Genomic DNA, 288,358 nt, shown 5'->3' with positions numbered 1-288,358 from the left:
TGTTTTCTGTTTTTTTATGACCATAGTGGTCAAAAGTTGTCCCAAATTCTTAATATAATGCACATAATATACAAATATTTGAAGTGCCATAAAACAGTGACTGTACTATATAGATATATAACTTCATTTATTGTTCTTTTAAAAGTTGTTTTTTTTTTTTGTTTTTTTTTAAATATTTGTGATATGCTGCTGTATTTGTAATGCATTTAATCCCTACAGAGTGTGAATGAGTGAGAACCTGCTGCTGACCCGTATTCAGGACGGTGGACGTTATTAAACGACGCATAATTATCAATAATGTCATTAAGAATGTCTTCATTGTTGTATAGAGGGTTCCGTTACGTTCTGGGCTGTAACCCGGATGCACGGCCATGTTGGAGGCACTCAGAGGTAAACAAGGTGATGGAAAAATGTCTGAAACCACAGAAAATACGTTCTAGATGCAAAGACATAGAGGGAAGAACTTGGAAAAGTCAGAGTTTATTGATGGTGCAGATCTATACAAGTTAGATCAATGACGACCAGGAGAGTTTTCTGTCTATTACGTATCCTGATATGATCAACTACCTGGTTTTAACCCAATCTGGATCATCCTTTAGATAAAGGTCTGACCTTTGACCTGGAATACAATGAGAAATACAGCTCTACATTTTAGCTCTACATTTTAACATCTGTGTTGCTACTGTATCAGGTTAATAAATGTGATTATATTAAGTCAATAATGAATTATATTATCATTACACTATAAAATGAGTTCAGAGCTGCTGATATCAACAATTCACTAACCTGACAAGAAATGAGACGAACACATTCAGATGTTGTCCAGATGTTTTCCTCGTAGATCCTGGTTTAGCTTCGCTAACCACTAGCTCCTCCTTTCCTCTGATAACTGTTGACATTGTTCTCCCTGATTTGTTCTAACTTTTAACAGTTTATAAAACTCTGAATGTTTTTCACGGTCTGACTGATTGGTACAGTCAAAAACACGCTAATAATTCACCATTTCTGCTTTGTTTACCTGCTGAGTACCTCCAATATGGCGACTTCTGGTTTGATGACTCGGCGTAAAAACTATGTATGTTACACACATGTGGTTGGAGCAAAATCTGGAGACACTCCATATATTTTTTTTTAAATTTCCTTTTGCCCCCCTCCGCACGCACGCACGCACGCACGCACGCACGCACGCACACACACACACACACACACACACACACGCACACACACACTCACACACAGTTTGTCTTTTAAAGGAATAAATTCTTTCCCTCTTGGAATGTGGTGTGTGTGCTGTTGAAGTGACACACGCCTCCTCTCTGACACACATCTGCTTCGTTTCTTCCAGAGGTTTGCACAAAGGAAAACCCGGCAGCAGCTATTTTCCTGTCAGTGGATCTTCTAATGTATGCTGTTGCCTTTTAACGCCACAGTTTTCACTGCTTTATGAAAGCTGCACACCAGCCTATACTGGGATGTGATTTCTTCTGTATATGACAGCACTTTGTGTTCTCTACACACACACCTTGTTCTTTACAAACATTTTATAGATGTATATATGGATATATGGATGTGGCATCTACGTGTTTTAAACTTTCCTATTTGTAAGTAGAAGTGTACAGTAGTGTTTATTTTCTATCTGTGTAATTAGCTTAGCTTAGCTTGTGTGTTAGTAAAGTAGTTCAAAGACTATGAGTCAATGTTCAAATGAATTTTGTCATAAAAATCAGTGAAGGAGAGCAGAATGTTTAATGACTGCATGAATTATAAATGTGGGGTTTTTTTTTTTTTTCACGAGTCAAAGCAGAAAGTCTAACAAAGAAAACGAGAAACGCTTCATTAAAAACAAGATTATCTGAAATAAACAACAAACAGAACTAAAAGGAAGGTTCAAGGTTTTTCAGCACGCTACACCAGAGAGCAGCTAGTAGCACCCAAGCAAACATATAGTGCGTAAAGTAATGTTCTAAAATAAACAGCAATATTTTACAACATTTAGCACAAAACATGTTCATAAAATGTATGTGAATTTTTGTTAATGTCACTTTTGACCAGATATACAGCATTTTTTGTGAAATTTGGGATATTTTCTTTTCTTGTAGAAATATGTTAAATCTAAATCTAAATGTTAAATCATAAATCTAAATATTAAATCTAAATCATAAATCTAAATCATACATCTAAATCATAAATCTAAATCATAAATCTAAATCATAAATCTAAATATTAAATCTAAATCTAAATGTTAAATTTAACATCTAAATCTAAATGTTAAATCAAAATGTCACGGGTGAATCTAAATGTTTAGTTAATTTGCAAATTTACTAAAAGTACCAAAAAAAAGCTCACATTTAACATTTAGATTTACCATTTTGATTTAAATTTAACATATAGATTTAAATACAACATTTACATTTACCACTTTTATTTAGAATTAAAATTTTAGATTTACATTTACTTTTACATTTACATGTAATATTTATATTAATATTTAACATTTATATTCATATTTAACATTTATATTTATATTTAACATTTAGAGTTAAATATAAAATTTGTATTTAACATTTAGATTTAAATGTAACATTTAGATTTAACACTGACATTATATTCAAAGAAAAAAATATCACAAATTTCACAAATATTGCTGTAAATCTGGTCAAAAGTAGCATCAAAGCTAAGCTTTTGCAGCTTTTGCAGTTTAAAAAAATGAAGAACTTAATGATACAGATTTGAATTTTTTATGAATAGAAAATGCGTCACTGACACGAAAATACATTATTGTGATTTTAGAAAAAACAAAAACAATTAAAAACATGCACACACACACACACACACACACACACACACCACACACACACACACACACACACACACACACACACAACACACACACACACACACACACACACACACACACACACACACACACACACACACACAGTATAATTGTCATCCTTTAATGAGTGGAGGGCCATTGCTGTAAAACCCTGCAGCTACACTTAGCTCTAAATGCTAATATAGGTGATAGTAATATTAAGAGTAATGACAGCAGCGGCACACACACACACACACACACACACACACACACACACACACACACACACACACACACACACACACACACACACACACACACACACACACAAACACAAACACACACACACACGCACACGCACACGCACACGCACACACACACACACACACACACCCTCTCCATGTGACAACATTATTCTTTTTACACACGTTTCATGTGAATTTCATTAGCATATCATTGCAGCTGACCGTAATTGTTTAATGAGTTGTTAATAACTAACACACTAATTAGCATCAGTGGCATAATTATGTGTAGTGGGTTCTGCATTTTGTTTGGAGTAATTATCACTGACAGCAGATTTTTACGTTACAAGCTGTGAGAATTCTGGACAAAAAACAAACAGAAAAATAGAAAAATCACAGCGACACACAATAGATGTATGAATAGATGAACAGGTAAAGAATTAATTACTAATATCAGCACTTCGATCCTAACCATAACAATATTCTTGATTGCAATCAATGTGTATGCTAATTTATGTCTGCTTATTTAGAAAATTGCAAATTATTAACTCTTTTTCTCTTTCTGATAACTTTACATTAAGACATTAGGAGTTTGGATAAATGAGCAAAAAACTACTTTTACTTTTTGCATCAGATATAAAGAATAAATACATGACTAATAAATGCTGTTTATTTTATTTTTTCTATAGGTGATAATATGTTTTTTTTTTGCATAATGGGTTTTTTCTATCCTGTAATAATTTCATTAGTACATTTAACAGAGAATAATAGAATGAAAAAATATAATTTGAGTAAATTTCTTACTTATAGAGAATAGCTGTATCTATATAGGCTTTATATTAGATTTTCTCCATTAAACATATGCTTTTAAACAAAGTTATTGGTAAATGATAACTATTGACACTTTCAAATTAAATCGTAAATAGCCCAATAATTAGAAATATGAATTTACTGGACCTTGCACAAATACAATTTAAATAATAGAATACATAGCTGTCTTTTTAATCCTTAACCCAAACGCTATCAAGTAAAGTTCATTTAGCACTAATTTAACTTAAGTTAATTTAAACCATTAACAGCAAGCTAGCAAACTATATATTAAATGAATTCAACATTTTTAAATGATCCTATATTTATATCTATACCCATATTATGGATGGTTAATGTGACCTAACATGTTATTAGACCTGTGTTTTTCAACCTTGGGTTCACTGGGGCCGCCAGGAATTTAAATGGGGTCCATGAAATGTCTAGAAATATCTAAAAATAATAATTACTGAAAAACATACTTTCAAACTTAATTATTTTTCATGTACAACACACAATCTTAAACAACTATTTTATACTTTCACTTAAAATTAATAAATACATATCGTAAAATAAGTGAATAGATATATGGATAAAATGCAGAATATTAATGTATCTACAATAAATAAACACTACTTGTCACTGTACACTAATTCTACTCTGCATTTTAAACAGTATCACAAACATGATTAAAAACTAATTCTAAAGGAAGAAAAAAGTCGTTGGGGGTCACCAGAAATATGTGATATCATCACGATCCAAAAAGCGTGGGAACGACCGTGTTAGATGATTAAAATAAACTATTCCTCTATTGTAATAAACATGAACACGTTTACCAAATAATGTGCATATTGTCAAACAGCTTGACTTTTTGATTCTTGTATATTATATATTATTATTAATATGATTATTGTTTTTGTTGTTTACACTGTATTGTGTGCACTTGTATTTCATCCTTATTTAATTAACAGTCCTTTACTGAATTATGTATTTATTATTTTATTTCTTTGTTTATTGTTTCTTCTTTTCTTTTGTAAAAAAAAATTCCCCCTAAAGTACCTCTGATTCTGATGATTGTTGGTGGATTAGACCCTTGTTTCTCAAATGGGGTACGTGTCCCCCTAGGGGTACGCAATAGCACTATAGAGGGTACTTGACAGAGAGAGAGAAAGTGGAAAATTAACAAATGAAAGCATTCATATTTAGATATATTAAAAATATGGGCTTCTATAACGTTTATTTTTACTTAAAAATTGTAATCAAGAAAATGATGATGAAATGTATCTTATTAGGTAAAATAATAATAATAATAATAATAATAATAATAATAATAATAATAATAATAATAATAATAATAATAATAATAATAATAATAATATGAATATGAATAATAATAATAATAATAATAATAATATGAATAATTTATTAGGCACTAAATACTGTTTCATTCAATTATTCTTTAAAATGTGTTATTAATTTATTCCATCATTGTGATCTATAGAATAAATAGTTTTCTAATTATAATAGTTGGATAAAAGGGGGACTTTGATTAAAAAAAACCCACTGGATTAAATGATTGAAGTCTCAAACATTTTATTCAGTCAACAAGTGAACGAACCAGCTCATGTGCCTCAAAAATATCAAATATTCACCAAAACTTCACTTGGATCATTTAAAGAAGGAGGGGCAAACGTTAGCGGCACAAAGACCAGGGCCGGCCTTCCCGACAGGCAACACAAGCGGCCGCCTCGGACGCCATTTGCGCCAAATTGCACCCATTTGTGTTACTGACTATTAAAACCAAACTTTTATATTTTATTTTAACTTTTGATCACTGTTTACATTGCTTTTGGATTTTGCACCATTGTTGTTGTTGTTCATTCAGGACATTTTACTATAGCTGTGTGTTATATTGTTTAATAGTGTTATTCAAATTTCTAAAATAGGCGGTATTTTTGTTTTTTTTGATGGTTTGTTGTGTAGCAGAATTGCATTTTTTTGGTCTTGACATTAAATTATTATTATTATTATTATTATTATTATTATTATTATTATTATTATTATTATTATTATTATTATTATTATTATTATTATTATTATTAATTCACTCTGGCCGAGAGCACCAAATTACCTAAAGCCGGCCCTGCTGACAAAGACATTAGAAACATTCTCTAAACCCTCTACTAAATGCTAAATGCTAAATGCTAAATACCTCCTCTCCTCTGAAACACAATTATGTGACCATTGGCAAACACCGGAGCCAAACACGGCCATGTTTCCCCCTCTGCCACCAGATGGTTCCATTGAGAGGACGAACGCTGGCTGTTTGTTCTCTACTTAGAGAAGGAGTCGTACTGATTATAAAACACCTGCTCTGAACAGAACAAACAGAAACACGGGCCAGGGCCCACAGCTAAATACCTATGTGATCAGGTACACACACACACACACACACACACACACACACAGCAGATGTCCTATCATAGAGAAGAGGCTGCTAAAGCTCATATCCACAAAGCAGCAGCAGCCGCACACCGTCCGTCACCATAATAGCCATAATAGCTAATAATAGCTAATAATAGCTAATTGGCTGTTTGCTCAGCAGAGAAAGACTCGTTCCCACAAAGACGACATGTCTGTGATGCTCTGCGGTCTCGTGCTAGACCAGGTTTGGGTTTCATGTGGTCTGCAGGCTATCAGAGGCACACAGCGCCCTAACAATGGACATGTTTGTACAGTAGCACTATGACGATGACCAGCTCAGCTTCATAGGAACACACAAATAAACTAACTATACTAAAGAGCTTCATCATTCATGTTCAATGGTCACTTCCTTTCAATACATTTAGTCTAATCCTAATTTTAACAATATTTGTACTTAATATGTAACGTGAGATTTAATTGGTTAAAGAATGGAAGAGTCGTCAGTCTGCATCATTTATTCCAACGTAAATGATGGAAGCTTCCACTTTATTTATTATTTATTTTTGATTAAAACAAAGCTGTAGATAAGTAAACCCCAAGGGGCCCCAAAAGAAGAAGAAAAAAAAAAAAAATGATTTCTCATTTATTTGTGAGTCAAATATTACGACAGTTGTCGGTACCGAATCATTGACACACAACAATATATGAATGGGACCCATTACTCCGTACGTGTCACAGGAGCGCCAGGGGGTCCTGGGGGCCCCATTTTTTACTCGCTGGAATCGAGTCATTTGAGTGAATTTTCTGGAATGTGGTACTTACTATTTTGCCGTGGAGACGTTCCGTGAGCCCGGCCGTACTTTATCAGAACTTGTTTTATTAGATTCAATCATAGTGTATGCCTCGTAGATCAATGAATCATTTACTCCAATAAGAGATGAAAATGACCATAATTGCCACATGAAATGAAAGTTCGATTTTATTTCCACCATAAACACTTGCACATCATAAGCCTGACTAAGGTTAAACTCAGTGCGTACGCTACAGTGTGAACAGTGGAGACATTGGTTCCTCTGTTTGCTGTTAATTGTGGTGCATTTTTTTTTAATTTTCTTTATTTATCTATTTAATTTTTTTCATTCTGGACTAAGAGTCAGGAATAAAGATTGATGATGCCATTTGTTTAAATTTTCACACATTGCATTGTGGGTTGTGGAGTCCCTTAAATTAGTGTTTCTCAAAAGGGGTGCACTAGTGTACATGAGAGACAAAAGCATTAAAATATGGGTTTTATAATGTTTATTTTTAGTTTAAAATACTAATCATAATAATCATGATGATGATGATGGAAATGATCTTGATTAGAACATAAACTGAAAATACAAAGGTCTCACACCATGCATGAAATAGAAATATAGAAATATAGAAATAAATCTATTCAGAAGTCACTAAATAATGTTTCATTTTACTTATTTACAAAGTTCGATTCTTTAAAAATGTGTGTTATCACTCATTCATTCCATCATTATCATCTATAGTTGTTTTTATAGTATTCTGAACAAAATGTAGTTGTCCAGGGGCCAAATATTAGATATAGATTTTAGGCAAGAAAACGAGTTATTTCAACATTATTGTGCCACAAGAAATGGACATTATCCAAGTAACAGATATGAGTCCCAACAGGATAATAACACAATATTTCATGTTTTCTCTATCATTTTTCATGTCTTCTGTGGGCCGAATCAGATGCTCTAAAGGGCCAGATTTGGCCCTTGGGCCTTTAGTTTGACACGTGTTGTAGACGTATGCAAAGGCACTCAAAGGGGTTACAAAAAAGTTCAATAATGATGAAAAACATTTGACTGTATTTCTGTGTAAATATGACATCACCTTAGTTTGATTTTAAGTTGACTATTTTATTAATAAGTCCAGAATAACGCAGCACACAGTGGTTCATCTGGACAGATGTTTCCTCTATCTCTAACTAGTGCAGGCAGATGTTCTCCTGTCTTTGGTTCTAATTGGTTCCTTTTTTTTCAAACAGACGTTGTTCCTCCATTATTTCTTATTCTGTTCACGTGTCATTTTCCTTTCAAACATGTGATAATTATTGCCATGAGATGACAGTAGCTACCACTAATTACATGTATTCAGGAAAACAAACCCACGTTGTCCTTTTACGGCTATTATATAATTAAAAAAACAAATGTCATTGTATAATAGCTGAAATGCCATAAAAGCTAAAAGCTCAGGTTATTTATCTTTTTCTGTTGACTCAATATTGGTTTGACAAATAATAATTTCAGTAATTCAACACGTTTAAATAAAGCACTCATTTGTGGTGGTTTATATATTTTTTTTCTTTTTTTTTTTTAGATATACAGTTTTATTCTAAAAGTAAAGCAGAAAGATTAAGCAGATTCATGAAATCTGCTGTGAATGGTTTGCTAATGAATGGCTTAAATTATTATTTCAAACCGTGGTATAGCAAAACTGACAAGCATTTACTTCAAATAATGTGATGTTTTTTATCGTTGTTACGTAAGCATTAAACTCTGGTTCTTAGTGGTGTTTGTGTTTAAGCACAATTATAATTTTCTGAAGAAAACGCATGTGATGATGCAGGTACTGGCCCACATTGCACTGCATTAGCTTAGCATTAGCATTAGCTAGAATTAGCACAAGTTAGCATTAACACTAACAACAATTAGTTAGAATTAACATTATTATAAGCTAGCATTTATTAGCATTGGCATTATCATTAGCATAGCATTAGCATTAACCTATTGTTAGCATTAGCCTAACAATAACATTGGCCTAGCATTAGCACTGGGCTAGTAATAGCATTAACCAAGCTTTAGCATTAACCTAACGCTAGCATTAACCTAGCTTCAACATTAACCTAGCAATAGCATTAGCCTAGCATTAGTTAAGCATTAACCTAACAATAGCTTAACATCAGCAATAAGCTTGAAAAAGGTTGAAAAATGGTAAATGATATACAGTATAAGTCAATATTACAATTAAATTATGTATTAGCAATAGCATAAGTTAGCATTAACATTAAGTGAAATTAGTTATCATCAATATTAGCTAGCATTAACATTAATATATGTTAGCATTAGCATTTGTTAGTATTAGCATTATCATTAACTAACATTAGCCTAACATTAACATTAACCTAATGTTAATGCAACAACAATAGCATTACCCTAGCATTAGCACTAACCTAGCAATAGCATTAACCTAACATTAGCATTAAGCTAGATTTAACATTAACCTTGCATTAGCATTAACCTAGCATTAGCATTAACCTAGCAATAATATTAACCAAGCTTTAGCATTAACCTGACATTAGCATTAACATTAACCTATCATTAACATTAACTTAGCATTAACTGAGCAATAAAATTAACCAAGCTTTAGCATTAACCTGACATTAGCACTAACTTAGCATTAACATTAACCTAGCAATACCATTAACCTAGCATTAGTTAAGCATTAACCTACCAATAGCTTAACATTAGCAATAATTGAAAATTAAAAAGGGTGAAAAATGGTAAATGGATAAAAAAGTCAGAACTCAAAATGTTTAAAAGTTACAAATGATAAAAGTACTAGCATAAATCTCGGGAACTTTCTGAACATTTTGAAAAGAAGAAAAAAACAGATTCTATTAAATATTTTATTATTCCACTGGATTCTGAGACAATTCTGAATGATTAAAGTTGTATATTATTAGAAATGTAATTCCTCATTTCTTGGTAAATTATCATCTAATTCAGTCAGCGTAAAATGATTCAGACAGAGAAAATAAATCAGATATAAACTAAAGGACATTTTCCTTTTATAAAAAAAAAAGCAGAAAACCTTCACTCTCATTATCTTTTGTATCTGAAAACAAAGCGTGCCGGGGGTCTGTAACCATGAAACATGCAGATTAATCTACATGTGGGTTTCTTTTTCCTCCCCTCTGGTCTTCAACATCTCAATCACAGTCTCCGTGGCCCCGCCCCTTTCTATTAGCCCCCTGAAAGTGATGGGCATCCTTTCACTGGCTGGCTGACCTCTAGTAATCCTGTTTCACAGACCAGCTCCTGCTGGAGGAAACACAATGGCAGAAGCTCAGCCTCCTCCCAGTCCATATCCCCACAGACTTGATCGAGCAAATTAGTATCCTTTGGTGAGGGCACGACCAAAGACCTTTACAACACCCCAGCCGAATCAATAAAGACCAGTGAACCGCATGTTTCTTTCTTTTTTTGTCCTTTTACTTCCCTTCCTTGTCACTGTGTATGACTTCTATCCTGAGTGTGTTTATACCAGCAGCACTGGGGGAAGATCAAGGGTTAAAAAGGCTGAAATCACCATTTCACACATGTCTACAATCCTTTGTTACATTTAATATGTTCTAAAAAAAATAGAGTAAAACACACATCTTCACTTTTTACCAGGTTATTATTCTGAGTTATGTTCATGAAAGAGAAAAATGCAAAATAAAAAAAGACAAAATCACATTTTTAAACTGAATTTATTAAAACAACACAGTAGACAGTGTGGGCTGCTTCACTGTCATTTTACAGTAAACACATTAATGTAGGCCTGTTGTTGTGTATTAATTATTTACTTTGTGTGCTGACAAGCTGACAAGCCCAATAACATATATTTTTGCTGACCTGCCATGGGCCTAAAAAAATCTGTTTACATATTTATATGTACTTTTATTTATTTGTATTCATTATTTATTTATTTTTTATACTTGTGCACATTATCTTTTATTTGCACATTTTCTTTATGCAGTCTCGCTCCTTTTTGTGTGTGTGTTTAACAGTGTTTGGAATAACAGCGTTTTTTTTTTTTCAGTAACGAGGTAAACTAACTAATTACTTTTTACACCGTTATCGTTACTGAACGTTAAATGTGCTGCGTTGATTAAATAAACTATTATCTGAAAACATCCCTGGCTTCATACACAGCTGTAGTGAGGAGGCGGGTTAAAAACAAGGTGAGAGATGATGATTGGCTAAGGCGGAGTCATGTTTCATGGTAGCCAATCAGAGCCAGTGTTTTTACACATGTGCCACACACACACACACACACCACACACACACACACACACACACACACACACACACCACACACACACACACACACACACACACACACACGCGGTTTAACAAAGTATTTTCTGATTCTGATTCTCCTCAATGATGGATCAACACAATGAATAATGATTGTTTTTAATTTTTTCGTTTTTTAAACTTAAACTAAACAATCCAAGCAGCCAAGATCAACGTATTCATTCATAACAATAACAAAAACAAAGTCTGAAATTATTTCTGAGGTGATTCATGTGCATTTTCAGCGACACTCAAAGAAAAAACTTCCGGTTGCACAATATTATTTATTTATTTATTAATTTATTGTTTGTTTGTTTCTGTCTTCTAACATATATATATATATATATATTTTTTTTTAACATTTGGGTATTTCCATTAAATTATGTTTTTCGCCACAAAAATTCTCCAATTTTAACCAATTGTTCTGTGATTATTCAATATTCACACTGAAGATTCTGTGTTTGATTGAATTAATATTTTTTTGAGATATTGAACATTTAGTGAGGGGGGGTGTGTTCTTATTTTTCTTCCATGTTCATCTTCCAATACATCAGTAACTCCATCACATAGGAAAGGTAAATATGGTATATAGTAATAAGCTCCACCTACTTTATAGAAATATATAAATAGATCTGCTATACATCCTATCTGGTGGACATGTCAGCTCCTCTAAATAGTCACAAAGTCAGTGTGTGTTTGGGTCTGGAACATGTTTGGGTCTTCAGTAAACTACTTAAATCCGTGTATCATTCATTCATTTGTTTTTCATTATGTTACAAAAACATGAAAAACAAAAAACAAAAAACACTCATTATTTGATATTTTATTGTTTTTCAAATTCAAGCATTTTCCGTTTTTCATTTCGGTTTTGGAAACAGATATCAAATAATGAGTGTTTTTTTTGTTTTTCATGTTTTTGTTACGTAATGAAAAACGAATGAACAAATGATAAATGGATTTACTTAACATATGTCTGAGCTCCCTGTAATTACAGTAGATCAGCTAGAGCTATGAACATAGACTGTTCACATCACTAATGATTGGTCACAAATATGCATTGTTCTAGGCTCACACACTCTGGAAATATGAACATATATATATATATATATATATATATAGACTATTTTCATTGGCCCATAACTGCATGTGGGAACGTAAGAATTCCCACATTTTTAATGTATAGTATAAAGTTTACTCTTAAGATATAAAACAATTTTTCTTTATGTGATTTATTTTGGACCCAATCTTTGGGTTATTTCATCACTCATTGATATTAAAAACCCTTTACATGAGGCTGTTGTAGCTTGGCTCTGATAATAATTTATTGTTTTTTACTAGTAATATGTGGCTGACCATCACATCATGGAGTGGGTGGGACGCATTGACAAAGATGGATTTTTACCTTGGACAGCGTCCTCCTCTCTGTCTCCATGGTCGTCCACTTTAACCATTACAAAGTCACTGTCCTATTAATCATTTATTACTGTAGAGTTCTGATCATGGTTTACAGGCTGACATCATTTCCAGTGATACATACCTTAGTTACTATGAACAAATATCACCCATGAAATGATCCGTAGCAGATGCAAAGCTGCTTTTTTCTTTATTTATCCTTCTGTTGCTTCAGATTGCATTAACAGTAGCGAGGACATGCAACACAACCTTTTAACGTCTGCTATGAATGTTCTCTCTAAGTGCTGTGCTTGCATAATTTTGCTCAGTATAAACAATACTTTTTATTGGAAGGAGAAAATGTTGTTTTAGCACTCAAACATTGTCGTTAGTGTTCTAAGAAAGAAAAATACAGTTCATGAGACCTGAAACTGTAAAAGATCTCTTTATGGATTAGAACAGAACCCCCCAAATAATCCTGACAAATAACACATTTTCAAATTTATTGAACTAACGGAACAAATAACTTCATGTTTCATAATGAATTTAAAAAAAGAAAAAAACTAAATTAAACAAATCACCTTCATGAAAAACAAATGTAAATGTGCAGTAGTTAAAAATACAGGAAATAAAGAAACATTGTTGGAAAATATTAAAAAAAAACCCAAAAAAAGGAAATTTATGAAGCAGTGACAAATACATTACGTATCATAATGCAACAAACATATCAAATGAAAAAAAAAAAAAAAAAATCAAACTAATTACCTGCATGAAAACCATGGTTAAACGTGTTAAACGTAATGTTAGATGTAAATTTAAATGTTAAATGTCACAGGTGAAATTAAATAATTAGATAAAATGCAAATTTATTGGTAGTACCAAAAAAAAAGCTCATTGACACGAATGAGCGCTATCCACGGTTTATTCTGAGTAACTGCCCTCCACATTTAAATGTAAGATTTAGATTCAACATTTAAATTTAGATTTCATATTTAACATTTACGTATATTTAACATTCAGCATTTAAGATTTAACATTCAGATTTAAATGTAACATTTAGCATTTAGATTTAGCATTCAAATTTAAATGTAACATTTAGATTCAACATTTGGATTTAGATTAAATATTTTACATTTATATTTAACATTCAGATTTAAATGTAACATTTAGATTTAAATGTTACATTTAGATTTAAATGTTACATTTAGATTTAACATTTAGATTTAACATTTAGATTTAGATTTAACATTGACATATTTTTACAAGAAAATTAAATATCCCAAATTTCACAATTATTACTGTAAATCGGGTCAAAAGTAACATATGTTTTTTAAACATGATTTGTTGCTAAATGTTGCAAAAAGTTGGCGTTTATTTTAGCATGGGCAACTTTTCAATCAGCGCCCTATACAACTGGGCTTTAGTTTTTCATCTGGTGATTTTTATTTAAACTAAAATTAACGAAACGGTAACGACTTCTCCTCTGGTTCTCCTGTTTCTTGTGTTGTGCTCTGTGCAGTGTTATGGTATACCAGGAACTCATGGCATGAGTGCAAAAATAAATTAAAAAAAAAACCTAGAAATGAACTGTGTTCATTTTTTTAGTGCCTTATTGTTCTGTAAGTAAGTCCCAGCCCTAGTTTTTACTTCATTCTTTCTGTGATTTCATGTATTTGCCCCTAAAAACTCTGCCAAAGTGACTTCCCAAAACATTTCTGGTGTTTCGTAAAAAGTTGCGGCAAAACAATGGTGGACGTTTTTTTTTGGTGTTTGCGTGAGAAGATCTGAATCCATCCAAAATAAAATGAAACACACGTATTCATGATAAGAATGAAGGAAAAACACATGCACACAAACTTTTTCCACAATGTCAATAAGTGAGTGTTTACGTAGGAGATCAAAACAAACTTTAAAGCGGCAATTTCAACCTTTTACATCTTTTTTTTTTTTTTAGCAAATGATCTTTGATTTATTGATCTACGAGACCTGCACTATGTCTTTATCTGCTATAAATATTGTCTCCAGCAGCTTTAAGTCATGTGTGACTTTTAGGGACATTGTTGTCCGTCTGATTTGGATGTAAAGTGATGCACGTAGGACGAGATTGTTTTTCTACAACCAACATCCAGTGACATGGAAGAAGTACAAGGGTAATAACACAAAGACACAGTTGTCAGAGAGAGAGGCATAATAAACATTTGGCGTCAGGTCTAAATGGATTCTTTGTAGCTCCTCTTTTTAAAAAATAAATAATAAAAATGCCGTGAGTCGTGTTGATAAGTCATCGTCTGAGCACTCACTCCATTATACCTTCAGAGGCTCAATATTGCTTTTATTTTTAATCTCAAATTGCTGTAGTGAATATGGGGCTCCAATTGTAAAGTTTCCCATGTTAAAATAAACAGCAACTTTTTGCAACATTTAGCAACAAACCACATTTAAAAAATATGTGGGTTTTTTTTTTTTTATTTTACTTTTGACCAGATTTACAGCAATACTTGTGAAATTTGTGATTGTTTTTCTATAAATGTAAATGTAATGTAAATGTTAAATCATTTTTTTTTTTTAATTTTTATTTAAATTGTCCACCGGAATGAGCTTTTTATGTTGGTTCTTCTGGTGAATTTGCATATTACTAAATGTTTAAATTCACCTGTGACATTTAATTTAACAATTAGATTCATTTTGATTTAAATTTAACATTTATATTCAACATTTAGATTTAGATTTAACATTGGCACTACATTTTCACTAGTAAAGAAATACCACAATTATTGCTGTAAATCTGGTCAGAAATAACATTTCATCCATGTTTTTTTAAACGTGGTGTGTTGCTAAATGTTGCACAACTTTACAATCAGCCCCGTATGTGAATGAAGACAACTCAAAATATGTGTAACTTTTTTATTTTTTAAAGGATAATTAAGTAAAACCCATCATATTGACACAGCAGCACAATAACATGCTGCGTTGAGCGTGTTGGATGTCTGTTCTCAGTTAGTGTCCTGCTGTGGAGTGTCCTAACATCTGCTAACATCTGCCTCTCTGTGGGATCCTGCTGCTGATTATTGAATATTGACAATGAAGAGGGACATAAGATCTGAACAGCGGGATGGGAGGATCTCATAGTCGTAAAAGTGTCAAGAAGCACAGAGTGTGTGTAATTGGTTCCCTTCAGGACGTCATTAGTTTCCATAAAAGACATGTCCCGTTTTCCATGTTTGGTTCATTCTATAAGTCGTCCACAAAGGCACCTTTTCATCAATATTATTACAATTCTAAACCTAAACTCTGACCTTCATCATACCGTGGGCATCATCGTGTGGAAAAATTAGAAAATATTGCAGCTGCAGTTTTAGAGATTTGAACTGTTTAATTTAAAAGCCAATAAATCATCTTCTAATTAGGGTTGGAACGTTATCGCCTTATTTGCGATGAATCATTTACAGAAAAAAAAATGCACAAAAAAAAACCAAAACAGTTAATTCCTTTTATTTCACACCAAACAGCGTGGAACCTTTCTCATTTCACACGTTCCTGGTATACCCATAACACTGATGCACAGAGCACAACACAAGAAACAGGAGAACCAGAGAAGAAGTTGTTGCTGTGCGTCATGGGCGTTAATTTTAGTTTAAATAAAAACAACTGATGGAAAACTAAAGCCCAGTTGTGTGTAAATTGAAATTGCTGCTTGAAATTTGTTTTGATCTTCTTTGTAAACACTCACGCATTGCATTGTGGGATGTGGAGTCCTGTAGTCAAAGTTTCTACCTTTATTCTTATCGTGATTTCTTGTGTTTCATTACATTTTAAACAGATTCAAATCTTTCAGCGCAAACTCCAAAATAAACATCCACCATTGTTTTGCCGCAACTTTGAATAAAACACCAGAAATGTGTTGGGCAGACGTGAAAGTAATGGATTAAAAGTACTCATGTTACTGTCATTGAGTTGCTTTTATGGGTATTTTTTTTAGTATATTTCTAAATCAGTAATTTTACATTTCTACACCCAACCGTTTCTGATTAAATTATTGTATTTGACAATTGGAAATTGTCAAATACAATTGGAAATTGTCAAATACAATTGGAAATTGTCAAATACAATTGGAAATTGTCAAATACATTGTTTTTGTTGGAGTTCTTATTATTATTTTTGTTCCGCAACTGGCTTTGTCGTGGAACTCCTCCTAGGCTATTAATGCAGCACTAATGACATGGATGTCATCTCATAGGAACAATGTCTAACTTTTTTGGAGCCAAAATGTTAAGGTAAAGGTTGCATCAAGTGTCAAAAATCAACATTTTCCGTATCTCAATGAATATTTATCGTACAAGTTTGATGCTTACATTTATGTAAAGTAAGTATTTGATTTAATTGGTTGATGAGCTGCTGTTAGCAGTGACTCAGCAGTAGTGACAGACTGCAATAGTTTGGCTGACCTGTCCCTGGATAACAGCCACAGCGTTAGCTTAGCTTAGCTTCACTGATGCATCTTTTGGAGACAAAAATAATATTAGTATTTCCACTCTGAGAAGCTCGTCGTGCTCTCGCATTGACTCGCCATGATTGGTGCACGTGATGTAAACAGAAACACGCTGACAATACTTCTTCTACTGTTTTACCGTGTTTGGCACGGCATCCTGAAAAATATGTAGCGCCACTGTAAACAGGTTTTTGGTTGTGGTATTTAAACAAAACTTCTACCCACAAGTAATCACTGCAGCTAGCAAGAGTACGGACACAAACGCACCATATTTGTAACGGTAACACGCTTATTTCTTTAGAAAAATATTGCGTTACAGTACTAGTTACTGTCAAAAGTGATGTTGGTAACGCGTTACCACCCAACACTGAGTACGATACATTATGTCAGTACTCTTTACACGTCTGGTGTTGGGAAGTCACTGGCAGAGTTTTTGGGGCAAATACAAGAATGACGTAAAAACTATTTGCATCCCTCCACATCCCATAATGCAATGCATGAAACTTTTCTGACAATGTCAATAAGAGAGTGTTTAAAATGGAGAATGAAGCAAACAATCTGTCTTGAGTTAGACTGTTCACAGACAAATGAATAATACATAAAATTAGCTGGAAAACACCAACATTTTAATAACCATTTGTTAAATCTTCAACAAATCATTGTTTGTTTTTCTGGTGATGAGTGCACATTTATTTCAACTTTTATCAAAAATTGACCTTTAGAATTAATGAGGCACTCAGTAATTCTATCAATGAACACATTAGCAGTAGATGTTTCCTTTATAAGAAACTCTGTGAGCAAAACTCAAACACTAGAAAAGAACAAACTGTGAATCATCTCCAGATCAGGTACGGTAGTGGTTATCAAAGTTACTTTTTGTTTCCTGTTCAAAACATCTTGGCCCTGCATGAGTGGATGAACGTACTTAAATAATATACCTAATGGGTAAAATTCAGTTTGTGACTTTGTTTTGCACCTCTTACAGACTGTAACTATAATATCAGTCAGAAAAATCACAGAAAATAAATATGTAAATGGTTCAAACAGATGCACTGATCATTTTATGATTACTTTGTAAATGGTAAATGGACATGATTTATATAGAGCTTTATCACCATTGAAACAGTCTCAAAGTGCTTTACATATCAGCTCATTCACTCTCACATTCACACACCAGTGGGACAGGACTGACATGCAAGGCACTAGTCGACCACTGGGAGCAACTTAGGGTTCAGTGTCTTGCCCAAGGACACTTCGACACATAGTCAGGTACTGGGATCAAACCCCCGACCTCTCGATCAGAAGACGACCCACTACCACCTGAGCCAGGTGCAGTTGTAGAACTGCATGAAGATATTTTTGTGTATAATCTTAGACCTGCAGGTTATTGACTGGCAGGTTTTACAAGAAAAATAAACCTGATTTATTATTTTTAGCGCTGTTAAGTTATACATTTATGACACAAGAGGAAGGTTACGTTCTATGGGCTTATTTATTAAAAGCTCAGTTATTGTGATTAATTTAATTAGAACTTCAGTAATTGAGAATCTAATTGTAACTGATTTCTGGGGAATAATAATTTGAATTTGAAAATATGCTAGTCAATGTAATCATAATTGAGTTTTAAATGTACATGGATAATTGAAGACATGAGTGTAATTGAAACATGTAATTGACCCCAACCCTGGTGTTGACTACAAGTCTAAGTTTTAAATAAACATGTACGTTAGCAGTTGGTGGCATTGCCATACATTGCAAGTTAAGCAGAGAAAAGTCATGTAATTAAGCAGAATACAAGATCTTCATCATAGATATATTTTGTATAAATTGGTCAACGTTCATTAATGGGAAATATCTGTGGTTCTTTGTTTAAAATAATAACCCTGCATTTGATTTAATTTTCAGAGGTTAGAATTGATTAATTTATGCTGGACTAAGTGTTAATGAATATTGTGTCTGCTCACAGGTGCGTACCATCTGCTGATGCACATATATGGAGTATTGCTGAATGCCACTGGGTATTATGATGATATTTGTGGAGACGAGCAGTAGCACATTAGAGACTGTACTTTGTCACAACAGATAAGTGACACCTTTCTCTCCGTGCGGTCCGCCTGGGTGAACTGGTGTGTTGATGGAGAATCAATAGGAGGTTTCCTGTGATCCAGATATTCTCTCTTTGTTTAAGCCACGATGTTGGCATTCATGTCGGAATCAGGCTTCACTAAACAAACTGCATTTACTGCCTCTGTAAACCTGCACAATAATGACTTTTCTCTGCTGTGTGTCAGACTTGGAAAAACACACCTCAAAACTATGTAGTAAATGACAATATTTCAGTCGTACGTCAATACACAATCATACAATAACATTTAAGAAAAATGGGAGACTCTGACCAGCTTGAAATATGCATCTATTTACACAGGTGAACAAGATGCAAAGAGATTCCTGAGAGTTTGAGGAGCTTTTATAAAACCAATGTCACACATTTGTCATATTTCTGGTTGTTCCTTTTTATTACCTGATGAAAAAATTGCAATATTTCAGTTATAGTTTAGTTTTATAGGGTTTTAGTTTAAAAATGAATCATTCAGAAAATATTGTCTGTTAAGTTCAATACATATGTTAATAAATGCCAAGTCCATCAATTATATTATCATTGTTAATCAATCAAAAAAATATAATAGTTGACTTTTTTTTTTCTTCTTTTGCTTCCATATTTTCATGACTTTTTCTACTTTGATGGGTACAAATTGATTAAGCATAAACTATCATGAAAATATTTTTCCAATGTGTTGAACGCATATTGTACACATTGGGGTTCCTTTTTGACCCCAAGCTGTTTCAGCTGTGTGAGACTTGTCTGTCTGTGTGACCCATGTATGACCCTTACACCCCCACACCTGTAGGTGCAGAGTTGATACTGTTGAGTTGATACACAACGTGGAACAGCTCTTTCACAGTAAAAGTGACGTAAAGGACGATGTGTCTGAGAGCAGAGGACTTTTATAGTGGTTAACCCCAAATGTTTACATAAAAATAGTACATTTCTGAAAATCATTTTCTGGAGGCAAATATCCCTGGGGTTAGTTTGACCCCAAGAGTCAAATGTGTTAGATTTGAGGATAAAAAGAGTGTTTAAAGTAGCTGTGTTTGTAAAATGTGCTTAACATGATTAAATGCGACAGTCATTTCCCTGATTTTTGTCTTTTTTTTGTGCATATTCCAATGACCAAAACATATTCTGGGCCCTCATTTATCAACTCTGCGTGAAAACGGGTGCAAATCTGAGTTCACATTGTGTTGTACAACAGGACCAAACATGTGATTTATCAAACATTGGTATCTGACCATCCCAGGGTACTAATGATCAGGTGTTGATATAAATACGGCCTCAATATTCCTGGTTCTGTGGCCAGTGGGTGTATGAATGTATGAGCTCTGGGCCCAGCAGAATTTGGTAAACGGTAATGGGGGCTTGATTGACATAGTGCTTTAATTACACTGAGCTAGTCCTAAATTGCACTCAACTCATTAAGACCCCCATTCATACACCAATGGTGACAGTGCCAGCCATGTTGAGAGCAGCTTAGGGTTCAGGGTCTTGTCCAAGGACACTTAGATACATAAATAGGTACTGTATACGCCCAAACCTCTCTAATAGAAGACAAAACCCTCAACCACCTGAGGAACAACTTGAATCCTTGTCACCGTGAGGAGAAACCAACAATCACACCACCAAGCTTACAATCCATTATATGTACTGTATAATGCTAAATATTGTATATTATTAAGATAAATGGTTGTAAAGAACTTTAAAAGAAGACCAGAGGTATAGATAAAGCCTATTCCCTGGTGTGGTACGGTTAAAGATCTACATTGGCCTGTATCTGGTTCATGAATATGGCTGAAAAGCTGATGAGAGCTCTGGAACCTTCTAACTGTGTCAGGTCAAAGGTCAAGCACCTATTGTTCATGGGGATCTGTATTAATCACAATCTGGGTGAACAACACTCTCCCGACCACTGAAAGCCTATAAAGTACTGGTGAGCCCTCTGCATTCATTATGGTCCTCTACAAACACATTACAATTCAAACCACTGAGGGCATCAAACCAAAGACCTGCTCAGTATTCCAGCAGCACTTTATAAGCCAAGGTCAGAGATATCACTTTAGTTGTGTTTACATCAGGTCAAAGATGGAAACTTCACGCTGAGGTTCTCAAGGACGGAACCGACAACAACAGGCAATACAAATATTTTCATCATTAGTTTATAAAGGGTCATGAATGATCTTTTTTCCTCATGCCTGCATTTTGTCATCATAGCACTAAATAGTAGTAGTGCCGGCTTTGCATTTTTTATTCCCTGCAAAAAAATAGAACAATACATTGTTTTCCCATTAAACCTTTATTTAATCAGGAAAATTCCATTGGTTTTAATAATGTGTTTTTCAGGAAAGGCCTGGCCAAGAGAGGCAGTGGCAAAAACTCAAGCACACATACTGTACAAAAAGCGTAAAGTGTAAGTATATTGTGATCATCACCAGCCCTTCCTAAAGAAGGGGAAGCGAAATCTTTATTGAGGGAAAAGCTATAAACATAGAGAGCAGTATTACATTTGAGTGATGGAGGAAATACACTGTTGGCAGCGGTGGACTGGGACACTATTCAATTATTATTCCCCCAGAAAACCTTAAAAGGGGAAACTTTTGAACCCTTTTTTACCTATTTCATTTGGCCCAATTTTTGTCCCTTTTCAAATTTTAGCTCTTTTTACCAACAAATATCGCTTTTTTGTTCTTTTTGAAACTTTTATCACATTTTTGTCCTTTATTTATTTTTAGCCACTTTTTAACCAAATAAGCAAACTTTTGTCCAATAAATACCACTTGTTTCCTTTTTCCCTACATTTTTTGCCCCTTTAACCTATTGTTTGCCACATTTTGCTCATTAAAGCTACTTTTTTGCCATTACATAGCACCTGGTGCCTCTTTATTTGCCCATTTTTTTGGTCACTTGTGACTGCTTTTGTCCCATTTTAGTCACTTTTCACTCTTTTCTTGCCACATTCGGACCATTTTTGACCACCTGTTACCATGTCTACCACCACTCGCTCATCAAACCATAGAGAAACTCATTGCAGATTGGGTGTCGTGTTGTGACTTCCAGCGACTCAAATCGCACGATTGAGCCTCTTGAAGGGAGGTTGCTTGATGTCACGTCACTTACATTAATTTTAAATGTAATCTAGTCGCCAGAGTCGCTGAAGTTACATTCAGTGTGATCGCACATTTAGAATGATCTAAATCATGCATATGTTTGCATGTCATTTGCTGTGTTTCCATTACAGATTTCCGCAAAATTAAAAGCGATATTTCTAAACGTCGACCAAGTATGATCGCACTCTGAAGGCGTTTCCATTGACGGTTGTTGTGGAGCTGGTAACTCTGGTGAAATCTCATCATGTGAGACTTCTCTGCAGGAAGACAGACGCTCCAAACCTCCTTAGAACACTGTGTATTCCTTTGTTGTTTCAAGTCTAATGTGGCAATAATCATTATTAAATCTAATACTAAGAATTGTCTGGCTCTCCTCTTCTGTCCACATGTACCGCATTATGTTTTCTCAGAGAGAAGTGGTCATGTGACTAGGAACGCCACGTTCTGTGACGTGTATGTGTGTAAAAAGTGTTTTAGCATTATTTGAGCGTTTTTTCAAAATTCAGATGTTTCCATCACCCGTTTTTATTGCACTATTTAGATTTAGCGCATTTCCAAGGGTAATGGAAACACAACTATTGATATACTTTAAAAAAAAAAAAAAACAGGTGGAGGGAAAAGTGTCCGCAGTCTTTTTTCTTCCTAACTTCTTTGTATATTTTCAAATTTCTATGAACATTGATCCAAAGTTTTTCACTTACAAAATCATATTTGGTCCCATAACAAGTCAATGTGTAAAAAGAAAAGGATACATTTGATAAAAGGAACTGCCAGATTTGTTGAAAACATGGACCTACAAGCCTGTTAGTAACCAATTATGTTGACTTTAAAATGTATTTATATAAAAGCTCCAACCTCTCCTCATATAGGAGTGTTTTCTCTGACACATCGTCTGCTCAGACAACATCCTACGGCTGTTTGATGAAGAAAGGAGAACCTGTCACCACTCAGCTGTGTGTGAGATAAAAATCAATTCCTTATTTTACTGGCGAGCAGCAGTGGTGGGAAAAGATAAAACAAATAAAGAAGTGCTGGACGCCCCTCAGGAGCTTTCTTTGAGCCCCTCTCTGGACCTGTCGTCTCTCTGAAGAGGGTCAACGAGTGGGAGACAAACATTTTCTTTCCTGAAAGGAGTCAGCCACACAAACTAGCACAAAGAGCCTCTCCAGGACACAGAGAGGAAACCAACTGCATTTTTTGACACTAAATTATTACAACAGTTCTAACTGTTGTGCAGCTTTTTCAGGATGTACTTTTGTTGCTTAGAAGTTTGGTTGTTTTTTCCTCCCGTTGGTAAGAAATTGATCTTTTTCCAAAGTGCTGCCTTTCCTAGTTGTGGGAATTAGTCTCCAGCTTGTTCACGGTTGGTATTTATTCAAAACCTCGTGGCGTGGGGAATCTAAAAGATCAGGTTGTGACCTTGGGTTCATTTTTCCGAGAAGGCGTGCGGTGCCGGTTGAATTGCTGGACGCAGCAGGGCTCGCAGGCACCTGGCTGGACGGCCCGGGTACTTTACAATGCTGTCTGGGGGGTAATTCACTACAAGGTATTCGTTTAAAAAGTACTCAGATGGGGAATGAGGTCCCAACCCACCCCATCATTTCTAACAGAACCCGTTCATGACATACTTAAATTCCACCCACCGGTTAGCTCTTTCAGCGTGGCCTGTTGTTTGTGCTTGTTCCTTTATGCTAATGCAGGACGGTAGCCCCCTCCCTCACCGACGGACTTGGAGCAGTGGGGGGGGGGGGGTGACATAAGTGCCTCATGGGATTCAAAGAGCATTCTTCATTTTCAAATTGTTTCCGCCACAACAAGTACAGTAACATGTGTGGCTGCTCTCCTCCTGGTGCCTTTGACGGAGCCTCATCGAGGGGAATGGGGGAAGGGGGGAGAGAAAGTGGGAGAGAGAGAGAGAAGAGAGAGAATCAGACGAGGGTCAAGTCAGGGTTCAGGGTTCATGGTGGCAAGGCCAGCTGAGGTTGTGGAGGAGGAGAAAGAAAAGGGGGGCACTGTTATTTGTGGGCAAATATCTGTTTTCTTTCCAACTAGACCTCTGCCCCCCCCATGCCCCCCAACCCCACCCCCATGTTACCCAATCTAGTTAACCAGTGCCCCCTTACTTCCTGCATCCCTAGAGAATACATAATCAGATCCTCCCTCTTTTTATAGCCGTGGAGCCTGCTGATCATTACAGGATAATGTTTCACGTTTTATTCTGTGGAACGTCACTATATGTGGCTCAAACACACAACTAACAGAGTTAAACCACTACAGTAATAGAGAGCAGAGGTGGATAGTAACAAAGTAAATGTACGTTACAATCAGGGCTTTAAATTAACACCTGCCAATAGCGGGTAAAAATCAACTTTGGAGGGTAACACTGTAACGTTATTAGCCATTGTAGCTGGTGAAGAAGGAAACAGATACCACTGCGACTGTTTGAATCGACAGGCTGCAGAAACGATGGGACAAGTTTTTCCGCCAAGAAATTTGAGGGTTTTTGTGTGTGATTAGATTTTAAAACGTAATGTGTATCTGGCAACACTGCTGGTTGTACTAATACTACATTTCCCATCAACACTTTGTTGTGACGTATCAAACAACAATTGGCTACGTGCTAACATTAGCGTGATTGTTATGGTTTGGTATCACAGAAGACAAACGGCGCAAAACAAAAAAGGGGCTGAAATGAAGTTGTAAAATTATTTGGAAAAACAAACAAACGTGGAGATATTTATAAGGTGTTAAAAAACCTGAACCGTAAAAAGGAAGGCTTCTGCTGACTCAGCGGAAAATGAAGATAAAGAGGATCTTAAAAAAAGAAGAAATGAGGAGTTTTATTATTAAATGGATGTCATGTCATTAACGGCTGGTATTCCACCCTTTGAAGAGCATGTATGTTAGTAAACATGTTTTCTCTACAGTACATGTCATTCTTAGCACTGATTACTAACTTCAGTGTTCCAGGGATCCAATTTCATCTGAGTTAAGTTTGTTTATTAAGTTATGAGAATATACTTTATAAAAGGTTCACTTCTCTGACACACCCAATGAGATTTTATAGTATAGACTGGGCGTGTCTTAACTGCACTAAGAGCCCCGCCTAAAAACAAGGCATTTGTCATTGATTATGGCAACCATGGCTTTACACATACTTGTCCTCATTTCATGTCTTGTCCAAGGGAAATACTTTATTCATGCACTTATTTATTTCAAACCCATTTCTAATAATACTTCACAGTTTTAGAGGCATCATCAGGGGTCTAGAACTGTGGTTCTTAAAGTTTTTTGGCTCTAATCCTCAGTTCTCTTATTTCTGAATCCAAGTCCCCCCTTTGTCCGACAACAACATTTTACTTAGAATTCTATTTAAAAACATGCATAATGATGCAATGAATGAGTGATAACACACATTTTAGTAGTACACGGACCCTTATTTGAAAACTGCTGGTCTAGAGAAAAAGGCGTGAGATCTCTATCCCACTCGTCACACCCACCTCCACCAGCAGCAGGCTGGAGGCCAGAGGGCAGAGCTTTATCCTCGTCTGTACAACTGCCAACCCCCCCCCCCCCCCCCCCCCCCCCCCCCCCCCCCCCCCCCACCCCCAGCAGGGTGTTTACCCTGCCACCTATTTTATCAGTAAATAAATAATGACAACATAAAGTGCAGTGTGGAGCAGGAGCTGAGATTGGATAACAGTGGAGGAGGCGTGTCAGACTCTAAAATATTAATGATGCTGATTACTTTGTGCTGCACAGACGCAGGATTCCTGAAACGCTCCGTGACAGGAACGAGCAGCAGGAAAACATAAAAGTGATAGCACGGATAAACACACAGTGTTTGTGCCACAATGAAACCGTTTCGTTTTTTTTTTTTTTTTTCTTTAAACACAAACATTTTAATGCCAAAATATATGAACATCAACTGGTGCCTTTTATAGTCCCTGAAAAACTCTATCAAACAAGCTCAGTCACAATATCAGAAGGAATGCTCACTCAGCATTTCTAACATAATGGCCTTTTTCTTGTTGATTTCTTTTATTTTTTTTGGTTTTTCTTTAAGAAGAGATCTCCTGGTGCTAGTAATGCTAGTAATGCTAACAGTGTGTAATGGATAAGGGTGCACTCACATTCAATGGCTCACACTCAGCCTATCGACAGCCCAAGTCAACTCAGACACGTTTACCGCCAACGTATACGTCTACGTCATCACGTTGGGATGCATTCAATGAAACTTTATTCATAAAGCACCAATTACAACGATAAGTCAGCGCTTATCACACAGACGTGACAGCCATCTGCCTCGACTGGTTGGGCTTAGATGTGTCTTGTCATGCTGCTAGATATTTACCCAAACTGTAAACACTTCACCTTATCATCACATCAACGTCAACCTTTCAATTCCACCATTGCTAGGGTGACATATTTTTAATGGTATATCCATTAGCGTCACCTAACCAAACACTCTCTGTCAGAGAGCAGCCGTACTATGAAGCAGGATATAAATATCTTCACTTACCTTCAAACAGGTAATTTCAGACAGAATATGTCCATACTCCTGTGACAGGGGGCGGAGTTAGTTAGCAGCATCAGACCAATCACAATCACAGCGAAACGGGGTGCAGAGCAACTTACGTCACAATGCGGAATAATTATTTCGAAATATGCAAAATCAAAATCAAAAGACAACACTGTTGACTAGGAAGAAAAGAACACCAGGCAGGAAGCTGCTGTCACTGTTAAAATCAGATTGTCATCACTAAATGAAATGATTAATTTGTCCATTAATAATCTTTCTTTCCTAAACTCAGCTGTCAGATCTGCACCCAACCAGGATCTTCTAACAATGGGCCGCTCATTTTACATCTGATTGGTCAAGAGGCGGGGCTTTAGTACTCACTCAGATCTGATTCAATTCCTAACCTGGTCCAGACCAGGTTTAGGTGTTTAGCCTAAGTTACCATGGTGATTTAGCCTAAGTTACTATGGTGATTTAACTAAGTTACCATGGTGATTTAACTAAGTTACCATGGTGATTTAACTAAGTTACCATGGTGATTTAACTAAGTTACCATGGTGATTTAACTAAGTTACTATGGTGATTTAACTAAGTTACCATGGTGATTTAGCCTAAGTTATCATGGTGATTTAGCCTAAGTTACTATGGTGATTTAGCCTAATTTACCATGGTGATTTAGCCTAAGTTACCATGGTGATTTAGCCTAATTTACCATGGTGATTTAGCCTAAGTTACCATGGTGAATCAGGTGCACACCGATTAAATCCCTGAAGTTAACGCGACGAGATGAAATCCAGCTTTGTAGTACAGGCCCAAGGTGTATCTGCAGAAAAGAAAACAAGAAACACACTTCACCAAACCTAATAAACATAACATTATCATTAGGGGACCAACTCTGCAGGTCCCTGGACCAGCGGTGCTTGGAACACCTATTGTCATTTTTCAGACTTTTATTATTCTTCATTTTAATTTTTTCGTTGGTAAAAGTGGTGCTGCAGACTAAATCGTGCAAAGGAAGGTTGGTCCAGACCCCTCAGCTTACCTCGGACACAAAAACTCACATATGTCCGCCAACAGGTGGCGCTTTAACCAAGCTCAACGCGTTTTGACCTATAACTCCTACACTGTATGTTGCACATTAAAAAACCTCATATCCACAGATTCCCTGAATAGCACTGAATCACCTGGGCTAGGCCACGCCTATTTCCGCTTATAATTGTGTTGGCGCAAAATCGCAAAAAACTGGAAAACCTACTTTTTCAAACTCCTCCTTGGGGTTTTGTCCAATCAGCGTGAAACTGGGCACGCACAGTCTTCAGTTGGACCTGATCTAAAGTTGAGAAAAGAATTTTGTTTGATCAAAAATGTGCAAATTATTAACGAGTAAAGTTTTCTAGTTCGCTGTAAAATTGGCGCATATCTCGGTCAAAAATAATTCTAACAACACCAAATCTGAGATCCTTGGTTGGCATGTGACTGTGGGAATATGAGCTAAGTTTGAATAATTTAGGCCACTAAGGGGCGCTGCAAATATGAGAAATCTCTATCTCTTAAATGGCAAGACCAATTTTTACCAAACTTGGTGAGTATGAAGTTGGGTCGCTACTGATGCCATATCTTGAAGTTAATCGTGATTGGTCAAAGTGGGCGTGGCTTATTACATCATAAAGAACAAACATTTATTTCAGCTGAAGTATTATGTTGAGGGCTGTGAAATTTACAGGGTACATATAGAAAAGCACAAAGACCACCCATACCAAAAAGTGCACCACTAGGTGGCGCTATAATGGGTGCAAATGCTTGTAACTTTCACATTGTAAATCACATCTTCATAAACTTCATATCCACATGTTCCCTAGAAACAGTTGCATCGTCTGACATAGGCCACGCCCACTCCTGAATAGTACTGAATCACCTGGGCTGGGCCACGCCCATTACTATTACAACACTGCAAATGACACGTTGGCCTGTGTCATGAGGCTCGCCCCAAGCCCGTCATCCTTCGTGATGTACTTCCATGGGCTCCGTGAAACCTGGGGGCAAGGCTTGGCCCCCTTTCATAACTGTTTGTAGTTATTGTATTTATTGAAATATTGTTTTATTTACCTAAAACATTATTGAATCTGGATGACTTACATAATAGATGTTAACAGTGTTGCCAGTTTTCAGTCACTCAACACAAAGAACAGATCATTTTACTAAGTTGGAAGTCTACATAGAAGTGTTGTTGTGGAGGAGGTCCTCGCATTTCATTGTGTTACAAGTAGTTTTATGGTGGGTAGAGCTGGGTTTTTTTTTTGGGGGGGTGGGGGTCCTGCTGCAGTCTCCAGATGCCAGCTGAAAGGACAGAAACAATGTACTACAAGCCCCCTGACAGAACAGGGCCCCTCTGAATTATTACCACACTCCTCCTGGCTAATTAAAATTTTGCTTGTAACTTATGTCAGCCATTTGAAGGCTGACAATTCCCTAACCTCCCCCTTATTTTAATTTGTGGCACGTGTGCATAAATTGTTACAAAGGGGAGTGGCAGCAATGCCCGGTGCAAATTGAATCGTGTTTTTTATCTGCTCTAAGCGCTGTGGCTCTGTGTGAGTGGGAAACCACGGGTCCTTCAGTCCCACTGAGGACAGAGTGAGTGATAAACGCAGCACTACACGAGCCCAGTAGGACGTCAATATGGTTCATTTAGGCTCCCACCAGGCCTGGAGAGCCCACTGAGAGAAGATACAGCTACAGAGACCAGTGACAATTTAGTCTGTTTCTGTGTCTGTGCACCGCCCATGTTTGTATTTAAACTCAATAAAAAAAATGTTTTTTTCAATCTAATTATTTAGAGACTTTTTAATTCATTAATCTCAATTAATCTCATAACAATATTTGACATGAGAAGCAACATTTTTCCAGTTTAAATGCATTTTGAAACAATAAATAATCCTAAACAACTAAAAAGTGTTTATTATTTCTATCACTGAGTGATAACATAATGTCATTATATGAATAAAGAACATTTTGATTGCATTGTAATTTAACTAAGATATATTCATGTTTTTCTGGATTTTTTTTTGTGAACTTTCTAAAACAAATTAGTTTTTGTATTAAAATAAAAATCACAAAGTCCAGAACATTCCAGAGAAGTGGAAACTGAACAGTGTAAAAGTTGGGTCAAACGATGCTATCTGTAGCAGCGCTTCTAGCCCCGCCCACATCCTCTACCACATAGTGGTCGACTGTCACTACAATCATTTATCACTGACTTTGTTCATTTGTCACTGATGGATTTATTATTGGTTCTGAACCCTGTCTGAGTGTCAGTGTGGATTGGAGACACTGTCTGCTCCACTAGGACCATTGTCCCTGCTAGCTGCTACATGTTAGCATTGAGGTGTTAGCTGCTACATGTTAGCATTGAGGTGTTAGCTGCTACATGTTAGCATTGAGGTGTTAGCTGCTACATGTTAAGCATTTAGGTGCTAGCTGCTACATGTTAGCATTGAGGTGCTAGCTGCTACATGTTAGCATTGAGGTGCTGGCTGCTACATGTTAGCATTGAAGTGGTAGCTTTACATGTTAGCATTGAGGTGCTAGCTGATACATATTTAACATTGAGGTGCTAGCTGCTACATGGTTAGCATTGAGGTGTTAGCTGCTACATATTAAGCATTTAGGTGCTAGCTGCTACATGTTAGCATTGAGGTGCTGGCTGCTACATGTTAGCATTGAGGTGCTAGCTGCTACATGTTAGCATTGAGGTGCTGGCTGCTACATTTTAGCATTGAAGTGGTAGCTTTACATGTTAGCATTGAGGTGCTAGCTGCTACATGTTAGCATTGAAGTGGTAGTTTTACATGTTAGCGTTGAAGTGCTAGCTGCTACATGTTAGCATTGAGGTGCTAGCTGATGCTAGAAGAGCTCCAGTGATCCTCAAACACTTTTTTGCACTTTTTTTTTTTTTTTTTAATTAAAATTAACGCCCACAAAACACAGCATCGACTTCTCTGGTTCTTCTTGTCGGTGCCCAATCCTTTCACGGGCCTGATCGTTTCAGATACTACTTCACTTCCTTCACTCGTAATCCTTATGACAGAGCTTTCACAGAGAATTCACTAAAAACATACATTTCTAATTATTTTAAATAGCAGGGTTTCAACCTTTTAAATAGTACATGAACTGCCGTAAATTAGGACGACCGGAAGTAGACGCGTTTTGCTTATGCGTTGAAAGGATCTGAAACAATCAGGGCTGTGAAGAATTGGACACTGACACTCCTGTTTATTGTGTTGTAGTCTGTGCATCAGTATTATGGTTATACCAGGAATTTGGGAATGCATTGCCCCTCCTAGTGGTAAAACGTTTGCATTACATTTTCCCCAAATTCATTAGAAAAAATACAATTCTTAATACAATGTACATAATATACAAAAACACAGTGAATGTACAAAATATATATGAATTAATTAGTTGTTCTACCTCAGTAGTATAAGTTTTCAGTGAAATGGTCCCAAACTTTTGAGACTTTAAGTTGGTTCTTCTATTGCGCAATTCTTTTTCACAATGTAAATGACGTGACACTGCACCCAGCAGTTCATGTATTTTATCATGAATTTACAACATTAAACGACGCATCAATGCAAATTTTTGTCGTCAACATTATAAATTATCTCACTAATTATTTTTGCATTATTGTATATGTTACGCACAATGTGGTGGGTGCAAATCTCGAGACGATCTATGTATTTAATTCTATGTTTTCTTTTGATCCCCTGGCAAGAATCTTAAACTCCGCTATGTGTGCCATGCTGTTTATAGTGCAAAAATAAGGTGTGTGTGTGTGTGTGTGTGTGTGTGTGTGCGTGTGCGTGCGTGCGTGCGTGCATGCGTGTGTGTGTGGCTAAAGTGCTGGCGAGGAGGAGTGAGGGTGATGCAGGGTTCAGCGTGTGATTGGTTCAGCTCAGCTGGTGGAGCTTTTAGTCCATTTCCCAGCAGCCTCTAGGACAGATGCACTGCCCTGAGCCATAATCTGTGTCTCGCTTCAAATGACAAATGGCATCGTGTGTAGCATATTGCATTATATATTAAGTACCAGCAGTCAGTAAGTTATAGGACGCTGCCGCAGCCTGCAGCACTTGTCGCTCACTAAGCAGACTCTGTTTTACAACAGTCGATTAGATGCGGACTATAACCTGCTACTAAATCCTGTGCTGCTTAGAGCAGTCGTTCGTCTTTAGCACAGGAGCAAAAATAAACATGTCTGTTTCCACGTGTGGGTCTGCTGAAAAGAAGCTTTATGTGTTCACTTTATTATCATGAAGAGATCTCCCCTGGAACAGAACCACTTAACAATGTATGGGAAAATAGCTTTTACAGTGAGACCTGGAAGAATGCTTTGTTTTTTAGTAAAACAGGAGATTTTATTTCTGAATGAAAATAGATACGTTAATAAATATATAAAAATCTAAACACTTGAACACATTTTTAACCAAGCATTGTTTAAATATTTATATTAAATATATTTAACTTTAAATATGATGAGAAAACATCTACAAAAACATTCACATCCAAACATATAGCAGTGGAACGGTCTCCTTGTTTAATTTACATTAGAAAAATATGTCGACAACAGCAAATCAATAAATTAATAATTTAATTGTATTATTATTATTATTGTAACCAAATTGTATTATTGTGAAAAAGGTGAAACAAAGCGAATTCACCTAAACAGACTAAACCTAAAGCAGCATAATATTATATATATATATATATATATATATATATATATATATAGAAACCAAGCAAACCATGGCACTACATTGACGTTACGGTAATGGAAGAAGCACCAGCTGTTTGTTGTGTTCAACCCTACCCTCCACACTCTGGAGGGTTGTGTTGTGTGTCTACCTCAGAAATGTAGGCATTGACTGTATTTTGGGTGGATGGACTTGACCAATTACAAACTAGGGTTGGGTCTGTGCTGAAAAAAAAAAAGCAAGTGGGTCAGAAATTGGATAGATGATGGGTTGGGTCAGTGGTCTGGATGGTAAATCCTGGCCTTTTTTATCAGATCAAGGGTTATTACAGAGATAGAAGCTGTGTTTGCATCACCCTTGGAAATGTGCAAAATATAAATAGCGCAATAAAAACTGGTAATGGAAACACCAGAATAAAAAACAAAACACTCAAATATCGCTAAAAAGTTTTTATGCTTTCAATATTGAAATGTATCGCAAAAGCACATGATGTGACGTACCTGGTCACATGACCACTTCTCACTGAGAAAACATGGTGCGGTACGTGTGGACAGAAGTGGAGTTTATAGCAATATTCTTAAAAATGATTTCAGTCAGGATCACTTCAGTCAAATTGTTTATTAGCATGCAGTTTAGATTTGGTGGTAAGCTGCTGTGTGGTAAAAAAGGGAGCTCATATTTGCTTTTCCATGAGCTACTGGGAGAGGCATAAGCAGAAAGAACGGTCAGTAGGAACCCCGGGAACAGAAGCACAGACGTTTAGATGGCAATGGGAGACACTGTGTAATAAGAAAGAAGAGGAGGAGCTGGGGTGGGGTGGGTTGCGAGGTGTTTTGCGGACGAAGCGTACAGAAGTAGACGTGTTGCAGTGGTTTAAATACAGCGCCGTGACTAACTCTAACCAATGGGAGGCATAGAACATGATCAGCTGGAAGATTAACTGAATGAGAGGATGGATGCTGTCAGTTGTTAACAGCTACTGAAACAACAAAGGAATGAAGTGTTCTAAGGAGGTTTGGAGTATCCATCTTCCTGCAAAGAAGTCTCACAGAATGAGATTTCACCAGCGTTACCAGCTCCACAACAACCTTCAATGGAAATACCTTCAAAGCAAAATTATAGTTTGTCAAAACTTTAGAAATATCACTTTTATTTTTGTGAAAAACTGTATCGGAAACACAGCTAGAGATAACATGTCACAATAAGTTAAAATAACAGGAAACCCAGAAAAACTGACTGGAAAAATCAAAAAGAGAGGAATTATTTTTGGTTGAACAGCAGTGACGCCTTGCTGTGTTTCATCTGAGCAGGACCCTTTTTCTGACCCTAAAACTGAAGGCAAGGCCTCATCGCAGCTCCTTTCCAAACAATTAGACACAAGTGTTGCCACCCTAGCCTGAAAAGGGCATCACTGGATATGGATGGAGGTATACAAGCAAAGACTTTCTCACTGAAGGTCCCACTAGGTAGATAAAGTGGGTAGGGATGCATAGAAGACATGTGACCTACATAAAGGTCTTCTGTGGTCACATGCTTTACAGAGCACTTGGTTGGCCTTTGGAAACCTCTGGAGACCCTGAGAAGAGCACAGCTTTAACTGCTAGAAAATAAGACTTTAAAGTATCAGAAGTAAAACTGTTTTCTTCAGACAAACATGATGATTGTCTCCATGATGAAGTTCAACAGGAATAAAAACTGAATAAAACTCTAGTGAAGTCTTTGTGGCTGAAGCAGAAAGTAACGAGTCATGGCTTTTTTACTCGTGACCTCACCTCAGCATCACACGGATGTTTTTCTCCTCCAAGTGACCTTTGGTCTGCTCCCTACGGGGGATTCTTTGAAAACCTGAAGAGTTCACAAGGTAATATTTGAAAGGCCAGTTTAGTTTAAGCTCTTAGGAGTTGGCAGGCTTTCTCAATCTTTGGTCTAGGGCAGTGTTTCTCAAATGGAGGTACGTGTTCCCCTAGGGTTAGGCTGTGGCACTGCAGGGGGTACTTTAGAGAGTGAGAGAGAGGACAATTACCAAATGAAAGCAGTATAAATATGGGGTTTTTTAATGTTTCATTTGAGTTAAAAATGATAATCAGACTAAATATCACCAAAAACACATAAAATAAGAGAAACAGTACAGAATAATAAAAAAACAGACAAACTTCAACAAAATACACAAAATGGCACCAAAAACACACAAAATCATAATAGAATTGATCTTGATTAGAACATGAACTGAATATACAAGGATTAGTGTTGGTCCCACATCAGGAGGGAGTGACAGGAAATGATTTCAAAAAAAAAAAAACTACATCAATAAATCCATTCAGGAGCCACTAAATACTGTTTCATTCACTTATTCACTCAATGAGATTTTTTAAAATGTGTGTTATTACTCATTTATGCCATCATTATATTCTAAAGTTGTTTTTTCATAGAGTTCTGAGCAAAATGTTGTAGTTTGACAATGTGGGGACTTGGATTTAGAAATAAGAGAAAGGAGGACTAGAGCAAAACAAGATTGAGAACCACTGGTCGAGAGCAGTGATTCTCAACTGGTGGGTCGCAGACCTGTACTGGGTGGGTCAAATATAAATACATACTTAATAACAATAATAATGCTTTCGATTTATATAGCGCTTCTTTTGAGGAGACACAAAGCATATACAGAAACCATTATTCATTCTCACCAGTCACTCACATCAGTCATACCAGTGGTGATAAGCTACATTGTAGCCACGGTTGCCCTGAGGCATACTGACAGAAGTCCTTCTGACCACCTCCAATGTTCATGCACAATTCATACCTATTCATACGAGGCAATGTGGGTAAAGTGCCTTGCCGAAGGACACAATGACGATGACCTGGATAGAACTTGAATAAAACCCACAACCCTTCTGTTATTGGACGACCCATTCTACTACTGAGCAAAATGTGGGTCCCAGGTTGAGACCAGTTGAGAACCCCTGGTCTAGGGACCCATAGGAGGCCGTGAGCCACAGGTTGGATTTATGCAAAGCGCGTCTGAGACGTTAAGAGATGTATCATGAACAAGTGCTCAAATAAGTAGCACTTAACCTCAAACCAAAGAGCCCAACATGTGCTCTATCAATGAGGAGATTATGATCTACGACATGATCCTTAATCCCATATTATATATACCACATATGATGCAAAGCACAAACCACTCAGTTTTTTTTGGTTTGTTTACGATGATCTTGTTGCTAATCCAGCTAGCAGTGGATAAAGAATGACCCCCTCTCACTTTAGGATTAAGATATCTAAAGTTGTTTGGTATAAATCCTTATGACAACATTTACATCTTTTGCTCCTTGTTTTTTTTCCTCTTTATTTTATTTTTGTTACATTTTTAATGCTTCATCATCATCGTTAGGTAATTTATTGATGGCCTTTTAATTCTTCCTTGTAAAAAACAAAACAAAACAATAAATTAATTCATTTAATGATGAATCATTTTCAGCAATTACTCAACAAATAATAGATAAGTGCACCAGGAATTACAAAATAAACTGCGTTGAAGTCTAAATACGCAGACGTCACTTTTAAACTGAAATATGAACTTTATTGAGAATTATTCATTGAAATTAAGAAGATATCAGCTGTAATTTTAAATCCTTGAATCATATCCAAACATAAATATTGGCATCCACGCAAAATAACACCAAAAAAGAGTAGAACTTTACAATTATTCAAATAGAGTTTCATTGTATTTCCTTGAAATTCTGCCAAACCCTCAAATTATTTGGTCAAATTTCTCCAAATTAAATAAATATAGTACGTACCTATTGCTTGGATATTGTTGGTGTATTATATACTACATACTTTTATATCATTTATACATGGAAATGCAAAGTAGCACTAATGTTGAAATTGTATGATTCCCAACCTCTGCGGCCCACTTGAGATCAAACTTGTCTGTATTTGGCCCCTGAACTGAAATGAGTTGACACCCCTGTTTGAACAGTTAGACAGCTGAATATTCAAGGAAACAATTATTGTTTGTTTACCTTTATGCGCGTGAACAACAAATTTTAACGTAGTGTTAGTTTTTACTTATCTGGTCAAAACTTTATTTTGTTTTTAACCCCTATCCCTAATATCATGTTAATTACCAAACTTAGAATGATTTTAGTTGCTTATATCTTTTATGGATTTTCTTTACTCAACGTACTTTTAGTTGAATTTCTTAGTGTTGGTTTGTCTTAGCTTCCCCTTCCATACATAACTGAAGTAACCATAAAAACCTAAATCTATAAAGTCATCACGCACGCACGCACGCACGCACACACACACACACACATACACACACACACGCACACACACGCACACACACACACGCACACACACGCACACACACACACGCACACATACACACACGCACACGCGCACACACGCACGCACATGCACGCACACGCGCACACGCACGCGCACACAGGCACACGCGCACACACACGCACGCACACACACGCACACACGCACACACACACAGTCATGATGCACTCTTATTTTGAAAAGTCTCTCCACCTTCTCATCAGCTGACATCAGTCCTCCGACCAGCTCTCTCTACTTAAGCTCATCTGTGTCTCTAGGTCACTACCAGACTGTCTGTGTTGTCTCATGTTCCAGAAGTTCAGCGTTCCCTACTGTGATCTCGGATTGTTTCCTCGGCTCTGTACCCTGCTCGGCTTCTCGGACCTTCTTCCGGATTATCCCCTGGACACCTCTGCGCTCTTGGCTGGTCTCCCTGTTACTGAACTCTGCTTTGTCTTCCCCTGGGGCCTCTGCCCGCTTGTAACCACAGCTTGGTTCTGAGCAATAAAGAATCTAAACCCCATTCTGGCTTGAGTCCTCTTCTCCTCACACCCAAGACAGTACACTCTGGCCAATTTTTTCATATCTTGTGTACTTCTTCATAGGATTTCCGATGCTGATGATAGTCCTCAGTTTGCCCATAATCTCCTCAACAGACATCTCGCCCCTTCTTCTTCTATTTTTTTGCAGCTTTAGTGGCAGCATCTCCATCTGGACACATGCTTGGAGCAGGGATTGGGTCGATAACTGTGCGAGTGTATACACTCTTTGTATGTTTTGGTCTTAGTGCAACAACAGGAGGAGGAGCTTCATCATCGTCGCCATCATCAATGTCTCTAATGTTCGGAGATGAGGGTTCAGTGCCTTTTTTGATGGGAGACTGAGGCCCTGGAGTGAATGCATCTTTTTCTGAAGAAAAGCTGAGGCACTTCTGGCGGCCATTGCCCATCGAATTGTAGAACTTGAGAACATTCAGCACTGCCTGTGGGTTTTTCTTCTCCTCTGCCTTGGTGATGTTTGAGGTCTGCAGTGGAACGAAGTGCGTCATCTTGGAGAATCTGTCCACAACAATCACCACAAAGTTCCCCTCAGAGACAGGCAGGCCTGTGATAAAGTCAAGGAAGATGTGGGACCAGGGTTGCCCTGGAGGGGTAAAAGTCGGAGAAGCCCCGCCGGGCATTGGACACAAACAGGACAGGCATTAACATATTCTCTCACCTCCATCGAGATGCCTCACCACCAGAAATGCTGGCGAATGACGAACCTTGTGTTGTGGATCCCAGGATGACAGGCAAAGCAGCTGGTTTGGGCTCAGTGAATAACCTCTGAGCGCAGAGCAGGAGGAATGAAAAAACGTCCGGGGGGCATTCTGGTGGCATCGCCTCCCCCTCCATTGCTCGGCGGACTCTGGCTTCTATTGACATTTGGATAGCCCCGACCATTTAGTTAGGTGGAATCATGGGGCAACGCTGGCATCGGACATCTCATGGACTCTTGAAAGGGCATCAGGCATCTTATTCTCAGCAACTGGCTTGTAAAACAAGGTGAAATTGAACCGGGAGAAGAACAGAACGCACCTGGCTTGCAGGGGGCTAAGTCAATGGGCTGTACGGAAATATTACAGATTACGATGGTCTGTCCAGACCAGGAATGGTTCCTTGTCTCCCTCTAGGAGATGAAGCCACTCCTCCACTGCAGCTTTTAATGCTAGGAGTTCCCGATTCCCCACGTCATAATTTCTCACAGCTGAAGACAACTTTTTGGACAAAAAGGCTCATGGATGAATCTTATGGTCCCATACTGACCTTTTAGAGAGAACTGACCCAATGCCTATAATGGATGCGTCCACTTCTACGATGAACTGACGTTCTGGGTCGAGTGTTAGCAGGATGGGCGCTGAGGTGAAGGCTGTCTTGAGTCTCTTAAAGGCGGCGGCGGCCTCCACAGTCCACTAGAACTTGTGGGCCTGAGAGATGAGGGTGTGTAATGGTGCAGCCACGGAGCTGTAGTTACGAATGAACCTCCTGTAGAAGTTAGCAAACCCCAAGAACTGTTGGAGCTTCTTCCTGGTGGAGGGGAGTGGCCAGTCTCTCATAGCACTCACTTTCTCAGGCTTCCGCAGTTTTGGAGGATTCACCCTACCTTCCACATCAGTCATCTAAAGCCCGTCCTCACCATCCTCTGGTGCCACCATCCAGTTTCCCCGCCCTCCCACCCACGGTGAGACACCAGACTCCCAGGGTTCCAAAGTGGAGGATCCTCAAGGGTTGTAGGCGGGGCCGGGGGCAGCAATACCTGGTGGCCTACTGAGAGAATGGTGTCCTCGTTCGTCAGTAAGTGGCCTCTTGTCTCATGTCGGCACCCACTTCAGTCCGGGGTGTTGGGGGGGCGGGATCTGTCATGATGCACTCTTATTTTGAAGAGTCTCAGCGTTCTCATCAGCTGGCATCAATCCTGCAATCAGCTCCCTCTACTTAAGCTCATCTGTGTGTTCATCTGTTCAGCTCAGACTGTCTGTGTCCTCTCATGTTCCAGAAGTTTAGCGTTCCTTACTGTAATCTTGGATTGATGCTTCGGCTCTGTACCCTGCTCGGCTTCTCAGACCTTCTTCCGGAATATTCCTTGGACACCTCTGGTCTCCCTGCTACTGAACTCTGCTCTGCCTTCTGGTCATCCTGCTTTGCCTTACCCTGGTGCCTCTGCCCTCATACGTTACACATTCAAAAACTTCAAATCCACAGATTCCCTGAATAGCACTGAATCACCTGGGCTGGGCCACGCCCATTTCTGCCTGTAATTGTGTTCTAATCAGCATGAAACTTGGCACATAGAGTCTTCAGTTGGACCTGATCTAAAGTTGAGTAAATAATTTTGTTCGGTCAAAATATTTGCAAATTATTAACAAGAATTTTTTTCTAGCTAATTATGAAAATGTGAACTGTTGCATATCTAAGTCAAAATAAATGCTAACAACACCTAATCTGAGAGCCATGGTTGGCATGTGACTGTGAGGGTATGCGCCAAATGTGAATAATGTTGGCCTCTAGGGGGAGCTGCAAATATAGAAAATTTAAATCTCTTAAATGCCAAGACCGATTTATGCCAAATTTGGTGGGCATGACCTTGGGTCGCTCCTGAGGCCATATCTCACGTATTATGTTGAAAGCTGTGAAATTTACAGGGTACATATAAAAGAGCACACCGACCACTCATACCAAACATTTTTAGTCTGTAATTTTCACATTTTAAATCACATCTTCATCAACTTTATATTCACGTGTTCACTGCAGTTGGCCTGTGTCCTAATGCTCGCCCCAAGTCTGTCATCCTTTGTGACTGAAAATCTATTACGATTATCTTCTCAATTACTATTGTTCAATTAAAATATTATCTATCATCTCATTTCTGTTCTATCTATTGGTTTCCTAGTTAGGCTTCCTAATCAATTCAAATATTGGTATTCCTATTTTTTGGTGTGAACCTTTTTTCTGTCAGTATACCCCTGAATTTCATTTTTAAATTTTTTTAAATGTAAAATGATCCTGAAGGGAAGTGACAGGTAGTGGGAAAAGTTGATATGAAACATATTTTAATAATTGTTAACTATGTATGTACATTGTGTAAACCATAGAACTGTAGCATGGTGTATCAGGTTTGTGTTTAATTGAATTGTATGAAATAAAATTATAGTTTAATTCAGTTATGATTACAACAGAAACAGATTTTCCCAAATACAATTACAATTGTAATGAAGTCATAATTGTAATTAATTATCACTTATTTGATTTCAATTATAATTGACCCAAACCCTGAGCATGTCCCTGTGTTAAAGTGATGGTGAAGAATATCTGCCGTTAACTAAAGTTGATCAAATCTCCTGACAGAGCAGCTCTCAACTCATTCTGAAACACACACTGTCTAATATTATGGTGAGAAATGAATAAAAGTTGGAACTTTAACTGGTGAGTTAAGATACAGACTCAGTTCAGAAGCCGTAACTATGGTGATTTAACAGGCTTCAGTTTCACACTAGGTGAGTAAACTCAGAAATTGGTATTTTATGTGCTGTATTAGGTTGTAATTTCACATGTTGTAACTTTTAAATATTGATGTGCCTCAACATTATAATAAAACTTGATGTAATAACTTTTCCAAAATGCAAAAAAGGTAGAAAACTACTATTTTAGAAGCTTGTTTTTACTCAGTTGTGCCTCATCTATTAATTGTCTTCCCTCCACTATTTAGAGGAGTGATTGTAGGCAGTGTTTGATTGTAATATCTCACCGGTCTGTGCTTCTTTTCCCATTCTCGGTCAGTTTGTAACACAATGAAGATGAATTAAAAATAACAAACTATAGACTACATTGTAAACCTGAATAAATTACCAGATTAACTTAAAAGCCAAAATTTTCCAGATTGGATGACTGCCTACTTGTACTTTCTTGATAACAGTTCAATTATTTTGCAATATGAAATGAGTTTATTTTCAGATAATCCGTATGTGAAACAACCGCTTTGAATATAAACTACTTAATCTACAGTATTTAATTACTTTAAACGTTCGGGTTTACAGAGTATAATTGTAGGTATTATTATTATTATTACTACCACTACTACGTATTTTAGCTATACTGTAGTATGATTATAGCCAGGATATTGTGGTTCATTATTTGTACCTAATTTCAATGGAAACAACCAATAGCTCCTCTTTGATGGAACCAGACAGAAAGCTGTGTTTGTGCACAAAAATGTAAACATCTACTATCACTAACTATTATTTTAATGGCCGTCTGAAGTTATCACAAACAAAATGTTGTGTTGATCTTCTGTTCTTGTCGCTGTCACTGCTTGTCACTTATTAGGAACAGTTTGGGTGACGAAGAATTAAAAAAGACAGGAAGTGAAGCCTCCAGCTCCGCCCACTTTAATTCTGTCTGCTGTCAGGCATGAGCTACAATTATCAGTCTGAATAGTGCCTGTACACTGTAATTGCTTTGTTTTTCAATTATTCCACATGCCTCTAGTAATTTACTTCTTTCTAATGAAATATCCAATTAGACTATATAATTATTGTTTTCATTGTATCGCTTTTTGCTGTCACTGAACGATGTGATACTGCTATTAGAGAAAAAAAAACCAAGGGGACACTTCAGTATCATCCATGAACAATCACTAAAGTCTGGAGGAGCATTAGCACAAAGCTGGAAAAGAGAACATGTGCAACTGAGCTGTACCATCTCTGTGCACCAATTATCTTAAATTATGAGGATAAAGGTAAAAGCTACAAAGGAAAGGAACTCACTACTGACTACAGACATAAATACACAACACAACACAACACAACACAGAAGGCTGCAGAGGCCCTTCTTGGTCTAATTTGATTGAATTTTATTCTTATTTTGATTGTGACTTTTCCAGTTTTATGTGGTTTTCATGTGAGTGCCTCCAAATTTGGCTACTGTGAGTATAAAATATACAATAAACAATATATTCAGCAACAGTTGGTACGTTCAGATCCGAGCGTACGATGTGCGTTCAACCAAATTCACGCATGCTTTTAGTATTTATTAATAGTGACATGAGCGTACGCTACAATCAGATCTCACCTCAGGTCTGAGCTTGTGTACGATAATCTGAGTGGATTATTGGAGCAGCACAGTAAAATGTGACTGAAACTGAAAATAAAGTATAAAGTAAGAAAAACAAACCTCAGCACAGATAAAACACATTATTAAATCAATTAAACACATTTTTAGTTTTCCTTCCATGGAACCTAACTGGTAAACTGTGCTACTGGAGTGCATAGGTTCACCCACTGCACACACACACTAACACACGGGAGTGCAGCACTGCGGGGCAACACCGCTGTGTATCATTCCAGCTTTTACAATGTAAAATAGACCTTAAAATTCATTAACATGATGAAGTATGGGTGAAATTGGTTGAAGGCATAATAAACACAGAAGGGACAACATTTAGTAATTTAAGGCTTTCTTTAAAGGGTTTTGTTTATTTATTTTAACGTGATATTTATTGCCTAAAGCGTGCAGACAACTAATGCTCATATGAACGCCATATTACTCTCATGGATCTCTGCTGTAAAGTTGTACACAGTGCACACAGGGGGGCAGACGTCGCATGCTCGGTAGCTGATCCTCTTCCACAGAGCGGGGTTTTCTGAGCTCCTTTTTACGGTGGCCCCACAGGGACAAACACCCAACAAAAAGTAAAAAGCTGCAAACACGGGAATGCTGCAAAACTCTACCTTTAAGTTCAGTTTTCACCCTCTCAAAAAGCACGTTTGTTTTGCTGCACCTCAGATGCGAGGATTTCCTTTCTTTACTTGCCAGTGTTTGTTTGACCTAAGTGGGCGGGGCCTCTGAACTAGGAAGATTTAACTGCGTAACATGTTAATGACAATCAAATTCAGCCGCTGCATTTATCAACACCTCATCATTTGTACGCTGGGATTGGTCGGATACCAGTGTTTGATAAAAGCTCACAACCTCCCCCCCAGATCAGAAGCCCCTGGATTACTGTCAACTAAAATACAATGAATTTACTGTATATTTCAATGAAAAAATACAATCAATAAGGTCAAACATCAGAACAAACCAGCAAAATAACAAAAAGCTTGAACAGCTTCAACCACTGAGGGAGGAGTCAACTACAATGTTAGAGTTTATTACAGTGAACCCAAAAACAATAGAGGAAACTGTTCAGCAGCTGAATCCATCAACGTGTTGCCTTGACACAATACCCTCAAACTTCTTTAAAACTGTTGTAAAGTCAAATGACACTGATTTAATCAGATAATTAACTGTTCATTCCAATCAGGCACCGTACCAAAACCCCTGAAAGTAGCTGATGTGAAACCTCTGTTAAAAAAGAGAACAGGAGGAGAAATGTGTGTGCGTACCTATGGGTAGAGTCCGACACGACGACCAGGACAGGTAGTGAGCTTATGTTTATAATTTTTTTTTTTATTATTTATTCAGTTTATTTCCGACATGGTTACATTCACTTTTTTTTTTTTACATTTTTTTTTTTTTTTTTTTTGTACATGCCGAAAAAGGAGACGAGAGAAGCAGTTTGCTTATCTGGGTCCCGTCCCCTGTTTTACCATCGCAAATTTACATGGGTTTACATGTCTCTCTGGTCAAACATTCTTGAGTTGTTCTGAACAGTCCTTTTTTGTGTATTCTCATCTGTAGTCAGTGTTGTCTTGTTTTTATTCCTCTTCCTCTCTATCGTTGTTCGTGTTAGCCTTGTTCCCTGCCAGACGTTGTTAGCATTCCTCCAGTTCAAGAATATTTCCTCTTTCGAAGGTGTTTGGAAGTTTTTTCCCTTTTCATCCATGACGTCACCACTCGGGAATGTCTCTTTTGGACACAAGTTTGCAGATTGTTTTGTCTCTACATCAAGGCTAATCCAGCTGTTGTTAGTTCTATTGGCAGTGTTGTATTTTCCACTGTTAGATTTAACTTGTATAAACACATTATTATATCTTAGTTCATAAGCAAGGTAGTAATTTCATTGTATTATATCTTTGTTCATAAGCAAGGTAGTAATTTCATTGTACAGGAAAACGTGTTTCTAACTGCACATATCACAATAAACACTTTGAATTTAAATTTAATGTAATCCTTAATCACCCCACCACCTAGCAATTGAAATTAATAAATGACAGACATTTTTTACTCTTGGTTTCCACATTTAATTCAGTCTCCGTAAAATAATCACAGTCTGAGTTTTGTTTCCAGTGTTTATATAGATCTGGGTCCATATCCATGGTTACCATCAGTAATGTTGTTGTTTAGGTGGATCCTTCGTATTTTCCCAAGTTTTCCATTGTTTTGATGAGGATTGGTTTTCCGTTCTCTTCTCCCAGTGGTGTGATATAAATCCTGCAGTTTCTTGTCCACGTCTTCACAATTTTTCCTCCTTTTTTTATTTAGCGTGTCTTCTATGCAATGCTTGCATTTTGTTTGGTCAGGTTTTCATTGATGTAAACCTTCGTTCCCTTCAGTTTATTTCCTAGCTTCAGTAGTTGTCCTTTGAATTTCATATTCGTGAAGGTTATTTTTACAGCTCTGTTATCATTTTTCTTTGGCAGGAGATGGCAGGAGTTGATGTTGTCAGGGTTCAGGACAATGTCCTTCGACTCCAGGTAGTCAATGACCTGTTGTTCAATCGATTTTGTTTCTTCGTCACTCGCGTAAATTCTGGGTTTTATCTTTAGGCCTGTGATGATGACATCTTTCTCTCTTTCCTTTTGTTCCAGCTGTTCAACCCTGGCGTTCAACAATTTTATCTCTTCAGCATTTCTTTCATTCTTTTCTTTCAGTACCTTTGCTTCGCTTTGTAGGTTTTCCAGTGAGTTTTCCAGCGTCTTTTCCAACGACTTTATCTCGGCAGATAGGTTTCGTAGACCCTCGCGTATCATCTCCTTGACCTCTTCCAAACCCGAATTGGGTTCTGAAGGGCCTCCCTGCGGTTTTTTCAACATTTTCCTTCAGTCTTGGGACCAATTTTTCAGGCTGTTCAGCTGTAGCCAAGGTCGTGTTATCGGAGCGAATGAAAACACGTCTGCTCTCTCCAAAGACCAGAGACAATAATACAGCCAGATAATAAAGTGCAGCTCTACAACAACAAAACGGCCTGTTCTTCCTACGCTGTACCATCTTTAACAAGCGTACGGGAGTGATCCCTGGAGGAGAAGCAGCCTCTGGCCATGGAGAGTGTGGATCTCCACAGTGTACCCCCCAACCATGGTGGGGAGACGAAACAGGAAATGTTTTAATGTGTACTTAAAACTGTGAAATGCCATCCCTTGGTCGTCTTTCCTCTCCCTTGCCCCGCCTCCTCACAAATATCACTGCTGTCATCACTGCACAATAAGTTTTGACAGTTACCACCTGTTTGTGGGCCGTCCTAAGTTTATACAGAAAAACAGAAGCAATGGTGAAGTCCAGCTATGAAAGTGCATGCGTACTTTCAAGTGTTTATGTTTCAGCCATTCATTGAAGCTCGCCGTTCTCACCGGGTCCTTTGAACATAGCTGAGAGTCGTTAGAGAAAAACTGTCTACGAAGTGTATGAGATTAAGTGTAAGAAAAGTAAGCTTGCATGAGCGATGGCGACTCCAACTTGTAAACAGAGCTGTACACGAGGAAAACTGGGCTCGTGCACGCTTTCTCGCACACGTTTAATAGGCGTTCCCTCTTGGGAGCAGGTAGAGTGATGCATGTGCATTTTTTCAAAAAGTAGAGGGAGCGTTTCTTTTCTATACTTTGGAAAAATCCTCCTCTTTAAGTTGTGTTCGCACTGAACATGACTTCAGTGACTATAGTCACCTAAACCTGTGATTAGTCGCTTTAACATAGTCACACTTTTTAGTAACTTCACCACTTCATCACTTCATCACTTCATCATCATCACTTCATCACTTCATCATCATCACTTCATCATCATCACTTCATCATTTCATCACTTCATCATTCCAGCGACGTGACGAACGGGGAATGTATGTGTCTGCGGAGCAGGAGGCTGTTCGTTTATCTACAGTCGTACGTTTACAACACTTATCATAGACAGCGCTACATGTACTTATGATTTAGATGATCAACTTACAGAGTTTCTAAAGGACAAGTTCACTCACAATATAATTAGAAATTATGACCCTTTTGTTTGGCCCCAGAAAGTTGTTAAGGAAGTTGTCACTTGAAGAGTTTAATATTTTAAACTTTGAGCGACTTCCAGCGACTCAGATCATGAGACTGAGTTGCTGGAGTCGCACAAGTTGTGTCGCTTGACGTTGCGTCATTTACATTGATTATGAATGTAATCTAGTCGCCAGAGTTGCTGATGTCACGTTCGCTGTGAACGCCCCTTTACACTTTTCCTCATGGAAAGAATTTAATCTCTTTAGGCAGTGGACAGGGTTAACCTGAATAAACAAATAATAATACACTTCCACACATTATCAGTGTCTCACATGACAGAACTGCCAACGGAGTCTATTCTGTCATTATTAGTGATGCATTCAGGGAATGTGGGACAAATAGTCTTTTCAGTATTTAAAGTAGCACAGGCAAATAGCAAAATGCTTTTTAATTTCTACAAACTCACTTGGATCTGAGCTGCAAGACAGTTTCATCAACACATTTTTAATAAAAGTGGTTACAAATAATGTAAAGTGTAAATATATATATATATATATATATATATATATATATAATATATAACTACCTGAGCTAGACACACATGCATTTGTTTTCAAGGCCATGAACATCCTTTTACCTTATAACATTCACTCTAATTACAGTAATCTTTTTCCCACATTAATTCATTAATAATATTTATTGAAAAAATGTACAAAACAAGACAGGGATTCTCAAAGCAAATTAGTAACAATTTGCATTACATGATAAAGACACATCTCTAGAGTGGCAGAACGACAATACCTTAAAGTGTCTTGGCAATTAAGATCCCTATGAATATAACAGATCACTATATATTTTCAACATCACTATTGATCTTCAGGATTCTGTATTATATGTTAGAAGATGTAAACAATCAAGTTTAGCTCGTTTTAAACATCACAAGGACCTGATCCAGTTCACTTTGATAATTAAAGGTTTTTGGAAAATGGCATGAAGTCTCTAATCTGTCTATGTAGTGCAGTGCTAATAGCATCTATTGCTAGCAGAGACATCACAGATAAAAGATCAAATTACACACAGACTGAGCACATATTTGGTTTGTGAGTTTAGAACCATCACTAAAGGTTTTACCAACGGGAAAAGGAGGAGTTTATATCAGACCTAAGAGGAAAAGTAAAGCACAGAGATGGTATTTATTTATCATGTTTACCTGACTGTAGCAGAGACTCTGCTGAATGTTGAAAGATGTGAAGTGTTTGTTTTATAGCTTCTCTCTCTCTCTCTAGTGTAAATCACACTCGTCCAATCAGATAGAATGTATCATTACCTCAATTATTGCCTAATATGATGTCTCAGTCTTAGAGCAGTTGGAGTTACCTGAAGGATACTATCATTCCTGTGGTTCCCAAAGTAAAGTAAAATAAAGGTTCCATAGAGCGGGGACCCTCCAAAATAAAGGTTCCATAGAGCGGGGACCCTCCAAAATAAAGGTTCCATAGAGCAGGGACCCCCACTGTAGCTGAAGGTGGTTGAACACAGACATGAACATTGAAGAACAGTCATGTGGAGACAGGACCATCTATAAGGGGGAATAAAGGAGAGATTTTTGGGGTCCATCCATAAAGTCAGTAAAATGATGGTCATTGTTCTATGAATCTGTGATAACCACATTTATTTATTCATCTGAATAATATCCACTGTTATCCAGGAACGTTTATTATTATTATTATAGTCATCTGAAAGATGGAAATCCTGGTTTTAATCATAAATAAAATGAGTTCAAAGTCACCAAACCACAGAAATTGGTTAAAATTAGAGTAACCAGTGGGGGGTGGGGGTTGGTTTGGAACAATTAGTTTAAACTGGAACAAATCGTGAATGTTGTTAAACTGGCAAAAAAATAAATAAACATGAAAGATGGTAAAAAGAGGTTAAAAGTGACAATAATGGGTCAACATATGCAACATTAGGTGGAGAAGTGTCAAAAATGGGAGTAATGTAGCAAAAATGCATTAAAAGAAGCAAAAATATGGAAAGAAAAAGTGATGAAAATAAGTTAAATTGTCAAGTTTGGTTTAGCTGCAGAAAATGGATAAAAATAATGGGCACATTCGTACTTTAGGGCGACCCCCTCCCAGTGTTTCACGAGCAAAAAAAAAAGTGTTTCAACGCAGTTTGGAGGGCTGAGTGCCGGGCCTCCGGTGGCGGGGAGAGGAGGGCGGCAGCAGCGATTGCTCCTCCAGCGGTGGCTCAAGCCCAGCCCGACCGACCCAGCCCTTCGAGCCAATCCTTATCCTGTAGTTACAGGTCAACTACTGTCTGCATACACAATCAAAAGACACACTGTCCACACTGTCCACACTGACTGTTTGTGGATTTTCTTGTGGCCACTAGGGACGCTTGGCGTGAAAGGCACAGGTCTAGCACCCCTAGTGGCCAAAAGTTACACAGTGTGCCTTTAATAAAATACTGTATTTTCTTGTAATTTACAGAAATATTGGAAACCACTGATCTACCCCATAAGTTCAGTAATATGCAATATCTTTGCCACTAATTGAATGACATTTTTCTACAAAATATTAGTCTTTTCAGCATCAGCTGATCTAAAAAAAAAAAAAAAAACCTCAGCTCCTAAAACTTAAGTAACATTTTATTGGTTTAAAACATTCTTGTAAGTTTATCAGGTTATTATAAATGATTCTTAAACCATAACTGATTTTTGCATTTTCCAACCTTATATTTTGCCTCAATAGGTGTAACTTCAGTATATATTTTATTTTTTATTTTCAGCCCTTGTGGTGCTCTTTCAGTTCCAGTCAGTCTCTGTTTACTTTGTGTTTAAGTTTCTGCTTCTTTAACACTTGTCATGTGTTCCAGGCACTGGTGTGTTGTCAGTGTGTTTGGTTCTGATTGATGAGGTTCCTCCTGTTTTCCACACAGGTGTGCTGTGCTTGCTGATTGGCCTCCTTGACTGTAGAGATGAGTGTTTTTCATTGTGTATGGCTGGGTTTAAAATGTCCCACTAATGCACTACACACTCAGTGAGTATATACTACTATTACCATGATTAAGATGATCAGCGTTCCCATTGAACTATACTTCCAAGTTTCCCAAGATGCATTTGGAACCTACAGAGTTAAAAACCTTGTTCACACTGAGGCTAAATATCTCTGTTAATTCTCCACTTTTACTTTGAAAGTTCTGAAAACATTTGAAGTGAGAAAATGACCAAATAGAATATTAACATGTGCTTTGATTCATAAAAGTCACAGAAACACATTTCTTACCGACATTTCCTAGATTTTCAGAGAAGCTCCATTGTGCTACTGACTAAACTTCCTGTTAATTTCAAAACAAGAGCCCCATTTACAAAAGGGTTGAAAAACCAATAGAAAACATTAAGAGATGCTTTTATTTTCATACTATCTAATGTGAACACCCGACATATTTATTTAAACATCAAACTTAGTATGAGTAATAAAGATTTTGATTTAGAACACAACCAGAATGTTTGTCATCAGTAGTATTTATACAGAGCAAAACACCTGTGTCAAACTCATTGCTCGGGGTCCAAATCCGGCCCTTTGGAGCATCCAATTCGGCCCGCATGAGAAAATACAAATGACAGAAAACATGAATCACTGTGAAAATGAAACTTTTCAGGGGCTCAGACTTAGTTTATCCTGGTTCTGATGTCATTATATATTGCTTGGATATTGTCATTTCTTTTTATATATTTTGTAATTTTTCTATACGTAGACGAGTAAACTATTGCACAATAATTATGAAATGACTAATTTTTCAACATAAAATCTGTGGCCCACTTGGGATCAAACTGCTCTGTATTTGGCCCCTGAACTAAAATGAGTTTGACACCCTGATGAAGAGGATTCATTGCAGGGATGTCACTAGAAATAGATCTTTGTTTTTTTTACAAGCACAGTAGACCTGCTAAAAAGGTTTTCACTTTCGAAAAAAAGGGTAATATGTATATAGTGTTTTGTGAGATATAAAAATAGGAGGAATGTGGTTTTGAATGTGTTCCTATCATATTGTTATTACTATTTCAATGTAAGATAACTTTATGGGTATTATTTATTTATTTATTTATTTATTTATTTATTTATTTATTTATTTATTTATTTATTTATTTATTTATTTTTTTATTTTTTTATTTATTTTTTAGGCCAGCTTGGACCTGTCAGAGAAATATATCGAAAGTAGAAAAAGCCATTTCAGGGTTTTAAGATGGTCTCCAAACAGATGGTCTCAGACTGAGAAAGGCTGAGATAGACTGTGACACCAGTGAACAAACACAGTCAACCCCCACACAATCCATACACACACACACACACACACACACACACACACACACACACACACACACACACACACACACTGCATTCATGCATCCTCCCCATTTAGTGGCTGAGCAAATCTCTTCTAATCTGATCAGTAAAACAGATTTGAGTCTGTTTTTATGCTGCCATCCAACCAAACTGAGCTCATCGGTAAACATCTACTAACTGTAACGCAGAGCATCCACAGTGTGTTTACTGCTCCACATGCTGTGTGGAATTACCAAACCTGTCAGGATCATGAATGTTTGTTGGTTGCAGTCATAAAATATTGATTCACAGAGATTCAAACAGTAAAAGACAGGATTCAGACATGTAGAAACACAACAATGACAATTCACGGACAGGTCGTTCATGTTGTTGGTGCACTAGAACTTTATAGAAACATAAAGATCTACAACTTTCAACTCAGAAAATGTGTCATCTATGGATTAGTTGACCTTCTACCTGCATTTAATTTATGTAATTAAAGCACACACACACACACGCATGCACACATTATTTGTGCCATAGTATATTGTCATCTTAAAGATGTAAATCATTGTTTTAACCAGAAATAAAATGGGTAAAAAATTGTATAAAAGGAGGTGAAATGGCATTTTAAAAAAACACAGAAATTGTTTAAAAGATATTTGCAAATTAGAGTGGGTAAAAACAGTGGTAAAAAGGTTCAAAGTGTCAATATTGGAAGAATTTGTTTAACCTGCTAAATAATGGACATTACAAATGGTGAATGTGGTTAAATTGGCAAAAAATAAGCATGAAATCTGGTGAAAAGAGGTTAAAAGTGACAATAATTCATCACCATATGTGACATTAGGTGTAAACGTGGTGGAAAGGGTTTAAAAGTGCTGAACATGTCTGGAAAGTGGATAAAAATGTGCAGAAATGTGATGTAGAAGTGTCAGAAATGTGAGTAATGTAGCAAAAATGCATTAAAAGGAGCAAAAATATGTCAAGAAAAAGTGATGAAAATAGGTTAAATTATGGTGAGTTTGGTGGAGTTGCAAAAAAGGGTAAAAAAACAAAACAAAAATGGGCTGAAATTGTTCAAAAAATATTCTTAGTTTGTTGAAGGCATCTGGTGACCCCCTCCCAGTGTCTCACGACCCCAAACGAGGTCCTGACCCTTTGAGAACCCCTGAGCTATAGTAGCTTATACAAGTTCTGTTTAATGCAGAAACAATAATAAATAATATGGACTATAAATAATCATAATCCTCTGAAAACACGAGCACAGATTACTGTATGTTAACCACACTGTTTGTGATATAAGTGACTGTATAGTTTATTATTATTTTTTACATAGTTGTTTTGTTGTTGCAGGTTTGTTTACAGTAATGGGTCTATTTCTTCTTTAAAAGATGCTGGTTTTTAATGCTTTCATTTGTTGATTTTCCTCTCTCTGTCTTTAGTACCCCCTCTAGTGCCATCGCGTACCCCTAGGTGTACACGTACCCCCATTTGACAAACCCTGCTTTAAACCATTCAATTCAGCCAGCAGCAGAAAACAGAAAAGTCAGAGAATCCGTGAATCATTGTGTAAATTACCAACATTATTCCAAAATAAACACAGATTCAATCAAACTGCAGAAAATTTGCAGGGCTCACATTTCCCCCCACACTTATATCACATGATGGTTGTCATTTTTCATCACAGATTGTTAAAAAAAATATTTTTTTCCATAAAATATCCACAAATTACATCAAAATTGGCCACACAATATTAAAAAAGAATTCAAATGAAGGTCCTGCAGAGACTGCACTTATTGCCTTGATATTATCAGTGTCATACATACAGTATTATATCATTTATTTATATGTGGAAGTGCAAACTAGAGCACAATGATGATTCAATTACTAATGTTCCCGCCTAAACTGATTATTATTATTATTATTATTATTATTATTATTATTATTATTATTATTGTTATTATTATTATTACTTGCACTTTTACTTTAGCAAAAAGTATTTCAGATATTCTGTAGATTATTTTTCATAACATTCATTAAAGTTTCCTTTTGCACAAGTTCAACAACTTACATTACAACAAGATTCTAAAGAAAAACCCCGGATTGACGATTTAAAGTCTTCCAAAACTTCTAAAGCAAAGACAGCGGTGTGTGTGTGTGTGTGTGTGTGTGTGTGTGTGTGTGTGTGTGTGTGTGTGTGTGTGTGTGTGTGTGTGTGTGTGTGTGTGTGTGTGTGTGTGTGTTCTGTGCTTCTTACATGTGATGAAATTTGCCTGCAGTCACAGCCCGGGGCTAAGGCTACCCCAGAGACAAAAGAAGACCATCATGTTTAACCACCCCTGACACATCATTGCCTCTATTGAGCCCCTGAATCTGAACACACACACACACACACACACACACACACACGGACCAGCAGCAGCAGCGGTCCAGGGCCGTAGTGCTGGTGCACCATCTGTCAGCCTGGTGTCAAGTGGCCCTTGTCTCCAGTGATTACCAGAGCTCCTCCTGCCTCAGGTGGTCCTTGGACCGGCTCCCCGTCTAAAAAGGCCAGGCCCAGCCATATGGTCTGTGGGGCACCGGGAGGGGGGACACCCAGGGGAGGCCCTCATCACTGGACAGAAGAGACGTGTGTGAGTGTCTCCTGAAATGTTCCGTCCAGGGGTCCATGGGCTGAAGTGAAGGTGAAGGACTTGACATCATCATCATCATCATCACTAGTATGAGAAGCAAAGCGTGAAAGGCGACTCAGGTCAAGGCCAAACATAATAAACAGTAAACAGTGAAAGTGAATCTGCTGTACAATGAGAAAGTAAATGTAGATGCAATTAAAAAAAATCCAGAATAATCTAAAAAAAAAGTAATTACATTTGCTGAAATCTTGGAAAGCTGTGATACTTTAACATATTTTTGAAAAATGAGAAAACTGAAAGTTACTAGTATTCATTTTCACAGATTAGAAAGATAATGTTGCTAATGTAACTATATATATATATATACAGTATATATTTAAATACACTTGTTTTATGTCTTGTAAATACTGTAGATGATAAGGTATTGGAACCGTTCTGCTGAGTCATCACGCCCCCTGTGGCAGACATGCTGGACTTCTTAAAGAGGTCACAGAACTTTGCAGACAATGTGTTTCTATGGGAGATACTGAAATTGAACTACACTAAATAGTATAGACCCCCCATGGGTGGACATACATCCAGTGTGTTTATTGGTGCAGCCTTATGACAGACACTTATTAATCTTATTTCATCTAATTATAATCAGCTGCGACAGAGTCTATGGGCCTGTGACTCTGAACTGTATCATTAAAAGATAAACTTACAGCATTTCAATAATATGTTGACTGTGATGCCCATAAATATGTAATGGCCTTTATTCACTCTTGAAACGCATCCATGACACACTTACATGTCACTTCTAGCCCTTGTGTGGACTCTTTTTCAGTAAAACTGGTCACTGCAGACCATGAAAACACAGGAGATGCTTTGACATCACAACAAGGTGCTTTATTTAAATCCACACACTCAGAGTTCAACAGAGATATTGAGTTTTCAGATGTGCTGCTGCCCCTAAACTCAGAATAATATCTAGAATAGAATAAAATAGAATAGAGTTTATTGTCATATGTATACACGTTAAAAAAGAACAGGTACGATTGAATTCTTGTGCGTGTCCCAGAGTCAGATTTGAAAAAAATTACAAACAACAACAAATGAGCCAAGACAGTAAGTACAGGTGCAAAAACAAGGAAAGAACGGAAGTACACTCAACAAAAAGATACATAAATACATTAATAAGCTCTCACGAAACGTACGCGACAAGACAAAAGCAAAGCTAAAAGTACCAAAAATGAGGAATAATCGACTCAGGGACCAACGCTACGTCGCACACAGAGGAGCGCCATGATGAAGTTTTCTGCAGTTTTCACTTTTCAAGGAAATTCCATCACTAAATGTATATCACGTGGTCTGCTGGAGTACATTCTATCTCACAGCTAGACTTTGCTTTAAAAAACAACAACAAGAATAACAAACATATAGTCATAAGCAATAAGACTCGGTTCCACCGAGTAAAACAAATGAAATTGTGCAACGTAAAATCGTAATCTATGTTGAATAGCCTTTTAAACGATATATCACCCAACTATGTTCCGATAAATTTAGAAATTATCGGAAAAGGGGGTGGGCCCCCGTCCCCCCCTCTTCAAAAAGGTCTCAGAGAGGCTCTTGACATCAGCTCATAGAATATTCATGTCAAATTACAGCCCGATTCAATGAGCATTAACCGAGGAGTAATCATTTGCTACACATCTATAGATTATCGCTACCAAAATTCAGCCTGATCCGTTCACGAATAAGAGAGGAGTGATTTCAACTAGTGTACACAACAACAACAACAACAACAACAACAACAACAACAACAACAACAACAACAATGTGAGGGTGTCTAGAGTCCGGTAGCCCCGCCCTAAAAAGTGGTTGGAGATAATGAGCTGTAATTTTTTTTTTTAAAGTTCTAAACATCATTTTTATTACATTTTTCATTTGGATGTTTACACTTTTTCAACATTTCTTTTGAGGCTCATTTTTTAATAAACAATTACATTTACCACTTTATAAATGCTATTCATAATAATCCCACTGCAATAAAGAAAGTTAAAGGCTATTTTAATGTGACACCAATAAACAAAGTATGTGTACCTTTTTAATTTAAAAAATACACACAAACCTCTTAAGCCCCAGCCACTTTTTCCATGAAAGTCACATACCCATAACAAATAACGTTTTTCTAAACTTCTACATGACTTACGAAGCTCATTTTTATTCAGATTGAATTTGGACCCTTAGTGGTTACAGATGATGTGACATTTTGGAAATGTATGATACTGAGTGACAATAAATCATGTTTTAAATACAGAAATCTGTAGTGTGCCCAAAATTGATTGATTTACATCAAATATAAAGCCAATTATCAGTAGGGAAGGCTATAAAAGCAATGCAATGAGTGTTTTTATTTTTTGTATTTGAAGAAAATCCCTTATGCAAAACGATTATTGTTGACTTGCTGAAAATGTTGATTTATGAATACATTTAAAATCAGGTTTTAACCCTTTGTTTTATTTATTTATCTTCCATTAGATTGACTTTATATACATTTTATTTTACCCTCAAGGTTAAAGTGGTTTATTACAGCTAATGTCATTTAAAATGTTCGACAGTGAAGATCAGTTAGTAAACTATGTACATCATGTTCATGAAGGGAAAAATGTAAATAATTTGGTGTATAATAGAATATATCTGCTTTTGTGTTCCTTTACTGTCCATAAATGGCCCCCAAAAGGCATCTCGCTTAGGGCCTCAAGATGTCTAGGGCCTCAAGGCCCTGCTCCTCACTGATAGGTCACAAGTCTCCAACTAAGGACTGGAACTGTCGGCTCTTTTTCAGCTGGAAATTCTGCCAACCAAAGCAAAAAATAGTTTAAATACATTTACACACATGCATAATGCAATTACTAGTTACTACTCATTGTTTATAAAATGACCTGTAAAGTATTTTGGAATATAACACTATTTGTTCCAGAAACCCACGACTTATCCTCTTAACTTTCCACATGACATAGCTTCTTTTTTTTGTTGGTGGCCCATGAACGGACAGATCATAGAGTCTGTGACAGCGTGCAGCACTAAATGTGGACAACCATGACTAAGCATGGGGTCATGCATGTTTTGGTAGTGGGGGGGAAAGTGGCGTAAACTGACAGAATAACATAAACATTTAAACCCAACACGTGTATTACAAATCAGAAACTTGTCAACAGATCAGAGAAAAACACAAAAACACGTTGTTGTCTTTCATTGTGTTAAATCATAGATGTGTGTCTAATCCATTCATAGGGAAGGTTTTATTGACATTGTAAATTCTTAGAACGTTCTTGTCTACGTACTAAACTTTTCATCTTTTTAGCTTTACTACATGTGTATAATTACAGTTGTAAACACGGGAATGATATAAATCAGTTTTTCTCAAATAGGAGTACACCATGCAGTACTTGAGAGAGAAAGATAGAAGAAAATAAACAAATGGAAGCATTAAAAATATGGGGTTTTGTATTGTTTACATTTAGTTAAAAATGATGATCATAATTAAAATTGCAAGCAGTGATATCAGGCCCTCACATCGGCCGGAGGCCACGCCTTCCTACCGTTCAAAGTCAAACTTCATTCCGTACGACATGAAGTCTGGTTGCGGAGTAGAACATCTGTCTCTCGTGAACGTCTGTGTGGTGCTCGTGAAAATAATTATGTTTCATAAAATGTACTTGTGCTCTAAAACAGGGCTTTTCAAAGTGTGAAAATAGTGTCAAAATACTTGTGCAATTATTGCGCAAATTATCCAGTTTCTCTTTAGTTGTTTTTATTTTAAACCCATACGTAAATATGACTCACTGTTTATTTCAATGGAACAAAAATAAAAAATAAAAACAACACAATAATCAATTTATTTTTAACCCAAAATGAAAAAAAAAAAAAAAACTAATGCAACTTAGTTCTACACATGTTAGTTCTACACATGTTAGTTCTACACATGTTAGTTCTACACATGTTAGTTCTACACATGTTCTACACATGTTAGTTCTACACATGTTAGTTCTACACATGTTAGTTCTACACATGTTAATTCTACACATGTTAATTCTACACATGTTCTACACATGTTCTACACATGTTAGTTCTACACATGTTAGTTCTACACATGTTAATTCTACACATGTTAATTCTACACATGTTCTACACATGTTCTACACATGTTAGTTCTACACATGTTAGTTCTACACATGTTAGTTCTACACATGTTAATTCTACACATGTTAATTCTACACATGTTCTACACATGTTCTACACATGTTAGTTCTACACATGTTCTACACATGTTTGTTCTACACATGTTCTACACATGTTAGTTCTACACATGTTAATTCTACACATGTTCTACACATGTTAGTTCTACACATGTTAGTTCTACACATGTTAATTCTACACATGTTCTACACATGTTAGTTCTACACATGTTAATTCTACACATGTTCTACACATGTTAGTTCTACACATGTTAGTTCTACACATGTTAATTCTACACATGTTAATTCTACACATGTTCTACACATGTTCTACACATGTTAGTTCTACACATGTTAGTTCTACACATGTTAGTTCTACACATGTTAGTTCTACACATGTTAATTCTACACATGTTCTACACATGTTCTACACATGTTAGCTCTACACATGTTAGTTCTACACATGTTAGTTCTACACATGTTAGTTCTACACATGTTAGTTCTACACATGTTCTACACATGTTAGTTCTACACATGTTAGTTCTACACATGTTAGTTCTACACATGTTAGTTCTACACATGTTAGTTCTACACATGTTCTACACATGTTCTACACATGTTCTACACATGTTAGTTCTACACATGTTAGTTCTACACATGTTAGTTCTACACATGTTAGTTCTACACATGTTCTACACATGTTCTACACATGTTCTACACATGTTAGTTCTACACATGTTCTACACATATTAGTTCTACACATGTTAGTTCTGTTAGTTCTACACATTAGTTCTACCCATGTTCTACACATGTTAGTTCTACACATGTTAGTTCTACACATGTTCTACACATGTTAGTTCTACACATGTTAGTTCTACACATGTTCTACACATGTTCTACACATGTTCTACACATGTTCTACACATGTTTGTTCTACACATGTTCTACACATGTTAGTTCTACACATGTTAGTTCTACACATGTTCTACACATGTTAGTTCTACACATGTTAGTTCTACACATGTTCTACACATGTTAGTTCTACACATGTTCTACACATGTTCTACACATGTTCTACACATGTTCTACACATGTTAGTTCTACACATGTTCTACACATGTTCTACACATGTTCTACACATGTTCTACACATGTTCTACACATGTTTGTTCTACCCATGTTCTACACATGTTAGTTCTACACATGTTCTACACATGTTAGTTCTACACATGTTCTACACATGTTAGTTCTACACATGTTAGTTCTACACATGTTCTACACATGTTAGTTCTACCCATGTTCTACACATGTTAGTTCTACACATGTTAGTTCTACACATGTTAGTTCTACACATGTTCTACACATGTTAGTTCTACACATGTTAGTTCTACACATGTTCTACACATGTTAGTTCTACACATGTTAGTTCTACACATGTTCTACACATGTTAGTTCTACACATGTTAGTTCTACACATGTTCTACACATGTTAGTTCTACACATGTTAGTTCTACACATGTTAGTTCTACACATGTTCTACACATGTTAGTTCTACACATGTTCTACACATGTTAGTTCTACACATGTTAGTTCTACACATGTTAGTTCTACACATGTTCTACACATGTTAGTTCTACACATGTTCTACACATGTTAGTTCTACACATTAGTTCTACACATGTTAGTTCTACACATTAGTTCTTCCCATGTTCTACACATGTTAGTTCTACACATGTTAGTTCTACACATGTTCTACACATGTTAGTTCTACACATTAGTTCTACCCATGTTCTGCACATGTTAGTTTATCACATGTTAATTCTACACATGTTAGTTCTACACATGTTAGTTCTACACATGTTCTACACATGTTAGTTCTACACATGTTCTACACATGTTCGTTCTACACATGTTCGTTCTACATGTTTGTTCCACCATATAATCAAAGAAGGTATGGATTTCAAACACAAAGGGGCGTGTTGGTGTGAGTCATTATCATCATCATCATTGTTAATAACAACAACATCCACAGAAATTTAGAAAGAAAGAAATTTCTTTTGAAATAAGAGAAATATTATGCAATATTTTGAAGAAAATTGAAGGATTTTGTCAGAATTTAGAGGGTTTTATTTTACAACTGTTAAACATTAAAAATGGCTGTAATCATGTGATTTAAACACCAGGAAAACTGTGAAAACCTGCAAATATTGATAAGTTTCATTTATACAATGATCCATGTTTTTTTTTTGTCATTTTTATTTTCTCCTACGGGCCGAATTGGATGCTCCAAAGGGCCAGATTTGGCTCCCAAACCTTGAGTTTGATACATTTGGATTATAATTATTGGTTTTACTCAATGAAAAATTAGTAAAATCCTGTGATAAACCCCCCATATTTCCCATATCTATAAGTGTGTGGATGTAGCCTTATGTGAAATTATAGATTTGAAGGTGGACCAAGCCTTGAACTAACTACATATATTTTATAAATGTCTATATATTCAGACCAAAGAGCCTCTACATGTGCTCTCCCAACAGCAACAGCTCTATCCGCTGTTGTCTACCAAAATAAAAGCAAGTTGCATTAGTTTTTTTTTTTTTCATTTTGGGTTAAAAATAAAGTGATTATTGTGTTGTTTTTATTTCTTATTTTCGTCCCAATGAAATAAACAGTGAGTCATATTTACACAGAAGATGATTGTATGGGTTTAAAATAAAAACAACTAAAGAGAAACTGGAAAATATGCGCTATAAGTGCGCGCGCGTGTGTGCGTGTGTGTATGCCTATGTGTGTGTGTCGGTCAGGGTCCGTAGAGCCAATCAGCTGCTCATGTCTATGACGTCATCCCCCCCACCTCTAGTCAGGATCTGAGCTCCACACACAACCGGCAACTAACACATACACACACTCTCCTCTGTAGGAGACAAACAGCACACACACACGCACACTCACACACACACACACACACTTACACACACTCACACACTCCTCGGTCCTGAGGCTCAGAGCCATAGAGCTCCAGCTCCAGCTCAGGCTTCCAGGCTTCCTCAGCTGGCTGTGACAGTGGACTTCACATCGCCTTACTTTGTGGACATGGGAGACATGGGGGACCCGCCGAAAAGTAAGACTTCACCTGGAGGATGGAACGTGACCAGGACGATACTTTGAAAAAGCAAAAGTTAGAATGTGTGCAGGAAAAGGCCACAATTATCAATAACGTTTTTATTAACAACTTAGAGAGTTGCGTCTTTTTCGTTGTTTTTATTGGATTATTATATACATTTAATTACATTTTTTATTAGATTTAGAAATGACAATATATTTTATTATTTATAATAATAATAATAATAATAATAATAATAATAATAATAATAATAATAATAATAATAATAATAATTGTGTTTTATTCTCCTTCTGTAGAGAAGCGGCTGGTGTCTCTGTGCGTGGGCTGCGGGAACCAGATCCACGACCAGTACATCCTGCGCGTGTCCCCGGACCTGGAGTGGCACGCGGCCTGTCTGAAATGCGCGGAATGCAGCCAGTACCTGGACGAGTCGTGCACGTGCTTCGTTAGGGACGGAAAAACGTACTGTAAACGAGACTACATCAGGTAGGAACGACTCTGGGACCTCCACCATCATCATCATCATCATCATCATCCTGCTGCTCTTCCTCTTTTCTTTTTTTTACCAACACTGGAGCTGCACCAAAGGATTTAATTTCAATTGGATTTTTCTTTTTTTTTTTTTTTTTAAAAAAAAAAAAAAAACAGCTTTTGTGTCGTTTATTCCGTATTTGGGACTATTTGTTTTATTTAGACTGGGCTGAAGACCTAACCCTGTTTGAAATGACAAAACAAAAAAGGATTATCCCCGTTGTTTAAATAAAATTAGGCTATAAGATACTTTATTATCCATAATGGGGGGAAAATGTGACATCACAAACGTTTGAGCGCAAAGGACAAAACGGGAATATTATAAAGAACATGAATTTAACTGGATAATAGTGGAGAATGTTTGTTAAATATCAAGAAAACATTCAACATGAGAAAGTTAAAATCTTAATATCTGAAAGAATAAGGTTGCACGGGGAATAAAAATCTGATAATACACAACGTTAATCAATTATTCCTATAACTGAGCTATATTATTATTTTTATTATTATTATTTTTATTATTATTATTTTTATTATTATTTTTTTATTATTATTATTATTATTATTGGGTGAAAGTTGTGTGTTATTGTGTGTGTGTGGGCAGGTTATACGGGATTAAATGTGCTAAATGCAACATCGGCTTCAGTAAGAACGACTTTGTAATGCGGGCCCGCTCCAAGGTCTACCACATCGAGTGCTTTCGCTGCGTGGCCTGCAGCCGGCAGCTCATCCCGGGGGATGAGTTCGCCCTGCGGGAGGACGGCCTCTTCTGTCGGGCGGACCATGACGTGGTGGAACGGGCCAGCCTCGGCCCTGGAGACCCGCTCAGCCCCCTGCACCCATCCAGGCCTCTGCAGATGGCAGGTAAACGTCCCGTGGGAGGGATGGATAGAGGGGGGATTTTTGGCTCTTTTTGGGGTGCTTCTGGGCTTTATTTTGAGGTGACTTTTTCTGACCGCAGTGTCATTTTTTCTCCATCCTCTACAATTCATGTTTGTCACAGTTGGTCCATAAATGTCAGAGAGATTTAGTGACTATGTTTCCATTGCATGTCATTCCCTCACTGACTGAACTCCTTATATTATAAACCCACCCGCTGTCATCATCATTATTTGTTTGTTTTTTTTAATTATTTTTATGAGCTTTTTTTTTTAATTCTGAACGAAAGAAAGAAAGAAAGAAAGAAAGAAAGAAAGAAAGAAAGAAAGAAAGAAAGTTCTGCTTTAAATAACTTTTGCTTTTGCTGAAAAATGAGCAAAAAACGTGTGATAAAATTACCAAACATTCTGAATGTGCTGGATATAATTCTTCTAAATGTATGATGTACATTATATAGTGTGAAATCCTATAAATTTGAAGGTTGACCAAACCTTAAACTAACACTGGTGCAGCGGACCTGCTGTTATTTAAAAATTATTATTATTTTTTTTGTTGTTTTGTTTTTTGTTTTTTTTAACCTTAAATCAACATGTTACACTGCATAGCGTAAAGTAGTCATTATATAAAGATGATGTGGACCAAATAAATGTGCTTTATGTGGGTTTTGCATGCGTTTGGGATGGATGGATGGATGGATGGATGGATGGATGGATGGATGGAGAAATCTGCTGTCGTGCTGCTATTCAGTCAGAACAAGTTAGATGTTTTATTTTATTTTTAATTTTTGCCTAAAAATGTCACAAAGCTTTAGAATAGTGATTCTCAACTGGAGGTCGGAACTCAAAAGTGGGTCATGAACCAGTACTGGGTGGTTGCAGATAGCTGATTAAGAAAAGATTAATAAATAAGTAAACTTAATGTGTATCTCATGTTGAACTTAATTGTCTTTTATTTTGAAAGAAACTTATTTTGACAGGCCTGCTGTCAAAATATCAAAAATATGTACATGTGTTTTTTTTTTTTTTTTTTTTTTTTTTTAACTGAATTTGGTTGATTTAAAAAAGAAAAAAAAAATGCGGGTCACAATTTAATGATGGAAAAATGTGGGTTCCAGGATGAGAGAACCCCTACTTTAGAACAATGCATGTATTGTTATGTTTATGTATTTTGATGAATATTCAGAACAAACCAATAATGTGGTCATTTTAAAGGTTTCCTGGTTAGATTTAGAGAGGGAGGGGATGGGGTTCAATATGTTTTTTTGGGGCGTTTCACTGACTCCTTCCTTTGTGGGTTCTGGTCCTATTCGTTCTCCACAGTAGAACCCATCTCCGCCCGTCAGCCCGCACTGCGACCACACGTCCACAAACAGCCGGAGAAGACCACCCGGGTCCGGACGGTGCTGAACGAGAAGCAGCTGCACACCCTGCGCACTTGTTACAACGCCAACCCGAGGCCCGACGCCCTGATGAAGGAGCAGCTGGTGGAGATGACCGGCCTCAGCCCCCGGGTCATCCGGGTGTGGTTCCAGAACAAACGGTGTAAGGACAAGAAGAGAAGCATCCTGATAAAACAGCTGCAGCAGCAGCAGCCCAACGACAAGACGGTGAGAAATAACACATATATTTCATCTGTTTATGGACGATTATTATTCATTTGGGTTTTTTTTATTTAAAGTGTTTTTCCACAATAAGTGCAGAGTTGTAACAAAAAGTACAGTTTACACACAAACTGCACGAGAAGTGACTTTTGAAAGGCCTCAACCCAGTGGTTTCCAACCTTTTTTGTATCGTGACCCCATTTTTTATTTTCATGTCACAAATGTATTATTTTCCCCCTATAATTATTAGTTTTTGATCACGTTTATTCATAACAAATAAAGCAGTATTCCATTCATTCCAGGTGACCCCATTTAAATTTCAGGCGATCCCACATGGGGTCACGACCCCGAGGTTTGAGTGGAGCCACTGCTTTAGGTCTTTATAAGATGTCACGCGCACGCGCAAACACGCGTAAATCAGCCTCTCCACATTTATGTCATTTTACTGTTTGCATGTTTATTGATCCACTGATGATTGAATGACAGATTCATTTCAAATACAGACCACGCCCCCCTCCTTCACCCCCCGGTGCCCTTTACGAGCCCCCCCTTCCCGCGCCCCCTACACGCACGCGCACAGAGTCGAAAGTCTAACGGTGATGTGCATGTTTCCCGTTTCCGTGTGTCGGTGCAGAACATCCAGGGGATGACGGGCACTCCGATGGTCGCAGCCAGCCCGGAGAGGCATGACGGGGGTCTGCAGGTGAACCCGGTGGAGGTGCAGAGCTACCAGCCCCCGTGGAAGGTCCTCAGTGAGTTCGCCCTGCAGAGTGACATCGACCAACCGGCCTTCCAGCAACTGGTTCGTTCACCGACATGTTACATTTATTTTTACCCAAAGTGTGAACTAAATACATATAAAATCACAATACATTGTGTCTTTGCGTAATTGTTGATTTTACACAATTTGTGTTTATGTTTTTGTCAAAAGTGTAATTATTTCTATAAATAAATAAACATGTTACTGTTGATTTTAATGAACTGATCTGTGGCGATGATGACCTGCAGCACGTGGCTCCACTACACATTTTAAACATCCTACAGTGACGAAGTAAAAAAGATTTGTATTTTTATTTTTTAAATAAAATAAAATAAAATAAAGAACAAAATTCTCACACAAAAAAAATTCTGAATTCAGTGTGAATGAAAGGACAGAAAGAGAATGGAAAGTTTTAAAAGAGTAGAACAATGCGCGGGAATCACGTCTGACGCGCATTTATGCTGTACAATGAAAACTTGTGTATCCTTGAATAATATTTGTTTTAAACTTTGAATATATTTGGTATGTGAATTAGTATCCGACGGTAATTTTTGAGTTTTATGATAAATATGATCGTGCAGCACTGAATTGTTCTAAATTAGACGGAACAGTTTGTCATTAATCAGAAAAGTCATCTATTAGTTAGTCTTTTAATTTAAACTCTATATTATTTTTTATAAACTCCACCAGTGCTGACACTGAGCACTAAAGCACTAAAGCACGGATTCACACCCGCACACACACATTCCCGCACAGGCTGCAAAGAGCGCATACAGATGTTCTTCAGAAACCACTATGAAAAAAAAAACACATCTGTAATTGGAGCATTTTTTATATATATGTTGATATGTCAAACAGTAATAATCCAATAATCCAGTAAATCAACTGCAATAATTGATTTTCCTGCATTTTTACATTGAACCTGTACATTCCATATTATGTCTGTTCCTCATTATTACGTTTATTTATTTAATAACCAAACTCAAACACCGTATTTAACGTATAAAAGCGTCACGTGTTTGGTTCTAGAGGCTGAATGCGGCCGTTAGAATATACATCACACGTCTCAAACTCATGGCCCGGGGGCCAAATCTGGCCCTTTGAAGCATCCAATTAGACCCGCAGGAGAAAATGAAAAATAACAGAGAAAATATGAATCATGAAACTGAACAATATTCACAGTTTTTCCCAGTGTTTAATCACACGATTGCAGTTATTTTTTTAATGTTAAACTTCTTAAAAACTTCAAAATTCTTACACAATCTTTCAATTTCCCTCAAATTATGACATCATATTTCCCTTGATTATATAGAAATTGATCACATTGAACTGATATCTGTCACTTATGGCTTGGATATGGTGGGTTTCTTACATATTTTGTATTTTATGTATACGTAAAAGTGCAAACTATGGCACAATAATGTTGAAATGACTTGTTTTCCAGCATAAAACCTGTGGCCCATTTAAGATCAAACTGTTATGTATTTGGCCCCTGAACTAAAATAAGTTTGACGTCCCTGATAAATATCATTAATATTCTTAAATGCTTTTAAACTTGATAGTTTTTGCTTGTGCGGTGCTTTTTAAATTTCTCCTTTTATTTATATTAAAATAGATCAAAGACAATGTGCTTTGATGTCTCCACTCAAAGTGCGCGTGTCTTTCCTGTGGATGTTACGCGCACTCCCGCGTGTCCCGCTGAGTGCGTGCGTGCGTGCTTAATGTCTCACGGCTGCTCTCCTTCTCCTACACAGGTCAGCTTCTCAGAAGGAGGTCCGGGGTCCAACTCGACGGGCAGCGAAGTAGCGTCCATGTCGTCCCAGCTTCCGGACACACCGAACAGCATGGTGTCCAGTCCCATCGAGGCCTGAGCGCGCCATGCACGCGGACGCACGGACTGACGCAACTAAAACAACTCCTGGTTGTAATTTTGACACTGTGAAGACAATCATGGGATTTTTTTTCGAGCGCGTGCACGCAGAGGATGCCCTGGTTCTCATTGGTTCCTGCTGCCAAACACACGCACGGACTTTTACGCGCGCGCCTAAAGGAGGACTGGACCCCGTGAACGCGCCCATGCACTATACCTTCCACAGAACACGGACTGAAGGACTGCGAGGCGCATCTTCATCATTTTCATCATCATTATCATCATCATCATCATCATCATCGTCATCCTGCAGAGAGAGGAGCAACACTGCTTTTCGTCATTTCGTTACATGGTTTTCGTCATGCCCAAGTACTAAAGCATTTGCAACAAGGTATACCTCTATTTTGCCACAAGCTTCGTGGACATTCGTGTGAGTTCGTGTCCGTCCGAGAATTATTATTATTATTATTATTATTGTTTTTTTTTTTTCTTTTCCAAAGATGTGTAAATTATTACTAAGTTAAAAAAAATGATCGTTAACACTGCAAATGTTTGGTTTGGTCCAGTGCAGCAAAATTATTTATTATTTATTGTCGATAAATTTGCCACCTTTTGTGTAACTTTCTTAACTGAAGTAAAAAAAGGAAACTAAAAAAGTGGTCTTTGGATCTTCTATTTACAATCATATGTTTTGTGTTATTATTCACAGTTTATGCAAATAATGGGCTGTGTTTGATACATAGTAACAGAATACTTATTATTATTATTATTATTATTATTATTATTATTATTATTATTATTATTATTATTATTATTATATGCACCTGCTTAACATTGATTTTAAGAATTAGCCTTTTTTCCAGAGGCTCATCATCATGTTTTTATTCCCATGACCAAAGTTAAAATATCACATTTATTTATGTATTTGAATTCAAATTTGTACCTTTTAAATTAGTGTTCATTTTGCTGACTAGACATTACATTTTTTCAAGTGACAATAACTACGATATAAGGTAAATTTAAATAATTACATGTGAACGACAACAACATACATTTTTGTCCACTAACAAAACTAAACTGTAACTTTGTCTCATGTGATCGTTATGATCATTTAAACAATAATAACATGTAATATCAGGGTGGTGCTGGTAATTAAATATTTTAAAATGCATTTTGTATTGTGTATATCTATATCTGCAACAGATTCAGTTGTCTAAATTATTATTGTCATTTAGTTGACTAAAACTAGAGAATAACTATAACTGATTTTAAAAAAATGAACAAAAACAAATTATACTGATATTTTTGTCGACTAATAAAACTAAACTATAACTTTGTCACATTGGACGAAATTCAATCAGAAATCATGTGATCATGTGGTCTTATACGTATTGATCACATTTGTGTGTTTACAAACATTAATAACATCCTGTATCAAGTTGATAAATATTACTTTCATCTTTAAAAAAGTGCATAAACTTTTGGTGTTTATTTTAGTCAACATATCTGTAACAGATTCAGTCGACTAAAATATTAATAATTGTCTAAAACTAGACTGAAATAGTCGTGATGACTGAATTTTGACTGAAACTTAGTTGTATTTTAGTCAAAAGACTGAGACTAAAGTTGTGTTTTAAATGTTCAGAACTATAAAAAAAAACCTAAAGTTTTACTAATTCCATCTTTGGTTTGGGATATCTTCTAAGTTAAGCCTGGCTTAAATACCTTCAATATCCAAAAATGCTCAATGTCAGATCATAATTATCATTAATATTAAACAGTGGTTCAATATTTTTAAATATTTAAAACATGCTTGAACTAAATTAGCAACAGAAAGTGAAATGTGTGTAAAAGTTTACTGGAAAAAGCCTAAACAACTAAGGAAAATATCTCTATGTTACAAATTGTGCTTTTTTTTATTTATTTATGGGACGTTGGTGCCACCAACACAATGCGTACAGACACTGGAACATATTTCAAAGCTTTTACTCATATTTACATCTTATATTTGTATCTAAAAGCTGATGGTGATGGAGGCAGTTACAGGTGAATACATAATGCATAAATATATATTTCATCACAGTTATTAATAACCAGGATTAATTAATCCAGATGTTTCCAAACTTTTTTGAATATCCCACATTTCAGGCCACACCACAGACATTTTGTTTCTAGAACTAGTTTTTTTAATCATGTTTATTAAAGTGTCACAAATACAGAAAATAATATTAGTGACAAGATATTTTTATACTGCATTTTATTTAAACTAGGACACAGTGTGTGTGTGACAAAATATTACTCCGCAAACCCACAGTACTACTACTACAAAAAGCGCAACACACACACAAATACACAATATGACTCCAAAAAACATATATTTTACAGGAAAAATACACAAAAGAACAACAGAAATGTACAAATGCTTCACTACAAACAAGACAACAACAAACACACACAGAATGACAGAAAAACACACAAAATTACAATAAAAACTGTTCTTTCTTGTAATAATGCTCAGATTACTCATTATTCTAATGCTGAGTCATGAATGTTGATCATGTGACCCTCTGATCAAAGTTAAAAGTTGCCTACCTCTGCTATAATGTTTTTTCCTGAATATTTCAGTTGAAATGTTAGAAACCTGTCAGTCTAAATGTGCTTATGTGTTCCTTTGCTAAACATTTAATAACTCTTAAAAACATCCATTATCTCCATAAGACAAACACACTTTAGACATCAGATAGTTTTAAATCCCTGGTCAGCTTTATTAAAGGGATAGTGCTGTAATTATGATCTTATACATTATACATATATCACAGTTTTAGAAGAAGAAGAAGAAGAAGAAGAAGAAGAAGAAGAAGAAGAAGAAGAAGAAGAAGAAGAAGAAGAAGAAGAAGAAGAAGAAGAAGAAGAAGAAGAAGAAGAAGAAGAAGAAGAAGAAGAAGAAGAAGAAGAAGAAGAACCCAAACACTTTTCACAAAATGATCTACCTTTTATTAAGTCTTTATATTTGAGTATTACTAATAGTCACCATTATTATATAAATATAATTAAGGAGGGATGTATTGATGTATTTGTAAATAGTTGAAAATAGTGGGGCATGTTACAGTTCAACGATGGTTGAATAGATATCCAACATAAGGTGCAAACAACATTAATTAGAAACAAAGTGACTGAACACAGAAAACATAATACATTTACAATATTTGACAAATTGTAGAAATCTGCATTTTAATAAAGTTCTTTATTATATAATATGGTTGATATTTATTACAAAAAGACACAAATTGAACTTAAATGACTCAAACATTAACATTTCGTATATTTGTACTGACTGTCTGGGCCACTTTGGGACAAGGGTCACCAACACGGTGCCCGTGGGCACCAGGTAGCCCGCATGGACCATGTGAGGGGCCCTCAGGAGCCAATGAGCTCCATCTATATATAACATATATAACCAAGTTAGTACTTAATTACAGTTAAATACTGTTGAAAACATCCTAGTATTATTATAATAAATGATAATATTGTGACAAATATTTCAAAGTATTGTAGATCTGGTGTCAGTGGTACAGTATGTTATAATATATATATAATATATATTTTATTAACATGCAAGGTGGATTTTTGATAAAATTTGATGAAAATGAAACAATTGCATAAAACTAGGAGAAATAACATATTTCATGTTGAAACCTCAACATTTCCTATATCTTTAATATGTTGAAGTTTCAATTATTCAGACTGTTTTTCAGGGTCATTTTGAGTCCAGTCTACATCCATATGTCTATAATGCAGTATAGATATAGATCACAGATCCCTCATACCCAACACACAGAGAGGTTATTAAATATCGTGTTATTCAACATCAGATCCCACACCTCTAAAAACTATATAGTTATTATTAAATTATTGTTTCATCTTGAACCAAATGTAAGTACATTTCATCAGAACCTTTGTAATACTGCATTAATCTATAGTTTAGACCCTGTCAGCATGATTTAAACATCTCTCCTGTTACCAAAGTTTATTGGATGCTAAATGTTGAAGAACAGTGGTTTATTAAACACCAGCACACCTTATTTTAACGCACAGACAAAGCTGGACACTTGAAATACAACTTTGTGAAGAAAATGCATTAATGCAGTTTTTAAAAGAGAGTAAAAGGGAAATCACTTTTTTTTTGCAGACTAAGTTAGAATGAAATATGCTGAGCTAAGCTGCTTTAAATGTTTGTCTCTCATTGGTTAAAACACTGAGAGAGAAGAAACGGGACCGTTTGATTGGTCAGGTATTCAGAGTAATAAAACTATAGGTAGGGGTGTGCATTACCATGAGTCTGACGATACGATACAATTCATGATTTGAGTGTCACAATACGATACATAGCGATATATCCTGGTACTAAACAATACAATATATTTATCACAACATCAACAATTACAAATTTCACCTTTACAAGTGCAAAATGGTATGAAATACAATGTATTTCCTTTTTTGAACTTGCAAGAACAAGTAAATGGTAACTCAGTGTAATTCACGCACAAATATAAAAAACAAGTGTTACTGTATGTTCATGAAACTGTCAAATTACACTTTTCACAAATGTTTAACTTTTGCATCTACAACAGATTCTGATTCTGTTCTTAAACTCTTTTAAAACGTACTTAACGTATGTTTTATGAAAATAAAGTGTAATTAACTTCCAGCTAAAATGCATTGAGGAGTGAAGTAGTTTAACAAGGTCTGATGGTGCGTTCACTGACACCTAGTGACCGGGAATTTACGTGCTAAGTATGCTAGCACAATTAACTGGAGTTTTCTTCTGTTAAAGAACATGGCTAAAAAAATCCATTTGGACATTTTTTGGATCGATACGATAAAACCGTTGTGAAATATTGCAATCTATCGCTGAATAATTTTTTCATACAGCCTTATATCTACGTACATTTTGATTTACTCATTAATTTTGATTTATAATTAGATTTTCTATGTATGTTTTGTAGTTGTTTCTTCTATAGTTGAAGTATTATAGATACATCTACTGTCTGAGGTTGACATACATGCAGTAAAACACACTGTCACCTTTACCTTTACCTTTACCTGCGTCTCTCAAACTCTTTCTTATTCCTCATATCAGCTCAGTGTGGTCTCATCCTGAGGGAAACAATAGTTCCCAGAGCCTTGCTCAGGTACAGTGCTGCTTTTGTTCCATCTCCCCATCAGCTTTGAATGCAGTCCCAGAGAGCCAGACAGACCCATTGGCTACATTATCAGGACTCTTTGTTCTGTTTCTATGCTGCTTTCCCTTCCCAGATCCCCTGTGCATACAACACTAGTGAAGCTAAAGGAGCCAGTCAGAGTCTGTCTGTGGAGGTACAACACACTCAGCTGACATGTCACTAGCTGGGTTTCCATTACTTCTGGAAATGTGCAAAATCTAAATATCTCAATAAAAACTGGAAGTTGAAACAACTGAATAAAAAAAAAAAAAAAACACTCAAATATCGGTTTGTACGCTTTCATGAGGAGGTTTTTCAGACGTTTCAATTTTAAAATGTATCACAATTACATATCATAGTAATACCTGATAACATTATTAGGAGTGTTAAGGATGTTTAGAGCATCCATCTTCCAGAAAAGTCTCGTAGAATAAGATTTCATGGGAGTTACGAGGCTTTCCACACAACTTACGATGAAAACACATTCAAAAAGACATTAGACTTTGTTGAAACCTTAGAAATATTGCTTAATTTTTTTTTTTTATATAAAAACCTATAATGTGTGTGAAAAACAAGAAATCCAAAGGTTTGAGAGCATTTAAGCAATAATCTACATGACTATAGTGACAAGATTATCACTAGCTGTGTTTCCGTGACTCTTGGAAATGCGCAAAATCTAAATATCTCAATAAAAATGGTAATGGAAATACCTGAAGATTGAAAAAAACACTCAAATGTTAATAAAAAGTTTTCTCGCTTTCATGAGGAGATTTTTCAGACGTTTCCATATTAAATATGGTTAAAGATCAATGGAAACACTTTTTAGACAATTACACGTCACAGGACATGACGTACCTGGTCACATGACCACTTCTCTTTGAGAAAACATACACGTTGGTACGTGTGGACAGAAGAGGAGACCCAGATATTTCTTAGCATTAGACTGAATAATGATTAGTGCCACATAGACGTGAAACAAAAAAGGAATGTGGAGTGTTCTAAGACGGTTTAGCACGTCCATCTTCTTGTAGCAAAGTCTCGTGGAATAAGATTTCATGGGAGTTACGAGGCTCTCCAAACAACCTACAATGGGAATTCGTTCAAAGAGACAATAGGCTTTGTGGAAACCTTAGAAATATCACTTTTATTTTCACAAAAAACTATAACGGAAACCCAGCTAGGGAGTCAAGCTCTTTGCTGATGATACCTTTGTGTTCATTTGTGTTAAAAACAACAAATCCAAAGGTTTGAGAGCATTTAAGCAAAGATCTAAATGACAATAGTGACCAGATTATCACTTGTTGGGTTTCCATAACTCTTGGAAATGCGCAAAATCTAAATATCTGAATAAAAACTGGTGATGGAAACACCTGAATTTAGAAAAAACACTTCAATATCGCAAAAAAGTTTTTACGCAATCATGAAGAGGTTTTTAAGACGTGTCCATATTAAATTTAATATAATATATTAAAGGTGCTATGCAAACACTTTTTACATAATTACACGTCACATGACCACTTCTCTCTGAGATAACATGACATGGTACAGATTAGACTTAATAATGAATAGTGACACATTAGACGTGAAAGAACAAAGGAATGCAGAACGTTCTAAGGAGGTTTGGAGCGTGAGATTTTACCAGAGTTACCAGGCTCCGCCCCAAAACAACCTTCGATGGAAACACCTTCAAACACACATTGTACTTTGTAGAAACTGTAGAAATATCACTTTTATTTTGCAACAATCTGGAAACACAGCTAAACCTCCTGACCAGTGTTTGTTTTATAGACTACAAGTTTTTATCATAGTTTTTATCGACTGTGTTTTTTTAAAAAGTGACAATAACTAGACTATAACTAATTCAAAAACAAAAACAAAATAAAAATATATTGCTATTTTTGTCAACTAATAAAAACTATAATGTTCACATGGAATGAAATCCAATCAAAACTACTTTTGTTACGTCAAAGGCACGACAAGCCATAAGATTAACTCATACATTATCAGGTTGATAAATGGTAATGGAAGATTTTAAAAAATGCATAAACTCTATGGATGGATGGATGGATGGATGGATGGATGGATGGATGGATGGATGGATGGATGGATGGATGGATGGATGGATGGCATAAACTCTTATGCTTTGAATTTTGAAGTTATGGACCAATGAAAATAGTAAAAAGTATAATATTCATATTTCCAGAGCGTGTGAGTCTCGAACCAATGCATATCTGTAACTAATCATTAGTGATGTGAACAGTCTATGTTCATAGCTCTAAGATGATCACATTACAGGGAGCTGAGACATATGCTAAGTAGTTTACTGAAGACCCAAACATGTTCCAGACCCAAACACTTTGTGACTATTTAGAGGAGCTGACATGTCCACCAGATAGGATGTATAGCAGATATACTTCTATATTCTGAGAGAGTGGGTGGAGCTTATTACTATATCATATTTACTTTTCTATGTGATGGAGTTACAGACATATTGGAAGATGAACATGGAAGAATAATAAGGACACACCCCCCTCACTAAGTATTCATCAGATCAAACTAAAATGTACAGTGTGACTATTGAATAATGACAGAACACATTTCAGATATTTTTCTTGTTAGATTGAAGTGCGTGGGATGTCTTGAAAAGTTGTTGAAATGACATAGAATGACTCAGCTGTATTGGGTTTGTCACATTTTTAATAATTTATTTCAAACGTATTTTCTTGCACAGACTGGCTGTGATGTTAAAGTCATAATAATAGAAATTTTAACCAGAAGCTGCTCATCATAAGTGCATCTGCAGGGAGAGAAAGAAGCCTGGAGTCAAACTGATAGCATCTACGAAACCACGGCAACGCAAATCCAGGGCTTTCTGTGGTTCCTCAGAACCAGCCGTTACTGTCCTTCCTCAAGCTGTGACCAGTGGATGTGGATGTGAGACACTGACAAATGACATGAAACCAGTGGGCGGTCCTTGATGCTTAACAATTAAACCCAATAGATTTAAATTCTGCTGTTTTGGAGGGTGACACATGGGCTGACCTCTTCATACTCAACTAGTACTTGGAGTTTTCTTCAAACTACCCTGTAACGGCAAAATACAATATAATAAATAAAGATATAATAAAAAATAAAAAAAGACACTTTACAATGAAAGTACAGATAAAAAACAATAGTTGATGAATGAAAGTTTTACTGCTAAAAGTAGTTTTAGCAGTTAAAAGCAAACATATACAACTTGTTATTGTCCATAAGGTTTAAAAAGCATAAAAAAATTAATGTACACACGTAAAGACAGAAAAACAGAACAACATTTATTCTAGAAATTAAACTTATTTGACCCTTAACTTCCTACATTCTAAATTTCTCCCAGTGTCTCATTTGTTTTCAAACCCTTCTCTGAACCTCCATGGAGGTTTTATCATCAAGGATAAATATTTTTTATTAAATCCACTGATATTTAGTCTCTTTTGGACTTTGGTCTCTCTTCTCTCAGCATCTTTAATGATTATGTCACGTGTGAGTAAAATGATTGTAATGATATGATACTGTCTGTAAAGAACACCTGAAACTGGTGGATTTTATCATATAGACCAATTATTAGTGGAGTTATGGTCTTTTAAATCAGATGCGTTCAGGGTCCCTGGGAAAGCCACACTTTTTGATCAGTTTTTAAAATCCACAAGACGTGAAAAGAGGACAGAAAAGCTTTGGAAACACCTGATTCTATACTTCAGAGCAGATTCAAATTTAAAGATGGCTTCAGCTTTATTCTCATCTTAAAGAGTCAGCGTTCTGAGACTGACCCATGACTCAGCAGTTATCCATGTGCCATTTTTAGATGCACACACGTGTGTTTTCTTTCACTCCCACAGATCTACAGTAGCGTCCACTCCAATCATCAGTGTGATCTCATTTCAGATAAAGATATGATTAAATTACATGGCAGCACCCACTATTCATCAGTGTTAATCAATTAATGATCCGTTAACAACAGATGTCTAAGTCACTGCAGATAAAATGAGTCTAATTATTTAAATGTTTTTCTTTCTTCATCGTTTAAAAAAGGTTAAATACTTTTGATTGGTTCAATGGGTTATTAAAGGTCAATGTGGAACAATCATTATCATTATTCTATGACTGATGATTCCAGCAAGTTCATTTTGTCTTCTTTTCTTAATATTTCTTAAAATTCTTAGTAATTTTATATTTTGATAGTGCTAGGAGATGACTATTGTTGTATATTGCACTATATAAATAAAGTTGAATTGAAGTTGAATAATACGTTAAGGTTTAATTTATTCAGACTACTTTTTTTTAGAAAATTGACTTTGATCTCCTGACATGTTTCGATTGTCAACATTCTTCAAAGGCGTCTGTTGAGGGCTTTGATGTTTTCATGACATGTTTTTTTTTTTTTTTTTTCACGCACCACCTCTTTGAAGACTAATTAAACCCCAAAACCACAAATGTTTTGTGGTATAAAATAGTATTTTTCATGTAGGTGAAGGAGAAATGGATGGAACCATCTTTGGGTTCTGTGTGTGAAACATTTTGTCTTTATCACAGACGTAGATATTCTAAAGCTATGGTTTACTGTGTCCACCATCATGTAGCGTTAGCTCGTTAGCATTAGCTCTGAAGCTCCCTCAGGCTCACCATCAAGTTAAAACGAAAAGTTACAAGTTTAACCGCACGGCTCATTGAACCTGAACTCATACTTTTTATATTAATATTGTATTATTTTGATGTATAAAAACAATGAGGTTGTCTAATATGTATTTTTATTAAAAACATATTGATTACTAAAAATGAAAGCAGAAAAGTTAACATCCTGTTCTTTTAAACTGAAATGTTGGTTGGACTTTATTCAAATGAAATATGAATAAATGTGACGTTAAATGTTGTTTATGTTATTACACAATGTCACAAAATGCACATGTCAGCTCCAGCACATTTGATCCAAGTACTTCTTTGACCATTTGTGGTTTTGTGGCTTCCAACTAATTCTAATTGTATCAATTATTTTGATAGATTCAGATTCCTCCTTATATATATATATATATATATATATATATAATTGAGGAGTATATTGACGCAAAAAAAAAGACGCCAACACCAAAAATATTAATACCAATATTGTCATTGATTAGGAAGGGTAACAAGGAAACCAAGATTTGAGAAACAAAATTAGATGATAGATAATATTTTTATTGTATTTTACAGCAGATTTATGACATGGGTCATGTTGTAATTTCAATTGTAATTGGAAAAAAATCTGATCAACGTAATGATATAGAATTGTAATTGAACGCGGATAATTGAATGCATAATTGTAATTTTAAAATGGAATTGACTAAAAAGTTACTGAATCGTTTCGGAAATTTATCAATAGAATAAAACGAATAGTTCAACTCTAGTTAATAACTATGTCTATGACAGTCAGGTTCAGAACTATGGAGTGCCAGGCTATTTATCACTTTATACAAAGTTTCCTATATAATTACTTTTTTTGGTAAAATGTGTTTTTTGTTGATCCTGATCCTGAAGTCGATGCTTTTTCTCAGACACACACACTCAGACCTACAGGTGAACATGTATCTTTTATCATTCAGCAGAGATGATGTTATTCTATCTGTGGCTAAATGTCGTGGCGTCTCTGTGCAATAATGCAGAATGTGAGTCTGAAATGATGTGCTGCATCAGTCAGACAGAGGAGAACATGCAAAACACGGCAGCGTAGCAGCAGCAGCAGCAGCAGCTCAGTGAAATAAATGAGGAATGGCTGTATAAAGCACTCCTAGTGATGTGCAGTCTGCTAACCTTCATCCTCTGCCACTATCACAGCCTCTCGCTGGTGAAAACGCACTTGGCTTTAAAGCACTCAGACTAGCACAACACTGGAGAGTTCTGACCTTCCTTGTTTTCAGAGGCTGGATCTGCGTACTCATGGGTCACAGCTGAAATAGGCACAACAGCATCGGAAAACAAAACAAGCTTGACTGGAAAACCATTGAATAGGCTCTTACCTGGTATGCATATCAGACCTAGACATCGATCCCACCCACTACCCCCAACCCGTGCTCCAAATGATGGAGGTGTTTAAAAAATAGTCATAATACTTATAATAATAATATATATAAAATATTATTTTGTTCTGGTTTTACATTTCTTATTGCCCTGTTTTTTATATTTGGACTCACCAATGGTTGATTTTATGAAAAAAAAAAAAAAAAAAACATTGTCAGTTTGAAAAACATGTCAAAAACAAAAAAGAAGAACCATAAAAAGTGTATTTACCAATTTATCTAATCTGGTATGCATTTCAGACCTAGACATCGATTCCACCCACTGCCCCCAACCCGTGCTCCAAAGGATGGAGGGCGGGGCTTTTCTTTTTTTTTTTTTTAATTTATTATTATAATTTACTTTCTTTTTATTCTTTGTCTCAAACTTCACGACAGAATCACCATCAAAACAATAAAAACAAAACATGGAATACATATGTTCTCATCACTATGTAAAAAATAATTACATTTAACACAAATTGAACATATGCATTTTTCAGTTTAAGAATATTCATAATTATTATTAATAATAATACATTTGATTTAAATGTGCTTTTCCAGACACTCAAAGACACTGGTACATTAAAAAAAACACCAGCAATATAGTGATGAAAACATAGAAATATAAATATCAGTAAACAAAAAAAAAGGCAAGAAATAGACATGAATGAGTGGTGAATAATAATAATATATAATGTTTTTCTTCATTGTTGTATTTTGACTTAGCAATTGTTGAGTTATTAAAAAATAAAACTCTGAAAGAAACGCTGTGTCCTCATTTTGAATAACATTTAAAAAACAAGAAAAGAAGAGTCATAAAAAATGTATTTACAGTATGTATGAAAATATGAGTAATGAATGTATGAATCTCTTTACTACAGTGTGAGTGTAGAAGGTGATGAATGTGAAACGAGGCGTCAATGACAGTGTTTGAAGCAGTGAAGAAGTGGATGATTACAGGGACGGGGCCACGGCTCTGAGGGCCACTTCCCTCCATGGAGGCTCCTGCTCTTCACTGATCAATGAGCTCCTCAACCATCGCTGATACGTGACCAGCAGCCGTTCACACACATGACCACTACAGTCTGCACAGGTCAAAGGTCAACGTGACACGTGTGGATAGAAATGTGATCCTGGAATGAGACAATGAATCATTTTATACAAAACAATCACATACATTCATGTCTTTACACACGCACACACACACACACACACACACGCACACACGCACACGCACACGCACACGCACACACACACACACACATACTTAATGTACAAAATTAATAATTGAGTTTTTGTGCTTCATATTTCATGACATTTCCTAATTTTATGGGCACAATTGATTAAGCATAACATTTGATGATACTTTTTTCAAATGTGCTGAACACATATTGTACGCATTGATGTTCCCCTGAGGTCAATTTGACCCCACGCTGTTTTAGCTGTGAAACGTGTATCATTTGTTCATTCGTTTTTCATTATGTAACAAAAACATGAAAAATGAAAAAAAGCACTCATTATTTGATATTTGTTTACAAAACCAAAATGAAAAAATGAAAAACGGCTTTTTTTTCAAATTCAAGCTCTTTTACTTCGGTACAGAAAATGGAAAACAGAAAACTAACACCTTTATTCAATTTCTCCATTACCGATTTGCCAAAGTACGTGACCAGGAAGTGAAGCGTTCTGAGATATCTTTATCTCTGCAACACTTAGGAGTCTCTGTGTTCAACACCAGCTGAAGAGAAAAGGACACGTTTCAGATGCACAGTTGGAAGCAGTGATCTTGTCATGCCGAACTGCCGTTAGCATAGCCGTTAGCGTCAGATGAGAGTACACTTCCGGGTCATGTACTGGTCTGTTCACCCATTCAACCATGGAGTAGAAGCTGTGTGTGACCACCTAGAGCTGTAGGACACGCCCTTTATAACCTGGACCGGACTAGGAAGGATTAGGTGTGGAGGAGAATCAGGTAAAAGTTCTCTCTGTAGCGCTGAGCTAGCATAGCATTAGCCGCTAATCACACCGTCGTTTTTCACTGATAGTTTATGTTTATGAGAGGAGAAAAACACTTCAGCAGACAGTGAAACTCACAGAGTTGGATGTGTCGCTGGTGGGTGAACCCAGCATTAGCCAATCAGGACACAGAACACAATGCGAATTCATACGCTGTAAAAAAATGCATCCAAAATCGCACTGTAAAAATATCCGCAAAACACTGAAGCCGCAAAAGGTGAACCGTGATACAGCGAGGGACTACTGTATCACCAAAATAGAAAACTGGATATATCTTGAATCTTGATATTTTGCCCAGCTCTAGAGTTGTGTTTCCTTTGATGCTTGCATCACATGGGGGTGGGCCGGATTGTAAAGCTTAACGGGCCACATTTGGCCCGCGGACCGTGATTTGTTGTGCTTAATCTAACGCCTTCATTCAGGATTTGTCTTTTTCCCAAAGCACCTTTTCTCTATTATTCATATTTTGAATAAGAATCACTCGTGAGCTTTACTTAAAAAGTAGAGAAAGTCTTTTTCTATCCTTGTGCAGTTTGAATGGACGATGGACGAGGGCAACAAACGGGGCCATGCAGTGTTTTTCCGTCTACGCTGTGGCCCCAGTGCCTGCAGAGCGGTGGGTGGTGTTGCCTGTTTGTCAAAGGCCCACTAGCCTTGTCCATTTTGACATTCACATGGGAGCAGTAATGATCCTAAAAGCTGCAATTAAGCTGACTGTCGCGTTGTGGGGAAGCGCCTGGTGCCGACACTGTGCTGCACCTATTATTCCCAGTGGGAATTCTCCTTCTACAACACACTATTCTCTTTACCTGCTGCAGGTCCACACACACACACACACATACACACACACACACACACACACACACACACACACACACACACACACACACACACACACACACACACACACACACACACACACACACACACACACACACACACACACACACACACACACACACTCTCAACTTTTAGCCTCTCTCTCTCTATATATATATATATATATATATATATTTTTTTTAGATGCTCTTTAAACAACACCATTTTTTCTTCTTGGTGTCTGTAAATGTATCAAAATTTGCACACATTCTAAATGATGAAATATTGCTAAACCATTGGTTATTTTCATCATAATGAAGGAGATTTTTGTCTGAACTGCTGCTATGGTTGGTTCCTGACTTTGAGCTTTTCTCTCAGTTAATAATTTTATTTAAATCTTTTGTTAAACCATGTAAATGTATTTATCAGAGGTCAGTGACAACTTATAAGATTGAATGAGTTATGATTAGGATCCTGGTATTTAATATTTTACTTTATTATCTTTTAATTACTGTATTATTATTATTATTATTATTATTATTATTATTATTATTATTATTATTTTACTTATTTTTGTATTACTTGTTTATTTTTTGTATTTTTTTAATATATCTTAATATTTTACAATAAACACCAGTGAGCATTTTGTTTACACAGTAGATCGGTGGTTCTCACCAATTGGGTCAGGACCCCATTTGGGGTTGTGACACACTCGGGGGTCACCAAATGCCATCAAGAAACTTGACAATTTGAGCCCATTTTTGCTTATTTTTCCCTTTTTCTCTACACCAAACTTGTCATATTTTAACCTATTTTATCACGTTTTCTTGCCATAGTTTTGCTCTTTTTAATGTATTTTTGCTACATTATTCCCATTTCTGACACTTATAAGTCCTTTCAAGATTCAAAGTGTTTATTGTCATCTGCACAGTAAAGAAACATGTTTCCCTGAACAATGAAATTTCTGCTCACCACACTGGATTTCCACCACTTATCCACCCAATGTCACATATATTCACCTATTATTGTCATTTTTAATTAATATTTTTGTCATGCACATCATTATCTAAACTAATGTATACTTTTATCTGTCATTTTGTTGTTGTTGTTGTTGGTGTTGTTTTTGTTGTTGTTGTTGTTTTCGTTGTTGTTGCTTTTTTTTTATATGGGGCCCAGGGACCCACCCCCCATTTCCGATAATTTCCAAATTTATGGGAACATTGTCGTGTGATATATCGTTTCAAAGGTAATTGAACGTAGATTAAGATTATGCCTAGCACAATTACAATTACGTGCCTAAGGGGCCCCCTATCCCCCTTTTATTAAAGTAATTTTATCATTTATTTGAGTCAAATATTGCGACAGTTGGTGGTGCCGAATCATTGACACATACCAATATATAAATGTGGCTCATTACTCCATATGTACCACAGGGGCGCCAGGGGGCCCCATTTTTCAAATGACTGCTCCTTTGCTAATGCTCGTTGAATGGGGTTGTAATCTGAGATGGATATTCAATGACGTTCGGCGGGCCCGGCCGTAGTTCATCCTAACTGTTTCTATAATTTTTACTTTCTCAAGTGAGCCAAATTTGATGTTTTAAAGGGCCGGATGAGGCTCCAAAACCTTTATTTTGGGGGGTCGCGAGCTGAAAAGGTTGAGAATTACTGCTGTAGATTTAAATATAATAATATTTAACTCAAGGAACAATGTTTTAAAAACAAATAATGGAGTTTGTTCTTTAATCTCTGGTCATTTTTTGAATGATGTGTTTTTTCACAATCATTCAGTAAAGTGCATCGTCAGGATTTAAATAATGATACCATAGGCATATACATGTGGTATTGTCAACATTATAGTGGATTATATTCCTGCACAGCACCATGGGAACAATGCTTGTCCTCCACTATGAAAAATCCAGAGAAACGACATGTACAGTAAACCAGCAGGTGGGCAAATCTATCAAAGCCCTTTGGCAAACACAGACAAAAAGGGGGGAAAATCATTTTAATTAGGCGAGTGAATGTGATTTGCTGAATGTGAGGCGAGCCAGGCTCTCTCTGCTCTGCACATTAAAATTGCTCTAATTTTCAGTCCCATCTGAGCAGCCCTGGCCACAGTCAATCATGTTAAAAGCCACGGGTGCTTAATTTGATTTACCAATATAAAATGCAAATAAGGTGATCAAGTGGAGAGGAAGCACAGAAGTAGGAAAGGAGCCTCTTTTTAGCCGTCACGCTAAAGTGGAAGCGACAGCACACTGTCAATGTAAAGAATGTGTTAGCATATTTGTTTGATTAGCACTACAAAAATTTCATTTAGAACGGCTAATTGCTTTACAAATTACTGCAGAGCACAAAAAGGAGGAATACATTTGTAATACATTACATTACAAAGTCTACAACCCATATGTTACAATCTGAGCCCCAAACCCTGCCCGTCCAAAACGTGGAAAAAAAGCCTAATTAAATAAATGGAAGATGGCACAACAGTCCCTTACAATAGTGAATGAGATAATGTGTGTAATTAGGGCTGCACCAGCCCCACCATATGCCTGTGTACAGCACTTAGCTGGAGCTGCAGCAGCAAATCTAATCAGAGTGGGCAGAGAACAGGGAATGCTCCAGGGATTCAGCGTCTTATGTACTACACCAGACATAGGCAATTGGAGGCCCGGGGCCCACATGCGGCCCTCGGTCTAATTTTATCCGGCCCCAAAAGTAAACACACAAAACGACAGAAAAATGCACAAAACCAAAGCAAGAATACATTAAAAAATACAAAGAATTACAACATTGCAGGAAAATACAGTTAAAAAAAAAACCACATAAAACTACAACAAAAATAAACTAAACTGATTACAGAATCTCTCCTGGTAAGTTCTGGTCAAACTGCCCTAAGCAGGCCAGATACTATCGTACTGACAACATTTACCAAGGCCTCTTCTCAGAGGTTCTGTCATTGTTATGCTTAGCATGTAAAACCCTGATAGCACAGAACAACAGATTCATTGAGACACACACTCAAAAACCCTTTGACCAAAAAAAACAAGCAACCCTACAATTTGACTCTGTCTCATTCCATTCAAAACCGCTACAACAAAAATGACAACAGTAAATTACCCAGAAAACATACAAAATTACTGAAAATGACAAAAAAGTACACAAAAAGACAAGAAAAACACAAAAAATTACTCTGCAAACCCACAGTACTAAAAAACAAGCAAAACGACAACAGAAATACACAAAAGTACTTCAAAAAAAGCAAAATGATAGCACAATACACATTATGACTCCAAAAAACATATATTTTACAGGAAAATTACACAAAAGGACAACAAAAATGCACAAATTGCTTCACAATGAGCAACAACAAACATACACAGAATGACAGAAAAACACACAAAATTATCATGAAAAACTCTTTGTTCTTTCCTGTATTAATGCTCAGATTGCTCATTATTCTAAATAATGTCATGAATGTTGATCATGTGACCCTCTGATCAAATAAACACATTTTTGTGGCCCCGCTGTGATAATAGTTGCTGACCTCTGGACTAAACATTTCTGCTGCATGGAAAACACACACTAAGCTAACATATACCACGGCACAATTTTAATTGTAGTGAAGTCCCTTTTGCACTTAAAAAACACGCATTTTTCTGCACTTTAATGTAAGAAAAATACTGAAAAATAACATGTCTGAAGGAGTAGAAGACTACCTATTGGATTGTTTTTCAAATGTAAAATTTCCCAGTATGGTTTTCAACTTAAGGCAAAATAAATACTAGATTTGTCTTGTTGAAAGTTTCTTGTGTAGCTGTTTATTTCATTTACTGTCTTTATTTATTTTTGTTTATTTGACAGGGACAATGTACGTTCATAAACATTAGAGTGAATGTACCGAGTTAGCCTAATGGCTAGTTTCATCTGCTGTCCCTGGACAGCTGTTAAAAGTCACCTTAAAAACACAAATATATAACTCACCTTACTAAAATGTATAATTCAGTTTCAGTAAATAGTTCAATAATTATTTTAATAATAATTATAAACTAAAATACAAGATAAATCTCTTCTTATCACTCATTTAAACATGTATTGAATTATTTCATTATTATTACCCTAAATATGCATGTCCCCCCATAGATTTAATTAATTTACAGTTTGCTAAATCAGTCTAACCCAGTGTTTTTCAACCTTGGGTCGTGACACCATATGGGGTCACCTGGAATTGAAAGGGGGTTGCCGAAATGTCTTGTGATTGATTTAAATAAAATAAAAATACTGATTAAAATTATTATTATTTTCAATTATTATTATTCTTTTAAATAAAACACCACACACAATCTCAAACCACTGTATTCTATACTTTTACTTTTTCAAATATAAAATCTAGTTCAATAAAATGTAAATAAATAAATAAAAATAGATAAATAAAAAGTATATAATATATGAGGCTGTGTATTTGTCACTTTGTGGACTAATCCTGACTTCTTTGTATTAGTAACAAACTATAACCAACTATTAAAAATAGGGTCATGACCTATAAAAACATGGTTTACACCTTCAATTGTCCTGAACTATTTCATTTCATTTATTAATTTATTAGGACAGTGTACATATACTTGAAGTTATCAAAACAGAAATGTTTGAACCAGACTCTAATGTTTTAATGTAATTCCTGGCTTTACTTTTTAATAAATTATGGTGTCAATATGTAATATTCTCAGCTACAAAAATATGTGAAAGCGTTGCCCATGTGTGATACACTTAATAACTAATATATCTTGGTAATTAAAGATAAAACATACCTATGGAAATAGAAGCAATGTGAACATTTCTGCTGAGTTACTTTACGCAGCAACTCAAAGCTATTTCACAACATCAGAATAAAGTGTCCATCCTAGAGTAAAATAATCATGTGTTGCCATGGAGACAGGTCTAAAATTGACAGCTTATGTAGCTCAGAGTCCCACTGAGACTTATTACACCTGACATTTGGTGTTATCATCTGGTGTCATTGTCTTCCTCACTGCCTGACAGATATTTTAAAATGACTCAGTGAGAGATGGACTCCATGCTGATCACAGAAGTTTCACTAGAACTGATCATTGTTTTTTTAAACAAATTATAAAGAAATGACTATTTTCAAATCAACAATGACAGAAGAACTCTACAATTTAAAACACAGCCAGAGGTAATAGGTGATAAAATACAAGTAACTTGACCTAAAATGTCAAATAATCAAATGTGATGCTTACTCAGTGAAACACCCTTAAACAAAGAGAATGAGTCCACACACATTTCTACCTATGGCCTTGAACAGATTGTGATACATTTTGTTCTGCTGTTCTGTGGCTGAATTTCCCATGCAATTCTTCAGACGTGACGTCAAATGACGCTGGTGCGCGTTCGTGACGGCTTGGAGAGGCGGACCAGGGCACATTTTCTCGTCTGAGTCGGACGCGACAGTGGAAACCTCATTTTTTTTTTCTCAAAGAAATGACATTTTCGTTTGTTTTTATGAACAAACAACTGATAATGTCAACATCAGATCAGCTTACAGGTAGGGATGGGAATCGAAAAGTGGTTCGTTCTGAGAACCGGTTCCCAGCCATTCAATTCCTAGAAATCATTTGTTTGCTTGCCTGTTTTTGGCAGTTTAGGCGGTGTTTGGGGTGGTTAGGAGGTGTTTGAAGCCTGTTTGAAGTGGACACGATGGGAGGGGGGATGACGGTGCACCTGATGAAACATTTTCCCATTAAAAAAAACATTTCCGGTGACAGCGTTTCATGCCGATCTTGTCCATTTCCGTGTTCAACAATGAATTCCTTTTTCATTGGTCAATTCCGTGATTCCGTTAACATGGATTTCATATGGCCCTACACAGTCCTAAGAGTGGATGAAGAAGTCCAACTATAGAAACATTGCCAATGGTGTCATAGCTTTAGCTGAGAAATATCTCCAAGAATCCTCAACACCATCTGAAAAGTCCAGAACCATCTCCTATCCTTCCTGACCAAGGCAAAGTTTTCTGCCACAAATAAGTTAATCTACCACAGTTGATAAATGCAGCTGTACTTTTGGTTAATGTATTCTTTTTTTTTACAGAAGAAATGTTTGTTTTATGTCTAATATTAGTTGTGGATCAAGTTGTTCAGTTCAAAGGAGAAACTGTAAATATTCTCAAATGTTTGTAGCCAAAGTGTCATATATTGTATATATTATTATCCAGTGAAAACAATCTATACCTGGTGGATTAACAGAGAGTTGATATCCCTGCAGGAAATTAAAGAGACAAAGGCAAGGCAAATGTATTAGTTAGCGCATTTCACATACAAGGCAACTCAATGTGCTTTACCTGATAAAACATTCAATTGTTTAAAATCAATAAGAACATTTAAATCATCAGGTAAAATTAATTAAAATCATCAGCAAACATTACATCAACAACATGACCAAAAATCTCTCTCTCAATCATACGCAGTAGAGAAAAAAAAGTTCCTTTAACTTTGATTTAAAAATGTTCACATTGCTGACGCTGACTTCAGCTCTCAAAGGTAAAATAATAAAGAGTCAAAGCAAATAAATCCATTTGAATTATTTCATTCCCCTCACCCAATGAGAATTGATAAGAGAATTGGTAAGGAATCAAATCGATAAGCACGATAATGGAATCGGAATCACTAAATTCTTATCCATCGCCATCCTACGCACAGGAAACCTAGCCAAACACAAACAGGGGCGCAGTGCACGCTAGAGACCCATGGGATCTATTTCTATAATCCATGTATGAAAGATAATGATAATTCATGTAGTTATTCCTCTGCTCCATCCTCCCTCCATGGGATCATGTTCTCACTGTTGCATTCGTCAGCTACAGCAGCTGCAGCAGGAAAGGAAGAACGCTGCTCGTAACCACACAATGTGACCACCACTTCTAAATATCTGTCTGAACCCCACCTGTCCCGTCCATAGGACTGGGTGGGGCATCCGTCCTCTAGTTACAGTAACTGATCAGCTGTAAAACAGTTGATGCTTGCTGATGGCTGCATTTACACTAACCACCGTGGTGTCACTATGGAGACTGATTTATACATCCTGACCTATGCTCCTTTAAAAAACAGATTAGGTTTTAATATTCATAATGACTGACTTGGTAATCAGAGGTATAGAGTTTTAAAAAAGGAAAGTAGATTGTCCACAAAGATTTCAGATGAACACAAATTAAATTAGCACATGTATGTCCCTCAGTCAGAGCTCTGGTTCCTCATGTTGGCGTTGATAATTCCACTGATTGTGAGATACAGTGGTTCATCCTGTGTGTAGCAGATGCTGGAGTGAACCTCAGCCAGTATTTGGTGTATTTAAGGCTTCACAATTAATCACGATTACGATTTAGGTCTCCTGCACAATTAAATTAACCTGATCATTCTCAATTTTTATTTTTCAAATGCGGCCTCTGATGGATATAAAAATAGAGTTTTAGGGGTTTTTTTTAGGTGGGGCGCTCGTGTTGAATGTATCAACCCTCCCCCATGGGTTGATTGACATAAATACCTCATTAGTTCGTATGGAAATTGTTTAATCCAGCAAACATTGAAACCAGAAAATAATGACTGGCTGTTGTTTTTAGCTAAAAACCTGTAACTTAACAGTTGCACTCTGTAACAGTGTATTTATAGTTAGCCCATAGTACATTTTGGCAAATTCTTGGGTAAATTTTAGTATTTATCAATATTCTTGTTTAAAGCTTATCTTTTGCACTCTAAACTGTTCACATATTGTTTGATAAAAAGTAGTTAAATAAGATACAGGCGTTTTCCCTAAAATGATAAATAATCATGATTAAAATATTGATCCAAATAATCGCGATAATCATCTTGGCCATAATCGTGCAGCCCTAGGTGTGTTGCAGTAAAACCTCCCTGAATAGAACGCTAGACAAACACAGTGTCTGACTCAGCATCGCACCACAGAGTTTGAATTAGTTTTACTTGTTTCTCAATAAATACACTAGAATATGGGTGAAATGATAGAGTTTATGATACAGTACAATAGATCAGAGGTGTCAAACTCATTTTAGTTCAGGGGCCAAATATAGACCAGTTTGACCTTAAATGGGCCACAGATTATAGGTGCAAATTCAACGTTAATGTGTCCTGGTTTGCATTTCCACATATAAATGATATATAAATGATTAAGTATGAGTAATATATCAGTCCCTTCCTGCAGGATTTTCACTCAAATTTCACTGATATGAAATAATTTTAAGGAAAATTTGCCAGAATTTGGACCTTGAGTTTGACACATGCAATAGAGGATAATGATGTTAAAATACAAAAACAATATTTTAGAAAGGAAAAAAACTGCAAAAACATTTCTTATTTAAAGTGCAAAAAGTGCAAATGGAATGGAAACAGAGAGAGAGAGAGAGGTATGAAACCTTTATTATGTTGGTTTGGGTCCACCTATAACCAGAGGGTTTGGCAGTTTGAAGCCCTATCCATCCGGATCAGATGTGGCTACCGATGAAGCTCACCTCCAATAGGTGTTGTGTGTGGTGTGTGTGTGTGTGGTGTGTGTGTGTGTGTGTGTGTGTTGTGTGTGTGTGTGTGTGTGGTGTGTGTGTGTGTGTGATGAGGTACCCATTGTCTATTAAAGGTGTTTTTGCATTCGTGCTTGATGAGTTAAGTGTTTGACTAAAAACACAGAAACACTATTAACAATGTCGCACTTCTCTCTGAATTAGGATTATTTACAAACCATTGCTTTTTTCAGCACATTATAATCAGTTTGTGTGGTGTACTCTAGTAGTTAGTGCTTAATGTTAGCAGAGGTTAATGATTTTGGTCTTTTGAATTCTCCATTCATGAGTTTATGTTGTCATCCTGCTGTGGATTTTAAAAGATGATTTAAAAAAGAGAATTATCTGCATGTTTTCTATAGATAGATATGACAAATGTAAATCGTTCATCTTCTCTCATGGTTTAGGAATTCAACTATATATTATTATTACTCAAGTAAAATAAGATAATCTCCTAAACAAGGTGTTGATAGTGATATATATAATTTAAAGAATAAAACTGGTGGCCACGTTATGTAACTAACATAATACAGCAGTGTGTTGCTATGCGTGTGTGTGTATATTTCATTCCACAGACGCACACACGAGTTGGGGCTGATTCTACGTCTCATTCTCAGAGATAGACATTTAGACCTCAGGTGCCCCGTTGAAGAATTTGAACAAATAATTAACTTTAATGATGAAAGCTGATACTTAAAGGGTCAGTATTATGAATAAATCATGTTCTAATGGTTTTTCTACAGTGATAAACATCCCTTCATCCTCATTCAGACGATCTAAGTGGAAAAAAGTTACATTTTGTTATTCCACATTCTGTAAAAAGTCAGCACCAAACATTACAGTTGGATTTTTTCTTGCGTTGTGAAATGTCTGAGGAGCAGTGGGTAGCCACGTTGTAGCACCCAGGGAGCAGTTCCATTTTTAGTACCCGTTATATCGCCTCGTATCACCTTTGAGATGATCTGACGTGTTTGTGACACAATGCGATGCTGCGATTGGACAAAACTGTGGATTATCACCATAAATGGACTATTCCTGTAATCAGTAGTGGTGAGGAGGAGAAGAAAGTTACGTAGCAACGCTGGTGTTTGAAGCAGCAGCAGCTGATTTACTCCGTTACTGCTGCCACACACACACACACACACACACACACACCACACACACACACACACACACACACACACACACACACACACACACACACCACACACACACCACACACACACACACACACACACACACACACACACACACAGTGAAGCAGTGTTTTCTGACTCACAATCACAATAGACTCCTAAATATCCATGTGTTTTACTGTAATGTGTGTGAGTGTGTGAATAGCAAAAGAAAATAACTAGTGATCAGTTTGTTGTGTGGAGTCAGCGTCTATAGATATGCACGCCCACTCATGAATATGCAAAAGTAGGCCCCAAAACTGCCTGTTTTTTAAAACTGCTCAGAAAGTCATTTTTCAGAGGCTAAAACTCTGGAAATCTGGCAAGTTAAGAAAAATAAACCGCAAATATTGAGTTTTTGGGGTTCTTAGAACAAATGGTGAAAAACAACATAATACTGGACCTTTAAGGTTAATGGAATAAACTTTTATGTAGTTTTCTGTCAGATCATTAGATTGACTATGACACAGATGAAAATGTTGCAGTTATTCTGTTAATATAAATGCATCGAAAGAAAGCAGGACGTATCAAGCTATTTCATAAGCAGCTCTTAGTCTCTTGAACAATGAAGTAACACGTCTGGGCTTTCTCACCGTATGCATGTGTCAGCATGAGCTGGAGTGCACAGAGAGCCTGCTCTCCACCGCAGATAGGAACCACTTAGTAGCCTCTAGGACCTCGTTCTTCCATAAATGACCCACCTCAGTAGTCAGTGCCGTCCTTGTTCAGGGAGTCTGTTTCAGGATCCAGATAAAACACGGCCCGTTATCCCCTGCTTGTCAGCAGCTGAGCGACATGAGCTGTTAACTTTCTATTTTGAGGATGGAGCTTTGGTTGTTCTCACCAAGAGGAGCCTCTGAAAAACACAAGTGATTCTGTAGTTGTCTTTGTTCAGCACGGGTAGATCCTCTCTTCTTTTCAAAGGGAAGGCTGAGCTCAGCTTTCACTGCAATCATTGAGGCCCTATCTCCCATTCAGCAGCTCCACAGTCCTCAAACATCTATGTAACAGATTGACAGCTTCTCCTCTGTTTGAAATAAAGGACGTTACATTAATTGTGTAGAAGCTGAGTAAAAAACTAACAGATTGCAGACCTTTCCATACATTTTAGCGGTAAACAGCTGGTGGGATGATGATGATGATGGTGATGATGATGATGATGATGATGATGATGATGATGATGATGACGACGATGACGATGGTGGTGGCTTCTCAGTTTCTGTCTCTGCACATGCACTCACCCAAGATGCAAATGTGTGTGAGCAAAGGGACAATGGTTGCGTCTTTCACACCGTCTGGTCATTGAAGCCATTTTTAAAGGCGACCTGATGAGACTGGTGCCATGAAGTCACAACAATCATCTCTACGTGAATAGAGAGCAAAAACTTTATTGTATCTCACAGTGTGCTAAGAAAAGGACCAGCAGACATTGAGACTATTGCATTATGTTTTCTTTCATCCAACCGACAGCTGGTTGAAGGTCCCGAAGAGGCATATTAGTATGATTGGGATGATGAGCGTTCCCACTGAAGTATACTTCAAAGTGTCCCAAGATTGTATTGATACAATTGAATTTAAACACAGCAGACTTTATATGGAAGTGATTTAAAAGTTATTTTAATAATAAAGTTGTTTAACATGAACAGATCTTGGTTGAACTTCCAACTAGATTTATTTTGTCTTCTTTTATGAAAAGTATGTTAAGTTGAGGTTTTGTTTATTCAGACAAGGCTTTTCAGGAAATGTTTATCTCCTGACATGTTTCGACTGTCAACTGCCAGTCTTCCTCAGAGGAGTTCTGCTGATTGCCTTTGATGGTTCCTTTGAAGTTTCAATAATTCCACTAAACTCCTGACGAAGAGTTGTCGAAACATGTCAGGAGATAAACATTTCCTGAAAAAACCTTGTCGAATAAACAAAACCTCAGTTTAACATAATTTTTTATATTGATACTGTAATATTTTGATGTATAAAAACCAAGCAGAAGATTCAGGTACATCTAATATATATTTTTATGAAAACGTATTGATTATGGAAACATCCTGTTAATTCAACTGAAGTTGGACTAGTTACCGTTACTAGTTACTTCATTAACAAAGTAACTCAGTTACTATTTGATTACTTACACCAAAAAGGAATGCGTTACTGGAAAAAAGTAACTTTTGAGTTTCTTAGATTTAAAGAATGTATTATTTTTTGGGTCATTTGTGTCTGAACAGCTTCATATTAGTGCTGTAATAATATAATAATCCACTGTTGATCAACTGTGCTCCTGTATTAACATTGTTTTGGATAAAAGCCTCTGATAAATGAAATATTATTGTATCCAACTCTACAGTTTATAATCATTTACATTAACAGAACTAAACTCTGCTCAGTATTAATCTTAACAAACACAATCTGATTCTTTCAATACCAGTTTATTTACCTGAGACCAGGAGAAAATGAAAATGTTACAAGGAATTGTGAAATAAATAAAACACAAAACAACCTGAATATTACCTGTCCAGGGTCAGGAAACGGGCAGGTAGCATCACTGCAGACCCCTCACACCCTGCACACAATCTGTTTAAACTCCTCCCCTCAGGCAGACGCTACAGATCACTGTACGCCAAAACAACCCGCCATAAAAACAGTTTCTTCCCCCAGGCTGTCACTGTGATCAACACTAAACAGTCAAAGAGTGTCAGACCTGTTTCTGTGGAAAAACCCTGGAACCAAACATAACAACCCTGGATCAATCTGACACTGAGAATGTTCATGTACATACCTTTAATTTAAATGTTCTCCTGCACTACTTATCAATGCTCTACTGCACTATTTTCCTTTTATTATTATTATATTTTATTATTATCTTTCTTTTCTATTATTTTTTTTCCTCCTTTGTATCTTATTTTTTTTAATTTTTATTTTGTATTTGTTTATTTTTTTTTATACTATTATTATTATTATTATTATTATTATTATTATTATTATTATTATTATTATTATTATTATTATTATTATTATTATTATCATCTTGTTATTTGCACATTCTAGTCTAACTACTGTTTATATTTATACTTATGTTTATACTTATTATCATCTCTTCTAGTTGATTGTTTATATTGAATGTTTCACTATTGGAGAGAGCACAGTTGACCGAGTCAAATTCCTCGTGTGTACAACATACACTTGGCCAATAAAGATGATTCTGATTCTGATTCTGATTCTGATTATTCAAAATCAAAGATCAAAAATTAAAGTGGCTTCAGCATCATAAAAATGTTGTGTTTAGCCTTAGAATGTTCCCTTACAGCTTTAGTACAAAAACTAGCAACAATGTTCAACATAAACACAAAAAACCTTCTAAAATAAATCAATTAAAGAAATCTGAATTAACATTCGAAATAAAGTTTGACCAACTCTGCTTTACTAAAACTGCTGTAAAACAACCATAAATGATGTGCATATAAAGCACAAAACCGTTGCTCAAAATATAAAACTGCAATTTTTAAACCTTAGCACAGTAATGTAAAGTAAGCTGTGTGTATTCCAGGTGCACATTCTGCTGTTGAAAATGATTATAAAAATAAATGTGGAAAAACAAATTCACAGCATTTTTCTCAGCTACACAATGCTACACATATCAGGCTAACGAGCTACTGTTAGCAGTGACTCAGCAGTAGTGACCGAACGTCTTAGGTACAACAACATACCCTGCAATCAGTTTGTGACCTGTTCCTGGAGAACAGTCACAGGCCGTTAAAAGCCAGACGCTGGTGGGGGGTTGGTGGTTGGGTACGACAGCAGCACATGGGACGACAGCAGCACGAGGAGGACGACAGCAGCACGGAGTGACGACAGCAGCACGATATTACTGCATCATCACTATTATTACTACATCATCACTATTATTACTACATCATCACTATCATTACTACATCATCACTATCATTACTACATCATCACTATCATTACTACATCATCACTATCATTACTACATCATCACTATCATTACTACATTATCACTATCATTACTACATCATCACTATCATTACTACATCATCACTATCATTACTACATCATCACTATCATTACTACATCATCACTATCATTACTACATCATCACTATCATTACTACATCATCACTATCATTACTACATCTTCACTATCATTACTACATCATCACTATTATTACTACATCATCACTATTATTACTACATCATCACTATTATTACTACATCATCACTATTATTACTACATCTTCACTATTATTACTACATCATCACTATTATTACTACATCATCACTATTATTACTACATCATCACTATTATTACTACATCATCACTATTATTACTACATCTTCACTATTATTACTACATTATCACTATTATTACTACATTATCACTATTATTACTACTTTATCAGTGACACCATGTAGAAGCTGTTATTAAGTCAGTGATTCTCAACATGTGGCTCTTTGTCTTTGTGCCCCTTTTGACACTTTTTTCAGACTTTAGCTTCTTTTTCCAATTAAAATCTCCTTTTTCATATTGTTTTTGTCCATTTTTGCAAGTTCTTTTTGACACTTACATCCATTTTTTGTCCTTTGCCCACTTTTCCTCTAAATAAGCTAACTTTTGCCCAATAAATACCACTTGTTTCTTTTTCTCTACATTTTGCCTCTTTTTGTTCCACAATTTTACTCTTTTTCACTATTGTTTGTCACATTTTAATCATTAAAGCTATCCTTTGTCATTACATACCACCTGGCTCCTCTTTATTTGACCATTTTTAGCCATTCTTGACTGCTTTTGGTCCATTTTAGTCACTTTTCACTCTTTTCTTGCCAGGTTTTTGCCATTTTTGGACCATTTTTGGCCACTTGTTAACATGGCTGCCTCCACTTGTTAAAGTAGCGGACCGGACTGTCTTTGAATTGAATGGGCATCAAGGGATCGTGATTGAAATCGAATCGTTGTTAAAACGAATCGTTTCACCCCTAAAGAATATTCTGCCGTCTCCAAACTAACCACACAATCCAGAAAGCTGTTGGTTAAAGTGAGGAGTTTAATGGCTGACAGACAGACAGAGGGTAAATACATTTTTATTTTTAATTAAATTAAATTCAACTTTATACCGCAAATTGCAACAATAGTCATCTCAAAGCACTATCAAAATATATAATTATTAAGAAGAAGTGTCTGTTCCAAAGGAGCGAATTAGTTATTTGTTCTTTGCATCTAAACAACCACACACAGTGAACGTTGGTAACACACCAGTTAACACACTGTAGTATGTACTTTCTGTTCTGTGCACTGCATGCCAGAGACACAATGGGCTGAGGTGGTGAACACTGCGTCAAGGCTTCAATGTCACATCAGGAAAAAGGCCGCCACCCCTGTGTGCATCAGGATAAAAGGAGAGCAATAAAAACCTGTGATATTTAATACCTCCATCACAAACCTTTTCTCCGCAGAAGCTCGGCTTTATTCACACATTGAATGGATGAATAATGCCTTCTTGTAATATAAAGGATGTGAGAGATCACAGCCATGTACTGGAGGGTCTGATGCAAAAAAGAACAGTTTGATACTCGCTGCAGTTTCATCTTTGCAGCCAATTACATTTGGTCACTTTTCATAAGTTTTATTGCTGGTTGTACATGTTCACTATACTGTATCTAACAGGGTTAATAATAGCCACACTGTTCTAGAGCGTGGTCGAAAATCCTCTTTGTTTGCAATTTGACTTTTTAGAAGGAAATTTCCCTTATCTATTCAATGTTGCTGCTTTTCAGGCGAAAAAAATTACAAAGTCATCAAATCTCACGCTGCTTTTACATCTAACTACTTAAACTCTATCTGTGGAAATGCTCACATTGATCTCAAGTGTCTTCATTCCATATGTATGTAAATGAGCATATCCACGCAGTGTAACTCAACAGGGATGATTGAAGTACAGTTTGTGCAGCAATTGGCTTCGCTGTTCTTTGCAGAGAATAAAGATTAGCCACCTGACTTAGAAATAACTGCACACATTTGGTCTCTTGGAATAATTCTAACAGGGATAAATGAGAGAATCAGCTCACAAAAAGCGGCACAGCAAGGGATCACACATATAAAGTGTTCCCTCAGAAAAAAAAAAACTGTAGCTCTGCAGCAGTGAACAAAAAGACAGAACACACTGATTTAACATTCCTGCAATGATTATTTTACCACCTTTGTTTTACTGACTTAAAACCAAAACAGAAATACAGTAAAAAAAAACAGACAAGCAGCATTTTTCTGTTTTAAAAAAAAAAATCTTGTTCTGTTTGTGAGATATTAGAGCGAGAAACTAAAGTCCACTGCCCCTGGTTTCCCTCCCCAGGTCCTGGACCAGGTCTCCTCACACAAAAGGACTTGTTTATTAGGATTTATTTCAGCAGTTTCTGTTTTAAAGACAAAGATAAAGATAAACATATGCTTTATTCATCCCTCAAAGGGAAAATTTGCACAGTTTCAGCAGCAGATAAATAGAAAGATATATAAGGCCGGCTCTGGGCAGGGGCGAGTGGGGCAGCGCCCCTTCAAATAAATGTCTTATCCCCTCAAATCTAAATTTTAGAAGTAGCCAAAAAGGGGACACGAATACAATATGGTATCAACTTCCTCTCATTTATCTGTCCCTCCGCTGTGAGTGCACACAAAGACACACCTCCTCTCAAACCTCAGTAAACTCCCAATCACTGTTAGTATGCAAATGAGCCAAGACGTAGCCGGACAGTGTGATGTCGGGTTTCAGCTGCGTTTTCTCAGTCACAACTGCTTTATTTCATTTAATCACAGCGGTTTTTCAAAGCCAGCTTAATTATTTTTCACTCCAACAAAGAGAAAGTGAATGTTGTGTAATGCATCCGTTTTTAAGAGCTTTAATTATTTTATGGTGTTACGGTTCAAATAGTATCCAGATAAACTGGTGACTGACTATCAACTGTGAAGCTGGCGTGAGGAACAATAAATGTTAGAACTTCTACCATTTGACACTTATGCCAAAACAATTACAGCTTTTTTAAGGGCAATATTAATATTAATTGTGCACGTTATAATACCGTTAGCCACTAAAGGCAGCCATCAATACACACGGAAGTAGATCACAAGAAATGAGGAGTAACAGTCGATTCATTACACCACCTCTGCTTCCTTTAATCACATGTGCATGTTTTACGTGAAATCAATTTTCTTTGTTTTGATTTATTAATGTATTAATACAGTTTCAATTCACCAGAGGGGTGTTCCATAAAGGAGGGTTAACAAACTCTGAGTCTATCCATAAACTCAACATACCCCGCGATGGGAAACTCTGTGTATCTGATTCATTACAGCTGGTATGAAGTGGGTCAATCAACCCTGAGTATGTAAACCTTGGGTTACTGATAAAAAGCCATCATCAATGGATCAAAGATGAGTCGAGCTGCCATGGCAACCACCCGGAAAAATGTGATTTATTCACCGTAATGGGTGAAATAAGCTGGTGTTTGATGAATATGATCCTGTTCTAAAGGTGTGTTCAGTCTTCAGTGACTATAGTGGCTTAAATCACTTGTAATTAGTCACTTTTTGGTCACTTCATCACTTTATTGCTTCAGTGACGTGACGAGTGGTGAATAAAATGTGTCTGAGGAGACGTGTCAGCAGCATAGGATGTCTGCATAGAGAGTCCTCCTGTTACACTGGATATTAAAACAGTAAATGCTGCTTCATATCTCATCATTTATATTGATTTTTAATGTAATATTGTTGCCAGAGTCATCTCAACTTCCTAAAAAATGTCATAAAAAAACACAAGCGGGACGCAAACCCGCGACCCACCGCTTCCATGCGCAGCATCACATCTCACTGCACCATCATATCTTCAAAGATGTATGATCTACAGATTTAACTGTATAACAATATAAAACAACAATCGAGCCTTAAAAGTGTATTAATTTAAATGATCATCTCCTCCTTTATATTATCTACAGGTTTGTATTCAGTGAACTTTACTACAGACGTCAGTAGATGTTTTAATGCAGATCAACCTCTCAGTGACTTTCACTTAATGATCTACATCTACAATGTTAGAAAGAAAAATACCTTTATCACAAAAAAAAAAAAAAAACATAAATCAACACAACATTAGTAATGATGTGAACACGTCTGTGGTGTGTGATGTCACTAATGTGTTTCAGAGAAAAGTGTTAAGGTTCATTAAAGTGTTCAGGTGGGCGGAGCCAGGTAGAAACCCAGGGTTTCTTTGATAAAACCTGTCAGTGACCAGGTTTAGTTCATGGACAATGTTGCCATGGCAACATACTCAGAGAAGAACATAACTCACGTTTATGAATGAGATACTCAGAGTTTCATCATTTGAGCCTGAACATACTCAGAGTTTGAACATAACCTACTTTATGGAATAAACACTCTGTCACCAGTAATGTGACTTCTGTGTTGCTTCTTCCTGGTCCTGGAGTAAAAGTTTTTTAAAACAGAGAAACGCTGCTTATCTGGTTTTTTGGTTTTTCTGTATTTCTGTTATGGTTATGACGAGTCAGTAAAACAAAACAACCACATCGTTTACTTGTTATTTTGATTTGGTTTCAACACAGAATAACCAAAGAATGAGTGCCTATTGAGTAGCTACAGTTTCAGAAAGGTTGAGACCCCTGAGTCGACCATCCGTGATATTCTCCTAATGTCAGAAAATGCACTCCTAATTGTTTTATTATTTTTTTTTTACCACTTTGATCATGTAAATGTGAAACACGTGAATTCAGGGGTTGGACTGGGACCAGACCAACATTATCAAATTTCTTTTGCCCATTTTCAAAAAGTTCTGACTCTTTTTTTTTTTATGAAACTTTTGTCCTTTCTTTAATTTTGTTTGACCACTTTTCAAGTCAAGTCAAAGTGTTTATTGTCATCTGTACAGTTAGAAACACGTTTCCCTGTACAATGAAATTCTTGCTTTGCCGACCGCCAGTGAATGCCTACGTAATAAAGGAATAAATAATAAAGGAATAAATCGAGATAAAAGAACTATAATAAATACAGTGGCATGCAACACTGTTATTCAACATTCATCTTAATAAGCTAACTTTTGCCCAATAAATACCACTTGTTTCTATTTTTTCCTATTACATTTTGCCCATTTTTCACTATTATTTGCCACATTTGCCCATTAAAGCTACACTTTGCCATGATATACCACCTGTTCCTCTTTATTTGTCCATTTTTTGGCCACTCTTGACTGCTTTTGGCCCATTTTAGTCACTTTACAGTCATTTCTTGGCAGGTTTTTGCCATTTTTGGCCACTTTTGGCCACTTGTTGCCATGTTTTCCTCCACTCACTTTTCAAGAACAACAAAAAAAAGTAGCGAACCGACCGGTTCACTTTGGGTCTACGGCCCACCTGGACGATGGCTGATATGCTGGAAGGCCAGTCCAACCCTGAACATGGGGTGGACTGCTCTATGACATTGTGAGCAGCTCTGTCCGTGTGACCCAGTGTGTGTGTGGACAGAGCAGCTGTGTGTGTGTGTGTGTGTGTTGTCAGAGACGCTAACCCCTGGTGAACGTGACACATTCACTCTTTTCATGGTCAGGTGGCTCCGCTAGAAACAGGATCTGAGCCGCAGAAGCCACCAGAGGTTTGAACGAGGACAAGATAGCTGCAAGGGAACAGGAATCAGACAGAGCATCCTGTATTCTGATACAGTGCAGAAAGAGAATAAACCCCCCCCAACCACCCACCCACCCCCCTCCCAAAGCCTCCTCTTCCTTTTTAAAAGCAGCCAAGCACTGATGCTGATGCTCTGTGTAATGTCTGCTGCAGCTGATCAGCTGTCACTCATTATCAGTGTGATTGATAAGTGTGACTGTACATAGACTGGACTGTTATTGACATGTGACAGCCACACACACGCACACACGCACACACACACACACACACACACAGATCAGGAACTACAGCTTTGGATAATATATGTATAGCCGACCAATCAGATTAAACGTAATAAACGGCACCAAAACAGCATTGAATGCTAATTATTTCAGCCTATTTTTATATTATATTATATTGGTGTTATCTTATTTAAAAAAATAATTGCACATTTTGACAAACCTTTTATTTTTACAGATACTTTTATGGAAAATAAATGAAGTTCCTCTTGTAGATTGTGTCTCTTCCTTTTTAAAGTTTATACATGAGATGTTTACTGTATGAAAGGGAACTTTTACTTTAAGTGTTATAATTGAGCTACTTTTTACTTGTACTAGTAAATCTCAGGTAATATTTTGACTAAGCTACTTTTACAGCAAACAGGTAAATATGATTATGGCTCTTACCGGACCCATAGACCTGTATCAATGTGACCTGCTTATGTTCTGCAATGCGCGTGCAGAAAAGTAGAGGCGTGTCTTCTGGTAGATTGGCAGAGGCAGTGGGAGGAAGTGAGGCTGTTTAGGGCGGGACATCGAGACGTCCTTTCAGAAACTCCAAATAGCAGCTTTAATTATGACAAGTTGTATCTGTACTATCCCTCATAAATAAAAAAGGTGAGTACTTTATTGGATACAACTAAACAGATGTGAGATATGTACATTTTTATGGTAACTAATGAACATGTTTTGGGCGTGTTAGTGGGTTTATAAAAAGTAGAAGTGAAGGTTATAAAAGTGGTTCTCAGTGGTTTTTAGGCTCAATCCCTCCTTTGTCAGAATTCGACTAACATTTTGCTCAGAACACTATATAAAAACCACTATAGAGCATAATGATAGAATTAGTGATAACACACATTTTAAAGAATCTCATTTTCTGAATAAGTGGAATGATTCAGTATTTAGTCCCTCCTGAATAGATTTATTTCTATAATTTCATCATTTACAGTTATATCTCCTGCCTGATGTGGAATCCAAATAATTCCCATCATCATTGTTATGATCATCATTTTTACCTAAAGACAAACAAATTTTAAAACCCCTTATTTGTAACATCCCTCTCTCTCTCTCACACAAGTACCCCTAGGGCCTAGGGGTACACGTACCTTCATTTGAGAATCACTGGGTTAATAAACAGGTCAGAGACGACACGAGGCAGCCTGTGTGAGGTGTTAAACCACAAACTTGGGGGAAAAAGCCTCAGAAAGCTTGTTGGGGTTCAGCAGAAGTGCTCTGTCTGTCTTTTATGAACACATTAGGGACGAGTCGCCCACCTGCCTGATGCTAGCCCCCCCCCCCAACACACACACACACACACACACACACACACACACACACACACACACACACCTCACCTAGCATTTTACCAGCCCACTGCCCTGCACAAAGCGAAAGGTGCAGCTCTAAGGTGTCCTCTCTGTGGAGAGGTTTCTCCTTCTTTATTTCCATCCCTTCTCTCCCCTCACACCAAATGCGATGCACTGGGGCCCAGCTTTATTTCTCTCCGTGGGGAAAAACCTGAGCAGGGGGGACAACAGAAAGTGGCTTTAGAATACAGGTTTGAAAGAGGGCAGCTGTAGTCTGAATGAGACTCTATGTGCTTTTGTGTTTTAAATCAGCATTGTCTGTCACTCTGGATTCTAGGGCAGCGCTGACTAAAAAGGTCAGCTGGGACCGGAGCTAGAAGGTAAACGCTAGAACCCACAGAGACGCATGGTCATCATTTACAAAGCTCTGTGATATGCTCCTCTACTGCAGGGTTTCTCAAATGGGGGTACGCAATGGCAGTACAGGGGGTACTTGAGTGAGAGATAGAGGACAATTAACAAATGAAAGCATTAGAAATGTGTTTATAATGTTTATCTTTAGTTAAAATTGATAATCATACTAAATATCACCAGCAACTCAAAAAATGACCCAAAAAACACACACACCGAGAGATAATAATTTAAATAATACCAACAACACACAATAACGACAACAAAAACTCAGAAAAAATATACTGAATAATAAAAAAAAAAACAGCCAAATGACAACAAAATGACATCAAAACCCACAAAAAGACACAAAAGACACAAAAAAGACGATATATATTCTCTTTAATCTCTTTAAGAGGAGAGAGAGAAAAAAAAAATAATAATGAATAATAAAAAGAACAAACAGCCACAGAACACACAAAACGACGAGATAACAATTTAAAGAATACCAACCAACACACAAAACACACAAAATACGATAAAAATATACTGAATAATAAAAAGAACAGAGAAACAACAACAACATGACACAAAACAATGATAGAAATTCTCTTAATTAGAACATGAACTGAAAATACAAGAGTCAGTCTTGGTCCTACACCAGGTGGTAGATGAACAGAAATGATTAAAACTATAGAAATACATCTATAAATCTATTCTGGAGGCATTAAAGTTTGTTTCTTTCCACTTATTTACAAAATGAGATTCTTTAAAATGTGTCTTATCACTCATTCATTCCATTATTATGATCTATAGATGTTTTTTCACAGAATTAGGAGTAAATGTTGTAGTCGCTCACATAAAGGAGGAACTTGAGCCAAAAAGGTTTGAGAAGCACTGATCTATTATAATAATGGTAATAATAAGACCTTATAGTGACAGTGATGACTTTATGCTCATCATGGTCACAGCTCTGATGTTTGTGGTTCTCACTGTGACTCATTTACCAATTCACCAGTTCCCCCTTCACATTAAAGGACACAGAGACACCCCCCCCCCCCTCCTCACCACCTTGTCCTCTATTGTGCCCCTGACAATATAATGAGATTTTGGAGTGTACTGCCACCTGGTATATCCACTTTCTTTTCTGCACTCAACATGTGCTTTAGCTGCTGAAGTAACTGTGAAGAGGCAGGTTTGTGTGTTTCTGGCTAAAAGATGCACTTTTGCCTCATTCACGGGTTTGGATGGAGAAACAAAGAGGTTTGTCACTGCTGATTAAAACTCTAGAGAAGTACGATCGTCCTGAGAGCCACGCCCTCTGCAGGGGGCGACTGTGATTGGTGGAGCTCATTTAGCCTGGTCTATCTGTATACAGTATGGCTAAATCACAACCCTTTTAATGTAATACATGATTTATTTAATTACAACATGTTCATCTGATACAGTATATTCACCCAATGACAGGAGACAGGACTACGGTGTACATTTAGGACATCCTCAGGTCTCAGAGTGAGGTCTCAGAAAAACCTCTGTCATTGGTCAGACCACACGGACTCATGACTCAGCAAAATGTATCATCTTAGTGGCTCCCTTTGTAAATACGCTTATCTATAATTCTTTTTATTTTCCCTCTGTATCTTGCACCACAAGAATTGTCTCCTCTTCATTTTGTTGTACCTTGTGTATAATGACAATAAAAAACATTCTATTCTATTCTAAAACTGCTGTCAAATCTAACGCCTCACCGTTAAACCATCAAGTGACACAAGCTCAGGCTTCAAAATAAAAGTCTTCAGGACGTAAAACACAAAATGGTGTCGTATTTTGAAGAAACCGGAAATGAAATGAGATCATCAATATGTGCCGCTTCAGATACAAGAGGAAAGTTGAAAGTTTATTATATTTATTATATATCAACGTTTTTCTAATTGAATTACTGAGTGCCTATATATTTGATAACTTCCTCATGATAAAAACCACTAGCCGTAGGATGATAACAGAAATAGAGAAAAATCAAAAATCAGACTAGCAGTGTTTTTCTGTTTTAAAAATAAATCTTGTTCTGTTTTATTCTCACCACACAGGGGGGCGGACTTTTCCTCAGCTGCGTTTGATAAAATGATCTTGTATCATGTTGTCCACCTCACACACCGATAGTAAAGAGGTGTAATATGTGTCGATGACGGTTCATTAAAGAGTTATTGATGCTGGAAGTCTGAATCTGTGAACAGTGTTACAGTCCAAATAGTATCCAGATAATCTGGTGACAATCCTATGTTTTTTCATCTTCCAAGAAATAAAACTGTACAGCCATCAACTTGGCACCAATCCCCTCCTGAAGGCTCAAACAGGGGTGGAGTACTTCATGTGACAGAGCCCAGAATGTCTGATTTCAAGGAAAGTGAAGATCCTGAGAGTTTTTTTGTGAGGTTTGAGCGTATAGCCAGAACATGGGGTTGGAGACACACTGAGTGGGCAGCTAGAGTGTCACCCTGTTAACTGGAAAAGCTCTAGAGGCTTATGCTGCAATGGATGAAGATAAATCAAACTCTTATGAAGAAATTAAAACTGCTGTGCTCATGAAATTTAATGTTACAGAAGAAACATATAGACAGCGTTTCAGGAACAGCAACGTGCCAGTTGGAGAGACTGTTCGAGAAACCTACAGCCGACTTAAAGGACTATATAGAAGATGGATACGGCCGGATATTCGCAACAAGGAGGAAATTGGGGACGCCATCATCCTGGAGCAGTATCTTCGGGTACTCCCTCCTGACATCCGCACTTGGGTGAAGGAGAACAATCCACAGACTGGGGAGGACGCTGCAGCGCTGGCAGAGCATTACAGTGCAGTACACAGGGCTCCTGTGAGGCCGAGAGGAACTATGGTGGGGACAAGATTTGCTGACGGCAAAACTCACAGACCGCCTCGTATGGACAATGTGGACACTGCGGGTGGTGAGAAACCAGCTCATTCAAATGTGAAGTTTAATTTTGTGTGTTATTACTGTCAGCAGCCAGGACATAAAGCTTCTGTGTGCCCTCTAAGGAAGTCAAAGGTTGTTGAAATGTGCAGCATACCTCGAGGTGATAACAAGAATGATGATTGTATGCCTCATAAACATGTAGTGGAAGTCACCATTAATGGGAATTGGGTAAAAGCCTTGGTAGATACAGGAAGTTCACAAACCCTAGTCAAGTCGTCAGTGCTTAAGAACATCCTACCTGACTATGACCGAAATGTAAACATAACCTGTGTTCATGGATGTAGAAAAGATTATCCAACTGCAGATGTAACAATTGAAGTGGAAGGTCAAGCCTTTATGTTAACTGTTGGGGTTTTGGATCATCTAGCTTATGATGTGGTGCTTGGGGAAGATCTGCCCATTTTGGATAACTTGATACACCAAAACAAAACTTTCTTCTGCAGTGATCACCCGCTCAAAGACTAAAGGCCTAGAGCCATTACCTGGGGCAGATGTTAGTTTGTATGAAGGTGGACAGAAAGTTAAAAAATCCAAGCGTCAACGCCGTCAGGAGAAAAATAAATGTATTGAAAAGGTGAAAAGTAATGATTTGGCTCTCCCTAAAACCCCACCCATTGATTCAGAGTGGCAAATTCCTGTTAATTTCAGGGAAAGTCAAGAAACTGACTCTTCTTTAAAGCCACTCTTTGCCAAAGCTTATGTGGTTGAAGGGGATCAGAAATAATGTAGCTCAGAGGCAAAATGATGTTGATGATCCATTCATAATAAAAAACAAACCTCTTATATCTTGCCGATATTGAGAAGCCTAAGGTTAGTTGTGCCAAAAGAGTACCGCCAAGTAATCCTTAATTTAGGTCATACAGTACCATGGGCTGGACACTTGGGACAGGCAAAAACCTATGATCGCATTGCTCGCCGATTTTTCTGGCCAGGTTTATACACAGATGTACTTAACTACTGTAAAACATGTCATGATTGTCAGCTAGTAGCTCCCACTAAAATCTCTGATCGTGGCCTTTTACAGCCCTTGCCAATTATGGACGTGCCTTATGAGAGGATTGCCATGGATGTAATTGGTCCCCTCCCAAAAAGTAGTAGCGGGTATAAATTTGCACTGGTAATTTGTGATTACGCCACACGATATCCAGATGTCTATCCATTACGCTCTCTTCAAGTTAAACACATAATCCGGTGTTTAATAGAACTGTTTTCGAGAGTTGGAATTCCAAAAGAAATACTGACAGACCAAGGTACAAATTTCATGTCTCAGTTAATGAAATCACTGTATTCCCAACTTGGAGTAAAAGGCATAAAAACTACACCATATCATCCAGAAACTGATGGTCTTGTTGAAAGGTTTAATGGCACCCTTAAACAAATGTTGAGAAAATTTGTGGATGAAACTGGCAAAGACTGGGATAAATGGTTACCTTTTGTGTTGTTTGCATATAGAGAGGTGCCACAGGCATCAACTGGTTTTTCACCTTTTGAGTTGTTGTATGGAAGACAGGTCAGAGGTCCCTTGGATGTGTTGAAGGAGAACTGGATGGCTGAGGAGGCAACTTCTACTACCACCAACATCCTATCCTACATCATCCAAATGAGAGATAAGCTAAACACCTTCAGAGAAATGGCTAAAGAGAACATGCAACAGGCACAACAGAAGCAAAAGGTATGGTACGACAAACGTGCCCGTGAGCGAGAATTAAGAGCGGGTCAACAAGTACTTGTATTGCTACCAACTGGACCAAGCAAGCTACTGGCAAAGTGGCAAGGCCCATATGCTGTCACGAGAAGGGTAGGTCCTGTGACTTATGAAATTGAATGTCCTGATAAAAGGAGAGATAAACAATTGCTGCACGTTAACCTGTTGAAAGAATTTCATCAAAGGAACCCTACAGAGAAGAGGGAGGAACATGTTCTGATGATCCAGGACATACAACTGGAAGAAAAGGCTACCCGGGAAGCTGAAGCTGACATGAGGCCCTGCAGAGAGAGATGCATGCCTGAAGCCCGTCCGGAGCACTTGACACAAAAGCAATGGCGTCAGTTGGGTGAGCTCAAAGAATCTTTTCCTCCATTGTTTTCTGCAAAACCTGGAAGAACGGATATTATATCCCATAAAATAGTTTTAAAGGACTCTAAACCTGTACGTTTGAAGCCATACAGGATTGCAGAGCGGATGATGGAGCCACTGAAGAAGGAGGTCCAGATGATGTTGGACATGGGAGTGATTGAACCTTCCAGAAGTGAGTGGTCAAACCCCATAGTGTTGGTTCCTAAAAAAGACTCTGCTCAACCACGTTTCTGTTCCGATATGAGGAAATTGAACAGTATTTCATGTTTTGATTCATACCCAATGCCACGCATTGATGAACTGCTTGAAAGACTGGGAAAAGCCTGTTATATCACAACCTTGGATCTTTGTAAAGGTTACTGGCAAGTGCCTCTTGACCCAAGTTGCAAAGAATACACAGCATTTCAGATCCCAGGGATGGGTCTGTTCCATTACACTGTGTTGCCTTTTGGTCTCCATGGAGCCCCTGCAACTTTTCAGAGACTGATGGACATTGTGCTTAATGACTGTTCTAAGTTTGCAGCTGCTTACCTTGATGATATAGTCATCTACAGTGAGTCCTGGGAGGAACACCTGGAGCACATGAAAGTTGTCCTGACAAGGATACAGGAAGCCGGCTTAACCCTCAATGCAATTAAGTGTTCATGGGCTCAAGAAGAGGTGAGATACCTTGGGTACATTGTGGGCCGTGGACAGATCAAACCCCAGGTTGAGAAAATCACAGCTATACAAATGATTCCCAGGCCCAAGACAAGGAAGCAAGTGCGATCATTTTTAGGAATGGTGGGATGGTACAGAAGATTCATCCCTCACTTTTCAACGTTGGCATCGCCTCTAACTGATTTAACAAAAAAATCTGCCTCCAAAATGATTGGACTGATGAATGTGAGAAAGCCTTCTGTTTGTTGAAGATGCAAATCTGTGAAGCGCCTGTGTTGCAGAGTCCTGACTTCTCGAAACAGTTCCTGGTACAGGTGGATGCCTCTGGTGTTGGCTTAGGAGCAGTGCTAGCCCAAGGAGATCCTGGTGAAGAAAAACCCATCCTCTTCTTGAGTAAGAAACTGTTTGAACGGGAGAAGAAGTACTCTACTGTGGAGAAAGAAGGCCTAGCTATAAAATGGGCGGTTGATTCTCTAAAATATTACCTCTTGGGAAGGAATTTTATTTTACAGACTGATCACAGACCATTGACATGGATGCACTCAAAGCAACATCAAAATCCAAGAATTCTACGTTGGTGCTTAGCCCTTCAGCCATACCAGTTCACCGTACAACACTGCCCGGGTAAGAAAAACATCATTGCCGATTATCTCTCTCGTTTACCTGACATTTGTGAACCAGAGGGGGGAGGAAGGGTGAAATGTTAGGATGCAAAAGCTCCCTCACAACTAAAATGTGGAATATTTGTTAAATGTAAATTTCAAACATGTATTTAATTTGTTTTGCAAGTGAGAAATTGTGTTTAATATATTTTGTAAAATTCTTGTTTTATTACAATTATGAAGGGTTCAGAAATGAGAGGCATTGATTGAGGAGGCGGAGCCTCGGGCCTATAAAAGCAGGAAGTGAAGGTGAGGAAGGGGAGAACAAGCCAAGATGGCTCCTGCAGCACACATGGACAGGGAAATGTCTGAGCAGGTCTGAATTGAACCCTTGATGGAGTATTTGTTTTGATGATTCTCTCCTTGTTTTTCCTGTTGTTTAACGAAGGACTGAAAGCAGAAAATAAATGGACTTGTTTTTTTGAAACCTGAATTGCTCCCAGTGACTTTGTCCTAAGTTTGCCATGACACAACCTTTTGCCTTGTAACACTGACTATTGAATGTGAGGAACAATAGATGTTACAACTTCTACCTTTTGACACTTTTGTAAAAACAATTACAGCTTTTTTTGAGGGCAGTAAAAATATTTATTTTGCATGTTATAAAACCTCTAGACACTAATGGAAACTGTCAACACAATAATTGAGGAGCACCATTACACAACCTCTGGTTGCTTTAATCACATATATATGCATGTTTTACGTAATATCCATTATTTTTTGGTTTTGCTATATTTATGTATCTCTAATGTTTCATCAGTAATGTGACTCATGTGTTGCTCCTTTCTTGTCAAAAATAACTACAGCGTTTATTAGTTATTTTGATTTGGTTTTAAAACCAAGGGTACACAGATTTTTGAGTTCATTTTAGAGATTTCGACTTAAATTTTAACATTATATTTAAACTTTATTCTCAAAATTTTGACTTTATTCTTGATTTATTTTCTCCATCAACATTGTCCCTAATCCTCTTCCGTACTAATGAGCATCATGTGAGGCAGTTGTTGCTCATGTTTCTCATCTTATTTCTGCATAGCGTTGCTCATCTCACTCCTCTGTTTCTCTTTCTTCTGCTGCTTTAGTCGGAATCCTTTCCCGTGGCTAATCCATGGAATAAAGTCGTTTAGATCACTCACTCTTCCATCCCTCTTTTTAATCAAGCTAATGGAAGCAGCTCTTACTGTATTGATCTCTCTCACTGGGGTTTTCACTGAGCATCGATGGCTGCTCCAAGCATTTCTTTATTTTTCATTTCTTTTCAATCCATCCGCCGTTCCACTTTGTGATGTTTGAATAAGCACAGGGACGCGTCTGTCACGCTGGCAGCTTTTTTTTTTGCTGCTCAAATTCACAAATCTCACAGCCTGCTTGACTGATGGCTAACCTCTGAGTGGCTGAGCTCTTGACCTGTGAGAAGAAGGCTCACATCCTCCCTCGGCTAATCCTGACAGTTCAAAAACTCCACTAACAAATCAGGTGGCGTCCAGCTAAGAAACAGACAGGCAGTGACAATTCACTCACCCCCTGTGTAAGAATCACTTCTCCCACAATGCACCTGTCAAAGAGGCCTCAGTGAGCCCAAGCCATTTCTTCCCACTGTCTGACACAATAATTGCATGTTAAATTTTTTCTTGCACAAAGCTTTTGGGAGAATTGTGATGAATCACGCTGGCAAGCCTTTTTTGAAATGAAACCAGATCCCACACGATTAAAAAAATATACCGGCTCATCTGCATTTAGAGGAAGGCATGGGAAGAAAAGGCTGTGCAATGCATTCTATCAAATGGATTGGATCAAACTAAATTAGCTTGCACACCTCACACTCTCTCTGCTGGCTCCACTCAGTCATTCTGAATGATTCCAGCTCTCTTTGCAAACCCAGCACATGTTCTAGCAAAAGGCCTCTGGTGGCTGTCAGATGCATGTTCACCTGGAGCTAAAAGCAATAAATGTGTTCATTTGTTGTCTTCCAGATACGGAAGAGGATTAGAGCCAATTTTGATGGACAAAATCCATCCATCCATCCATCCATCTTCTCCCGCTTAGCCGTTTCCGGGTCGCGGGGGCAGCATCCTCAGTAGGGAGGCCCAGACTTCCCTCTCCCCGGCCACTTCTTCCAGCTCTTCCGGGGGGACCCCGAGACGTTCTCAGGCCAGCCGAGAGGCATAGTCTCTCCAGCGTGTCCTGGGTCTTCCCCCGGGCCTCCTTCCGGAGGGACGTGCCCTGAACGCCTCACTAGGAAGGCGTTCAGGGGGCATCCTAATTAGGTGCCCGAGCCACCTCATCTGGCTCTTCTCGATGCGGAGGAGCAGCGACTCTACTTTGAGCCCCTCCCTACGGAGGAAACTCATTTCGGCCGCTTGTACCCGCAATCTTGTTCTTTCGGTCATGACCCAAAGTTCACGACCATAGGTGAGGGTTGGAACGTAGACCAACCTGTAAATAGAGAGCTTTGCTTTTTGGCTCAGCTCCCTTTTCACAATGACGGACTGGTGCAGACTCTGCATCACTGCAGACGCCGCACCAATCTGCCTGTCGATCTCTCGCTCCATCCTTCCCTCACTCGTGAACAAGACCCCAAGGTACTTGAACTCCTCCACCTGGGGCAGAACCTCATCTCCAACCCGGAGAAGGCACTCCACCTTTTTCCGGTCGAGAACCATGGACTCGGATTTGGAGGTGCTGATTCTCATTCCGGCCGCTTCACACTCGGCTGCGAACCGATCCAGTGAGAGTTGAAGGTCACGGTATGTTGGAGCCAACAGGACCACATCATCTGCAAAAAGCAGTGATGCAATACTGAGGCCCCCGAACCGGACCCCCTCAACGCCCTGACTGCGCCTAGAAATTCTGTCCTTAAAAGTTATGAACAGAATCGGTGACAAAGGGCAGCCCTGGCGGAGTCCAACCCTCACCGGAAACGATTTCGACTTACTGCCGGCAATGCGGACCAGACTCTGACTCCGGTCATACAGGGAACGAACAGCTCCTATCAGGAGGTTCGATACCCCATACTCCCGGAGGACCCCCCACAGGAATCCCCGAGGGACACGGTCAAATGCCTTTTCCAGGTCCACAAAACACATGTGGACTGGTTGGGCAAATTCCCATGACCCCTCAAGGACCCTGCTGAGGGTGTAGAGCTGGTCCACAGTTCCACGGCCAGGACGAAAACCACATTGCTCCTCCTGAATCCGAGGTTCAACTATCCGGCGGACCCTCCTCTCCAGTACCCCTGAATAGACCTTACCGGGGAGGCTGAGGAGTGTGATCCCTCTATAATTGGAACACACCCTCCGGTCCCCCTTCTTAAAAAGGGGGACCACCACCCGGTCTGCCAATCCAGAGGCACTGCCCCCGATGTCCACGCGATGTTGCAGAGTCGTGTCAGCCATGACAGCCCCACAACATCCAGGGCCTTGAGGAACTCCGGGCGGATCTCATCCACCCCCGGAGCCCTGCCACCGAGGAGCTTTTTAACCACCTCGGCGACCTCAGCCCCAGAGATAGGAGAGCCAACTCTCGGGTCCCTGGGCCCTGCTTCCTGATTGGAAGGCGTGTCGGTGGGATTGAGGAGGTCTTCGAAGTAATCCCCCCACCGATCCACAACGTCTCGAGTCGAGGTCAGCAGCGCACCATCCGCACCATACATAGTGTTGACGGTGCACTGCTTCCCCCTCCTGAGACGCCGGATAGTGGTCCAGAATCTCTTCGAAGCCGTCCGGAAGTCGTTCTCCATGGCCTCACCAAACTCCTCCCATGTCCGGGCTTTTGCCTCGGCGACCGCCGTGGCTGCACTCCGCTTGGCCCGTCGGTACCTGTCTGCTGTCTCCGGAGTCCCACAAGCCAAAAAAGCCCGGTAGGACTCCTTCTTCAGCTTGACGGCATCCCTCACCCCCGGTGTCCACCAACGGGTTCGGGTATTGCCACCACGACAGGCACCGAATACCTTGCGGCCACAACACCGATCAGCCGCCTCAGCAACAGAGGCACGGAACATGGCCCACTCGGACTCAATGTCCCCCGCCTCCTCCGAGACATGGTTGAAGTTTTCCCGGAGGTGGGAGTTGAAGCTCCTTCTGACGGGAGACTCTGCCAGGCATTCCCAGCAAACCCTCACTATACGTTTGGGTCTGCCAGGTCTAACCGGCATCCTCCCCCGCCATCGGAGCCAACTCACCACCAGGTGGTGATCAGTTGACAGCTCCGCCCCTCTCTTTGCCCGAGTGTCCAAGACATGCGGCTGCAAGTCCGATGACACGACTACGAAGTCGATCATCGAACTGCGGCCTAGGGTGTCCTGGTGCCCACCACCCGCAGGAGGGATCATATGAGGCCGGTGCAGTGTGGATCGGGCAGTCGTCCAGGGCGGGGGCCTTGGCAATCTGATCCCCGGCTACAGAAGCTAGCGTTAGGGACATGGACAAAATCATTTTTTGAAAATCAAGAATAAAGTCAAAATGTCCAGATTGAAGTCAAAATTTCTAAAATGAACTCCAAATACAATATTGTGATGAAAGTTGAAGCTGACTCAGGCCAATTCACCATATATGACAACAAACGGCTGATCCTGGCCATGTGTCGATGAATACGTTGAACCAGTGTTTCGCAAATGGTGGTATGTAGACTCGTAGAGGTACATAGTAGAAAATTACAAATAAAAGCATTACACATATGGGGTTTCATAATGTTTATTTTAGTTAAAAATTCAAATCGAACTAAATATTACCAGTAACTCACAAAATGACAATAACAATTATTTCTCTTTTATCTCATAAACACAACGTTGTAATGTCTTTAAGGACTTTGAAGAGATATTGTTAAAAATGGAGTGTGTTCAGAAGTAAAAACCAATGAAGTTATGAAGACGTAGAGCATTCAGTCCGTCTGTGGCTATTGAGGAGCTACGAAAACACATTAGGACCAGTTTGGATGGACGCTGGTGGAGGATATGGTGAATTGGTTCTCGTCAGCTTCTGTAGATTTGACTTTATTACCAAACCTTAAACTGTTATCACCATATTGTATTTTGAGTTTATTTTCCATATTTAAACTTTAATCTTGATATTATTCTTGATTTACCCAAAAATATTTCCGTCATCAAAGTTGGCTCTAATCTCCTTCCGTGTCCAGAAAACAAAACAATTATCTGAAGAACTCGATAAAGGTTCAGGATGAAATGCACCATTTCAGAACACGACATTGTGAGTGAGAATCCACCAAAAGCAGCACAACTTGTTGCTGCCCCGTTGTTGAATGTTGTGAAAAAACAAACATTTCTGAGCGCTCTTACACGCTTACTCTTCAAGCCTCGTCTTTGGGTTTGTGATTTACTGCCTTATAGCAAGATACAAAACTACCAAAACTAAATGTCTTCAGCAAAAAACAAAACAGTGTGATCTATCCTATCATAGGCCATTTCTGATTAAAATGAAAGAATTCCCACATCAACTGTGGCTCATGATGCACAGAGGTCGTCTTCTGATCGAGGGGTTGTGGGTTTGATGCCATCACTATACCTGTCTATGTGTTGTTGGGAAAGACATTGAACCCTAAGTTACTCCCAATGGTTGACTAGCATCTCTTATTGGTGTGTGTGAACGTGAGTGTAAATGAGCTGACAGTATAAAGCATGTTGGGACTATTTTGGTGGTTTATAAAAATGCTATAAAAACCAAGTCTGATAAACATCAAAGTTGTACAATTTAAATAATGGGATGAAATTTTCTTCATTGACCTTAAAGGCACACAATGTGATTGGTCACTGTATACGATATTTGACAAGACATTTTGATATCACCTTCCAGTCTGTATAGTGAAGGGCCACATGTCTCCTGTCTTTAGGAAAGGTTTAATTCCACTTTTTAGTAATTGGGAAAAAAGTGTTTGCTGGCATAAAACATTTAGGAATTCAGCCTTAAAACATTCTTGTACTCTTGACTGCAAGCAATCAGCACCCAACATATTCAAAATTTTTGTTTAATTTTTTGAATATCCAGCTATTCCAGGTACTCAAATAGAAGCCATTTGGTTGATGGCTGCCTACAGCTCATCAAACCAGACCAGCTTCATCTTCCAGTTTAAGCTTAGGAAGACCTTTTAAAAGTTCATCCTGACTCACAGTTGCAAAGTGCAGCTTTAAAAACTTTTGTATAAAAGTCAACAGAGTGTGACCTCAACTCATTTTTGTCTGAAGAGACTCTTTTTCTAGGGAGTGTGTTTCAGGTCATCTGTTTCCTCTGCACAGTGTCTTGTTCCGGACCAAAGAAAAAAAGGGAGCTGGAAGCATCACCATGTCTTTCAACTGGACGAAATGTGATCCGACCTCGGCCCCCTGCAGCCATTCATTTAAAAGGTTCCTGATCTTCAACGTTTTCTGACGCAGTCGTTCTCCAGTGGTAGGATTGATGTCACTGCTGCATCCTCACTTACTGTGAGATAGTGCCTTCAACATTTCCAACAGCTGCTGTAATAGCAGCATTGTTGGTGTATGAGGTGTATTCCTGACAAAAGAGGTTTTTTCTTGTTCTTACCATATTTCTAAAGAACAAAAGCTACTTTTCTTCATCCTCCAGTTTCCCCATAAAATCTCTCAGTCTGTACAAAAAGTATTGTCCTGCAGCAGTTTATTATTAAAATGCCAATATAAGTTATTCATGTGCCCTGATGTAATAAGCAAATTAGCACTGGACAAGTGATCAAACCTGGCTTCGAGATTCTGCTAAAAGTAGAACTTGTCCAGCTTAGTCGCACCAATACGGCTGTGTGTAAACTTTACCCAGGTGTATTGGCATACATGGGTGTTTAAGGGTGCATTCACACCAATGGATCCTAGAGCGGTTCAAAAACTCAAGGATTTTTGGTGTGAACACGCAAACAAATTCTAGAGCGATTGGGAGCATCGTGAACACAACCGCTCTCAGAAAGAATCAAACACAGGAAGTATCGGAGATGACGTAAAGCACATTGCATTGTGGGTGATCAGAAGGACTGGCAACGGCGCAGTTTCAGTTTCAGCGCACTCTTAAGAGCTTTCTTTGGCCCATTGTTGTTGTGTCTAAGGTTTCTGTTTCTCTATGTGGTCATGTATGTGATTCTGTAGGACAGGTTCTAATGAAGAAAGAAAAAAGCTCTATTCTCCTTCATTAGGAGAATAGACGTCAGTAAAACACAGTATCAGGTTATCTAATTTTGCTCTGACAATGAGCAGACTACCACCTCATTAACACAGAATGACTGCAATGATGTTTGGTCTGATAATGATCGTTTCTACAGCACTGGTGTTTGAGTCATGATTTAAAACACACGACCCTTCCCACCATAAATCTCAGTCCCGCGCCTCATCACTAAGGGCCAGATCTACTGAAGGACGGCACCGGTAAGAAAGCGTGCAAACCATAGGCGGTTTGAGATTCTTGCAGGGGGGGCAAAAAAAATAAAAACAATAATAATATTTAGAACTTCTCCAGTTTCGCTTCACAAATAAGGAATGCAAACAAATGTACCAATCTAACTGTTTTTTATTATTATTATTATTATTATTATTATTATTATTATTATTATTATTATTATTATTATTTTCTCATTTCTGTGACATAAGTTTCTAAAGCTGTATTATGGACCTGCCAAAATAAATCCAAAATGCAGCTTGAAATGTTCAGAACCTCCTGTTACTTAAAGAATGAGAGAGTAAAGTAGCTCAAATTAAGCAGTGTTATTATTTATGATGTTCTACATGATATATGATACAACACTGGATACATGTGCTTTAATATGTGAAATACACTTTAACATGGAGGGATAGACTTGCTGTAAATCACTAAGTTAGACACAGGTAGGATAGAATAAAATGATACATGAGATGAAAATCATTTAAAAGTCCAACAATGTAAAAGTCTCTAACAACGTAACTCCACCTTCGCTGATTGTCTATGTGCTTCCGTGGCCAGTGGACGAGGGCGAGAAGATTATAACAACAACCGCTGAATCCACTTTATATCCAGACATGCAGTGAGCGCAGGGTTTGCACGATCTCTGTTCCAGCCATGTGTTACGAACAACAGACTAATGAGACTACTGAGTGTCCGCCATGTTGTAAACAAACAAAGGGAAGCAGGAGGGTCACATGTCATCGGCTGCAGCGGTCCTTTCAAACTTTTTTAGTTGGTTTTATTTTGGGAACTTTTTAATTTTATATCACAATTTTTATAATTTCCTAGTCACTTAAATTATTTGAATGTTATGTAAATTATATTAAGAATTTTATTTTTTCAAATGAATATGGGAACACTTAAAAACTTTTGATCCTGGGGAGAACTGCAACATGGAAATAAATTAATTATTTTACCCTTTATGAACACATGCAGAATTTAGCACTCATATGATAAAATGTGTAAATAAAACGTTTAAAGATATAAAATGCAAATGCTCAATTAAACCCAGAGCAGCTTTGAGTTTAAGATTTTTAAAAACTTGAAATTATCAACCATAAAACATTAACCTGTCTAAGAAAAAAAAAACTCAAAGTACCAACATTTTTCGTCTTTTTACGTCGTGATGTCATCTTCGAAGGTTTTAAAAGTAACAAGCTCATTGTTAAATGTAAGGAATAGAAAGTACAGATATTTGTTTAAAAAAGTTAGGAGCAAATGTAAAAAGTCGCCAAAAAAATAAATACTCAAGTAAAGTACAGATACCAGAAAAAACTACTTATGTACTGATGTCACTTCTGATGGCAGCACACCTTTACAGACTGAAGCTAACAGCTAACAGTAATAAATCTGAGTTACTTCCTCAGAGTTACTTTCCTTTAAGAACAGTAATGACTCCCAGCCTCCATTATCATTTAAGAGGGATCAAAGAGCAGAATTAGAGCCATTTTTTCCCACACAGTGACATAAGTGTTGACCTGGGAGAATCCCGTCAGCCCTGCCAGAAATCATCACGGAGCTAATGTTCAATTATGCACATCATTTGTTAGATTCCACTGGGCCAAATTAGGGCGTGAGGTTAAGGCGAGGCAGCGGGTGTCCCCATCACTGGGGTATCACTGTCCTACACGGCTATGACCCCTACCAGACGAGTCCAGAGAAACACACTCAACGCCATAACTCACCACAGCAGGACATATCTCCTCCTGTATGAGCTCCTAATGGCTCCTCAAACCATTTGCCTTTACCATAGTATGAATACACATAGCTGAAACTGCTCAAGAAAAACCCCTTTGGAATTAACATTATTGACTGAGGCACAATTAAGTGTGTGTGTAATGGTTAATGTTAAACTTCAAAGATAAGGTGAGGGGCTTAAAACACATTTATTGATTCTTTAGCTCCGTGGATGATTTCAGACTTGATGTGATATACACTTCCTCCTTCATTCTAACAATATATTCCCTTATGAGCAATAAACGCACCTTTTTTGTCCATTTGTCCACAATGTGCTGATCAGCAAATGTCCCTACAACCATTGAGTATAGTCCAGTTTATGATGAGATAGTGTCACATCTGACTGATATCATTGTCAATAAGTTGTAAATATTATTTGACCTTAATTTTTAAATGATTTCATGCTTTGTAGAACAAAAGTTTGTAAAGTAAAAGCTCTAAAACATATTTCATTCACTAAACTATATTTTAGGTGATGCATTGACCATGGTTGCATGATGTCATTCTAAATTGAGGTTTAGATAGAAAACAGGTTTTATTTAATTCTTTGGGGGGGGGGGGGGGGGGGGGTTCTGACTGGACGGTTCACGTCTATCGGGAAAAACACACAACAAACCTTTTACTAACGGCTCCGACACAGAAGACCACACGAGAACTGTTTTATTTTGATCGTAGTTTAGAAGCAACAGCTCGACAATAACACACTTTGGACCGTGGAGCAGAAGAGAGATAGGAATTAATCATCGCTAGTAAAACGTCGTCAATCAATCACCAGGAATAAATATTCGCTCCCTGGTAAAGACAGTAGCTCTAATAACTGGTAAAATGATAAACATATTACAGCGTGTGCAGCAGTACGGGATGCATTTACTCCATCTCAGGGTTTTAGTATCACTCGTATGATGAAGCCTGTTCGGTTTGCCGACGTGCGTGTGAATGTCCTCATGTTCATTCTTCCGTCCATCCATTCTTTTCATGATATCCATGTCTTTTAAGGCTCTTTTTAAATAAATAGTCTCAGCTCTCGTCCAGCGACCATCTTGGATTATGTCATCATCAGCGCGTCATCGTGGCAAGTCGCGAATGCGCAGAACGACCGAAATTAACTTAAAGCAAAATTAAGTGTTCACAAGACTGAATTAAACCAGCCACATAATTCTGGATGACATTACTCTGTCATCCACAGTAAAAAAAAATCTTAGGCGTTATCTTTGAAACTGACATATCCTTTAATTCTCATATTAAACAAGGTACAAGGACAGCCTTCTTCCACCTCCGTAATATCTCTACAATCAGGAATATCTTGACCCAGAGTGATTCTGAAAAACTAATCCATGCATTTGTTACATCTAGATTAGATTATTGTAACTCTACTGTCAGGATGTCCTACTAACTCACTAAAAAGTCTCCAGTTAATTCAGAATGAACAGAACAAAACGAAGCCTATGAAATAAAATGTATGATTCTAAAACAAATGGAATGTACCTTATTATTTATGCAGAAAGTCAAATATCTGTCACACATTAAAGAAAGAAAATGTAGTTTGCTCCTGGAGGTGACTTCACATTTTTTTTTGCCCACATGTGACATGGATCTGATTTTTTAATGTTCATGTGAACAGTACAATTCAGATGTTTTCAAATCCTACCCAAGTCACTTTAATATAGTGATATAAATCCAATATGTATCTGATATTTCTCAATGCGACTGATGTCTGAATGATTCAGCCTTTATGTCATCAAAATGCAATAATGTCATAACTCTGCATCCCAGGAGGAGTGGTGGAGGAGAGTGAGTATAATATTTATTATATTATACATATCAACAGTGCCACAAACATGCCGAGACGCCTCCATATGTACTTCCACAAGTACCTCAGGACCTCTTTTGAGCATTGTTACGTTCCTAATGGCGACGTCTCAGAACATAAGAACAGGAACAATAAACAGATTTAATGCAGAATTAAGGTTATGTTTATTGACAACAAAATAAAAACTCCATCAAACCAAGCACTAGATGTTTAACCAATAAAAAACAAGGCTTACAACACCAAACTAGTCTTACTCAACTCTCCCATGATGCATTGGGAGCTGAAAGTAAAATGGTCCTGGGATCAAACATCTGATTTTCAAAATAAAAGCATCTCTTCTTGTCTTCCATTAGTTTTTAACACTTTTGTAGACCAATGGAGAGTCTCTGAACATGTGTGAATGAAATGTGTCTATGTGAGTTTTATGGATCAAATGAGCACATGTTGATATTCTACTTGGTCACTTTCTCACTTCAAATGTTTTCAGAACTTTCAAAATAAAGGTGGAGAATCAACAGATATTTAGCTTCAGTGTGAACAAGGTTTTTAACACTAGAGGTTCCAAATACATCTTGGGGAAACTTGGAAGTAGACTTCAGTGGGAACGCTCATCATCCTAACCATGCTTACAGTATATACTCATTGAACACAGCCCATAAGACACTCCTGACTGTGGTTTCCAGCTATCATTTAAAGACCAGCTGATCAGTGGAAGATCAGCTGCACCTGCTTCAGCTGGGTAAGAAAAGGGGTGTGGCCTGTTGGGACAGGAGCATGGCAGACAAATAGTATGTATGTAGCTGGTCAGGCAGTGTTTCAAACAGAACAGACCATGAGAACAGATAGCATGTCTCTGGTAGTCACACTAGTGACGTTCTCTGGCACCTGTGTTCATTTTAGTTCATGTGGGTAACAAAAACACTGACATCTGACGGCTGCTCTTGTTGTGATGTTAATTTGTCAAACATAACTTTACTTGTGACATTTGCTGAAGATGACAAATAATTGAATGAATGAACAGAGTCGTATTCAAAACCACAGTCTACGAGTCCAGGTCTTACTCGAGACCAGAACGCACTGAGACAAGTTCCAGTCTGTGTTGTAAATGTTATACTAATCATACTAATGTACTAACAGTGACGTGCAGTCAAGGTAGGCAAGGTAGGCAGTGCCTACCCAAGGGTGACTTGATATTTTGATTATTTGTGTTAATTATAATATAATTATATTTCCAATTTCCGATCGCCTACAGTACATATAAGTTTGAAGTGCTTTTCATAGCCCATATGACTAAACATTGCTATTTCCTGGTACAGCAGAGAAGCTGCACAGTCTCACTTTCGTTGTAAGGAGCAGGAGGAGCCAGGAGGAGGCCACACCCTCTCCCAAAGGCCCACTGCTGCTCTGCCTCTGGACTTCATATTCTGTGTTTTTATGTGTTTGCACATGTGCAGTCAGTTCCCTAAGATGAAAACCATTTACGTAAAAAGGCAGCTCTCTACGCTGCCTTTGGACGATAAAGAAACTTTTTTTTGAGGAAAAATGACAGCTTTTAAAAGATGGAGACCAACACCTGAGCTACCAGACCTTCAGCAAAGGTAAGGTCAGAACATTGTTGGTACTTTCTACAGTGAATGGAACAAAAGGAAGGATTGACTTTGTGGATGCTCCTCACTGAGGATGTTCTGAGTTGTTGTTGTTGTCTTTTTCTCCATGTTTCTGTGTTTCCAACACAAACAACAGATGTGCTGTTGTGTCATGAGATATATGTTGTTGGGAGAGTATGGAGGCTATATTAAATAATTGTTTATGTTTCTTTGATGGTGTTTATGATTTTGATTTTGTTAGATTAACACTTGCCAGCAGAAACATATGAAATTGTCATTGATTGGTGGTCTCGAGTTGCAACGCCCTGCCTACCCAACCCTAGTGGTCACAGCACGTCACTGCGTACTACTCATCAAAACATACTACTCATACTAACGTACTACTCATACTAACGTACTACTTATACTAAGTGTGACATCTAAATGAGTATGTAGTGTGTTTACATGAAATAATATGGAAAGATTGAGTAGATGAGAAATACACAAATGTATACTATATGGGGACATGTTTTAAGTTTCCCACTAACGTACTACACACTAAATGAGTATATACTGTCTCCTACTATATATACTGTAAGTATGATTAGAATGGCAAGGGTTCCCACTGAAGTATACTTCCAAGTTTCCCAAGATGCATTTGGAACCTACAGCGCTCTCTACCTTTACTTTGAAAGTTCTGAAAACATTTGAAGTGAAAAAGTGACCAAGTAGAATATCAACATATGATTTGATCCATAAAACTCACGTAGATATATTTCATATGAACATCATTTCCCACATTTTCAGAGAAACCTCCATTGGTCTACTGACTACATTTCCTTTTAACTTCAAAACAAGAGCCCTATTTACAAAAGTGTTAAAAACTAATGGAAGACAAGAAAATATGCTTTTATTTTGAAACGGTAATGTTTGCCTTTTAGCTTGAAGCCGGTGCCAGGACTATTTTACATTCCGCTCACAATGCATCATGGGATGGTTGAGTATGACTAGTGTGCCCATCGTGCATACGTAAAGGAGACTTATTACTCAATTTTTCACCCATCTCCATTTGTTCCAAGAACCCCAAAAACATAGTATTTCAGGTTTATTTTCTCAAACTCGCCTGTTTTCCAGAGTTTTAGCCTCTGAGCAGTTCTGAAATCGGGCCGTTTTGGGGCCTACTTATGCTTATTCATGAGTGGGCGTGTCCATAGACGCTCACTCATTTTTTACAGGGTAATCAGTGATTTTATTTTTGCGATCCACACACTGTTATTTTTTTCAGCCAAAAAACTGTGCATAACAGTAAAAAAGTATAAATGAGTCTGTATCAGTGCTTAGGGTCTCGCAGTCATTCAAACTATCACCAGAGTGTTAAACTGCTGAGTCACTTTCTCCACCTCCTCTGCTCTTTATGCACTTCTTTAAAAACTTATTTTTTAATTTTTTATGATTTGATATCTCATCAACTCTGGGACATTTCATATGAGAATATGTTGTGCACTTTTTGTACTGTTGCCTTTTTTAACTGTGATGGTAAATATAGAGATGGAAGGAAAAAAAAAAACATGTTTCCCTTTTTTAAAAATGTTCCCCGTTAATCCGATTAATCGATTATAAAAAGTTAGATTAATCGATTACTAAATTAATTGTTTGTTGCAGCCCTAGAAGCAGTGTCACTTTGCTACATGACACAAAGCAGCAACAGGAGAATTAAAATAAAAGAAGTCCTTCTTGCAACATGAGGAGAATAGTTCTTCATACACGTTATTCTAGTTCTTAAAAAGCTTCTAGAATCAGTGTTGGTGCTGCAAGTGACACGAAGGTGAAAAGGCTCCAAGATACTCATACTTTCACTTTGTCTGTCCAGGAGAATTTCAGCGCACCTTATTTCTCTTTCAGAAGAGACGTGAACCACCGTGGCACAGGAGTGATTCAGAGCGAGAGCATCATATTGAGTTGAAATATAATAAGTGTCGAATGCTGCTTTCCAGGGAGAATTGATTGAGAGGGAATAAGATAACGTTTTCCCAATTCATAGACTTGAGTGAAATCCTTTGAAAACATTTCAGTTGATTGTTTGGTTTGGAAGAATACATACTCTGACCGTCACACGTTTGTTCTTCAAAAGTGTGTGCGCGCGTGCGTGTGTGTTTGTGTGTGTGTGCGTGAGATATCAAAAGAGCACCCACTGTTGAGAGCATCCATTCTGAACCCAGTGCTACTCTGGACAAAAAGCAGTGGCATCAATTCAGCAAGATTAAAAGAAAACCTACTGTAGTGTTGAGAGCATCAATCGCAGAGTACAAAAGAGGCAGGTAAGTGTAGAGAGGAGTAGAGCGCTGGCTCCAGTCTCTACATAACCCCCTGCCCCGGCACAAAGCAGCGGTTTGAACCCCTCACAGCAGCTACATTCATCCACACGGGCTTGTCTGCATGCTAATTCTCAGGATGTACAATTTGAAGCACTAAAGCCCTCAATGTCACATGCAAATCACGTCTCTATTTAATTCCACGGTCACAAACTGTCAAATACTGCAGTGATCAGCCCGTAGGAAGAGTGACACCAGTGCTGATTAAAACTAACACCAGGGGAGAGGCACAAGGAGAGCAAAAAACCTGCAGCGACTATTACACAAATCGCTTCTCTGGCCCTTTAAAAACATAGGTTCAGATTTAAAAAAATTACACCTCACGTCCAGCTGAGGTGCAGCAGACAGGCTTTACTGATATCCTCCTCAAAGGCATCCGTTATTAAAGCTTCTGTGGAGGAGAGGCAATAAATTGTCGTCTTATCTGTGAGACTCATTTTTCCACCCACTTTATTAGCTTTGCTTTTTTTTCTTCTCCAGAATTAACGAGAAATGACATAATGTACGGTATCAGTCATTCAATGTCATCTCAAGAGCAATAACTTCAGTCTACAAACCCTGTTGATTTCAGCTCTGATTTAGCATAGCTTTCTGTAATGTTCACAATAACCCAGGCTGAACAAAAGACTCATATTTAGGCTTTTTCTGGGGCGTCCTGAGCAGGGGTAGACTGGCCACCTACCATACCATTGTAACAGGTGGCCAAAAATGGTACAAAAATCTGCAAGAAATGAGTGAAATGTGACTAAAATAAAGAGAGTAATAGCAAAGGGTAGCTTTAATGGGCAAACTGTGACAAACAATAGTGAAAAAGGGCAAAAATGTCGAACAAAAGAGGCATAATGTAGGGTAAAAATGAAACAGGTGATATTTATTGGACTAGAGTTTGCTTATTTGAATGAAATGTGGCCAAACTATTTTTAAAGAAAGGACACAAATTGGACCAAGCATGGTCTTCATATACTGTATATAGACATCAGCCACTTACTGGTATCATGTATTGGCCCCTCCCACAATGAAAGAGACGCCAAAGGGGTGGGAGAAGAAGAAATACTAAAAATCAATAAATAACTAAATTGGAAATAGAAATTATAAAAACAAAACAAAAAAAAACAAAAAACACAATTGATGACAGCAGATGAAGCAGATAAAGATAAATAAATTAACTGTAAAAAGTCTACACACAAATGGGATGAAATTAAATAATAATAAAATACTATATATGTATTTGTTGATTTGACACAGTGAATTATAAAATTATTTTAAATAGATTATACAATTATGGAATTAAAGATGTTGCTCTACAGTGGGTAAACAATATTTTTATGAGAGAACAATATGTATGCGTTCATAATCATAACTCAAATAGAGCTCAGATAGTTTGTGGAGTCCCTCAGGGCTCCATCCAAGGACCTATTCTGTTTATTATTTACATTCATGATTTGGAAAAAATACTTTGCCTCTTATGTTTGCTGATGAAACCTGTCTTTTATTATCTCATGAGAATTTGGACAGTTTGATAAGAGAAGCAATTGATGAATTATCTAATATATCCGAGTGGTTTGAATATAACAAGCTTTATCGTAAAATACAAAAAACTAAGTTAATTATTTTTAGCATAGAGTCAAAAGTATGTGAATTTGCTAATTAATGGAGTCAAGATTAACAGTAGATAAAACCAAATTGTTAGGAGTAATTGTTGACCAAAACCTAAGTATGTTTGTAGGAAAATATTTTAATTTTTTTTTTACTTTCACTGCATTGGATATTTTCAACTACTTCAGACTTATCCATATATATAAAATGTATTATAATTATCACATTTTGTATGGACTTTTTACCATGAGAACCACTAATTTTTTAGCAGGAAAAACACTTTTTGTTGAAAATATTATAGCCTTGACCGTGTCATTAATTGATAGCAAAATTGATTCTAATGCCTTATTACTTTTAGCACAAGAACATTTTTAGAGAAAAAAATCACACTTTTACCCCTTTTAAATTTTGCAAGATTAATAAATCCAGGCCTTCACTGAAATTCACCTAATACTTAATTTAAGCAAATGTTGGTAGGGGGTCATTACACATATTTTCCCTTTATTTTGAAGGTAGAGGTTTTGACGTATCATATATTAATTGAAAAAGCACTATGACATGTCACGATAACAGTATATGAAAAATATGTGGTTACAATGGGAGTCAATGGGCCAAATTTGTCACAAGGTTACTAAGTGTCAGTATGATGCATAATATATCTCCCTTTCTATTAACTTCCAATAAACAGAACTTTGGAAATAAGCAAAAATAAATAAATAAATACATACATAAATAAATAAAAATAGTTGCAAAATTTCATACAACTAGCCTTAAAAATGAACGGGATATGAGAGGCAAACAAATAAAAACACCCAAGATAAGCTTCTGTACTCTATCCACTCCTAAAGGTTCAATACCCACAATGCATAGTAAGGAATCATTGGCGTTGTGGTATTTTGTAAAGTGTCTGGCCATAGGGTGATTTATGGTAGTGTTACAATTAATAAAATAATTTTGTTTATATGTTCTTTTAGTATGAATATCCATAAACTCTTTCATTTGTGCAACATTAATTATGATTTAAAAGTAGCAGCTGGTTTATTTAACCAAGTTCCGTTTTTTTCATTTGGTAGGTGTGAACGCATTCATCTGTTCCTACAATTTTCTTGGCTTAAATGACAATTTTGACCTTTAATTTTTGTAATAAATTGTGGTTCGTCTAATTTTCCATTATTTGTTCAGGTTTCTTCTCTCTTCCATGTGTTGCTGATGACTTTAATGACCTCACCTGATTCTAATTTTCATTGTTCTGTCTGAGTCTGCGATTGGCTCTAATCACAAGGTGTGGGAGGGGCCAATACATGACACCAGTGAGTGAGCCTGGTGGGAGGAGTCTCACATGACTACTTTTAATTGGCTGATGTCTATAGGTGTGACAACAACCAGAAATGTTTGCTAGCCCTGATAAAGACCATGCTTGGTCCAAATTGTTGTTTTTTTAATGATTTGACCATTAAAACCCAAAACTGCTAAACTTCAAACACTTTGAGCAGCAGCTCATCCCTAAGTCTTTGTTCTAAACTAGTAGAAATGTTCAAGTTTTTGAAGATACGATTTAAGAATTGAGTTAAATTGACTGGAGCTTTGTACTGAAGTATGTGTGTGTTATAAACCAATGAGCTGCTCTGCTGGCAGTTCTTCTCACAAAGCAACAAGGAAGTAAGGAGACCCCCAGTTCCTCTAGTGGAGCAGATAACGTCCATAGATATTAGTTTTTTGAAAAAGAATGTGGGCCTCTTGAACACGAATTGGCAATTACAACAGTTTACATTACAACAAAATATAACACAAGAACTATTTCAACTCAACTTTATATGTATAGAGCCCACAAACCAGCCAGCATACAGCCCCAGAACCGGCCCTGCCACCACTGCGAGAAGGAGGCACGCCAATGGCACACACCTGATGTGGTAAACCAGCCAAGGGTCCGTAGATGAATCAGTTTCTCTGACTTACCTGATGTACTTGTGGCTTTCGATGCAGCTTCTATCACGTATTGGACGTAATAACGGTTGATGAACTCTACGCAGTCCTCCACTCTGGCTCTTTAAAGGGCTCGTGGTCGGCTCTCGATTGGTAGTGTCGATTTAACGGTATGGGAAAGCTAAAAATGTAACTCTTAATGCTCTAAGGAACTTATGTCTACCATTTCTAGCAAAAGATGATAAAAACTTTAGATAAACCAGGACATAGGCTTCAAAATATGTAATATGATCATTGTTTGAATGTAAAACTGGAATGTTCAGTTATTTCACATTTTGGGGACACTGAATTCAATTGCAGCATAGAATACATTTCACAAAAAGTTTTAAAAAGGGATATCTGTTCATGTTAGAGCACATCTAACATGGCGTAGTTTCCAAAAGTCATTGAAGTTCGTGGTGGCAGTGTGTTCACCAGTGCTGAACCGTCAGCCTTTGGTATTGATGTCAGAATCATCCATATTGGCCAAGTCTGTGCATATTTATTGCAAAACATACAGTTTTGGTACTGCAGCCATCTTGAAAATGGGTGGCCATCTTGACTTTCACGTGGCCTTTGTACTTTTTGAAAAGAGTAAGGTCTAAGGAGTAGAGATGAGCTGAAATAAGTATCCGTATGGAAAAAGCCCTTTTGCCGAATCTGAGTATTATACGAGTAATACGAGTCAATATCTGTGCTCAGACAGCTGTCTGTGTTCTGTGATAGGCTAGTCAAAGAGCCCCTCCCCTACACACATACAGATGTGCTCCGCTCTGCGTACTCCGCCTCCCCCTCAGTCAATCAGGTTTTCGAGTCTTTTCCGTTAACGTTTAGGGTTTCTCCAGCTTCAGGTTTGTTTTTACTTCTGTTTGTACTTATTAACCCGTAGAGTTCTGATAAACGTGGGTTTGTTTAGATGTGGTGCGACTTGCGTTGCGACTCTGTTGGTCATATGAGTTTTATTACACACACACACACACACACACCTGGTGAGGAAATAAATAAAAAAAGAACCAAAAAAAAAAATCACACTGACAAAAAAAAACTAATAATTTTACTTCATAATGTGTTGTATTAATTGTTGCAAAAACTTGTTCTGTAAATAGTTTGCTTTCGTGATCAAAACCATTGATCTGGAGCTTGCTGACGCTGTCCTGTAAATGGTTTGCTAATCAGCAATAAATATAACAATTTCTGATCAACCCATATCAATTACATGCTTAAAATAACTAACTGGTGAAAGCACCGCCCATTTCAAGCCAACCTGACCCACTTTTGGGCTAGGCCCTGCCCACACACGAATACAGATAATTGATATAGTTAACAGATACAGATAATGCTGTACTCGCTCATCCCTAGTATCTGTGCCAATTGTGGTGCTTATATCACAATTTGAAAGATTCCTCTGAAATATAGAGTTATCTGCTTCACGACACGAGGACACAAAACAATCACAGGTCCTGGTTTAAATTAAACAAAGTTGGATTTTTAAAGGTTTGATTAATAGTTGAGAATAATGTTTTATTAGATTTATTCAATGTGTTGGAAGAAAGTCATTTACTTATTTATTAAGGAAATATTTGCTACTTTTAAAGGGATCCTCAATCTAAATGACAAAGACATCTCAACTGAAAGAATCTCATGCAAGTGTTGTTTTCGTCAACGATGACTGTAACTACTCACGTTTTAGTGTATGAACGCCACAAATAATACAGATGTATTTTAACATTTATTTCTCTTCAGTCGTCAGACACCGTGAAACTACAAAGTAAAAAACATACAAACATTTCACGACAAAGAGAGAAAAAAAGGTGTAATCTCCCACACCAGACAGGAAATGATACAAATTAAAGGTACAGAAAGGTATAAAACACACACCAATAGAACAATGTGACACTTCTGTCTACTACATCTTGTAAAACACATGTTAACGTTTTGCATTTTTTTCTTTGCATCAAAACTGAATAATAAATCATAAAAAGTAAAATCTATTTGCATAAAATATGTACAGAAGAGGATTAGGGCCAATTTTGATGGAGGAATTATTTTTCATAATTTTTAATAAAAATAAAAATATTTTATGAAACGTGCATGTTGCTGGATGTTTCTCCACAAAAGTCCAATCAGAATTACTTCTAAAAAATATGAAAGTAACAAAGAAGAAAAGACAACACAAGTGCACCGAGAAAGTGATTTTTGAGTTCATCAGAAAATAAGAGGAAAAAGACAAAGAGGGTGAATAAGTTTTTTTTAAAAATCACCTTTTTCCTGAGGGCATGAGAGGGTTCAGAGGTCCCGACAATCACGTCAAGTTCTCCCTCTAACTTCAAATCACAAGCTCTCATTCATCCAATGCTTAGGTGACTGTCCTCGGCACAATATGGTCAATCCGTCTCTGCTACGCCACCATTCCATAAATTTACTTCCATTGTGGGGAGAGAAGCAGAACCAATCAAACCCCGGTAACCGGCAATCAGCCTGGGACCCTTCAGCCAGGGCATCCCATGTGCTCCTGCAACCAAACCTACACACTCCCTGCTTAAATCAGCTTCCTACAGACACTCCATAGACGCCTCTGAAGGTGAGCCGACAAAACGCTCACAGACACCTTCAGAGGATACGTTTAACATCAATGCACAATCAATTCCACTTTTTTTCTGTAACTGCTGACACCTCAGTGCCATGAAATGCTCTGGGTAAAAAAAGAAAGATTTTTGTACGTATATGTGTATAGGACCCATCAGTGATCCATTCTGACTGTCACTGCTCAATGCAAAGAGCTCATTTTAAGGTTGGCTTTCAGAAATACTTTGAGACACATTGATTTTACGTCCTGGGCTGGAGGGCACATGAATGTGGTTTTAAAACGACTCCTTTGATTTGAAACTAATTGCAAAAATAGACATTTTGCAGGAAGTCAACAAGAGTGGGGCACTTAAAGAACATATGATCAACCTAACCATGGGGTACTGGCTTGTAATTGCATCTAATAAATAGAAGTGTTCAGGACAAAAAATGGGACACTTCACAGCTGTTTGCTTACATTTGTGCTGGAGCAAAGCTGCAGATCCAAATCAGGAATTCTTTGTTCACAGGTGATACGGATCTATATTGCTTTTCAGATAAAAACGACAGTAATTTTCATCTCTTTCTCAATCGGAATTAACTATTTGCAGTCAATTTTCTCTTGAATTGTGATTATGAGGAACGAACAAAGGCCATTTGTGTCTTTTTAGGCCGTGCTACGGGACTCAAAACGCCACTCACGCTTTGTTCTTCTTCTTCTTCTACTCCTCTGTTATTCGTGAACAGATTGGGCTGAAATTTTGGTAGCTCTAATCTATGGATGTGTACACATCAACGCTCAAGCCCAATTTTCAATTTGGGGCCCCCCCTCAAAAAAAAAAAAAAGTAAATTTGTCATATATTTGCGACTGAATATGATGAGATGCTCGGAGAACCTTTTTTGAAATGGGGCCCGGGGGCCCACCCCTCATTTCCGGTAATTTCTAAATTTATGGGAACATAGTCGTGAGATATATCGTTTCAAACCTAATTCAATGTAAATTATGATTATGCGTGGCACAATTCAATTAGGGGCCCGCCCCCTTTTTTCTGCAATTTCCATTTATGTAGTTTTCTCATTGATTTGTGAGTCAAATATTGTGAGAGTTGGTGGTACCGAATCATTGACACATACTAACATATGAATGGGCCAGGGACTGAATTCTCTGCAATGTGTTATGTACTATTTGGCGGGCCCGGCCATAATTCATCCGAACTTGTTAAATCATCATGTGCATTAAGATATTTATAAATTCAATTTATATGAAAATATCTACCCTTTAATTTCACGTTTACTGCATATAAACTCTACCCTGTGCCGCCATCTTGGCCATGATGTCACAGGCTGGATTACTTTATTACCCAGCAGCATTCATACTTTATTGACAGTGCTGTTCCTTTTGCGTTGCAGATCGCGGTGTTGAGGTGAGAACAAGAAGGCCCATTGATTCTCTAAGCCAGGGGTGGCAAACTTTTTTTAGTTCAAGGGCCACATACGATCCAGTTTGAAATCAAGTTGGCCGGACCAAATACTTTTCTATGTTTTTGTGAAGGAAAAAGCACAAATTCCTGAATGTTAACCAATTAGTCAAATTTCCTTGTTTTTTGCAACAAATTTTTGGGAAATTTGACAGAATTCTGTTGGATAATTTGTGCAAATTTCGACTCCAACCCCCAACCCTAAGGCCCCCACCCACACTCCCGCACCCAACCCCCCAGAGAGCCCCCCGACCGAGACCCAAGCAGAAGAGCCAAGGCCCATGTGCAGCAGATGCCGAACAGGCAGTCGTTCTACAATTATTCTTAACTTCTCAATAGCTGTGTCTCCGGAACACCTTCCTAGTCTGTCCTCATGCTGCGTTCAGTGCAACTCGTATTTAATGGACCGGGGGTCTCCACCTGGAGTTGGAGCTCGTACACGGTAAAGTCTGACCTTTTCTAAAATAGTCGTCCCACAACAACGATTGCATCGTACAGAACCACATGTTGGCGGTAAAACAGGGATTAAAAGCATTTTAATGGCAAAAACGTCTGGCAATAATATACGACATTTACTATTTACACAAATGAATGAAAGCTGCTAATCCTGCCTGTTTTGCTGAACACAGCTAATGTAGGCCTTATTAATGTTACTTCCTGTTTTTATGATTTTAAAATTAATTTTAAATGCCTTTTTTTTTTAGCCCTGTGTCATGATTTTAAAGCCTTACGTGAAAGACGTTGAATGCTTTGCTGATGAAATTTTCTACATAAGGCAGTCTTACTTTGTTGGGCCAATAGAAAATTGTTGTTCAGAAAGATCATTTGAGCTTTAATCATAAAAACATGAATTTTCAACTGAAAAATGCAGAGTTCAGATTTTCCTTCAGTCAGTCAGTGTCACAGAAAAGTGCTGAAATGGAGATGAAATGAAACCCGTTTTTAAATATATATACAGTATATATTAATGCTGGCTCATCCAGTTTGCTGGGAGCCCACCCATAATCAAAATCATGGCACCATTACTGCTCTGGAATCTTTAATAGCATTTCCACAAATTTACTTTACACATCATAAACATTACTGTCATCTCTGGATCTCTAGCTGGCTTTCCATTACAGATTTTCACAAAATATAAGCAATATTTCTAAATGTCGAAAAAATATAATTGGGCTTTGAGCGTGTTTCCATCAAAGGCTGTTTTGAGCAAGAACCTCGCAACTCCCGTGAAATCTCATCAATCGAGACTTCGCCACAGGAAGACGGACGCTCCAAACCTCCTTAAAATACTTCATATTTCTTTGTTGTAACCCTAAGAAATGTCCCGTTCTCGTCTTCCGTCCACACGTACCGCGCCATATTTACTCGGCGAGAAGTGGTCATGTGACCAAGTACGTCACGTCCTGTTTCCATTGCGCTTTTGCGGCACATTTCAGTATCGAAACGTCTGAAATTTCTTCTTATGAAAGTGTAAAAACTTTTTTGCGATATTTGGTTTTTTTTTTTTTTTTTCGAAATTTGGATGTTTCCATTACCACTTTTCATTACGCTATTTAGATTTAGATTTCCAAGGGTTTTGGAAACACAGCTTTCGTGTTGTTAGGTTTGAAAAATGCTCCCCACTTTCAAGCTGACATATTGTCTCTTTGCATCAGTGAGTACAAGCCTCCAACACCAGATTCTGAGAAACAGGCCCAAATTAGCTGAAGTGCTTTTAATTTTGCAATTACCAGACACCCGTATGAATGAGATGACATAATTGCAGTCTCCTCATGACATTCATCACTTAGTGGTGAGATTGAAGATGTCATGTTTGTCACATAATTATCTATTTCAGCATTACTACTGTGGATAATTAATAATTACCCTTCACGTCTTACAGTATACACTAGAATCTGTGGGGAGGTGTAAAACACTGAGCGCTCCTTTCCTTTTCTGAAGTGAATTACATGTTCTTGTCTCTGCCCCTTCGCTGCTGTCATTTCTCCCCAAATTGCTGAAATGGTTTGTGAGATTTGGTCACATCATGAACACAGTCTTTACCACCATGTGTCATGGACGAATACATCCACAGAATGTTACCGTACTGCTCACCCCCAGAGAAATAATATCGACAAATATATTTTACAGCAGTATTAAAAAGAATTGATCAAGGAATTAGAATAAAAAGAAGTGAAATCCTGGAAATGCATTAAGTTATGTAAAAAGACAGTGAGAGCTATCTAAAGCCAGTGTTTTATTACTTCCTTTCATGGCTGCAGCACACGTGAAGCTCTGCAAAGCGGATTGTTTTTTATTGTCACTATTTTGTAAATATGTTATTATTACTATTATCTATGTGGTGAAGGGCAGCCACAACAGCCATACCTGTCCAATCCATTGTAAATGCTCCTTTATACTGTATGTGTTTGGACTAATTGCCTGTATCTCCTATTGCCTGGTTGCTTCTTTGGATTTTTGCCACATGTGTTTTTTGCCATCCAATTAGCCATGACCAGATTACCTATTCATAGAGACTGTCAATATATTAAACAAATCACACACACACACACACATTTATTGTATTTTATTTTTGTTCATTTTTAAAAAATGTATCACCAAATGTTTGATTGGTTAACCAAGCAATTAATATTTACAACAATGACATCTACTCAGTGATACATATTAGTCCCCAATGATGTTTACAGTGAAGTCAGGAAGTTTGCTTTGTCCCAAAATGAAGAGTATGCAAACTTCGCTCTTGCGCGCTCTGCAAGTCCATTCTCCAAGTTTGCTTCCACGAGTCCGTACCCAGGAGTTCACAAGTATGAAGTTTGCCTACTTAGAACTGAGAAACAGCCCAGGAGAAGATGGAGAGAGAACGACGAAACGCGGTAAATCAGAGAAGGAAAAAATAGAGGCAACTTACACTTGAACAGGTTTTGGTTAGCAGTGGTTCTTGTAGAAAGAGTGTTGGAGGAGATGATGGTGATCATGGTGGAGTAGGAGTATCAAGGAAGCAGACAGGTGTTCCACGTAAAAAAGCCGCCATTAAAAGCTCTTTCCCAGTGTTGTTTTTGCTGTTTTATAGAAGGAAACCACTGTTCACATGTTTGAGGTGTCACTAAAGCAAAAAATATTAGTCACTGTTCTGCTTGATATGTTTCTTTTTACAAAAAGCTTGTTTTTTGGTCAGAAACAGCTGTTTTTTAGTGGAAACCAGCCTTTGTTACTGCTGATAACTAATTCATGGAAAAAGGTGGAAATCATTTTCAGAAGAAGAGAGTTTAATCTTTCTTTTGATGGTTTCTATGTTTACATTGTCAAAGCACACAATATTGTGTGGGTCTTGAAAGATCAATGAAAATCAACTAAAATGCCTGGTATGGAGATGGCTGCTCTGAACACAGCACAAGAAACATTGGTTACTGTGACCACCCTAGTGGAATGGCAGGAAATTACAGAGCAATGCAGTACCTTGATGCAGAACTCTTGTTGGTCAACCACTGTGTCACGTCTCCAGATAGGCTGGCAAAAGTGCAAGGAGATTCTGTAGGAGGACCATTGAGACTAGTCAGGATATAGGAAAAGCTAAACCCAGCATTGAACAGAGACCCTTGATATAATCCTGCTCTAAAGAGCTTGTGACTTCAGTAAATAGGGCAACAACCCAATATACACAGCCAACATATAACTGTGAATGTCCAAGAGTGGCCCAGTTGAAGCCCAGACTGGGACCAATGCTGTTTGAGATGTGCTATAACAAGCAATTAGCCAAACTGCAATAAGATATAGGTGTTTCAAGTTTGTGTCAAAAACTCTTATAGCTGTAACTGTTGCTAAACGTAGGCTAACAAAGTATTAAAAGAGCATAGGGCAAGATTTGTGAAACAAGTTCAGATGAACTATGGCCCACCTTGACGTTCTGGCCTGTGGAACGTCAAGGTGCCAAATAGCACGTAACGTGTTCCCGAGAATTTAGTCCCTGGCGCCCCCGTGGTACATACAAAGTAATGGGCCCCATTCATATATTGGTATGTGTCAATGATTCGGTACCACCAACCGTCGTAATATTTGACTGGCAAAAAAATGACAAATGGACTTCCGTTTTTTTTTTTTTCTCTTGGGGGCCCCCCTGTGCCCCAAATCAAAAATCGGGCTCTGTGCATCAATGTGTATACATCCATAGATTATAGTTACCAAATTTAAATCATAACCAGTTACATTACAGTTTAAAAAAAATATTCCTATTGTTTTTTACATATTATTATGGGCTGTAAGGTTTGATTCTTTCTTTTTAGAATAAGGCTGTAACCTAACATATAGAAAAAGTGAAGTGCTTTTCTATGCACTGTATATATTAACATATTATTCCCTGAAAAAGTCATTTTTTTAGGCCCTTTGTTTAGGCGGGTTTAGTAATTCCTCAGATTTGATCAACTTTCCATTTATTTTCAGGGTTGTGTTGTAATGGTTGTGTACTGGCTGCTCTTAATGTGGTAGAAAGAAAAGATGGATATATTGCAGCTGAATGCTGATTCCTGGGGATGGTTTTTGTAATGTTTGTAATGCAACTAATAATTAACATTGCCCATATACCCACTGTTAGGAGAACGCTCCTGCCAAACTTATTTTGTTTCCCAACAACATTAGTATTATAATAATTCCCTGATGAGGCAATATTGTAGCTGGTAATAGTGGGTGTTTACACCACATTCGTTGCCAATAGACAAAAAGTGAGAGCTGCTGATAATAATCGGTTCTGGCACCTGCAAATGCTTTTATGTAAATGTCTGTGCCTAAAATGTGACCTGGAAACAAAGGCAACTTAATGGTGAGTGTGCTGCTAAATGCATTAGTGGATCAATTAAACACTAGTTTTGCTCTGGCTAGGTTGCTATAGCAACACGCCGACAAAGTGTAGTAAAAAAAAAGAGGGTGGAAACAGTGAGTGCACACGGTTTCAAAGTGACAGATCTACTGATGTCTGAATTAAACAGTAAAACTATTTACTGTATAATACAAACAAAACATGACAAACCTTGTATTTCATACATAACTGTGATAAAGCTCCAGTCGTGTGAAGTTTTTGGGTTTGTTTAGTACGTTTTTCTACCTTTCTGACTGGTGTATGAAACGTGTTTTAGAAATTAATTTGTTTACCAAGGTTTTCTCTTCCAACAGTCAAGAAATATGATCTGTTTTTACCCTTTGATAGAAAAGATTTCTCCACACAAATCAGTTGTTGCTTTTTACTCGAGATGAGACTTGATTAAAAAACTGAATCTGTTTATTTAGAGACATTTTAATGAATTCATCTTGATGAATATAAATTAACCTCAGAACAATATTTATTACGAGAAGCAGCATTTTGAGCTTAATGAGATTAAATTAAACAACTAAATTGTTTATTATTTCCATCCCTGAGTGCTAACATAATGTATAATATGAATAAATATTATGATTGCATTGTTTACAAAGCACGAACCTAAATTTAACTAAACTATATTCATGCTTTTCCAACTTTCTAAAACAAATGTTTTAGAAAGTTGGTTTGTGGCTCAACTGGTCTGGGACAGTCTGATGGTCTATCCTTCTATTCTGTTCTGTTCATCCTTCTGTTTATTAACCCAACCAGTGGAAGCAGATGTTCTCCACCTCTGGTTCCCTGGTTCTAATGGAGATTTCTCTTCCCATTGTTTCTAAATGCTTGTTCATGTGGATCTTGTTGGGTTCTTTCTTTCTTACTTTATATTTTGTTAAGTGCACTGAGATGACTTTGTTGTAATATGCACTCTATAAATAAAGATGAATTGAATTAAAATAAAAATAAAAACATCACTTAGTCCAGAACATTCCAGAGAAATATAAACTGAACAGTGTAAAATATTTATAATATCTGTGGATATCATGAAATAAACAGAACAACTGATGAAGATGATGAATTTAGTCTGAAATAGTTTTTCTACATAACAGTTGATAAGTTGGGTCAGACGATGCTATATGTAGCAGCGCTTCTAGCCCCGCCCACATCCTCTACCACAGAGTGGTCGACTGTCACTACAGTCATTTATCACTGACTTTGTTCATTTGTCACTCATGGATTTATTATTGGTTCTGAACCCTGTCTGAGTGTCAGTGTGGATTGGAGACACTGTCTGCTCCACTAGGACCATTGTCCCTGCTAGCTGCTACATGTTAGCATTGAGGTGCTAGCTGCTACATGTTAGCATTGAGGTGCTAGCTGCTACATGTTAGCATTGAGGTACTCGCTGCTACATGTTAGCATTGAGGTGCTAGCTGCTACATGTTAACATTGAGGTACTCGCTGCTACATGTTAGCATTGAGGTGCTAGCTGCTACATGTTAGCATTGAGGTACTAGCTGCTACATGTTAGCATTGAGGTACTAGCTGCTACATGTTAGCATTGAGATGTTAGCTGCTACATGTTAGCATTGAGGTTCTAGTTGCTACATGTTTAGCATTGAGGTGCTAGCTGCTACATGTTTAGCATTGAGGTACTAGCTGCTATATGTTTAGCATTGAGGTACTAGCTGCTACATGTTAGCATTGAGGTGCTAGCTGCTACATGTTTAGCATTGAGGTACTAGCTGCTATATGTTTAGCATTGAGGTACTAGCTGCTACATGTTAGCATTGAGATACTAGCTGCTACATGTTAGCATTGAGGTGTTAGCTGCTACATGTTAGCATTGAGGTACTAGTTGCTACATGTTTAGCATTGAGGTGCTAGCTGCTACATGTTTAGCATTGAGGTACTAGCTGCTACATGTTTAGCATTGAGGCACTAGCTGCTACATGTTAGCATTGAGGTGTTAGCTGCTACATGTTAGCATTGAGGTACTAGTTGCTACATGTTTAGCATTGAAGTGCTAGCTGCTACATGTTTAGCATTGAGGTACTAGCTGCTCATGTTTAGCATTGAAGTGATAGCTGCTACATGTTTAGCATTGAGGTACTAGCTGCTACATGTTTAGCATTGAGGCACTAGCTGCTACATGTTTAACATTGAGGTGCTAGCTGCTACATGTTTAGCATTGAGGTACTAGCTGCTACATGTTTAGCATTGAGGCACTAGCTGCTACATGTTAGCATTGAGGTGTTAGCTGCTACATGTTAGCATTGAGGTACTAGTTGCTACATGTTTAGCATTGAAGTGCTAGCTGCTACATGTTTAGCATTGAGGTACTAGCTGCTCATGTTTAGCATTGAGGTGATAGCTGCTACATGTTTAGCATTGAGGTACTAGCTGCTACATGTTTAGCATTGAGGCACTAGCTGCTACATGTTTAACATTGAGGTGCTAGCTGCTACATGTTTAGCATTGAGGTGCTCGCTGCTACATGTTTAGCATTGAGGTGCTAGCTGCTACATGTTTAGCATTGAGGTACTAGCTGCTACATGTTTAGCATTGAGGCACTAGCTGCTACATGTTTAGCATTGAGGTGCTAGCTGCTACATGTTTAGCATTGAGGTGCTCACTGCTACATCTTTAGCATTGAGGTGCTAGCTGAGGTTAAAAGAGCTCCACAAACTCTTTCTTGCACAATTTGCACACAACTGGACTTTTGTTTTCCATCTGGGGTTTTTGTTATTGTTTTTTTTTTTTTTTTTTTGTTTTAAACAAAAATTATTGCGCATGAAGTACATTATTGACTTCTCTTCAGGTTCTACCATTGTAGCCGGTGCATCAGTATTGTGGGTATACCGAGAACTCGTGCAATGAGACAGTTCCGTGCTGTTTGGACTTTCTGTGAAGGAATTCTGTTGGACTGCGTCTGGTTTCAGAAGTAACTCTGGCTTTATGCCTATTAGCCTAGCCCTTTAGCGTAGCCCATTAGCTTAGCACATTAGCCTAGCCCTCTCATAGCAGGTCAGCTTCAAGCGGTCCTCACACATCATCGAATTCGGTCCTAACGTAAACGTTTTAAGTGTGTATGCTGTACGGATATTATGGAGCCAACCTCTGGATAACTCTGACTTATTGTCCATAATTGCATGTATTCTTCACCAGGTATTATTGCACATTCTGTCCTTTTTAGATGGCCACGGCGCCTTCCTGAAGCATTCAAACAGGATGCTTAGACTCAGCCCTGCATGGTGCAGTTATATTATTAGGAGGCTGAGAGGCCATTTCCTTTATCTAAAACATAAATAAGGTTTATCTGTGTGTGTCTAATGTAGTTGTGTGTACTAGGGCTGCTTTTGAAAGTCCATAACAAACCAAAAGTGTGTGTGTGTGTGTGTGTGTGTGTGTGTGTGTGTGTGTGTGTGTGTGTGTGTGTGTGTGTGTGTGTGTGTGTGTGTGTGTGTGTGTGTGTGTGTGTGTGTGTGTGTGTGTGTTGTTTTGATGCTCTGTGAACCAGTCAGACATGGTGACATCATAATGAGGTCCAATCCAACCAATCTTCATGTCTGTGCACAGCAGAGACAATGGATGACATCTGACAGCACACGGATTCTGTATTGAATTTGGAAAAATGGAGGCAATTAGGTCAGTGAAAAAAGCCATTGATGGTAACATGAGCTTGCATTGCACGTGCCTTTGACACATGTGTAACTGTGAAGCCCTGAATAACTCACTTCAAGGTTAAATATTAAGTGATTAATCATTAGCAGTTTGACAGGTGAATGAGGGTGCTGCATTTCAGCACAGAAATATGAAAAGTTACTTCATTAAAGCCTCTGACTGAGGACATGATTGATATCGTATTCAGTTTTCACTCACGCGCACAGAAATTACCTTGGATTTATTTTGGTGTACTCATATTATTCTTTTTTTAAACTTGGGTATAAGAGCTACTTGGTGTCCAAGAAAAAATGTTTGGTTGTCCGCCATGAATTATGAAGTGTCCGTCTTTAATTATAGAATTTTCGGTATAAGTTTACTCAAAGTTTTATACATAAGGCTGATATTACGTTGTGTTTAGCATGAATAAGGTGTCATAAAAGCTGTCATTAAGTGTTGTTCAGTAAATTATGACACCTTTGGAGCTATGTTGGCTTTTTTGGTGGAGAAATCTAGTGGTGTTAGGTTTAGGGTAACCAAGTTTTAGGGTCATAATGTAATGTCAGCCTTTATGTGTAACATTTCAAGTAAAGTGTTACTAAATGTTCTTTATTGTGGCCAATCGGGTGGGTGCAGGAGGAGCAGTACAAAAAAGATGTAAACTAAGATTCTCAATTACCCCCAAAAAAAACTAAATCAAACATCCCCTTTTCAAAATAAAAGCATCTCTTTTTGTCTTCCATTAGTTTTGTAAATATGGCTCTTATTTTGAAGTTAACCGGAAGTTTTGTCAGTAGCACAATGAAGGGTCTCTGAAAAAAGTCTCAGAAATGTGTGAATTAAACCTGTTTTAAGATTCAAATGAGCACATGTTGAAATTCTGCTTTATCACTTTCTCACTTCAAATGTTTTCAGGACAGACGTAAAAGACGATCCAAAAACACCAAGCAAAGGACTGCAATGACTCAGCTAAAGGCCTTAAACCAGGCTACGGGGACCATGTAGTAAAGTACGGTACAAATCCTGTCCTACATGTTAATCACTATAACAGGCAGTAAATAAATTAGAATGTGACAAACACAGATATGAACAAAATAGGCTTGTCATTAATTACATGTGATTTCTATGAGCTTTTGATTAAACCAACATGTTTACTTTGTGTCAGTGGGAGATAATTCATCATGTTACCGCCTTAAGGCATTAGACCAGTGCTTCTCAAAGTGTGTGACGCGCACCCCTGGTGGGGAATGGAGGTATGATGGGTGGGGCGTGACAAACAGGAGGAAACACCCAACAAAATGCCTAAAAATTAAAAGAGCATTCAATCATTAGACCGTATTAGATATGCGACTGGGAACAAAATGTAAAGTGGAACTAATGCGATTATGTTTCATCATCTTCTTTGGCCTCATTCCCTCCCTCCCTCCCACGTAGTGGCAGCAGGAGGGGCGAGCAAGGCGCTTGTAAGAAGCTGCACGTGCGCGCCCCCCAGCGCCCCTCAGCAACTGACTGCAATCCTCCCCTCCACAAGTCCCCTCCCCCGACCATATGTGCTATATATGTCCTCGAATTTAGTTGTGATTGTGTCTTTTGGTGCCTGTACGCTGAGGAGTTTTTTCCTAGTCCTACACTGTGCTCTTCACACAGTTTAGGACCTGCCTTTTTCCCCTCTCCTTTCCTCCTGTTTTCCTACTTTTCATCTGAACATGATGGCGCCGCAGATGGCTGCCTCGGTGTGTTGGTGCGAATGTTCTTTGCACCAACTGCCAAGTTAAATTCCTTGTGCTGTGTTAAACTTGGCAAATAAAATCCTTAATGATAATTATTTACAGAGGTGAAGTGGAGCAGAACAAGAAAACAAACTTGACTTGAAAATTTCCCTTCGTTCAAAATGGGGAACACCCAAAAAAGTTTGAGAACCAGTGCATTAGATATACATCATATCAAAACAAATCCATTATGGTTTTTTTTGGTTTTGTGTAGTTCTTTGAACAATTTAAGATTTAAAATGACTGCAGTTGTGTGATGAAATCATGGGGAAATTGCTCTTCTCCAAAAATTGTGAAGTTTTATAGAATTGTTGTGTATTTAGAAGGGCAGATATATCTACAACTGAATGACAATATGTGGGCAAAATTGCAGGATGGTCTAAAGAAGTGGTTCTCAAACTTTTGGGGTCCCCTTTTTCTTATTTCTGAATCTAAGTGCATTTTAATTTAACTATATTTAAATTTCACAAAGTATAGAAATATGGATGAGAATTGGGGCTACTGAAAAAAAAAAAAAAAAAGGAGCCACTGAAAGAATTCAATTGTTTTTTTGTTTGTTTGTTTGGTTTTTTTTTTAAACAGAGCCAGTAGTGGAAGAAAAAATAAGTCACATTTGTAATCATAATGTTTTTCTTTTTAGTCTTATTTTTTTTATTTTTGTAATCATTGATTTTTTATTTTATTGTTGTTGTTTTTGTTTTTTGTTTCTGGTTTTTCCAGTGGCCCTAATCTTCTTCCATAAATGTGAGATTGTATCTTGCTTTTATAAAAAAAAAAAAAAAATGAAAAAAAATAATAATACTAAAAAACTTATTTGAATTTTTCTGAAATGCCATGACCCACATGGGGTCTCGACCCAAACGTTGAAAAACACTGACTCAGTGGCACCTGAATAGATTTAGTTCTATAGTTTTTATCATTTCCAGTCACTTTATTTGTTAATTTTCCTCTCTTTCTCTCTCTCTCTCTCTTTCTCACGTCCCCCTGTAGTGCCATCGCGTACCCCCATTTGAGAACCACTGCTCTAAAGGGCCGGATTTGGCCCCCGGGCCTTGAGTTTGACACGTGTGCTGTACAGGATAATCAGGTGTAAAATAAAAAAGTAAGTCCAACAACTAAATGCAAATGTTCATTACAGGGTTTCTCTCGCTACAAGCCACAAAAGCACCAAGTATGTTAATTGTAATGAGAAGTTCCCGCAATTTGATCTCAGGCTCAGATAATTTCCTCAAACACGGCGTCCTTCAGATAATTCTGGGGATGGAGTGTCTCATCTCAGCTGAAGTGCAGGGGTCATTAAGTGTTGTTGTGGGGAACTAACTGAGGAGATGGAACTAAGACCCACCCCCCCGCCACACACACACACACACACACACACCCCACCGTGTCTACACACACTCTACTCAAAAACAACCCATTCCATCCATAGCAATGACTGTCATTCACATCTTCACCTGTGGCTGAAATGCATTTATCGCCCTTTTCTCCATTTTTTATCAAATCTCTAAATTGGTAAAACACAAACTAAAACCCTCAGACCAGTGGGTGTGACTAAGATGTCTTAACTTTTCCATTAGGACCAGACTTTTTATTGTGTTACTGATGCCAAAGTGCTGTTTTACCACTAATAAGGCTTTCATAAGGAAAGCAAACAACAAAGATGCGTTGGTGGTATGAGTGCCATCAATTCATAAAGAGAATTGATGGCAATTCTCCCCCCCCCCCCCCCCCCCCCCCAGCCTGGTGAGTGGAGTGCATGGCGCTCTGCTAGAGGCCCAAATGGATTTTCAACTATGGACCCTAAACCTTTCAACCCACAACGCTACTGAATAGCAGTTAGACGTTGCCATGCCAACGCCATCTAGAGGGAAATTTCAGCTGCATCAGAGAGAAAGCTTGGCCAGATGTCTTCAACAATTTGCTCTGAAAAGATTCACTGTCCGCCATCGTCATTAGAGAGCTGCAATCAGAGAACGTGGGGTGGTGGGGTGGGTGTGTGGGAGGGTGGGGGGGGCACATCTCTCCATCACTCCTCCCTCTTTAAAAAGAGGAGAAGATGGCCCACTAAAGCCTGGCAGAGCTCTCTGAGTGCAGCCGGAGTGTTTCTGTCTGCTGGCTGGATATTTTCTAAAATATTGATGTCTTATTTCTGCATCTGTGACACGTTGTCCAGTGTAGTGTGCAGCTGACACACGTTGGCCGTGCAGAAAAGGCATCTGGCCAACACAGAGGAGAGCGCTCATCTCATTGAATTATTAATGGTATAAATCAACACCTGTGGTGCAGCTGACAGTTTGCTAAAGCATTGAGGATTCAAACCTGAAGCTAGCGTTAGCCTGAATAGCAACGTGCAATTAAACCTAAATCTGGTTTTTAATATCCCACGTAGAGGAAATGTGTCGTGTGAGCCGAGTTATCTCAACTAAACATGTGACTTATCCCCTTAAAGCACTTTGTTCATCTGTTTTAAAGAAATCACAAAAAAAGATTAGCAAAATAATTCACATGTAACGGCTCATTAATGCAGTTTTTCTACCAGTATAACTTGAAACGTACTTATATAGAAACAGTGAATGTTGTTGTTTATAATAAGCTGAAGGTCTTTAGTGGTTCAGTAGAGCATTAATACTTTAACACAATATTATTCATTCACATAACAATAAAAAGGTTGAGTGGAAGCAGACATTAGTTAGGAATGTAAAATACATTATCAACTTATTTCGCATTCAAAATTTTAAAATTATGTGTAATTAAAAAATAAAATAAACACTAAGTTGTGTCATAATAAACCTAATTTAGATATAATTATAATAAAGGAAGAAAGAAAGAAGATCAAATTAAAGAAATTAAAAAATAAATTGGTGACAGTCACAGTTTGAATTAAGGGTGTAAGAAAAAATTGATTCGGTGAAATATCGCAATATTTCATAGCGCGATTATCGAATCGATCCAAAAAAATGTCCAAATTGTTATTTTTAGGAAAAAGAAAAAAAAAACATATAATTGCGCTAACATTAGCATAGCACGTAAACTCCCAGTCACTAGGTGTCAGTGAATGTATATTTCATACCGTTTTGTACTTGTAAAGATGACATTTTCTATTATTGATATTACGATATATCACAATGTATATTGGATTGTTTAGCATCAAAATATATCAGGATATATTGTATTGTGAAATGTAAATCGTATCGTCAGATGGCTGCACACCCCTAGCTTGAATAGATTTGATATCTTTCTGGGACTCTCTTTTGCAAAATAATTAGTAGAAGAAGAAGATAAACTATAATATTTCACCTTCCCATTTATTCCAGCCTCAGAATCATGTGGGAGTAAAAGCACTTCAGTCCACGGGAGAATTCACGTAGTGACGTGTAAAGACGGATTTGACTGAGAAACAGGAGAATAAGGTCCAGAGAGATTTAGTGTAAAAGCTTTAGGATGCACAGCATTGGCTTAAAGTGTGTACAGTTCACACGTACTGTACGTTTGGTTCCCCAAGGTATGTAAAGGTGTGCAAGCATTGAATCCAGAGGTGTAAAGATCATGTACTATATCTATACAAGTAGAAGTACTGTTACATGATTGAAATTAGATTAAAGAAGAGACACAATCTACCACAGTTGGATCTATATTAATTTCCCACAAACACATCTGCATAAAGTGAAAGGTTTGTCAAAATGTACAGTTATATCAAAATAAGATAATAATGAACTTAATTCAACTTAAAAACAATGTTCGTTGATGGTTTAAAAAAAGAAGAAGAAGAATTTAGTCAATAACTGTTGTGTGTAAAACTGTAATAAATTACAGAATCAGATTTACTTTATTCATCGCACGGGGAAATAGAAATTGTTTTTTTTTTTACAGATGCTGCAGAATATTGAATAAAAAGAACAAACATTTAAAACATGGAAGAAAAAAAAACAAGAAAAGAAATGAAAAAGTACATAATCAAATAAAAAAACTATTAGTTAAATAGGGATTAAATATAAGTGCACACCTCTAGGAAAAAAAAAAACAAGAAATCAAGAAATATATATCAAGATTTAACGTGCATCAGTTTGCCTGGAAAAAAAAATAAATAAATAATAATAAACTTTATATAAACTAAAAACATTTTTGAATCACTTTTATTTGCCAAGTACAATTTAAAAACAATACAAGGAATTTATCTTGGTGGTTGGTGCACATAATAATAATAATAATAATAATAATAATAATAATAATAATAATAATAATAATAATAATAATAATAATAATAATAATAAATTATATACATATATAAAAGTGCTTCAAGTAATTTTGACTGTTGAACTATTTGATACCGTAAAAAATAATAAGAAACTCAATAAATAATAATAATAAATTCAAAATTACCAGCAACATTAACCCATAAACACAATATATAAAACACTTTAACCTACAAAACAAAAATGAAAAAAATAATTTCTGCTGATTGACAAATAAAATCGATCCTAACACAGGGAGTTTGTCATGTTTAAACATAAATAAATCTGTGTAACTATCAGTCGTTTCACAGCATGACAGAGACCATGTTTAATGCTGCAGTCAGTATAAGTCCTATGCTATAGTGTGTTTTTGTACACTGAGTATTCTAGTATGCTACCTTATATCTTATGATGCTAACAGTGCTAGCTGGCTTACTGAAGTAGCATTCACAAAGCGGGATTATTATTAGAAATTGTCGGCACATTTTTGCTGAAAAAACTGAAGCATTTCATCAGCGTGATTGGGGTGCAACTTCTTTAATTGACACCCCGCTTCCTCCCTCTCCCCCCACGAACCTTGGGCACTCGACCTTTACCGCCAAGCGACAGGCTTGCCGAGGGCGCGCTCTCTTCAGTGGGGCTGCGTGGGCACCGGCCAGGCTGCGGCTCAGTTTGTCGTCTGTCGCTCGGAAACAAAACCCGACTCTGGGCCTGCGGTCTCACTCTGTCCGTCACCCCATCCGACGCGCCCCCCAGGTACCCAGCAGAGAGGCGGGTTCAATGTCTCCACACGTTACCGTCGTTTCAAGGGTGAAGAGAATATATATTGTGTGTCGCGGGCTGAAAAGTTTGGGAACCCCTGCTCTAATAGAGCGCACACTCACACACATGAGAGCACCACTGCCCCCTGCAGTAGTGGATGTGCAATTACACTTTACTATAGTACGGCAAAAAAACAAAAAACGATGCTCCCCAGGGTCACCTGTGTGTGCTGCTGTTTGAGAAGGGCTGACTTAAGTACAAGTAAACTTACTGATTTAGAAATATATTTAAAAAAGTACCAGCAACTATAAGAGCAACTCAATTACAGTAACGTGAATACTTGTATTCACGTTACTTTCACCAATAAACTTCCATTTGGAAGAACATACATATGTATGTGTTTGTTGTTGTGTATAATAAAATAATATATCACTAGTGAGGTGACGACTACCCAAACACTGCAACACCTCAGCTCCAGTTGCTGAAGCTAAATATTGAAGAATGGTTTTGAATATGAACTCTGACATTAAAACCCAACGTCAGGTTGCTGAGTCATCGTAATGCAGGGAATAGAAAGCTTCCCTCATCTCTTCACACACTCATAAATCACAATGACTGTATCATCCTCCCATTTCACACTTTGTTTGATTAATAAGCTCAGGATGACTGAGGAGGTGTGTCTTCATTAGAGAGGAAGGTCTGGAACAGGAAGTCAACTATTCTTCTTTATATCTGTTCATTTTCTAAGCCATGGATAAAAAACTCATTTCTCTGTGTCCCAGGGTTACGATCAATTATAATCCTTATTAATTACAATGATGATGTAATTATTACTGTAATCGTAATGGAAAATATATGTGGCTGTTGTAATTGTAATTGAATTGTTTTGGTCTTCAGATAATTGACTGTTATTGTATTGGCATGAAACCATTTACAATTTAATCAAACACAAAACCAAGTTATAGTTCAATGGTTTATACGTTAACAGTTATTAAATATGTTTCATATGAAGTTTACCTGCATTTAAAATAAAGAATGTAGATGTATAGTGACAAAAAAGGCTCATACCAAAATATTATTACCAATATTATCATTGATTAGGAAGCCAAACAAGGTAAACAAGAGACAAAAATCAATTAGATGATATTTATTAGTGTATTTTACAGCTGATTTAAGACATGACTCAAACTAGCCCGTTAGCATTAGTGATGCTAACAGAAAGCTAACAGAAGAGGAAGGTCACATTTTATTAGGTTATTTATTGAAGGCTCAGTAATTTTGATTGAATAATAATTGGAATTGGAATTGGAATTGGATAATTGAAGACGTAACTGTAAACTAAAAATGTAATTGATCCCAACCTTGGTTCTAAATAAAGATGAACTGATTAATGGAAAGATGTATGTGGTTTAAGTTACTATAATAAAGACAATGATACGCTGTTACAAACAGTTTGAATGTGTAAAAACATGTAAACAAACCTTACACGACATTTTCTGTGTCAGTCAAACTTATTAACACGAGTCAGCAAATCTATTTAGTGTATTTGCTGCTAATAAATATGGAATCAGGGCAGAACGACAAACTGTTTTAATTTGAATGAAGTTTAAAACAGATCTATATGTTTTAATAATGTCAACAGTTTTTGTATTTTGATATGAATACCCTGTGACTAGGGCTGCACGCACCGATCTTTAAAAAGCCTGACCTGTCCGTCACACATTTTTATTTTTATACACCTCTAATGTTCTAATCTTATTTTATTATAAAACACTGTATAATACCCGGGAAACAATTATAAATGATAAAGTATCACATATCCATGGTGTCATGTTGAGTAAGATGTTCACAGATTTAGCTGAAAACTTCACAATTTATGATATTTATGGTTTGTTTCCTAAAATTCAATTATAATTAATAATTAGTGCCAAGATGATTTTTGAATTTTTGAGCTTCTTGTAACAACTTTTTTTTTGTGGTTCTTGGAATGAAAATATGTTTCAGATGGAAAAACACTATAAGACTGATCATTAAACCCCTGTGAAAGAATAATATAAACCTTTCTTATGAATTATGTATTTTTTGCTTCTTCTGTTTACATTTGTTCATATTTTCTGTCTTTAATTTCTTTTTCTTTTTCTTTTATGTTTCTCCTGCTTTTATTCAGATTTGCTCATGTTTATCTATCGTAAGGAACTGACTTCATGTTTTATTTAGAGTTTATTCTTGAACAGTAACACCATCATTTCTAATCTCTGTCAGGCTTTTTCATTTTTTCATTATATCTCACATTATATTTACACTGCTTTTGTCAGGTGGCTGTAAATACACACTATAGTTTTATTTCAATTATATGTGATGAATTATTATTATTATTGGTACCAAAAATGTAAAGTCATGCATTAAACATCGATTATTTTCTTTTCCTTTCATTTCCTCTTTTTCTTCTTCTTCTGACAACGTTTACTGCTGCATTTCTGTCTCTGTCTCCTTTTAAAATTCACTATCATGAAAAACAAACAGAAATATAAATATAGAAAGAATCACCAACTGCTGAGGTTAGTTTTTTATTTCAATAAAAAACAATTTAGAACATCCTTCAGGTTTACTGATTTTAAGTTCCTAAGACTCTATTATTATTATTATTATTATTATTATTATTATTATTATTATTATTATTATTATTATTTATTTTATTTATTTTTTTATTTTTTTATTAACAATGATTCTTTAATCTGGTTTTTGGAAAATCTTGCTTCCTGATTTTGTTAAAAAGCACTTCAGTCGTAGTATTTGGTACAATTAGTTCCATGATGATATATATATATATATATATATATATATATATATAAACACATTTTATTGTTTAAGCTCATTTATTGTTTTCATTGATTCACCCAATACATTTCAGTCAGAAAAAACATTGCTTCAAAGTCTCTAAATAATGAGTCTCATTTTTAATATATTAGTTTAGTGATTCAATAAAAATAGCATCAGCTTGTTTATTATTATTATTATTATTATTATTATTATTATTATTATTATTATTATAGTAGATTTATCATTATATTAACTATGTTTTTATGATATTTATACCACTGTGTTTATAAATGGAGTAATAGACAGAGAGAAGCTGAGTCAGCATGGTGCTGCTGAGTCATGCTCTGCCTTCCTCTGTTGTCCCTCTGTTGTCTTCCTTGTTGGGATTGATTCTTTAAAAGGCTCTAAGTGTACGGTTAAAAGTGTCTTTGGTTTGTCAGCAGGTGGGATTATCCTGCTGAAAACAGACTTTTATTTGTCAGTGAGGTGGGGGGGTGTGTGCAGGGACGGTGGTGGTGTGGGGGGGGGGTGGGGTGCGTTTCCAGTTACACACTTGGAAAACAGTTACTTTCAGCTCCTGTTTAGATCCATGATTACCTTGCTGCACAATCAATGTAGCTATAATGAAAATGCAACAAATCACCATAGAATCCCAGGCTTTTGTGTGGGCCCACCTTCACCCCACCTCCCCCCCCCCTCCTCAGTGAATGAAAGCCTCTGACATTTCAGCCGGGGAGAGGTGGAATAATGCGTGCAGCCTTGCCTTTTCTTTCTGTCCTTGTCGTCGTATTTAAGTGTCATGTTAAGCCAGAGACAGGGACTCATTGACCTGCTTGGACTGGCTCAGTAAACACACATTCTGTGTTTACTGTAGTCTGTGGGGGCTAAAGCACCGGCCCAGCCCCGCTTCTTATCGCCACTGTGTCCGACTGATTGGAGACTCAAATTTCTCTTTCCAGCCAATGTTGGTTTTCCATTGTCAGTGTTTGACAATAGCCTCACATACCCCAGAGCTAGAGTTTCTCTTCTCTTTAGATTGCTCTATTTTACCTCGTGTGAGAGCTTCAAGCTATTACCAAAGTTCCCCAAATCTAGCTCTACACTCTAAAAATTGTATTTCAGCAGAAGTTGAAGTACCTCAAAGTTCTGAGTGGGTTTTATTTAGATTTCTGCTTCAGTGAAGGAAGTCTTCAACCTGCTTTTCTCATTTGAGACAATCTCAAAGGTATAGAGGAGGAAAAAACGCCCTCTCCACTTTTTGAAAAAATGCTCATCACTCTACCATCTCCCAAGAGGGAACACCTATTAAACATGTGTGAGAGAGCGTGCACGAGCCCAGTGCGTGACTTGTGCCAGGGCTCACATCTCTAATCATAGTTTAAATTATAGGATAAACTTCTCTGCTAATAACTACTAAGTCGATTATTGTCAAATCTGAATGAAAAACACCACAACGATCCTCTTCAGAGTCCGTTTCCTGTTAGTGATTCACCCTCTTTTAAACACTAGAAAGTGCACAGCTAGCTAGAGACGAACACGTACGACGGCCTTACGTCAGAAGGATTGACAATCAGGAGAACCAATAGTCGAGATGTTCCACAATACCTTCAATCAAAAAGCTTTCTAGTGATGCTGTGTCTGACAACATGACACCTTCTCTAGAATTTATCTGAAAAAAAATCTGATTTTGTATAGTTTTATATTTTTTTGCAAACTTAAAGCTAAATTTCAATTTCGTAAGAACAAAAATTAATATTCATTGAACAATGATTTACATAAACAGGACTGAATCATAACATAACATAACCACTAGAGTGACATGAGCTCGTCTATAAACGGTCACATTTACAGACCTTAGAGTCACTGTTAGCTTATCAATAAACAGGAAGAGATTGATCACATTTATAATAAGTGCTGACTAGGCACTGGGAGTGAGGCCCAAGGTCAACACATGATGACTTGATAATAATGGATCATGTTTTTCTGCAGTCAGTGTCTTCTCCTCGTCCTTCTCTCTCTGCTCTGTTTCAGGTGAAGCTGATGATGTCACTTCCTGATCTGTAGTTCACGGCTCAACTAGTCTGGAACATTCTGATGTTCTATCTCTCTATCATGTTCTGTTGGTCCTTCTGTCCACTAACCACAACCAGTCCACGCAGATGGCTGCCACCTCTGAACCTGGTTCTAACAGAGATTTCTTCCTGTTCAAATGGAGTTGTTTGTTCCCACTGTCGCTAAATGCTTGTTCATGTGAATCTTATTGGGTTTTTTCTTTTTTATTATGAATTTCATATTTTGATAAGCGCACTGAGATGACTTTGTTGTAAATTGCGTAATACAAATAAAGTTGAATTGAATTGAATAAGCAGAGTGGTGGCCTAATGGTTACGCAAGTGGATTTGCAACCAGAGGGTTGCTGGTTTGAGTCCCATCGTGGGTCATAGTGATGGACCCTTGAGCAAGGCCTTCTACCTCAGGCTTAATGGAGCACAAGGAACAAAGAAACAAAAAGATGGCATCATAATTTTGTTGACAATAACTTAAACTAAACCTTTTTGTTGACGACCATTAATGCCATTATTAATATTTGCCAAAAACGTAAATAAAAGAAAGACTGAAAAACAAAAATATCTGTTTATGATCAAATGACGAGTAAAAACATGACGTAAATGATGTTTATGACGCTGGTCGACCAGAAGATAAGCTGCTCTACAAACATCCCCAACACGCCCAGTGTTTTTCTTTTTAACCGATTCAATATTTTGTATATTATATATAGTTTGTATTAAATCAACCCTGTGAGCCTAAAACAGATATGACTCTTGTTCTAAAGTATTCAATGTAAAACAATTATTTAACGCAAAAATGTTGCTTTGCTGATGAAGTATTTCACATTTCAGTTATTATTACATGTTGAGTCATGTTGGTGTTCAACATATGAATGGGCCTTTCTCCTGTCTGTCCTTCAAGGTTCAATAACACAACCTGTATGTCAGACCTTAATAAACACACACACACACACACACACACACACACACACGCACAGACAAAAGTGGGCTATACCATGACATCACATTTCATGAGTATTTTTCTCTCCTACCAAAAAGCTGGAGTTTCTGAGAAACGTCTCGATGCCCCGCCCTAAACCGCTCCACTTCCTCCCACTGCCTCTGCAATCTACCAGAAGCCACGCCTCTACTTTTCTGCATGCGCAGCGTGGAACATAACAAGGTCACATCAGGTCACATTGATATATGTCTATGGGTCAGGTAAGAGCCAAAATCATATTTACATGTTTGCTGTTGTGACGCGCAGCCTTGTTTCCATGCACAGTTCTACATTCACTTTGATTGACAGTCTCAAAAACAGGAAGTAGAAGCCTATTGGCTGGGTGCACTGGGCACATAGGGTATAGGGGTCTATAGGATGAAGGAAGGACTTATATACATTAATGTATATGAATGACCACCAGCAGTAGACCATAGTAAAAGACTAGTTAGGGATTTTTATGTATTTCAAAAGAATAATACATAAACATAGATTTCTCAGAAACTCTAGATATCAGCTTTAAAATACATATATTGGACTGATATTAAGAAGCTTTTCAAAAAATTCTTACAAAAAAAAAAAAAAACAAAGAAGGAAACAGATGCACAGAACACACAAAACACAGTGTTGATATTTTTCACCACTGCAGTGGTCAGAAAACCACATGCACAGCTTTTATATGATGAACATGAGTCTATATTTTTATAAAATACAAACACATCAGCAAGACAAGCAAAATAAAACATCTGTATGATCAGAGGGAAATAAAATGCACATGGAACTGTGGAAAACATGCCTAAAAATGATGAAAGAAGGTTAAAGCATCAGTATCGATGCAGATTTGTCAAATATATATAAAAAAAAAAAATCAGTGTTATGGTCCCAATGTGTGTCTGGAAAACAAAACATTCCAACAAGAGGAAATTACCTGGAAGTGTCAGTCAGTTCCCTTTGTTATAGAGGATGTCCAGCTAAAGTCACCTGATCTGAGATATATTTAAAGTTTGTTCATCATCTACTGCCAAATATAAGCATAATTCAAATGAGGATTTATTACATTATAGCAAATAATGATTAACACTTAAAAACTACTTACTCTGTCACGTAATGTTTGTTAGTGATTCTGCAACATATATAAATGTTGTATTATTACACTTGTTACCTAGTCCTTATAATTAATATAAAGTTACATCTAATTTAATATATTATCTATTTTTAAATACTATTAGTGGTATATGGCCAAATGTTTTTGTGTATATATATATATATGTGTGTAATTGCTGGAATCATTACGCAGAATTCAAGGACACATCAAAGCGACCAGTAGATGCCTCTGAAGAAGACTGGCAGTTGACAGTTGTCAGGAGATCAAAGTCAATTTCCTGAAAAAACAGTTTTATCCGAATAAAAGAAAAAATTTATTCAATAAGAATTTACTGGAATTACAACAAAGTTTACTTTGGTTATTTGTTACTGCACATTAGTATCATACTTGAAAAAATAAACAAATAAAAAAGGTGTTTTTTGTGTAATCTCTATCTTTAATGTTAAATCCTTGATGTCAGTGACTTAGACTCTAGTGTTGCTGGGAGTTTAAATACTGTTTGTTTTCACAGATAATCTGATCTATCTGTGTCATTAGGCAGTGAATGTTTAACCAGGTTAATAAGGACAGAATGAGGATAAAATAAGGACAGAATAAGGACAGAATAAGAATATAATAAAGGTAGAATAAGGATAAAATAAGGGTAGAATAAGGATAAAGTAAGGGGAGAATAAGAACAAAATAAGGACAGAATAAGGATAAAATAAGGACAGAATAAGGACAGAATAAGGACAGAATAAGGATAAAATAAGGATAAAATAAGGACAGAATAAGGATAAAATAAGAACAAAATAAGGACAGAATAAGGATAAAATAAGGACAAAGGGATCAGCGTTCCTCACACATCACTGTTTGTTTGATAGAAATGAAACAATAGAGCTGACAGCTTTCAAACACCAGGAACAAACAGATAAACAAAGGCATCAATCATCATTTACCAACACAAGGAAGGAGAAGGACAGGCTGGGACACTGTGCTTTTCTTTTTCTGTTTCTGAGACCACGGCTACAAACACAAATACACCAGAATGATGCATTTATGGTGAAAGTTTATCTGGAAAACCACATGGGTTGTTTTCTTCAAAAAATAAAACATTAGCCTCTTTCAATTTGTTGTAAATTTGTTTATTTTTCTTATTCTTGTGTATTTTTGTAGTCATTTTGTGTATTTCTGTTTTCTTTTTGTAATTTGGTAAATAAAACTATAAATGAATAGCTTTATTTGTCATTGCACATGTTACAGAGCAACGACATTTCATTTCAGTTTCATTCTGTCCAAGAAAACATGAAAACACATATAACACCTATAACATGGGAGGACAGGAACTGAACTGTGGTCCACCACAAGGGCGGCGCCCTTTATTTAGGTGAAAAAAATGGGAGAACAACAGAAGGAGAGGTGAGGGAAAAAGGCAGGTTTTAAACTGAATTCCCTATTGGGGAGTGGTTTTGTAAGTTTTTTGAGTCATTTTGTGCATTTACTCTGGGGGGCCACTCAAAATTACTACAAGGGCCATATATGGGCCTGGGCCACCAGTTGCCAATCTTCCAGATGTACATCCATGATACAAAACTCCTCACACTCCTCTCTCTGATGCAGTCAAGTCTAAGACAAATGACTCGTGTCTTTGTATCTACAGTAGATTCAATGAATAGAGCTGCATTCACTAGAGCATGAAGTGTTTCTTAAACTGTCTTTTTTGTGTAGTCACATTGTGTATTTTCGGTTTTTCTTTGCATATTTTTGTGTCATTTGGTGACTTTGGAGTCATTTTGTCTATTTTCGTTGTTGTTTTGTGTTGCTGTTGTTTTTGTTGTTATTTTCTACTTTGTTAGTAAAGGCCAAATGTGGCCCCCGAACCACCAGTTACCCTTGTCAGTGTGAAAATATAAAAAAGCACTGTGGATATTTTTTGTTTGATAAGGAACATTTACAAAAATACTCACACAATTTTGTTTGAATTATTGTTATTGTTGTAGAAAAAAATTTGAATAAATTGCCTATTTGCATTGTTGAAATTAAAGAAAGAATGACTAAAGTTCCTCTGTCGCTTGTTGAGGTTCCTGTGCAGTTTCGTTTGGGTTTTTTTCATTTTTCTAAAGATATTATATGATATTGTTAACGTGTGTGAGGGTTGCTGACTCCATCTTTAATTGTGTTAATGCACAGTTATTCTATTTTGCAGTAGAGCTTATAAATATAAATGAACAGTTTAACAGAAAAAATACAAGATTTTTCCATCAGGAAATATTTACAGGTAAAGTTTCTGCGTCATATTTTCACACATGATGTCCTCGGTCTAATTATTAATTTTATACATTAAGAAATAGCAATAATTACAATATTGCAGGAAAATGCAGTAAATGATCAGATAAAAACACAGAAAATAGTCCAAAAACACACAAAACTACTACAAAAATGAACAAAACGACAACAGTAATACACAGAATTAATCTGAAAATTATACAAAATTACAGATAATGAGAACAAAAGTACACAAAAAGACAAGAGAAACACAAAAAATGACTACACAAACCCACAGTACTAACAAACAAAACAAAAACTACGCCCAAAAAAAAAGCTCAAAATGACACACATACAAATACACAATATGACTCCAAAAAACATATGTTTTACAGGAAAAATACACAAAAGCACTACAGAAATGCACAAAATGCTTCACAACGAGCAAGAAAAAACAAACATTCACAGAATGACAGAAAAACACACAAAATTACTATAAAAACTCTTTGTTTTTTCCTGTGTTAATGCTCAGATTACTCATTATCCTAATGCTGACATGAACGTTGATCATCATATAGAACACATATTTTTTGGCCCTGCTGTGTTAATAGTTGTCTACCTCTGCTATAAACACAATGGAACCCAACACCCGTCTGTCATTGGCTCATAACTTTCTTTGTGTTTGCAGATGGAGAGGAGGAAATGAGTGTTAAAGCTATGACTGAGACCTCAGCATCTCTGAAGGAATCCCATCATACGATACAATGCAGATCCAGCCTCTAATCAGCGAGCTGTATAAACATCTAATTAGCCTTCCACCGACTCTCTAATGACGTGCTGACATAAACAGCACGGCCAACATTTCTTATCTGAGCTGAGACAAAGGCTTGATTGGGAACAATTGTGTGGAGGAAAGTCAACAGATTGGGGAGGGGGGAGGGGGGAGGAAGTGGGTAACACACTACTACCTACCTCCTGTCTAACGTAGAGTCAGAGCTGCCAATGGCCATGGTGACATGATGTATTTTTTATTTATTTTTTTTTATTTGGAATTAGTTATTCCGGATTAAATTATTTGGAATTAAAGTATTCTGCTCCATGTTTACATGGAAATAGTCATTCTGAATGAAGTTTTACAAGGAAAACAGGTTTATTTGGCTTTATTCAATTCGGCTTTTTGTCTGTGGGTTAGAAAGGGTTCTGATTGGACAGGAAGGAGAACGTGAAGTATCACAAACACACAACAAACCTTTTATTTTTGGCTACAACAGTGGTTAACAAACAGGGGTACGTGTCGGAATGAATGAATTAATTTAAAAAATAATCGGGAAAAGTTCCTATTTCCTTTTTAGGCTTTTTTTTTTTTTTTTGGACAAATTCACCACAAATTGCTCAATAAAATACTATATCGTCTTGTAATTTATTGAAACAGGATTATTTTATGCTGTAGAGGCCATTTTATCACACTTTTTACAACAGGAGACAATAATTAGCTATATTTTACAAAGGAGACATATTGACCTATTGTTAAAGTAATTACATTAAAGCTGCATTGGTAATTAAAAAACTTTAAATTCCACTCATTGCTTTAAAATTGTAGATTAAGCCTTAAGGAACTGAGGGTCGAGACACATTTAGGGGTTTAGGAGAGTCTGTTCTACTTATGAAGGGGGTACACATGATTTGACAAAAATGCAAAAGGGGTACACGGGTGTGTGTGTGAGTGTGTGCGTGCGTGCGTGCGTGTGGGTGTGCGTGTGTGCGTGCGTGCGTGTGGGTGTGCGTGCGTATGTGTCTGTGTGCGTGTGTAATATGTCTGTGTGTAATGTGTGTGTATACTATACCCGTGTGTGTGTGTGTGTGTGTGTGTGTGTGTGTGTGTGTGTGTGTGTGTGTGTGTGTGTGTGTGTGTGTGTGTGTGTGTGTGTGTGTGTGTGTGTGTGTGTGTGTGTGTGTGTGTGTGTGTGTGTGTGTAATATGCCCATGTCCTCATGTTTATGCTATCACTCTTTTCATTATATCCATGTATCTTATTAAATAAATAGTTGCGGCTCTAGTCCGGGCGGCCATTTTGGATTATGTCGTCACCAGTGCGTCATCGTGACTGGTTGAGCATGCTCAGAACGTCCGGAATTCTCTCAAGATAGAGGCATTATTTAATTTAGAGTTAAAACAGGAATAAACCAGCCACCTAAAGTTTAATTCAGAATTACATTTGCATTCAGAATGAAGTGTTTACAAGGTCAGTTTAAAGAGGAATGAACTTTTATTCTGAACTAAAGAGAATTAAAGCTCCCACGTAAACGTGGCTAATGTCTGCTCTCAGCTAGCATACAGTAATACATGAGGCTTTGGCACAGAGAGAAAGTTTCAACTTCAAGGTTTATTTGGAATCCCATCTTTGTTTATTGGTTTTTCTTTTGTCTCTAATGCATCCAAAGAATTTAAGCCAATCCTTTATTCCTCTGTGCACCAATCACATGAAAAGGAAGACTGCATTACTGTAGCTGCATTCATAAAGTCCATTAGGAGTCTGCAGAAACACTGCCCACTTTAACACATATTTGTGTCTGTGTTTGTGTAACACTTGCTTTATTTTTTCTTAAATCAATAGAAATGCATTCACTGACCTTGATGTCTCTGTTATTTTCTCAGCCTCTGCTCTGCACTGTGGTTACTGTATGTTCTGTGCTGGAGCGCAGACTTTTTATTTTTAGGAGTTTTTTGCTACTTGTTGGTTAAAGGTCAACAGATACTGTAACTTTGAAGACTGTGTTAAGCAAATTCTGCCATTTTCTTCTAAACATATTAAATAGGTCATAAATGTATTTCTTTTGGGCTTTATTCTCCCATGTGCATCAGTACTGTTTTTGGCTGTGTGCTATTCTCCCCCTGTACTAAAGACGGTCGCTAAGCACCTTCATCCCAGTTACGCACTGTGGGTGGAGCAGCCCTGAAATGTGGGCGTTCCCATTCAAATTTGGCTTTACGCGCATTCTCCGGTGTGCGTAAGTCCTTTTCCTCTTATGTTCTTCTAACCCTGGAATAAGTGCAGCGCCCCCATAAGGTGAAACATTATATTACACTAGAAATATGGACTTAGTTACATTTGAAGCCGCACAGACTCGTGCGTCCCACAGCAGCAGCTGTGATCACTCAGCTGCTGCTGCATGATTAATTAAAACTCTGACAGACGCAGACTTCTGTCCATGTTGGTCACAGTGATTCAACTATTTTCATACTATGTCCAACGTAAAATCACAGTTTGATCCACTACAGAGTGAAACATGCTGTCATATGCAGATGAGGATGGAACACAAACTGTTCCCACACATATTTTAATGAGACTCAGGTCACTTTAAACTATTTATATTTAAAACTGTGTATTATAGAAGTTAATAGTTCTGTTTCACTGTAAACATCACTCTGTATTAAAGCAGGACGCTCTGTGGACGCGTTATTTCCTCATATCTCCAGCATCTAACTCTGTCACACTTTACAGTGATGATGATGATGATGATGATGATGATGATGATGATGATCAAGGAGAGAGATTTTAACTGACTCAGTCACAGTTAAAATCTGATCAATGACCTGATCAAATCAACCTGTTACATTGTTTATCAATTAAAAGTGAAATTTATTATTTTCACAGATTTCAATGACATTTACAAGCGTTGGGAAAACTCCATGTTCAGTGATTTCTAGACAGCCCAAAAAAATGACATCACTGACTCCTTTCCTTCAGCCCGCCTTTATTCACACATACTCGCTTTTGGTCTACCTTACGCGTGGTGGGCGTGTCAGCAGCCTGGACCAGAGAATACACGTAGAAGAGAAGCGTGTGACTGCAGGCTCGTAAAAAAGCGCTTAAGTCCAGATGGGAGAATAGAGCCCTAAAACATGTAAAAAGCCATTCAACCATTTATAATGTAATTGTGGAACTCGGCTTCACAAACTGTTTCAAATTTCTGTGTTCAGGATTTAATGGGCTTGTCAGAAATCATAGCCACGTTACATAACGGAGCCATCATTAGCATTAACCATGCTGCTGAATCACACCAAACGTCCCTGGCCTCCAGCGGGTGCAATTTGGCCCCTAAACAAAAACAAACACATATTCAGACTCAGGGGAATAAAACACGTCTGCTGGTGCCACATTTTTCATGAAATGAGCACTTTTTTTTTGCACCAAGAGTTTGTTTTCTCCTCTAGCAGGCGCAGTTCTGACTCTACTCGGGACAGATGCACATATTCAGACTCAGGCGGAGCAGACCTTTTGGAAGCACTATTGACGCTGGAGCCGCTTTCACACTGCTCTCTCCCATAGACACATTACACAGATGAGGCGCCCTTCCCGCGCGTGGGCATGGTTTTAGCGCCTCTAACTGACACGCCCCCTCAGAGCAGAGAGAAGTGCTTGTTTTTCCATGATTTTGAGACCTAATTTTATATACTTAATACTAATTTTGTTCATCTTTCAAATTTGGCTCAGTGGTCGATGACACAAGTTTCTGTGGTGTAACACATTTATTTCTGCTTAATACGTTCTTTAAAGAATCACAGTGTGTGTCTGAATGCAGTGACGTGCCGTGACCACTAGGGTAGGGTAAGCAGGGCGTTCCAAATCGAGACCAACAATATCAACACCAATGACAGTTTCATATGTTTCTGCCGGCAAGTGTTAATTCAATTCAGTTAAATTCAACTTTATTTGTATAGCGCAATTTTCAATAGTCATCTCAATGCGCTTATCAAAATATAAAATTAATTAATTAAGAAAAAACCCAACAAGATCCACATAAACAAGTATTTATCATCTAACAAAATCAACATCATAAACACCATTAAAGAAACATGAACAATTATTTAATATAGCCTCCATACTCTCCAACAAGATATATCTCATGACACGACAGCACATCTATTGTTTGTGTTGGAAACACAGAAACATGGAGAAAATGACAACAACAACAACTCAGAACAGCCTCAGTGAGGAGCATCCACAAAGTCAATCCTTCCTTTTGTTCCATTCACTGTAGAAAATACCAACAATGTTTTGACCTTTCCTTTGCTGAAGGTCTGGTAGCTCAGGTGTTGGTCTCCATCTTTTAAAAGCTGTTGTTTTTCCTCAAAACAAAGTTTCTTTATCGTCTCTAGCGCTGTCATCCTGACTGTAGTGTTATCCCACCCACTAGCTAGAGAACGTAGCAGCAGCGGTCACGTGATATCAATTCACTAATGCACTGTGAACTTACGTATAGCATTTAGCATAGCGCGGTTACGTCCAAAGGCAGTGTAGAGAGCTGCCTTTGGACGTACAGTAAATGGTTTTCATCTTGGGGAACTGACTGCACATGTGCAAACACATAAAAACACGTTAAGGGAACAAAGGCAGAGCAGCAATGTGCTTTTGAGAAGGGGTGTGGCCTCCTCCTGCCTTACAGCGGTTAGGAAATAGCGATGTTTAGCAATTTGAGCTATGAAAAGCACAAAATTCTGACACTTTCAAAGTTATAGGTACAGTAGGAAAATTGAAAAATAAATCATTTGAATAATTAAAACAAATATTCAAAATATCAATTCACCCTTGGGTAGGCACTGCTCTTATGCTTCACCTACTGTAGAACTCAGTGGACTGAAAGGAGCGATTTACATCATCAATGACGTCATTTCAACATGGCGACGTACAAGGTGTCATACAGTAAACTAGTCCCATTTTTAAAAGTTAATAAAATGAATATGGTGCAAGGCACAGATCTACTAATAACACATTTGTAAAAACAGTGAAGGATCCCTTTAAATAATTTACTTTCATGTTAGTGATTTTTGGACAATTTCTTTGTAGTTGACCTTTATTTAAATGGCTTTAATTAAATATGAAAACATATACATTTGATCATTTTTTGAGACACAAGGAAGTAACTAAAAAGTAATATACCTAAGTCGCTTTCTTGAGGCAGTAACTAAGTAATGAAACTACAGTAATTCGTTTTTTTTTTTTTTTTTGAAAAGTAACAAGTAATTTGTAAAAAAATGACTTATTCAAACTTACCCAACACAGTTTATAAAGAATAATAAATGCCAAATTCACCAGCCTTTTTTTTCTTCCTACTATTCATTGAAAGAATGTACACTATACAGTATAATAATGGTACTTGTTCACACGTGTTCTGATTATAAGAGGTTTTAATTACAAGATTATGCCTTTATTCAAAGCTACGTACTACAGTAGTGTGGTGTTAAATTCTATGGAAACCAGTGAAGTGTTCACAGTGTGAAGTCACGTGAAGGTGAAAGTGGTTCAGGACCTTCATCCTTTTAGTCAATGTCATTGATTAATAACCAGGCTGAGTGACGGTACCTTAATGATGCTGATATCACAGCTTTATCACGGTTTTAGTGTGACAAAAATGACTTTTTATCACAGTTTATTATACATAGAAAGATGAAAAGATGGCATCAACGACACATTTTAGCCTTGAGAGGGATATTTACCTCCATCTGTTAAATACATAAATAAGCTCTTAATGAAACCTTAAGCTGTTCTCTAGCGCCACCATCAGGACAAACTTTAGATTAGATGAGATTAGTTTAGATCAGTGTTTCTCAAATGGGGGTACGCGTACCATTAGGGGTACGCAACAGTACTACAGAGGGTACGTCAGAGAGAGAGAGAGAGAAAGTAGAAAATGACAAATAAAAGCATTAAAATATGGGGTTTTATGAAAACAACAACAAAAAACACACTAAATTAGATGAAAACACACAAGATCACTACAAAATACACAAAAATAACAGCGAAACATACAAAATGACATTAGAAACAACCACACAGCACCAATAACACATACACTGACATATTATAATCTAAATAATACCAATAACAACAAAAACACAGAAAATCAGAGAAAAATATACTGAATAATTAAAAGAACAGACAAAAAAACAACAAAATAAACAAAGATGACACTAAAAACACACATAGAGCCTATGTTGTGAATCTAGATAATTTAATCCTGGATTAATCTCCGTTAGCAGGCTCCAGCTAACCAAACATTGTCCGTCAGAGAGAAGCTGGTTTACGAATCTAGATCACAACAGGCTGAGTGTTGATTTCAGTCTGGATAACGGGCGCACTCTAGTGACAGAGGAGGATATTACAGCATCAGACCAATCACACGGATGACCTGTGGAACGTCACAAATGAGGAACAATTCTTTAAAAATATGAAGAATTTAAATACATAATTCAGACCATAAACAACACTGTTGCTGCAGAAAGTGTGTTAATAATATTTAAATTAGTGAGATTATAAACGAAGAATCAGTTTCACTTTCTCGTCTCTTTTTAACTTGTCTGTGTCTCTGATGCTGCGTTCATACAGATCAGCTTACATCATGAGGTGGAATATATTTTTATTTACATTATCTACAGAACTGAGGCTCTTTGCATCACCACAGAATACATGAATTAATTAATTCATTTATCGGCGTGAAAGCGTTTGATGTATGCAGGCTTTATCAGCTGACTTATATTATTGTTTTTATTTTATCGGTTCATCAGATAAAAGGATTGTATCGATGTCTAAATATTCTCTCTCTCCTGTCAGCGTCAGATCAGATCCACACCGTGACGTGTTCACACATCACCTTTTTTTGGACAGCTTGCTTTCTAAGAGATCTGATTGGTCAGGAGGCGGGGCTTTAGCTCTAGCTCAGATCCTAGCCAGAGCAAAACCTGGTCGGGAGCAGGTTAGTCATTCAGCATAAGTTACCATGGTGTTTTAGCTCCGTAAGACATTAGCGAGCTTCGTAGTCCAGCACACGCTGATTAAATCCTGGAAGTCAGTGCAACAAGAGGTCATCTAAACTAGTAACATACCCCCATAATGATGATGGAAATAATCTTGATTAAAACATGAACTGAAAATACAAAGGTCAGTGTTGGTTCCACACCAGGCGGGAGATGATCGTAAATGATAAAAAAACAAAAAATAAATCTATTCAGGAGGCACTAAATACTGTTTTATTCCATTTTTTTAAATGTGTGTTATCACACAATCATTCCATCATTATGATCTATAGTTTTCCCACAGAATTCTGAGCAGAATGTGTTAGTTGGACAAAGGGGGACTTGGATTCCAAAGTAAGAGAAAGTTTGAGAATCACTGGATTAGATTATACTTTATTATTTTATCCCACAGTGGGGAACTGGGGTACTGGGTAATATTGCACATAGGCAGTAAACTTTGAATTAGAATTAATTTGTCTTGAATAGTTTTCATCCAAATCTTCTCATAATTACTGACATTAGTGAGCACTAGTGTATGAACCCTAATGGTTGTGGTGATGCTATGACCTTTGACCTTTACTGTAACGCCACCATCAGGTCAAATTTAAAGTTTTAGAGTTAGTGGATCTGGAAAATCTTTTATCCAAATCTTTTCTAATTTGGGGTGCTGGGCGATACGGACCAAAACTTATGTCTCAATATGTTTTGTCAAAACGTTGATATACGATATAAATCTCGATAATTTTAATTAAAATGAAGTCTGACCAGAAAGACAATTCAGGGTTAAATTTGCTGATGCAAAATGCCACAAAGGCACATTTATTAACAAACAATTGCACAAAATGTGCCACTTTTGGCTTTTTCTCCTATAAGGGACAGCATATGTGAGTGAGTTCTGTAGTGTGGCTTATTTAGGGGAAGTAGTGAAAAGCAGTGACTCCTACAACAAGTGTTTTAAAACAAAATAAGCTATAAAAATGTATACATATATATTTATATAGATACAGGCAATATTGTAATTTTCTGTGTCGCCAAAAATAAAAAACGTGATATCTTGAATCTCAATATATTGCCCAGCCCTAGTGCACATTCATGACTCTCACAGAACAAACCATATTGATTAATGTTGGTCTTTCCACTTTTGGAAGGGATTGTGTCTGCTGGAGAGTAAATACTCTCATTCTCATCAGATTAGAATGCTTCTAAATCAGGCTCCTCCTCATCACAATCATCTGTCACTTTTACTGTGAAAGAGCTGTTACCCAACCTCATTAACAAAAAAACATTTTCCTATGGACATTTTGGAACACTTAACTTGAAGTTGTAAACATAAGGCTGACATTATGCTGTCATTATCTCTCATTAAGTGTCCTCTAAATTATAACACTTTGGCATTTTTTAGGTTAGTGGTTAGGTAGAGGATTTTGTTTTTCCTGATGAGAGGGTGAGGGGTTAGGGTTACAAACAACACTTAATTACAGCCTCCATGACACCTTACCCATGCTAATGACAAGCGTTCATGTCATAATAATGACAGCGTAATGTCGGCCTTCATGTATAAAACTTTAAGTTAAGTGTTATCAATCTTCTTCTTCTTCTTCTTCTTCTTCTTCTTCTTCTTCTTCTTCTTCTTCTTCTTCTTCTTCTTCTTCTTCTTCTTCTTCTTCTTCTTCTTCTTCTTCTTCTTCTTCTTCTTCTTCTTCTTCTTCTTCTACAGTTTTCCACAGCTAAAACAGCTTGTGGTCAAATTGACCCCAGAGAAACACCAATGTGTGCAATATGTGTGCAGCACATTGAGAAATTATCATCATGATAATTTTATGCCCATCAAATTAGGAAAAGTCATGAAATATCAAGCAAAAAATAAAATAAACATTGAATGGGGTCAAATTGACCCCAAGGATATGTTAGGGTTAGGCAACATTATATCTATTATTGTCTGCTGCGAAATTATTCCTTATTGCAGGAATTAAAATAAAGAATTTTGCTTCTGTGGCAGTTTTCTTCATAATTAGTAAATAATTAGTAAAGCTTCTATTTTCGTTATGAACTGTTTCCTCTGACCTTCAGACGTCTGTTGGGAGAACGAGGCCTGGTTTGATAAAAGGCTTTTGTAAAGTGTGAGTGAACACAACAAAAAGATGGACCTAAAATAGGAAGAGCACAAGGGCCCAGACGCAGAGGGCCCGTCAGGTGTTTGGACCAGGTCCATTTCAGATAAATAACAATACAGGTAGAGACACTTGTGCCTGTCAGGCCACTTAGACTGAGCACACAAAAGAGGTAAACAAATCCTGCATGGAATCCTTCCCTGGCCAGACAGTCTGAACCACCCCACCCCACCCCTACCCTACCCTACCCTACCTCACCCCCAGCCCCCTCTGTGCTGGCAGCCACCACTCGATTAAATAGCTGCTGTTAATTATACCTGAATTGTGAGGCATTCAGGAGCCGCAGTTTAGCATCCATCCATCAACCCACATCCACCCCCAGCGTTACCCCCCCTCATTCCCACTCCTCCCCATCATTTTTCAACGGTTGGTCCAGCCTCCTTATGAACACGGCTGATGAGTTCTGGACAAAATAAATGAAACTTGGGAGTGAACAGGTTCTTGTTTTTAATCATTGGATTCTACGTGTTAAACCAACATATTTTTACAGGCAACGGTGCTGCAAATTCTTTAATGAGGCCAGAAAGGTGAATAGAATTACACGAGTGGTATTATTTTAGCCAGGAAACCTTCACAACTTTTATTTTCAAAGGTGAAAAGTAAAGATGGGACCATATATCATGTGTTATTGTCACATTAAGACTTTACAAGATCCACACATTCTACTACACACCTTATTTTTATAAATAAAGATTGATTTGATATAGTTTTTTTTTTTTTTGATTTTCCTGTTGATTTGAATTGGTCATACCCAAAATATGTACAGCGTTAAAGTAAAAAAAAACTAAAACAACATGGCTAATTTTCTAACTTTCTAAAAATATTCTGCGTATAATATTGTTATCATCAGTGCACAATTCTTTCGCGGGCCTGATTGTTTCAAATCCTTTCAACGCATGTGCGAAACGCGTCTACGGTCGGCCTATTTTACTGCAGTTTGTGTACAATTTAAATCAGGGGTGGGCAACTCCAGTCCTGAGACTTTTAGATGTGTCCCTGCTCCAACACACCTGGTTGAAACCAATGTGTTGTCATCAAGCTCTGCAGAAGCAGATAACAAGCCATTCATTTGATTCAGGTGTGTTGGAGCAGGGACACTTTTAAAAGTCTCAGGAATCCGGCCCTCAAGGATGGGGGTCCAGCACCCCTGATTTAAAAGGTTAAAACCCTACTATTTAAAAAGAAATAGAATTGTATGTTTTGAGTGAATTCCAATTTATTTTGGCATTTATTTTATTTTCTGTTTGGTTTTTGATTGAATATGTTGTGTTTTTATCCATTTTTGTATATATTGTCTGGCGGTCTTTTTTTTAATTATTAACAAATAAAAACGCCACAAAAAATTCACATATTTACATGTGTACTATGAAAATGTTTAACAAAACAGGTAATGGGAACGGAGGCAGAGCAGCAACGTGCTTTTGGGAGGGGGCGTGGCCTCCCTTTGCTTACAGCGGAGTGAAAAAAAAAAAAAGACTGTGCAGCTGTTCCAGGAAATAGCGCTGTTTAGTAATTTGGGCTATCAAACACACAAAATGCTGACACTTTCAAACTTATAGGTACTGTAGGCTATTGGAAATGGAAAAATAAATAATTTATAATTATATTATAATTAAAACAAATAATCAAAATATCAGTTCACCCTTGGATAGGCACTGCCTACCTTGCCTACCCTGACGGCACGTCACTGTCCATTATTGTTTATTATATTTTATTCTGAACTCAGTAGCTGTGTTCAAAATATCATACTCTGTACTATACCAACACAATGAGTACACTATCTACTATATACTATTACTATGATTAAGATGATGAGCGTTCCCACTGAAGTATACTTCAAAGTTTCCCAAGATGCATTTGGAACCTCCGGCGTTAAAAACCTTGTTCACACTGAGGCTAAATATCTCTGTTGATTCTTCACCTTTATTTTGAAAGTTCTGAAAACATTTGAAGTGAGAAAGTGACCAAGTAGAATATCAACATGTGCTCATTTGATCCATAAAACTCACGTAGACACATTTCTTTCACACATTTCACGCATTTCCTGTCTACTGACTAAACTTCCTGTTAATTTCAAAATAAAAGCCCTATTAACAAAAGTGTTTTGAAAAACTAATGGAAGACAAGAAGGATGAGTTGTACATTAGAATGAGTAGTACGTTAGTATGAGTAGTACGTTAGTATGAGTAGTACGTTAGTATGAGTAGTACGTTAGTATGAGTAGTACGTTAGAGTGAGTAGTACGTTACAGTGAGTCGTACGTTAGTGTGAGTAGTGCGTTAGAATGAGTAGTACGTTAGAATGAGTAGTACGTTAGTGTGAGTAGTACATTAGTATGAGTAGTAAGTTAGTATGAGTAATACATTAGTATGAGTATTACGTTAGTATGAGTAGTACATTAGTATGTGTAGTACGTTAGGAAGAGTAGTACGTTAGAGTGAGTCGTACGTTAGTGTGAGTAGTACATTAGTTTGAGTAGTACGTTAGTATGAGTAATACGTTAGTATGAGTAGTACGTTAGCAAGAGTAGTACGTTAGAGTGAGTCGTACGTTAGTATGAGTAGTACGTTAGTGTGAGTAGTACGTTAGTTTGAGTAGTACGTTTGTGTGAGTAGTACGTTAGTGTGAGTAGTATGTTAGAATGAGTAGTACGTTAGTGTGAGTAGTACATTAGTATGAGTAGTACGTTAGTATGAGTAATACGTTAGTATGAGTAGTACGTTAGTTTGAGTATTACGTTAGTATGAGTAGTACATTAGAATGAGTAGTACGTTAGGAAGAGTAGTACGTTAGAGTGAGTCGTACGTTAGTGTGAGTAGTACATTAGTATGAGTAGTACGTTAGTATGAGTAGTACATTAGTATGAGTAGTACGTTAGGAAGAGTAGTACATTAGAGTGAGTCGTACGTTAGTATGAGTAGTACGTTAGTATGAGTAGTACGTTTGTGTGAGTAATACGTTAGTGTGAGTAGTACGTTAGGAAGAGTAGTACGTTAGAGTGAGTAGTACGTTAGTATGAGTTGTACGTTAGTATGAGTAGTACGTTTGTGTGAGTAGTACGTTTGTATGAGTAGTACGTTAGAGTGAGTCGTACGTTTGTGTGAGAAGTACGTTAGTATGAGTAGTACGTTAAAGTGAGTTGTACGTTAGTATGAGTAGTACATTTGTGTGAGTAGTACGTTAGTGTGAGTAGTACGTTAGGAAGAGTAGTACGTTAGAGTGAGTCGTACGTTAGTATGAGTTGTACGTTAGTATGAGTAGTACGTTTGTGTGAGTAGTACGTTTGTATGAGTAGTACGTTAGAGTGAGTCGTACGTTTGTGTGAGAAGTACGTTAGTATGAGTAGTACGTTAGAGTGAGTTGTACGTTAGTGTGAGTAGTACGTTAGTATGAGTAGTACGTTAAAGTGAGTTGTACGTTAGTGTGAGTAGTACGTTAGTATGAGTAGTACGTTAAAGTGAGTTGTACGTTAGTGTGAGTAGTACGTTCGAATGAGTCGTACGTTAAAGTGAGTAGTATGTTAGAATGAGTAGTACATTAGTGTGAGTAGTACGTTAGTATGAGTAGTACATTAGTATGAGTAGTACGTTTGTGTGAGTAGTACGTTAGTATGAGTAGTACGTTAGTGTGAGTAGTACGTTAGTTTGAGTAGTATGTTAGAATGAGTAGTACGTAGTATGAATAGTACGTTTGTGTGAGTAGTACGTTAGTGTGAGTAGTACGTTAGGAAGAGTAGTACGTTAGAGTGAGTCGTACGTTAGTATGAGTTGTACGTTAGTATGAGTAGTACGTTTGTGTGAGTAGTACGTTTGTGTGAGAAGTACGTTAGTGTGAGTAGTACGTTAGAATGAGTAGTATGTTAGGAAGAGTAGTATGTTCGTGTGAGTAGTACGTTAGTATGAGTAGTACGTTAGTATGAGTAGTATGTTAGTATGAGTAGTACGTTAGTATGAGTAGTACGTTAGTGTGAGTAGTACATTAGGATGAGTAGTACGTTAGTTTGAGTAGTACATTAGGATGAGTAGTATGTTGGTATGAGTAGTACGTTAGTATGAGTAGTACGTTAGTATGAGTAGTACGTTAGTATGAGTAGTATGTTAGTATGAGTAGTACGTTAGTATGAGTAGTACATTTGTATGAGTAGTACGTTAGTGTGAGTAGTACATTAGGATGAGTAGTATGTTAGTATGAGTAGTATGTTAGTGTGAGTAGTACGTTAGTGTGAGTAGTATGTTACTATGAGTAGTATGTTAGTATGAGTAGTATGTTAGTATGAGTAGTACGGTAGTGTGAGTAGTACGTTAGTATGAGTAGTACGTTAGTATGAGTAGTACGTTAGTATGTGTAGTATGTTAGTATGAGTAGTACGTTAGTATGTGTAGTATGTTAGTATGAGTAGTACGTTAGTATGAGTAGTACGTTAGTATGTGTAGTATGTTAGTATGAGTAGTACGTTAGTATGAGTAGTACGGTAGTGTGAGTAGTACGTTAGTATGAGTAGTACGTTTGTGTGAGTAGTACGTTAGTATCAGTAGTACGTTAGTGTGAGTAGTACGTTAGTATTAGTAGTACGTTAGTGTGAGTAGTACGTTAGTATGAGTAGTACGTTAGTATGAGTAGTACGTTAGTATGAGTAGTACGTTAGTATGAGTAGTACGGTAGTGTGAGTAGTATGTTAGTATGAGTAGTACGGTAGTATGACATTTATAACACAGTCAGTATATTAACAATGATATTGATCTCCAGCTTTTTTCACCACATACAGTCAATAATCAGTTAATAAATAACCTTTGACATTTTCCATTCATAAAATATCTACTTTCTGGATCATATTCTATTTTTTTGGGATCCTTTATAATATTAACATTTACTCTGTTGATTCCCAGATGGTTAGGTGATGGTATATGATGATAAATGATACATTTCATGTGTTCCTCTAATCTGGACATTTAGAACCTCAGTAAAGAAAAAAAAATCTAAAGTAACAATGGCGTGTTCTCTGTGGGGCTGCCACTCTCGTGATTGAGGCGAGCCTTTGTTTAATTAATTTCCAGCTTGATGGAATGAGCGAGCTTACGCCTCTGGCACCAGGCTGACACGGTGGCGTCTAAGCCTCAAACTCATTGCTATAATGTGCTGAGAGGAAAAGCCCCGCAGAGAGAGGAGGGCCCACCAGGTCCTAGAGTCCCCCCTCAACCGCCCCCTGATGGAGACCTTAGTTAGACCACACCTTATGTCTGTCACCAACATGTTTGTCAGTGATTTATATATATTATTATTATATATATTAATATATAATATCAATAAATCATCATGTTCACACAGTTTAAATAGGCCTGGGAGATATAAACCAAAACTCATCTCAATATTTTTTTCACAAAATGATGAAATTCAATATAATTATTCCATGAATAAATAGAATATTTTTGCTGTATACTTTACAAACTTTATTTTCAAAATATTTTCATTGATTGTATTTACATTTTTTTCTAATAAATGTCATTCTAAATCAGTTGTTAAGTGTTTCTGTTTCATTATTATTAATGTATTTTATTATTACACAAATATTTAATAATTATTTAATGATTGTAATAGTTTAAATATTCAAATCAGTTTTTATTTTTGTACACTGATAATGCTCAAACAAAGTAGATAGCAAATACTTTTAACGCAATAGTTTTCTTTCTCTTTTTGGTGTTTTTCATTTATTTTTTCTCCGTTTTTTCCTTTTTTTCTTTTTCTCAAAAATCGCGAAAACATAATAAAGTTTTTTTTTTCTGGATTTTTTCATGTTTCTTCTATTTTTCCTTTTTTTGTCCTAAGAAAAAAAGCTCAATAAACTTTTTGCCAAAAAAAAAAAAAAAAAAAAAAAATTCTGGGTTAAATTTGCTGATGAAAAATGCCACACAGACATATTTATTAACAAATTTATATATCATTACAGGCGATAATGTAATTTTCTATCTCGCCAAAATAGAAATCACATTATATATTGAATCTCGATGTTAAATCAAAGATTACCAAAATATTGGAATAATTGAGAGGGATTCTGTATCTCCTGAATGTAAAAGTCTCACTTAATCTTAATGATGTAATGATTTTTCCTTTTATCAGTTATTCTAATATTACCTGTAATATTACCAGTATCATCTAGTTGAACTGGAGCAGTGAGAATTATTACTTTCTCAGCTCCATAAAGTGATTCCTTATCCCTGTTGGGCAAACTTGGCAAATTAATTAATTCATACATGGTTCATTTAATAAAATATTTCACAGCCAATAACTACATAACTATCCTATTTATTTTATTTATTTTATATTAGTTTTATTTATTGTTTTATTTGTTTTTTTATTTGAATTTATGGTTCAATTGTTATATCGAGAATCGCCTTCTTCTTCTTCTTCTTCTTCTTCTTCTTCTTCTTCTTCTTCTTCTTCTTCTTCTTCTTCTTCTTCTTCTTCTTCTTCTTCTTCTTCTTCTTCCAGTTTCTTATGAAGTTAAAATCAACACCATCTCTATCCATTTAAATTTTTTTTTTTATACCATGAAGCATTATTAGCAGGTGCTGATTTCAAGTACTGTAATCTCTGTAGAGTCGTCGTCTCCTTCAAACCTGATTAGGGTAATTAGTGTCACACATTGGCTTCTTTGCAGGTTAATTCTAAGAATCAAAGTCATTCATTTCAGTGGAAACAATAGAGACTAATAAGATCCATAAGTCAGTGAAGGTCACTCAACTTAAAGCTTATAATTAGAATGAGCTAAAAATGACAGATCCAAACATCGTCCACCTCCACATATTCACTAAAGCCACGTCAACTCACACGTTCACACACACAAATGTGGAGTTTATGAGAGTCACTTATTTGATTGGATCCAGCACCAATCTAGCAATGGCAGCCATCTTGAAAAATGGCCGCCATATTGAACTTTTGAGTGGCCAAATCGTAGAGAGTATCTGTGCCAGATGTCGTGCTTTTATACCAAAATGAAGGATTTTTTTTACTAATCTGCTGCACTAAATCCAAAAAACAAGGCTCAAATGTACAGAACCATAAATGGACCATTTAGATTTGGTTTTGTTGGAAGTGTGAACCATTGCCCAATGCACTTAGTGTAATGACTGGAGGTAAGACAGCTCCTAGGTATCTGGTACTTTGTGCACTGTCTTGGTTTTCTCAGGTTCTTGTTTAGTTGTCGTCTCTTTGTCTTGTAAAAAAACGACAAATAATGTGAGAAAAAATGTTCAGGTCGTGTCTTTTGTCACTTGTTTACACCGAAGGCCTCTCGGGAAAACTTGAAATAAAACACGAACTTAATATTGAAACGTGTCAGGAGTAAGAAAACGAGGCTGTGAACAGCCGAGATGGAGAGAAAACACTAAATATGCATTCCATTACATTTGGCTGAATTTAATTCAAATAATTTGAGAGATGAGCCTCTACGAAGCGATAGTCTTAATGGACAGGTGTCCACTTAAAATCTGTGGTGAAGCTAAGACTAATGGATTGCTTTATATGCAGCACATTCAGAGAATGGAAAAGGGATTGGGAGAGCTTAAGCGCCTGAAGCACCCTGTGCACAGGCTCCGGCATAAATACGCTGCTTTAATTTGCACAAATCGTGTGCTTGTCAGATGTAACCTTTTTGCATTTTGGCATTTCAGGACAATGACAATTAACCTGACAGTCAGAAAAGTGTGAGAAACACAGCAGATAACACACCTTTTTGGTTTTTACAGTATTTACTAAATCCCACACATTGATTTGCTTTAGTTTCATTCCCTCAATTAATTTTGAGTTTATGAATAGAGTATCTAAACTCCTTTATTATTATTATTATTATTATTATTATTATTATTATTATTATTATTATTATTATTATTATTTACGATGACGTATTTGGGCCACATGAAAAAAAAGAGAAAGATCGTAATATTTTGAGAATAGTCATAATTTTACTAGAATAAAGCTGTACTTGTATTAGATTAATGTTGTAATTATATGAGAATAGTCTTATGAGAATAGTCGTAATTTTATGAGAATAAATTCATTATTTTATGAGAATAGTCAAAATTTTATCAGATTAAGTTCGTAATTTGATTAAAGTCACAATATTTTGACATTAAAGTCGTAATATTTTGAGAACGGAGAAGCAATTTAATGAGAATAGGCATATTTTAATAAATTGGTAATGTCACAGTGCTCAGAATTCCCTGTTGAAGTGAACGCGACTAATGTTGATAGCCCTGAAGTTGATCACTTCCTGCCACTTCCCCCTTCACAATAAAAGAGGCTATTAGCTCTTAAACAAGTCTGGTTCTTTGGTCGAAACAAACGCAAACATCTGCAAACTTCAATCTTGAAATATTAAGACTTTAATCTCATTAATTTTAATTAAAATTTATTTTGAATGTGGCTGTGGTAAGGATGGCAGGCAGCGGAGGGGACAGACAGACTTTTGAGCAAAATTTGATTTTTTTGTTTACTTTTCTTCTTTGGCTGGTGCAATACATTTCCAGTGAATCAAAAACTGAGCAAACACAAAAGAAAACATACATACAGTAACTACTTCACCCTCTGTTTGTTTTACTGTCAGCTTTATCAGTTCTGCTCACCCAGGGTTCCTCCTTGATAGGCAGTCTCTACCTGTAGCTCCTCCCACAGACAAACCAAACCCAATCTAAAATCAATTAACTCCATAAAAAATACATTCTCATAAACAACATACAAAACAACAAAACATGAATTACCCAAGCAACCAAAATAAATTCATGTAAATTCATTCACCTCCAATGTTTTAAAAATCCAAAGCAAACTTAAAAATTACACAAACACCCCTATTCAGATGGTTTGTCCCAACCCTAGCCCACCAAACACCCCTATTTACATGACTTGGTTTAGTCCCTCTGGTTTCCTGAATCCTGGAAGTGCTGCTGGTACAATGATGGTGAGTTAGCTGCTAACAAACAAACACTAATGCTGGTAGACATTGAACTGCACACTAGTGATGTGAGATGAGGCCTCATGAGGCATCGCACCACATGAGCCAAATGGTTCATTTCTGCACAGGAAACCACCTAGTGGCCAGGTTTATAATCACAGGCAGCTGTAGCTTCGCCACATAAATTGTGATGCATTAGATTTTTGTGTCTGTTGGTTTTGTGGCTTTTGGGAATGACTATGAATGCATGAATAATATATTTTTCTACAAAAATAATCACATGTATGTAATACAAATATTTTTCAATGTGTTTTCTGTGTAAATTTTCCCAAAAGTGGTTTAAAGGTGATTTGAATCCTGACACTCCATGAATTATTTTAGCTCTGTTCTCTGACCACTAGTCTTTTAACATGATAATATGTTGTTTTCCTCATGTTAGGAAGATGCAGACAGTTGTTGAAAGCACTTTTTGGGTTTGGAACAAGTCACTGAATATGCATGTTTAACTTGGACAATGATGTATAGAACAGGGGTGATTTTATTCAGAAACAACAGTTGCTGACAACAAAAAAAAAATATATATATATATATATATATATATATATATATATATATACATAAATGAACGGCGCTGAATTGTCAGACATACAGTAATCTCTTGTTTTTAATGCAAACATCCATAATGATGTTCTCTCATCTCTCCCTCTAAACTTTGTCTTAACTATCAAAACACTACCCAGAGTCTGGTATCAATCTATCTAGACCGGGGCCAGCTCTACGCAGGGGCAAGAGGGGCAGCGCCCCTAAAATAAATGTTTTGCCCACTCAAATCAAAGATTATGATTCCTTACTCCATTTTCAGATTTCACAAGAGACGCATCTATTACACTCTGTTCCTTACTGCACGTTTTTACACATGTATTAGTGAGCAAGCCTGAAGAAGGTTCTTTTAAGGACCTGTTATGATAGATGGGGATATGAGGGCGGGTGGACAGTGGTCTCCTATTGTCGGGACTGTAACAAACACCGCCGTAGCCCTGTCGGGCCGCCGCCGCACTCCTTAGATTGCTTCTATAACAGCTGCGAGCGGCACACCTATGCGTCCATCACATGGACCGGGGGCCGCCGCGCTACACACGGCTACAGAGAGCCAGGCTTTCAGCCACAATTTTTTGACCAGCGGGACTACTTTGTACACCGCGGGTCGCCATTACGCAGACACGGGCAGCCATGACGCTGCTCCACGAGGCACCCAGCATCACAGTTTGAAGCCCTCCTGGGCTTGCCCACAGCAGACTGTAGAGACCCCTACCAGACAGCCTGGGGATGTGTTTACCGGATGAGACTCTGGAGCAGGTGGAAGCTCTCATCATATGTCATGTAGAAGATGTGAATGAACAGGGGGGCGACAGGGTCTCATCACCCCCAGAGAGAGCGGTTTAGAATTAAGGTTGGGGTAACAAAGAGTTAAGGGTTTGGGTTACGGAGAGGAGTGTTTTTTCTCGACGAGAGGGTTAGGCATTAAGGTCACCAACGACACCTTATTAATGCTAATTATAGGTGTTCATGTCATAATAATGACAGCGTAATGTCAGCCTTTATGTATAAAACTTCAAGTAAAATGTTATTGAAAAATAATATGGAAATTTTATAGAACAATCTTTTTCTATAGAAAATATTTGTCATTCATTGGAAGTTCTCAGAGTATCATACCTACCCAACATGCAGAACAGTGTACATCTGATTAGTGTGGAATTTGTGATAAATAAATAATTCCATTCCAACATCTATTGAGTTGAACCGAGCAGAGGGTGAGAAACATCCAGTGTTCACAACACAACACAGTTAGCATGTAGCATGCTAATAAGTAGCCTACTGCTGTGTGTGCAGCAGGGCAGCACACACTAACACACTAACCCATTAAACACACATTTAACATTATTATTTTTTAGTGTAAGCGACAGTATTTAACAGAACAAACATTTAAAGTGCAGTAATCTGATGGTGTCATCTAGTGGCCATGCTTTCTAACTGCAAAACATGGATTTGGATCGAAATAGTAAAGGTGATTCAGACCTACAGTACTCACACCTAGCATCGTCCACCCCTGAACCCACCATCACCATAACACCTGAACCCACCATCACCATAACACCTGAACCCACCATCACCATAACACCTGAACCCACCATCACCATAACACCTGAACCCACCATCACCAACACCTGAACCCACCATCACCATAACACCTGAACCCACCATCACCATAACACCTGAACCCACCATCACCAACACCTGAACCCACCATCACCATAACACCTGAACCCACCATCACCAACACCTGAACCCACCATCAACATAACAACTGAACCCACCATCACCATAACACCTGAACCCACCATCACCGTAACACCTGAACCCACCATCACCATAACACCTGAACCCACCATCACCATAACACCTGAACCCACCATCACCATAACACCTGAACCCACCATCACCATAACAACTGAACCCACCATCACCATAACACCTGAACCCACCATCACCATAACACCTGAACCCACCATCACCGTAACACCTGAACCCACCATCACCGTAACACCTGAACCCACCATCACCATAACAACTGAACCCACCATCACCGTAACACCTGAACCCACCATCACCGTAACACCTGAACCCACCATCACCATAACACCTGAACCCACCATCACCATAACAACTGAACCCACCATCACCATAACACCTGAACCCACCATCACCATAACACCTGAACCCACCATCACCATAACACCTGAACCCACCATCACCGTAACACCTGAACCCACATCACCGTAACACCTGAACCCACCATCACAGTAACACCTGAACCCACCATCACCATAACACCTGAACCCACCATCACCATAACACCTGAACCCACCATCACCATAACAACTGAACCCACCATCACCGTAACACCTGAGCCCACCATCACCGTAACACCTGAACCCACCATCACAGTAACACCTGAACCCACCATCACCATAACACCTGAACCCACCATCACCATAACACCTGAACCCACCATCACCATAACAACTGAACCCACCATCACCGTAACACCTGAGCCCACCATCACCATAACACCTGAACCCACCATCACCATAACACCTGAACCCACCATCACCATAACACCTGAACCCACCATCACCATAACACCTGAACCCATTATCACCATAACACCTGAACCCACCATCACCGTAACACCTGAACCCACCATCACCATAACACCTGAACCCACCATCACCATAACACCTGAACCCACCATCACCATAACACCTGAACCCACCATCACCATAACACCTGAACCCATTATCACCATAACACCTGAACTCATTATCACCATAACACCTGAACCCACCATCACCATAACACCTGAACCCACCATCACCATAACACCTGAACCCACCACTACCACCACCGTAACACCTGAACCCAATATAAGAATAAAAAGAGCCCTGTGTGAAAATAAGCTGGTTGTTAAAGGTATTGTAGGCGAGTTTCAAAAGCTAGCATGATTTTGAAAGTAGCCTCCCTGATGGCTCTGCCTTTACCCCCCTCCCCCCTCCCCTCTGTGCTCCGTCTCACTCACGTGCATGCTCACAGCTGCTGCAGAAGAGGAGCTCAGCTCATCACTTGTATTGTGTAGAAACGTTGTTTCATGTCTCATTCAGCAGTAAGTAAACAATAAACTTTATCATTATATATGTTATAAAACATGACTAAAAACGCTTTCAGTGTGAGCTTGTGCATGTGAGAGATTGAGAACGAGCAAGGAAACAGGGAGACGTGATTGGTTAAAAAAAAAAAAGGTTCGTTTTTTTTTCCATTGGTCGAAGTTATTACAGGTTTACAGCTGCTACAGATGATGAATTTTCTTTGTTCCTTTTCCAGAGAACATAAGATCTTAATTTCTGTCAGGACATAAAGACAATTTCAACCAAAAACTTAAAAAGTGTATCTGGAGAAAATTACCTACCCTAGCTTTAAGCACAGTTTTGCACTAAAAACAATGATTCATGCTGTATCAGGACCCTAGCTACCACCCCCTTTAAAACAATGCAAATGGTACGACCCACGTGTGCTTCTGCTGCTGTTGTGGATGTGACGAGGAGCAGGAGATAGACAGCAGCAGGAAACCATGTCTTTACTCAACAAAGGAAAACCAGGAGGGAATAAAGGAGAGGGAGAGAAGGCGAAATGAGAGAACGAAACTGTTGACTCAATTCTTCAGAAGTGAGCTTTAAAACACTCATCATTTTTAGGTAATATATTATTTTTGATTGAATTAAACTTCGTGCACACGAGCATTTAAATGCTGGAACATTCCTTTTGCACATCATATCTTAATTGGAAATAAAATAATAATAAAAAATAATAATATTTTGAAGACTACATTTTGCTGCTACCAAGTCTTTAGTAGGTGGCCTGAGAGTCCTCATGATTCTAATCATTCTATATTTACCTTTTATTAACCTTTGTAAACATTTGATTTGTATATAAAAGAATGATGTCCAGCCCTAAAAATGTTTAGAAGTCAAATAAAAAGTCAGATACCAATATATTTTAGTTGTCACACCTTGTCTTTCCATCCTGTAGACAGGACAAATATCTCAGCCTTTCAACTACAGACTCACATTATCCTTCAGTCCATTTCCAATCACTTTATTTATATGGAGCCATTGTAGAACATGATACATCCTCTTTTTTCAGATGTTTGTCGAGCACCTCCTCCATCATCCAGATTCCTCACACATGTGAGCTGTTTTGTAGTTCTCCTCTTTGATTAGTTCCTTCTTGGACCACATCCTGGGTGCACCATCGACCGCTGGCCTTACCTTACTGCTTCAGTCTGACAGTTTCTCCATGTTTCAGGGATTTAAAAGCCTAGTTTGATGCTTCTGTTTCATGCAGAGGTGAAAGTAACGTAATACAAGTACTCACGTTCCTGTCATTGATTTGATTGTATGAGTACTATATTTCTAAATCACTCTACAAGGGCCTAGTTTGGTTTTTGCCTTTTTTATCTCTTCTTCCTCCCCATCGTTGTTATCCCATTTCTCATCTGAATAAGGGGCGCCGCCCTTGTGGCGAACCGCAGTTCTCCCGCTCCTGTGCTCCCATGTTATGATTGTCTTTCCATGTTTTCTTGGACAGGATTAAACTGAAATGTAATTTTGTTGCTCTGTAACATGTGCAATGACAAATAAACTCAACTCAACTTGTACTTAAGTATGTTTTAAAATAAAGCATTTAGTTACATTTCTACATCCAACCGTTACTGAGTAAATATTTATATTTTTTAGGCGGGGCTACCAGACTCATCACGCCCTCACGCTACTCCTCTGTTATTCATAAACAGATCAGGCTGAAATTTGGTAGGTATAATCTATGGATATGTACGCATCTATTCTCAGAGCCTGACTTTTGATTTGGGGTCCCAAAGGGCCCCAAAAGAAAAACAAAAAACAAAAAAACGAAAGTTGATTTCTCATTTATTTGCAAGTGAAATATTACGATGGTTGGTGGAACCGGATCATTGGCACATACCAATATATAAATGGGTCCCATTACCCCGTACGTGTCACGGGGATGCCAGAGGGCCCCGGGGCCCCCATTGTTCAATTGACTACTCCTACATTAGTTCTCGTTAGATGAGAATGCAGTTTGGTATGAATATGAGATGCTTCAAGCCCTTTTTTTGAAATGGGCCCCAAGGGGCCCACCCTCATTTCTGGTAATTTCCAAATTTATGGGAACATCGTCGTGTGAAATATTGTGTCAAAGGTAATTCAACGTAGGTTACGATTATGTCTAAATTCCATTACGGACCCTTTTTTTTTGGCAATTTCCATGAAAGTCGTTTTCTAATTTATTTGTGAGTGGTACCAAATCATTGACACATACCAATATATGAATGGGGCTCAGTACTCCATATGTGCCACAGGGGCCCCCGGGGGCCCCATTTTTCAAATGACTTCTCCTCTGTTAATGCTCGTTGAATCGGGCTGTAATCTGACATGGATGTTCTTTGAGCGGATGTCTAGAGCCTCTCGGAGACCTTTTTGAAAGGTTTCCGGTAATTTCTAAATTTATTGGAACATAGTCGTAAGTAAGTAAGCAAGTAGTTTATTTATAAAGCGCTTTTTGCAGATAAAATCACAAAGTGCTGTACAGAGTTGTGGTAAAAGTACAAGTGCAACACAATAGAATAATAAAACAAGAGTGCATAAATATCATAAGAACAGCAACATTAAAGGATAAATAAAAATTAAAATCCAGTAACTAAAAGCTTTACTGTAAAGTAAAGTCTTCAGCAGTTTTTTAAAAGTGACCATACAGTTGAGCTCCCTGAGAGACTGGTGCAGGTTATTCCAGAGCCTGGAACACCAGGTCTCCTCTGGTCTTAAATTTAGTTTTTGGGGTCTTTAGGAGACCCTGACCTGAAGACCGAAGGCATCGCCCTGATGAGTAGGGGTCCAACAAGTCTGAGATATATTTAGGGGCCTGACCATGTAATGCTCGGAACGTGAGAACTAATATTTTATATTCTATATGAAACTTAACTAGAATCCAGTGCAGAGTAGCTAGAATGGTGGTGATGTGGGATGTTCTAGAAGCACCAGTTAAAAGTCTGGCAGCAGCTTCTGAACGATCTGGAGTCTGTTTAGGGTCGACTTATTAAAACATGTAAAAACAGAATTACAGTTGTCAATACGAGATGATATAAATGTGTGTATGACCAGTTCCAGATCTGATTTTGATAAAAGATGCCTCACTTTAGAGATATTTCTCAGGTGGTAAAAACAGTTTTTAGTCAGTTGACGACAATGTCCCTCCAAAGACATGGACTGATCAAAAACAACCCCAAGGTTTCTGAGGCTGGTTTTAACAGATGAGCCCAGATCACCAAGAGAGTTTTTAATTAGAGGATGTTTTTATCAGATGATCAGAGTTTCTGTTTTGTTTGAATTTATCTGGAGATAATTTGATGACAGCCAGTTTTTGATACAGGATATACAATCTAAGATCTCGGATAAAAAGTGAAACTCTGAGTCATTAAAGGAGCAGTACAACTTTATATCGTCAGCATAAAAATGATAAGACACATTTTTAAAACCACGGATCAACCGACCAAGAGGCATCAGATACAATAAAAACAAAACAGGCCCCAGAACAGAGCCCTGGGCTACTCCACATGACAGGTTGGACATATTGGACATAACATCGTTAAAGGTTCTTCCATTAATGTAAGAGGTAAACCATTGGAGAACAGTACCAGAAAACCCCATCTCAGATTGTGTCGTGTGATATATTGTTTCAAAGGTAATTCAACGTAAATTATGATTTTACGTCGCACAATTTGATTTGTTTTACTCGATGGAACCGAGTCATTTCACTGAATTCTCGGAAACGTGGTACATGCTATTTGACGGGGGGACGTTCCGCCGTAGTTCATCAGAACTTGTCTTTAAATGACGGACATTGTGAAACTAGAAAAAATTAAATTACCAGACAAAAATCAAATGCATCACATCATAGCTGACCAATCAGATTAAACGTAATGAATGACGCCAAAACTGCATTGAATGGAGGTTATATATAAATTTATCTATACTTAGCCTGAGAATTTCTTATTTTGAATTTAATTAATTGGTGTTGTTTTATTTACAAAATAACTGTAAACCTTTTATTTTATACAGATTAAGTTCCAATTGTGGTAGATTTGGTATCTTCATTTTTAAGTTTCTACATGAGATGTTTACTGTATGAAAGGGACCCGTACCAAGATTTATTACCATAAATAAACGTTAGGGGTGAAAATAACTAGTAACTTATACTTGAAGTACTATTTAATTGAGCTATTTTTTACTTGTACTTGAGTGTTTTATGTTTGACTTACTTGTACTTGAGTACAATTTCATTGACGTAACAGAACTTCTACTTGAGTTGATATATCACTCTTTACACGTCTGCATGCCACATGGATCCTGCTCAAATACTGGGTCTTATGTGGGTCAGGTAAGATCTCACTGGTTCCCAATCTTTTTTGTCCTGTGTACCCCCTTTGCACTTTTGTTTAATCATATGTACCCCCTCTTCATATCATAAGTACCCTTTCTATAATTTAATATGCTTTTTAATTTGTGGAACAGTGGATTCTCCGAAACCCCTAAATGTGTCTCGACCATTGGCTTAATCTCCAAATTTAAAACAATACCATGCACTTTTATATGACTACTTCAATGGTAAGTAAATACAGTCTTCTATATAAAATGTTGCTAATTATTGTCTCCAGTTGTCAGAAGAGTGATAAAATGGCTTCTACAGCATAAGATAATCCTGTTTCAATAAATTACAAGAAGATGTAGTGTTTTGTATTCGACTGTAGTCTGAATTGCGTCCGCTTTCATGCTTGAGGCCCTAAGAAGTTGGTGTTTCCCTCTACCAGGGGTAACTTTATGCAAATGCATGAAGACCCAAAAACAGCCTGTTTTTTGGAGCGGTCTGCAAGTGACTTTTCAGAGGCAAAAACTCAGAAAATAAACCTCAAATACTATGTTTTGGGGGTTCTTAGAACAAATAGAGATGAAATATAGCATAATACTGGACCTTGAACAGCCAATCAAACTTTATTTTAATATTCAATACTTTAACACATATATACTCACAATACACACCTATTTACACACCCAGATAGGGTAATGGTTTATTTACTTCCTGCATACTTACTCGTTATTTGGTTATTATGTTTAAAAACCAAATCAAAATAACTAATAATCAGTGTGATTATTTTGTTTTACTGACTTAAAACCAAAACAGAAATCTGTTTGAGTCTGAATCAGTGAACAGTGTTACGGTCCAAATAGTATCCAGGTAAACTGGTGACTATCAACTGTGAGAAACAATAGATGTTAGAACTTCTACCATTTGATACTTTTGTAAAAACAAATACAGCTTTTTTTAGGACAGTAAAAATGAATATTTTGCACGTTTTAATGCAGCGAGCCACTGATGTCAACCCAGATGGATGTTGATCACAAGAAACCAGGAGCACCAGTAGACCCATTACACCACCTCTGGTTCATTTATTCACATCATGTGCATGTTTTATGTAACATTCATTTTTTATGTTGATTTATTTATGTATTAATAATCATCAGTAATGTGACTTAAGCTTTTTTTGTAAAGGTCTGCCCCCGTCTGTGGGTCCCCTCTGTGTGGTGAGAATAAAACATGAGTCTCTCGTCCTTGTGTCTCGTAACAATCCAAATATCTCACAAACAGAAAAATGCTGCTTTTCTGGTTTTTGATTTTTCTGTATTTATGTTTTGGTTTTAAGTCAGTAAAACAAAATAACCACCGTTTATTAGTTATTTTCATTTGGTTTTAAAATGGAATAACTAAGGGTACCAGATTTTTCAGTTCATTTTCGAAATTTTGACTTAAATCTCGACATTATATTTAAACTTTAATCTCGACATTTCAAATTCAGTCTTGATTTATTTTCTCCATCAAAATTGTTCCTAATCTTCTTCCGTACTAATGAGTCATCCATTGCTACTGGTGCAGAAAAACAAAATAATGCTTATTTGTTTATTTGATTTGGTTATAAAACGGAATAACCAAAGAACGAAGGGTACACGGATTCAGGAGCAGCCTTCAATAAGTGTAGGGCTCTAGTGTAGACTAGAAATAGTGAAACATCTCTCCTGTAGATGGACAAGATAATGTTATTATGTAGGAATCAATACGTGAGTGTGACGCAGAGACAACAAAGATGCACATGGTGGAATCATCTTTGGGAAAGCCCCTTGACAAATGTGATTAGCAGCCATTTGCGAGGGCTGCTCCCAGAAGGACCTGCTGTCACGCTGACCCTGCTTAACCTCTTGATTTCCCTGGTTCAAGTCCAATTAACCTTTGAGAAGAAGCAAGAGTGTCGCCAGCAGTGCAGTCAATGGTAGCCCAATAGTCATCATTTCATTTTCTGGTTCATCAAACAGGCCTGGCCCCCACCCCACGGGTCTCAATCACAGACGCAGCCATTTGTCTTTGTGGACACTTGGCTCAGAGGTGGGACTGCACAGCGTCCCCTGACACCCATCTGTGCCACCACGGCTTTTACACCGACTTTTCTCGCAACTGGAAACTGGCCAGGATGAATTCTGGGAAATGCTAAATGGGTTTTGTACCACATGACTTCATTCATAGCAGAACAAGATAAAGAGCAACAAGTACAACAATGAAATTACAACGAAATACATGAAGGTTGGAAATTCTGGCTTTTATCATTGTTGGATAAGTACAGTATTTAATTTGTATTTATTGTCGCTAAGATCACTTTTAGTAAATACACCATAACCAGGGGTTTAACCATTTGATTTATATGAACGACATTGGCCTATTGACCTCTACAATGAAGGGTGGGCGGGGACAACTAACATTTATCTTCAATCCTAACAATGGCAACGTCAATTCATCAGCTCCAATATAATTTATAGAAGTGTTTCAATCAGTTTGTGTAATGTTGAGGATGGACTGAAGTCTGTGAGAAAGAAATATGTTGGTGAATGAGGGGATTCTAAACCTGTAAACATCACTAATAATAGGGGAACCATATTTTGATTACCAAAAAAGAGGAAACCTCGTCATATTCAAAGAACGCCATGTTTTCTTGAACCGACCTTGTAACAACAAAATACAATAAATAAATGTTATTGTCCATAAAAAAAATCATTTTTCTCTTTATGACAAATATTTTAAATCAATAATATAATAAATTAATTATAATATTATACATTATAACAATCTGTCCTTGAACAATCTCATGTAAACCTTTTTAAAATCTCTAAATCATTGAAATAATGAGAAACATCTCCTCCTAGAAGTGGATTTGGGTGTTTTTTCTTAAGAGTTTTATATATTTTGTGCTATGAGATTACTATTGTTGTAATTTGTGCTATATAAATGAAGTTGAATTTAATTAAAAAATAAATAATCGTTAAATATACACTTATTTTGTTAAATACTGTGAAAGTTTCAATCCCATGGTCCCATGCTGACTCAGCTGTATTCTGTCTGTTGTCATGGAGACGGGAGGTGATGAGGTCGAGACCAGATGATGGAAACTTTACCTTAACTTACATTCTAAGTTTGTCCCAGTGGTTTTCTAATCCCTCTCTGAACCTCTATGGAGGTTTGATCAGGATCTTCATGATGATATTTATTGATAAATCCACCAGTATTTGGTCTTTTTTATCCATCTTGGACTTTAGTCTCTCTTCTATTTTCCTCGTGTGTCACGATTTAGTCAAAACAAAGTGTCCTCTGTAATGATTCTGTCGCGTGTCAGTAATGTTACTGTAATGACATGATTTTGACTGTAAAGCAACTCATTATAGTTTTCAGAAACTGGTAGAATTTTTCTGATAGAGCAAATATTAGCAGAGTTACAGTCTTTTAAATGATAACTAAACTCTAAAACCAGTATATTCTGCTGAAAACAAATGTATTCTGTATTAATTAATGCTGTTGATTGATTCTGGTCCAACTCTCAAAGATTTAGTTGTAAAATGTCAGAGTTACTGCCCTCTATGGGTTGAAACACGGATATTACAGTTAATTGTTGCCATTGGCTGAGAACAAGATTCTATGATGTCATTGGACCATCATGCATCACAAAGAAGCACTGCTGGCCCCGCCCCTCCTGTAAGAACTAGCATCAGTCAGTTGGATTGAGAGAATAGTGAGTATGTGTTCAGGGTCCCCACATTTAGTCATAAATGCCCCCCATTGTTATTGTTATTGTTATTGTTTCTCACAGAGGTGTAACGAGTACTCATATACAGTAGAAGTACTGTTACTTCTTTGTAATTATACTCAAATACAAGTCAGTCATACATAAAATACTCAAGTACAAGTAAATAGTAGCTAGATTAAATGATACTTACAGTAAGTTAGTTACTTTCACCCTCCACGTTTATTGTTGGTAATAAATCTTGGTACTCTAAATATAGATACATTTATGAACTTTAAAATTGAGAAAATAACCTCCATTCAATTACATTTAATCTGATTGGTTGGATTATGATGTGATGCATTTGGTTGTTTTTTCTTTGACCTTTTTAAAATGAAAAATTATAATTTACTCAGTAATGGTTGGGTGTAGAAATGTAATGAATTACTTTACTAAAGTACAGTACAATTAATGATTTATAAACATACTCAAAGTATTAGTACCCATAAAAACTTATAATCTATTACTTTTACCTCTGGTTTCTCCACCAAACAGCATCGTTCAGTCATTAAGGGGTTACTTTTATTTTGGTAGGTGTGGTGTGTATTGCAGCGTGCTGATAAGAGCGTGTTCTCCCACGTCTTTCATATCTCGCCTTCCCGTGGTTATCGTCTCCAGAATAACTGATGATCTGAGGAAGCGTCCTCTGTAAACTGGATTGTCATCTTCAAAGTGTTGTTGTGATAAATGTAACATGAGTCAGTCTGGGTCTCACATGCCAGACATTTTGATGGATTGACGATCCATCCCTGACATCAGCACAAATACACACGTTGTTGGATCTAATTAGAGCAGAGACGGGCACCTCTATCACAGCGGGGCCTCAAAAATGTGACTGTATCTGATCCAAGGGCCACATTATTAACATTTATGTCAGCATTAGAATAAAGACCAATCACAGCATTAATATAAGGGGAGTAAAGGGTTTTGTCTTCATTTGTGGTTTGGTTGTTTTTAATCATTTTGTGTGTTTTTGTTGTAATTTTGTGTATTTTTCTGTCATTTTTCTGAATTTATGTTGTCGATTTGTGCGTTTTTGGGGTCACTTTCTCTATTTTTGTTGTTTCTGTATTTTCCTGTCATTTTGTGTAATTTTGTTGACACTTTGTGTGTCTTTGGATATATTCTATAATGTGTTGTTTTTTGTGTTTTCATAGTCATTTTGTTTGTTTAAAGGGGACATATCATGCTAAATCCAGTTTTTTAGCCCTTAAATGCATGTTGTTGTATATTTAGATTGTTTAGAAGTACAAAGAAGTATAAAGAAGGATTTACAGAAAGACTTTGTCTGATTGAGGGTTCAATTCCTTCTATCTTTGGAGATGATGAACAGAGCACTTCAATAAGCTGTAAATAACGCTAAAAAGTGTGATGATAAGACGTCCCTGTCATTGTTTTGTTAGCATTAGCAGTTGCACCGTCTTCATATGTTAGCGCTGTGTGCTCGTTTTAGATCCTTGATGATATGGCCTACGTGATTTAATTTAAGTCTAAAGTTTTCATTAGTCATTTCATTTTGACGTTTTTGTCTCTGAAAAGACTGTATTAAAATGCATTTCGTGACGTTAGCTTGGCGCTAGCGTTAGCTTGTGTTAGCTCACTTGTTAGGGTTCTGCAGGTTCATCATCTTCATTTTCATCTCGCTCCACTGGGTCAGACTCTGACTGGAACATGTAAGGCTGGATGGACAAGTCTAACGTTGGTGACATTTTGTAAATAACCTCTGAATAAAAAGTTTATGCGCCGCTACATAGCCGTATCTCTTCTATCAAACTACAAAAATGGCCGAGCAGGGTGGAGTTGAACCGAGTGTCACCTGAAGAGGGGGCGGGGTATGAAGTGTCTCATTTGCATTTAAAGAGACAGCACCACAACGAGTTGCTCTCAGAAGCACATCAGAAAAGGGGTAGAAAAGGGGTGGAGCTATAATAATGAGGAATTCAGACCCAAGCATTGCAGTTCTGCTTTATATAGACCACAACTGTATGATTTATATCTAAAAAGGCATGATATGTCTCCTTTAAGTCAGTGTTTCTTAAATGGGGGTACGTGAACCCCTAGGGGTACGCGATGACACTACAGAGGGTACTTCAGATAGAGGAAGTGGAAAATTAACAAATGAAGTGTCAGTGTTGGACCCATCACAGGCGTGAGATGAACCGGAAATTATCAAAACTATAGAAATAAATCTATTCAGGAGCCACTAAATCAGTGTTTCAGAAATTTTTGAAATTTTTTAATTATGATTTTTTTTTTTTCATTTTTCTTCATTAAAACAATACGCAATATTAAACAACTTTATTTCTATACTTTCATTATGAATATAGTTCAACTAAAATGCAGTAAAAATAATTTTTAAAAAAAGCCAAGAACCTCTGTTATAATGTGTTTTTTTTGTCTGTTTTTGTTTTTGTTGTGATTTTGTGTTTTATGAGTCACTTTCTCTATTTTAGGAATTATTTTGTTTGTTTTTGTGCAATTCACTATCGATCTGTGTGTTTTGGGAGTTGATTTGTGTAATACATCGTTATATTCCTTCTAACTTTTTCTTTCCAATTTTTGGGGATTTGCTTTGGGTGCAGCACAAAATTAGACCATATGTGGCCCCCGGACCACTAGTTGATTATGTCTGAATGCTGCAGAACAGAGCGGGAGAAACAAATGTCTTTAACGTGTATTTTTTCTCCTAAATTTTGTGTAGATTTACATGTAGTTTTGTTCTTTGTCGTCCGTATGTGGAATAATAAATAATAAGCGCACACACACACACACACACACGTGTGTCATGTGGTCTCACTATAAGCTACATTACTACATGTCACTATCATGGAAACACTCGACGGTCTCCTCATCAGGAAGAAGTGGGATGTTTTCTCCCTCTTTGTGCATCACTCACTACTTTAGCAATGATACATTCATCCTTTTCACAGTTAAATCTATTTTTTCCATCTATTAAAATATGTAAATTTCTTTTCTCAGTTAAAGGCTGGACTTATATTGATTTGTAAATATATTAGAGCGAAGTAAGATATGTAGCAAAATAATATCTACGCAACAAAGACCTTTTACTGTGAAAAAAAAAATCCAATAATAGTAATTTGTAACTTTGATGGAGGCTATAATCAACCCAGGTTTGGATGATTGAGGAAAGCAAGAGAATCTTTACTTTAGAGCAAAATAACAGGAAATACAAATCTATATTTCTCACAGTTATGCACATTTTATTATGATTTTTTAAATATAAGTTGTTGCCGACCGACTGTATCGTTATTAATGGTAGTTATTCAGAGACAAATCTAAACAAAATATATATTCATTTCATATCTTGTTTGAAAAGGTTGAGGATAAAGTTAATATAATGTGTCCATTGTTGCGTTTCCCTTTTTTTTTGTTCTGTTAATATGAATTATTACTCATTGTTTCTTGTTGACACACTATAATTATACAATTTCAAGGTTTAATTCTATGAGACATGAATATGATAATTGATAAAGTTTGTACAAATAAAACTATTTATTTAGCATTTAACATTTCTTAGTGCAGGGGTGATTGTCTGACAGGTAGACAGTGGGGGTTGGGTACACACACACACACACACACACACACACAGGTTTTCACGTTTGTACACAGATGTGAGTGAAATAAAGCTGTGTCACGTAAATGAGACGATAAAACAATGCAGTGGGAGCATCTACAGTATGTGCGTGCTCACGTAGCACACGTTACTCTAGCTCGCCACTGTGATTGGCTGTGGTTTGCACCGGAGCAGAGCTGTGCAGTGATTGGCTCTAGTGGCTTCGCTCACGGTAGACAATTTTATGAGATTATTCATTAACTGTACTATTACAGTAGAAACAAATATGATGTCGCACAGCTTTGAACCAAACTGCTGCAGCTATAGTAAATATGAGCTCTGTGTGTCCCTGTACATATAGATATATGACACACACACACACACAGACAGTGTATAGAGAGATGCTGATATAAATGTTGACCATGTGACCCTTAGATCAGATACAGTCACATGTTTGTGGCCCTCACTGTGATAGTTTCCCGTCCCTGTCTAGAATAAAGTTAATAGAATAACTTCTCCACCCTGTGCTGTGATTATATATATATACTGTACAGTATATAAGGACCAGGCTGCAGCTGTGTGGTCCTGGTCAGGGTAACTACAGCAGATGGATGCATCCTAATAATAAAACGCTGACTCACTGTTTCCTAACTGTGTGTTAATAAAAGTCTCTGCCGTGGACCTGCACCACCTCTCCCTCCTGTTCGGCGTGCGGTGCTAAAGCTGCGGCTCTGCTGCCACCAGACAGCAGGTCACAAAGTCAACAGTGAGGCCTGCTGAGTGTGAACAATGAGCTGCTGGGAGAGGAAAAGGAGGCTTTGTTGTCCCACATGGTCCCAGGATGAATATGGGCCATGAGGGAGTTGTTCTCTCATTGTTCCCAACACATAGAGGCTGTGTTTAAATAGCTGCACCCCCATTCCCTAATGACAGATGTATCTTTATTCAAGGATTTATCTGCTTTTTTCCTTTTCACTGAACTGGATTAGGATTATTTAGAGGGGATTAGTGTTATTTTTATGGATAATGTCGGAGCTTGTGTCAAAGAGGATGAATCTGAGGAGGTCAATGACTGTCTTTTTGATGTTTGTTTGACACACAGTGAAGTGTTTGTCCTCAGGATGTTCACAGCTATTCACATACAGTACGTACATGTTTACCATTTAAAACCATTTAAAACCGTTTAAAAGTCAAGGTAAACACTCGCCCAGCACTGATTTCACACTCAAAACCAGCTTCTAAAGCACAATATATACAGTAATATATAAACACATGAATTTAATCATATATGATGTCAATGTTGTACAGTATGTACGCAGAGGTGAAAGTAATGGATTACAAGTACTCATGTTACTGTAATTGAGTTGTTTTTATGGGTACTTGTAGTTTTTTGAGTATATTTATATATGTGTAATTTTAAAAAAAGTAAAGTAATTAATTACATTTCTACACCCAACTATTACTGAGTATATTATTATTATTTGTTTTAAAATGATCAACAGAAATTTTGAAACTACAAAAAAAAAATCAAATAACCAGACAACAATCAAATACATCATTGATTGGAGGTTATTTTCTCAAAACATTTATGAGTCATTATTTTATGTATTATTATTATTATTGTTATGTATTTATATATTTTTTTGTTATTTATATATTATTATTTATCAGTTATTTCAGTTATTTAAGTTCCATTTGCGGTAGATTGTGTCTTTTTTTTTTAAGTTTCTACATGAGATGTTTACTGTATTAAAGGGACCCGTACCAAGATTTATTACCAACAATAAATGTGGAGGGTGAAAGTAACTAGTAACTTATACTTTGAGTATTATTTAATTGATCTACTTTTTACTTGTTGTTGGGTATTTTATGTAGAACTTATATCAGTACTATTTATATCAGTGTATGTTTGTAAATATTGTCGTTACAGTCCATAAAAATAACCATAAAATGCCAGGTGAATATACCACCACCTCTACTATGTTCAGGAAGTAGAACTTTAATATTCTGTAATATTAACATTTGGTCAAATTAGCTCTAACTACACATTTCTGCCTGTTTGTACTAAATATTTAACCACTGAATTTGACTTTGCACACCCTTCTTATTTTTTCCCCATTGTTATGTAGCAAACAGGTTGACCTGATGTAAAATATTAACAGACAGTCCAACGTTTTACATTAAAACATGACTAAAACCACTCATTATTCATAGCTTTGTTCCTGAGGATCTTTAAACATCTATTTACAAGCATTACCATGTGATGGGTGGTCACCACTGGTTTCACCATGTGTGTGTTCCCTCTTTACTGCTGCTCCACATCTGCATATGTGTGTGAACTACAGCGTCCTCCAGATGCTCCACTACACACACGTCACAGATGATGGTGTGTGTAGTGTACCAGGGGCACAAATCACCTCAATCAGCATAGAAACACAATCTACATTTACAAGTGAATAGATGCCACACACACACACACACACACACACACACACACACACACACACACACACACGTCAATATTAGCTTTAACATTAGTTGACCTTTTCCTAAATACTAAATAATAAAACAGCACTAAGTTGTAGCCGACTAAAGTTAAAAATTGGTGTGATTTAAAGAAACTAAATAATGTGACATCAGACGGCCTCCTGTGTGGAAAGGAGGAGTTGCTGGTTCTGCTGCTGCAGCAACGCACACACACTTTTCTGACTCAAAATCACTGCACGTTGTTTGATTGCGTTCATGCGTCACACGCTACTATTCAGCCTTGAATTTAACTCACTAAACCGAGGGCCAAATGTTGCTTTTTTTGCAATATTCAGCCAAATATATTCGGTGGCCGAATATTCGGTGCATCCCTATGAGGCAGTACATTTTGATTCTTTTGGCAGAAAATGACTCTCAACTAACTAAACACTTAAAAAGCACAGGTGCAAAATGTTGACTTTTCAGGATTTTTTAATATAGATGACATAGGGTTGAAGCATTGTTTTACCTCTGAATGTAGGAGTTCAGGGTGAATACATAGAGGACCCCCCCCCACACACACACACACACACACACACACCCCTTCCTGACCCTTGCTTTGGTAGCATTTAACATCTGACCTGTGGAGGAAATTTATCACAACATTTCAATTAGTGGCGAGCAGGTCTGTGAGACAGGTGGGGAAGTGGGGGCCATTTGACCTTCCAGTCAACGTTGCCTTCCAATATTTCTGTGATCTGACCCCGGTTGGGTAGAGGGAGTCGGCTTCTATAGCTCATAGCGCTGCATATAGCAGTGATCTATGACACGTTTCCATAAAGATATTAAAGGGCCACAGAATGGGCAGAGGGAGGTCAAAGAAAAACAACATCCATTTATATTCAGTTTTTAAATTATACAACAAATACCTACAGTATCTACAATATGGAAATCAATCACCTGGAAAATACAAAAAAAAGTTAATTTTTAGAAATATTTCTACTTTGAATCTCCTTCAGTTTGAAATAATTAATTGTATATTTATCTAATATTAATAATAGAAATAAGTAGCTGAATTGGGAGGTATATGAAAAGAATTTAACTTTGAATGCTTTCATAACTAATTCTGCCTGATCAGTGAATTATATTTTTTTAAGTCGTCAGTATAAAGGGGCGGAGCAAATAAGCCAGTGAAATGAATCATCATATGTGTATATTAGTTAAGACATAAAAAATTCCAGTTAAATAACATTAATAAAAGTCTTTTGAGTAGAAAGACACAAGACTAAAACCACATTTTTAGTCAAATAAAACAATGTTTAAAATTGGTTTGATCTATTCTGAATTCTTTCTGCTTTATATTTATGTTTATATATATAATTATATATAATTCCTATAAACTTTTCTTGCACGTATCTCATCATGTGCTTCATATTTGCTGGTTTCTTTAACTTGTTTCTGTGTCTGAATATATATTGCCTTAATTTTTTGCCTTGTCTAAAACTGTAATCCTAAATAACTAACGGTAAGTCTAATTCTCTTTTTAAGTCAATATGTGTTTATTCTGAGTGTTTAATCCCTCTGTGAGGAACTAAAGTCACCAAAAATACATTCTTTGCCCACACGAACAACTCTACATTCTAGGCTTTATCAGGTGGCAGATCTAGGTTAATTAAGTGAAAATGCGTGATTAAATAATTACAGAAAAATAACACAAAAAAATACAGTAAATGGCTTCTTTTTATTTTTTTTCCCACTCCAAACACCTTGGAACCTTTCTCATTGCACGAGTTCCTGGTATACCCATAACACTGATGCACAAAGCACAACACAAGAAACAGGAAAACCAGAGGAGAAGTTGTTGCTTTGCTTCGTGGGCGTTAATTTTAGTTTAACCCAAAAAAAAAAAAAAAAAACAGGATTGTAAACTAAAGTCCAGTTGTGTAAAAATTGATAGAGGAAGAGTTTGTGGATCAGTGGAGCTCTGCTAGCCTCAGCTAGCACCTCAATGCTAAATATGTAGCAGCTAGCATCTCAATGCTAAATATGTAGCAGCTAGCACCTCAATGCTAAACATGTAGCAGATAACACCTCAATGCTAACATGTAGCAGCTAGCACCTCAATGCTAAATATGTAGCAGCTAGCACTTCAATGCTAAATATGTAGCAGCTAGCACTTCAATGCTAAATATGTAGCAGCTAACACCTCAATGCTAACATGTAGCAGCTAGCACCTCAATGCTAAATATGTAGCAGCTAGCACTTCAATGCTAAATATGTAGCAGCTAACACCTCAATGCTAACATGTAGCAGCTAACACCTCAATGCTTAACATGTAGCAGCTAACACCTCAATGCTAACATGTAGCAGCTAGCAGGGACAATGGTCCTAGTGGAGCAGACAGTGTCTCCAATCCACACTGACACTCAGACAGGGTTCAGAACCAATAATAAATCCATGAGTGACAAATGAACAAAGTCAGTGATAAATGATTGTAGTGACAGTCGACCACTCTGTGGTAGAGGATGTGGGCGGGGCTAGAAGCGCTGCTACAGATAGCATCATCTGACCCAACTTATCAACTGTTATGTAGAAAAACTATTTCAGACTAAATTCATCATCTTCATCAGTTGTTCTGTTTATTTCATGATATCAACAGATATAATAAATATTTTACACTGTTCAGTTTATATTTCTCTGGAATGTTCTGGACTTAGTCATGTTTTTATTTTAATACAAAAAATAATTTGTTTTAGAAAGTTTACAAAAAAATCCAGAAAAGCATGAATATATCTTAGTTAAATTTTTTACTCATAATATTTTCACTCAGTGATGGAAATATTTAACAATATTTAGTTGTTTAAGCCGATTTATTGTTTTCATTGATTCAGTCATATAACACAATACATTTAAACTGGAAAATTGTTGATTCTTGTATCAATTATTGTTATGCGATTAATTTAGATTAATTAAGATGAATTAATTACAGTCTAATTATTTCGACCAACTTTTTTATGGAGTCCCACCTCTAGTACAAACACACGATGCAGTATCAGGTGTTTTCTTAGAACAACAGGAGGATACGAGATGATGAGTTTGATCCAGGGCTGAACCAACCAGACTCCATCCTCCTCCGTCATCATGGCGAGTAGACGTGAGTAGACGTGTACAGCCCGTCCCGTCTCGTCCTGTCCGAGGAAGTGTAAACACCATCCTCGTCTTTAACCAATTGTTGTCTTTATCAGGTGCTGTGGCTGCCATTGACGAGCTAACCACAGCCTGTTGATGGATGTTTCCTTTCAGAGACAGGAATAGTGAGGTCACAGCTGAGTTATCAATAGCCACACATTCTTCACTTCTCCACTGAGGAGGAACGCAGCCTCAGCTTTAGTCATTGATTAGTGAGAAAAACTTAAAACTCAGAATGTTTTCAATATTACAAGTGGAGTCATAAAAAAATAAAGATTATCAATAGTGATGCACCCAAATGAAAATTTGTGGCTAAAGCTGAATAAAATACAAACGTTTGGCTTAATAGTTTTTCACTATTTTTTTAAATAGTGCAAAACTAACCTAGAAAACATTTTTTAGACATGTTTTTTAAAGAAAGTAAATGTTTATTGAATATTATGACAATTTTTAAATATTCCAGTAGCCTTTGCTTTTCTGAAAAAGCACAACAAAGTTTTTCATTTATATTAGTCCTTCAAATAAAACAAAACATACATTCCATAAAAAAGCTAAAGTGCATTAAAGGGGCGGTATGATGAAAAAATGACTCTATAATGGTTTTGCTACAGTGATAAACATCCTTTAGCCTCCCTTGTTATTCCACATTTTGTAAAAATTCAGTTTTAAACGGGACAGTTAGATTTTGCCGACGTTGGCAGGTGACATCACCGAACACGCCTCCTACAATGTGAGCCCCTCCCTCTCCAACTATCTAACAGCTAAAACATACACATATATATTATACTTTATTGCCATATATGTAAATACAAACTGTACTTATTTACTTTTTTTGGTAACTACTATTACTTTATTTCAGACAACTTACACTTTAAGTTTGTGATATTTAATTTATTCATGATTTTATTGTGATTTCAATGATATTGTATGTGTTTAATATTACAACTACACAACAAATACATGTTTTATGTCATTGTTTTAATTCCTTTCTTTAAAACATACGACAGGGACACGTTCACAGGTGGAAGGATTTAAGCAGGTGTTAAAAAAGCAGTCCAAAATATGTGCTTCAAAACCGAAAAATAATTCTGACTAGTCGACTTATTGAAAAAAATAATGGATAAATTAGTCAACTACAAAAATAATCATTAGTTGCAGCTTTAAAATAAATGTTTGAGAGGAAAGGGGGAGTCGTGAATGTGCACCAATACGCCGAGTTTTGGTCAAAACCTTACATTAAAGTTTTCCCAAATTAATTTGAAAAAATACATTTAATCAATTTTAAGTGCCAATAAACACAGTGGCTGTACAATATGTATATATATATATATATTAGGGATGTAACAATTAATCCTAAGGCAGTTAAAAATCGATTCATAGGTATCACGATTCACATCGATACTGTGGAAATTGAATCGCAGTACTTTTTTAAATCCAGATAGTGTTGGCGGTGGGCGGAATCTCCTACTACTTTCTTTCTGGCCGCCTTCTACTTTTAAACATGTTCATAAATGATTCCTTACCCCTTTAGCATTGAAAAAATATCTGTAATATTACGTGAATATCTGTAAAAGTCACATTTTTCTATTAGCTCTGTCTGCTAGCATAGCATCTCTTCTTCACTGCAATATATCTGCATGCCAACCGAACACTGGGTTACCAGCGCCCTCTGCTGGTCCAAACAAATATCTGACCTAAATACAGTGAAATTAATGTTTTTTTTTTGTTTTTTTTTAGTCCAGTTGTTAAGGCACAAAATACATTTTCAGTTGCACATTTAAAAAGAACTATTATACAGTTTTGCATTGTTTACTATAGAACCAGAATTTAAATTAATAGGCTTCTTCTTCATTTGTATTATTCCTTTATTGATTTCATTCAAGATTTATTTTTAGTTAAATTGCATTGTTCCAAATAGTTTATCAAAGGATTTGACAATGAAAAATAAAAGGAAAACAGTATAGTTTTTTATAGTTTTTTTCCCCAAAAAAATAAAGGAATATTTTTCAGTCATTTGTCTACAGTCCCATTCTGTAAAATAAATCGTGAATCGAATCGTATCGGGAGTTGAGTGAATCGTTACATCCCTAATATATATCCATCTATCCATCCATCTTCAAACTAATTCCCGTTTATCAGTGTCGCGGGGGTCTGCCGGTGCCAATTCCTGGCTCTCATTGGGCGCTGGGCGGGGATACACCCTGGACAGGGCGCCAGTCCATCGCAGGGCCCTAAAATATATATATATATATATATATATATATATATATGTGAATTAATTTGTTGTTCTTTTAAAAATACAAATTATTTTTTTGGTGCTCGAGTCATGTGACTTGGTTCTTCTTCTGTTGTGTAATTCTATTTTCACAATGTAAATGAAGTGACACTGCACCCAGCAGTTCATGTATGGTACTGCAGCAACAATGATGCAAAAAGATTTTATCATGAATTTACAACATTAATCTAAAAACTGTGATTTCTTAATGCCAAGGTTCAGCCTCACAGAGATTAAAAAAAAAAAAAAAAAAGTAAGAATAAATCACGGCTGAGCTGCTTATTTCTTGTGAGTAGGACGTTACGTTTTATCTTTTTACAGCAGTTTATCTGTGTTTTAGACTAAATGTTGGGATTCATTGGATTATTTAATCTCTGATGGTTTTGAGACACTTTTGATGGAATATATGGATATAGTCAGACATGGCATCACTTTAAATGTGATCAGTGCTGGATTGTTTATTTTTTTTTAAGTTTGACAAAATAATTGAGTGTGTTTGCTGTGATGGTTGTGTCTTAGAATGGTTTATATGATTAAAAACGGAAGATTCTAAGCTTTCTAACACTATATGATACTTGTGATATGTTGCTGTTTTTTAGAAGCATTTAATCTCTTTAAAGCGTGAATGAGTGAGAACATGCATATTGACCCGTATTCAGGATGGTGGGCGTTACGACGCATCAACACAATTTTTATTTATTTTTTACCTTCTCTCCAAATGCTGTCAAAGGTCAACCCTACAAGAAGTTTCATCTTTTTAAGACAGAATCTATTTTGCATTATTGTATATGTTACCAGGGGTGGACTGGCCATCTGGTATACTGGGCATCGTCCCAGTGGGCCACTTCAGTCCACTACGTTTTTTTAGACGAGTGAGTGAAGGTAGATATGGTCACAGGTGTCCAAAAATGGTCCAAAAGTGGCAAAAATGTGACAAGAAACAAGTGAAAAGTCACTGAAATGGGCCAAAAGCAGCCGAGTGGTCAAAAAAATGGACAAAGTGGATCCAGGTGGTATGTAATGGTAAAGTGTAGCTTAAATGGGCAAAATGTGGCAAACAATAGTGAAAAAGGGCAAAAATGTGGAACAAAAAAAAAAGAAATAAAAACAGGAACTTATTGGGCAAAGGTTAGCTTATTTGGATGAACAGTGGTCAAAAAATTAAATTAAAGACAGGACAAAAATTAGATAAAAGTATCAAAAAGAACCAACAAAAATGGACAAAAAATAGGTGAAAAAAAAGGATATTTATTGGTCCAAAAATGGCAAAAACGTGGCAAGAAAAAAGTGTAAAGTGACTAAAATGGGCCATAAGCAGTTAAGAAAGGCCGAAAAATGGGCAAATAAAGAGGAACCAGGTGATATGTAAAGGTAAAGTGTAGCTTAAATGGGCAAAATGTGGCAAACAATAGTGAAAATGGACAAAAATGTGAAACAAATAAAGGCAAATTGACGGAGATTTAGGAAATAAGTGGAATTTATTGGACAAAAGTTAGTTTATTTGGAGGAAAAGTGGCCAAAAATGTTTTTTGAAATTACAAAAGATTGAATAAAAGTGTCTAAAAGAGCTCGCAAAAATTGACAAATAAAATTAATATTTTTTTTTAATTTTAATGGCGAAAGATAGCTTAAGTCTGAAAAAAGTGTCATAACTTTTTTAAAAGGGGTCAAAATGGGCCAAAAGCAGTCAAGAATGGCCAAAAACGGCTAAAAAACAGGAAAAGAGGTGGTATGTAATGGCAAATTGTAGGTTAAATGGGCAAAATATGGCAAACAATAGTGAAAAAGGGCAAAAATGTGGCACAAAAATGAGACACCTGGTAATTATTGGGCAAAAGTTAGCTTATTTGGATGAAATGTAGCCCAAAAAAATGTAAGAATGGACAAAAATTGGATAAAATGTCAAAAATAACTTGCAAAAATGCACAAAAAATATGAAAAAATGGATATTTTTGGCAACAGGGAGCTAAATCTGAATAAAGGGGCAAAAATGGGACAAAGGAAAAAAGTAAAAAGGGGTTAAAAAGTTTTGAACACAATATGGCTGAATTTTTATCTCAGTCCACCCTGTATGTTACTGTAGTTGGTGTGAATCTGGAGAAACAATCGCAAACTCCACCAATGGTTATTTATGTATTCAACAAATAAACACAATTACATTTTATGAAAATCACTCTTTTAAAGCAAATATTCCTGATTGACCCCCCCCCCCCTGGGTAAAATGTATTAGACATATTTCAGGATAAAAAGAGGGTAAAAAAGCCTGATATAATACAGACAATAGATCCCCCAGTGATCTTCCTCTACTTTAACATGTCATACTCTCCTGATCTATACCCTTGATTACTATTGATCGTCTAAAAGATTTTATTATAAAATCAATAGTTTATGGAGGCTGTGATATATGCGACTACTACAGGCTCTCAAAGTTGTCATCCCATTGTAACCCCTAAAAGTGAACAAAGGACAGCATGAAACATATCCTATTGATTTTCACCATTGATTTCCTCACGTAATGGCCATCTATGCAAATATGTCCGTCTGCAAAAAGTGTGTTTTGTCTTTTATATTAAATGAGTAATTGGATAATGTGATCTAAACAGTGTATCACTATTCCACATGGACACTATAGTGTTAATCACTACTTATGAAACCCTATATATTTACATTTAGATGTTAGTTACTGCACTTTTGATTCTAAGAACCTTTGTGCTGTGAATATTTACCACGTTGTTAGAAAATATGTCCATTACGCACTAAGTAAACTGTGAGTACTTTACGTTTTAATGTAAGTGTTTTATTAATGATGACTGAAACTGAGGTTTTTTTATTGTTATTATTTCAGTTCAATTTATTTGTTTCAGTCTAACAAAATATTCAAACTTAAATGACAATTTGAAAATATATGAAAAGACCGAAACAGGCAGAAGCAAAAATCATAATTGTAAATCATTGTACATAATTAGGGCCCGAGCACAACGGTGCGTAGGACAAAAAATGTAATTATCTGATCCGAGGGCCAACGATGACTACTGTGAGGATTAAAACACACATTTTGTGTTTTTAAATTCATTTTTTTAGTATTTCTCGTCAATATGGCACATTTTTTGTTTTCTTTTTGTGTATTTTTCACGTCATTATGTGTGTTTTTGTTATATTTTTCATTTCTTGTTGTCATTTGGTGTCATTTTCTGTCATTTTGTGTAATTGAAGTCTTTTTGTATATGTTGTTGTTTTTGTGTTTTTAAGTGGTTGTTTAGTGTATCTTTGTCGTCATGTTTTATGACTAAATTTTTTAATTTAAAAAAATAATTTTTGTGTTTATGTTGTTACTTTTTTTTTTCACTTTTCTTGACATCTTGTGCATTTTGTTGTCGTTTGTTTTTTGTGTTTCTGGAGTTTTGTGTGTTATGTTGTTGTTTGTATAACTTCCAACGTCATGAATTACGATGTGTTTTTTGGGGGTCGCACAAAAATAGATCAAGGGCCACATGTGGCCCCCGGGCCGCCTGTTGCCTATGCCTGGTTTAGGTGGTTTGGGTTTTTATCCTTTTTCTTTTTTAGTTAAACTTCTGTTGAAATGACAAGAAAAACCATAGAAAAGTTATATTTTAATCACAAGAAACACGTTTTTCAATCATTTCTTTTTTTAACGATATTGCAAACGCTGTTGTGACTAATTTAAGCTTCACACACAGAAGCTGTTTTGTGTTTGTTTTGCATGCGACGCTATGAAAGGTGCACGTTTATCTAAGAAGCATCTCAAGATCAAGGTTGAATACCTGCTTTAGTCTCAACACAAGAGGAAGAAACGTGCACCAGTGAGATGGTGAGAATGTTTATTAGTGTTTGTTCTAAAAACCAATAATAGTGACTGATTGATTAGGATCATCACATGACCTATCATAATGTTTCAACAAACACCAAAGGTTACTCATAGAAATCATTGTATACAGAGCAACATACAGTACATTACATTATGTTTGAATGTTTTTCATTGGTTTTAATAGACTTCTATATCATTATACTACTACTGTTGTTTTTTTGGATCTTGTTCATGTATTTAATTTTTTTTTTAAATTATTTTACATTTTTTGCATTTTTATGTAGCCTTTTCAGAGAAAAGCCACACAGGCAGTGGGGAGGTTAGCTTTTATTATGTCATTTATTTCAGGTTCAGTAATTGTGATTAATTGTAATTGTCAGTGAGAACATAATTGTAATTGACTTTCTGAGGATGAAAATAATCGTCATTTAATTGTAATTGGGGAAAAAAAATGGTTATGTATTCATAATTGAATGTGGGTAATTGAAAACGTAATTGTAACTGAATGTAATACACCTTTTTGCGGTGACATCAGCATACGAGACACTTGACCGAGCAACGCCCGCCGCCATTTTAAGAGGGGTGTGCTTTTGCTTGACAATTGCTATTTATTTCTTTTTACTGGGGACGACACAAAGGTTTCACTCAATGTCTTACAAATATTTCAGCAGATTAGAGGCAAAAGCCAAGCATTGATGTGAAGAAAAGTTATATCTGGTGGATTTACATGACTTCTTTGTTTTTGTTTTTGCCAGAACGTCTTCATTTATCCATCTCTCCTCTGAGTTGTTTCGTGGTTTGTTGCCATTGTCGGCACTAATCTCGCGATAACTACCACCCAGAACATTTCAGGTGGTAGTTCTCGCGAGGCTAGTGACAACGTTCAGTTTAGTAAGACAGAGGAATGTTTTTATTTATTTATCTTTTAATTATTATTACATTAAAATACGCGACAATTTATGGCAAAAATTGTGTAAAATACGAGAGTTTCCTGGCCAACACGGGATACTTGACAAGTATGTTTATTCCCCCTTTTTTTCTTTGTCATGGCCCGACCCAGCGGCCCACCGGGGAATCCCCCGGTGTCCCCGTTCTCCAGTCCGCCCTTGCCTGTTACCATGTGTTAAGATTATTGGCGCTAATGCCAATAACTGACACGCTCTCTTCAGAACTCTATTCTGATTTGTTAAGGGAAGTTAAGAATTATAATGGTAAAGCATCATAGTTAGGTGTAAACCCTCTATTTAGGCCTAGCCCTATAGCTAGCTAACTAGCCATAAACATCACAATGTTGGCTAATTCATAATCAATGTCATAAAATCAGTCAGGAAGAAATTAGATCGCCTAATAACACAACCTACCATTAACAAAATGTCTCCTGCAAACATACGACCACTTTGAGTTTGGGCTCCACATAGTTCCATCTACGTTTGTTCACCTCAGAGCTTGGATCCATCATTTCCGTTTCTGGCCTTTTTCTGTCGGTATTCTGTAAAATTATATCTTTTCGTTCAATCGGGCGCAGTTATGACATCCAACTACTACGCAGGGCTTTATACGATAAAAAAAAAACTGTAAGATCTCCACTGGGTTGTCAGCGATCAATGGCTGTTGTCAAGCAAAAGCATACCCCTCTTAAAATGGCGGCGCACGTTGAAAAGGTGTATTGAGCCCCACCCTACTACTGGCCCATCTCAAACATCTACAAAGTTGACACTAATAAATCCTATTTACTTATTTGATCATCATTTTTTTGTATATTTGACACATTTTGTGGGCGTGCTCACTGACAGCTGCTGTATATAAAGCCTTTGTTAATAGCGGTCCCAGGATGATTGAAAAACAATGAAAAGCTGAGAGGACTTCCAGTCTTTCTGTCTCTCCAACTTATTTAATCACCCGGAGTGCTCGTGGAGCGCTGACTTTGATTAAGGCCGCCTCGCCGATCAATAAAGTCCTTGAACTTCAAATAACTGCTTGGCCACTCTCAATATTACTGATAACTACCCCCCATGCACACGCTCACACAGCTGCAGTCTGGTTGCCTCACCTGATGAATGGATTCTTCTGGTCATGGCACAAAAAAAACACAAGTTTAGGGAATATTTTGGATTTAGCTGCAACCAAAACGCCCTTTGTCAGCCTCAGACTGACACATTCACGCAGGTGGCCAATCCAAATCTGCTGAAACGGCCACAGAGACGGTGACATTGCTAAAGGGGGAGGAGGGGGGTAATTTTCCATTAGTCTGACCCATCTGAAATGACTTGGCCTCCATGTATACGGCTGCATATGAAGCAGAGGTGAGGGTCACGTGCACCTGTCCCAGATGTGCGTCCCAAACCCAACTAGAGATTACTCTCAGTGATTGAATGCAGAATGAACTAGTGGCCTGGCCTTTAACAATAGCTGGAGATTTTCACCTTCATCATTTGTCTAAACAGGATATTCATGACATCAACAAAAAGGTACAGTTGATGTGATGAAACTAAAACCCACATGGGAATAAAACAAACAAAGTCAGCCTAGCAAAGAAAAGCAAACTGTGATGTCTTCATAGCGACGTGTAGCGGTACATAGCGTTAAAAACAACAGGCTTATCTGATTACACCTCTTATTTACCATTTCACAAGTTTCATTGAAGAGAATCCAACATTTTCAGAATCATATTTCATTTTTATTGTCATTATGCAAACGCTTCGTTACAGAAAATAAAACTGTGGTTTGAAGTCCAGGAAGGAGAAAAAATGGCATAAATAGTCAGAAAGAAAGTATAAAGACAAATATGAAAATATAAAAACAATATGATAAATGTCCATAAAAATAGAATAGAATAAATAGAATAAAATAAACCTTTGTTGAAATTCTCATGTTGCAGCAACAACATAGAATAGCAGACAGTAAGAAAAACCAACATAGGATAATAGTGCAAATACACAACTGTGGGAAAAAAAAATAGTACAATTTGAGCCCAGTTTGGATATTTTAACACCATATTTTAACCTATATTCATCACTTTTTCTTACCAAATTTTTACTCCTTTTAATTCAGTTTTGCTACATTACTCCCATTTCTGACACTTCTACATCACATTTCTGCACATTTTTTCCACTTTCCAGATATTTTCAGCACTTATAAACCCTTTCAACCACTTTTCCTCACACATGTTGACCCAATATTGTCACTTTTAACCTTTTTTCACCATATTTCATCCTTATTTTTGCCAATTTAACCACATTCACGATTTGTCATGCCCATTATTTGCCAGTTTAAACGAATTGTTCCAACATTGACACTTTTCAACCCTTCTCACCACTTTTTTTGTCAATCAAGTTTGCAACTTTTAACCAACTTCTGTGGCTTTTACCATTTGTAGACCATCTACCTCCACCAATTAGAGTTAGTAGATGTCTTTGTAGCTCCGAGCAAAGACAACACAGTTATCTGATTGCACTTTTATTTACCATTTACCAAGTTTCATTGAAGATAATCCAACATTTCCAGAATTAGAATCTTTTTATTGTCATTATGCAAATGCTTCGTTACAGAAAATAAAACTGTGGTTAAAAGTCTTCGTCCAGGAAGGAGAAAAAAATGTCATAAATAGTCAGAAATGAAGTACTGTACATGCCGCTCCAACTGGGACGCAGAATTATGACCTTGTCGTATTTTGATGATGTAAAGGTCGGATAAAACACAAATTAACTGTTTAGAAAGCAGTCGCATTGCAAAATATCAAATATGTATCACATTTATAACCACGTATGAAAGTGACCTTAGTCGGTTAAAAAAAACCTGACCTGCAGTTTGAACACAGCCAGTCTGTTTATTTTTAATTGTTTTTATATTAAATAAAAGGTGGTTTCTACACATCTGCATTTCTACTGTATACGGTCTGTGATAGGTCAGCCTTAGGTCATGTGGTCACATGTCATCTCTGTGATGCTGAAAACATCTGGAGCTGGCTGAGCTCACCTACAGTACTCCTGTGTCAGTGTCAGAACCCAATTATAATTCCCTTAAATAACCCTTAAACACTAAATCCAGACACTCAAAGTGTGCTTCATTCAGAAACATTATTAATACTGTACTGCTTTGTAGTGCGTCTTTTCACGTGTGTATTGTCAGATTTTCCAAAGTTCCAGCAGCAGGGAGTCTGCTTCAGAGCGTGCTGCGATTATTTAAATGGCAGATAAAAATAAAAAGAAATTGTTCTTAAAATGTCACATGTTGCTTCATGTTTTTCAGTTGTGTTTAAAATATATATAAATATATATATATACATATCAGTATAGCTACATTTATGAAATCCAAAACTGAGGAAATAACCTCCATATTCAATGATATTTTGACACTGTACATTACGTTTAATGTGATTGGTCGGCTATGATGTAATGCATTTGATTGTTGTCATTTGTTGATCATTTTAAAACAAAATAATTATCATTTACTCATTAACGGTTGGAAGTAGAAATGTAATTAATGACTTCAATTTTTTTTAAACGTACTTAAGTACAAGTAAAATTACTGATTTAGAAATATATTAAAAAAACAAACCAATGTACAAGAACCCATAAAAGCAACTCTATTACAGTAATGTGAATACTTGATTATTTAACATCACTTAATCAATGCTACTATTCATACAATATGGATCTCAAACCGTCTCTGGTTAATATTTCAACAATTTTGAACATTTTTTCATTTAAATAAAAGAAAAATACATTTCTAATATCTTCCTGGGGTGTTGAAAGGTTTCTGTTGTTTGTCTATTACTGTAAAGAGGAAAAAGAAAGCACAAGAATATTCACAGTAGCAAAATAGTTTCAGCAAAATTACAAGTAAAATTACTGATTTAGAAATACACTGAAAACCGTACAAGTGCCTATAAACAGCTACTCAGTTACAGTATAGTGAATACTTTGATTGTGTTACTTTCACCTCTGATAATAACTTAGTCAACCAGGTACATTAAAAGCTATAACTAATGATTACAGATGGATTTAAAACATTAGTAGCTTCTGATTTTGTCATTTTGACCTAAAATTTGAAGCATCAAGACGATTGTTTATAGTGTAACAGTTAATGTTAGACACACACACACACACACACACACCTTTGTTCTATCTGGTAACCAATCTCACCTTCATCAGTACGAGTGCTGCTGGTTCTATTTTCCTGCTCTCAAAGCAGATGTTTGGTATGAAGCAAAGGCCATGAAAGCATCCAACTGTTACTGATCTGCTCCTCTTTTTTCACGCGGGGGTGTTGTGTGATGATTGCGAGGCAGATAAAGCAGCCCGGAGGTGTGGGCCATGCCATGGGCGGATCTGATGAGGCGACCCACAGGTAACGTATCACTGGGTGTTTGATAAACACCAGCATTGAATGAGCTTTGAAACGTGAGCCTCAGCATCAGATCAGAAGCTGTGACAGTGTCGTCCTGTCTGATAACCATCACACACTTTCAACCTGTGTAAAGACACACTGATGATGATGATGAGGCTGATAAAAGGATGAAGATAAAAGTTCATATGTGTGAAGTGTGCGTCACTGTCAGATAAAGCCGTACGCAGCTACACCATGTGTTTGTATATTCTCTACACCAGAGGTAGACAACTATTATCACAGCAGGGCCAAAATATGTGTTTGTTTGATCACATGATCAGCTTTTAGAATAATGAGTGATCTGAGCATTAATGCAGGAAAGAACAAAGTTTTTATACTCATTTTGTGTGTTTTTCTCTCATTCTGTGTATGTTTGTTGTTGTCTTGCTCATTGTGAAGCATTTTGAAGTCATTTGTGTATTTTTGTTGTTGCTTTGCTTGTTTTAGTGCTGTGCAGGTTTAGTTACTTTTCATGTTTTTCATGTCTTTTTCTGTACTTTTGTTGTCTTTTTCTGTAATTTTATATATTTGTCTGAGTAATTTTGTGTATCACTGTTGTTGTTTTGTTCATTTTTGTGTGTTTTTGGAGCATTTTCTGTGTTTTTTCACTTGTCTTACTGTATTTTCCTGCAATGTTGTATTTCTTTGTGTTTTTTAATGTATTCTTGCTCTTGTTTTGTGTATTTTCTGTCATTTTGTACGTTTACTTTAGGGTGATGTAATTAGACCCAGAGCCGAATGTGGCCCCCGGACCGCCAGTTGCCTATGCTGCTCTAGGTTTACAGTGTCATTTTAACTCTTTAACACCTACAGTGTTTCCACCGACACATCCTTATATGCGCACATTAAAATTATTGTAACTCTGTCCAAAACTTACTTTACTGGAAAAATATCATCTGTTTCTGAAAGTGAAGGTGTTGCACTGTACGGAAAATCTACAAACATTACGGTAATCACGTTTCCTTCTTCATAGAAAAGCCCGTAAATGTCATAGAAAATTGTAAATAGTTTTGTACATTCTAAATTATATATATTTGTTTAAAAATCTGTTATTCACGTGAGTTTTCATTGTTTTCTTCCTACTAAATCTCAAAAAAATAGTTTTTGTGTTCTTCTTCATTTTAAACTGATTTTACACATAAACAACAACAAAAAATATTGGAAGTCGTCTAAAGTGTAATGGGAAAAAAAGCATAAAAGCACTTCCTCATAGGACATCTATCATTTTATAGACAAAATAAACAACAGGTGTAGATGTTAATATTACAGGTGTTAAAGGGTTAATACTGTAATACAATCAAAAATAAATATAAATTGTCATTGATTTGATTCAAGCCATGTAGTAATAATATAATGATATATAATTAGGGCTGTGCGACATATCAATGAGGTTTTAACTGTTGAGTTTGGGCTCAGATATAATTATCTGAATGCCTGTCAGGTTCACGTCTACGTTTACTCGTTATTCACGTTGTTTACTGCAAGACCTCTGCGCATGCCTCCGCGGAAGCAAGCATCGGATTTTCATCGGATACCGATAACGGGCCGATATTATCCTGTTGCTGTTTGTTTAAAGGTCACGACAGAGGGATTTACCACTGATGTCGAAAAATAAATAAGTTTCATCGTCTAAAGATTTGTGAAATGATAATTATTCTACGTGTTCCTCTGTGAGAAATGATGGTTTTGGTTGTTGAGTGAATTTTACTCGTACCAAAAACAAGTATACCTAAAGTGCATTATACTAAGTATACTTAAGTATATTTTAAGTATATTTTGCTCAGTACACATTAACGTACGAAGTGCACTTATATGAGCAGTATACTTCAAAATGTACTTATTCAATACTTCTTGGTAATACATTTTATTTTACCAAAAACTTTATTTTATACTGCAAATAAACTTATAAGTACAGTATACTAATACTACAGTAGAATTATTATACTAGAATCTAACGCACTTTCATTTAAATTAGCTTTTCCATTTAGTCCAACTCATGTTTACAATCTGTGCAACAACATTGTATGATCTACAGTGTCAAATGCAGCACCAACAGAATGAGAACAGATAGTTTTCCTGAACCAGTGATCAACCTTATGTCATTGATCACTTTGATCAGATCAGTTTCTGTGTGTGATGAGAACCAAAACCTGACTGAAATTTATCAAATATTTTGTTGAATGTTAAGAATTGACTCAGTTGGTTGAAGACCACCTTCTCAATGATACACTCAAATATACACTGTGATATACTTTTAACTTGATTTCAAGTAGACCTGTTAACTCAACTATCCTACCAATAAACCTGTGTTTGTTTTTTTAATAAAAAGGTAAGAATTTATATTAAAAAAAAAAAAAATTATTATTATTTTATATATTTTTTTAAGTAATAATAATAATGATGTTGCATTTTATTGCTATTATGGATGTGGGGTGAAAGGTATTTATTAGGCTGCAATCACTAGAATCTGCACATTCACAAGCTGAATATACTTAAATGTCATTTACTTGTACTAAGTATATCAAAAGTTTGAATGCAAGTATGAAGTAAATATACTACAATACAACATACATACTAAACTGATGCGTAGTTTAATGTAAACTGAAAGAATACTTTTTTAATTTTTAGTTTAAAATACGTATATACTCTAAGCACACTTTGTAAGGGTTATTATGTGTATCCTACCATGATAAATGGTGTAATCTCAGAGATAGTTAACTTTTATCATAGTGGGGCCACAAAAATGTGATTATCTGATCCTATAGGGCCACATTATCAACATGTGTCAGCATTTAGAATACAGACCAATCAAAACATTAACACAGGAAATAAATAGTTTTGTCTTTTTAGTCCTTTTGTGTGGGTTTTCTTAATTCATTTTGTCTATTTTCTTGTCAATATGGCAAATTTTCCTTTTTGTGTGTTTAACAGGTGTGTTTTGTTACATTTTTGTGTTACTGTTGTCATTTTGTGTAATTTTGTTGGCATTTTGTGTCTTTTCGTGTAAATGTTGTTGTTTTTGTCGTCATTTTGTGATTAAGTGGTTGTTTAATGTCTATTTTTTATCATTTTGTGCATTTTGCTGTCGTTTTCCAAAGTTTTGTGTGTTTATGTGGGGCTTCATATAACTTCCAACTTCATGAATTACAATTTTGTTTCAGGGGCCGCACAAAATTAGACCGAGGGCCGCATTCAGTCCCCGGGCCACCAGTTGCCTACTCTCTTCTACAGAAAGTCTGCTGACAATGTTTTGTGATGTTTGCGATGTGAAGATAATCAGTGAGTGATAGTGATGGTGCTGCAGTGAAGCATTCCTCAGAGGCATAAGGAGAACAAATAAACAGTGTCTCTGTGGTTGTCCTGGAACGAAGCTGGAGTTTGGTTCTGAAATGAGAAAAGAGTTGCACGGTCAGCTTCATCCTGGAGAAGATGTGGGATCTAATGAGTTAATACAGAGAGAGAAGGCACCACAGAGTAGGACAGAGTGCAGTTTAGACCATCTCAGATCACTTAACAGCGATATATGAACCACCAAAACAACATTAAAACTGGATTCTGTTGCATTCTGTGTTTTATTATGGGTTCAGTGTTTCAGAACAGCAATGAGTTCCACTGCTATGATATCTGTCTAAACTTAGACCAGCACAAGGTGGACGTAAAACAGAAAGAAGCCATTATTGATTCACCACAATTTTCTTGAGTTACTTTTAAAGCTTCTGTGAATCATCTCTATAAGGTGAAATAAGAGTATAATCATAATGACCGTACGCTGTCATTATGCTCCTGTTTCACAGGCTCTTTTCGGTTCTCGTGGAAATAAATAAAAATGATGTGGTCAGTGCTGCAACTGATCTGATGCACAAAAATAAAGCTTTACTGACCCTTTATGGACCTCCAGTTTCACATATTCTAACCTTTATTCCAGTAAAAGCTTCTCTGAACTGAGAGGTGAGCGCCCACCTTTCAACTGTCTCCCAAAAACATGTAAATGTTCAGCACAAAATACGCAAATTCTGCTTTAATGGTTCAAGGACCCCTCGAGCTATAGCTTGGGGTTATGTGAAATCATTTTTGGAAAAACTATTTTTAATGTATTCATCAAAAAAACATACATACATGTACAATGGGTTGGTCCTTATTTTTGAAGTTCAGAAATTCCCTAAATTGATAATATAAGCATGTGTGGTACATAAATACAATATAAGAATACAGGACATTTTTTTATTTAAAGTACATATATTTTGTTTATTGGTAATATATTGAAAGCATTTTTTATTATATACAAGACTAATATAGGTACCCTTAAGTTCATGTCACACGCCCAGTCACAGCAGCCCCGCCCCCACAGCACTGCACATTTCCACAGAGATTTCCATATAAAAATGCTCACAAAGACTGACAGGTAAAAGTCGAAACATGTCGGGAAATAAAATTGTCTGAATAAACAAAGCCTCATCTTAACATAGAAGATGTTTTTCATTGTTTCAATTAATGAAAGATTTTAAGAAAAGATTGTAATAATGCATAATGAAGATGATTGACTTCTGTCATTTTTTCAAAAGTCTTTCAAAACAGAGGAATTCATTTTTTAAAACTAATGAACAAAAACAACTTATTTATCTACTATATATTCAAAAAATGTTGAGTAATTCAGAATCAGATGTTTTTATTTAATTTTAAATATACAAATACAATACAATAGAAGTAAATACAAGTATAGTACAGTGAGAGATCTAACAAATACGCTGTAAAATCAAGAAGCTGTTGTAATTTGAGTAAATTATGGTCACCCTAACATTGCACTAATAGTAGCTGCGTTTCCATTAAACTTGGAAATGCGCAAAATCTAAATAGCGCAAAAAAAAAAAAATTGGAAACAACTGAATGTTGAATAAACACTCAAATATCGCTAAAATGTGTTTACGGTTACATGAGGAGGAATTTTAGAAGTTTTGATACTGAAATGCATCTCAAAACCGCTATGGAAACACTTTTTCCGCAAATACACGTCACAGAACCTGACGTACCTGGTCACATGACCATTTCTCTCCGACTAAACGTGACGCGGTACGTGTGGACAGAAAAGGAGACCCAGACATTTCTTAGCATTAGACTTAAAATTATTATGAATTATTAGTGCCACATTAGACGTGAAACAACAAAGGAATACAGAGTGTTCTAAGGATGTTTGGAGCGTCCATCTTCCATCTCGCAGAATAAGAGTTCACAGGAGTTGCAAGGCTCCTGCCCAAAACAGTCTGCAGTAAAAACATGTTTAAAGCGCAATTATACTTTGTCGACATTTAGAAATATAGCTTTTGTTTTGCGGAAATCTGTAATGGAAACACAGCTAGAGAGTGAAGCTCTTTGCTGATGATACATTTGTGTTAAAAACAACAAATCCAAAAGTTTGAGAGCATTTATTATCACTAGCTGTATTTCCATCATTACCCTTGGAAATGCACAAAATCTAAATATCTCAATAAAAACTGGGAATGGAAACATCTGAATTAAAAAAAAAAAAAAAAAACACTCAAATATCGAAAAAAAGATTTTGCGCTTTCACGAGGAAATATTTTAGACGTTTCAATATTGAAATGTGTCGCAAAAGCACAATGGAAACACTTTTTACGCAAATCCACATCACAGAACGTGACGTACCTGGTCACATGACCATTTTTCTTAGAGTAAACATGACGCGGTACGTGTGAACAGAAGAGGAGACCGGGACATTACTTTGCGTTATACGTTAAAATCACTACTGCCACATTAGCCGTGAAACAACACAGGAATACAGAGTGTTATATGGCGGTTTAGAGCATCTGTCGCCCTGTGGCGAAGTCTCGCGGGATGAGATTTCACGGGAATTGCAAGGCTCCAAAACTACAAATATTGCCTATATTTTTTGAAAAATTGTAATGTAAACACAGCTAAAGAGTCAATCTCTTTGCTGATGATACCTTTGTGTTCATTTGTGTTAAAAACAACGAATCCAAAGGTTTGAGAGCATTTAAGCAAAGATCTACATGACAATAGTGACGAGATTATCACTAGCTGTGTTTCCATTACTATTGGAAATGCGCAAAATCTAAATATCTCAATAAAAACTGGTAATGGAAACATCTGAATTTTGAAAAAAAACACTTAAATATCACTAAAGTGTGACATTAGACATGAAACAACAAAGGAATGCAGAGTGTTCTAAGGAGGTTTAGAACGTCCGCCTTCCTGCGGCGAAGTCTCGCTGGATGAGATTTCACGGGAGTTGCGAGGCTCCAAAACAGCCTTCAATGGAAACACGTCCATCCATTTTCAGACCCTCTTGTTCCTGTTTTTCAGGGTTGCGGGGGAAACACGTTCAAAGCACGATTATACTTATACATTGAGAAATATCGCTTTTATTTTGCAAAAATCTGTAATGGAAACTCAGCTAGTGTCTCTACCTGAAAGGAAAAGAAAAGAATATGAAGAAGGAAGAAGAAGAAATGTCAGCTTGTGAACGTAGAAGTTGTACAATAGGCGTATGGTGCATTTTTATGAGTACATGCAACATGGACACATCAAAGTGGAAGTGGTTCGAGGACTCAACAGTGCTATCCATGTTTCAATGCTCTTCTCCCTCTTACTGTTTGATTCACTGCAGGAATAGCTAATGTAGCTACGCTACCAGCATCAAAATGCCCACAAGCTGCGGCACAATGGCCAGGATACAGCTTGAATACTTAGCGTGTGTGTGTGTGTGTGTGTGTGAGGAGGAGGAGGTGCACTTCAGGATCCATTGAAGCCCGTCTCTGACATATTCCGAGGCCTTGAAGTCTGTGTGAAGCGTGGCAGTCCTCTTTGGGCTTTGTTTACGGATCACGGCTTGTTTACTATGAAGCTCAGCACCAACCCTGAACAGAAGTGGGCCCAAGATGTTTTATCTCTTGTCAGGGCTCGCTTCAATTAAATTAATGGAATCCATTCAGCTCTCTCGTTCCCTCTTCCCTTTCAGGGCCCGGCCACAGAGGAGAATACATTAAAAAGATCTTAGAGCCTTAAGATGGTGCATCACTATATTAGCCTCAGTCTTTTTTCCTATTACACATTTTGTTCTTTTTTCCCCTCCCACGCTAAATGAAATAATCAATGTGGCTCAGTATGGAGTCTCTGATTTTGAGCTTGAATGACAACATAAATTAAACCTAAATCATTTTATTTATCAGCCCTGAGATGGACTGGTGCCCTGTCCAGGGTGTACCCCCCACCAAGCACGCTTTGAGTGCCTGAGAATGGGACCAGCAGAACAGGAACAAGTGGGTCGGACCGTGAATGAATATGATATAACTTATCATACAGTGCTGTATATACACAATATAAGGGTCATCTTGAGAACTTTTAGATGGTTTTACAAAGTCCCTGAAGATTTTTGGATCCGCCAGTGTTTGAATTTTATAGTTTTTCTTTTTTTAAATAGAGAATATCTGTAGTAACAATTGTAGAAAAGATGAATAAATATAAACATTGAAAACATAAATAAAAATAATCCTTTAATAAATCAAGGTGAAAATAATCTACTTAACTAAAATGTTAAAATAAATCATATATTAGACCACCAAAACCAAGCAAAAATACTCAATAAAACCAAGTTAGGAACAAATAAAAACAGTATTTAAACACAAATGTAGGTAAAACAATTTAAACCAAGAATTGTAAAACAATAAGTGTGTTAAAAAAAAATGAAAAAAAAGATAGGATTGGATTTAAAAGTGTCCACATTGTCTGTAGCCAATAGTTTCGGCTGGGATAGTGTTCAAAAACAGACTTACATTAGGTTCTTTAGTTTGTTTCAGGGATTATTAGAAGTAATTATTATCTGTGTTTTCTCTGTGTGTGTTGCACTGAGTGCAGCGTGGGGTGCCGGTGTGGACGTGTGGGGGTGCTAGTACTGTGGTACCCGGAATGTTGACTCAAGCAATAATCACTCTCATTCACGTCTGCAAAAAGTCTTACATAAAAACTCAAGTACAAGTAAAAAGTAGCTCAATTACATAGTTCTTCAAGTAAAAGTTTTGTTGTTTGTCTGTTCTTTTTATTATTCAGTATAATTTTTATTTTATTTTGTGTGTTTTTGGTATTATTTAAATTATTCTCTCTCAGTGTGTGTTTTTGGTGTTGTTTGGTTGTGTCTGTTATTTGTGTGTATTTTGTAGTGATCTTGTGTATTTGGTCTCATTTTGTGTTTTTTTTTTTTTGTTGTTTGTTTTTTGTTATTCATTATTATATATCGTCTTATTATGTGTGCTTTATTGTCGTTTTGTGAGTTTCTGGAAATATTTTGTATTATTATCATCATTTTTAACTAAAAATAAACATTATAAACCACTTATTTTCAATGCTTTCATTTGTTAATTTTCCTCTCTCTTTCTCAAGTATCCCCTGTAGTGCCATCACATATTCCTAGGGGTACACGTACCCCCATTTGACAAAACACTGCTTTAGATGATGTGTTTGCAAACATGATTTAATAACGTATGAAATGTAACTAATCTACATAACACCAGGGGTTTAAATCTGTGTATCATCCGTTCACTCGTTTTTCATTATGTAACAAAAACATGAAAAATGAAACAAAAACACTGATTATTTGATATTTGTTTCCAAAACCAAAAAGAAAAAACCGAAAACGCTTTGTTTTTCAAACTCAAGCTCTTACAGCTCGGTACAGAAAACGAACACCTTTATTAATTTTCTCCATTACCAATTTGCCAAAGTACATGACCCAGAAGTGTACTCTCATCTGACGCTAACGGCTATGCTAACGGCAGTTCGGCATGACAATCTCGCTGCTTCAACTGTGCATCTGAAACGTGTCCTTTTCTCTTTAGCTGGTGTTGAACACAGAACCTCCTCACTGACATTTCAGAGGATTTAGAGACTCCTAAGTGTTGCAGAGATAAAGATATCTCAGAACGCTTCACTTCCTGGTCACGTACTTTGACAAATCGGTAATGGAGAAAACGAATAAAGGTGTTAGTTTTCTGTTTTTCATTTTCTGTACCAAAGTAAAAGAGCTTGAATTTGAAAAACAAGGCATTTTCTGTTTTTTCATTTTGGTTTGTGAAACAAATATCAAATAATGAGTGTTTTTTTTAGTTTTTTGTGTTTTTGTTACATAATGAAAAACGAATGATACACGGATTGGCGTACAATATATCTTCAGTCTTTTCAATATCTTAATGAAAACCAATGAGGACACAGAGTGTTCGTGGTACATACTGTATGGTCACACTTAGCAGACGCCTGAGTCGTAATAGGAACAGGTTGATTCCTCTGCCCTGGGGCTGAAAATGTGGTCAATGACATTGAAATGGGTTTAAGGAATGAGGAAAGGAAAGCTGATTTCACTGCCATCCTTATCACATGCTGTCCAAACCACAGCTCTGAAGTGACATGAAGATTAGCCATCAGCTGTCAGAGAGCAAATTACTGGTGAGGGATGTGTTATAGCTCTAGTATTCCTCTGGCCTCCTCCGTCAGATATTACACCCTTCTGGTGAGTAAATGCTCACACAAAAAAACCTGAGATGCTACAAACATTGAAATGAGGGATTATTACGGTGGTCAGAGAGATAGCCACGCAGTGATTTTCTGTTGGAACATGACAGAATAAATACTTTGATAGTTCACACTGAGCCTGGTGTTGGCACACACACACACACACACACACACACACACACACACACACACACACACACACCTGACACGAGATACACTCGGCCGTCAGATAAGAGTTCCAGACGTGTAATTCATCTGTCATTATTACCAGAGTCGTCTCTGATTCTACATCCATTTGGACCTGCAGTTTGAAGAGATTAATAAATACTAAACAAATGTTTCTGAATATCGTTGTGTTTCCATCAGACTGTGACAGCTCAGTGCAGAACCCCTTCATGTTTTTGAGGTGTTCATACCTCACTGATGATTATTACGTACTGCTCATCTAGTGAAAGGTAGTTGTCACACACAGCACAGTCTCCTCACGTTTGGTTTAAATCTCACAGTAGTTATGAGCACAGATTAATTTGTAACAATGAAAAGTTAAGCTGCTGCTAAAAAGACGTGGGCACCATCAATGTCTCAGAATCAGAAGTGAATCTGTTACACCTGCTCACTGTCCTCCATCTCTCTGGGTGGATCATTGTGGGTGTTGCAAGAGTAGCCAAGAAGTCACAAAGTCAGGATGTTTGGAGCATCCAGTTTCCTACGGCAAAGTCTCGGGGGATGAGATTTCACAGGAGTTGCAAGGCTCCTGCCCAAAATAGTCTTCCAAGCACAATTATACTCGACATTTAGAAATATTGCTTTTATTTTGTGAAAATCTGTAATGGAAACCCAGCTACAGAGTCAAGCTCTTTGCTGATGATACCTTTGTGTTCATTTGTGTTAAAAATAACAAATCCAAAGGTTTGAGAGCGTTTAAGATCTACATGACAATAGTGACAAGATTATCACTAGCTGTGTTATGGAAATGCACAAAATATAAATATCTCAATAAAAACTGGTGATGGAAACTTCGGAAAAAAACACTCAAATATCACTAAAAGTTTTTACGCTTTCATGAAGAGGTTTTTCAGATGTTTCGATATTGAAATGTGTTGCAAATGCGCTATGGAAGCACTTTTTTCCGAAAATACACGTCACAGAACGTGACGTACCTGATCCAGGTCAACCTTTTCTTAGTATTATACTTTAAAATATTTAATGTGAAGCTATCCTCAGCTTGGGGGTTAACTCCCTCTCTTCACAGCAGGCATTGAGTATGACATCATACAGCTGAAACGCTTATTTTGCCAATCACTGAAAAACGGCGTAGAGCTTATAATCGATCTGCTCCAGATACACATGCTCCCTCACTCCACACACATGGTCGAGTGACTAGGGCATTTATTTGCAGTTAAAGGGCCACACACGCACACACGCACACATACACTCTGACAATATTGGCAGTTATTCTGGATCAATGATTCTGGTACAGTGATCATTCACACTTTAAAGACGTGAGAAACTTTCTATTCCCGTTAATAAAGATATAGTCGGTCCAAATTTATAAACTACCCCATTTTCTTTTTTTATTCCAATGAAAATGTGCAATCCAGTTCCGATCCAGATTAAACTTAGTAAGGTAAATGACAAAATTTCAAATTTCATAAAGATTGTTCATTTACAAACAGAGATATGTATTTTTTCTATCTTGAAATTTTGTTAAAATTTGTTATGTTTTTTTGACACAATCCTGCTAATAGTAAAACAAACAAAAAAATACTGTATACGTCAGATACAATATAAATTCTTTACGGAGGGAATAAAAGTCAGCTATCAAAGCTGATCGATTTAAAATCAGCTATATTTTAGGGTCTGTGTTAATCATTTTCACTGGTTTTGAAAATGTCAACACCTGATCATTGTTACGCTGAGATACAAATGATTCATAAATCACACGTGTGTCCTGTCGTACGACCGATTCTGTGCTCAAATGTGCACCCGTTTTCACGCAAGATCGATAAATGAGGGCTGTCGTGTTTTACAGCATTAAAAAATGTGTTTGAACCCACAAAGCCTCGTGAAATATTGTGAGACACGGTAGCCCAGTGTTTAATTAAGTGTACTACACATCCAGCGCATATGGAGATCTAACAGACACATTTCATTCTCTCTCTCAACGGGCCATGATTGCTTCAGCTTCAGCTTGTATATACTGTAAATACAATAACTATAAAAATAATCACTGATCAAAGTGACAAAAAGTTCAAATGAAGTAAATAACGTTCAGGTTCTATAGAAGCCTATGAAAAGGTAAATCTAAAGAGCTAACATTACTAATTGGTTTACTGATCAGTTGTACTTTGTTCGATTGATTTGCAATTAATTCTGGTTTGCGGTGCGTGGAAGACAGAGGCTGGCGCCAACCTTGGAGGCGGTGGATACCTTATACTCACTTAGAGGGTGAAGGGGGGAACATCAATACCATGTTGTGAGTCTGGCCCAGGACTCACGCTTATACAGTCTTCTTCGTTGGTTTGGGTGTATGGAGCAATACATTTTCTGTCCGTTTTAAAAGCAAAGTGATGGATGATTTATCCTGATAAGTGCAGGTGGGCGGTGGGTAATCCTGATCTGCCAGGGCCATTAGTGTGATCTTATGCTTTGGGATACACATGATTGAATTAATGTTATCCTCTAGAGGGACGTATTATATAGAACTGTGCAGTAAATATAGCTGCTTTTCCAATAAAGTGGCATAATATCACCGGATAACACCAATAAACTACTTCTTTGCACATCACATGAACTTTTCCAACACTTGATCTATTCAGACAGAACAATAGTCAGTTCATGTTTTTCATTTTACTCACAAACTAAAGACATCGTCAACATAAATGTGTTGAAATAAGAATTTAAATAAAAGGGTACTTTTATTTCAGTATTTAAACCAATTGATGGCAGAGTGAAAACTGCTGTGCCATAGTGACCTATGGAGAGGGGAGAACATCTGAACATATGAGTGTCCGAATGTTCCCTCCTATCTCCTTTACTATCCACTGTTCCTTCACCCCCGGAAGTGTTTAAGTGGTGGCCATGATAAAGTTTTCTTTAAGCTCTGGAAATGAGGCTCAATGCTTCCTTTATAACCTCCCGTAACCAATGAAACACTGATTCAATTCAATTAAATTCAACTTTATTTGTATAGCACAAATTACAACAAAGTCATCTCAATGCGCTTATCAAAATATAAAATTCATAAAAAGAAAGTAAAAACCCAACAAGATCCACATGAACAAGCATTTAGCGACAGTGTGAAGAAACAACTCCATTTTAATAGAAATAAATCTCCATTAGAACCAGGTTCAGAGGTGACAGCCATCTGCGTGGACTGGTTGTGGTTAGTGGACAGAAGGACCAACAGAACAGGATAGAGAGATAGAACATCAGAATGTTCCAGACTAGTTGAGCCGTGAACCACAGATCAGGAAGTGACATCATCAGCTTCACCTGAAACAGAGCAGAGAGAGAAGGACGAGGAGAAGACACTGACTGCAGAAAAACATGATCCATTATTATCAAGTCATCATGTGTTGGCCTTGGGCCTCACTCCCAGTGCCTAGTCAGCACTTATTATAAAGGTGATGAATCTCTTCCTGTTTATTGGTAAGCTAACAGTGACTCTAAGGTCTGTAAATGTGACCGTTTATAGACGAGCTCATGTCACTCTAGTGGTTATGTTATGTTATGATTCAGTCCTGTTTATGACGACTGTAAATCATAACCAGCTACATCAGAATTTGAATCTTTTCCCATTTATTGACCTAGTAAATGTGAGCGTTTACAGACGGGCTCATGTCCGTTCTAGCATCCTTTACCAAAGGAGACGAGATAATGATGACCCACAATTCCTTGCAGCGACAACATTTAAAGGGACACACACACCCGAGCACTTACAGAAACTCATGATGACCAACGGGACGGAGATCATGTAAGTATGAATATATGTAATACATATGATCAGATTATAACTGACATAAAACAGACACTCTGTGGTTCTAGAAAAATGATCAGAGACATTTTTATCCACATGATGTTTTATTCAACATAATTCATATTAGTGAGTAGAAGGTGAGTGTGATCAACCATTCTCTATGTGACGTTCTTTTAGTTTACCTTTAGTTCCTCGTAGCCATGGTAACCTCTTTTCCTTTGATTTACATTCAAACCTTGTGATTTTTTAGATTATATCAGTGAAAAATGATAGAAATGTTCTTTTAGTCCATTTTCAGAAATTTGTAGTTTTTTTTTTTTATTACGGCAGACGTCACTAACCTTTGTGGCGGTCGGATCATTACGTCACCTAGTGGAAGTGCGTCTGATTGTCAAAACAAACGTGATCATCTCTCCTGACACCTTTTCTTAACCCCATGACGTCATCCACGACTATTCGGATAAATTTGAATTGAATTGAACAAGTGAACAAATTCCCTACATGTGTAAACATACATGGCAATAAAACACTTTACTGATTGTGATTCTGATAAGGACTCGTGCCCCCCATGCTAGTGTTTTAGTACTCGAGACCACATTTTAAAGGTATTGGTCTTGAACTGCCCGAACATGGAATTTTCCATCAGGACCAGTAATTTTTTTTTAAACTTTGTCTTTATTTGAAATTCAAAACATACAGACAACTTATAAATGTAAGAAAACCTTGACTCAGTTACTTCTGGTATTGTGGTCTTGCTAGGGCTGGGCAATATATTGAGATTCAAGATTTATTGACTTTTCTATTGTGGCAATATGGTAAATGACAGTATGTTTTTATTTTATAACTTATTTTAAAATGCTAGTTTTAGGAGTCGCTACTTTCACTATTTCTCAGAACAACATGAAGTTGTTTGATGTTTGATGATCACTGCGTGCGTCCGAACTCAGACCTTCATCTAAACAAGCCGCACTACAGAACTCACTCACACGTGCTGTCACTTACAGGTGAAAAAAGCCAAAAGTGACACATATTGTGCATCTGTTTGTTAATAAATGTGTCTGTGTGGCATTTTTCATCAGCAAATTTAAGCCGCAATTGTCTTTGTGGTCAGACTTTGAGTCACAAAATTTTAGATTTTTTTTCTTCTTTTTATTCATTAAAAAAAAAGAAAGTTGGTATTGAGATTGAAATCGTATATTGAAAATTGTAAATTGAAAATATTGAGATATGAGTTTTGGTCCATATCTCCCAGATCTAATCCCAACTTTAAAACAGACATAGGCAACTGTCGGCCCAGGGGCCACATGTGGCCCTCGGTCTACTTTTATGCAGCCCCCAAAATAAATGTACAAAATGACAGAAAAATACACAAAACAAGAGCAAGAATACATTAACAAATATACAGAATTACAACATTTCAGGAAAATACAGTAAAAAACAAGAGAAAAACACAGAAAATAGTCCAAAAACACACAAAACTACTACAAAAATTAACAAAACGACAACAGTAATAGACAAAATTACTCCAAAAAATATACAAAATTACAGAAAATGACAACAAAAGTACACAAAAAGACATGAAAAACACAAAAAACTACTCTGCAAACCGACAGTACTAACAAACAAGCAAAACAGCAACAGAAATACGCAAAAATTACTCACAAATACACAATATGACATATTTTACAGTACAAATACACAATATGACACATAAATGCACAAAATGCTTCACAATGAGCAAGACAACCACAAACATACACAGAATGACAGAAAAACACACAAAATGACTGTTCTTAACTTGTTCTTTCCTGTATTAATGCTCAGATCGCTTATTATTCTAATGCTGACATTAATGTTGATCATGTGACCCTTTGATCATGTTTTTTGGCTCCGTTGTGATAAAAGTTGCGTACCTCTGCTTTAAGGGTTGTGTTTAGCTGTAGTGTTCTGTTCTATTCTAGTTCTATATGTTAACTCTGTGTTCCCAGGTATTCCTGCTGGTGGCTCCTCCCCCCATGATGTCAGTGTGTTAGGGTTGTGAGTGATCAGCTTCCTCATGTTTCCACCCAGGTGTGACCCGTTCCCAATCAAGCCTCCTTCATTGTTTAGCTGAATGTTTGGACATTGCTGGATCATTGTCAATGTCTATGTTTCCCTCCTCGTGTCCTGCTGAGGGTTTGCACGATGCTCCCTGTTTCTCTCGTGACTCCTCATGACTTTTGGATTTGAGGTTTTTTTTTTTAAAGTTTTTGGATGATTAAAGATGGACTCTGCGTTTGGGTCCTCCTCAACTCTGACACAAAGATCAGAAAGTCTTCCAAAGCTCCACAAGTGGACTGATTTCAGATTTGTTTTGAGGTTTATTCAGATTATGTTCTTTAAAATTCCTTGGAATGTTTTGCTTGTCCTGGAGACACAGTCGATAACATCATGCTCACCTCGGACGCCTATAGTGATGTCATGGCTTCACCTACGGCTACAGAAATCCTCTCGTGGACTTTTCTCCCCTTCAATGTCCTCCCAGTAAGTCCACTGTCTGTCCCACACTGGTGTCATCTCTGTGGTGTCCTGTATGTAAATATTGAAGCTACTGCACGCTGAGGCTGTTCTGATGTGCAGCAACAGCTTCAATAACAGCTCCAGACATGTCAGACGTACTGTAGCTCCAACACATCCTTGTTTTGTCTCTCATGATGAATTAATGATATTAAAGAATATATGGGAAAAAAAAACTAAATAAAAAAGGAAATTGCATACCTACTAACGTACTACACACTCAATGAATATATACTGTCTATAGGTATGATTAGGACGATGAGCATTTCCCAAGATGCATCTGGAACCTACAGCGTTAAAAGCCTTGTTCACACTGAGGCTAAATATCTCTGTTGATTCTCCACTTTTATTTTGAAAGTTCTGAAAACATTTGAAGTGAGAAAATAACCAAGTAGAATATCAACATGTGTTCATTTGATCCATAAAACTCACGTAGACACATTTCTTACAGTTTGAGAGAGCCTCCATTGTGCTACTAACTAAACTTCCTGTTAACTTCAAAATAAGAGCCCTATTTACAAAGAGTTAAAAAACACAAGAAGAGATGCTTTTATTTTGAAAAGGGGATGTTTGATGTTTAACTTGAAGCTGATCCCAGAACTATTTTACGTTTGGCTCCCAATGCATCATGGGACGGTTGAGTATGACTAGTATGCCCATTGTGCATACTTAAAAAATGTCCCCATATACAGTAGTATACATCCTGGTATTTTTCACGTACTCAATCTATTCATACAATCTAATGTGTACACTGGGGTTGGGCATTACTGTATATCATGATTCAGGATATATAGAGTTTTCTATTTTGGCGATATAGAAGATGACATTATACCCTATATTGAGACATCTATATTTTTAAACGTGTTTTTATACAATCACAGTACAAATCACATCATACAAGTATTTAATATTAATCATAGAGTGTCGTCAAATATTACCTTATTTACAAGTTTTCCATATTTCTGAGATATATATTTTATAGCTTGTTTTGTATTAAAATACTTTTTTTTTTTTTTTTAGGAATTTGAGCCAATTTTCGTTTATTTCTACAATATTTCTGCAACGACATTAAACCTGCCATATTTTAACCTATTTTCATCAATTTTCTTGCTACATTTTTGCTCCTTCTAATGCACTTTTGCTACATTACTCCAATTTCTGACACTTCATCAAAATTCAATGACTTTTCTGCAAGTTTTTTTCCACTTTCAAGATGTTTTGGGCACTTTTAAACCATTTCCACCACTTTTGCAAAATGACAGAAAATTACACAAACTGACCTCAAACATAATAAATGTCAACAAAATGGAAGAAAAATTCACAAAACAACAAAAAAGACAGAAAAATACAACAAAATGATCTGGAGACACACAAAATATCAACAAAATGACAGAAAAGTACGCAAAATTACAAAAAAATACATACAAACAACTACAGAACTCACTCACATGTGCTGTCCCTTAGAGGGCAGCTGATTGTTAATAAATGTCTGTGCATCAGCAAATTAAGCCCACAGTAGTACGTTAGAGTGAATAGTACGTTAGTGTGAGTAGTATGTTAGTATGAGTAGTATGAATAGTACGTTAGTATGAGTAGTACGTTAGTATGAGTAGTACGTTAGTATGAGTAGTATGAATAGTACGTTAGTATGAGTAGTACGTTAGTATGAGTAGTACGTTAGTATGAGTAGTATGAGTAGTACGTTAGTATGAGTAGTATGAGTAGTACGTTAGTATGAGTAGTATGAATCGTACGTTAGTATGAGTAGTACGTTAGTATGAGTAGTATGAATCGTACGTTAGTATGAGTAGTACGTTAGTATGAGTAGTATGAATAGTACGTTAGTATGAGTAGTATGAATAGTACGTTAGTATGAGTAGTATGAATAGTACGTTAGTATGAGTAGTATGAATAGTACGTTAGTATGAGTAGTATGAATAGTACGTTAGTATGAGTAGTATGAATCATACGTTAGTATGAGTAGTACGTTAGTATGAGTAGTACGTTAGTATGAGTAGTACGTTAGTGTGAGTAGTATGAATCATACGTTAGTATGAGTAGTACGTTAGTGTGAGTAGTACGTTAGTGTGAGTAGTATGAATCATACGTTAGTGTGAGTAGTACGTTAGTATGAGTAGTATGAATCATACGTTAGTATGAGTAGTACGTTAGTATGAGTAGTACGTTAGTATGAGTAGTATGAATCATACGTTAGTATGAGTAGTACGTTAGTGTGAGTAGTACGTTAGTATGAGTAGTACATTAGTGTGAGTAGTATGAATCATACGTTAGTGTGAGTAGTACGTTAGTATGAGTAGTATGAATCATACGTTAGTGTGAGTAGTACGTTAGTATGAGTAGTTTGAATCATACGTTAGTGTGAGTAGTACGTTAGTATGAGTAGTATGAATCATACGTTAGTATGAGTAGTACGTTAGTACGTTAGTGTGAGTAGTACGTTAGTATGAGTAGTATGAATCATACGTTAGTATGAGTAGTACGTTAGTACGTTAGTGTGAGTAGTACGTTAGTATGAGTAGTATGAATCATACGTTAGTATGAGTAGTACGTTAGTATGAATAATATGTTAGTGTGAGTTGTATCAGTGGTATGTTAGTATGAATAGTATGTCAGTATGAGTACATCTACAACACAGTCCAATAACTGTCCCATGGATTGTATATTAAGGTATGAAATCATCAAAAAAAAAAAATTTTAAAATGTGTTTTTTCCAATAAATATGAACATATTTAGGTTGTTGGTAATAATAAACGCTCTGGTCAGGCCAACATCACTAGCTTTTGTGTTTTATTTTTTTATCATAGAATCTTGCAAGATTATGAAGTGACATTCTTCAATTGCTGTGGATCTGATGAGGGTTTTTTTCCGTGGGTTTCCTTCCTCTTCTGATCAAATGTGTGTTGAATGATGACAGGTCTAATGTCCTCTCACTGAAGGAAGCAGAGATAAGGAAATGAGAGCCAGTCTCGACCACAGATGCTTTCAGTCCCGACTGTTAGCTTTTTAGCGCTGGCTGCGCACTGATCTGGTTACCCACTGTGCCACCAACACATTCACAGACACACTAGAAGTTTCCCCAGGGACGCATCAGGGCAACTCCGCTGTCTCCAGCACGGCCCAGAGATCCGTCTCAGACGTCGCTGTGTCTGACCACCCATCAACTACCTCCACACACACACACACACACACACACACCCACCCACAGCCACAAACTTTCCATTCACATTTTGCTACTATTGAGGAACCATGTGAAGAAGCTACAGTACATGTGTCAAACTCAAGGCCCGGGGGCCAAACCAGGCCCTTTAACGCATCCAAATTGGCCCAAAACAGAAATAAAAAGTCAGAGAATCCATGAACCATTGTGTAATTTACCAACTTATTCAGTTGTAGATATCTCAAGCTGTGTTTCTAATACTCTTGGAAATGCGCAAAATTGAAATAGCACAGTATAAAACTAGTGATGAAAACGCCTGAATTTTGAAAAAATACTCATATCGCTAAAAGTTTTTGATGCTTTCATGAGGAGGTTTTTCAGATGTTTTGATATTGAAATGTGTCACAAAAACACCATGGAAATACACATCACATAAGTTGACATCACATGACCACTTCTCTCTGAGAAAACATGACGTGGTGTGTGTGGACAGAAGAGAAGACCCAGATAGTGCCTCCTGAATAGATTAGTTTCTATAGTTTGTATTATTTCTGGTCATCTCCTGCCTGGTGTGAGACCAAGACTGATCTTTGTATTATTCAGTTCATATTCTAATCAAGATCATTTCTATCATCATTTTGTGTATTTTGTTGTTATTTTTTTGTTCTTTTTATTATTCAGTTTATTGTTATCTTATTTTGTGTGTTGTTGTTGTTGTTTTTTGTGTGTTGTTAGTAATATTTAAATTATTCTCTCAGTGTGTGTGTTTTTGGTGTCGTTTGGTTGTTTTCTGTGTGGTTTTGTATGTTTCTCTGTTATTTTTGTAGTGATCGTAAGTATTTTTCTTGAGTTTGAGACGTGTGCACTAGATGGTTAAGTTTGATCTTCTCTGAATATTAACTCTACATGTTTGACAGAAAACATGTATAAATCAACTAGTTACTTTTCACTAGAATTACAAAACATTTCTTTATTTCTGAGCTTGATGAGAAGCTTTTTAACATTAATAGAAACCAAATGAAGACAATGAGTGTTTTTTTTTTTTTTTTTTGTGTCTATTTTCAGCTGAAAGGGACTTTTTTCCTCTTCAATACTATGAATCCATCCTGATAGACACAAGCTTATTACGTCTGATTTTGTGAAGGCCATTATGAAACATGGCTCTCTATAAATAAAGCAGCGATCCATAGGCAGCCTTCTGGTGGCCTCATAGTGTATGTGGTCCATACAAAATACAAAAGAGCCACTGGTTGCTAGGAGCGCTAACGCACCTCAGCCATTAGTGGCCTGATGGAGTTCTGTCTCCACCACCATCACCAAACTATGATTAGACAAAAATTAGACACTCGTGTGTGTGTGTGCGTGCGTGCGTGCGTGTGTCTTTCTGTCTGTCTCAGAGCACATGAAAGCACCAGCACACATTGATGTGTCAAATTTCAAACATTATATAAAGGCCTTAGAAAAGTGGATATACTGTGTGCATGTGCATCGTGTGTACTTTTGTGCCAAAACATGGGTGAGAGGCTGGTGAAATTGTGCAAAATGACTCACTACTCAGAAGCAGGAGAACAACTTAAAGTTGGAGAGTGTAATCAACAGTCTGACTACCGACCAGAGATCAATATTTGTCTAAAAATGCTATCAAATGTCTTTTTGAGGTAATAATGCATACAGTGATGAAAAGAAAGTTCTGGTTTCCTTTAAAACTTCACACATTTTCCACTAGTGTCCAGTTGTTACTATAAAAAAAAAGAAGAAAGGTCTAACCCAGGAATAATTGTGCAAAAGAAATCTGAGAGTTTAAATCAGGGCTGTCAAATTCATTTTAGTTCAGGGGCCAAATACGAAGTAAATTGATCTTAAGTGGGCTGCAAATTTTGGTCGGGAAAAAGAGTGATTTCAGCATTAATGTCCCTAAGTATGCACTTTACACCACGTAGAAATGAAGTCGTATGTATGTAAGGCAATGAGTGACAGATTTCAGTCCCTTGATTTTTTTTTTTTTTTTTCATGCATTTTTTTTTTTTATCTCATTTAGAAAAATGATGTGAAAGAGTGCCCTGCGATGGACTGGCGCCCTGTCCAGGGTGTACCCCCGCCCAGCGCCCAATGAGAGCCGGAGATTGGCACCGGCAGACCCCCGCGACCCTGTAAAAACAGGAATAAGTGGGTTTGAAGATGGATGGATGGATGGATGGATGGATGGATGTGAAAGAGTTCTTTGAAAAATTTGAGACTTAAAATGACTGACATCGTGTGATTAAAAACATGGGAAAATTGCAATCCTCCAAATATTGTGGAGTTTCATTTAATTTGTGTATTTAGAAAAGCTGAGATATCTACAACCAAACTGAACTAATTCATGTTTTTCTAACTTTCTCCTGCGGGCCGAATTAGATGGTTTATATGGCCAAATTTGGCCCACAGGCCTTGAGTTTGACACATGTAGTTTAGAGGTAAACAAACGTGTTTAACAAAAACACTAACCCAACTCTAACTGAAAACTAATTGTCTAAAACAAAGATGACAACACACTAACAAAAAAGCACATCTACTGTGTAATACATTAAGAAACAAAAACAGGTACACGCACACACACACTCGCACACACACACACACGTTGCACATCCAAGCACAGCAGGACACTTTCCAGCAACAAGTCGACCCACTCACATTCAACAGTGTTTGCAATGACACAGCACATGCTACACACATACACACCAAGCACATACACACTGACAAGCAGAACACACACACACACATGTGCCTACACACTATAGCGTCAATCAACTCACATTTAAAAAGAAAACTCAGCGATTCTGAACCCTCTGGAGTCCACGGTGTAACTGGCCGTTTTTGACCACTTTTGATTTGACTTTTTTTTTCCCACTATAAAAACTGTTCAGTTTGCCTTGTTTGGTATCATTCAGCTTTATGAATTTACTGTTAATTGATCATTTTGAGAAAAATCAACTAAATTAAACAATAGAAAAATATAAAATTAATGAGTTTGTTCATAACAGTCCCAATATTACTGCTGGTCCCACATATTACCTCATTTAAATTTGAAAAGCAAGTCTTTAAATGAGTCTTTTAAAATCAAATATTATTTTTAGTCTCTACAGTGTGTGTGAGTATTTATTAGTGGAGGACCTATATCAAGCATGGTATACAAAATTTGGCCGTCAGAGGGTTATAAATTTCCAATGTCTCTGGGGGGTAACGCCCCCGGGGCCCCCTGCAACACTTGTGCTAGTAGCGCTTGCTCGCGATGCCTGCTGTGAAAAATTCCTGGTGAGAATCCTGCACTTTACTGTAAAACCAGTTTTTACCACAAACAATCTGATCTACAAACCCAAACCTGCCTCAATAATTACTGTAAATCATGGATTACAGCAGTAAAATGTCTGAAAAAGGATATGTAAAGAACTTTCAGTCACATAACCTTAATGTTAGCATATCTATTGTTTACAAAAATAAATAATGACTATAATGTCGTTGGGTTCATCAAGCTAAAAGCTAAATTTGTGAGGATAGTGAATTAGCTCCCATTCTACAGGCTAACACTAATCTCACAGTGGATCAAAGACACATTACTCCTTTTATTTGTCCATCCTGTGTCTCATACAACAGATACTCTTTATTGTCAAAACGAGGACCTAAAAATGCACCTTGCAATACGCTGACTGTCATTCAGATGCAAAGTACAAAGAAAGGATAAATATGTGGATTTTCATTCAGGTGCAAAGTCTGAAGAGAACATTTTCAGGAGAAATTGGACCATTTTGTATCACGGCCTCTCATCCAACGGCATGTTCTTTCCTTTGAAGAAAAATGAGCTTCAGACACAGGAAAATGGAAAAATTGCAATAATTTCCTGTCATTTCGCTGGGCTGTTTTGAGTCAAATTAGATTAAGGAGTGTTGCCGGCGTCTTATAACACAATAACATGGAATGGTTTGAGGAGAATGGCGAATGCACTCCAGAAGATCAAAAAGCCTTACAATCAAGCTGTAGCTCATCTCATTCATCAGGACATGTTGGTGCGTCTGATCAAACTGTGGAAGCGTAAACATCACCATCATCATACGCTGAATAGGAAAAATCAAGTACATGTTATTCAAGTTATCAGTGAGCTGCTACATGGGTTTCATCAGCTTTTTCTTTCTGTAACGTGTTTGGGACATTTTTACATTTCTAATTTAATATCTTAACATTTATCAGACATTTTGATGATCAAAATGAAAGATATTTCTCACCGTCTGCTGTTGCTGTCCTATGTTCAGACCATTGGTGTTATCCACATGGTGTCTGTGACAGCAAGCAGACGTGTATGGAATAATGACATCACTGTCACTATTCAATGGGGGAGGGGGGATTTCAGACAATCTCCATGCCAACTAATTGATGTACAGTATTTCCAAAGAGAGAAAAACACAGGACTATGATGCATCTGCAATAACCCACCAGTATGGTTCAAAATCCTAATGTAATTCTATAGGTTAAAATGAATATTATACTGTACACAACACAGGGTGAAACCAGCAGGTAACCTTTTCTTATAGTGCCCTCACCCAGGGGTGGACTGGCCATCTGGCATACCAGGCAACGTCAACCCAAAGTGGTTTTTGACGAGCGAGTGGAGGCAGACATGGTTACAGATGGCTAAAAATGGTCCAAAAGTAGCCAAAAACGTGGCAAGAAAAGAGTGAAAAGTGGCTTAAATGGGCCAAAAGCAGTCAAGAGTGGCCAAAAAATGGGCAAATAAAGAGGAATCGGGTAACGGTGGCTAAAATGAGCAAACTATGGCATAAACAATCATGAAAAAGCAAAAATGTGGAACAAAAAGATCAAATGTAAGGGAAATGAAACGGGTGGTATTTATTGGGTAAAGGTTAGCTTATATGGATGAAAAGTGGGCAAAAAAAAATTAAAGAATGGACAAAATTTCGATTAGGGTGTCAAAAAGAACTTGCAAAAATGGACAAAATATAAGACAAAAGGAATATTTTTTGGCAAAAGGAGTTAAAGTCTGAAAAAAGTGTCTGAACTTTTTGAAAAGAGGCAAAAATTGGACAAAGGAAGTTGCAAAATGGCCAAAAGAAAATAGGTTCAAACTAGTTAAAAAGTTCCGCTATTTAACGTTGGTCTGGACACAAGATGCTAGGGCGGCGTTCTGGTCACAGTCCACCCCTGCTTCAGGTTGACAGATGATTAACAGATCAAGGTGAGTAGAAGTGCAGCGTATTACGAGGCTATAAAGCGGGTGAGTGCGCTGGGTTTATATGCCTCAAATGAAGCGGATAACTGTGTGGCACAGCACGAGCAGATAAAGCTTTAAAGAGGAATTGGAACTCTCCAACAAGTGTCCTTGATTAGACCCTTTAGGGTCGACGTTATACATGTACAATTTCCTTTATATGGAAATATCCCGAATTTGCTTTTAGTTCCTATTTTTAGGTTTAGAGTTTAGTCTCTGTAGTGGTTAGGCTAACACTAGTAGATGGTATACGCTTTAGAGAATAAGTAGGTTTGAGTTTATCCTTAAAGGTGGAGATGGTAGCAGCCTCCAGTACTGAGACTGAGAGCTGGTTCCAAAGGGGGAGGAGCCTGGCAGCTGAACGCTCCATGCTGTTGTAGTGACTGTAATGGAGTGGTCCATCATGTTTGACATATTGGCCACCTTAGATCTATCTCATGTCTCTGGATCAGTGGTCACCAACACGGTGTCTGTGGGCCTCAGGTAGCCCTCCTGGACCATGTGAGGGGCCCTCAGCAGCTCTAGTCTCCAATGAGCTTCATCTAAAATCTGATTTACTTTCCATGATTCAAACTCACAAAGATAAAATACATGCACGATAAGTGGTTAGTACTTAGTAGCGTTAAATACTGCAGCATGTGATAAAGTTTTAGCATTAAATTACCATCTTTAAATGTTTATTATCCCTCGCCACAAAGTGGAAGGGCTGCATGCAAGTTGAAATGGACAGCTTTTCTCAGAAACTGTTTAAGATAGGATAACCACGTTTGGTGTGTGGCTTCAGGGCATCAATAACTTGATTGAGTTCAAAAATGAGAAGTGCACAATTATTTTTTCCCCCAAGGGGCCCCAAAAAAAAGAAATTAGTGTTCTTGAGATCAGAATGCAGTTTGGTATAAATATTCTATGAATGAAGAAGATGAGACGCTCAAAGCCCTTTTTTAAAAAAAATGGGGACCGGGGGCCCACCCCCCATTTCCTGTCATTTCCAAATTTATGGGAACATAGTCGTGTGACATATTGTTTCAAAGGTAATTTAACATAGATTATAACTATGCCTCGCACAATTCAATTAGGGGCCCACTCCACTTTTTTTGGTACTCTTATTTAAAGTCGTTTAGTTGTGAGTCATATTTCGACAGTTGGTGATCCCAAAATCATTGACACATACCAATATATGAATGGGGCTCATTACTCAGTATATGCCACGGTGGCGCCAGGGGGCCCCATTTTTTAAATGACTACTCCTCCATTACTGTTCGATGAATCGGGCTGTAATTTCATATTGATATTCTATGAGCAGATGTCAACACCCTCTGGGAGACCTTTTGAAAAACTTTTTTTTCCGGTAATTTCAAAAATTATCAGAACATAGTCGTGTGATATATTGTTTCAAAGGTAATTCAATATAGATTACGATTTTACGTCACACAATTTCATTTGTTTTACTCGCTGGAACCGAGTCATTTCACTGAATTCTCTGGAACGTGGTACGTGCTTCAGTTTGAGGTATGTTCAAAGAGGACAGCGTTGAAGATAGTAATTTGATATTCTGATGTGATAATATTTTCTTATGTATACATCTAATTTCTTAGATTTAGGACATTTAGGAAAAAGTTGTGAGTTATAATGAGAACCAATCGGGCGGGAGATGTTGATGACTGTCTTCTTGTTTTCACTGAAACATTTAAATATATTAAGTGCTACAGATTTGGTGTCTGGGTTATAATATATGACATAAGTGTTACATTTTATAAAAGTGACATTATACGATCAGTTAAAGTTGTTTGTTAGTAGCTAGTAAAATGGGAAGATGATTCTTTTGTATAAAATGTAATGAAAATGAAACAATTGAAAGGAGAAATAAAGTGTTACACGTTTAAACATTTCCTACTTTACTACTAGCCTTTCTTATTATCTTACCCTGTAATTAAAGTGAAACCGTGATAATTTGCTTTTCTAACTGGTAACCGTTCAGACTATACAGTATCTATGAAGTAACTCACAGTTTGACATGGGTTGGTGACCCCTGCTCTGGATCTCTATTCAAGACAGTCAACAATGAATTAACTCTATTTCTATTTCAGTCCTTCATCAAAGCAATGAGCAGCATGTTCCTTCATCTATAACTATTATACATGAGTTCAGAATCTGTTTGAAAGCACTTCTACCATGCTGCATGTGTTTCATCTGCATAAGCCATCAAATTATTAGAAGTCAAATCAAAGATATCACATCACTATTCATGAACGGCCCTTCAGGAAACACTCCCAACATGTTTTTTATCATCTACAAACTACAGGAACACTTGTGCATCTCAATCAAGGCTCTAATAAGGATAAAGTCAGTGAGTGTGTGTGAGAGTGTGTGAGTGCCCTCTACTGTAGCTCAGCCGTTAGCCTGACCATCAGCTGCAGAGATCGTAGACCATTTCCATAAAACTCATGTTTTATACACAACAGAATGGATAATTCAAGTAAAACCACGAGGTCCACAAAGGTGTTTGATATTGGTGCAGCAACATGAGAAAGTCAGGAATAAAACTTCATACAGTGTTATGAAATTAGCCAAAGACTTGGACTCAAACTGTTTGACCAAAAAGTACACAAAGAAAATATGTTTCAGTCAAACAAGAATTTAAAATGCAGATGTCATCATTTCATTTATGTTGGATTTTTAACATGTCACGTTAACAAAAATCAAACATTTACCATTAAATATAGTAGAGTGTTTTGTACTTTATGCATATGTGTATTAAAATAAATTAAAAAAAACATCACTTAGTCCAGAACATTCCAGAGAAGTATAAACTGAACAGTGTAAAATAGTAAGAATATCTGTGGATATCATGAAATAAACACAGCAACTGATGAAGCTGATGATTTTAGTTTGAAATAGTTTTTCTATATAAAGTGGGGCAGAAAGTATTCAGTCAGTTCTCCCACTTAAAAAGATGAGGCCTATAATTTTCATCATAAACCTCAACTATGAGAGACAAAATGAGAAAAAAAATCCATAAAATGCCATTGTAGGATTTTTTATGAATTTATTGGTAAATCCCTCGGTAAAATAAGTATTTGGTCATCTACAAACAAGCCAGATTTGTGTCTCTCACAGACCTGTAACTTCTCCTTTAAGAGGCTCCTCTGTCCTCCACTCGTTACCTGTATTAATGGAACCTGTTTGAACTGATTATCAGTATAAAACACACCTGCCCACAACCTCAAACAGTCAGACTCCAAACTCCACTATGGCCAAGACCAAAGAGCTGTCAAAGGACACCAGAAACCTGATAGTAGACCTGCACCAGGCTGGGAAGACTGAATCTGCAATAGGTAAGCAGCTTGGTGTGAAGAAATCAACTGTGGGAGCAATTATTAGAAAATGGAAGACATACAAGACACTGATAATCTCCCTCCATCTGGGGCTCCACGCAAGATCTCACCCCGTGGGGTCAAAATGATCACAAGAACGGTGAGCAAAATCCCAGAACCACACGGGGGGGCCTAGTGAATGACCTGCAGAGAGCTGGGACCAAAGTAACAAAGGTTACCATCAGTAACACACTACGCCACCAGGGACTCAAATCCTGCAGTACCAGACGTGTCCCCCTGCTTAAGCCACTACATGTCCAGGCCCGTCTGAAGTTTGCTACAGAACAATTAGATGATCCAGAAGAGGATTGGGTGAAGGTCATATGGTCAATGAAACCAAAATAGAACTTTTTGTTAAAAACTTAACTTGTGTTTGGAGGAGAAAGAACACCATACCTACTGTAAAGCATGGGGGTGGTAACATCATGCTTTGGGGTTGTTTCTCTGCAAAGGGACCAGGACGACTGATCCGTGTAAAGGAAAGAATGAATGAGGACATGTATCGTGAGATTTAGAGTGAAAACCTCCTTCCATCAGCAAGGGCAATGAAGATGAAACGTGGCTGGTCTTTCAGCACGACAATGATCACAAACACATCGCCCGGGCAACGAAGGAGTGGCTTTGTAAGAAGTATTTCAAGGTTCTGGAGTGGCCTAGCCAGTCTCCAGATCTCAACCCCATAGAAAATTGTTGGAGGGAGTTGAAAGTCTGTGTTGCCCAGTGACAGCCCCAAAACATCACTGCTCTAGAGGAGATCTGCATGGAGGAATGGACCAACATACCAGCAACAGTGTGTGAAAACCTTGTGAAGACTTTACAAAGTATTGAGATTAACTTTTTGTTATTGACCACATACTTATTTTCCACCATAATTTGCAAATAAATTAATTAAAAATCCTACAGTGTGATTTTCTGGATTTTTTTTTTCTCAGGTTGTCTCTCATAGTTGAGGTTTACCTATGATGAAATTTACAGGCTGACTGAATACTTTTTTGCCCCACTGTAGCAGTTGATAAGTTGGGTCAAACGATGCTATCTGTAGCAGCGCTTCTAGCCCCGCCCACATCCTCTACCACAGAGTGGTCGACTGTCACTACAATCATTTATCACTGACTTTGTTCATTTGTCACTCATGGATTTATTATTGGTTCTGAACCCTGTCTGAGTGTCAGTGTGGATTGGAGACACTGTCTGCTCCTCTACGACCGTTGTCCCTGATAGCTGCTACATGTTAGCATTGAGGTGCTAGCTGCTACATGTTAGCATTGATGTGCTAGCTGCTACATGTTAGCATTGAGGTGTTAGCTTCTACATGTGAGCATTGATGTGCTAGCTGCTACATGTTAGCATTGAGGTGCTAGCTGCTACATGTTAGCATTGAGGTGCTAGCTGCTATATGTTAGCATTGATGTGCTAGCTGCTACATGTTAGCATTGAGGTGTTAGCTTCTACATGTGAGCATTGATGTGCTAGCTGCTACATGTTAGCATTGAGGTGCTAGCTGCTACATGTTAGCATTGAGGTGCTAGCTGCTACATGCTAGCATTGAGGTGCTAGCTGCTACATGTTAGCATTGAGGTGCTAGTTGTTACATGTTAGCATTGAGGTGCGAGCTGCTACATGTTATCATTGAGGTGTTAGCTGCTACATGTTAGCATTGATGTGCTAGCTGCTACATGTTAGCATTGAGGTGTTAGCTGCTACATGTTAGCATTGATGTGCTAGCTGCTACATGTTAGCATTGAGGTCTAGCTGTTACATGTTAGCATTGAAGTGCTAGCTGCTACATGTTAGCATTGAGATGTTAGCTGTTACATGTTAGCATTGATGTGCTAGCTGCTACATGTTAGCATTGAGATGTTAGCTGCTACATGTTAGCATTGAGGTGTTAGCTGCTACATGTTAGCATTGAGGTGCTAGCTGCTACATGTTAGCATTGGAGTGCTAGCTGCTACATGTTAGCATTGAGGGGCTAGCTGCTACATGTTAGCATTGAGGTGCTAGCTGCTACATGTTTGCATTGTGGTGTTAGCTGTTAAAAGGTTAGCAATGAGGTGCTAGCTGCTACATAGTTAGCATTGAGGTGCTAGCTGAAGCTAGCAGAGTTCCACTGATCCACAAACTATTTCTCTAACACACGACTTAAACTTAAATTAACGCCCACGAAACACAGCAACAACTTCTCCTCTAGTTATTTCCTGTGTTGTGGTCTGTGCATCAGTATTATGGGTATACTGAGATCGTGTGCAATGAGAACGGCTCCGCGCTGTTTGGAGTACAAATATATTCATATATATATATGTATATGTATGTATATATATATATATATATATATATATATATATATATATGTATATGTATGTATATATATATATATATATATATGTGTGTGTGTAATATAATTTATTGTCCAGATGTTACATTTATAGCTACATATTTTCCTCTATCTGTGTATTAGTTTGTTCTTTTCCTCCGTGGTACCTTAATTTTCTGCATATATATATATATATCCTTTATATCAAAAGACTGGGTGATTGACCAGCTCACTAATTGATATTCAGCACTGGAGCTTCATAAGAAGCCAATTGACATTAATTTCCTGCTGCCGAAGAAGCAGAGCAAACAAAGCCACTTTGAGACGCTACATCACTGACAGACAGGATGAAAAGCCTGTAGACTTTTTTAACCTCAAGATGTCTTTTAATGTATAAGAGATGAGAGCTGGGTTCTCTACAAAGAGGAACCAAGAGAGCACCTGTCACGATTTGTGCTTCTGCAATTTCCCTCATTAGCTGTATATTCAATTATGCTGAACATGCTGAGTATTGTACGGCTAAGACACGGGTCAAACACTCGGGTCACTTTGAAGAGCTTGAGTAGAGAAACGTTTGATTCTGCAGATTACCATCAAACACTTGTGGCTGATCTTGAGCTAAATGAACGACAATAGCTTTCTGATTAAATGTTCCTCATCCCACTGTCGAATGTTCTCAACAAGTCACCCATATATCTGCCAGACAAAACCCAAGATCAACAGGTCATAAACTCACCTATTGTTGTCATGAGAAGAGTAGGAGTTAAATCAGAGTAGTGTGTGAGCAGTCAGACCATGTTCTGAATCAGCCCTTTAGGTTAAAAATAAGTCTTTTTACACAGAGAATCAAAGCAAACCATCAGCAATGATGAAAGAAAATCAGAAAATGACTGTGGGATCATAGCTCAATGTGTGTTTTCATTATAATAGAACAGAAAATAAGTATCATTTTCCTGTAATAAAATACATAATCATTTATTTATTTATTTATTTTATATAATACTACACTTGGGGACAAATTAATATCTGAAATAAAGGGTGGGAAACCAGTTGCTTCCCTAAATCCTTTGGTGATGCAGTTTCCTCACCTGCTGTGTGGAATTCCCTAAGATTGCAGCAATGATTAGTGCACGTGCAGAAGTGGTGCAGACCACCCTATTCAAATGAGCGTTTTGTACGTTATGTTGAACATGGAGCGTGAAGGAAACCTATGTGCGTGGAAGCGAAAAAAATTAATTTGAAGCAGCAGAATTGGAGGTGTTAGTAGAGGAAACTAATAAAAATGGATGAATTACAGCAGATAGATAGATTCTTTCTTTATTCATCCCACAATGCTATGTGTTATATGTTCTATGTTGCACGTTTGCACCGAGAAAAATTCCTAGTTTGTGAACCTGTTCTCAAACCATGGCAATAAAACTTATTCTGATTCAATGGGGAAATGTTCATGGATGTGAGTGACGGAGTGAGTGCACCATGCGACGTGTGTATGTGACAGTGGGCCGCGGAGGAAAGATGTGTGTGCGTACCTATGGGTAGAGTCCGACACGACGACCAGGACAGGTAGTGAGCTTATGTTTATAATGCAGCCAGATAATAAAGTGCAGCTCTACAACAACAAAACGGCCTGTTCTTCCTACACTGTACCATCTTTAACAAGCGTACGGGAGTGATCCCTGGAGGAGAAGCAGCCTCTGGCCATGGAGAGTGTGGATCTCCACAGTGTCCCCCCCAACCATGGTGGGGAGACGAAACAGGAAATGTTTTAATATGTACTTAAAACTGTGAATTCATTTATCCCAAATATATTAATTTGAGGTCTGAAAATGCCATCCCTTGGTCGTCTTTCCTCTCCCCTTGCCCCGCCTCCTCACAAATATCACTGCTGTCATCACTGCACAATAAGTTTTGACAGTTACCACCTGTTTGTGGGCCGTCCTAAGTTTATACAGAAAAACAGAAGCAACAATAAAGTCCAGCTATGATGAATTTCTTTATTTGTTCAATTATGTGTGTTTTTTGCAAATACGAGGAATGAACTCCTCCGACTTTCAGGCAATTCAGTAACGTTTGCTCATCCTTTATATCCATCCATTAATCAGGTTAGTGAAACAGTACGTTTTGAAATGATTAAATGCAGCTGTAATCTGACTGCAACTCACAAACAAACAATTAGGATAACTCAGGACTTTATTAACAGTAAGAAAATGTGTCCAGAAACATTATTCGTGCTGGTGGAGCCTGGCATTTCCAGGCAAAACAAGATGTTGTTAAGTGTGTAAAGGCAGATTTGAAGTAGCAGTCTAAAATTCAGTTAATACAAAAATCCAAAAATACTCATTAGACAGCATGAAGATGTTGGTAATTAGTTTTTAACAGTGATTTATTGGCTCCATAAGTGAGGCTGTGGTGGCGTAACGGATAAGAAGACATGTTTATTAATGTTTAATGTTTATTAGTCCCTTAACCCTAACTCAGGGGTCTTCAACCTTCGAGTCACCTGAAATGTCTCGTACTGTAATAATACAATTAAAAATAAAACTGATTAAATATGTATTTTAATTTTTTCAATTAATTTTTTTTTAATTCTAATAAATAATGTTTTTTATGTATCTATTTTGCACAGTTGGTTTGTAACCATTGCTTTAACTGACCGTTGCTTTGGATAAAAGTGCAAAATGAAATTGTAATTTTGAATCAATTTAATGGTATTTGCTGAAGCACATATATTTGTCCTTGTGACTTGGAATCAGTTTAGATCACATTTTATGACCAATTACGGTCAAAAAAAAAACAAAAAACTGAAAAATGTTCACAGTTGATTGGCACTGGCAGACCCCCACGACCCTGAAAAACAGGAACAAGTGGGTCTGAAATTGGGTGGATGGATGTTCACAGTAAGTCTCAGGATTTCACCCAAAGGTGGGCTTATTCTATCTAGTTTTTGTTCAGCCATGATTAAGGGTTAATAAATATCAGAAAGAAGACAAACATAACTATGTGTTATTTATAAACCTGAATGTGTTCCATCTCATGCATTCTCATCAGAGAATAAAGGCCAGTTTATGTAGAGCTGCACTTTTTTTGCAACACGCTATTGGTGAAATGAACCTTTATTAAATAGCAATATTCTTCATTTCCCACCTGCCAGGCTCATAATGAGAAAGGATTTAAATTAGGAACAGGCTCTCTTTTTCACTGGCAGCCTGTTTCTTTTCATCAGTGAGTGCTTCAATAAAATACAATGATGGAGTATAGAATGGGAGAAGAAAGAGGAAAATGATGCAGAGCAACCCATAAAAAACCAGACGAGATTTTCTAAAGCAACAGTTATTTTATAGAAGAGTTTGTTCAGAGCAAGATACAAAAGAGAGAAGGAATATATAAAGAGAACAAAGAACCGCTGTGTGGACAATCACACCATTGACTATCCACCACAAAAATACACATCTATAGATTTATATATATATATATATATACAGTATATATTAGGATGCATCAAATCCAGAAAATCATTTTTTAATTTTTAATATCCTTCTGTCCCTAATCTAAATTTGTTCCAATACCAAAAAACAAAACCATGCAAAATAAGAGCCAATTCTATCATAGTTTATGGGGTCCACCAAATCAGTGAAAAAAAAAGAAATTAATTAAAAAACACCACTAATAACAGACAATGTGCATTATTTTATTGTTTTCCTGAAGAACAAAAGAAAACAGAAATTAAAAATTATTGCTAAATCATCAATTCATCATGCTAATTGTGTAAATGTATCAATAGTGCCTTATTAGGCTTCATTATCCAAAGAAAAATATCTAATTTATTCCAGCAAGAAGAAAAAACCCAAATGCTATATTAAAAATAAAAATTGCTCATAATGGAGCATATGTCAAAATTTCAACCTTGATGTGGACCCCATTAATAGAAATTGATTTACCAAATATTTTACAAAGCTTCTTATTTTGGTCATTGGAACATAATTAAACTAGGGACAGGTCGATTTTAAAACATTATATTGGTGGGAGTCGTGGGACTTTACACTGCGTTTACGACATGATAGACCAGTGGTTCTCATTTTTTTTTCTGCCACGCCCCCTTTGATAAGTAAGAACTTTCCAGGTCCAAAATATAACCTTTATTTAAAAACAGGAATACATGTAATTATTATTCTTTAAAATTCATAGGAAAACACAAAATGTGCAATAATATATATTAGAACAGCAATGATAAAGTAGTAATTAATGATAAAGCAAAAATATGGTGGGAGAATGGGTGCGGAGAAGGGACTTTTGCACCGCCCTCTGTCGTCATAAATATATTTACATACCATCACCTGCCGTCCCTAAGGAAGAGTAAGAAAAACTTTATTAGTGGGAAGATGTAAACAGAGAGGACAGTGTTACGCCTGGGTGAGGTAAAAGGAACTGGGGAGAGGGAGTTAGGGTAGGGCAGTGGAAGGAATGGGTAGAGTCGGCACAGAGGTTGTGCTGAAAGTATTACGTGGTTTGACTCTTTCAACTGAAATATAAAAAAATAAAAAGAAACCATAACAGAAAAATCTTGTGACACTTTAATATTGTGATATCTTGTTGCACCTTTTGTTGCTACTAAATGCTAATAAAATTAAAAAATATATAGAATGTCATTTTTTATTATCAGATATTTTATAATTAAATTAAAAAACATGAAATGGCTTTTGAACAAGATTCTTGTTTAATTGAATGTTGTCGTTAAAGTAAAAGGGAAGTATAGACATAAATAATTAAAAAAATACAATTCTTAATATGATGTACATAATATACCACCCATCCATTTTGAGACCTGCTTGTTCCTGTTTTTCAGGGTCGCGGGGGTCTGCCGGCGCCTATATTTGGCTCACGCTGGGCATTGGGTGGGGGTGCACCCTGGACAGGGCGCCAGTACATCACAGGGCAACACACACAGACAGACAAGCACTCACACACACACACACACACTCCAATTAGCCTTAATCATGTTTTTGGATCGTGGGAAGAGGCCGGAGTACCTGGGGAAGCCCACGCAGCATGAGGAGAACATGCAAACCCAAGTGTCCACTCCAGGGCTTCAACCCAGGACCTTCTTGCTGTGAAGCAGACATGCTAACGACTAAGCCACTGTGCGCCCTTCACATAATATATACAAATAATTTAAGTGCCATAAAACACTGTGACTGTACAAAATATATATGAATTTGTTGTTCTTTTAACAATACAAGTTATTTTTTTGGCGCTTGAGTCAAGTATAAGTTTTCTGTGAAATGCTCCCCAACTTTTGAGACTTTAGGTTGGTTCTTCTTCTGTTGTGCCATTTTTCTTCAGAATGTAAATGGTGAAGCGACACTGCACCCAGCAGTTCATGTATGGTGCTGCAGCAACAATGCAGAAGAAAGATTTCATCATTCATTTACTTTACACATTTTTGTCATCATAATCAATTACGTCACTAATCAATTAGGTTTCATTATTGTATATGTTTTAACCTGAGGTGTGTGTGTGTGTGCGTGTGTGTGTGTGCGTGTGTGCGTGTGTGCGTGTGTGCGTGTGTGCGTGTGTGTGTGTGTGTGTGTGTGGTGCTGTAATACAGTGAAAAGTGCTGATAATGCAGCGTTCAGCTCCTGAGCAGGGGATTTAACAGCAATGTAGAAAAGAGGCCCTGATGCAAAGCTCAGCAAAACCAATTGGTGAAGTAAAGCCATCTTCATTTTAACAAATTATCCCAGTGAAATCCAACAGATTCAAACCATTCCTTTATTATCATCCACAAAAGCCTGCTGGAAGTACAGTAGCATGTGATGAAACCTTTTAGGATATGAAACAGCCTCACACAGTGAGACACCCTGATCCCCTAAAATCATTAAAAAATGAAGAAAGCAGGGATGTACATATTAATATTAACAATATGTTATGTGTATAAAAAGAAATCAAAATAATCAGGGAAAAATGATTTATCCCATAATAATAAATGTATTATTGAGGAAAGCACTGAACACAGTTACACCTATTAGAAATGAAACACATATGATCATAATAGTTCTGGATTATGAAAATAAAGAATAACCAACATAAAGGTATGAATGAAAGATTATAAATGAAACATCCAAAATTGATGCCTTACAGATTTTTATGCCAAATTTGTTTTGAACAAAAGCAACTAAAGTATTGCAGATAATAAAACAAATTGTTTATTCATTGTTTGTCTATAAAATATCTGAACTGTTTAACTGTTTTATTCATCATATATCCACTTAGAAATTTATGTTGCAATAGTATGCAGGAAGACTTTACAGTAAATAATGAGTCCTGTATTACATTACTGTGTTGGATTATGAGCTCGGATGTAACTTTATAGCTTTGTTTATTTCATTAAAACAATTTATTTCTCCTCTACATTGAAAAAAGAATAAAATATAAATGAAAAGGAGCATAAAGAAGTAAAACTGTAACGCAGTCATTGTTACATCTCATTTAAAACCACAATACAGTTAAACTTCTGTCTGATAAACCCTGAAATGAAAGGCACATTTCTTTAATCACTGTTCTCAATTTGGGTTAATATTTCTGTATTCCTCACGTATTATAATACGTTCTCTCTTTTTTTTTGCAGATTTGTGGGTGAGATTTTTAAATGATCTTTGTGCATGGTTTTTAAAATGTCAAATTCTACCAAATTTTGATTTTTTTGCTGTATAAAAATTGGGTTTGTATTGTAATTTATGTTCCCTGTTTCCACTAACAACTCTAAGCGCTTGTTCCTGTAAAAGAAAAATGTGATTTGTGTAAGATTTACAGACAGTTTTCTACACTTCAATACAATAAGTCAGATATTAAACAATCAGTGACTTATACAATATAGCAAAAGACGTTTGATTCAGTATCTTGTGGAAAAAAGCAATCATTTTGCATATTTTAACGTTTGTTTAATCTATATGGTCCATATCTGATGCTTATGGACCAAAAATCATACATTTAGTTTTACCAATATTCTGCTGATATCCAGAGTTTCTGAGAAAACTATGTTTATGTACAATTCTTTTGAAAGTCTTTTACTATGGTCTACTGATGGTGGTCATTCATATACATTAATGTATATAAGTCCCTCCTTCGTCCTATAGACCCCTATACAACTGGAAACGATCGCTGAGTGCTCCCAGCCAATAGGCTTCTACTTCCTGTTTTTGAGATTGTCAATCAAAATGACAACAGCAAACAGGTAAATATGATTTACCTCAGAAATGTCCATCGCTCAAAGAATAACGATGACCCATAGACCTATACCAATGCGACCTTGTTATGTTCCACAATGCGCATGCAGAAAAGTAGAGGTGTGGCTTCTGGTAGATTGGCAGAGGCAGGGGGAGGAAGTGGAGCGGTTAAGGGCGGGACATCGAGACGTTTCTCAGAAACTCCAGATAGCAGCTTCATAGACAACCTGTTCACATCAAACCATTTTTGAAACTTCCTAGTATCATTCTCAACAATTTAAAAGTCATGTTTTATATTTTTTCCAGAGTAAAATAAGGTTGTATCATCTGCAGATAAAGTACATTTAGTTAAATATGACGCTGACACAACATCATTCACATAAATAAGAAAAAGTATTGGTCCAAGGACTGAACCTTGGGGTACCCCATAACTGATACTAGTAGATACCCGTTAATATGCTGCCACTCTTATAACCATATTTGTACATTTGATCTAGTATTTTTGTATGATTGAATGTGTGAAAGATCAACAAAAACACTGACGAGGTAATGTCTATAATCAATGGCATTTGAGATTTCCTCCGTTAGATCCATTATTGCTGTGGATGTTGAATTGAGCTTTACTTTTAAGTATTGCATTGAAATAGAAATTTCTTGAAGCGTTTATTGAAGTGCACGTTACATAATCAGTTATGCATTTACACAATACATAAGATGGAGTAGAACAGCGTAGTATCACTGTAACCACTCCCAGAATACTCACTTTGTTTTTGGACTGTGGAGGAAACTGGAGCATCCAAAATAAACCCACACGTACTCAGTGAGAACATGCACACTCAGCACAGAGACTTTCAAATGAGACAAAAAGAAGGCATGAGTCAGTGGTTTTCAAACTTTTTTGGCTCTAGTCCCCTTTCTCTTATTTCTGAATCCAAGTCGTCCCCTTATGTCCGACTACAACATTTGGCTCAGAAAACTATTAAAAAACATCTATAGATCATAACGATGCAATGAATGAGCGACAACACACATTTTAAAGAATCTCATTTTGTGAATAAGTGAATGAAACAGTATTTAGTGCAGTGGTTCACAGCCTTTTTTGGATCGTTTTGATATCAAGAATTTCTGGCACCTAGAAAGACATTTTTTTTTTTTTTCTAGAATGACTTTATGATCATATTTGAGCTCAGATTAACACATGTTTTACTGCATTTTAGTTGAACTAGTTTCACAAAGTGAAAGTTTAGAATTACAGTTATTTATTTAAGATTGTGTTATTTAAAAAAGAAAGAAAGAAAGAAAAATAATTAAAGCATTTCAAAAATCTATTTACATTTTTCAGAAATTTTAGGCGACCTCACATGGGGTCCCGACCCCAAGGTTGAAAAACATAAACTAATTTAGTGGCTCCTAAATAGATTAATTTCAATAGTTCTCACGCCTGGGGTGGAACCAACACTGACACTTTATTTGTTGATGTTCCTCTCTCTCTCTTTCAAGCAGGGTTGGGGGTCAATTGTAATTGCGTAATTGGTAATTAATTACAATAATGGTGTAATTGTAATTGTAATTTTTTCCCTCATTTTACCATTTAAGAAAAAATGAAATCTCGGGGTATACTGACCCAAGAAAGGCTCAGACGCCCACACCATGAATATAAAAACCTATATTTTCATTGATTATGAAGCCAAACAAGGTAATCAATAGATAGGAAATAAATTAGATTATAGATATTTGTTTTTAGTGTGTTTTACAGCTGATTTAGGACCTGTTAGCATTAGAGATGCTAACAGAAAGCTAACACAAGAGGAATGATAACTTGTATTATTCTATTTATTTCAGGCTCAGTAATTATGATTAATTGTAATTTAACTTTATGGGAACATAATTGTAATTGACTTTCTGAGGATAAAAAATAATTGTAATCTAATTGTAATTGGGAAAAATGCTAGTCACTGTAATCGTAATTGAATTGTAATTGAAAACATAACTGTAACTGAAAAATCTAATTGACCCCAAACGTGCTTTCAAGTACCATTGTGCACCCCTAAAGGTACACACGTACCCCCATTTGAGAAACACTGATATGAAAAATATCCACCCAACCAATGGGCAGTATGCATAATCTCAAATGAAACACATTCCATTTTTTTATGTGTTTTCCTATTTCACACACACACACACACACACACACACACACACACACACACACACAAACACACAGTATATAGAGATGCTGAGGTCCATCTGACAGTTATATGTGGCCTGCCATGACATCTCATTTATCCTCTGTAATCATAATTCCCTTTTACACGCTACCCCCCCCCCCCTCCCCCGCCCCTTTCCCTCTGACATCCCTCCATCTCTCTAATCCCTCCATTCTTGTCATGTCAGATCTTGGTGGACGCCACGGGTCAGCGCCCCACGCTCTGAGGAGCGTCCTGCATTCATTGGGAAGCAGAATAGGAATTTACATCTCATGGCAGAGTTTTCCCCTCCATTTGTCATAATGTCAGGTCACTGCACTGCTGCACTGGCAGCGAGGAAAAGATAATAGCTTCGGCACGCTTCGTCCCCATTTGTTACACACTCACTGGCTTTGACCTTGTCTGCAGCTCAGGATGCATTCACATGTTTGGTCTGCGCTGCATGCACGGCGCTGCAGTTGCCAGTCAGCATGTTTACTGGGGAGGATTTCCCCTTTTCAAACAACAGACAGAAGCCTGTGTGTACTACTACTTTATACTTATCTAGGGTGACAATATTTTGATTTCCAAAAAAGAGGACACTTGGACCGACCTCTTCATATTTAAAGGTCCAGTTTTATGATATTTTTCAGCCATCTCCATTTGTTATAAGAACCCCAACAACATAGTATTTGAGGTTTATTTTCCCAAACTCGCCTGTTTTCTGGAGTTTTCGCCTCTGAAAAGTCACTTTCAGAGCGCTCTTAAAAACAGGCTGTTTTTTGGGGCCTTCATGCATTTGCATGAGTGGGCGTGAACACTGAAGCAGCTTGTGTGTTTATCACAGCAGCAGTAAATCAATGACCGTCTTCCTCTAACCACTGAATTAGTCAATTTAAGACGACAGTCCATTGTTTTGTCCGACCGCTGCATCGCATTGGGTCACAGACATGTCAGATAATCCCATAAAGGAGATGCAAGGTGGTATAACGGCTACTAAAAGTGAAACTGATTGTCAGTGCTCTGCAGTTTATCTATATACTGGATTAACTATAGCCTGGCGAAGCCACACCCACTTTTTTGCTGTATGTAAGAAAGCGGGTCTGGTGATGCCGCCATTTCTACTCGCTTCCTCGATCCAGAGTAGATCGAGCCAATGAGAGCTGAACAGGAAAAAACATCATATCACGTGCACCAAGCACTTTCAAACAAACATGGCGGCCGACAAGGAGAAGACGTTTGTAACTGTGCTTTGCTCTGTTTTAAAAGACCTGGATATATTGTTGAAACCACAACAAGAAGAGGCTTTAAAACCGTAAGTCTGTACCGTACTACACGCTGTTTTACTGGCTCCATTTATGAAAAAAGATAGAAGTACGCTTGTCGCGCTATTGTCGTCAGGTCCGCTCATGGTTGGTTACTCTGCGCTTGTTTGTCCCGCCCCACTCTGCCACCAGGACTCAAACACCTGTTGAGCACTTCCAGACTAATTGCCTGTATATAAATAATACAAGGAGATTAGGATGGATTCTAGGCTATATTTTCTACTGAACGTAAAGATATTTGCTGTAATATTAACTCATTGAGTGCCAGCCATTTTCAGAATTTCTACCCCCCTCAGTGCCAGCTGTTTTTGAGTATTTTGACTGATTTCTAAACAGTAAATTCTAAAAGATTAAAGTCTCTAATTTCATCAGAAAAAATAATTTTGTTTCTAGCTTATTTCATTCTTCTGTAATCAGCAGTTGAATAGAGACAAGTTTCACACAAATCACCAGTTTGTGACAAAAAGTTGAGAAAATTTTATGAAAAAATCTATTAGTGACTTTGAAGCAATTTTTGTTTTTGCTTTAGTGACACTTCAACATTAGTTTCCTTCTTTAAAACTACAGAAACAACACTGAGACCAGGCTTTTGATGGCAACATTATTATTATTTTATTATCTATGTCAGAGTTGAATGGATTTCTTACTGTATTTTGGCGTTCCTCCAAGTCTCCCCCCCTGTCATTCTCCACACACGCAACTTCCTCCTCCTCCCGGACATGCCGAGTTCTTTCACCATCACCACACTCTCAATAGTACACTTAGTTCCACACATGCTCTGGTTGAGTGTGAGCTGCTGTGAGATGGTGGGAACTTCAGCATCAACTCTCGTAGCACCATTTTCTGTCTCGTAAACACCTTTCCTCTCCCTCTGAGCTCTGCCCATCACGGGTGATCTCTCATCTAAAGGTGCATTGCTGCCACTTACATGTCACCTATTTTTTGCTATCTGGCTCACAGGCTTACTGTATTTTATCTCACGATCACAACATTATCAATAATCTACTCAAATCCACACATGTTCTGTGTTAGTATGTGGTGCTGTGAGCTGCTGGATACTTCACAATATCACTTCATAGCGCTATAATCTCACTCTCACTCCTGCTTCTTCCTCTTTAGCTAATGGTAGCATCAGTGGCTAATCTCACATCTAAAGGTGCGCTGTTGCCACCTTCAGGGCACCAGTTGGTCACTACATCACACTACAGCTTAGATATTGATGAGGGACCTCCACGAGGGTGTTTTTTAGTAATCTCCGTGGAAAAAAAAAGGAAATGACGAGTTTTCTCAAAATACAAAATTCATAATACGAAAGAAAAAACCCAACAAGAGCCACATGAACAAGTATTTAGCCATCTAACAAAATCAATGTAGTAAAACACCATTAAAGAAACATAAACAATTATTTGTGGGCATTGCCTACCTTGCCTACCCTGACTGCATGTCACTGTTTGAGAGGGAGGAGCTCACATTCTTATAGAGTAGGATGAGAGCCGTATAGAGAGAGTTACGACAACAGAAGTCCAAAATGTTTGACTGTCACGTGATTCATGTATGACTGAAGCTTTGTCCCTTAAGTTATTGGCAGGTAATTTGAATCGATTGATTCCTAGTGACATTACTGGAATTTTTGGTAATTTGTCATCAAAAACTGCATTGATTGACAATATTTATACAGTACACCATCATATGTATGTGTATACAATATATGTTTATGTACTTCCATAAATAGTTTTTTTTTTTCCCGAACGTAAATTCATATCAATAATTAGTGTAAACCGCTAACTTACCTGCTTTTTTGATGTAGTTAAAGCCAACATTAATTTGGTTAAAAAATGTGTTAATATGTATTGTATACAGTATGTATTGCTTTGAATTTTGTTTTAATTGTGAGTCATTTTGTCTTCCTTATTTTTTTGTGTTTTTGTTGTTATTTTGTGAGTTTCTTTGAGTCAAGTTGTCTGTATTTAAGGGAGCTTAATAATAGATGTCATCATTTAGATTGATCCATACCCTGACATCCTGAACTGAAATGTACCTTTCTTTTGTAACTGTTCTCAATTTTGTGTTTTTTTTAAATATCTGTATTCCTTACTATAGAAGCTTTTGAGGTAGTTAAGGACAACAACATTTATTTGGTTAAAAAATGTGTTAATACTGTATGTATTGTATACCGGATGTATTGCTTTGTATTTTCTTTAACTTTCTTAAAAAAGGGGTCATTAAAAAACACCACATGTTAAAGGGTTTTGATACGCTAATAAAAATAATAATAATAATAATAATAATAATAATAATAATAATAATAATAATAATATCCAATATGATTCACAAACTATCTCATCTGCTGTAGCTTCAATGTGCTACAACAGTAAACTGCTCACTTACGGGACAAAATATGAGGCTCCCTGATTGTCAGGAGGAGGAGTTTCCATGATGTGATGTCACAACGTGAGAAAAATCAAACTGGCCAGTTTGGAGCTGATTTTTACAAAATGTGAAATAACAAGGAGGGAAGAAAACAAACTTTTTTTAATTTTGGCCCTCTGAATGAGGCTAAAGGAATGTACCGTACTCTATATCACAGATCTTTTTATAATACTGGACCTTTAAAGTACACAATGTTTTCTTGAATCTACTTTGTAACAACAAAATACAGCTCTACACCTTCAGCAGGTCCTGAAGGGTTCATGGGAGTTTGCCCCAGGAGTCCACATGTGTTTGTGGACCTGGAGAAGGCATTGGACCGTGTCCCTCATTGACATCTGTCGGGGTCCTCCGGGAGTTCGGGGTATCGGACCCCCTGATACGGGCCATTCATTTCCTGTACGACCGGAGTCAGAGCTTGGTCACCATCGCCAGCAGTAAATCAAACTGGTTTCCAGTGAGGGTTGGACTCCACCAGGGCTGCCCTTTGTCACCGATTCTGTTCAGAACTTTTATGGACAGAATTTCTAGGCGCAGTCAGGGCATTGAGGGGGTCTGGTTTGGGACCTCAGGATTGCATTACTGCTTTTTGCAGATGATGTGGTCCTGTTGGCTCCATCAGATCGTGCCCTTCAACTTTCACTGGATCGGTTTACAGGTCAGTGTGGAGCAGCCAGGATGATAATCAGAACCTCCAACTCTGAGTCCATGGTTCTCGACCAGAAAAAGGTGGAATTAGGTCCTCCCCAAGTGGAGGAGTTCAAGTTCCTCTGGGTTTTGTTCACGAGTGAGCGAAGGATGGAGCGAGAGATCGACAGGTGGATTGGTTCAGTGTCTGCAGTGACGGAGTCTGCACTGATCCGTCATGGTAAAGAGAGTGCTGAGCCAAAAGGCGATTTAAAGGTGGATCTTTGTTCCTACCCTCACCTAAGGTCATGAGCTTTGGGTCATGAACCAGAGAACAAGATCACAGGTACAAATGGCAGAAATGAGTTTCCTTCATAGGGTGGCTGGGCTCTCACTTAGAGCTATGGTGAGAAACTGAGTAATCCAGGAGGGGCTCCCTAGCGAGACGTTCAGGGCACGTCCCTCGAGTAGGAGACGCCATGGAAAACCCAGGATGTGCTGGAGGGACTATGTGTCTTGGCTGGTCTGGGAACACCTCGGGACACACAAAAAATGAGTTTTTTTAGGTATCTTCTTTACAGCAGCACACCTGGCTCCCTACGCTTTTAAACCAATTGCAGAGCTACTGATATGTGGGCATGTGCAGTGTTCAAACTAGAGTGTGGAGAAAATGTAAGAAGCCATATGATTGTCAATCAGTTTTATCAGCCAATGGTGACGTTCATTGTCCCGTGACGTCAGGGCAGTCTCAAAATTCATCACACACATTTCTCTCACAAATACACAGCCTCAAAATAATATTTGTGAAGTAGAGCGTGAGCATTTCAGAATTTATATTACAAGTTTGCATAAAATATATATTTGTGAAACAGATCGTGTGCATTTGTGAAAAACCTGCAAGAGTTCATTCATTATGATATTGTTCTGATTCCATACAACCTACCCTCAGTATGTCACTGCGCTGTGAGGGAAGAAGTGATGCTGCTGCAGATAGCATGCGCAGGAGCGGTGTGCTTTTTCAAAATAAAATAAAAGATAAAATTCACATAAATAACTTAACATGGTAAACTAGTGCATTGTTTTATATTCATTACACTGCCCCTGCAAACCGGCAATGGATAAGCTGTAGAAGATGGATGCATGGATGGATGGATGGATGAATGGATGAATTGTAAAATATTGACATATCAGAAATCTGCCAAAAAATTTACATTGTGCATCTCTAGTATGAATTGGTTTTACTTTCTGCCTTTTACAACATGTGTGATTAAGTCTCCTTTAGAACCCCATGTGTCCAGTAGTTTAAATGTGGAACTCTTTTTACATTTAAAAATTTACCAAAATGTATATGTGATATTAATCAACGAGAAAAAATTTACAAACCCCTTAGAAGGAAAACAACTTGGCATCACGGGAAAAACCCTCTCTGTAGTTTTTATGATGTCCTGCAGCTGCAGTTGGTTAGAAAATTATTCGTTTTCTTTGAATCCATTGAAGCGTCTATCTGCTTTCTTTCTTTCTTTGGAAATGAATGTGAGTGCTGGGTGGAGGGAGACAGACCCCCCCTGGGGAGGTCTTTGTGATTAATGACCTGAAAATGCCTTATCTTTTCATGTGATTAAATAAAAACTGAATGGATTTTACATTTTAGAATAAAGTGACTCCACAGGGCTTGGGCGACGTTGTGTCATGCATGAGAAGCTACGCTAGCTCTGCAGGGGTGTGAGTGCATGTGTGTGTGAGAGAGAAATGGGAAATTAGTGTGAGCTGATATATATGAAAACGTACATGTGCATGAGTGATTGCACATATTTCTCTCTCTGTATCAAGGATGGAGCATGGTTAAATGTGCACGAGTGCGTGCACGTGTACCTCTTGATGAAAGTCAGAAAGTGCTTCTGGCATCAGATGATGTGAAGCAGAAAAAAAGCTGTTTGTCACTTTCTAACGACACCACCTGTCACAACAAGGCCATTATTATTATTATTATTATTATTATTATTATTATTATTATTATTATTATTATTATTATTATTATTATTATTATTATTATTTAGTCCACTCCTTATACTATACTGTAGATATTGTTGTTTTGGAGAACACATTTTTTTACCTCTTGCAAAAGTGCTGTAAACAGGCGGCGGTCACAAGGGCTGTGAATCCAACTTGGCAACCAGATAATTACTATTATTAATAAAATTATAAAAAGATAGTGGGTTTTCAACTATAGTCCAAAGCCATATACAGTATGCTAACAAATAATATTCCAAATTCAGTACTGGAGGCCAGCACTTTCTCTAGTTTATAGGGTACCTATACAATTCATGTTTACAACATCAGTTGTGTTTCATGAATTACCAACAAATAAAACATGCACATTTATTAAGAAAAAAAGAAAACGCCTTTTATATAAATACTTTTTCCTTGTTGCAGAACAATTATTATTACAATGACACTAGTCATACTCAATCATCCCATAATGCATTGCGAGTGGAATGTAAAATCACCCTGGGACCGGTGTCACAGTCTGAGTTTATCTAAGTACTGAGATTATAACCCGAACCCTAACACAATCCAATAAACAAATAAAACATGTCTGTTCACTTTGAAAACAAAAATTAATTATTTTTTTAGCAAAACTTCATTTTTTGGAAGTGCGCATGTGCACTCATGGCATACTGTATATGCGCATATACAATCTCAGTATGATGTTAACTCACGTCATGACACCGGCTTCAAGATAGAAATCAAAAAAAAAAGCATCTCTTCTTGTCTTCCATTAGTTTTTTTAACGCTTTTGTAAATAGTGCTCTTGTTTTGAAGTTTACAGGAAGTTTAGTCAGTAGACCAATGGAGGGTCTCTGAAAATGTCAGAATGAAACGTGTCTGTTTTCAGAACTTTCAAAATAAAAGTGGAGAATTAACAGAGATATTTAGCCTCAGTGTGAACAAGGTTTTTAAAGCTGTAGGTTCCAAATGCATCTTGGAAAACTTGGAACTAGACTTCAGTAGGAACGCTCATCATCCTAATCATCATCATCATTTTTTTTTTTTTTCAACTCTATGTTGTGCAGAAAAAGACATCTTTTATTGTGTAAAGCAGATTTCACCTACTATGGAAACACATCAGTCATGCTTGAGCATTTAAAGAGAAATTACACTGGACGGCTGGACGCTGTCGAGATAAGATTAGCTTTAGCATCTCAGCTAGTTAATCCATGATTACCTATCAGCATATTGTGTGTTCTGAGAGGACACTGAAACTCTGCCTCTTCCCTTGACTCTATATGTAAGTATTATAAAATATGCATGTGACAGTGTTTTTCAGCCAATCAGAGATAAATTTACAAACCAACTGTTCCATGAGCTCTTTTGGACATTTTCATTGGCTGCAGTGACAAAAATGTCTGCGTGTTCGTGTCCTATGATAGGACATGTAGAGTGTACGTTTAAGGACATCCTCAAGTCTCAGAGTGAGGCATCAGATATTAGGTAATGCAATGCAAGGCAAATTTATTTTGTACAGTATAGCGCATTTCATATACAAGGCAACTCAATGTGCTTTACATGATCAAAAAGTGCAACAGAAAACATGCAACAGCTTAAAATCTATAAGAACATTAAAATTAGCAGCAAAATACATTTAAAATCATCTGTAAAATCATTTTAAATCATCAACAAACATCAGCAACAACAACATGACCATAAATCTCTCTCTCAATCATATGCAGTAGAGAAAAATAGTTCCTTTAACGTTGATTTAAAAATGTTCACATGTGATGCTGACTTCAGCTCTGCTGCAGTTCTTTCCACTTCTTTGCAGCATAACAACTAAAAGCAGCATCACCATGTTTACTGTGAGCTCTGGGCTCCACTATCTGACCTGTGTCCATAGATCTCAGAGACCTGCTGGGTTCATACCTGACTAACATCTCACTGATGTATTCTGGACCAAACCCATTCACACATTTATAACCAGCAGCAGAACTTTACAGTCTCCTCTGAGGCTGACTGGGAGCCAGTGTAAAGACTTTATAACTGGACTAATGTGTTCTGACCTCTTTGTTCTGGTTTTTAGGAAACTTGTCAAACCAAACAAACTCATGTCTCAGCAAAACCTTCATCAAACCTCAGGCTTCAAAATAAAAGTCGTCGGATTTCCTAAAATGTAAACCGTGCACATGGTGTACATCGTGTCTTCTCCTTAAGTCCCTCCCCCTCTGAGGTGGCTGTTGCAAGATATATTCAGGGCTGGACTCAAGGTTCTAACAGGTACATTTGCAACAACTGTAAAGTAAATAAAATGGCTTTATTATTGTCATATATGCAGACATTGCTCAGTCAATATCAAGAAATGATTGTTGTCAGTCTCTATCACTCTGAAGTATCTGAATATTCATAAATGTCTCTTCTCTACTACTACTATGCAGCAGCAGATGAATTGCATATTATGGTATAAAAGCATGACATTTTGGCACAGATACTCTCTAAGAGCCACTATTTTGGAAAAAAGCGTTGGCCATTCAAAAATGTAATTGCTCTTCAATGATTATTATATAACCAAAAAATGCGTGGATCGGGCCAAACGAGGTGTCAGCAGAAAGGTCTAGAGGCAAAACACTCAATCGTGGTAAAAAAAAAAAAAATGCTTATTTTGTAAAAATTGTGGCACCAGCGGAAGCGTTACATTCCCTCGAGTCCAAATATGTGGTTTGTTTTTTGGCTAGAGTCCAAACTGTGCCCGCAGGAGGCAGCGGAAGTTTGGTGTTTTCCTGCACCAGGGGTAACCTCAGTCAATGGGAGAAAGCAGTATCAAAGTTGGTCCTATTGCTCATACCCCTGGTGCAGGAAAACACCAAACTTCCACGGACTCGAGATGACCACATCTTTCTGCTGACGCCTCGTTTGACCTGATCTGAGCATTTTTTGGTTCTATAATAACCAAAAGCTTGAAAAGCATATTGAATTTTTGAGTGGCCAATGCCTTTTTCCAAAATGGTGGCTCATAGAGAGTATCTGTTCCAAATTTCATGTTGTTTTACCAAATACGTATATCAATCTATGCGTTAGTTCAGTTTGTCTATGTGAGACAGGTAAAGTCATTTCTTACCTGAAGTTCGGCCATGGTATCTGTCCTACATCAAAGTTCCTTTACAAACTAAGAAACAGGGAATGGAAGGGTGAGTGTAGTCGTGTCCTTTCCAGTCTCACAGATTCTACATAGTGCAGCTTTAAGCACTGAGATTTCTGCAGAAATTCCAGATTAAGCTGATGTTTAAAGTTGGTAAGATTGCTAATGCTAGCTAATGCTAATGCTAGGTAATGATAATGTTAATGCTAATGTATGCTAATATTAATTATGCTAATGCTAGTTAGCATTAGTTAATGTTAATGTTAATGTTAATGTTAATGCTAGCTAATGCTAATATTAGCTCATGCTAATATTAGCTAATGCTAAGCTAATGTAGTATAAAGTGGGCCAGCAACTGCATCCTCACATGCATTTTCTTCAGGAGATGTAAATAGCAAATGCTAATTTATGCTAGCTAATGCTAATGTTAGCTGATGCTAAGTTAATGTTGTATAAAGCGGGCCAGTACCTGTATTTTCACATGCATTTTAATATTACATTACATAAGCTGTTGCATTATTAGCTCAGTGTGGAAGAAGAGATGAGAAGAAAACTTTGTTCTCCACCTTTGTAAAAGTGTATGGTCTCTGCTCGCTCCACCTTATGGTGGAAATAGTGCAAACCTTCCCAGCAGCATCGATCAAACGCTGTGCATCAGTGCACTTTGAAAAGAAGGTCTCTCCTCATCAACATCAAACCCATTTGAGCAGAAAAACTGCAGTTTCTAAATGATGTTTACACTTCTGCTCTGATGTTCTCCTCACTGATAGAGCAGCTCTGCCCACCAGATTTCCCTGAGCCAGCCAGCAAAGGAAAGATTAATGATCCTGTGCTGCCACGGCCCAGTAACATTATGTGACATTTACAGAGGGCTAAAAAGCACAGACTTAAACACAGCAATTCACAAAGGTCGGCCATTTGTAATTTTACAGTGGATGTGGTAAGGTTTGCAACGGGAAAATGTACTTGCTGAGGCTTGTCATTGTCTTCAGTTATCTGTGATAAAGTATATTATACACTCTGATAAATATCTCATTCAAGATTTCTACTCACTTTTCCAGATTCCTGCCACTGAGCAATATGCATTTGAATTATCTTTAAAAGTGTTAAGTACATTAGACTTCTGACTAGTAATAAAAAAAAACACATTTGTCTGTTCATCTTCTGCAAAAACTGATCCTGCTCAGATTTGTTCAGTGTGTGAAAAGTGTGTTAAGGTCCTGTATTGGATTAAACTTAAATGAACAACTTTTCTGAATTAATTATTTTTCAAACTTTTCTTCTTCACCCGTATGAATCACACATTCTTGTGTAAAAATGTTCTCATTTATATACCTAAATCTGATTTAATATTTCTATTGTTTCGATCTGAATCAATTCAGTAACTTTTTATCCAAAATGATCATTTCTACAGTGTGAGTGAAATAAATTCCTGTTACTGGACAGTTCAGGTGAACTTTACTAGATTCCTGATGTTTATCATAAGAGAATCATTTATAAATTAATGATGGAAATAAATAAACAAGTAAACAATATTTAATGTCATTGTATTCACATTTTATTTGAATAAAGTCCAACCAACACTTCAATTTAAATGAACAGAATATTAACTTTTCTGCTCTCATTTTCAATAAAAATACAGATTAGGTTTACCTGACTTTACTGATTGTTTTTATACATCAAAATATTACAATATTAACATAACAATTTCGGATTAACTACGGTCAGGCCTGCAGAACGTCTCCGCGCCGAATAGCACGTACCACGTTCCTGAGAATTCAGTCAAATGACTCGGTTCCACAGAGTAAAATAAGGTCTCTGAGAGGCTCTAGACATCCGCTCATAGAATATTCATGTCAAATTACAGCCCAATTCAACAAGCATTAACAGAGGAGTAGTCATTTGAAAGATGGGGCCCCCGTGACACGTATGTGGTAATGAGCCCCTTTTATATATTGGTATGTGTCAATGATTTGGTACCACCAGTCATAATATTTGACTCGCAAATAAATAAGAAATCATTTTTTTTTTTTTTTTTTCTTTTGGGGCCCCCCCTGGGCCCCAAATTGGTAATCGGGCTCCAGGCATTGATGCGTACACATCCATTGATCATAGCTACCAAAGTTCAGCCCGATTTGTACATGAATAACAGACAAGTAGTGATTTTAAGTCGTGTAAACCAGTGTTTTTCAACCTTTTTTGAGCCAAGGCACATTTTTTTCATTGAAAAAATCACGAGGCACACCACCAGCCAAACATGTTAAAAAATGATACTCTGTAGCCTATATTAACAATATAGCCATTCTCATCAAAGTGTCTTGAATAGGAATCAAATAAACACAAAGAATAAAGGACTTTATCATCATTTGTATTTCTTCTTTCAAATAAAAAGTGCACTTAACATGTCCACTTCAAAAATACAGCTTGAACATAACAAATGAAACAACAATGTGGTCTTAAAGGTAGTAGAAAACGTCAAAGTGTTTTGCAAACTCTAATTCTGTCCAAAATTATTAATTACCAGGAATACAGAAATATCGTGCTTATTATGACAGAAGCAATAATATTTGGGAAAGATTTCACTGTTCTACACTGAGAAATATGAAGAGTTACATGTACAAAATGTCAATCTCAGTGTATTTCACTCACTCAGTGTGAAATCTGTGCCTGTTTGGATGAACAAAGAGCTGATTACATTAAAAATCAATGTAAATGACGCAACGTCAATTTATCCCCCCCTCAGCGACGCGACTTGCATGATCAAAGTTGAAAAATTTTAACTTTTTAAGCGACATGAAGCGATATCTCCTGTCCTCCACTGTCTGTAGAGCGGAGGCAGCAGCCCCTCCCTCCCGCTCCCGCTTCAGTGCTGACGGCTGCAGCGGAGGCTGTTCTACTTCCTCAAAGTATCAGGTTCAAAATTAAAGCGGTAAATTTCTTTAAAACCACAGTAACTACTGATCAAACACATTCTGAGTGAAGTCATCCTTTAATATCTCCGTTAAGTTGATCATTTAACCGTAGAAGCGGAGCAAGAAGGAAAAAAAAAGACGTCATCAACACTCTCTCTCTCTCTGTCTCTACCCTGTTACCGGGGCCACACGCACGCACGCACGCACGCACGCACGCACACACACACACACACACACACACACACACACACACACACACACACACACACACACACACACACACACACACACACACGCACACACGCACACACACACACACACACACACACACAGCTCCCTAGTGATCGCGTCGCTGGAGCGATGAAATGATGGACTGACAAAAAAGCACCACTATGTGCAAACTACCGATCAGGGACGATTTAAGGCAACGTCATCGCTTCCGTCGCGTTCGGTGTGCACGCACCTTTAGTCACTACTGCAGCACGGACACTCGACAATGGTATATTATTTGCAGATAATAATTAATATGTTTTCAAAATTTTTTTTTAGACCAATTAGGTGAAATTGGATAATTTCCCACGGCACACCTGACGATCTCTCGCGGCACACTAGTGTGCCGCGGCACAGTGGTTGAAAAACACTGGTGTAAACAACAACAACAAGTGCAACCAACATCTGTTCGCCGAGCACAGATCGATGTAGTTGGATTGTAGAACTATAAGTCGATTCATCCATCAAATTGATGAATAGTTAATCCCTTAATAAGTATAATGGAGCAATGGATGGATGGATGGATGGATGGATGGATGGATGGATGGATGGAAGCAAATCCTTGTGTCGGTCACATGGACAGTAATCAGATTGTTATAAGACAACTTGTGAATGACAAATTGACTTAATCAGAATTGATATTTATTTATAATTTATAATATATAATATAATGTATAATTGTGTAATCTGATTTATTAGTGTACATCATTTCATTTGATGTTATTGATAATAGTGGAGGTTTATTTATTATATACAACATTTATTTGGCAATGACTTATTTTTTACAAAGAGCTAACATTTGTCACAGTGCTTCATTAAACCATTGTGTCACCTTGGATTTACTCCATATATTCACTCACTACTAAAGAAACAGACTGGTTCCTAGTAGAGCGATACACTGGATGATAATAATGCAGCACACAGTATTGACTACAAACATTGCTGAAGTTGTTTTATGTTGGATTTGATCGTATTTCTTTGAACTAGTTTCCGATGCAGATGAGTGAATAACAAAGCGTTTGTCTCCTTTGCTTTTACTGCTTGGTCCTTGATGAGTTTCCATGTCTGTGCTATTTGAACACAACATGGTTGAGTTGTGGGGTAGCGTTCAGTATGATGTTCAAGATGCTGCGCAACCACCTGACTTAATGGCATCCTGACAAACAGCTTGCACGTCCTCGCTCAAATATTTACTCACTCTCACTATCTCCACCATGTCCCAGAATCATTATCCAAACAGCTTGTATAAACACGCTTAGCATTGACCAAACTATTGAGAATGTGCTGCTCTAGGCTTTAACACTCGGAGTGAAAAGGTCAGATAACGCCATGAAATGTAGAAGTTATTTTAACTTGAATAATAGTGTCGACCACATTATCCAAGAACAAGACAAGACCAAGAGTGTTAGAAATGTCACACTACGTACAACACACTCATTGAGTATTTAATGTAATGTAAATGTATTTCTGTTCAGTGTTGTAACTTTGCTGCCTCTTCGCCAGGACTCCCTTGAAAAAGAGGTTTTTAATCTCAACGGGATTTTTTTCCTGGTTAAATAAAGGTTAAATAAAAAATAAATAAATTAAAAAAAAAATACTATCTACTAAATACTATTAGTATGATTAAGATGATGAGCGTTCCCACTTAAGTATACTTCCATGTTTCCCAAGATGCATTTAGAACCTATATCGTTAAAAACCTTGTTCACACTGAAGCTAAATATCTGTTGATTCTCCACCTTTACTTTGAAAGTTCTGAAAACATTTGAAGTGAGAAAGTGACCAAGTAGAATATCAACATGTGCTCATTTGATCCATAAAACTCACAGAAATACATTTAATGCCAAAATTTCTGAGATTTTCACAGACCCTCCATTGTGCTACTGACTATACTTCCTGTTAACTTCAAAATAAGAGCCCGATTTACAAAAAGGTTTTAAAAAAAAAAAAAAAAAACTAATGAAAGACAAGAAGAGATTCTTTTATTTTAAAAAGGATGTTTGATTTTTAGCTTGAAGCTGGTCCCAGGACCATTTTACAATCCGTTCCCAATGCATCTTGTGACGGTTGAGTATGACTAGTATGCCCACCGTGCATACTTAATAAATGTCCCCATATAGCATACATTCTGGTATTTCTCACATACTCAATCTTTTCATACTATCTAATGTGAACACGCTACATACTCATTTTGTCCTCACACTTGGTATGAGTAGTACGTTAGTGTGAGTAGTATGTTAGTATGAGTGTGAGTAGTACATTAGTGTGAGTAGTATGTTAGTATGAGTAGTACATTAGTGTGAGTAGTACGTTAGGATGAGTAGTACGTTAGGATTAGTACGTTAGTATGAGTAGTACGTTAGGATGAGTAGTGTGTTAGTATTAGTAGTACGTTAGTGTGAGTAGTACGCTAGTATGAGTAGTACGTTAGTGTAAGTAGTACGTTAGTATGAGTAGTACATTAGTATGAGTAGTATGTTAGGATGAGTAGTGTGTTAGTATGAGTAGTACATTAGTATGAGTAGTACGTTAGGATGAGTAGTGTGTTAGTATGAGTAGTACATTAGTATGAGTAGTACGTTAGGATGAGTAGTGTGTTAGTATGAGTAGTACATTAGTATGAGTAGTACGTTAGGATGAGTAGTGTGTTAGTATGAGTAGTACATTAGTATGAGTAGTATGTTAGGATGAGTAGTGTGTTAGTATGAGTAGTACATTAGTATGAGTAGTACGTTAGTATGAGTAGTACGTTAGTATGAGTAGTACGTTAGTATGAGTGGTACGTTAGGATGAGTAGTGCGTTAGTATGAGTAGTACGTTAGTGTGAGTAGTACGTTAGTATGAGTAGTACGTTAGGATGAGTAGTGCGTTAATATGAGTAGTACGTTAGTATGAGTAGTACGTTAGGATGAGTAGTGCGTTAGTATGAGTAGTACGTTAGGATGAGTAGTGCGTTAATATGAGTAGTACGTTAGTATGAGTAGTACGTTAGTGTGAGTAGTACGTTAGTATGAGTAGTACGTTAGGATGAGTAGTGCGTTAATATGAGTAGTACGTTAGTATGAGTAGTACGTTAGTATAAGTAGTACGTTAATATGAGTAGTACGTTAGTATGAGTAGTACGTTAGTGTGAGTAGTACGTTAGTATAAGTCGTACGTTAATATGAGTAGTACGTTAGTATGAATAGTACGTTAAGATGATATTTAAAACACAGACCAAGACTTTTAGGAGTCGATACCAAGTCAAGACCATGACCTTAAAAATTTTTTCAAAAACCACGACAAGGTTGAACAGTTCAACAGCATTCTGTCTATAATTTAAGGATATTTTTAATACATTTGGCAAACAAAAACAACATGTAAAAATCTCATGACAAATTTGTTCAACTAAGTTCTTGCAGAAAAAGAAACACTTGTTTGTATTTAAAAACCCCACTGATAAGTCCAGAATTGTTATTTTTTATATAAATATCTGATAACAAAAAGCCAAAACATGTATCTGTGACTAGAAATAAGAAGGACTGATGTTTTTTTGCAGGCGTTTGACACATAAGGCCCTTAGAACAGTCATTGAGCTATTGATAAATTACAACATGAAATAATCAGCGACTTATCACATCAATGTGTTTGTTTTTCACCATTTTTCACGCTATGCTATCAAAGATTAACATTGTGTGTAGTGCAATGTACAATATATTACATAAATAAGTTGTTATTGTCCATAAGGAAACATCTACTCCTCGTAATAGTATTTTTTTTAAAAAATTTAAACTCAAGGCTTACAGATCATGAAATATTCATTAAATATACACTTAAATAAATAACTGTTAGAGTTTGCATCGCATGGTCCCATGCTGACGCTGAGCTTTTTATTTTTGTCTGTTGTCATGGAGATGATGAGTTTTAGACCAGATGATGGAAACTTCCTACATTCTAATAATTATCCAGTGGCTGCTTTGTTTTCTAATCCCTCTCTGAACCTCCATGGAGGTTTTATCATCCAGGAGGATCTTCCAGTATTTGTCTCCTTCAATCCCTCTTAGACTTTAGTCTCTCTTCTCTTTTCCTCGTGTGTGACGATTTTGTCAAAACAAAGCCACATCTTTAATGATTTGTCACGTGTTGATGACGATAATTATGTGATACTGGATGTGAAAACAACTCATTAACTTTCAGAAACTGCTAGAATTTCTCTGATAAAGCAAATATTAGTGGAGTTACGGTCATTTAAATTAACTTGTTCTCCTAGATGCATTCAGGGTCCCTGGGAAACTTGGACATTTTGATGTGAAAAGAGGACATGTCTGTGTAAATCCAGACGTTTTGTCCACCTGTACAACACTATTGAATAAAGTTAACATGCATTATTGGCATAAAATGAACCCTGGCGTTTTCTATCCAGTCCTCTACATTATCACTACATTATCAGTGACACCAATAGAAGCTGTGATTAAATCAGCGATTTTTTTTATTTAACCTTTATTTAACCAGGAAAAAAATCCCATTGAGATTAAAAACCTCTTTTTCAAGGGAGTCCTGGCCAAGAGGCAGCAAAGTTACAACACTGAACAGAAATACATTTACATTACATTAAAATGACAGGATAACATAAGAATCAAATAAAACAATTACAGACAACTGAGGCAGTCTCAAATTCTCTCAGTTTCATTTTAAAAGCATTCAAGGATAACAATTCAGTCAACTTCCAGTCTCTTTGCAGTGTGTTCCAAGCACAAGGAGCTGCATGTGCAAAGGCTTTTTTCCCCAGCTCTGTGCGGGCAAAAGGAACTGTGAGCAACAGCTGATCATTGGATCTCAGTGTATAAGTGTTTGTGCTTCTCTTAGTAAGTAATGTACAGATGTAAGAGGGCAGTAATCCAAGGAGAGCCTTATAAATAAAAGTAAACCAATGACACTGCCTCCTAGTGTACAGGGATGGCCATCCCACCTGAGAGTACAGCTCACAGTGATGTGTCTTGGCTCTACAGTTTGTGATGAACCTCAGAGCAGAATGATAAACAGAGTCCACCATCAGAAGACATGTACAAGAAGCATTCATATAAAAAAGGTCACCATAATCTAACACAGATAAGAATGTGGCAGAGACAAGGCGCTTCTTTACACCAAAAGAAAAACATGTCTTGTTGCGGAAGAAGAATCCTAGTTTAAGTTTTAATTTCCTCACAAGTTTGTCAATGAAAAGTTTAAAAGTGATGCTCAACATGTGGCTCTTTATGTCTTAATTTTAATAATTATTTCCCCACAAAACCTTAAAATGGGAAACTTTTTAAACCTCTTTTTATCTATTTCCTTTTTCCCATTTTTGCCTTTTCATATTTTTTGACACTTTTATCCAATTTTTTACATTTTGCCTTTTTTTCACTATTGTTCAGTGTTGGGAACGTTACTTTAAAAAAGTAATTAGTTATAGTTACTCACTACCTATTAAAAAAAGTAACTGCGTTAGTAACTAAATTACTCTATAATAAAAGTAACTCATTACCAAGGAAAGTAAATATTTGCCTTATTAAAAAAAAAAGTTGCTATACGTCAAATAACTCATATTTTTTAGATGCGTGTGTCGTGAGGTGCTTCATTAATTTTGAGTTGCTTACAACGAATGTGTGTGTGTGTGTGTGTGTGTGTGTGTGTGTGTGTGTGTGTGTGTGTGTGTGTGTGTGTGTGCGTGCGTGTGTGCGCGTGTGTGTGCGTGTGTGTGTGTGTGTCGCGGGTGCTGGCACGTCGCCTAAGCCAATCATAATCGCTCACCTTGTTTTTAACCCGCCTCCTCCCTACAGCTGAGTCAGAAGCCGGAGATGCTTTCGGATAACCTTTTATTTAATCAATGTATGTAACGCACCGCATTTAACGTTCAGTAACGATAATGGTGTAAAAAGTAATTAGTTAGATTACCCCGTTACTGAAAAACAAACGCCGTTACATAACGCCGTTATTTTAAATGCCGTTATTCCAAAAATGTTTGCCACATTTTGCCTATTTAGGCTACCCTTTGCCATTACATATTACATATTACATAGTTCCTCTTTGTTGACCCATTTTTCGTCACTCAACACTCTATGTTTGGCCACTTGTTTCTATGTCTGCCTCCACTCAGAGTAACGGTGTACTTTGAATCGATGGCTCTCCGGGACGATGCCAGTCCACCCCTGCCTCAACCAATAGATTTCAGTTCAGAAGTAGAATTAGAAACTCAACCTTTTTCTCCTAATTATAAAGACGTAGCCTAACTGCTGTGTGCTGTGTCGTCTTAAATAAAAGTGGTCCACTCAGGATACGCAGAGCTGCACAGCACATACTGTAGGTCAGGTGAGACCAAACAAACGTTTTACATCTGTGGATTTTAGCTCTTGGAGAATCTCAGCAAAATGTTTGTGTAGTAGATGCACACAGCTGAGTGTGTATCTGCTTCCTCCACACACACCAGATTAAAATGAGACCAACTTTAATCCTGTATCATGGACACAGCAAACACTGCTGTTCAAAGAAGAGCCATCTGTTCCAAAGAAATCTGACCCGGACACCATGACCCTGTGCCACCGCCCCAGAGATATCCACTCAAAAGAGCCTCCATGTTCAAAAGCTCTCATCTACACACAAGAAAGGGTCTGTGGGGTCTGTACAAGTTATAGTACTGTTCTCCTGCAGCCAACATGGAACCACTAACACAGGTGGAAGAACCTTCACCAAAAACAGTCAATACTAATACTAAGAAAGTAATATTCTCTCCTAGAGCAGCGGTTCTCAACTTTTTCAGCCAAGAACAGTCATGTGGAGACAGGACCATCTATAAGGGGGAATAAAGGGGAGAGATTTTTGGGGTCCATCCATAAAGTCAGTAAAATGATGGTCCATTGTTCTATGAATCTGTGATAACCACATTTATTTATTCATCTAATATCCACTGTTATCCAGGAACGTTTATTATTATTATAGTCATCTTAAAGATGGAAATCTTTGTTTTAATCAGAAATAAAATGGGTTCAAAGTGTCAGTATTGGCTTAAAAGTGGCAGACATTGGGGATAGTTTTGGGGTAATGTCTTTTTAAAAGTATAGAAAAATTAGTTTAGACTGGCAAAAAAAAGTGGCATGAAAAATCCTGAATGTGGTTAAAATTGGCAAAAATAAGCATGAAATGATGAAAAGATATGGGTCATAAACATATTCATTGATTTATTTTTATTTAGTTAGTTATTTATTCCATTCACACAAATGAAACCAACATAGATTCCCCATGTACATCAAATAATATCACAGTTTTCATGCAATAAAATTAATATATTTCTGCCCGTGAACTTAATCAATACATCAATGATGATCTCACCAACCTTACCACATAAATCCACACAATTTTCACTATTCTCTCATAACCTGAAAATCACAAATTAATATTTAAAAACAGGCACATGTGACATTATAAGGGTTTATAAGTGCCGAAAACATCTTTAAAGTGGAAAAAAAATGTGAACAAGACGCATTAAAATTTGATGGAGAAGTGTCAGAAATGACTTTGTGGTTATCACAGATTCATGGACCCCAAAAATCTCTCCCTTTATTCCCCCTTATAGATGGTCCTGTCTCCACATGACTGTTCTTCAGTGTTTGGAATAACAGCATTTTTTTTTTCAGTAAAAGGTAATCTAGCTAATTACTTTTTACGCCGTTGCAACGCCGTTATCGTTACTGAACATTAAATAAACTGTTATCAGAAAACATCCCTGGCTTCATACTCAGCTGTTGTGAGGAGGTGGGTTAAAACAAGGTGAGCGATTATGAATGTTTTTACACACACACACACACACACACACACACACACACTACAGATTTGATGAATCAGCAGAGATGGTGAGCGTAGAGCAATCTGATGAAAAGTTGTCATTTTGACGATACAAACACTACTTCATATTAATTATGGTCAACGACAAGAACGTACATGTGAAGTGTTCATTATATCCAGGAGTGAAGACACTTCAGTTGTAAGCAACTCTAATTAATGAAGCACCTCACAACACACGCATCTAAGAAATCTGAATTATTTGACTTATAGCAACTTTTTTTTTTTTTTTTAAACAGTAACGCAGATACTTTTTAATAGAGTAATTCAATTACTAACTCAGGTACTTTTTGGAACAAGTAGTGAGTAATTAAATTTAAAGTAACGTTCATGTCTGTGTTCAACCACCTTCAGCTACGAGGTTGAGAACCTCTGTTCTAGAGCAAAGGACTGTGAGTCATGAACATCTGGGCTGATGATGACCCATCTTTCTCCACTCTCCCCTGAACGTCCTCCATACTCCAGTAACAGATGCTCCTCACTGTCAAATGGCCTACAAAGCAAACTGCACCACTTCCATTCTATGTGTAGCCAGCATTAAAAATTGGATTGAGACGGATAAGATTAGATTAGGCCAGCAGGATTTTATAAAAAAAAATATGTAAAAGCCTCATTTAGGCTTTACCATAATCTCCTTTGACTGCCTGTGAGCATCAAGCCTCCCAACAGATGCCACATAGACTTTGTCCATGTTGTCTTATTCTATCTTCTCTTCTGTTTTTTGGACTGTTTGCCTTTTATTACGAGTATTATATTCTGTGTCCGTGGGGATTGAGCAGTTTCATATGGACTAAAGCTTTGGCGTGATCGTGTCTGACTCTGACCTCCTCGTTACAGCTTCACTGGCCAAAGCCACCAGCTTTTACACTGATTTCTGTTTCTTCACAGGAAGAAATCAGATTCACATCGAGCCTATAACCAAATAAAACAGAGTGCTTTCAGGAAATTGGTTTCTTTCCCATTTGTAAGGAATAAAATCAGCTTTTCCATTTTCTATAAAAGGGGTTATCCCTCTTTTTCCAGCAGTTCTACATGTGTTCAGAGCAGGGGTGGACTGGCCATCTGGCGTACCGGGCATCGTCCCGGTGGGCCGTCGACCAGAAGTGGGCCAGTCCGGTTCGCTACGTTTGTTTTTTTGTTTTTTTTGACAAGTTAGTGGAGGCAAACATGGTAACAAGTCATCAAAAATGGTCCAAAAGTGGCAAAAATGTGGCAAGAAATAAGTGTAAAGTGACTAAAATGGGCCAAAAGCAGCCAACAGTGGCCAAAAAATGGACAAATAAAGAGGAATCAGGTGATGTGTAAAGGCAAAGGTAGCTTAAATGGACAAAATGTGGCAAACAATAGTGAAAAAGGGCAAAAATGCGAAACAAAAAGAGGTAAAATGTAGGCTTAAAAAGAAAGAAGTGGTATTTAATGGGCAGAAGTTAGTTTATCGGGATGAAAAGCGGCCAAAAAAAATTAAAGAAAGGACCAAAATTGGATAAAAGTGTCAAAAAGAACTCACAAAAATGGACAAAAGTAGGAAAAAGGGATATTTACTGGCAAAAGGTAGCTAAAGTCTGGAAAAAGTGTCTGAACTTTTCAAAAAGTGCAAAAATGGGACAAACGAAAAATTGAAAAGGGGTTAAAAAGTTTTCCCCTTTTAAGGTTTTCTTTAATTAAAATTTAGACGTGAAGAGCCACATGTTGAGCATCACTGACATAATGACAGCTTCTACATGGTGTCACTGATAATGTGTGTTATTATAGGGTTCCTCTGTGGTGACAGGTCAGCATCAATCCTCCTTTTCATAAATGAGATTTAGATTGAGTTTAAACCCACGGCTTCCCCCAAACGAGTCAGTTTTAACTAAACAAATACCTTTAGTTGTGTGTAGTAATATGAGTATGTATATTCCTTAATAGGGATGGTTGCAGATACATAACAATTGATTAGATATAACTTTGTAAGCTTTGATTGAAAGACAAAGTCCATGCTACATAAATGAGCAAAGCGTTTTTTCAGCTGAAAGGCTAAGAGTTCAGGTCCAGGTCCTTCTTAGCAGAGTTTGCATGTTCTCTCTAAGTGTCGGCTTTAGGGGTGCAATGATTCATCCATCTATCTAGATCTATCTATCTATCTATCTATACTATAATGCAAGAAAGGTCTGTGCGTGTATGTGCGTGTATGTGCGTGAGTGTGTGGAGCGAATATCTCCCCGACGTGGTATCTGTTTGACCTGAAACTTCCAAATACCCCGAGTGTCTACGTGACATGCGTGCAGGTATGTCACGTGTTGAGTGTATAACATACCACCATTTAGTCCAGGTACAGTCTGTGTCATGACACCCGTTCATAGCGTGGCAGTGACTGTAGTGTTACGCTCTGAGTCAGTTCTAATGTTACGTAAACGGTGCTACATAGTGAAAGTCACCTGATTACTGCAGCTTCACTAACGACACACCTGCCACTACACCTAACTACTGAAAATAGATACGTTTAGTGAAAGTTAGGCAGGTACACATGGATGGACTGGTGGCATGAATTTAGAATGGATTCACCCCCCACAAACACACACACACACATACACACACACACACTAAACGACAACAAAAATATGAAAATGACTCAAAATACACAAAACTAAATACTTATACAAAAAATACACAAAATGACTCCTGAATCACACTACAATGGCAACAAAAACAATAATTATACAAAAAATGCACAAAAAGACAACAGAGAGATACACAAATACAAAAAACATACATTACAGAAAAATACACCAAACAAAAAAATATAAAAGTGATGATGAAGTCATGCACATGTCTCATACAATTAAACCAGGAAAATTGCACACACATTTTGCACCCGCAATTATACCCCTTATTCTCCCACATGAATACATACTTCCGACGGGTACTGTATTAGTACAATTAAACCAGGGAAATCACACACGCTTTTTTATTTTGCACCCGCAAATAAACCCCTTTAAAACACTACAGACCACAGAGTACAGAGTATGTACACCTCTTTGTACATCCAACCTTCAAACACATACTCATTTGGCCATAATTGACAACTCTACTTAAGCTCCTCCCACTATATGAATACATACTTCCGACGGGCACTGTACTAGTTAGATCTATTAATCACTTTATATTTTACCAGGTTTATATTCCACAGATTTAACCACTGATTATTTAACCTGAACAGATTCAATTGTTGATATTAATGTTGTACAGTATTATTTTTAAGTTGAAAAAGCAAGCAAGCAGAAGATCTTCAGACAAACATAGTATTGATTTTTATTTTTAAAACATATTGATTATTGAAAGTTAATTTAAACTGAAGTGTTGGTTGGACTTTATTCAAATAAAATGTGAATTTTACCTTTAAATATTGTTTACTTGTTTGTTTGTGTCCATCATTAATTTATAGACAATTCCCTCACAAGAAACATCAGGAATTTATGAAATCTCACCTGTACTGTCCAGTACAGTACCAGCTCTAGCCTCTTTGGCGCCCGAGACCAGATTTTCTTTTGGTGCCCCCTTATATGGCTTTATTTTACTGGACAGCACCAGGCCCTGACATGATACATGCCTACTGGCTTAAGAAACTCACGGCACTCCATGAGCGCTTGGCAGCACAAATGAACCAGCTGCTGAGAGATGGGAATCACTCTGAATGGTTAACCAAAGGGCGCACAATCCTGATCCTGAAGGATTCCTCAAAGGGTACAGTCCCATCCAACTATCGACCAATAACCTGCCTCTCCACAACGTGGAAGCTCATGTCCGGCACCATAGCTGCTAAAATAAGCGGGCACATGGATCAATACATGAGCACAGCTCAGAAGGGAATCGGTAAAGATACCAGAGGTGCCAATCACTAGCTCCTGGTAGACAGAACAGTCGCTCGAGACTGCAGAACTCGACATACTAACCTGAGCACTGCCTGGATTGATTACAAGAAGGCCTACGACTCAATGCCACATACTTGGATCATTGAATGCCTGGAGCTATACAACATCAACAGGACTCTAAGAGCCTTCATTGCAAACTCGATGAGGCTGTGGAAAACCACCCTTGAAGCCAATGGCAAGCCACTTGCACAAGTCTCCATCAAATGTGGCATATTCCAAGGAGACGCCCTGTCCCCACTGCTGTTCTGCATAGGTCTGAACCCCCTCAGCCAAATAATCAACAAGACTGGCTATGGATACCGACTCAGGAACGGGGCCACCATCAGTCACCTCCTCTACATAGATGACATCAAGCTGTACGCTAAGAATGAGCGAAACATCGACTCACTGATCCATACCACCCGGATATACAGTGTAGACATTGGGATGTCATTCGGACTAAATAAGTGTGGTTGGATGGTGACTAAGAGAGGGAAGGTAGTCCACACAGAAGGGGTCTCACTCCCAGAAGGAACAACAGCAGACATTGAGGACAGTTACAAGTACCTCGGAATCCCACAGGCAAATGGCAACCTCGAAGAGGTGACAAGGAAAGCGGCTACGGCCAAATACCTCCAACGAGTAAGGCAGGTCCTAAGAAGCCAGCTCAATGGCAAGAACAAGTACCGGGCAATAAACAGCTACGCCCTACCAGTAATCAGATACCCCTGCAGGAATAATAAGCTGGCCAAAGGATGAGATACAGACCACAGATGTTAAGGCGCGAAAGCTCCTAACCATGCACGGAGGGTTCCACCCCAAATCCAGCATTCTGAGACTGTACGCTAGCCAAAAGGAAGAAGGCCGAGGACTAGTGAGTGTGAGAGCCACTATCCAGGATGAAACATCCAAGATTCATAAGTACATCAAGGACAAGGCTCCAACAGATGACATGCTCAGTGAATGTCTGACAGTGGAGAACAGAAGATGAGGTGCTGGAGGTTCCATCATGGGAGGACAAGCCCCTACACAGGATGTACCACCGAAACATAACTGAAGTGGCGGATATCAAGAAATCCTACCAATGACTAGACAGAGCTGGACTAAAGGACAGCACAGAGGCACTCATCATGGCTGCACAGGAGCAGGCCTTGAGCACCAGAGCAATAGAGGCCCAGATCTACCACACCAGACAAGACCCCAGGTGTAGACTGTGCAAAGAGGCCAATGAGACAATCCAGCACATAACTGCAGGGTGTAAGATGCTGGCAGGGAAAGCTTACATGGAGCGCCATAACCAAGTGGCTGGTATAGTGTACAGGAACATCTGTGCAGAGTATGGGCTGGAAACCCCAAGGTCAAAGTGGGAAACACCTCCAAAGGTGGTAGAGAATGACCGAGCCAAGATCCTGTGGGACTTCCAGATACAGACGGACAGAATAGTAATGGAGAACCAACCAGACATTGTGGTGGTGGACAAAGAGCAGAGGAAAGCCGTGTGGTCGACATAGCAATACCAAGCGACTTCAACATCAGGAAAAAGGAACACGAGAAACTAGAGAAATACCAGGGGCTCAGAGAAGAGTTGGAGAATACCTGGAGGGTGAAGGCATCAGTGGTGCCCGTGGTCATTGGGGCACTCGGGGCAGTGACCCCCAAACTGGAGGAGTGGCTCCCAGCAGATCCCAGGAAATACATCAGACATCTCGGTCCAGAAAAGTGCAGTTCTAGGAACAGCAAAGATACTGCGCAGAACCCTCAAGCTCCCAGGCCTCTGGTTGAGGACCCAAGCTTGGAGGAAAAAAGAGACCGCCCGCGAAGGGTGAGGAAGAGTTTTTTTTTTTTAATATATATAATTATATTATTATTATTATTATAATTCTTCTTGCTTCTCTCGACGAGGTCAGTCGCACTCTCTGTTTCTCCCTCCCTTCCGTCTTATCTCTCTCCCAGCTGCTGCTTTGTCAGGTCTTGTGAAACTAACAAGAGCCTCTCTCTGCAACTCATCCAAAACCGGAATAATGGAATTAATTAGTTGGTCTCTCAGTGCTATCGATCAGATTTTTTCGACGCAAAGAACCAGGGGTGGTGACCCCGCATGTCCAAGCGGGACGTTTGCGGCTGGATACACACTTGACCCTTGGAACAAGTGGCGAGTTGTGTGTCTGTCCATCCTTTCCGTGGAAGACGTGGAGGACATCTACATGATTGGAATAATGATAGTAGGCATGCTGCTGATCGGAGCTGGTGGCTTCCTAATCTATCGAAAAGTCCGTACTACGCTGGCGACTGTTTTGGAAAAGCTGCCAGTGATTTCTGAAGGATGTAGCAGGGCTCTGAACACTCAGACTCATGTGTTGATCGATATCAAAAGCAAGCAAGAGCTGCTTTTGGATCGTCTACGCGTTATGGATAACAACTGGGAGAAGTTCGAGACCCGGCTTGGAAGTGGAAACTAGGCCATTCATTGGATTACAGCAGAGAGACCCAGGACAGAAGGCTATTGGAAATTAACATAGCCTGTATCAAATCACATTGCTTATCTCCCTTTCAGCTCCCCAGCTAGCCAAGGCTAAAGCCAAGGTTGTCTCAACTCTTATCACCAGGAAGTTTCTGCAGACGGCGGCTCTTACCCCCACTCCCTCCCCCCGCTCCTTCCCTACATTCCTCCTGGAACTGTTGATGCTGAACTTTTCCACACGTCATCTGGTTGTCAGTAACGCAGCTACAGGTCTTCAACTTCAAATGCCTCGTCGGCCATCTTTCCCCACCTCCCAACCGCAGCTGCATGGAGGCGTGGTTGCAGCGCCGACTGGCAGCACGCCCATGTCCCCAAACGGCTGGACTCCTGTTGTTCTTCCCACCTGACCCCCTCCCCCAGCCAACCTCCCACCCAACCCTTCCTACATGCCTTGTCTCGAGTTGTTTGACTGTGTCATGCTTACATTTATGTTTGCAGAAGCGGTTTTTTTCCTGGTTTCACACTGCTTTCTCTGTTTAGGGAAATCAGTTTCAAACTGGCAGTTTTTTTTTCCCCTCACCCCTCCTCTCCTCCTGTTATTGATCCCTTTTTCACCTAAATATGTGGGCGCCGCAAATGGCTGCTCCGGTGTGTTGATGTGTTTCCTTTCACTGCAACTACCTAGTCAAATTCCTCGTATTGTTCTAAACTGTACCTGGTCAATAAAAGATTCTGATTCTGATTCTGATTATTATTATCAGTGTTGTTCCATTATTGTGTATAATTATTATTACTGGTGTTGTTCCAATATTATTATTGTTTCTTTGTATGACGCTCAGTACTTCCTAATCTGGGATAAATAAAGTTTTTTTTTCTGATTCTGATCACTTCTGCCGTACTACTCAGGTAAAAGGAGTTCCTCAAGGAGTGTGTCGCCAGGACCAGAGTTGAAGAAGATACTGTAGATGCTGACCTGCTTGAACATAGATGAGTAGATATTGAGAAAGTGAGAGCCACCATTAAGGACACAGCACACACAAGGTTTGGCTGTGTTGTTGCTGACATGTTGGAATCCATCCCAGCACACCAAGCGGAGGCAGTCAAACATACAATCTACCAAGTGCTGTATGAGAATATAGAATAGAGGTCACAAAAAAGTGCAATTTGTTTTTAGTATATTTTATTTCTTTTGTTACAGTGTGTTGCAATAAAAACAGTTTTGTATTTTAAATTCACTGCAGTCCTGTATTTTCTTCATTCCTGTTCAGCGTACCTTCTGATTACATTCTCTAACAAGTTCCTGTGGTGTCCGGAACAATGACCTGAGATCATTTGGAGCTGAGAGTGCAGCAAAGCTCGTGCTTTGCTGAGACGGCTAATGTCCGACAAGTTGTTGTGGCCTGCTACCACTACCCTCCACTTACAGGATCACCCCCGTGTGTGGAGAGGAGTCTGTGAACCTGGGAGGGATGGAACTGGTTGCTGGGGAGTTGGCAGCATCTGTGCTGCTTAAATAATTGTGCAGGCCTACACAGGCCTTCACAACCTTCACAGTTTTCTGTGGGTGAAATTCCATCGTCCCAGGATTCTCCATCGTGCTGCCAGGATGCAGAAGCTGTTCTCCCTCCTGGCACGTGAGTGGTGATAGTTATAGATTTGCTGGGCATCGCTGAGGTTTTTTCATGTTAATACAATGAGATGATATGTCCTTTGTTTATCACACAAGTAGCAGAAAAACAGGAATACATATACATACATGTGCCTGTACACAGTACAGACAGAAAAAGGGAAAAATATGTTGCAAGAAAGGAAATTGCACAATAAAAATAAAAAACAGAAGATATAAGTACTGTATACAACTCTACGAATACTAGATAAAAATGAATGTTTTTCCAATGTTCAGGTTATACACAGTAGAGATAGAAGGAGGGAAAACCATGTTGGAAAAAAAGAAAAAAAAAATATGTTGTGTTTACAGTTCTCAAACAAAAACGTTTTTAACATGATCACCAACAGATACAGTATACCAGTACATCAGGTTTTGTTGAAGAGGAAATGCAGCATCAGCAGGAACACATGTGGTACAGGGACTGTAGTTCCTGGAAGGTTGGCTCCTACGATTTAAAGAGTCGACCACCTTCACTTTCTTTTCCGTCTCAGTAGTAACAAACGACAACACATTTCCTCTTCTTTGAAAAGAAAAAGGAGTAGATGCAGTTTCGCGGTCACCCCCATATTGTAAACACTGGCTACTTCTTCTACTGTACTTTTGTACCGTGGTTGGCGTGTGTTTGTATTACACTGCCCCCTGCAGTTTGGTAGCGGAAGCCGCACAAAGTATAAATGCGTTGTTTCATGCAGATTCCGTGCGTCTTATTTCTACGCAGCACGTTGATGCGTCAAGCATAAAACAGTCTTCACGAGTTGTTCACTGAGTGCACGCTCACATTGATAGCAGCAGGAAAAAGGAAGAACGTGCTGAGCTTAGCGATAGAGCGTAAACGCTCATCAGAATCATCATGGAGGGACCAGAACTGATGGACTATGATGCCAGGCCAGATGTTCAGCTGTGGTTCTCTCAGAGCAGGGGTCTGCAACCTGTGGCTCTGGGGCCTAATGTGGCCCTTTGACTCTTATTTACATTGAAATAGTTATTTTTTACAGAGACTATTAATGATTAATGAAAAATAAAATCAAGATATAACAATTTGTTAATCTAAAATAAATCACGTTGTGCAATGACTCAGCACCTTCCTACTTCACCTCCTGCACCATCTACAGACCATCAACTTTCCTGCACCTGTGACTAACCTTAAGTTTTAAATCCCTGATAAGAAACTAAACCAACAAAAACACTATTCTGGAAGAAAATACAGATTTTAATTGTGTGGGAACAGATTCATTTAACCACCAATGTACAGGTTAAATATGTATGTTTTATGTGTGGCAAATTACATTTTTTGGGCAAATTTGGTGTAATTTCATGAATTTTGTCTGAAAATTTTGAACAGTCATGGTCTAAATCAAATCCATTGATCAGTGCATCCCAATTTGTTTGTTGGATTTCATTTTTGAAGTTTTTTTGTTCAGTAGCAGCCAGTGGTTTGAATCGCTTATCATTTAATTTTCTAGACACCATTATAAAATTGTGATCAGACAATCCAGTGAGCATATTAAATGACTTCATGATCCTTTCTGGCCTATTAGTAAAAGCTAAGTCAGTTTGAGTGACTTTGTAATTCTTGTTGGGCCATTAATTACCTGAGTCATGTTCATTTCATCCACAACCTTTTTCAAACTTCTCCTTCCTTGGTTAACATCCCAATTTATGTTTAAGTCACCCATAATTATTACCTCTTTGCTATGATTTCATTGTTTTAGTAACAATTCTAGTTTCTCATAAAAATCAACATTTAATGTAAATAACTAAGGTAAAAGACATTTGCAGTGACATGGTTACATTTAAGCAAAGAAATTCCAATTTATTGTCATTTGTGACTTTTATTTCATTACATTAAAAATTGTCTTTTGCTTGAATCATAACTCCACCTCCTTGGTGGTGTTATGATTTACATGCCGGAGCACCCTCGGTGTCTGCCACGTTGTAAACAACTTTTAGGTTCATAGGGACCAGTTCACTCCAGCCAGGGATGTAGAAGTAGATCCTCTAAGGTTGGACGTTGATTTGGGTCCAAGGCCAGACACTGGCTCAAGAAGTCATTGCATTCCTTCGATACATTTTCCAGCATCTCGTTGTCTTCTTCCATGTACCACGATGTATCGAAATCGACCCTGGTACAGGTGATATGTAGCATGACTCCGATTTGCCATACCGTCGTTGCCTCGGCCATGTAAGTTTCCCCATCAATATGTTCTGGTGGTCCATATTCTGGAGTTCCATAGAACCTACTGAAGGGCTCGTTTTCCACGAAATCCCCACATCCAAAGTCTATGACTCTGATCTCAGGAGTTCCTTTGCTCCTATTAACGAGGATGTTATTCAGCTTCAAGTCCCGGTGGAAGACACCATTTTTGTGCATTAGCAATGCGGCGTTGATGATCTGTTTGAAGATGACCTTGACCTGGTCCTCTGGTATATGATTTACTTCAAATAAGTAATCTGCCCCATCCACTGTGTCCGGCGGTCGTTCCATGACGATAATCACCTCCGTCTCCAGGTGAAAGACGTCCATGAGGCCAATCATGGCGGGGTTTACAAAGCTGTCGTCACAGAGACGACCGGCCGCCTGCTCCATGAGGAACACCTCCAAGATCTCATCATAAACATTACCCTGACAGTTCACTTGAACAAACCGCATGACGTTTTTGGGGATATGTTTAATGGCCACAGGTGTAGAAGTGGACCGACATTCTCCAGCGTAAACCTCTGAAAATCCACCTTCACCGAGCAGTTTCTCTTCTTTGTATCTGCTTGTGAACTCCTCGCTGCTCCTCAGGACAGCTGAATTGTGGTGGAATGTTGTTTTTATGGCATCAGGGTGATGACAAGAATATTCCAGCACTTTAAGGAAAAAGTCATTCGAGGCTGTTGAAGATACATTAGAGTTTGAACCAGAGGAAGATGAAGGTAAAGACGGTATCGTTGCCCAGGTCCAACTCTTTGGATTTATGATGGTCCTACTACAACCAAACCCTGATGAATCTGAAGATATGTTTGACAAGTCTGGAAACAAGATGTCCTGACTGAATATTTCTTTGTCTTCAGTGTCTCCCTCATGGTGCTCATCATCCTCCTGCTGTGGTATCTGCTGTGGGATGCAGCTCCGCTCCACATCTTTGGATTTGTCCTTTTTAAACTTTTGGAAAAACTTCCTAAAGTGTCTTTTAGTGCTAAAAATAGCCCTATGTAAAAATGAGGGCTTGTTATTATTATTCATTTTTCTATTATTGTTCTTTTTGAAAAGTTTCCTCACACAGCCAAACATGGTGACAGATAAATTAGGAATAAATGAACATAAAAGGCAACAAACAACCAGTAGCATCATCGCCTCAATGACATCACAGAACATACACATCAAAATCCGACTGTTGATGATGTCATAGGTTCATTTCCTGTGAGCTTATTTCATGATAAATAATGTAAATCAAAACACAAAACGACTAAGATCACACAATAAACAACTCAAACACAAAATGACTCCATTAAGACATAAAATAACAAAAACACACAAAACAGGCTGAAGCAGGAAAATATCCTCAATTATTTTTAAACATGTATTTATTTTACATGTATCTAACAGACTTAATTTGCACTGAATGTGAAAATAACTAGTCCTTTGTAACAAAGTAACTTACCCAACACTGCATGTAAGTTACCAATGCAATAATATGCCTTGATCAACTTTAAATCATCTAAAACCCATATCTTATGATATGCAGACATATTATCAGATTATACCTGACATAAAACAGACTCTGTGGTTCAAGACATTTTTAGCCTCATTATGTTTCAGTCAACATATTTCATTCACCTAGGAATGCTTTGTATGATTGTACATGTGTATCTCTACAAAAATATGTACAGTAGTTTCATTTCTTTTCTTCTTAAAATGTAACAATTTCATAAAATCCTACTTACTTTGGATTCATGTTGATTTGTGAGTGGAAGATGAGTGTGAGCTCTTACAGTAAATTAAAGTAGATAAAGGCAGTCTTTATGAAAGAGTGGTATAATTCTTATAAATCATTGTTCTAATCTAATACATGAACACATTTCCTTATTATTTGTGCTGAAGATTATTTATTTTTAATCTCACATTAATAAGACCATCAGTATCAGGGATTTATTTCACTCACACTGTACTCATTAGTATTTTATATAAAAAGTTATTGAATCGTTTCGGATCAAATCGTTAAATAATTAATTTTGTCCTTGAATCGAATCAGCAACAATTAATAACGTGTGTAGGATATATCAGTACTCTATACACCATTTCAAAACTAAAATGTATAGTTTATTCTAATGGTTTGGTGTAGAAATGTAATGAATGATTAGTTATTTTAAAACATACTTAAAAACAAGTAACAAGACTGATTTAGAAATATATTCAAAAAAAGTACGACTCATGTACAGTGAGTACTTGTAATCCATTACTTCTACCTCTGATACTGAGACACCGACTCCACTCAAATACTAGAACGTAAGTTACAAACTTTATTTAATACAGGAAAAAAAATAAGATGAAATCACAGGTTAAAATGACAGCTGTTTAAACCACAACAATGTTTCCACTTTGGAATGAAATCGTTTCTGTGATAGCTTTCAATGACTTTATACTTTTTAAAGGTTTTTTTTTTTTTTTGTTGTTGGCTTTGTGCGCAGACTGTGGGAGATAATAAAATAACATTAAACACCTTTCCTTGGTTTCAAGGTGCACCTGATAAAGTGCTAACCGTGAGTGCACTTGTGCACACTTGTGCGTGAGAGGGTGTTCTTTCTGCACGAGGCTCATTCAGCAGCAGATTATACAGCCGTGCACAGACGTGCACAGCCGTACGATACGTGGCACTTCTTAAGCAGCTCTAAGAGGCCTGAGCAGCTCTGAGTGGGACCTGCTAAAGTGGCCTGCTGGTAATGTAGTCAGTACACACACACACACGCACACACACACACACACGCACGCACACACACAGAGTGCCATTTGTTGTTCAGACCTTGCCTGCTGCTCTTGGGTAACATCTTTATCCTTCCTGATCAATCTGGCCTGCATCTGCCGGGCAGGAATTACACTGATCTACTGTCACACAGTCCCACCCTACACCCCCACCCCCACCCTTTCCACAGCATTTAAAAGCTCTATAAACTATAAATGCACTACTAGGGGTGACAAAAATCTCCACTAACGAGAGGTGTATGAAAAATAATATGAATTGTAGCACAAGAGGTCATCTCAGAATGTTGTTGTTGTTGTTAATTGATGGTTGTTATTATTATCCTCCGCACTACTAAATAATGAAAATATTTAAAAGGAAAGATAATGTGGAAATACCTTCTGTGAAACATTGTAGAAATATCCTCTTCAGATCGTACAAACAAATATAAGAATATATGATAATGCTGGATTTTTCAACCAATGGGCCGTGGCACACTTGTGTGCCGTAAGAAATTATTCAATTTCACCTAATTCGTCTAAAAAACGTTTATGAAAACAAACACACTTAGGGGCAGATTCACTAAGATCTGAAATAAAAGCTGGCAAACCAGTTGCTTCCCTAAATCCTTTAGTGACGCAGTTTCCTCACGATAGCAGCAATGATTAGTGCACGTGCAGAACTGGTGCAGACCGCCCTATTTAAATAAGTGTTTTGTACGTATTATGTTGGACATGGAGTGTGAACCTGAGTGTGCGGAAATGAATAAAAAAATGGTTGAATTACAGCAGATAGATAGATAGATAGATAGATAGATAGATATTCATTCAAAAAACTGTTGCATGGAGTGTTGCATGGGTTTCTTGTGTAGATATTCTTTATTCATCCCGCAGTGGATGAATGTGCGTGGATGTGCCTGTGAGTGACAGATGGGTGCATGCGCCCGGCTGATCACGTGCATGTGTGTGAGACAGTGATCGGCGGAAGAGAGATGTGCGCACAAGCAGCTTTTTTTCCTCTCTCTTTTACACACACACACACAACTGGAGCCTTTTTTTGATCTCTGCGTGTGTGTTTGCACCTCCTTCTCAGTTGTACTATTTTTCCATACTAAAACTATCACCGCAAACAGTTCCAGATTTAATGAATTGCATTGCTCCTCCTGCATAGAATTATTTGCATTTCCTCCTCCCATATTTTTGCACCCCCTGGAGATCCTCCTACTATACTTATTCATTGGGGGGAAACGCATGGAGTGACGATTGCACACGTTTTAATACCACTAAACCTTTAGTGAATCCGCCCCCTTAATGTTTGTAAAAATGTATTATAAATGTATTTATTACTACTAATAATAATAATTATATATATATATATATATATATATATATATATATATATATATATATATATATATATATATATATATATATATGTAAGAGTGTGGGCCAGAGATAAACCTGCAACTCTGAAAGACACATATGTATACAATATTTAACAAAATAAAAGTAATTTGTCATTATAATCATATTTTATGTTTTGTTTTATATTTGTATGCAAGACACTTTGATAAGAATGACTGCATATAGTCAAATTATTGCACTTTTATTTGAAAAAATAAAAAATATTGAAAAACTTATAAGAATGACTGCAGATTGTTAATTGCACTTTTTGTAAGAAAGAAAAAATCTGAAATGTCATAAAGCACTTTTTTCTTTGTGTTTATTTGATTCCTATTGACTTTAATAAAAATGACTGTTTATTTTTGATATAGGCTACAAAATTTAATTTTAGACATGTTCACATGATAGTGCATGCCTTGGAGTTTTTGTTTTTTTCAATGAAAAGATGAATCTTGGCTCAAAATGTTGAAAAACTGATTGCTTTGATGTTTCCTTTGATGCATGTCAGGGGATCAAAGTGGACTTCCTAAGGAACAGTTGTCTGAATAAATGAAACCTTAATATATAAATAGTACCGTTAGTTTGTGGTGTATTTGTTGAAAAAAATACCCAAAAAAGGAATGAGGAAAAATTCCCAATTATTTTGAAATGAATTGTTAAATCTTTCTGAGTGCCCCCTGCAATGGCCTCCTGTAGCCCTAGTGGTACACGTACCCCTGTTTGGTAACCAGTGCTCGAGAGTACTTCTGGCAAATTAGCGGCCATTTTTGAATAAAACGCCTTTATTTCCGATGCAAAGTGTGTGTGTGGGGGAGGTGTAATAATAAAAATGAAAGTGTTTTGAATGTAGCATAAGGTATCCGCCCTGTTGAAACCCTCTGAGACTGGAAAGATTGGGGTTAGTTTAGAGGAGCTTTTCTTGCTATGAGCCAGGGATAAACACATACACACTTTCTCTCTTTTTCTCAGGCTGTTAATCCACCAGCAGCTCAGCCATTTAGCTGCAGAACAGGACCTCTCACCCTCAACTACAACACCCTGCTACCAGCAAAGGGAGGGGGGGTGAACAGCTGCCTATGAAGCTCAACACACACACACACACACACACTCACACACATATGGCTGGGCTCCAGAAAACAAAACCTGGGTGTGGGTCACAGTGGGCACTGACTGATCTGCTTTCAGGGGTCCACTCTGCACAGGATTAAGAACATCATGCTGTTTATGTTTTTCACACAGCCAAGTGTGTTGTTTCATGTGTGTGTGTTTTTTTCATTATTTTTCCAGGCGTGTCAAATAAACAGAGCTCTCAATTATATCTGAGCAAAGTGCGTACGAATGCTGAGCATCTGAGATAGGTTGCATTCATTTGGTCCAGTGGGTATACTGTATGTGAGACATTAAAAAACTGATATTTTAAACAAGTATTTGGGTCTTATAGCCATGAGGCACTATGACAGGTCATTTGCATAACTTGCTTATTTGGCAAGATGTAAGGAACATCTTAGTGTCTACCCCTAGGTTTTCAGGGTCTCTGATTCAGGTTACACCATGCATAACATGATTTGGCTATTTACAATATCTTGTATCTCACCAAATAAGCAAGTTATGGCCAAGAAACTAAACTTCGTAGAGAGCTGCCTTCATTTGTCTATTACACAAAATGCCCAAGGGGGCCAAGCTGGTATCATCCGGATTCTCAATCAGAACCCCTCAAATATATAAAATCCAAAAACAAAAACTTCATGGGGACGCCAAAACCACATTGAGTGCAATCAGGGCCGTCCGTGCCGCCAGGCAACCCAGGCAGCCGCCTAAGTGCCATCTGCTGGAAAGGTGCCAAAAAATGACTAAACTAATAATAATAATTCAAAAATGTATAATAATCGTGAAACACACCCTTTAGTCACTGTACATGTTTTTTTCTTAATTAAATATTACTATTAAAAAACAAAAGAACATATAAAACTGAAACACCAAGAATGCATGGGAGGTGAAAAAGTTAGAAACAATAACTTATAACTTAAAATATAAGTTAAACGTTAGAAAGGCTGTTGCTGTAATGTAACCTATTATCCAAATACATGAATGTAAATAATATACAATTATCCAGATGTAATGTGAAGGTATTTGTAGCCACAACATTGTATTGTCTTTTTGCATTGTGTAGTAATTCTTGTTCAATTCTATGTAATTCTATTGTGTTCTTTGGTTTTAAGATTTGTGTTACTGACTAGTAAAACCAAACAGGAAAGTAGACATTTCCTTGCACTGAAAGTTTTATATTTTATTTTAACTTTTGATTGCACAGTTTAGCATTGCTTTTGGATTTTACACCATTGTTGTTGTTTTTCCCTCAGGACATTTGCACTATACCTAAAGGTGTTATGTTGTATTATATTGTATTATTCTAATTCTGCTACTCTTTTCTCACCTCCCTGCATCAGGACCAGGGTCACTAAAGTATAGACTATGAACTAGAGCTGCAGCGTAAGTGTAGAAAGGTTTATTTCATCACATTACAGACGAGCTGTCAGTTTGAACAGAAGCTGGATTTGTGTGGATGGAGGTGAGCAGAAAGGTGTTCTAGGAGCTACAGAGAAGAGGAGGAGCTGCTGTTACTTTGAGTTGATCCTGTGCTGCGATTAACAAAGAACAACCACCCACTGTTCCACCATGTTCCTCTGAGTCGTGAGTGACAGGTCTCACTAGTGATTATTCACGTGCAACCACCTCACAGACTGTATAGGTTCTTAGTAAAGCTGTAACATTTCATCCATTAGATCGATTTATATTCCTACGATCCAACTACATCGATCTGTGCTCGTCTAGTTGTTCTTCCCAATGACATTAATTGATCTAAAATGGTTTTAAAATGTGATCAATCGATTGTATTAATACAATTAAATTACATGGATTTAATCACAGCAGACTATATATGGATGTGTTTTAAAAGCTCTTTTAATAATAAAGACATTTCTATGACGTCACACGGCGCCAGAGATGAAAGTAAGTGATTACATGTACTCACGTTACTGTAATTGAGATGCTTTTATGGGTACTTAGTATATTTACTTGTACTTAAGTATGTTTTAAAAGAAGTAAAGTAATTTGTTGCATAATTTACAATTAGATTTAACATTTAGATTGAAATGTAATATTTAAATTTAACATTTAGATTTTACAGTTAAGATTTACATTTAACATTTAGATTTAGATTTAACATTTGCATTTAAATGTAACATTTAGATGTAACATTTACTATTTAGCTTCAATATTTAGACTTAATATTGACATTATATTTTTGTAAGTAAAGTAAATGTGACAAATTTTGCAAATTTTGCTGTAAATCTAGTCAAAAGTAAAATTTAAAAAATGCACGTGTTTTTTAACATATGTGAATTGTTTTGGTTAGAATTGAATTGGTTTGGATTTTTTGGTTTGTTGCTAAATGTCGCAAAAAGTTGCAGTTTATTTCAATTCTAAGTCTAAATGTTAAATGTAAATTTAAATGTTAAATGTAAATTTAAATGTTAAATGTAAATAATAAATATAAATTTAAGATTTAGATTTATCATTAACATTATATTTTAATATCACAAATTGCGTTAGCATTAGCTCTGCAGAAGCCTCATGATAACCATTAGGTTAAAAGGAAAAGTATCAGGTTGAACAGATCTTGGTTTCTCTTCATTTGTTGATATTAATATTGTATTGCTTTAAAAAAAAAAAAACAAGCAGAAAAGTCAGGTAAACCTGATGTATGTATATGTATATGTATTTTTATTAAAATGGTATTAGTGTTGCCTTTAAACAGCTGCTGTCTTGTATTGCCTCAAATTGCCTGGCCCATACCTGTGCAGCAGCTATAATGTCTATACAAGGTCTATTAGTGTGTCTAGTAGTGTAAAGATACATTTTTTAAATAAGATTAATAAAACCTAATTTTAGTAAATTCAGTGTATTTCTAATTAATCTTATGAAACCTTTGTTCGGTGCATTTTTACTGTAGCTTTAACAGTTAAACGACAACATCATCAATATCCAGTATCAGTCGGCAGAACATTCTGGAAATACTACTTCCTTGAAGGTTGAGTGCGTTGATGATATAGGCAAAATAAATTCATCCATCACTGGTCACTGGGGTCTGACAGGAACAAAACGTACATCCTCTAAAAATATGACTTGACTGTAGTGCACGTCTACGTGTGCACGGTGCTGGAAGTCTGCTGTGATCAATAATTGCTTCCAACCAGCTGGAAAATTCCCTCCTGTCACACTGAGACGACGCTTCCAACCAGCTTCACTAACTCGTCATTTCAATAAAGTTGATTAGAAATTCTCAGCTGTGGGGCGCCGATTGTAAAGTTGCTCATGCTAACAAAAAAAAAAAAAAAAGCAACTTTTCACTAGATTTAGCAACAAACCACGTTTTTAAAAAAACATGTGTAAATTTATTTTATGCTACTTTTGACCAGATGTACAGCAGTATTTGTGAAATTACTTATATTTACTTTTCTTGTAAAAATGTAACATCAATATTAAATCTAAATGTTAAATCTAAATCTAAATGTTAAATATTAAATCTGAATCTAAATCTTTATGTTAAATCTAAATTCTAGCTAAATATTAAGTTTCATCCTGTGACATTTAACATTTAGATTTAGATTTAAAATTCACCATTAAGATTTAATATTTAAGATTTACATTTACCATTTAGATTCAACAATGACATTATATTTTTAGAGGTAAAGTAAATATCACAAATTTCACAAATATTGCTGTAAATTTGGTCAAAAGTAACATAAATTCTTTAATATATATATGTACATAGTACATTTAGATTTAGGTTTAACATTTACATTTAAATTCAATATTAAGATTTAAATTAATATTTAGATTTAACGACATTATATTTTTACGAGAAATGTAGGCAAGAGAAAAGCAAATTTCACAAATATTGCTGTAAATCTGGTCAAAAATAATGTAAAAGAAATTTGAAATGATAAATATTAAATCTAAATGTTAAATTTAAATCTAAACGGTAAATATAAATGTCACAGGTAAAATTCAATATTTAGCTAATATGCAAATTCCCCGGAAGTACCAAAATATTGAACATTTAAGATTTACATTTAACATTTAGATTTAACATTTAGCATTAAGATTTCGATTTAACACTTATATTTCATTGTAACATTTAGATTTAACATTTAGCATTAAGATTTCGATTTAACACTTATATTTCATTGTAACATTTAGATTTAACATTTATATTTAGGTTTAACATTTATATTTAAGTTTAACATTTACATTTAAATTTAACATTAAGATTTAGATTAAGATTTAGACTTAACATTGACATTATATTTTTATGAGAAAAGTAAGTAAGAAAAAAGCAGGTTACAGGCGGGTTACAGGTTCTCATTACTCAGTGAACTGAAACATTTGCTGGAGGTCATGACTCCACACTTTTCTCCTCCTAAAAAGCTTCCAGGAGCCGAGGCACCTCTACTCGTTCTGTTCTACGACCATCCAACTCTTTACTTTCCAGAGTACGGTACAGAAATATCACAATAATCACATGGCGGTTTGAAATGTGCCTGTGTGCTAATTAAGGCCTTTGAAACACTGTGTGTGTGTGTGTGTGTGTATGTGTGTACGTGTGTGTGTATGTGTGTGTGTGTATGTGTGTGTGTGTGTGTGTGGTGTGTGTGTGTGTGTGTGTGTGTGTGTGTGTGTGTGTGTGTGTGTGTGTGTGTGCGTGCGTGTGTGTATGTGTGTGTGTGTGTTTTAAAAGCAGAGCTCAGCCTTGATGCGTGCAGTCACTGACACTCAGTAAATCACTGCTGACCTTTGTTTTTACCTGTGTTTACCGGCTTTTAGTGAAGTGCTGCGGTGCAACGAGTGCACGGCTGATTGATGCCATTTCTCAAGTCGTCTCATTCCTCAGAGAAAAAGAAAAGAAAAAAAAAACTCAGGCTGGAAACTTCTGGAATATGTCCAACAAACCTGCAGAGGGATGGGAAGTGTGTATCTGTGTATTATTCTAATATTATTATATGTAAAATGGAATCAGAATAGTAAAAAAAATAATAATAATTCCCATCCCTACTACACGTTTGTTTACATTGGAAAAGTATTTGGAGAACTTTATTGTTGATTTTCTGCTGATAATTAGTTTATACAGATAATAAAACACTTGATTCATATTTGCACTTTTGTGTCTTTGCATTTCATGGAATAAAGTGTAATGTTTTTTTTTTTGTTTTTTTTTTTTTTTTTGTTTACTAGATAAAGAAATAATATCTCTTTTTGAATGAAGTCATATTTTTGTTCCATATTAACTGATTAGTCGACTAGTCGTTAGATGCAGCTTTAATGTGTGTGTGTGTGTGTGTGTGTGTGTGTGTGCGTGCGTGCGTGCGTGCGTGCGTGCGTGTGTGTGCGTTGCTGTAAATCTGACAATAACATATGATTTGCATTTCCCAAAACTAAACAATACGCTGTACATTGCGATATATCGCGATATCAACAACTACAAATTTCACCTTTGCAAGTACAAAACTGTATGAAATACATTTTATTTCATTGTTTTTAAACTTGTGAGAACCATTAGTAAATGGTAACTAACTGTAATACCAATATTAGAAACAAGTGGTGATTCTGTTAAGTTCTTAAATTCTTTAAAAAAATAAATAAAGTGTAATAAAC

The 288,358-nt window shown here is 37.1% G+C and overlaps 2 protein-coding genes across 3 annotated transcripts; one reads left to right on the top strand and one right to left on the bottom strand.

The window, feature by feature from the left end:
- Positions 1 to 60,870: 60,870 nt before the first annotated feature.
- Positions 60,871 to 67,316, top strand: isl1a (ISL LIM homeobox 1a). Of its 2 annotated transcripts, none has more exons than XM_028456380.1 (6): positions 60,871 to 61,069; positions 61,369 to 61,558; positions 62,208 to 62,467; positions 63,805 to 64,088; positions 64,717 to 64,884; positions 66,597 to 67,316. In XM_028456380.1, the coding sequence occupies exons 1-6, from the start codon at positions 61,042 to 61,044 to the stop codon at positions 66,711 to 66,713; spliced, it is 1,047 nt and encodes a 348-aa protein (XP_028312181.1). In that variant the 5' UTR covers positions 60,871 to 61,041; the 3' UTR covers positions 66,714 to 67,316. The 2 variants fall into 2 exon arrangements, with proteins under 2 accessions (XP_028312181.1, XP_028312180.1); XM_028456379.1 differs by having other exon boundaries at positions 63,802 to 64,088.
- Positions 67,317 to 277,220: 209,904 nt separating this feature from the next.
- Positions 277,221 to 278,571, bottom strand: LOC114470211 (serine/threonine-protein kinase pim-1-like). Its single transcript, XM_028458250.1, has one exon. It carries the CDS (start codon positions 278,525 to 278,527, stop codon positions 277,265 to 277,267), a length of 1,263 nt encoding a protein of 420 aa, XP_028314051.1. The 5' UTR covers positions 278,528 to 278,571; the 3' UTR covers positions 277,221 to 277,264.
- Between the last annotated feature and the right edge of the window lie 9,787 nt (positions 278,572 to 288,358).

The sequence above is a fragment of the Gouania willdenowi genome, chromosome 9, assembly GCF_900634775.1.
Source record: "Gouania willdenowi chromosome 9, fGouWil2.1, whole genome shotgun sequence".
Classification (NCBI taxonomy): Eukaryota; Metazoa; Chordata; class Actinopteri; order Blenniiformes; family Gobiesocidae; genus Gouania; species Gouania willdenowi.
This window is presented reverse-complemented; position numbering and strand designations above follow the sequence as displayed.

Bases quoted from the DNA above. Each gene is read 5' to 3' on its own strand.
- isl1a (XM_028456379.1), top strand. From the start codon at position 61,042: ATGGGAGACATGGGGGACCCGCCGAAAA. The intron at 61,070-61,368 runs GTAAGACTTCAC...CTCCTTCTGTAG, and splicing joins CATGGGGGACCCGCCGAAAA to AGAAGCGGCTGGTGTCTCTG. The intron at 61,559-62,207 runs GTAGGAACGACT...GTGTGTGGGCAG, and splicing joins TGTAAACGAGACTACATCAG to GTTATACGGGATTAAATGTG.
- LOC114470211 (XM_028458250.1), bottom strand. From the start codon at position 278,527: ATGAATAATAATAACAAGCCCTCATTTTTACATAGGGCTATTTTTAGC.